Here is a 275,308-nt window from a genome sequence, read left to right as displayed (position 1 = left end):
AAATAAATAAATAAAAAATGGCCCCTATCTCATAGAATTCTGAGGATTGAATAAGTTAGTGGATATAACGCTCTTGTCATAGTACAGAGCACAAGATAAATGCTATGTACGTTAGCAATATTATTATCCTTGTTAATATTGTGATTATTATTTATCATTATCACTATCATCATCGTGTGAGTTGGGAAGCCCGGGGATCCCCCAAGTATGCCAGGAAGGGAAACCCTGGCCTGCTCTCTCTCTGCCTCCACCTGCAGGAAGCTCTCCCCCCGCTTCCCCCACCACCATCTCTTCTTTTCAAACCTGAATTCGGAGCTGCAGGCTGCGGTTGGCCTGCTCCAGGGATCGCTGCCGGCTCTCCAGGTCTTTGGAGCGCTGCTGCTCCTTCTGCAGCTTGCGGATATAATCCACAGAAGCCTTCAGGATGGTGCCCTTGTTCCAGCGCATCTCCCTGTGGGGCCCAAGTGGGAGGCAAGCAGGAAATGCCACATGAGGGGTTTCTCAGGAGCTGAGGTGGGGATTGCACCAGGTGGGAGCCTCCCACCACATGCTTAGAACTTGAGGCTGGGGTCCTTCAAAGGTATGGAGTACCCAGAGGAAAACTTCCCGCCTGGAATCTTCCAATGGTGCCCCATCGCACTCCAAACCCTGGAAGCCGTCTCTGACCTGACCCCTTAGGATTCCTCTCTTCCCTATGTCCCTCTGATTGATCTCACTACAGCCACATTGGTCTCTCAGTGCTCTTAGAATATGGAAAACCATTCCCATCTCAGGGCATCAATCCCAGCCGTGCCTTCTGCCTTGCATACTCTTACCCCCAGACACCCATGCGGCTCCCCGCCTTGCCTCCTTAGGCTCTTTATTCAAACGTTTCCTTGTCAGTTGGGGCCTGCCCTGTCATCACCTTCCTTACCCCAAACTAACCCTCCCCAACATTCTCCCATTTTCCTTCCAGTCTTTATTCTTCTCATAATACTCATCATAATGGATCTCATGGATGTTTACTTATTTACTATTTGTCTGCCCCCACTAAAACATCAGTTTCATGAGGTCTGTTTTGCTCCCTCTGGTATCTTTAGGGCCTAATATGGTACCTGGCACAAACCAGAGGCTCAATAAATAAATCTTTCCCTTTTCCTTTTTTTTGGGGGGGTGGGGGTGGGGGATGGAGTCTCGCTCTGTCACCCAGGCTGGAGTGCAGTGGCACAATCTTGGCTCACTACAATCTCCACCTCTCGGGTTCAAGCAATTCTCCTGCCTCAGCCTTCTGAGTAGCTGAGATTGCAGGCCTATGCCACCACGCCCGGCTAATTTTTTTTGTATTTTTTGTAGAGACGGGGTTTCACCATGTTGGCCAAGCTGGTCTCGAACTCCTGACCTCAGGTGATCCACCCGTCTCGGCCTCCCCAAGTGCTGGGATTATAGGTGCCCACCACCACGCCCCGCTAATTTTTGTATTTTTAATAGAGATGGGGTTTCACCATGTTGGGCAGGATGGTCTCGATCTCCTGACCTTGTGATCCACCCGCCTCAGCCTCCCAAAGTGTTGGGATTACAGGTGTGAGCCACTGCGCCCGGCCACCTTTTTTTTTTTTGTTTGAGACAAAGTCTTGCTCTGTCACCCAGGCTGGAGTGCAGTGGCACCATATTGGCACACTGCAACCTCTGCCTCCCGGGTTCAAGCGATTCTCCTGCCTCAGCATCCCGAGTTGCAGGGATTACAGGTGCGTGCCACCACGCCCAGCTAAATTTTTTGTATTTTTAGTGGAGACAGGGTTTCACCCTGTTGGCCTTCAACTCCTGACCTCGTGATCCGCCTGCATTGGCCTCTCAAAGTGCCAGGATTACAGGTGTGAGCCACTGCACCTGGCTAATTTTTGTATTTTTTAGTAGAGACGGGGTTTCATCATGTTGGCCAGGCTAGTCTGAAACTCCTGACCTTAGGTGATCCACCCACCTCGGCCTCCCAAAGTGCTGGGATTACAGGCATGAGCCACCACACCCGGCCAATAAATAAATCTTGAATAAATAAAGGAAGTACCATTGAACCACTGCACTCCAGCCTGGGTGACAGAGTGAGACTCCATCTCAAAAAAAAGGAAGTACTAAGTGAACAGCAAAGTAGGTGCATATATCCTATGGGGACCAGATGGGGCACAGACCATAACATTATGTGCCTAAAATTTTAGGTGCTGACACAGTGAGGGTCTACAACCCTGTTCAGGCTGAGAAAGAACCAGACAGAGGAGAAATGCCTGGGCCGAGACTGCCTGGTGAGTCCACCAAGGCACAATTTTAGTAGCATGGGACGCCTGCCCCACCTCCCGCTGGCTTGAGGGTCCCAGCCCAGACTCACGGGTCACTGGACTTAGGGATGAGAGTGCCCAGTTCCTTGATCCTGTCGTTAATGTTGAATCGCCTGCGACGCTCAACTTTGGAGAGGGGAGGAGAGGAAGAAAGAGTGGGAGAAAGAGTTGTCAATTAGCCAAAAATGGAAAAGACAGAAAGTAGGGAGTTGGGAGGCTGTTGCAGGGAAGGAGTTCCCCATGGGGGGCCAGGACTCGGGGTGAGGCAGGCCTGCACAGCACCCGGGCAATGCACACGCTCTCTGGCTTACTTAGGTTGTGATTGTCTTTCTTCTGCCGTTCCTTCAAAAGGGCCTTTGCCTCGGTCTCTGGAAAAGAGTGGAGTGATCAGGGCCTCTGGGCACAGGAAGGCAAGGAACACATGCAGATGCTAAGGTAGGGTTTGGTAGCCAAAAGCAGGGGAAATGCCTTTTTTAAAAAGTGCCTTCTTTTTACTATTTTAAGCCATGGTGATAGGCTGGTTGTTAAATCCAAGATGAGAGGAAGTGAGAAGTGGGGTGAAAGCAAGACCACAAGCCATATGGGGAAAGAGGACAAACAGCCCGCATTTCCGTATGTCCAAACCATTCCCCTCAGAATCAGGCCCATCTCTAGACCTGGTAGGCACAGGGCTCACCTGGGGTAAAGTGTAGGGCCATGGGGCCAAGACCCTATCACCTACCAGAGATCTCCCGTTTGATGTTGGGCAGCTCAGCTGGGCAGGAGTTGCTGACAGTGATGGCTGGTGTGGCCACGCCTTGACTACTGTACACATCAAGCAGATTCCCTGACACAGGCAGCTGGGGGCAGAGAGGGCAGAGACCCACCAGTTGGGAACAAACCCCAGGCTTGGCTCCTCCTCAGAACCAGGTTCCTGAGCTTCCACATATCCCAAAGATGGGGCACCCTCTAATGCAAGGACTGGCTGACTCAGCACCAGAACCCTTGCTTCTCCTTCAAGGCAAATTCACATGACGACCAAACAGGGAGGACAGAGCAATCCGGACCTACCTTGCTTCGCTGGGAGACTGGAGCCTGCCTGGCCTGCTTATCACTTCCTCCAGTCCCTCATATCCCTCAGTGACCTCTAAAGCCCCTTTCCCAAACCCTGGGGCTGGCTCTGAGAAGAAATGCTGGAAAACCACCCTTCTCAGGTCTTTGTCGACTCTGATGTGACATTCCAGTCCGTTAGCTCCTCCCAGCACAACATTCCAATCCAGCATTCTTGGAACACTCCAACCCAATCTTCTCCGACCTTGGTAAATTGTCATGACAACATTCTATCCAAAATCTGGCCTTCTGGAGAATTCCAACCTAATCTCCAGTCTTTCACTCTGATCAAGTTGTACCATCTTCCACTCTGATCAAGTTGTACCATCTTCCACATCAGGGTCTCCTGCTGCTGTGGACCAAGGTCCTGACTCCAGTATCTTCCTGCACATTCTGTTCTCTCAGGAGATTCTTATCCAACTATTCAATTAGCACTGCTTTGTGTCAGCCTAGTTTTTTTTTTTTTCTCTCCTTCACACTTTCCTGGATATACTCCAGAGAAGCACACCAATCTGAAGTATACCCAGGGCCAGGTGCGGTGGCTCACGCCTGTAATCCCAGCACTTTGGGAGGCCGAGGCGGGCGGATCACTTGAGGTCAGGAGTTCGTGACCAGCCTGGCCAACACGGTGAAACTCCATCTCTACTAAAAATACAAAACAACAAAAAAAATTAGCCGGGCGTGGTGGCCTGCACCTGTAGTCCCAACTACTTGAGAGGCTGAAACAGGAGAGTTGCTTGAACCCAGGAGGTGGAGGTTGCAGTGAGCCAAGATCACCCCACTGCACTCCAGCCTGGGCAACAGAGCGAGACTCCATCTCAAAATAAATAAATACATACATACATACATACATACATACATAAATACATAAATAAAAATAAAATAAAGTATATCCAAATCCCACTTCTTCATGAGTTTTAATCTCTCTTTTTTTTTTTTTTTTTTTTGAGATGGAGTATCATTCTGTCACCCAGGCTAGAGGGCAGTGGCGTAATCTCGGCTCACTGTAAGCTCTGCCTCCCAGGTTCACGCCATTCTCCTGCCTCAGCCTCCCGAGTAGCTGGGACTACAGGCGCCCGCCACCACGCCCGGCTAATTTTTTCGTATTTTTAGTAGAGAAGGGGTTTCACTGTGTTAGCCAGGATGGTCTCGATCTCCTGACCTTGTGATCTGCCCGCCTCAGCCTCCCAAAATGCTGGGATTACAGGTGTCAGCCACCGCGCCTGGCTGAGTTTTAATTTCTTGAACCCACTTCCAGTCTGGTGGACATAAGGTCCCAATCTCTAGCTGTGTCCAAATCAATAAAAAGTTCTGATAAATTAGTCTCATTTTTATACATGCTTCCATCCTATTGATAAGTTGGAGAAAAGCAAAACTACAGCCACTTGGTATGCTCTAAAGCAAGTTATGAGACCAAGCATGGTGGCTATGTCTGTAATCCCAGCACTTTGGGAGGCCGAGGTGGGTGGATGGCTTGAGCTCAGGAGTTCGAGACCAGCCTGGGCAACATAGTGAGACCCTGTCTCTACTAAAAATACAAAAAATTAGCCAGGCATGGTGACACAAGCCTATGGTCCCAGCTACTTGGGAGGCTGAGGTGGGAGGATCACTTGAGCCTGGAAAGTGGAGGCTGCAGTGATCCAGGATTACACCACTGCACTCCAGCCTGGGTGACAGAGCAAGGCCCTGTCTCAAAAATAAATAGGCCAGGCACAGTGGCTCAAGCCTGTAATCCGAGAACTTTGGGAGGCCGAGGTGGGTGGATCACCTGAGGTCAGGAGTTCGAGACCAGCCTGACCAACATAGTGAAACCCCATCTCTACTAAAATACAAAAATTAGCCAGGCGTGCTGGCGGGCACCTGTAATCTCGGCTACTTGGGAGGCTAAGGCAGGAGAATTGCTTGAACCCAGGAGGCAGAGGGTGCAATGAGCAGAGATCGCACCATTGCATTCCAGCCTGGACAAGGAGAGCGAAACTCCATCTCAAAAAAAAAAAAAATTAAATTAAAAAATAAATAAATAAATAAATAAATAAATAAGTAAGTAAGTAAGTAAAGCAAGTTAGGCCAGGCATGGTGGCTCATGCCTGTAATCCCAGCACTTTGGGAGGCCGAGGCAGGCAGATCACAAAGTCAGGAGATTGAGACCATCCTGGGTAACACGGTGAAACCCCGTCTCTACTAAAAATACAAAAATTAGCCAGGCATGGGGGCATGCGCCTGTAGTCCCAGTTACTCAGGAGGCTGAGGCAAGAGAATCGCTTGAACTTGGTAGGCAGAGGTTCCAGTGAGCCGAGATAGCACCATTGCGCTCCAGCCTGGGTGACAGAGCAAGACTTCGTCTCAAAAAATAAATAAATAAATATAATAAAGCAAGTTATGAGACTCTTGGAGTGTTCAAAACCAGAATGTTACAATGGTACATCCCTTGCTCTAGAAAGTTTTATCTACTGACTAGAAGGACTCTGCCTCCTGGCACAGTTCACTTGTTATATTCCAATCACTACGAGATCCAACTACTTGTTATAACCCACAGCAAGTTTGAAGACTTTTGTTATGCTTCAAGGCCGGGCGTGGTGGCTCACACCTGTAATTCCAGCACTTTGGGAGGCCAAGGCAGGTGGATCACTTGAAGTCAGGAGTTCAAGACCAGCCTGGCTCACAGGGTGAAACCCGGTCTCTACTAAAAATACAAAAATTAGCCAAGCGTAGTGGCGTACACCTGTAATCCCAGCTACGTGAGAGGCTGAGGCACGAAAATCACTTGAACCCAGCGAGCAGAGGTTGCAGTGAGCTGAGATCACACCGCTGCACTCCAGCCAGGGCGACAGAGTGAGACTCTGTCTTAAAAGAAAAAAAAAGGTAAAAATAAAACAAAATGCTCCAATCATTACATGGTCTGGTGTATATGTCCCAATGACCTGAATCTCTTGGTACATTCAAGTTGCTATAAGATTCTCATCTCGGCCGGGCGCGGTGGCTCATGCCTGTAATCCCAGTACTTTGGGAGGCCGAGGAGGGCAGATCACGAAGTCAGGAGTTCAAGACCCGCCTGATCAACATGATGAAACCCCGTCTCTACTAAAAATACAAAAATTAGCTGGGTGTGGTGGCACGTGCCTATAATCCCAGCTACTCAGGAGGCTGAGGTAAGAGAATTGCTTGGACCTGGGAGGCAGAGGTTGCAGTGAGCCGAGATCGCGCCACTGCACTCCAGCCTGGGTGACAGAGCGAGACTCCGTCTCAAAAAAAAATAAAATAAAATAAAAAAGATTATCATCTCTTGGTACTTCTCACAGCAAAGCCCAAGCACCTTGATATGCCCTACTGTCTCGGTGAACTCCCCACCTGTATCTCTCACAGTCTACATGGCCCACCTCTCAACACACTCCAACAAGGTCCAAGGGCATTGACATACCCTGTTCTCGTCATAAGGCCTCCCTCTCTATCTTAGCACAATCAAGGCAAGGATCTCATATACACACAGCCAGCCTGAGTATGGTCTTGGTGATACAGAAATGCCCTAATTTTCAGACCAACCTCCCATCTCAGGGCCTCACCGTGCTGGGGAGCTGCAGTCCTGTGGTGCCTCCGGGCAGATAGCTGAGCATTTCATCATTGTAACTGGACTCCAGGCTGATGATCTCATCAATGACATCATCAATCTAGGGAAAGAAGTAAATATTATACAGGTTTAGAAGAATTTGGGAGGGGAATGTGGGAGGAGGTTTGGCTGTAGCCTCTTACCTCCTTCTCTGAGCTGGACCCGATGGTGAGCAACGCCATGGGGCTGTTGGGCGCACTACCTGTGGGGCCGGTAGTGTGGGCAGCCTCAGGGGCAGGCAGTGGCTGGGCACTTGCGGGCCCCGGCGGTGGGGTGAGGGCTTGGGAAGCCAGCTTGGGCCCGAGTGTGGTGGACAGGTACTGTTTCACCTGCTGCCGGCGCGCCTGCTGCAGGTGGTAGCGCGTTGGATTCTCCAGGTGGGTCTGCACCTGTGAAATAAGGTAGACAAGGAAAGGGAGGGGACAAGGCAGAACAGGACTCAAAGGAGTGAACTCTGAGCCCCAGCCTGACCCTCCTAACTCATCAGTGCCTAGACTCAGGCAAACAAGCTGGGCCCAGAATCTGAGAACACCCCAAAAATATTGGCGAGTCTCCCCCAGGACCCAAACTCTCTTTCTCAGAAATCCTTCACAGCTGCCAAGATCCACCCATGACTGACATGATCCCTCTTAGTTTCTGGAAAACCCTGTCACAGTCCCCAAAATTCCCCACCTAGTCTCTGACACCACCTAATAGACCTGGGAACCATACAATGCTTCCCAAGACCCCCTAATGGCCAAAGAACTAATGTATCCCACACACATGAAGCTCTTCCTACAAAGCCAGGGCCCACTTGGGGCACTCATGAGCCTCCACGGTCCACCAAGACATCCTCATGGCCCCCAAGAACTCCTCGCAATTTCACAAGATCACCTCAGAAACCCAAAACACATGAGACACGAACACAGATCATTTAATCAGTACCAGGGACCTTCCTTAGAGCCCCTAAGACCTTGCCCCCAAATCACCAGCGCATCGAGGCCATCCCTAGCTCCTAGGATCACTCCTCAGTCACCAGGAGCCCCCTCCCAGGGCCTCCGGATCTCACCTTACCTTGAGCACCTCCCTGGGCACCTGAGCAGGGGGTGGACGGCCCAATGTGTGGCCCCCACCAGAGACGCCAACCACAGAGATGGCAGGAGAGGCAGGTGCAGGACTGGGGAAGGGAGCCGCAGCGGCCTGTTCCCGACGCTCACGCCTCTCCTGCTCCTGCGCCTGGGCCCGCATTAGCTGCTGCCGCAGCAAGACCCTCGATGAAGAAGATGACGACATGGCAGGGGTCCTGGAGCCCCCTGCAGAAGACGATGCAGAGAGTGTAGCTGGGGTGGCTGGTGTGGCCTGCAGTGATATTGGGAGGCTGTGGAATGGGAAATATGGGGCCATATTTTAGGTAAGCTAAAAGTCTCATCCCAAGCCTAAAGGGTCTTAGTGTGATGGAGCAGACACAGGAACCAGGCCTGTTCTCTGCCTTCCGAGGCCACAATGTAGAAGCAGAGACACAGTAACCAGGCTTGGTGGTGGCTCTCAGGGGTCACAGTCTGATGGGGGACACACTGGAGGTCAGTCTGGTGGGGAAGTTTTAGACTTTGGTCCTTATGGTGAAGCCTAGATTTGAGCCTGTTCACATATTAAGTGGAGATGCTATTGTTCGGCTCTGCAAGGGGGGGTTTGTCCTATTTACAGGAGAGCAGAAGCAGCAGAATTGAGGCTGTGGCAGCAGAATGTGGATACAGAGGGCTCCTAAGCCCAATGTGAGGCTAGAGAAGCTCTCTGAGCTCCTGGGGGTGGACGTCAGGTGATAGGAGAAGCCCCAGGTTCCTCTTCCTCCCCTGCCTGGGCCTCTGGTCCCAGGAGCTAGTCAGTCTTGAAAACCTCGGAGATTTCACAATACTCTCTTCCTGCCCCTCTTCCACCTCCCCTCCCCTCTCTCAGAGCCCGGGCCGATGACTCAGCACATTTAGACTTCCAAGCTTGGGGAAAGAAGAGACCAGCAGGGGCTCCTCAAGGGCTGAGAGTGGGTGAGCTAGTAGTGTGGGAAGGGACTGAGTTGGGGCTAGAGGCGTGTCCCTGCCCACCCGGGGACAGGAGTTTAAGCAGGCCACTCCCTATCTCTGAGCACTCCAGGCCGGCTGGAACACCGGAGGCTGGAACACTTGCATATGAATGGGTGTGCAGGTGGGCTGGGGGCAGGCAGTGGAGGTCTTGACAGAGATATTGGAATCCTAGCTTGGCCACCTACTTTCCTGTGTGACATGCTCTTTCTGGCCTCTAATTTTATCACCTAGAAAACGCAGGCTGGTGAAAGAATGGGTTGGGCTGGTACTGAGGGCCTCTGCCCATCAAGAGGGGAGAGGAGGGCTGAGGAATTGGGAGGGGAATCAGATAGACAAGTCATACACACCTTGAGCGAAGAGGTAAGGGTTGGCTTTTGAGCTCGTAGAAGCTGTCAGGATCAAGGACGTTTTCTAATTCTATGTCAGCAACAATCCCGGATTCCGGAAGCAAAGAGTTCAGGCTGAGGGGGAGGTGGAGTGGTGGTCAGTGATTGAATGAAGGACCTTATTCCCCAGCCCTCCCCTGAGATGGAGAAAGAGAGCGACAGAGAGGGGGAGAACGAAGAGGAGGGCACGAGCCCCTCATATCTGGCCACCTTGCTGGGTACCACACCACCATGAATTCCCACTGCCTTCCCCCATCCCCCCTTTCCCTTCCCCACTGTGTTACTCATAGTCCCTTAGGAGTCAGAATAATAAGAATGCCTCCATCCCAACCCCCATACTGTAACAACCTGGGTTTGAGGAAAACAATTTAGGAATAACAATTCACTTTATAGAAAGATTCCTGACTTCCTATTCAGAGTTTTCCCAGCCCCCATACCCCCCTACTTTTTTTTTTTTTTTTTTGAGACAGAGTCTCGCTGTGTCTCCAGGCTGGAGTACAGTGGTGTGATCTCGGCTCACTGCAACCTCTGCCTCCTGGGTTCAAGCGATTCTCACGCCTCAGCCTCCCGAGTAGCTGGGATTACAGGCACATGCCACCACGTCTGGCTAATTTTTGTATTTTTAGTAGAGACGGGGTTTCACCATGTTGGCCAGGATGGTCTCGATCTCCTGACCTCATGATCCGCCTGCCTCGGCCTCCCAAAGTGCTGGGATTACAGGTGTGAGCCACTGCGCCCGGATCTCCTGACCTCATGATCCGCCTGCCTCGGCCTCCCAAAGTGCTGGGATTACAGGTGTGAGCCACTGCACCCGGCCAACCCCCTGCTATTTTCTTTACAGCTGAAAGTGAGCCCAGGTATATGTGTACACGTGCACGCGTGCACACACACACACACACACAGAGCAAGTAGGGGCATCCCTCAGCATAACAGTCCCTTGTAACACAAACTGAATGCATCACAAAGAGAACTGGGAATAATTCACTTGACGTAAAGATCTACCATTTCACAAATGAGTTTGTCCCAGCCCCAGCCAGAGTTCATGGGATGCCAACACATGCCTAAATATAAAACAGAAATATCAAAGGCTTCCCCTCGCTCCAACAGACTGGATTTACAAGAGGGAGAATTTGGGTGGTTGATCCACTTTATACAAGCATCTTTTCTTACCGGAGGAGCCTGCCCAGCCTTCTCCTGTTTTTTTTTTTTTTTTTTTGGATAGATCAAAACACACACACACCCCCAACACCAACACCCACTGGCGTACAAAATAAGAAGCCATATACACCCCTCCCTTTAACTATGTCCACTACTGCGATGATCTAGGTTGTTACAGAGGAATTAGAAGACGGTGAATCGATATACAAAAAGGCTCTGCTCAGCCCCAGAGAGCAAGGGACAGTTAACACACACGTGGATGAATATGCATCCTTCGATTTAGCTAAACATTTAGAATGCTGAGAGATTGCTGGTGACTTTACTTGACAAGAATCCTCTCCCCTCCCCAAGGATCTGTCTTCCTTCCTCTCCTCACCCTCAGATGGAGCCCTAAAACCACCCAGGAAGTTGGGAAGAGGAAGCTCGGGGGAGCCACTGAGCTCAGCACAATCCCAGGCACAAAGGAGGCAAAGACCCCCCCTCCGCAGGGCTTACACACCCATTGCACAGAAGTTGGCAGAGATGGGCACTGGGGTGAGCAGGGAGGGCTGGGGCTGCAAAGCCCCTTGATGAAAGCAAGGATGAGAAGAGGCCAGAGGGGATCCACCCAGGCAGGGATGGTGCAATCTGTACTCGTTCCAGCTCTACGGACAGATTCAAGATTACCCCCAGGAGCTCGGAGATCGAAAAGAAGATAAAAAGAAAAGGGGTGTGGGGCTAGGGAGTGGGAAGGGCTGAGAGGCTAGAGCGAGTAGCAGCATGAACAAGAGCCTCCTCTGGGTTCCCAAACAAGGTCTGAGGCCTTCTCTGAGCTAAGAGGTAACATCATCACCCTCTGCCTGGCTGGCTGTCTCCCATTCAGGCCCTTAACAGGTGTGGGAAGAGGGCTTTTCCACTATCCTTGGGATCTGCCCCAGCTGGGTAGGCGGGCAGGGGGGAAAGGATTATTCTGGTCAAGTCTTGCTGAATGTTGCTTCTCTTGTTCATTCACACGCACTCACAAGGCTGGTCCGAGGCAGCATATCTGAGATACCTCCAAATCCCTCCAGATTCATGTTATCCCCAAACACAGCAACCAGTCACTGAGAGGCACCAAGCTCCCAAGACAGCACTTCTGTCCCTCAGGACCCCTTCTCCCACACTGAGGGAAAAAGATTCTAGGATTCCCTTAAAACCAGTGCCTCACCTGACAGTGTCCCCTCAAATTCATTCCCCTCATGTACGACTGAAAATCCCCGAATTAAGCCTCTAATCAGAGACCCTGTCTGCCAAGTTCAGCTCAGACCAGTTTCTGGATACTCCAGAATAGGCCCCTCTAGACGCAGTCAAGGGCTCCCCAAACCTGACCCAGACCCCGCTTAATGCACTCCCACGACTCCTTTAATAAAGCCACAATCCAAGCAGGCCACTGCCGGATTCCTTAGGTGCCCCCCTAAGACGGGCGCCCCGACGTCCTCCAAGGCTAGGCCGAGGGCCTCCAATCCCAGTCCGGGGCCCCCGCTGCCCCCGAGATCAGGCCCCCTGGGAGCCCCAGTCGGCACTCCCGGCCCCAGGCGGCCCCGCACCTGAGCAGCTGAGCCGAGTCGGCCGGCCTGCGCTCCTCCAACAGCACGAACACGGCTCGAGGGCCCTCCGCGCTGGCCTCTACGCCATCCCGAGCTGGTTCGGCCGCATGAGACATGACGCCCGGCCCCGGGTGAGCCCTGCCAGGCCGGTCGGGCCTCGGCCCGGTCCCCCTAACAAAATAAGAGTCCCCCCTCCCCCCAGCTCGCCACCGCCTCCTCCTCCGCTAAGCCATGGAGCTAGCACTGCGCGGGCGGGCGGCGTCGGGGAGATGGGATGGGCCGTGAGTCATCCCCCGCCCAGAACGGACCGACGCCCCCCCCTCAACCTAACCCCGAACGACCGCCCTCCTCCCCCTCGTCTTCTTCCCCCTCCTCCCTCCTCCCAGGGATGGGGAAACTCCACAGGAAGTGACCGCACTGGGGATGGACGGCCCGTCTGGCCACGACCCATTAGCGAGGCGGCCAATCGCTGAACGGCGATTCGAGGGCCCACCCTAAGCGACGCCTCCGACGCGGAGGAAAAACGCGATTCGGCCCGCCCTCATTCCGAGAAGAAGCACCCAGACCACGCCCTCAGGGGCAGCGACAAATAGGCGAGGGGTGATTTGGTTGAACCACGCCTCTATGTTTGCGTCGCTTTCGGAGCCACGCCCTCTCTTCTCAAATTATCCCTCTGCAAGATATTATTAAGCCGCTCCTTGGGTCCTCTGCGCCTGCGCATCGATGGCCAGTCGGCGCACGGAGGGTCTCCTGGCCAAGCTTTTAGCTGCGGAACCGCGCCCTCTCTCGGCCAATATTTGTAATATCTGAGCCCTAGACCGCGCTCCAACCTCGATCTAGCTGTGCTCTCTCAGCCAAAGCCATAACTATGAGGCAGAGGCAGCTACATTCCCTGAAGGTGCGGGCCAGAAACCCCGCCCTTACGGTGTCCGCAGTCCAGCCGCCCAGCTGGTCTTCCGGGAGTACTCCGCCTGTTCCATGCCATCGAGAGCGGTTGTACTATGTTCATTGCGCTGCGCAATATGTGCTTAATAAATTCTTGACGGGTGGATGAATCTGGTCCCTTCGGTGAATGACGACTTCTGGAATCACAAAGATCCAGGTTTGAATAGGGAAGGGGACCTCCCCTCTCCCAGCCTCAGCTTTCCTGGCCTGTTAAATGGGGGTCAAAATACCTGTCTGGCAGGGTTGTTCTAAGGATTAAAGATAATGTATGAAAAGTGCTAGCAGGTTGTTTGGCATACAAGAAGCTTCCCCAAATTAGTTGATTCACTCATTTGTTCACTTATTCAACATTCACTGAGCGCTTCTGTATGCCAGACACATGCAAGCCGGCTCGCACACGGCAGAGGGTCTCATCCATATCCTCAGGTGCAAATAGCTCAAAAAACACCCAGACCCACAGCCTTCCCTTCCTCTTTCCTGACGTCCCAAGACCCCACCCTGAGTTGCGCCTCCAGGAATTTCACCGGGCTCTCATTTACCTTGGACCTTCCTGTATTGGCATCATTATTTCACAGGTCTGTCAGTTGCTTTCGTAAACTCATCCATACAAGGGGGAAACCTCTACGTAATAAAGATGACTTCTGGCCGGGCGCAGTGGCTCATGCCTGTAATCCCAGCACTTTGGGAGGCCGAGGAGGGTGGATCACCTGAGGTCAGGAGTTTGAGACCAGCCTGGCCAACATGGTGAAACCCCGTCTCTACTGAAAACACAAAAATTAGCCGGGCGTGGTGGCGGGCGCCTATAATCCCAACTACTCGGGAGGCTGAGGTAGGAAAATCCCTTGAACCAGGAGGCAGAAGTTGCAGTGAACCAAGATGGCGTCACTGCACTGCAGCCTGGGTGACAGAGTGAGACTCAGTCTCAGAAAAAAAGAAGGCCGGGCGCGGTGGCTCAAGCCTGTAATCCCAGCACTTTGGGAGGCTGAGACGGGCGGATCACGAGGTCAAGAGATCGAGACCATCCTGGCTAACACGGTGAAACCCCGTCTCTACTAAAAATACAAAAAAATTAGCCGGGTGTGGTGGCAGGCGCCTGTAGTCCCAGCTACTTTGGAGGCTGAGGCAGGAGAATGGCGTGAACCCGGGAGGCGGAGCTTGCAGTGAGCCGAGATCTCGCCACTGCACTCCAGCCTGGGTGACAGAGCGAGACTCCGTCTCAAAAAAAAAAAAAAAAAAAAAAGAATACATTACCAATTGTACCAATCAAAATTCTAAAACGGTACTTGTAGATCCAATGTTAAAATTCCTATGATGCCTTAAACATGTAAGAATGGGCTGGGCACGGTGGCTCACACCTGTAATCCCAGCAGTTTGGGAGGCCGAGGTGGGTGGGTCGCTTGAGGCCAGAAGTTCGATACCAGCCTGGCCAACATGGCGAAACCTCGTCTCTACAAAAATACAAAAATTAGCCGGGCGTGGTGGCCCGTGCCTGGCCTGTAGTCCCAGCTACTCGGGAGGCTGAGGCAGGAGAATAGGTTGAATCCGGGAGGCAGAGGTTGCAGTGAGCCGAGATCACGCCACTGCACTCCAGCCTGGGGCGACAGAGTGAGACTCTGTCTCAAAAACAAAAACAATGGCCCGGTGCGGTGGCTCACGCCTGTAATCCCAGCACTTTGAGAGGCCGAGGCAGGTGGATCACTTGAGGTCAGAAGTTCAAGACCAGCCTGGCCAACATAGCAAAACCCTGTCTCTACTAAAAATACAAAACAATTAGCCAGGCATGGTGGCGTGCGCCTGTAATCCCAGCTACTAGGGAGGCTGAGGCACAAGAATCGCTTGAACCCGGGAGGTGGAGGTTGCAGTGAGCCGAGATCATGCCACTGCACTCCAACTTGGGAGACAGAGCTAGACTCCATCTCAAAAAAAACAAAAACAAACATGTAAGAATGGCTAATTTTACAAAAGAAGAAAGAGGAGGGTCCAGGGGAGGTGGCTCCCACCTGTAATCCCAACACTTTGGGAGGCCAAGGTGGGAGAATTGCTTGAGCCCAGGAGTTTGAGACTAGTCTGGGAAACATAGGGAGACCCCATCTGTACAAAAAAGTTTTTAAAAAAGTAGGCTGGGCATGGTGGCTCATGCCTGTAATCCCAGCACTTTGGGAGGCTGAGGCGGGAGGATCACGAGGTCAAGGGATTGAGGCCATCCTGGCCAACATGGTGAAACCCCGTCTCTACTAAAAATACAAAAATTAGTTGGGCATGGTGGCACGCGCCTGGCCTGTAGTCCCAGCTACTTGGGAGGCTGAGGCAGGAGAATCTCTTGAACCCAGGAGGTGGAGGTTGCAGTGAGCCAAGATCGCACCACTACACTCCGGCCTGGCGACAAAGCAAGACTCTGTCTCAGAAAAAAAAAAAAAAAGAAAAGAAAAGAACAAAACAATTAGCTGGGCATGGTGGTGCACACCTGTGGTCCCAGCTAGTTGGGAGGCTGAGGCAGGAGGATCTCTTGAGCCTGGAAAGTTTGAAGTTGCAGTGAGCCGTGTTTGCACCACTACCCTCCAGCCTGGGCGACAGAATGAGACTCTGTATCAATTAATCAATAAATAAAACTACATACTGTCTGATGAAAGATGCTACAAAGTTAAAAGACTTACAACAGACTGGCAACAAATATTTACAGCAGTAGAGCCACAGAGTAATTATCCTGTCACACATCCCAATCCTACAAACACCAGCTTCACACACGCATCTTAAATGTCTCCATGACAAGTGATATCCCATGACATCCTGCATGATATGCCTACCCTGCGTCTTCTGAGTTTCTCTCTCTCTTTACTTTTTTTTTTTTTTTTTTTTTTTTGAGACGGAGTCTCGCTCTGTCACCCAGGCTGGAGTGCAGTGGTGCAATCTCGGCTCACTGCAAGCTCCGCCTCCAAGGTTCACGCCATTCTCCTGCCTCAGCCTCTCCGAGTAGCTGGGACTACAGGCGCCCGCCACCACGTCCGGCTAATTTTTTGTATTTTTTAGTAGAGGCGGGGTTTCACCGTGGTCTCCATCTCCTGACCTCGTGATCCGCCCGCCTCGGCCTCCCAAAGTGCTGGGATTACAAGCGTGAGCCACCGCGCCTGGCCGTTCTCTCTTTTCTTTTTCTTTTTCTTTTTTTTTTTTTTTGAGACAGTCTCGCTCTTGCCCAGGCTGGAGTGCAGTGGCGCAATCTCGGGTCACTGCAAGGTCCGCCTCCTGGGTTCACGCCATTCTCCTGCCTCAACCTCCCAAGTAGCTGGGACTACAGGCACCTGCTACCATGCCCGGCTAATTTTTTTGTATTTTTAGTAGAGATGGGGTTTCGCCATGTTAGCCAGGATGGTCTCGATCTCCTGACTTCATGATCTGCCCGCCTCGGCCTCCCAAAGTGCTGGGATTACAGGCGTGAGCCACCACACCCGGCCTTCTTTTTTCTTTCTCTTTCTCTCTTTTTTTTTTTGAGATGGAGTCTCACTCTGTCACCCAGGCTGGAGTGCAGTGACACTATCTCGGCTCACTGCAGCCTCTGCCTCCTGGGTTCAGGCGATTCTCCTGCCTCAGCCTCCCAAGTAACTGGGGTTACAGGTGCCCGCCACAGCGCCCAGCTAATTTTTTTTGTATTTTTAGTAGAGACAGGGTTTCCCCATGTTGGCCAGGCTGGTTTCAAACTCCTGACCTCAAGTGATCCGCCCGCCTCGGCCTCCCATAGTGCTGGGATTAAAGGCATGAGCCACACGCCCGGCCCTAGTTTCTGTCAATATCTCATTCTCAACTTTCTCAATACTTGCACCCCTGCCATATAGTTGGAGTTCCTTTTTTTCTTTCTTTCTTTTTTTTCGGAAACAGGGTTTCGCTCTGTCATCCAGGCTGGAGTGCAGTGGTGTGATCTCAGCTCACTGCAACCTTATCTGGGTTTTCACTGCAAGACAACGTCAAGGTGCTGTGAAGGGGACATGTGGAGCGAAGTGGGAGGGCAGCTGGATGGTGAAGTTGGGGGTATTTAGGGATAGATATGAGTGGCGATTGAAGGTGGCTTGGGGGTGAGTTTGGGTTCTACAACAGGAGAGTTTGCAGGCAATTGAAGGATCATTTGAAGGTCTTTGGGAGGAATGGGGCTTCAATAAGACAGTTTAGGCCGGGCGCAGTGGCTCACACTTGTAATCCCAGCACTTTGGGAGGCCGAGGCGGGCGGATCACGAGGTCAGGAGATCGAGACCACGGTGAAACCCCGTCTCTACTAAAAATACAAAAAAAAATTAGCCGGGCGTGGTGGCGGGCGCCTGTAGTCCCAGCTACTCGGAGAGGCTGAGGCAGGAGAATGGCGTGAACCCGGGAGGCGGAGCTTGCAGTGAGCCGAGATTGCGCCACTGCACTCCAGCCTGGGTGACAGAGCGAGACTCCGTCTCAAAAAAAAAAAAAAAAAAAAAAAAAAAAAAAAAAAGACAGTTTAAGAGTGCAGGTGGGAGCTATTGGGAGGGTGGACTGGGAATACGGTTAATGGGTAGAGGATGGTTTGGGGTACAGTTGGAGGGAATATAGGAAGATGGGCTTTTAGAGATAGAGTTCGGCATTCTGTAAGGTGGTTTAAGGAACAGATGTTAACTGTCATAAGATGGTGTGGTTAGGCTGAATAATCCCCTCCACCCCTGCCAATATATTTATGTCCTATGTCCTAATCCCTGGAATTTTTTTTTAATTAATTAATTTTTTTGGACGAAGTCTCACTGTCGCCCAGGCTGGAGTGCAGTGGTGCGATCTTGGCTCACTGCAACCTCCGGCTCCTGGGTTCAAGCCATTCTCCTCCCTCAGGCTCTCGGGTAGCTGGAACTACAGGCAGGCACCCGCCACCACGCCCAGCTAATTTTTTGTATTTTTAGTAGAGACGGGGTTTCACCCTGTTAGCCAGGATGGTCTCGATCTGACCTCGTGATCTGCCCACCTCAGCCTCCCAAAGTGCTGGTATTACAGGCGTGAGCCACCGCATCCGGCCAAGGAACTTTTTTTTTTTTTAAGAGTCTTGCTCTGTCACCCAGGCTGGAGTGCAGTGGTGTGATCTCAGCTCACTGCAACTTCGTCTCCCTGGTTCAAGCGATTCTCTTGCCTCAGCCGCCCAAGTAGCTGGGATTACAGGCATGCTGCACCATGCCCCGTTAATTTTTGTATTTTTAGTAGTGACAGAGTTTCACCATGTTGGCCAGGCTAGTCTTGAACTCCTGACCTCAAGCAATCTGCCTGCCTCCGCCTCCCAAAGTGCTGGGATTACAGGCATGAGGCATGGCACCTGCCCCCTCACCCATTTTTTTTGTTTGTTTTTTGAGGCAAGGTCTCACTCTGTCACCCAGGCTGGAGTGCAGTGGCATGATCATGGCTTACTGCAGCCTCCATCTCCTGGACTCAAGCAGTCCTCCCGCCTCAGCCTCCTGAGTAGCTGGGACTACAGGTGTGTGACAGCATGCCTGGTTAATTCCCTGGAACCTTTGAATGCTACTTTATGTGACAAAAAGACTTTGCAGGTGTGATTAAGTTAAGGATTTTGAGATGAGGAGATTGTTCTGGATTAGCTGGTAGACCCTAACTGTAATCCTAAATGTTCTTATAAGACGTAGGCAGAAGCAAATTTGACTGACAGAAAAGGAGGAGGCAATTTGACCACGGAGGCAGACTGTAGTGATATGACTGCCAAAAGCCAAAGAATGCCTGAAGAGGCAACAGATAGTCCTTTTTGTTTGTTTGTTCGTTTGTTTGTTCGTTCGTTTGTTTGTTTGTTTGAGATGGAATCTCACTCTGTCACCCAGGCTAGAGTGCAATGGTGCAGTCTCGGCTCACTGCAACCTCTGCCTCCTGGGTTCAAGCGGTTCTCCTGCCTCAGCCTCCCAAGTAGCTGGGACTACAGGCGCCCGCCACCATGCCTGATTAATTTTTGTATTTTTAGTAGAGACAGGTTTTCGCCATGTTGGCCAGGCTGGTCTGGAATTCCTGACTTCAGGTAATCCACCCGCCTCGGCCTTCCAAAGTGCTGGCATTACAGGTGTGAGCCACCTCACCTGGCCTAAAGACAATTTTTCCATGGAGTGTGGTGGGGGATGGTTTCGGAATGAAACTGTTCCACCTCAGATGATCAGGCATTAGTTAGATTCTCATAAGGAGAATCTTGTAAGCATGTAACCTGGATCCCTTGCATGCACAGTTCACAATAGGGTTTGCTCTCCTATGAGAATCTAATGCCACTGCTGCTGTGACAGAAGCTTGAGCTCAGGAGTTAATGCTTGCTTGCCTGCCACTCAGGCCCCTAACAGGCCACTGACTGGTACTTGTCCTTGGCCCAGGGGTTGCAGGTCCCTGCCTTATAGCCTCCAGAGGGAGTGCAGCTCTGCTGACACCTTAATTTTGGCCCAGTGCAACTGATTTTAGACTTCTGGCCCTTAAAACTGTGAAAGAATACATTTCTGTTTTTTTTTTTGTTTTTAAGAGAGGTAGCTATTTATTTATTTATTTAGAGATGGAGTCTCGCTCTATCGCCCAGGCTGGAGTGCAGTGGCGTGATCTTGACTCACTGCAACCTCCACCTCCCAGGTTCAAGCAATTCTCCCACCTCGGCCTCCCTAGTAGCTGGGACTACACCATGCCTGGCTAATTTTTGTTAAATTTTTTTTAATAGAGATGGGATCTAGCCATGTTGTCCAGGCTGGTCTCAAACTCCTGGCCGCAAGTGATCCGCCTGCCTGGGCCTCCCAAAGTGGTGGTATTACAGGGGTGAGCCACCACGAATTTCTATTTTTTTTTTTCTTTTCTTTTCTTTTCTTTTTTTTTTTTTTTTTGAGACGGAGTCTCGCTCTGTTGCCAGGCTGGAGTGCAGTGGCAAGATCTCAGCTCACTGCAACCTCCGCCTCCCAGGTTCAAGCGATTCTCCTGCCTCAGCCTCCGGAGTAGCTGGGACTACAGGCGCTTGCCACCACGCCCAGCTAATTTTATATTTTTAGTAGAGACGGGGTTTCACCATGTTGGCTAGGATGGTCTCTATCTCTTGATCTCTTAATCTGCCCACTCGGCCTCCCAAAGTGTTGGGATTACAGGTGTGGGCCATCGTGCCCTTTGTTTTTTTAAGCCACCAAGTTTGCAGTAATTGTTTACAGCAGCCACAGGGAAGAACTACAGATGACTTTGGGGAAGAGTTGGGGGTCACTGGAAGGACTTAGGGCTACGTTGGGGGTTACCAAGGGCAGTTTGAGAGTATAATTAGAGGCCGTTGGAAAGCATTTGGGTGCAGTTGGAGCCATCAAAGGGAAAATTGAGGTGGGATTTGTGGGGTCATTGGAGGGTGGATGGGAGGTATAGCTGGGAGACTGTGGGTAGGTAAATGGGAAATGTTTACAGGTAGCATTGGGTGCTATTAGAGGGCAGTTTAGGGTGTAGCTGGGAGTTCTTGGAGGGTGGTTTGGGTGGCATTGTTGGGAAAAATTGAAAGATGTTTTGTGGGTGTAGTTGCTCATAATTTAAGACAAGGTTGGGGCTGGGCGCAGTGGCTCACACCTGTAATCCTAGCACTTGGGGAGGCTGAGGTGGGCAGATCACCTGAGGTCGGGAGTTCGAGACCAGCCTGACCAACATGGAGAAACCCCATCTTTACTAAAAATACAAAATTAGCCGGGCGTGGTGGCACATGCCTGTAATCCCAGCTACTCGTGGGGCTGAGGCAGGAGAATCACTTGAGCCCGGGAGGCGGAGGTTGCAGTGAGCAGAGATCTCACCATTGCACTCTAGCCTAGGCAACAAGAGCCAAACTGCATCTCAAAAAAAAAAAAAAAAAAAGACAAGGTTGGGCTTGGCGGTCAGTGAAGAGTGGTTTGAGGTTACAGTCTGGGTCTGCAGTTCTGGGACCAAAGGAAGGTAGTTAGTAGGTAGAGTCACGGCTGGGGCTGTTGGAAGGGGAATTTTAGGGGTGGGGTTTGGAATTGTTGGAGAGTAGTTTAGAGTTAGGTTTGGGTATTACCGAAAAGGCATTTTGGGGATATTCTTGGGAGTTGATAAAGGGCAGTTTGAGGATGTAGAGCAGACTGCTGGAAGGTGGTTTAGGGGTGAAGGTGAGGATCGGGAGGGTAGTTTAGTGATGATATTTGGGGATTATAGAGTGGTCTGGGGTACAGTTGAGGGCTGGTAGGTATGGTCCAGTGTGCAGTTTGGGGGTCTGTTTTGAAGTCTGGATGTCAGAGGGGTGTTTTGAGTTGTGGTTGAGGAGCTATTGGTGGGTAATTTGGAGAGAAGTTAAAGATCATTGGATAGACTACTGTTCAGCAATAAAAGGAACAAACCACTGTTACATGCTACCACACGGATGAACCTCAAAAACATCAAGCTAAATGAAAGATGCGAGACACAAAAAATCCACATATTGCATTTTTAGGAAATGTCCAAGAAAGGCAAATTTATAGAGACAGAAAGTAGATTTGTGGTTGCCTATGGTTGAGAATGGGAATGGCATTCAGTCATGAGGGATTTTTTTGGGGGTAATGGAAATGCTCTAAAACTGGGCTATAGCGATTGTTACACACTTTGGTAAAATTTTTGTCTTTTTCTTTTCTTTTTTTTGAGACAGAGTCTTGCTCTGTCGCCCAGGCTGGAGTGCAGTGGCACAATCTCAGCTCACTGCAACCTCCACCTTCCAGGTTCAAGCTATTCTCCCGCCTCAGCCTCCTGAGTAGCTGGGATTACAGGTGCCTGCCACCACGCCTGGCTAATTTTTGTATTTTTAGTAGAGATGGGGTTTCACCATGTTGGCCACGCTGGTCCTGAACTCCTGACCTCAGGTGATCTGCCCACCTTGGCCTCTCAAAGTGCTGGGATTACAAGTGTGAGCCACTGTGCCTCACTTAGGTAAATTTACTAAAGTTGTTGCATTGCACACTTAATCATGAATGACTTTTATGGTACATAATTATCATTATTATTTTTTGAGACGGAGTCTCACTCTGTTGCCCAGGTTAGAGTGCAGTGGCACTATCTTGGCTCACTGCAACCTCCACCTCCTGGGTTTAAGTGATTCTCCTGCCTCAGCCTCCTGAGTAGCTGGGATTACAGGTGTGAGCCATCATGCCCGGCTAATTTTTTGTATTTTTAGTAGAGACGGGGTTTCACCATGTTGGCCAGGCTGGTCTTGAACTCTTGGCCTCAAGTGATCCATTTGCCTTGGCCTCCCAAAGTGCCAGGATTACAAGTGTGAGCCACTGTGCCCAGCCTGGTACGTAAATTATATCCCAGTTAAGTTGTTTTAAGAAAAAAATCACTGAGAGTGCTTTGTAATTTAGGTCACTTAAGTATGATCCAGGGTGCATGTAAGTCTTCAGAGGGCTTAGGGGACACATTTAGGGCCACTGGAGTATGATTTGGGAGCCCAATTGGGTAACTACAGCAGGATGGTTGGTGGCTATTCAGAGGTACAGTTGAGGACTGTTGGAGAGTGTTTGAGGTGCAGTTTGGGTCAGTGGAGTGTGGGTTAGAGGTGTAGATGGTGCTGGAGGGTGGCTTGAAATGCAGTTGAAAGACCACAGAAAGCGTAGCTGGGTTATATGGCACAGTGATAGGGGCTGTTGGAAGGTAATTTTGTGGGGATACGAGGGGAGGTCAATGAAAGGTGGTTGGGTAAGAGGGGTCCATGGAACATGGTTTGGAGGTAGTGTGGGTGACTGTTGGAATTATTTTGTGGTGCAGGTGAGGCCCACGTTAAGGGAAATTAGGAATGTTTGGGCTGGTGTTGGGGGCTCCTGGAGAGCCATTTTGGGTCAATGGAGTATGGTTTGGAGGGTACATGGAGAGGGGTTTGGGGTCAATGGAGGGTGTTACAGGTGCACATTGGAAGTAGATAGCAGGTGATTTGCACATGCTGTTTGGAGGGTAATGGTTTCAGGGCTGATTGCAGATGGTTTGATGGAGCAAACTGGGGGTAGTGTAAGGTAGTTTACTGCTACAGCTTGGGTGTCCATAGAGGGTGGACTGGAGGTACCGCTTGGAATCAACAGACAGTAGTTTGGGGATATAATTTGGAGGATAATGGAGGTTGGTTTGGAGTGCATTTGAGGAACAACAGGGAGGGTAGCTGGGGTTTACAGGTGTGGGGATAGCTTACAGAGAGCAGCTTGGCGTACTGCTTGAGGGTCCCTGTGGGACGACTTGAGGTGAGGGGCGCCAGTAGGCTCCCTGAGGGGGCGTGGCCTCGGCGAGGGAGGGCTCCGCCGCCCTCGAGGAAGCGTGTGCGCACGCGCTCCCAGCTTGTTCGCTCCTGGCGCTCCCAGGGCAAGAAAAATCGAAGACCCGAGCCGGCGCCTGCGCACTTCGTCTCCACCGCTGCTGTGGTCTCGTGCCCCGCCCCCCGGTCCCCCCACCCCCTAGGCTTGGCTGAGCGGCGGAGGTGGCCGTGCCGCTGGAAGCGGACAGACCCGAGTTAGAGGTGGGGGCGGGCATCCATCGCCCGCGGCCGGGCCGGCGCTCCCCTCCCACCCTCCCCGCGACCCCCGTCTGGCCCCACGGCTAACGGTAGCGCAGCCGAACACGGCCCACGGGCAGGGCGCCGAAGGGGAGCAGGCGCGCGCCGGGGGACGAGCAGGGCACAGTGAGGGAGGGGCGCGTCCACTACCCCGGCCGGCCGACACCGACCCCGCCTACCGCGGCGCGGGGACCCTTGGTGAGTAACCAGCCCCGCCTAAGGAGGAAGGGAGGGGACAGGGTGGGGTGAAGGCCCGGAAAAGCCGACGGGGCGTACCTGCGCGCCCACCCGCGACCTCTGACCCCGTGGCCTCAGCCCTGACCCCTTCCGACCTGACTACATCTTTTTTAAACCTCAAGCCCTGCTGGCCTTGACCTTCCATCCGAGCCCTGACCTAACCATATTCTGGCCTGGTATGCCTCAACCCCTGTTTTGTCCCCCTAAATCCAGTCCTGACCCCAAACCCCATCCAGTTCTGTCCTGGGGATCTTTGACCTGACCCTGATCCTTGCCCAACCCCGTCTCATCTCTGAAACATCTTGCCCTATCCTAATGCCCAACAGTGACCCCAGTTTCTGTCCTGACGCTTGACCTATCTGTTCCCTAAACTTATCCAGTCTCCAAACCTCTTCCAGTCATGTCCTGTCCCCCTAACCCCAATCTGGTGTAGTTCTGTCCTGATTCCTGCCCTCTAACTTTTGTCCTTTCTCTGCACCCTATATGATATCCTCTCCTATATACTCGTGATCTGCATCCTGGCTCACCACCTTTAAATACCCTCGTCTCTTGCCTTGTCCCTGCCCCTGACTCTGCCCCGTTTTTCCCTCTTCTTGTCCCATCACCATACTCATTCCTATCCTCATTGTGTCCTGGTCTTTTCCTGTTCCTGACCTCCATCCTGAACCTGCCCTTTTCCCTGTCCTCTCCTTTGACCACTGGCTTAGCCTTTCCTAGTCATGTCTTCTGACTGCTGTTATATGTTAATCCTGTCCCCTGCCCCGCTGTTTTGTCTCTTTCTTGTACTTTTTCTCTGACCCTTGTCCTGAACCCCACCTTATCCCATCCCCTGGCCAGTGTCCTGGCTCATTCCCCATCCTGCCTCTTGACCTCCATCCTACAATAACTCTGGTTCTATCTTGTCCCCTACGCTCCTTCCTGTTCTGTCCCTCCCCATCCCAGCCCCAGGGTGTTCTCCCCCTTACCATGCCCCTCCACCCTGTTCAGATCTTCTTCCTTCCTAATATCCACTTGCCATCCCTTGTGAGCCCAGGACAGGGGTCCCATTATACTGTGCCCGGAACTTGAAGATTCTGCTGTTCCCAGGACCTCTGAAGTACATCCCAAATGCTTCTCTTAGCAAGAGCAAGCAGCCCTATGCGCCCTGCGTGGCTGATGGGGGTTTTTGTGTGTGATCTCCCCTATCCCCACCCTAGTGATCTTACATAGAGCTTACATTTCTCTTCCTGCCCCAGGAGGGCATGCAACTGTTCCTACGCCCCTGCCCTCCGCAAGTGTGAAAGAATACCCTAAATTATTCAGTGACTGGGAGTCTGAGAGGTCTGGGTCATGTTTCCAGTCTTGCTGTGTTGGGGACTGCCTCATATTGGGGGGAAGAGTTGAGAAAATATGAAGAGATGGGGAACCGAGGGATATGTATGAATCTTCTAGGCCATGTTACCCCTATTCCCTGGACTTGATTCCGGGTGCGTGATCCCTGCTTTCCTGGCCTGAAAAAGTAGAAGTCTATTCTAGGCCAAGGCTTCGGGACTTGGTATAGAGGAGGGATGGGGTCAAGGATTCACCCTCCTTCTCTCAGCAGTAAGCAATAAAAATCTTGGTGCTAAGTCCACCCCACCTCTGTGGGGCTTGTCTGTGGGGGAGAAGGCCAGGCAGTCACTGGATGTAAGAATCAAGCCTGTCCAGTGGTAACAGTAACAACAGTAATGCAGGGTTCCCCTCATTGTCTGAATCTCCTTGATTCTGAGGATGATGGAGAGAACTTGGATAGCTAGAGGGTAATGTGTTACTCAATTAGGTTTCGTTCCTGCATTTCTCATAGAGACTAGTGAGTTTGAATAACAAGATGCCAGATCTATCTTATTTATCCTGAACATCTATCCAAACCTATTGATAACAAAACAAGCATTCCTCACTGTCCCAATCTATTTGGTACCCGAATTCTGAGAGGGAGAGTGCCCGAAGTTCAGACAGTGAAACCTACCAAGTTATCTGAAGGTATTTTGTTTTCACATCTTACGTAGTGAGTAGAGAAAATTGAGATAATGAAGAATAATGACTAACTAAAAAATGTACCCAAATCTATGAACTTTCCTGAGCTCCAGGGACAAGAGTTGGGATAGTGAGGGTACCCTGTTATGTAAATGGTTCCTGCATTTTGCTTGGAGGGTAAGGAAAGTTCAAGAATGAGGGATACCAGTCGTATCTCAAAAATGTTTCTAAATCCATTCAGTTCTTGCATTTGGATGGTGAGAGTTCAGACAATTTCTCTGAGTGTATTTGGTTCCTGCGTTTTTGATGTTGAGAAAGGAGAGGTTGGATCATGAGGGAAACAGCTCTGTTTCAAATATGTCTCATTTGGTGAGCAGGGAGGGTACCGTGTCTAGATAGCAAGTAGGATTTGGAAGCTGAGGGATACCAGTTCTGTCTCAAAAATGCATCTGAGGCCGGGCGCGGTGGCTCACGCCTGTCATCCCAGCACTTTGGGAGGCCGAGGTGGGTGGATCACCAGGTCAGGAGTTCAAGCCCACCCTGGCCAAGATGGTGAAACCCTGTCTCTACTAAAAATACAAAAATTAGCCGGGCATGGTAGCACGCGCCTGTAATCCCAGCTACTCAGGAGGCTGAAGCAGGGAACTGCTTGAACCCGGGATTGCAGTGAGCCGAGATCATGCCACTGCACTCCAGCCTGGGTGATGGGGTGAGACTCCGTCTCAAAAAAAAAAAAAATTGCGTCTGAATACATTTAGTCTTTGATTTTGGATAGCAAGAGTTCAGACAAGTTATCTGAGGAAAAACAACTGTTTCAAATGTATCAAGTGAGACTGAAGGGCACCAGCTCTGTCTGGAAAAAATGTACCTGAATGTATCTACTTGATTCCTGACTTCCTGTGGGGAAGAATACTTGTAACTGTGACAGCCAACATACACTGAGCTCTTACCAGGCACTGTTCTGCACAAGCTTTAAATGTATTAACTGATTTAATGCTCACAATAGCCCTGTGAGGTACATACTGTTATCATCATCCCCAATTGACAGGCACAGAGAGGTTAAGTGACTTGTTCAAGCAGTCACACAGCTAGTAAGTGGCAGAGCTGGGTTGAATCCCAGACTCACCATTTACTAGTGGTAGCAGGGTCATGTGAGGCCCAGGGCCTAGCTGGGGTAGGGCTTAGAGGTTGGGTCGTCTTCGAGGCTGTTAAAAGTCATGGACCAGGGCAATGATGTGTGTTAGTGACTCTGCCCCATTTGTCTGCCTGGCCCAGGAGGTCCAGTTACCTGGTCTCCCCCAGTTACCCCTACAACAGCCCACCTCTGTGTGAGTGTATTAATTGTTGTTAGTAAGAGTCATTAATGACATGGTGTGTTTCCTTGCACTTTGAAATGCCTTTCAGAGTTACTTGTGGCCTCCATTGTCTCTGTAACCACCTTTTACCCATTTTACAGATAAGGAGACCTGAGCTTTGAGACTCAATCTACATTGCCAGCCAGATTCTCATCCCTCTTGGCTCTGATTTTATTACTCTCCCGCTTCCCAACATCTTTGGTGGCCCATAAAAGGTGGGAGAGGCTGTGGCCGAGGGGACACTCCCCACAGACACCCAATGCCCACCTTACCACTCACTGCGCACCTCTACCAGCCCCAGGCAGTGAAGCGGGGAGGGCGATGAAAGGGGCCTTTGTATTCCATGCTGGAAATCTCACACCCAGGAAGAAAGGTGGGCAGGGATGGCGGGAGGCCTTAATAGTGTGAGTCTGGGGCATTGCTGATTCAGAGCGAGCTCCTCTCTAGGCTCGGCCCATCTACAGCTTTCCTCACTTCAGGTCATGGTGTGGGCTGCTGCGGGGGCTGGGTAGGGCTTGGGCCCTGGGTCACAGAGCAGATGGTCCTGAATGGAGCACAGGATGTGTGCTGTGTGCCGAGACTGGCCCAGAGCCCAGGTGGTGGTGGTGATGGTGGTGGTGGTGATGGTGGTGGTGGTGGGCGGGGTGAGGGGAGGCAGGAACAGTACATTGTAAGGACTCAAAGCTCTCATTTCCTTCTCTGGCATGAAGCCTGACTCTCCGAAGAAGAGAGACCCAGCATGGATGTGAAGAAGCATGGGCCCCCTTCCCTACTTCTCCTTCCCACTTGCAGGAGTAGCCTCTATCTGCCTCCCAGCCAGGACCCAGCCCCCGGAAATTCTGATTTCACCTGCTCTTCTGCCACTGTGATCTGAATCGGGCCTCTTCACCTTTCCAGGCCTCAGCTTCTGCATCTATAAAATGGCTGTGAGGAGGCTGGGTCTGTGCCATCCTGCTACATTTGTAGGAACCAAGAGGGATCAAAACCCATAAGTGTTTTGTAGGGCGTAAGTTGTTCTTGATTTATTGAGATTATTTATTCTGGAGCCACAGAAGGATCTTGAGACCTGGCCTCTCCTTAGAAAGGTTGACTTCCTCTGTCCCCAACTTGGGAAACTGTTCCCTAGTGAGGGTGGGAATTGCCCCAAGGCCTTCTACCACTGCCTTGCCCTGGGAGGAAAGGGTAGGGGCCTCAGAATGTGATGCTTACTGCCAAGAGACAAAAACCCAGTTTACACCCGAAGCCTCCCATGTACTTTACAGCTCCCCACACCTCTATGGCCCAGATCCAAGGTGCTCCTTGGGTGGGCAGCGTCTAATCCTCTGGGAATTTGGGCAGTAGGAGAGGCAGCTACTACTCCCACCACTCTCAGCCCTTCTTCCCAGTTTTCTGCTAAGTGTACTGGGTGAGGAGGCACATGCCTCCATGCCTGGACAGTTTTAAAAAAAATTTTTGTAGAAATGGGGGTCTCACTATGTTGCACAGTCTGGTCTTGAACTCTTGGCTTCAAGTGATCCTCCCACCTCGGCCTCCCAAAGTGCTGAGATTACAGGCACCAGCTACCCTGCCTGGCCCAGGCTGTCTTCTTAGACATGCTGGGCACCCTGAGTGGACCTGGCCCTGAAACTGCCCCCAGGGGTGACCCTAGTCCTGGTGGCAGACAGGCAAGGGTTAAAAGGTGTGGGCCGGCCCAGTTCCTGGCTAGGTAGGCTGGGCCATTACCTAGTGGGAGGTGGCCAAGGCATCTGCCACTGCTGCTCATTGCCACTACCAGCCGGAGCCAGGGCCTGGTCGAGACAACTATTTTTGAGGTATCTGAGGCTACCCCACAGCACTCTCTGGCATTGGTGAGCACCTGGGAGCAGTGGGCTCAGGGTGCGAGGGGGATAAGGGCATTGGGGAGCTGGGGCAGGGTGTACTGAAGTTCCCTTCGGTAGAGAGCCAGGTCTGTGGGAGAGGCACACCAACAATGCAGGGCAGGGTGGTGGTGGGGGGGTGGGGGGGCAGTGAGAATGGAGGGCCTGAGGACAGGGGCAAAGCCCAAAACACCAATTTCCTTTCCTGGCACCAAGCCGATTCCCTGCCAGAAATGGACGAGGAGGGATCGGGGAAAAGAGAAGTATGAGTTCCCCCTTCTCCACCCTATCCCTGCTTCCTTTCCTCCCCCCAAGGAGTAGCCTCTGTCCTCCCCCAACCCAGGGCCCAGCTCCCCAAGAAAGACCAGACTGGGCTACTAAGAAACCATTACTCAGGCACCTGCCTGCCTATGCCTGATTTGTTCACTACAGTGGAGGAAGCGGGGGCTCTGGGGAGGGGAATGGCCCAGACATTGAGAGTTTGTATTTGCTCTAATAGTGGCAGGATGTGGAAATGACCCCCTAAGTGTTGGGGTGCCACCCAGGTGAGGTATCTTGGTTGTAAACAGTCATTACAGCCAGGAATTTCTCGGCTGTGGTGTCAGAATGGCAGACCTGAAAAACCTGCCGGGCCCGCCTCTGGGTGTGGGGGATACCCTCTGCTGTTCTCCCGCTGCAGCTGGTCCCTGGGACAGGATGGGGGCCATGGGGTCACTGGTAGTGGGAGACCTGGGGTTGGTGTGGGGGTGCGCTGGGGAGGGGTTTGCTGGGATCCCTTTCTCGCCATCTGGGTGGGGATGAGGCAGCCCCAGGCCCCAAGGCAAGTATGCAGAGGGCAGGTGAGCGGAGGCAGAGGCTTAGGAACTGGGTGTGGGGGTGTGGGGCGTTGACTTGTGTCTAGCCTGCCCAGTGACCCCATGACTCATACTCTAACTATGTCCCCCCGAGATCAGGCTGATAGGGAGGAGTTGGCGTTCCTGTGTGGACCCTGTCTGGACTTCCAGGACGCTCTGAGAAATTAGAGAAGAAAGGATTGGCTGGGCGCAGTGCCTCACGCATGTAATCCCAGCACTTTGGGAGGCCAAGGCGGGTGGATCACCTGAGGTCAGGAGTTCGAGACCAGCCTGGCCAACATGGTGAAACCGAATTTCTACTAAAAATACAAAATTAGCCAGGCATGGTGGCATGCACCTGTAATCCCAGCTACTCTGGAGGCTGAAGTGGGAGAATTGCTTGAACCTGGGAAGTGGAGGCTGCAGTGAGCCAAGATCGTGCCACTGCACTCCAGCCTAAGCGACAGAGCCAGACCCTATCTCCAAAAAAAAAAAAGAATTGAAGCAGCCCAGCATGGGATTGGGATTGGGACCAATGCTGGCAAGGGGGACCATGGATGGAATTGGGTTCCTGTGGGGGTAAAGGAAGGTTCCAGGGAACCCTGTGAGAGTTCCTTGGGCCTAAATGGGGGCTGGGCCTAAATGGGGGCTGGGGAAGTTGGAGCCCCAGTGATCTGGGATGTGGAGGAACCCCTGCCATGCTGGGAAGTGTCAGACCTTAGATGAGTGGGGATGTGGGGCCTGGGTTTGTCAAAAGGCTTTAGGGACTGATCCCCACCCCTGCTGTTGAAGGCAGGGCACCACTGCTTCAAGAGAGGGGTACAGGCCCTATGGGACAGGTAGGAGGACTGCAGAGAAACATGGCACCTTATAAGCAGCTTGGCCTCACCCCGCAATACACAGATGGGGAAGGGGCTTGAACCCATGCCTCCTTGGTTGGCTGGGTCTTCCTCACACCAGGCTAACATGTCATGACAAGCTGCCGACTTCAAGGTAGGTGATAATGGGAGCTCTGTGGCCCCATAAAGCCCTCCCAGTCACCTGCCACCTAGGTTTGGCCAGGTGGTGGGAGGTGATGTCACTCAGCTGCCCAGCTGGGGACTGAGCATGATGTGGAAGGAAGGGAGCAAACTCCAGAGGAGGGGTGGCCAGCCAAGGCAGGTTCCATGGTCAGCTGAGCCATCGGGGGCAGAGGAGGAGGCAGGAGGCAGATGGTTCGTTATTTGCAGCTGTGGACTTTGCTTCTCACAAATCCCAGCAGGAGGACTTCCCTACACTAGGCTCAGGACAGGCTGTTGTGGCGAGAGGGGCTGGAGGGACCCTGGGTCAAGTGAACATTCTCCTTGCTGCACTAGAGCTACAGAATGGAGTTGGGACAAGCACAGACCCACAGATCTGAGCTTGAACCCTGGCTCCACTGCCTCCTCATTCACTTACTCCATCTTTTATTCATTCAGCTGGCATGCATTCATTGAGCACTTGTGTGTACAGCCATGATCAGGGTGCTGGTGATGCTGATGAAAATGGGACAGATAATGTTTCCTGTCCTCGTCGATGTTCCAGGAGGCACAATCTCTTGTTGAACAACCGTTTGTGAGAGGATATAACTGTGGAAGTGATAATTAAGTTCTAGAATGATAAGTATGATGCAGGGGCTGGGGTGGTGAGAAGTTGAAGAAAGCACTTCAGGCAGCATCCACAGCCTGGGCAAAGGCCCTGAGGCCTGAGGGACCAGGGAGCTTATGAGGAAGTTGGTGGGGTTAGAGCGGTTCTCATGAGCGAGAGTGTAGGACCAGAGGGGTGAGCCTGGGTTATGTCTGTGGCTATGGGCCAGTTATTTCACCTCTGTGCCTTCCTTTCCTCATCTCTAAAATGGGGATACGAATCTTTCCAGGTGGCTCTGAAGATTCAGTGTGGCATCATAGGTAACTGTTGCAGGCACCCAGGTGTTGACTGTGTGTCCATTGTTGTTATAGTTGGTTGAATCTATCCCATTAATTCTCCTTCCCCAGGCAAGACTCGTGGCTGTGACCCATGGGCCTCTGAGGAGGCGTTGTAAGTCCGCCCAGCTCCCCACTTGCTGTGCTCTCACTCAATGCGAAGGGAACCAAGGTACCAGGGCCAAGTGGGTCCAGACATCCACACGGATTCTGAAAGGGCAGGTCAAGCAGGCACGTGGGGCCCAGGTTACCCCTTATTCCCCGCTGTGGCATGGGAAGCTGGGAAGGGCTGGGGGTTGGGGTATCATGGGATGTGCTTCCTTAACGGCTCCTGTGTGTCACTGCCAGACTTTGTCCAGCCATCAGCCACGGCTTCTCAGCAGCAACAAGATGGAAGTCAAAGGTCAGCTGATCAGCTCTCCTACCTTCAATGCCCCAGGTCGGTGGCTGCTTCCCCTCCTGCTGCCTCCTCCCCTGCTCTGAATCACCACCTGCTTGCTCGGGAAGAGTCGGTCCCTTGCCCCACAGCTGCTCCAGAATGCCCTGGCTGTCCCACTGATCTTTGCTCCCTCTGTGTCCAGCTGCCCTGTTCGGAGAGGCTGCCCCCCAGGTGAAGTCAGAGCGTCTGCGGGGGCTGCTTGACCGGCAGCGGACCCTGCAGGAGGCCCTGAGCCTGAAACTTCAGGAGCTCCGCAAAGTGTGTCTCCAGGAGGCGGTGAGGGCCTGGCCCTAGGGGTATCAGGCGGGGAGGTTGGGAGGAGGTGAGGAGCTGGGGCCCCTAGGTAGACAGACTTGGATGGCAATTCCTCAACCACTTGTCTTGGCTGTAGATTCCCTGTCACCCACTTTCTCCTCAAAGCTCAGCTTAGATGTGTTAGAATGAATGAAATAGGCTGGGCGCTATGCCTCAGGCCTGTAATCCCAGCACTTTGGGAGGCCGAGGCAGGTGGATCACCTGAGGTTGGGAGTTCGAAACCAGCCTGACCAACATGGAGAAATCTCATCTCTACTAAAAATGCAAAATTAGGCTGGGCACAGTGGCTTATGCCTGTAATCCCAGCACTTTGGGAGGCCGAGGTGGGCGGATCACGATGTCAGGAGATCCAGACCATCCTGGCTAACATGGTGAAACCCCGTCTCTACTAAAAATACAAAAAATTAGCCAGGCATGGTGGCAGGCGTCTGTAGTTCCAGCTACTCGGGAGGCTGAGGCAGGAGAATAGCGTGAACCCAAGAGGCGGAGCTTGCAGTGAGCCGAGATTGTGCCACTGCACTCCAGCCTGGGCGACAGAGCAAGACTGTTTCAAAAAAAAAAAAAAGCAAAATTAGCTGGGTGTGGTGATCCCAGCTACTTGGGAGGCTGAGGCAGGAGAATCGCTTGAACCCTGGAGGTGGAGGTTGCAGTGAGCTGAGATTGCGCCATTGCACTCCAGCCTGGGCAACAAGAGCGAAACTCCACCTAAAAATAAAAATATGGTAATACAGGCCCACTGTTGACAATTTCAAATCCAACAAACCTCAGAAAACAGGTTCTGTCCAAAATTTGGCAGCACAGTCTGACCTGAACTGGCACAGGGTGATCTGTTTCAGTTTACCCCTCTTACTGTGAATGCCCACAATGTGCCGGAAATAATACTATAGCTCAGACCATGCAGCCACAGCCCCTGAAGGGAGTTATATAATACTTAGGATCTCGATGGTATCACCTTTATAAAAATGAAACAATTCTGGATTCCAAAGCAGGTCTCCCTGCCTCCCATGCCCATCACCCCAGGGGTTTGGGCCACTGAGGTTTGGGCACACCTGCTTGGTGGAGATACTGGTAGGAGGGAGGGGAGTATTGTGCATGGTTGCTGAGCAGGGCCAGGCTCCTGGTAGGACTTCTGTAGCTTCTGGGATCATTAATGCTTCACCCCATCCTTTCAACTAACCCTTGGTAGTCTCTGACCCCTGCCTCCCACCAGGAGCTGACTGGCCAGCTGCCCCCTGAGTGCCCACTAGAGCCTGGTGAACGGCCCCAGTTGGTCCGCCGGCGGCCCCCCACAGCCCGCGCCTACCCTCCACCGCACCCCAACCAAGCACACCACTCCTTGTGCCCTGCTGAGGTGAGCAGATGGGTGTGGAGAGCAAGAGGGTGGGGAGAGGGGACAAGTACAGAGGAGTAGCCAGGAGGAAGGTGTGGGGAGGGGGCTTGTGGCCAGGTGAGGGAGAGGCTAAGATGAGAAGGAAAAGGGCTTCTGGAGGTAGGTTCCTGCAATGAGGGAGGATGCTGGTCCCTAACTGTCAGGACAGGCCTCCCACCTTCAGGAAGATGAACAGACCCAGCCTTCACCAAGAGAGGCCCTGACCCGCCCCCTCCCCGGGGTGAATAGGTCTGAAAAGGCTGCAGGAAGTGCAGGCCAGCCTCTAGTGGGTTTGGCCCCGCCAGGTCCCTGTTCCTGGCCATTTCCAACATTTGGGTGGGCCCGACAGGAGCTGGCTCTTGAGGCCCTGGAGCGCGAGGTGTCAGTGCAGCAGCAGATCGCGGCGGCCGCCCGCCGCCTGGCCCTGGCCCCTGATCTGAGCACCGAGCAGCGCCGGCGCCGGCGCCAGGTCCAGGCAGACGCACTGAGGAGGCTGCACGAGCTAGAGGAGCAGCTCGGGGATGTCCGGGCCCGCCTTGGCCTCCCAGTGCTCCCGCTGCCCCAGCCACTGCCACTGTCCACGGGGTCAGTGATCACTGCCCAGGGAGTCTGCCTGGGCATGCGCCTTGCTCAGCTCAGCCAAGGTGAGCATCCCCTGGTGAGGGTGGGAGAGTGGACACTGGTGAATGGACATGGTAGGGCTGGGATGGGTGACTGGCCGGTGAAAACCGGGAGGTAGGCACAACTCAAGTGGTCCAACCCATGAGAAGAGTTGTGACAAACTGGCTTACCGGAAAGGACAAACTGGGGGACTGATGAATATCTGCCGGGACAGTCAGGAACCAAGCTGGGGTGGTCTTGGTCTCTGGTAAAAGCAGATTCTTGGGAAGGGAACAGGATGAGGCGGAAACTGGCCAGAAGGTGGCCCAAGTAGAGGTGCCCACCCAGTGGTGTAAGGGGGTAGCACCCAGGCCTGGGAGTGAGAGGCCCATTTCTCCCCCTCTCACCTGTAGAGGACGTAGTTCTGCACTCAGAGAGCAGCTCCCTCTCAGAGTCTGGGGCCAGCCATGACAACGGTGAGGACTCCTATCCCCCAAACCTGCCCCCGACTCCTACGTCCCTTCAGCCCATTCCCTTTATTCATCCGACCACATCCTGCATGATCAGCCCATCCTTTGATGCCCTGCCCCTCCTGTGCTGCTTCAGCTTCTCCTTAGCCATGCTCCATCTTCCTGTGGGTCCCCCATCTTCTTAGCCTCACCCCACCCCAGCCCCACAGCCCCAGAACCTACTTGTCAGCCTTAGCTCCTCCTCAGCCTGCTTAACCTGTCCCAGCACTTTGCCCCTCCCCATGGCCTTGCCCCCCAGCCTGTCCTGCCCCCTCTGGGCCCCCCTCATTGAATTCTATCCCACTTGCTCTCTTCCACTCAGAGGAGCCCCATGGCTGCTTCTCTCTGGCCGAGCGCCCCTCACCACCCAAGGCTTGGGACCAGCTGCGGGCAGTATCTGGGGGGAGCCCTGAGCGGCGAACCCCATGGAAACCACCTCCATCAGATCTTTATGGGGATCTGAAGAGCCGGCGGAACTCTGTGGCCAGCCCCACCAGGTGAGAATGAGCCCCTCCTCCCCTCCGCAGGAGCTGGGAATGGGATAGCAAGCCTGGGCTGGCAGAGGGTCTCCTGGTGGGTACAGTCTCTAACCTAGGCCTGCCTGTCTGTCTAGCCCCACACGCTCGCTGCCCAGGAGTGCTTCCAGTTTTGAGGGGCGAAGTGTGCCTGCCACCCCTGTCCTCACCCGGGGCGCTGGCCCCCAGCTCTGCAAGTAAGAGGAATCTGAGGGTGGGCTGGAGGATCAGAGGGGAGGGAACCATTAGTTCTCACTGGAAGCTTGAGGACAGCATTATCAAAAAGTGGGATGGCTGGGCGTGGTGGCTCATGCTTGTAATCCCAGCACTTTCGGAGGCTGAGGCGGGCGGGTTACTTGAGGTCAGGGGTTCAAGACCAGCCTGACCAACGTGGTGAAACTGTCTCTACTAAAAGTACAAAAATTAGCTGGGCATGGTGGGGCATGCCTGTAATCCCAGCTACTTGGGAGGCTGAGGCAGGAGAATCGCTTGAACCCGGGAGGCAGAGGTTACAGTGAGCTGAGATCAGCATCGTGCCACTGCACTCCAGCCTGGGCAACAAGAGCGAAACTCCGTCTCAAAACAAACAAAAGCTGTGGGACATGGGAGGCTGGGCATTAAAGGTGAGCAGGCATCTCAGTGGATAATGGGGTAGGGATTTGGGGCAGAATCATCAAAGTTTGAGTATGGGCTTTTCTGTGCATTTTGGACAAGCCATTCCCCTTCTCTGAGTCAGTCTCCTCATTTGTGAAATGGAAATAATAATATCTGCCTTTGAACGACATGGACATAATAAGTTCTGGTTAACATATACTCAGTGCCTGCCACCTGCTAAGAATTAGTGTTTTACATGGCATCAACTCATTTAATCATAATGAGATCCCTATGAGGTGGGTGCTATTGTTATTCCCATTTTATAGATGAGGCAAGTGAGGCACAGAAAGGTTAAATAACTTGTTAGTAAACTGAAGTCCTGGAGTTTGAGCCCAGGTAAGTTTTACTCTAGAGTCCATGCTTTTAACCACCGTCCTCTTCTGCTTCTTAAACAGAGTGCCTACTTTCCCCAGGCTCTGAACAAAACCAAGTCCCCATCCTTGTGGGGCTTGCATTCTGTGAATGGTGGCTGTTGGGATGGTAGCTTTGGGTGGTTCATACGTATGGTCGGATAGAGAATTCAGGCAGGGTTTTACATGTGAGCCCTAAGGCCTAGGACTCAATCCTGGAGGCTGTGCGAGCCATGAGAAGGGCCTTAGCAGGGGGAGGGGTCAGATGGATTAGGAATAGCCCCCTGCCCGGCATCTACTCTGCTAGCCTTTCCTCTGAGTCCCTACACAGATTTACACCTCCCTTGGAGCTAACAGTGCCAGGCCTCCCCCACGCATTTCTACCCCTGACCGTCTAGCCTAGGATAGAACCTCAGCTGCCCTTTACATGTCACTACTTGCCACCTTTATACACACAGCTTCCAACCCTGGGCCCATCTGGAGATGTGAAAGTGAAGGCTCAGAAAGGGGTGGGGTAGGGAGGGCACTGCACGCCTTCTGCCTGATTTTTCTGACCCTATTCCGTGACCCTTGCCTCTCACCCCAGACCTGAAGGCCTTCATTCTCGTCAGTGGTCCGGCAGTCAGGACTCCCAGATGGGCTTCCCCCGGGCGGACCCTGCCTCCGATCGCGCCTCCCTCTTCGTAGCTCGCACCCGCCGCAGCAACAGTTCTGAGGCCCTGCTGGTGGACCGGGCCGCTGGTGGGGGAGCTGGCTCCCCGCCCGCCCCTCTGGCTCCCTCTGCCTCTGGCCCCCCAGTCTGCAAGAGCAGTGAGGTGCTGTATGAGCGCCCCCAACCAACCCCTGCCTTCTCCTCCCGCACAGCAGGCCCCCCAGACCCTCCCCGGGCCGCCCGGCCTAGCTCAGCTGCCCCTGCCTCCCGAGGTGCCCCCCGGCTCCCACCTGTGTGTGGGGACTTCCTCTTGGACTATTCCTTGGACCGGGGCCTGCCCCGCAGTGGCGGTGGAGCAGGCTGGGGGGAGCTGCTGCCTGCAGCTGAGGTCCCAGGACCCCTCTCCCGCCGGGATGGGCTCCTCACCATGCTCCCCGGCCCACCACCTGTGTATGCAGCTGACAGCAACAGCCCCCTCCTCCGCACCAAGGACCCCCACACCCGTGCCACCCGCACTAAGCCCTGTGGCCTGCCCCCAGAGGCTGCCGAGGGCCCTGAGGTGCATCCAAACCCTCTGCTGTGGATGCCCCCGCCCACCCGTATCCCCTCGGCTGGTGAACGCAGTGGCCACAAGAACCTGGCTCTGGAGGGGCTGCGGGACTGGTACATCCGGAACTCGGGACTGGCTGCGGGGCCCCAGCGCCGGCCTGTGCTCCCTTCCGTGGGCCCGCCACACCAACCCTTCCTTCATGCCCGCTGCTATGAGGTGGGCCAGGCGCTGTATGGGGCCCCCAGCCAGGCGCCACTCCCACACTCGAGGAGTTTCACGGCGCCCCCTGTCTCTGGCAGGTATGGGGGGTGCTTTTACTGATGGGTAGGGGTCTCTTAAGGCAGATGGCGAAGATATCTAGGCCAGGGAGTGGCTAGTCATGATAGCTAATGAATTGGACCACGAGGAAACTAGCTGCTGCGATGACACAGGGTCACTCTACTGCACATGACCTGCATTAGTCCATGGGGTCCTGGTGGAGGGGATCTTGGGCACTGGTAGCAGCAATTCTTTATCAAGTTATAGGCTGAAGATGAGCCTTGAAGCCAGGGTGCCGGGAGGAAGGGACATCTCATGCCCCTTGCCGTTTTCTTCCTTTTTTCTCCATGCCCCGGAGCCTGAAAGTGCTGTCCTGTGCCTGCCTCCACCTCTTTAACGAGCCTCTTTTCCTTTCTTTTTTTGTGTCTTGTCTGTCTTTCCCTCTTCTTGTCTTCCCCGCCCTGTCCTCCGGATTCCTGCTACCCCTTCTAAAGATACTACGCGGACTTCCTGTATCCCCCGGAGCTGAGCGCTCGTTTAAGTGACCTGACGCTAGAGGGGGAGCAGTCCTCCAGTTCTGACACCCAGACCCCGGGGACACTGGTCTGACCCCTTCTGATATGTCCCTTGTTGGCCTGGGCACGATTCCAATCTGGGGAGCACACAGCTGACCTCGCTGGGCCCTGCGGTGTGGTTGCTCTCAGTCCTGAGCGGAGTGCGCCAACCTAATCTTCCAAGGCCCCTGGCTCCCTGTAGGCCCAGGAAGGTGTCTGACACTCTGCTTCTTGTCTCACACTGTGCTGGGGACTGGGGGCCCTCAGCCAGCTTAAAAGAGGGGGGATGATGTCATGGGGACCCCAAGCCCCTTCCTCCATTTATGTTTACAGTTGTGACTTAGGTATTCACTGTCTTCCTCCAACACTAGGCGTTTTATAAAAGGGAAACTGTGATCTCATCTGGTTGGGTTCATTCCTGTTCCCATGCCCAACCAGGTTCCATTCAGGAACCCCCTCCATAAAATGGACCATATCGGGTCTCAGGGCCATTTAGGGCCGCCAGGAGACTCTGGTGTGAACAGAAATCCCTGCCACGCATTGCCAGGGCAGTTGTTGGGGCAGTGGGCTCTCTGCCCACACTTGGAAGGACTGCAGTCTGGGTGGGATGCCTGAAGGAGCCCAACCCCGTCTGTGCCCATGGCCTCTGCCCTGACCACCCCCAGTCAGGAGGCCCCACAGGAGGGGTAAAGGGAAGAGCCATCAGGTGTGCTGTGTCCTGGGATCCTGTGGGGGTTGAACTTGGCATCTACCAGATCTGGCACCCAGTAGATGCCAGTGAAATCCTCAGGTGAGGTCTGGCTACAGGCCACGGGCCACTCACCACTCACACCTTCCTTGGCTTTCCTTCCACCCCTCACCCTTTTTTTTTTTTTTTTTTTTCTGGAGATGGGGTCTTGCTCTGTCGCCAGGCTGGAGTGCAGTGGCGCAATCTCAGCTCACTGCAACCTCCGCCTCCTGGGTTCTCCTGCCTCACCCTCCCGAGTAGCTGGGATTACAGGCACATGGCACCACGCCCAGCTAATTTTTGTATTCTTAGTAGAGACAAGGTTTCACCATATTGGCCAGGCTGGTCTTGAACTCTTGACCTCGTGATCTGCCCGCCTTGGCCTCCCAAAGTGCTGGGATTACAGCCGTGAGCCACTGCACCCAACCCCAATCCACCACTTTTTAAGCAAATCCACACAAGTTGTGTTTTCTATGATACCTGTCTGTGATTTTCGGAGCTGGGGGTTCCCTTACCCCCTTTTCCTGGTGTTAAACTTTTCTTTTTATACCAATGGATCTGGACCCAAGACATTACCCACATTGGAAGGGGATTTGTATAATAAATGTGTAAACTGAACCCATGTGTTGCTGCTCTGTCTGCCTCACCTTGAGGGCCCACACCTCTAGTCAAGACCAGATAATATATTTTTACAGGAAAAAACATACCTTGGGAATAGCCTGTGATAGTGTCATCTGTTTTGACTTTAACTTGCTTTGTGATGTGGGGCAACTTCTTTGCCTGTCTGCACTCAGATTTCTAGCCAACCTCAAACAATAACTCTTGGTAATATAAATGGTGATAACAAAGACTCTGTCCTTAACCTCCCTATACATTTTTTTTTAATTTTTATTTTTTTGAGACAATGTCTCACTCTGTTGCCCAGGCTGAAATGTAGTGGCGCGATAACGGCTCACTGCAGCTTTGACCTTCTGGACTCAGTCTTCCCACCTCAGCCACCTGAATAGCTGAAACTACAGTTGTGCACCACCATACCCGCTAATTAAAAGAAAAAAATTGTAGGCCGGGTGCGCAGTGGCTCACACCTGTAATCCTAGCACTTGGGAGGCCAAGGCAGGCAGATCACGAGGTCAGGAGATCAAGACCATCCTGGCTAACACAGTGAAACCCCGTCTCTACTAAAAATACAAAAAAATTAGCTGGGCGTGGTGGCACGTGCGTGTAATCCCAGCTACTCGGGAGGCTGAGGCAGGAGAACCGCTTGAACCTGGGAGGCAGAGATTGCAGTGAGCCGAGATCACACCACTGCACTCCAGCCAGGGCGACAGAGCCAGGACGTCTCAAAAAAAAAAAAAAAAAAATGTAGGCCGGGCGCGGTGGCTCACGCCTGTAATCCCAGCACTTTGGGAGGCTGAGGCGGGCGGATCACGAGGTCAGGAGATCGAGACCATCCTGGCTAACATGGTGAAACCCCGTCTCTACTAAAAATACAAAAAATCAGCCAGGCGTGGTGGCAGGCGCCTGTAGTCCCAGCTACTCGGGAGGCTGAGGCAGGAGAATGGCGTGAACCCGGCAGGCGGAGCTTGCAGTGAGCCGAGATCGCGCCACTGCACTCCAGCCTGGGCGACAGAGCAAGACTCCGTCCCAAAAAAAAAAAAAAAAAAAAATGTAGAGATGGGGTCTCATGTTGCCCAGGTTAGTCTTGGACTCCTAGGCTTGAGCAGTCCTCCTGCCTCAGCCTCCCAAAGTGCTGGGATTACAGGCGTGAGCTACCATGTCCAGCTTTTTGAGACAGGTTCTCACTGTTGCCCAGGTTGGAGTACAGTGGCACAATCGCAGCTCACTGCAGCCTCTACCTCTTAGGCTCTGGCCATCCTCCTGCCACAGCCTCTCAAGTAGCTGGGACTACAGAAGCACACCACCATGCCCAGCTAAATTTTAATTTTTTTGTAGAGATAGAGTCTTGCTATATTGCCCAGGCTGGTCTCAAACTCCTAGCCTCAAGTGATCCTCTAGTCTCAGCCTCCCAAAGTGTTGGAATTACAGGCATGAGCCACCGCACCTGGCCTTCCCTGTGCTTTAATGCTGATCCAGAGGTAATAAGTTCAAGGAAGGGCCTCAGAGATCACCTCTTCAGCCCACATATTCAGGAAGAGTCTAGCAAAATTGAAAAGTAGAAGGCCACTTCTGTCCTTTGAAATGTACAAGGACTTTACCCAGGAGGCTCAAATTGGCATGAGATGCAACAGGCTTTATTGTTGCAGCAACACTAACATATACGCCCCATTCCCTGCTGAGGCCTGTCCCCACCTCACCCCTTGGTTGTCGATGGTGTGGAACACTGGGGTGAGGGGCAAAATCCCTAAGCAGAGCTGGAGGGAGGCAAGTGGGACTGGTGAGGGTCGGGATCACCTGGACCAAGGGTCCAACAGTCAGGATACCCAACTCCATCCACACAGGGGCATGGAACACTTGGGTTCTGAGTTCAAGATTTGGCAATGTCTTGACCAGGGTTGGAAGGTAGGGTGGGGTCTGGAAAAGCTTTGGTCCAGGGTTCAAGATTTGAGAGTGCCTTGCCCCAGGCCCCAGTTTGGGGATGAGCATGGAGAAGGGTGGATGGGAGTGTCTCTGGGTTCACAATTTGAAATTGGCCATGGATGCTCTGGCCTGAAGCCCCAGTTTGGGGGCTGGATGTAGGTGGCTCTTGGTCCTAGGTTCAGGGCTGGGGAAGACTCTTGTCCCTAGTTAATGGGGGCTGGGTATGAGGGATATCTTAGTTTGGGGCTGGCGTGGGGGTAGGGCGGTCACAGATGTCCTGTTTTGTTTGGGCAGGGGGCTCTAGGCTCCTGTTTTAAGTGCTGGGAAAGGGCTCTGGGTCCCAATTATGGGCTGGGGGTGGGGTGGTATTCTCCAGGTCCTGGGTACAGATCCCAGGGGCCTAGGATCCAGCCTCCTGCTCTTGTCCCAGCGCCTCTAGTAGCAGGCCCATTGGCGTCCGCTTGAGACCAATGCTCTCGATCTTGTTCTCAATCTTGTTCTTAAGGTTGCGCAGGCGCAACGAGGCGTGCACCAGGATCACTGTGGGCGGCACCGAGAGGGGTGGTCAGTGGAATAGACCTCAGCCTGCAGCCAACCGGGGTCCACCGAAGGGAATTGGCGCGCAGGCAGGCCAATGGAGTGGTGAGCAGCCAGGACGCCTCAGATACTGAAAGCGTGGCCGAGTAATTGGCTTGGCAACGTGGGCATGGCCAGGGAAGGCGCCCGGTAACGGAGACGTGGCCAGTGGAAGGCACTTAACACCAAGAGTGAGATAGTAAAGGCGACAATAAAAGGGGTGTTCCCAGAAGGGGGAACGAAGCCCGGGAAGGCGCTTTTAGCGGGGGCGTGGCCAGGCCCTCGGGTTTCCCAGCCCCCTCTCAACCCGGGGACCGGGGCAGGGCTGGCCTGGTGCCTTAAGCATGCTCTGGCCGCTTTCCTGGCTATCTCGGGGTAGTGGAGACTCACGAAGCACCGGCCCGGCGATGCTGAGCAGGAAGGTGCAAGCGCCGCCCGCGACCCAGAGAACCAGGAGGCCGACGGCAAGCACTGCGGCCAGGCAGGCGGCAGGGTGGCTGCGGCGGCAGCGGCGCACAGCTGCGCGGGTCTCAGCTGCCCACACCAGCACGCCGAGGGCCACCGCCACTACTAGCGCGCTCAGGAGCGTATGAAGCGGCCGCACGTACCTGCGGGTACAAGGGAACCAAGCTAGCCGGCCAGGCGGAGTGACGGCCTCCGGACCACCACCCACCCTGGGCCCCAAGAGCCAGGGTCTCCAGTCTCCGGACACTCCAGCCCGGCACATCCTCCCACCAGCCCTGTCTCTAGCAGGCCCATCTGCCAGGGCTCCCGACTCACCTCTGTAGACCCCTCCTTCCCTCCTTGTCAGTTCCACTGTCCTGTCTTCCTTAGGTCCCCGCTTCAGGCCCTCCCATCCCGCTAGACACTCCCCACATCCCCGGGCTCCCAACACTTCCCTGGACTTTCCTTCCGACTCTACCCCCGTAGGGCCCCTCATCAGCCTGCCCGCAAGCTCCCCCTTTAACCCCAGCCCCAGCAAATCCCTCTTCCAGGCCTTCTGTCTCCACAGGTTCCCCTCTCCCCAGGCCGAGGGTCCTTATAGGAGCCCCCTCCAGGCTTCCTCCCCTCCCAATGCCCCCTCCAGGCTCCCATTTCCCTATAGATTCCTCCCTCCATCATTGCTAGGACCTCTTCCAGGTCGTCAGCCCCACTCTGAATTTCCAGCACTGTTCAAATCCTCCAGATTCTCCATCCCTCTCTGGTCTCAGGCTTTCCAACCATGGATCCTCCTCCTGGGCCCAAGTTCCCCCAACAGGTACCTGCCCCTGGCGCCTTCCAATCATAGCCAGGCTCCCCTCCAAGACCGGATCCCCAATAAATACGTCTTCCAAACTCTCCAACTTTACCGTCTATTTCCCGGTCTCTGCCCCAAGTACTCCAGGGTCGGCCTCAATCTGGCCCCATCATTCACATCACACACCCCCCGCTACGCCCCTCAAGTACTCTCATGTCCCCCTTTCGGGCCCTCCTTTTTTCCCGGTTCACCTTCCAGCCTACTTTCCCCTTCAGTCCCACACTTGTCCCCATCCTCCCCAGATCTTCCCTGTAGACCCCCATCCCCCGCAGGCCCTCCTCATCAGCCAGGCTCCATCTCCCTGAGGCCCTCCTTATAACTAGGCTCCACCTCCTTCAAGGCCCCCCTTCCAAGTCCCTCAGGCCGTCCATCTCTACTGACTTCGCCCTTCCCGGCCTTGCATCCCCGTCAGGTTCCCCGTCTTGGTCCTCAAAGACCTGTAGGTCTACCCCCCACGCTCTGCAGACGTCCCTGGCCAACCGGCGCCTCCCTCCCTCACCCGGCGAGAGCGAGGCCGATGCCGAAGCAGAGAAGGTAGTTGGTTTGGTAGTAGAGGAGGTTGTTGATGACGCGGTGGCACCATCGCTGCGGGTCGCATGGATCCGGAGCCGCCAGACGCGCCGACCCCAGAACAAAGTCGTCCAGGGCGCGTAGCGGTGGCAGCCGCACCTCCGACATCCTGCCGGTTAATGTGGCTGGACCAGCCAGGAGGGGGCCGGACTACAACAACCGTTACGCCCCTCGCCACCGCGGGGCACACCGGGAAACGGAGTCTGGGCTGGGCAGCTTTTTCCTAACCTCCTAGGTGGATTGCGCAGGGGCGGCGATGCACGTGACCGGAAAAGCAACTAACACGCCGCTCAGGAAAGCAGCAAAGGCTGCCGGGAAATCAAGTCTTGGCCACGGAGCGAGATGCTCCCAACCCTTAAAACTGCTATCCACCCCCGCGCGGGGCGCCGCAGGGGCTGCTCCAGGCGGTGCCAGCGGCTCAAGCACAAAGTAGCCAGACAGATAAGAAAGGAGGGAGTGTCACAAGGATCCGAGTTGGATTCCACCTCCTTCCTGTCAGCGCCCAAGAGGGTCACATTTCTCCAGGAAACTCCATGCCCCGCCCCTGAGGTCAAGCCGTAAATGCCATTAAGGGCCTTTTATTCGTATTCATCACATCGGAGATCATCTCTTCCTAGGAAGCTTTTAAAAAATCCCCAGGTTGGATTAGGGCACTCCCTCTGGGTCCCTGGCAATTTCCTCCAGCTTAGGGATCCCAAGGGGTCGCTGCCTTCCTGGGTCTCTGGCCTGACCCTTGGGGCACACAGTCATCAAGAAGTGCTGGGGGGAAGTGAGCTCTTTATTTAGACATAGCCCTGCTGAGTGGAAAGTGGGCACCAGCCCCATTAATGCTTGCTGGCTGGTGGCTTCCAAGCACACCCCACTGCCAAGGCTCAGCTCTGCAGTCTGCCACTGCAGGTCCCTAGCACAGCCCCCAGGGTCCTTAAAAGTCATCATCATCACAGATGTCAAGGTACACGTCGAAAGCCTCTCTGTTGCAGTTTCCATCAGGAGTGAAGACATATTTGTGGAAGGTCCCATCTACGCAGATGGCTGGGGGAGGGGGGGTGGTAAAAGGTCAGAGGCTGCCACAGCCACAGGCTCCAGTCCTCTCAGGCATCTCAGGACCTAGGGTCTGCCTCCAGGCCTTTGCCCAATGCTGTCCCCCTTACTGATGATGAAGCTGAGCCTCACATGGCCCTAAAATCCTTTCAGGTCCAACCTGCAGGCCTTTGCCCCATGCAGTACCCCCAACCAAGGGGCTGTTCCCACTCACCAATGACAGAGTTGACGTTCTTGGAAGTATTGCGACCGAAGGCGCAGATGCAAGCTGACTCAGCAGGCACAGTGAAGCTCGCCAGGCTCCACTGAGAGTCCACGTACTGCCCAATCATAGGCCCCACCTTGCCCACGCGAGCCAGCCTGCAGGCAGCACTGGCTAAGCCCAGGTATGGTAAACGGGCAGGGGGACAGGGACACAGTAGGGTGGGGAGGGGGTACTCACGCGGAGCGGCGGTTGAGGCGGGTATCCTTGAGAGCAAAGATATGGACGGTGCCCTTATCACTGGAAGCGCAGAGGAAGGAGGAGTCGTGGCTGAAGTTAATGCTAGAAGACAGATCAGCAGTGATGCCCACATGTCATGTGGTATGGGGTCACCGGCCCACCATGCATACCCTGTGCTCACCAGTAGAGGGTGGCAGGGTCAGTGCCTCGGCGCAGCTCCACCAGTTTCTCTTTGGATTGTGTGTCAAAGAGGCGAATAAGGGTACCCTTCTGGGAGGCTGAGGCCACTACAGTGCCTGGCTGGTTTAGAGACACACAGGCTATGTCACTCTGATGTGCATTGATCGTGAATGGAGCAGACGAGGTGCCAGGCTTTGTGCTCGCCAGGTCCTGGGGTAGGAGGGAGGAGTCTGAGGTTGGGGTGGTATGGAGGGAAGGGGCCAAGAGTCCACAAGGAAGCCAGTCCACGAACCTACCCACCCTTGTCCACTGGACGGCTCACCACAAGTTGCAGACTCCCACACTTGTGTCCCGGGAACACTAACAGTTGCTTCTCCAGGCTGGGGCAGAGGTCACAGAGCCCTAGGGTGTGAAGATGGGGGGGAGGGGGTGGGCGGCTGAAGAGGAGGCAGCATCTCAGAATGGACAGAGCTGGATGAGGACCAGACTTCAACCCTCCACGATAAGCTTAACTCAAAGAACCCTGAGGGGGCTCAGCTCAGCTGCACGCCCCGCCAGCTAGGCAGATTCCATTCCTTGCTCTGCAGCTGTGGAATGTAGTAAGCTGCTATGACTGCCCCAGGAAGCTCAGGGATCCCTGACACACCCACCCATGTCCTCACGAGGTGTTTCTGCTCTGCCACTGGGGTACCCAGGGGTGGGGCAGGGCTGGAGGTGGGGAGAACTGGCTGAGGGCTGGAAAGATGGAGAGGCTGTGAGTGTGAGCATCTCCCTGCCTCTTTCCCCATTTCTCTGTGTGTGAGTGCCCCTTCCTTTCTTTCCTCATCTCTGCCCCTCTGCCCCATCCACTGTTTCATGCCCTTACACCTGTGTATCTGAGCCCTCTCACCCTTGGGGTTGTCCCGGGTATCAAACTCAAACAGCTTTCGGGGATTGTCGGGGAAGGAGTACACATAGATGCGGTTCTTCAGCACGATCACGATCCTGTGGGTATCACACAACACAGGATGGCCGTGAGGGGGTGGCGGGATGCCCAGGGAGGACTATCCCTCTCACTTACTGTGGGGACCTCCTACCTCCCACCCCGGTCCTCCTCAGGCTCACTTGTCATGGCGCATGCGCACAGAAAGCACTGGCTTGGTGAATGTGAACTCCAGCACCAGCTTCTCCTTGGAGTCCTTGCCCTCCCGGGCATCGTCCCAGATCAGCACTGCTGGGCAGGTGGGTGGGTTGTCGGGGCCAAGGTTTAGGGTAAGGGGCAGCCCTGGTGACACAGGATCCACCCCTGCTTCCCAGGGACCTCAACCTACTTGCTTAGCCTTTCAATAAACAACCAGTGAGATCCTCGCACAGCACGAGCACTTGTGGATATGATCCCTGAGAGGAGTGTTCTAGACTGTTACACTCATCTACAGATGAGGAAACTGAGGTTCAAAGTGGTTGAGTGTCTGGCCAAGGACCTCAAAGCCCATCAGCAACCAAACAGGGACTCACACTCAGGCCTGTAACTTCCTCTCGGTAACTATTTCTGCCTCCAGGGTCCTAGTCCACGCACCCTGGAGATTTCCGTGAGGAATCCTAGGGCTCTGTGACTCACCTAGGGCAACTCCTGCCTTGTCCAGATGGGATCATCAAGAAAAACCCTTAAAGTAAGATGGCATTTGAGGCTCAAGCCAAGGGGGTATTGGGAAGACGGCTCCAAGATTTTAAAACCTATTGCTTGTGTGACCTTGGATGAGTCACTTAACTGCACTGGGCCTCAGTTTCCTCATCGGTAAAAATGGGGATAATGATCCTTCCTACCCTATAGAGTTACTGTGAGGATTAAATGAGTTAATAGACGTAAAGTGCTTAGGGCAGTCCCAGGCTCACAGTAAGTGCTCTAGGGCATGGCACACAGGAGGCACTCAATCAGCGTTTTTAAAATGAAAACAAAGCACCAAGCTTCTCAAGCTATAAGATCCATGACTTCCAAGCTGTAGGCCTCCTCTCTGTGTGACTCTGAAGTACTCTGTCTTCATCTGCCAGTACCTTGGGCTGCCTGTGGGAGGCCAGGAGTCCGAGAAATCTGGGCCAAAGGGCAGAATGAGGGTGCTTACCTGAGATCTCTGAGAACTTGGGACTACTACCACCGCCCACCAAGGCCAGAAGGTTGGAGCGGTGCAGCATCTCCACCAAGCCCATGCTGCCCACCTGCTCGTGGTCTGGACAGGGACCAGGGTGTCAGTGGAGGTGGGAGCCAATGCCCAGCCCAGCTCTTCTGCCCATTGCCCCTCCCCTGCCAACAGCTCACCCAGATGCCCCTTCTCCATCAAGGGCTCCACGTTGTAGATGCGCACACCTGTCTCCATGGCGCAGCAAAAGCAGCCTGGGGGATGGAAGGAATCCAGACTGCCTTAAAGAATGCCCAGGTAGGAAGCTGGGGGCCCATGGCCCACTTCTGACCCCTCTTTCCCTCGCTCCCTCCCACAAGGGTACAGGCCCATCCTCTCTCACTTTGGTCTTGGTTGAAACGCAGGCTGGTCACTCCTCGAAGTGGCTGTTGAGTCATGGTGCAGGATTGTTCCCCTGGATACAAATGGGATAAAGATGAGAAGAGTCCTGGAGTCTCCCCTCCAAGTTCTGCCTCACCTGATTTCCTCCTCCTCCCACTCTGCTAACTACTGACTCTGGAGTGACTGCAAAAAAGATAAAAACAGGCCAGGCGTGGTGGCTCATGCCGGTAATCCCAGCACTTTGGGAGACCAAGGCGGGTGGATCACCTGAGGTCAGGAGTTTGAGATCAGCCTGGCCAACATGGTGAAATCCCGTCTCTAGTAAAAATACAAAAGTTAGCCGGGTGTGGCGGGGCGCACCTATAATCCCAGCTACTCAGGAGGCCGAGGCAGGAGAATCGCTTGAACCCGAAAGGCGGAGATGGCAGTGAGCCGAAATCAAGCCATTGCATTCCAGCCTGGGTGACAGAGCGAGACTCCATCTCGGGGGGGGGCGGGGGGGGGGGGAAGATAAAAACAGAGTCCCAGGGTCTCTGCTCTAAGCTCCCAAGATCCCAAACAGCATGGCCAGGAACCCTCCTTCTTTCAGGTTTGGCAAGCTCCAGGCCCACACTGACGTGGAGCCCACACCTCCTCTTTACATGCTGGCCCTCACTGACTTGTCAGGAAGTAATGTGATAGGTGGTGCCCCTGTGATATCTCCTCCCCACCCCCAGCCAAGCTTGATCCCAATGCCAGACATGGCCTGGAACCACTCCCAACCCATTTCTCATCTTCACACCTGACCTAGCACCGGACTCTGTCAATAAATAGAAAAAAGTGGGCTAGGTGAAGCACTTCTTGTACCTCCCTGACTTGGCCCTGAGACTGCTATGCTTGGTCTGCCATCCCCAGGAACTCCTCTGCTCGTACCGTTCTAACTGTACCCCAACCTATTTGACCACCCCAGAGTCCTCTCACACCTTTCCCCCTCACCGGCTTCCCCAAACCCCTTCAGGATGCCTACCTTGGGATGACCCCTTCTCATGCCTTGGTAGAACTACCCATCAGGGCCAGCCTAGAAATTCCCTTAGATCGGCTTATGCCCTGGGGACTCTACCCTAGGATTCCCCCTAGCACTCTAAATTTTCCACCCCTGGGACATCTCCTTCCTTGTGTTCTGCTGTCCTTGACTACAACATAACCTGGCCTGGACCCAACCCCAGGAACCCCACCCATCCTCCTAAGATTCCCCCTCTAGACCCTTATCCAAGACCCTGCCCTAGGGCACCCTTGCCCAAAACAAACCACTCACAACTCCTACCTAGGAGAACCTCAACCCCTAAGATGCCTGCACAGTCCCCTACTAAGATTACCGCCATAGAGCTCCCAACTTCCCTTCAAATCCTCAACTCCCCAAGAACTCTGGCCAGACACACTCCCTCCCCATCCTCCAAGAGCCCAAATCTCCTTCCTTTCTTTCAGTTACACCCTCCACTGGAATGCCTCATGCTCTTTCTTTGGACAGCTCTGCCTTAGAGTTATTCTCTGGACAGCTCCAACTTTCCAGACCCCTTTTTTGCACCTCCATTCCAAACGCCCGCGCCACCCCCGACTCTGTCCGGGATGCCTCGCCCCTCTCCCAAGACCAGCCGCATGCTCCTTCGAACGCCAGCACCCACGCAAGACCTCTGCCTTAGACCCCTACTCGAAAGACTCCCAGCCTCCCCCAGACCCAACCAACCCTGGGATCGTGCTCCAGCTTCCTGCCGCCTTCACCAGCCTGACCTCCGCGTGTCCCTGACCCGGGCCCCTGCTGTCGGTGCCGCCCGCGGCCCGGTTTTCTGACCTCCCGGGCCTTGGAGCCCGGCTCGGGTGTTTACATCAGGCCGTACTTCCGGGGGAGGGAGCCTGTCGCAGGAAATGACTCACCTCAGCTGGAAAACGGCGGCCACCGCCTTCCTCGCCCAGTTCCCGGGTCTTCGGAGCATCGCGAGTGACAGTGGGGACCTCGAGGGAGGGCGCGGGGAGCGGAGGAAGGTCGGCTGGGGGACCAGAGGCGAAGGGGGTTCCTCAAGGCCGAGACTGTCTGAGGGAACCCGGAAGGGTGGGGAGAGAGAGCGTGCCTTGCCCCCAGCAGAGCGAAACCGGCCGAGCCCTCAGCCCCTTGGTCACCCACGATGGGGGAGTAAACCTTCCCTGCGAACAATTTTCGGACCTCCGCGGCGGCCGAGAGTAGCCGCCCCGGTTCGCAACACACAGTCCTCCCAGGCTTCCAGAGGGGCGGCGCTGGGGGTTACAGGCGGGGGCGGACCTGGAGACCTTGAAAGTGGAGAAACCTCCTTGACTCCAGGAAGCCAAGGAACAGATTTCGCTTTCTTTCTCTCCACTCTACCCCCCCCAACCCCGCCAGCTCTGAGTTTTGTCTTTTGTGTTTTGTTTTGTTTAGTTTTGTTTTCTGAGACAGAGTTTCGCTCTGTCGCCCAGGCTGGAGTGCAGTGGCGCGATCTCGGCTCACTGCAACCTCCGCCTCCCGGGTTCAGACGGTTATCCTGCCTCAGCCTCCGGAGTAGCTGGGATTGCAGGCGTGCGCCACCACGCCCAGCTAATTTTTGTATTTTTAGTAGAGACGGGGGGTTTCACCATATTGGTCAGGCTGGTCTCGAACTCCTGACTTCAGGTTATCCACCCGCCTCGGCCTTCCAAAGTGCTGGGATTACAGGCTTGAGCTACCACGCCCGGCCTCTGCTTTTATTTTCACAAAATACAAAATAGCTTTTTGATAGTAAAAGGTACAAATGCTTTGGGTTAAAAAAAAAAAGGTCTTACCTATGATAAAGCTTAAAAAAAAAAGGCCCCAAATTATATGCATACTGGAAGGAATTTTTTTGAGACGGAGTTTGGCTCTTTTTGCCCAGGCTGGAGTGCAATTAGCGCAATCTCGGCTCACCACAACCTCCACCTCCCGGGTTCAAGGGATTCTCCTGCCTCAGCCTCCCAAGTAGCTGGGATTACAGGCATGTGCCACCACGCCCAGCTAATTTTGTATTTTTATTAGAGACCGGGTTTCTCCATGTTGATCAGTCTAGTCTTGAACTCCTGACCTCAGGTGATCCGCCTGCCTCGGCCCCCCAAAGTGTTGGGATTACAGGCGTGAGCCACTGTGCCCGGCTGGAAGGATCTTTAATTAAACTTTACATTAAGAAATAATAAATAGGCTGGGCGCGGTGGCTCACGCCTGTAATCCCAGCACTTTGGGAGGCCGAGGCAGGCGGATCATGAGGTCAGGAGTTCGAGATCAGCCTGGCCAGCATGGTGAAACCCCGTCTCTACTAAAAATACAAAAAATTAGCCAGGCATGGTGGTGCGCGCCTGTAGTTCCAGCTACTTGGGAGGCTGAGGCAGGAGAATCACTTGAACCCAGGAGGAGGAGGTTGCAGTGAGCCAAGATCAAACCACTGCACTCCAGCCTGGGTAACATAGAGTGAGACTCTGTCTTGAAAAAAAAAAAAAAAAAAAGCCGGGCGTGGTGACACGTGCCTGTAATCCTAGCTACTGGGGAGGCTGAGGCAGGAAAACCGCTTGAACCTAGGAGGCGGAGGTTGCAGCAAGCCCAGATCCTACCAATGCACTCCAGCCTGGCAGACAAGAGTGAAACTCCCGTCTCAAAAAAAAAAAGGGCTGGGCATGGTGATGCATGCCTGTAATCCCAGCACTTTGGGAGGCCAAGGCAGGCGGATTGCCTGAGCTCAGGGGTTTGAGACCACCCTGGGTAACATGGTGAAACCTCTCTACTAAAATACAAAAAATTAGCCGGGCGTGGTGGCGGGCACCTGTAAGTCCCAGCTACTCGGGAGGCTGAGGCAGGAGAATCATTGGAACCCAGAAGGCAGAGGTTGCAGTGAGCCAAGATCGTGCCACTGCACTCCAGCCTGGGTGACAGAGGGAAACCCTGTCTCAAAAAAAAAAAAAAAAAGAATATTCTTGAAAAAAAAGAAATACGCTTTTTGCAGTGGCAGTATCATAGCCAATGAGGTTTAGCCAAAGTGTGGATATTGCTAATTGGAAACTTTTCCCAATACCCCGCCCCGAAGACTTGCAATATAGTCAGCACTGGCAATTTTTGACAGTCTATGAAGACTGAATATTAATGAAAAAAAAGAAAAAATACAGAGAAATCTCATACTTTTAATACAATCAGGGTTTCACATTGATGCAATCCCCCCTTTACTTTTTTTTGAAGTATTGTTTTGATGCTTCTATTTTTTCATATATTAATCTATAAGAACATCTTTTAAACTCATCCTTTTTAACTAGTTCATGATATTATGTAGCATTGTTCAGCCCTTCCCCAACTGGTGGCTGCCTAGGTTGTTTCAGATACTGTGTCGTCAATTCCCATGTATATATTTACTTGCGAATTTTGGCCCTATATACTCCCCTTGGCATGATTCCACTACTGTGCTCCTCAACAAGGCCAATCATCTGGCTTTCTTCAGACTCTACTTCCTCATGTCCCAGACCATATTCAACTCAATTCAATTTGGTGTCTGTCACTCCCATGTCTTTGGGACTGCTCTTAACCAGACCACTGATGAATAATAATCTTGCCAAACCAGCAATCACTTCTCTGCCCTCTCCTGTGACTTTCTAGTGAAACCCACAATTTCTTTCTCTCACTCTCTTGGTTTTTCTTTTTCTTTCTTTCTTTCTTTCTTTTTTTTTTTTTTTAAGATGGGGTCTCACTCTGTCGCCTAGGCTGTAGTGCAGTGGCACGATCTCGGCTCACTGCAACCTTTGCTTCCTGGGTTCAAGTGATTCTCCTGCCTTAGCCTCCCGAGTAACTGAGATTGCAGGCATGCGCCACCATGCCCAGCTAATTTTTTTTTTTGAGACAGAGTCTAGCTCTGTCATCCAGGCTGGAGTGCGGTGGCGCGATCTCAGCTAACTGCAACCTCTGCCTCCCAGGTTCAAGCAATTCTCCTGCCTCAGCTTCCCGAGTAGCTGGGATTATAGGCACACACCACCACGCCCGGCTAATTTCACTCCTGACCTTGTGATCCACCCGCCTTGGCCTCCCAAAGTGCTGGGATTACAGGCGTGAGCCACCGCGCCCAGCCTAATTTTTGTATTTTTAGTAGAGATGAGGTTTCACCATATTGGCCAGGCTGGTCTGGAACTCCTGACCTCATGATCCACCTGTCTCGGCCTCCCAAAATGGGGATTACAGGTGTGAGCCACCATGCCCAGCCTCTCTTGTTTTTTTTTTTTTTTTTCTCCATCTCTGGCTACTCCACCACTTGTATCAAACTTCCAAATATTAGAATATCCTTGGGTATAATCCTGTCTGATCCTCTCTTCCTAAGTGACTTCCTCTTCTCCTATAGCCTTAATTATTGCAAATATTTGGAAGATCCTCTAGGCCTTCAGCTTAGACCTTTCTCTGGAACACCAGACTCAAACATACCGTAATGACCTGTTTGACATTCATGTGGGTGTCACATACTGCTTATCCATCCAAACAGATTTGTCCTATTTCCTTTGCTCAGATGCTCCCCCACTGTCTCCTTCATCTCAACCAATGGCATCACAATACAGTTTGTGGCCAGGCGTGGTGGCTCACGCCTGTAATCCCAGCACTTTGGGAGGGCGAGGTGGGCAGATCACTTGAGGTCAGGAGTTGAGACCAGCCTGGCCAACACCGTGAAACCCCATCTCTACTAAAAATACAAAAATTAGCTGGGTGTAGTGGTGCACACCTCTAATCACAGCTACTCAGGAGGCTGAGGCGGAAGAATAGCTTGAACCCAGGAGGTGGAGGTTGCAGTGAGCTGAGATTGCACCACTGCACTCCAGCCTGGGTGACAGAGTGACATTCCGTCTAAAAAAAAAAAAAGAATAAAAATAAAAATACATTTTGTTACTCGAGTCAAAGAGCAGATATATCATGCTTAATTCCCCTCTGTTTTTTTCTTTTTTCTTTTTTTTGAGATGGAGCCTTGCTCTGTCACCCAGGCTGGAGTGCAGTGGTGCAATCTCAGCTCACTGCAACCTCCACCTCCCGGGTTCAAGCTGTTCTTCCACCTCAGCCTCCTGAGTAGCTGGGATTACAGGTGCGTGCCACCACGCCCGGATAATTTTTGTATTTTTAGTAGAGACAGAGTTTCACCATGTTGGTCAGGTTGGTCTCAAACTCCTGACCTCAAGTGATCCGCCCACCTGGGCCTCCCAAAGTGCTGGGATTACAGGCATGAACCACCGTGCCTGGCGCAACATCTCTTTAAACAACTGCCCCTGGGCATGGGTGGGTGGGTGGAGGATGTGACTGAGCTGAGATGCTCCTTTTTCTCTGGGACTGATAAATTTTGCATACTTTACATAGCTCAGACTGCCCTTGGGCTATTTGTCTTTTCTCTTCCCCCCCTCCCCGGGGCGGAGTCTTGCTCTGTCGCCCAGGCTGGAGTGCAGAGGCACAATCTCCGCTCACTGCAGCCTCCGTCTCCTGGGTTCAAGGGATTCTTCTGCTTCAGCCTCCTGAGTAGTGGGGATTACAGGCGTGTACCACCACGCCGGGCTAGTTTTTGTATTTTTAGTAGAGATGAGGTTTCACTGTGTCAGACAGGCTGGTCTGGAACTCCTGATCTCAAATGATTTGCCCGCCTTGGCCTCCCAAAATGCTGGGATTACAGGCATGAGCCACTGTGCCCAGCCTCCTTTTTTCCTTTTTTAGAGACAGGGTCTGGATCCTCCTGTCTCTGCCTCCCAAAGTGCTGGGATTACAGGCATAAGCCACTGCTCCTAGCCTAGTTTTATTTTCTCAGTGCAAATTTAGGAGCCATCAGTACACTGTTTTTGTTTTTTTGTTTTTTGTTTCTTTTTCTTTAAAGATAAAGAAGGCTGGGCATGGTGGCTTATGCCTGTAATCCCAGCACTTTAGGAGACCAAGGCAGGCAGATCACCTAAGGTCAGGAGTTCAAGACCAGCCTGGACGACATGGTGAAACCCCGTCTTTACTAAAAATACAAAATTAGCCGGGCATGGTGGTGCATGCCTGTAATCCCAGCTACTTGGGAGGCTGAGGCACGAGAATCTCTTCAACCCGGGAGGCAGAGGTTTGCAGTGAACTGATATCGTGCCATTGCACTCCAGCCTGGGCAACAAGAGCAAAACTGTCTCAAAAAAAGAAAAAAACTTAGCTGGGTATGGTGGTGCATGCCTGTAATCCCAGCTACTCGGGAGGCTGAGGCAGGAGAATCACTTGAACCTGGGAGGTGCAGGTTGCAGTGAGTCGAGATTGTGCCACTTCGGTCCAGCTTGGACAACAGAGTGAGACTATATTAAATAAATAAATAAATAAATAAATAAATAAATAAAAATGAAATGAAAGAGATCACCTAGCAAGTGAATGTAAATAAAGAAGAGGTTACAGGACTAAGACTTTGGACATTGCTAAGATATAGGGCTCAGGGGAACCAGGAGGAACTAGCAAGACTGAATAGGAGAAGCCAGCGAGGCAGGAGCAGAGCCAAGAGAGGATTCCAGAAAGTCAAAGGAAAAAGCATTTCTTTTTTTTTGAGACGGAGTCTCGCTCTGTCGCCCAGGCTGGAGCGCAGTGGTGCAATCTCGGCTCACTGCAAGCTCCGCCTCCCGGGTTCCCGCCATTCTCCTGCCTCAGCCTCTCTGAGTAGCTGGGACTACAGGCGCCCGCCACCACGCCCGGCTAATTTTTTTTTGTATTTTTAGTAGAGACGGGGTTTCACCGTGGTCTCGATCTCCTGACCTCGTGATCCGCCCGCCTCGGCCTCCCAAAGTGCTGGGATTACAAGCGTGAGCCACCGCACCCGGCCAGGAAAAAGCATTTCAAGGACAGGTGCGGTGGCTCACGCCTGTAATCCGAGCACTTTGGGAGGCCAAGGTGGGAAGACTGCTTGAGCAGTTGCTGAGATTGTTTTAGCCAGAGGTTGAGGCTTCAGTGAGCCATGATTGTGCCACTGCACTCCAGCCTGGGCAACAGAGCGAGACCCAGTCTCAGAAACAAACAAACAAAAATAAGTCATTAAACAGCAGTGATAATAAAAACAAACAGCAGCCACAACAAACCCTGGGAAGCAGACAATCTGAATTTCAGAGTTGCCACATTATTTAAAATGTCCAGATTAAAAAACGCAAAGAAACTAGAAAGTAGGCCAGACACAATGGCTCACGCTTGTAATCTCAGCACTTTGGGAGGCCAAGGCGGGTGGATCACTTGAGGTCAGGAGTTTGAGACCAGCCTGGCCAACATGGTGAAACTTTGTCTCTACTAAAAACAAAAATTAGCTGGGCGTGGTGGTGCACGCCTGTAATCACAGTTACTCATGAGGCTGAGGAGGGAGAATCACTTGAACTCGGGAGGCGGAGGCTGCAGTGAGCCAAGATCACGCCACTGCACTCCAGCCTGGGTGACAGAGGGAGGCTCCATCTCAAAAAATAAACTAGAAAGCGTAGCCCATACACAGGAAAGAAAAAAAGAAAAAAAAACGGTAAATAAAAACTTCCACTGAGGAAGCTCAGATGTTGGAATTACTAGACAAAGTTTTTTTTGAGACAGAGTCTCACTCTGTTACCCAGGCTGGAGTGCAGTGGTATGATCTCAGCTCACTACAACCTCAGCCTCCTGGGTTCAAGCAATTCTTGTGCCTCTGCCTCCTACGTAGCTGGAATTACATGCATGTGCCACCACGCCCCACTAATTATTGTATTTTTAGTACACACAGAGTTTCACCATGTTGGCCAGGCAATATAGTGAGACCCCATCTCTACAAAAAATTAGCTGGGCATGGTGGTGCGTGCCTGTAGTCCCACCTACTCAGGAGGCTATGGCAGGAAGATCACTTGAGCCTAGAAGGTGGAGGTTGCAATGAGCTGAGATCGGGTCACTGCATTCCAGCCTGGGTGACAGAGCAAAACCTTATCTCAAAAAAAAAAAAAAAAAAAGAAAAAAGGAAGTACTGTACTTATATGTGTGGTACAACATGGATGAACCTTGAAAATATTATGCTATATGAAATAAGCCAGACACAATAGGCCACATATTTTTATGATTAATTTATATGAAAAACCAAGATAGGCAACTTCATAGAGACAGAAAATACATTCGTGGTTTTTAGGAGCTAAAGGCTAGGGGCTGGGTGGAATAGTGACTGGTAATGGCTAGGGGGTTTCTTTTAGAGGTAATGAAATAAAGGAATAAAGCTTCTTTTTTTTTTTTTTTTTTTTTTTTGAGACAAGAGTCTGACTCTGCCCAGACTAGAGTGCAGTGGTGTGAACTTGGCTCACTGCAACCTCCGCCTCCCAGGTTCAAGCGAGTCACCTGCCTCAGCCTTCCGAGTAACTGGGATTACAGGCGCCTGCCACCGTGCCCGGCTAATACGTTGTATTTTTAGTAGAAATGGGATTTCATCATGTTGGCCAGGCTGGTCTTGAACTCCTGACCTCAGGTGATCCACCTGGCTGTGCCTCCCAAAGTGTTGGGAATACAGACGTGAGCCACCACACCTGACCCAAAATAAAGCTTCTTGAATTAGATAGTGTTGATGTCTGCACAATCTTGTGAATGTACTAAAAACCACTGAATTGCACACTTTGAAGAGATTGGTTCTATGATATGTAAATCTTATCTTACAACTATAAGAAAAGGAATGACCTATTGAAACATGGAACAACCTGGTGAATCTCCAATAACTTTTTTTTTTGAGATGGAGTTTTTTGCTCGTCACCCAGGCTGGAGTGCAATGGCACGATCTCAACTCACTGCAACCTCCGCCTCCCGGGTTCAAGCAATTCTCCTGCCTCAGCCTCCCGAGTAGCTGGGACTACAGGCACCTGCCACCATGCCTGGCTAATTTTTATATTTTTAGTATGGTCAGAGTTTCACCATGTTGGCCAGGCTGGTGTTGAACTCCTGACCTCAGGTGATTCATCTGCCTCGGCCTCTCAAAGTGCTGGGATTACAGGCATGAGCCACTGTGCCAAGCCTTTTTTTTTTTTTTTTTTTTTTGAGACGGAGTCTCGCTCTGTCGCCCAGACTGGAGTAGAGTGGCGCGATCTCGGCTCACTGCAACCTCTGCCTCCCGGGTTCACGCCATTCTCCTGCCTCAGCCTCCCAAGTGGCGCCCGCCACCACGCCTGGCTAACTTTTTTTGTATTTTTAGTAGAGGCGGGGTTTCACCGTGATAGCCAGGATAGCCTCGATCTCCTGACCTCGTGATCCGCCCGCCTCAGCCTCCCAAAGTGCTGGGATTATGGGTGTGAGCCACTATGCCCGGCCTCCAATAACTTTTATAGAGTGAAAGAACTTAGAGAGAGCCAGGCTTGGTGGCTCATGCTTGTAATTCCAGCACTTTGGGAGGCTGAGGCGGGTGGATCACTTGAGCTCAGGAGTTCGAGACCAGCCTGGCCAACATGGCAAAACCCCATCTCTACCAAAAATACAAAAATTAGCTGGGCGTGATGGTGCACGTCTGTAATCCCAGCTACTTCAGAGGCTGAGGCAAGATAATCACTTGAAACCAGGAGGTGGAGGTTGCAGTGAGCCGAGATCGCACCACTGCACTCCAGCCTGGGCGACAGAGTGAGACTCCGTCTCAAAAAGAAAGAAAAGAAAGAAGGAATTTAGAAAAGAGTTCATACTGAGATGCATTTACATAAAACTCTTAAAAAGGCAAAATATGCCAGGCGCGGTGGCTCACGCCTGTAATCCCAGCACTTTGGGAGGCCGAGGTGGGTGGATCACGAGGTCAGTAGATCGAGACCATCCTGGCTAACACGGTGAAACCCCGTCTCTACAAAAAATTAGCCAGGCATGGTGGCACTTGCCTGTAGTCCCAGCTACTTGGGAGGCTGAGGCAGGAGAATCGCTTGAACCCGGGAGGCGGAGGTTGCAGTGAGCGAGACCACGCCATTGCACTCCAGCCTGGGCAACACAGCAACATTCCATCTCAAAAAAAAAAAAAAGGCAAAATATAACAAAGTATATTTTGTATACTTTGTTATATTTTGTATGCTATAGTAACAAAGCAGATCCGTGGTTGCTTGGGGATGAGGGGGGCAGTTAGGAAGGGAATTACAAAGCGGCATGAGGAAACTTGGAGACGATGATATGTTCACTATCTTGATTATGGTGATGGTTTCATGAGTGTATGCATATGTTGTTTTTTTCAAAACAAATACCTAACACTTCCGTTTCTTGGACCAAATTTTTTTTTTTTTACTTACCCTGCCCCCACCACCTGCTTGGACCAAAATGTAATACCTATTTATGTCCTAAAAAAAAATAGTAGCAGTTTAGAAAATCGGCAACACATAGATAGAAAAAAAATTGTTAAATAACTACAATTGCTTATTAATGGATGCATGTTTGTTAGACTCTGCACACCTTCCCAAACCTTAATCAGATTGTATGATATCACCTAAATCACTTGATCCATGCTGATTTTTGTCAGGTGTTTGCTTTTTATCACAGAAACTGCTGTAAACCCAGCTTTGCAAAAATATGTCATTGAAAGAAAAGTAGTTCAATGTAACTTTGAAACTTTGAACTCCCTTGAATAGTTTATGGGGTATCTGACATGTTGAGTACCCATATATTTCCCTCAAACAATTTAAAGCATCTTGCAGCGTCCCTGAGAATTCACTATGGCACTCTGAGGTGCCTCAACACAGTTTGGGAACTGCATTCCTAACTCATGCAGGTATGTGTTTCCTCATTCTGTGTCTTTTCACTTAGTATTATGTTTTTTTTGTTTTGTTTTTTAGAGGGAGTCTCTGTCACCCAGGCTGGAGTGCAATGGCGCCATCTTGGCTCACTGCAACCTCCGCCTCCTGGGTTCAAGCCATTCTCCTGCCTCAGCCTCCCAAGTAGCTGGGATTACAGGTGCCCACCACCACGCCCAGCTAATTTTTGTATTAGAGACGGGGTTTCCATGTTGGTCAGGATGATCTCGATCTCCTGACCTCGGCCTCCCAAAGTGCTGGGATTACAGGCGTGAGCCATTCTGCCTGGCCAATATTATGTTTTTAAGCTTGATACTTTGTTTTCTTTTAATAGGGATGGGGTCTCGAGGTCTCACTATGTTGCCCAGGCTATTTTTCTTTTTTGAGACGGAATTTTGCTCTTGTCATCCAGGCTGGAGTGCAATGGCACGATCTCAGCTCACTGCAACCTCCACCTCCTGGGTTCAAGCAATTCTCTTGCCTGGGATTACAGGCTTGAGCCGCTGAGCCCGGCCAGCCCAGGCTAATCTTGAACCACTGGGCTCAAGTAATCTTCCCGTCTCAGTCTTCCAGAGTGTTAGGATTACAGGCGTGAGCCACCACAATCAGCATTTTTTTTTTTTTTAATGAGTCAGGGTCTCCCTCTGTCACCCACACTGGAGTGCAGTGGTGTGATCATAGTTCACTGCAGCCTCGAACTCCTGGGCTCAAGCAATACTCCCGCTTCAGCCTCCCGAGTAGCTGGGACTACAGGCACACTTCACCATGCCCAGCTTTTTAAAACATTTTTTTTGTTAAGGTGCAGTCTCATTATGTTGGCCAGGCTGGTCTCAAATTGCCGGCCTCAAGTGATTCTCCCACCTTGTTCTCCCAAAGTGCTGGGATTACAGGTGTGACCCACCTTGCCTGGCCCGGGGTGTCTTTTTTTTTTTTTTTTGTGAGAAGGAGTCTCACTCTGTCGCCCAAGCTGGAGTGCAGTGGTGTGATCTCAGCTCACTGCAGCCTCCACCTCCTGGGTTCAAGCGATTCTCCTGCCTCAGCATCCCCAGTAGCTGGAATTATAGGCATGCACCACCATGCCTGGCTATTTTCTGTATTTTTAGTAGACACATGGTTTCACCATGTTGGCCAGGCTGGTCTCGTAGGGTGTCATTAACTAGCATGGAACCCACAAGGTCCACTCATTCATTTTTGTATTACCTCCCAGGCTCAGCATGGTGCCTGAACCTCTATAAGGAGGCAATGTGTGTTAACAGAGACAGGAGGGGTCAGGTGCAGTGGCTCACACCTGTAATCCCAGCACTATGGGAGGCCAAGGCAGGCAGATCACTTGAGGCCAGGAATTCGAGACCAGCCTGGCCAACATGGCAAAATCCCGTCTTTACTAAAATTGCAAAAATTAGCCATGCGTGGTGGTGTACGCCTCTAATCCCAGCTATTCAGGAGGCTGAGACATGAGAATTGCTTGAACTTGGGAGTTTGAGGTTGCAGTGAGCTGAGATTGCCCCACTGCACTCCAGCCTGGGTGAAAAAATAAGACTGTCTCAAAGAAAAAAACTTTTTTTTGTGTGTAGAGACGGGGTTTCCCCAGGTTGCCCAGGCTATAACTGTACTTTAAAAGACACAATACTCTAGAGATGTCATTAGAGTTAGGTAGATTATTATCTTAATTGACCCTAAATTCACTATTTTGGAACTAAGCAACCAATTACGGCCTGGTGATATATTCACCTGCTCCCTAGATGGAGGTTCTGTGAATGCAGCAGCTCTGTCCATGTTGTTTACTGTAGGGCTGAACACTGACCTTGAGACATAGTTGGCGCTCAAAATTATATGTTGAATGAGAGAATTTTGATTAGGTGGATCTAATGCATTTGAAATAATTCATAGGGCTGGGCACGGTGGCTCAAGCCTGTAATCCCAGCACTTTGGGAGGCGGAGGCAGGCAGATCGCCTGAGGTCAGGTGTTCAAGACCAGCCTGGCCCCAGCCTCCCTAGTAGCTGGGATTACCACCACGCCTGGCTAATTTTGTATTTTTAGTAGAGATGGGGTTTCTCCATGTTGGTCAGGCTGGTCTCAAACTCCCGACCTCAGGTGATCTGCCTGCCTCAGCCTCCCAAAGTGCTGGGATTACAGGCATGAGCCACCGAGCCCGACCATCCTGGACATCTCTTAACCCTGTGATTCAGCTTTCCCTCTGCAAAGGGAGCATGCATTCCAGTGAAAGTTTAGAAGAATTACAGTGATATCACTTTCATGAATCAAAATTGCCTACTTGACTACAGGGGACCATTTGTGAAAATTACTGTTGCGGCTGGGCATGGTGCCTCACACCTGTAATCCCAGCACTTTGGGAGGACAAGGTGGGAGGATTGCTTGAGCCCAGGAGTTCGAGAACGGCCTGGGCAACATGGCAAAATTCCATCTCTACAAAAAATACAGACTGGGCACGGTGGCTCACACCTGTAATCCCAGAACTTTGGGAAGACAAGGCGGGCGAGCCTCCTGAGTAGCTGAGACTACAGGTTCACACCACTACATCCGGCTAACTTTTTTTTTTGAGATGGAGTCTTGCTCTGTTGCCCAGGCTGGAGTGCAGTGGCGCGATCTTGGCTCACTGCAACTTCTTCCTCCCAGGTTCATGCCATTCTCCTGCTTCAGCCTCCCGAGTAGCTGGGACTACAGGCGCCCGCCACCACGCCTGGCTAATTTTTTGTATTTTTAGTAGAGACGGGGTCTCACCGTGTTAGCCAGGATGGTCTCAATCTCCTGACCTCGTGATCTGCCCACCTCGGCCTCCAAAAGTGCTGGGATTACAGGTGTGAGCCACCGTGCCCGGCCTTTTTTTTTTTTTTTGAGGCGGCATCTTGCTCTGTCACCCAGGCTAGAGTGCAATGGCGTGATCTGGGCTCACTGCAACCTCTGCCTCCCGGGTTCAAGCAATTCTCTGCCTCAGCCAAGCAATTCTCTGCCTCAGCCTCCTGAGTAGCTGGAATTACAGGCACCAGCTGCCATGCCTGGCTATTGTTTTTGTATTTTTTTTTTTTAGTAGAGATGGGGTTTCAATAAGTTGGGCAGGCTGGTCTTGAATTCCTGACCTCATGATCCACCTACCTCAGCCTCCCAAAGTGCTAGGATTACAGGTGTGAGCCACCACGCCCGGCCACATCTGGCTAATTTTTTGTAGGGTCAGGATTTCTCTATGTTGTCTAGGCTGGTCATGAACTCCTGGGCTCAAGTGATTTGCTCGCCTTGGCATCCCAAAGTGCTGAGATTACAGGCGTGAGCCACTGCACCTGGCCTATAACGCAAATTTTATTTTTATAATTTTTTTTTCTGAGACCGAGTTGCACAGGCTGGAGTGCAGTGGTGCGATCTCGGCTCGCTGCAACCTCCACCTCCCAGGTTCAAGCGATTCTCCTGTCTCAGCCTCCCAAGTAGCTGGGATTACAGGTGCCCGTCACCATGCCTGGCTAATTTTTTTTTTTTTCTGAGATGGAGTTTTGCTCTGTCACCCAGGCTAGAGTGCAGTGGCGCAATCTCGGCTCACTGCAACAACCTCTGCCTCCCAGGTTCAAGCGATTCTCCTGCCTCAGCTTCTCGAGTAGCTGGGATTACAGATGTGCGTCACCACATCCAGCTAATTTTTGTATTTTTAGTAGAGATGGAGTTTCACCATGTTAGCCAGGCTGGTCTTGAACTCCTGACCTCAGGTGATCCACCCGCCTCAGCTTCCCAAAGTGCTGAGATTACAAGCATGCGCCACTGTGCCTGGCCAATAAGACTACTATTATTTAATCAGAAAAAAAGTTTTGAAAGATTGGATATTTTTAAACATTGAAAAAGTATTTTTTGCCGGGCACAGTGGCTCATGCCTGTAATCCTAGCACTTTGGGAGGCGGAGGCAGGAGTTCAAGACCAGCCTAGCCAACATTGTGAAACCCCGTCTTAAAAATTAGCAGACGTGGGCCAGGCGCGGTGGCTCACATCTGTAATCCCAGCACTTTGGGAGGCTGAGACGGGCGGATCACGAGGTCAGGAGATCGAGACCGTCCTGGCTAACACGGTGAAACCCCGTCTCTACTAAAAATACAAAAAATTAGCCAGGCGTGGTGGCGGGCGCCTGTAGTCCCAGCTACTCAGGAGGCTGAGGCAAGAGAATGGCATGAACCCGGGAGGCGGAGCTTGCAGTGAGCCGAGATCGCGCCATTGCACTCCATCCAGCCTGGGCAACAGAGCGAGACTCCGTCTCAAAAAAAAAAAATTAGCAGGCGTGCACGCTTGAACCCAGGAGACAGAGGCTGCAGTGAGCTGAGATCATGCCACTGCACTCCAGCCTGGGTGACATAGCAAGACTGTCTCAAAAAAAAAAAACAACTGTGGCTTAAGAAATATTGACACTTAAACTACCTTGAAAATAAGAATAGATTTTGTCTAGAAATAAATTATACTATTTGAAATAATGATTAAGTTTTTATTTGGTTCACTAATTCCATAAGGTCATAAAACAGATAATATAAAAAGCTTCCACGGTTCTATTTATATGGACATTAGTAGGAACTTGCAAGTGCTACTGTAATTCCTTAATGTATTGTTTCAGCAGTACTAATTTAATGCAGATATAGTCTAGATTAAGTTTTACATTTTTTTTTGAGACGGAGTCTCGCTCTGTCGCCCAGGCTAGAGTGCAGTGGCGCGATCTCGGCTCACTGCAGGCTCCGCCTCCCGGGTTCACGCCATTCTCCTGCCTCAGCCTCCCAAGTAGCTGGGACTACAGGTGCCCGCCAACACACCTGGCTAGTTTTTTGTATTTTTAGTAGAGATGGGGTTTCACCGTGTTAGCCAGGATGGTCTTTTTTTTTTTTCTTTTGAGACAGAATCTCTGTCGCCCAGGCGGGAGTGCAGTGGCGCGATCTCGGCTCACTGCAAGCTCCGCCCCCCCCGGTTCACGCCATTCTCCTGCCTCAGCCTCTCCGAGTAGCTGGGACTACAGGCGCCCGCCACCATGCCCGGCTAATTTTTTTGTATTTTTAGTAGAGACAGGGTTTCACCGTGGTCTCGATCTCCTGACCTCATGATCCACCCGCCTCGGCCTCCCAAAGTGCTGGGATTACAAGCGTGAGCCACCGCGCCCGGCCGCCAGGATGGTCTTGATCTCCTGACCTTGTGATCCACCTGCCTTGGCCTCCCAAAGTGCTGGGATTACAGGCGTGAGCCACCCCACCTGGCCAAGTTTTACATTGTTAAGCTATCCATGTTCTCTTGGGAACTGAACTTTTTTTCCTCTTGATGCTCCGGATTTGACATTGCACTTGACTTTTTATGTAGTAACTGACATGTGCCAGAGTTGGCATCTTCCGCCAAGTCCAAGCATCATGAGTAACTTTTGCTTATCTCTCTTTTTCTTTTTTTTGAGACAGGTTTTGCTGTCACCTAGGCCGCAGTGCAGTAGCGTAATCATGGCTCATTGCAGCCTCAACCTCCTGAGCTCACTCAATTCTCCCACCTCAGCCTCCCATGTAGCTGAGACTACAGGCACGCACTACCACACCCAGCTAAATTTGTTTATTTTTGTAGAGACTAGATCTCACTATGTTGCCCAGGCTGGTCTTGAACTCTGGAGCTCAAGCGATCCTCCTGTCTCAGCCTCCCAAAATGTTGGCATTATAGGCATGAGCCACTGCACCCTGCCTTGCTTATCTTTATAGATTCAAATGGTAGGCATTTCCCATCACCCAGTTCCTTTTTTTGTTATTGTTGAATAGGGTCTTGCTCTGTTGCCCAGGCTAGAGGGCAGTAGCCCAATCACAGCTCACTGCAGCTTTAATCTTTTGGACTCAAGTAATCCTCCTGCCTCAGCCTCACAAAGTGCTGGGATTACAGGCATGAGCCACCAGGCTTGGCAAGTGATGAAATTTTTTATTTTTTGAGACGGAGTTTCACTCTGTCACCAGGCTGGAGTGCAGTGGCACAATCTTGGCTCACTACAACCTCCACCTCCTGGGTTCAAGCGATTCTCCTGCCTCAGCCTCCCAAGTAGCTGGGACTACAGGTGCGCGCCACCATGCTTGGCTAATAAGAGATGGGGTTCCACCATGTTGGCCAGGATGGTCTCCATCTCTTGACCTCGTGATCTGCCCACCTCGGCCTCCCAATGTGCTGGGATTACAGGCGTGAGTTACTGCGCCTGGCCGGCAAGTGATGAAATTGCTATATACATTGAAGCACTTTTTTTTTTTTTAGCATTTGTACTATTCAAATAGACCTATTCTTTTATTAATAAGCTAAAGATTTTCTTTTCCTCCCCCATCTTCTTTATTTGTAATACTTTTGGGTGTGTTTCTTTTAGTTAAGTATGCACAACAGATAAGAAAGGGTGTGTTTCTGTTATTTATTTGAGATGGAGTTTCACTTTTGTCACCCAGGCTGGAGTGCAGTGGCATGATCTCAGCTCACTGCAACCTCCATCTCTGGTGTTCAAGTGATTCTCCTGCCTCAGCCTCCCGAGTAGCTGGTATTACAGGTGCCCACCACTACCCCCAGCTAATTGTTTTTTTTTTTTTTTTTTTTGAGACAGAGTCTCGCTCTGTTGCCAGGCTGGAATGTGGTGGCGTGATCTGGGCTTACTGCAGCCTCCACCTCCTGGGTTCAAGTGATTCTCCTGCCTCAGCCTCCCGAGTAGCTGGGACTACAGGCACGTGCCACCATGCCCAGCTCATTTTTTGTATTTCTAGTAGAGATGGGGTTTCACAATGTTGGTTAGGATGGTCTCAAACTCCTGACCTCAGGTGATCTGCCCACCTCGGCCTCCCAAAGTACTGGGATTACAGGCGTGAGCCACTGCGCCCGGCCTCCCCCAGCTAATTTTTGTATTATTATTATTATTATTTTTTGAGATGGAGTTTTGCTCCTATTGCCCAGGCTGGAGTACAATGGCGCGATCTCGGCTCACTGCAACCTCTGCCTCCCAGGTTCAAGCGATTCTCCTGTCTCGGCCTCCCGAGTAGCTGGGATTACAGGCGTTAGCCACCACACCTGGCTAATTTTTTGTATTTTTAGTAGAGACGGGGTTTCACCATGTTGGTCAGGCCGGTCTTGAACTCCTGACCTCAGGTGATCCATCTGCCTTGGCCTCCCAAAGTGCTGGGATTACAGGCACGAGCCACCGTGCCTGGCCTATTTATTTATTTTTTGAGATGAGGTCTCACTCTGTTGCCCAGGCTGGAGTGCAGTGGTGCGATCATGGCTCACTGCAGCCTCTAATTGCAAGGCTTAAGTGATCCTCCCACATCAGCCTCCTGAGTAGCTGGGACCACAAGTGTGTACCACCAAACTGGGCTAATTTTTTGTAATTTTTGTAGAGATGGAGTCTCACATTGCCCAGACTGGTCTCAAACCCCTGGCCTCAAGTACTCTTTCTTTAAAAAAGATAATACTGCAGGGCGTGGAGACTCATGCCTGTAATCCCAGCACTTTGGGAGGCTGAGGTGGGTGGATCACTTTAGGTCAGGAGTTTGAGACCAGCCTGGCCAACATGGCAAAACCTGGTCTCTACTAAAAATACAAAAATTAGCCAGGAGTGGTGGCAAGCACCTGTAAATCCCATCTACTCGGGAGGCTAAGGTGTGGGAATTGCTTGAACCTGGGAGGCAGAGGTTGCAGTGAGTCAAGATCGTGCCACTAAACTCCAGCCTGGACGACAGAATGAGAACCTATCTAAAAAAAAAAAAAAGGTAATACAGGCTAGGCACAGTGGCTCATGCCTGTAATTCCAGTACTTTGGGAGTCTGAGGCAGGAGGATTGCCTGAGCGCAGGAATTTGAGACCAGCAGGGCAACATTGTGAGACCTCATCTCTACAAAAAGTAAAAAATTAGCCAGGTGTAGTGTGGCACACCTGTACTCCAAGCTACTTGCGGGGCTGAGGTGGGAGGATGGCTTGAGCACAGGCTGTCCAGACTGCAGTGAGCCATGACTTCGCCATTATACTCCAGCCTGGGTGACAAAGGAATTCCCTGTTTCTACCCCCCCACCAAAAAAGGAGTTAATATAGCTTATTGTATGTTTGGTTATACTATAGTCTTTAGAACAAAATCCCAAACAAAAACAATGCACCCCTCACTTCCTATGGCACCTGAGTGGCGAAACTGAAGTATATACAAAGTATTATACGAAACTGAAGTATACAAAGTATTATATGAAACTGAAGTATATACAAAGTATTATACAAAAGTGAAGTATACATGTTACAAAGCTAGCCACTCTCAGAAACATCCAGAGGAGGGGCCTGGCACAGTGGCTCATGCCAGTAATCGCAGCACTTTGGGAGGCCCAGGTGGGTGGATCACCTGAGGTCAGGTGTTCAAGACCATCCTGGCCAACATGGTGAAACCCCATCCCTACTAAAAATACAAAAATTAGCTGGGCGTGGTGGTGCGTGCCTGTAGTCCCAGCTACTCGGGAAGCTGAGGCAGGAGAATCGCTTGAACCCGGGAGGCAGAGGTTGCAGTGAGCCGAGATCACACCACTGCACTCCAGCATGGCGACAGAGTGAGACTCCATCTCAAAAAAAAAAAAAAAAAAAATCCAGAGGTGACTAAGTGCCCGGACTTCAAGTGAACCTTTGATAAGTGTTACCCAGTACTCCAGTTTCCACACACTCAGAGTTAAAATAGCAACCTTTTTCCTCATTCCTGAGAAAAGAGGGATACAATAACAATCTAAGAGGAAAGGAAAGAACAACGTTTCTGGGCCAGGCGCGGTGGCTCACGCCTGTAATCCCAGCACTTTGGGAGGCCGAGGCAGGCAGATCACGAGGTCAGGAGATCGAGACCATCCTGGCTAATATGGTGAAACCCCGTCTCTACTAAAAATACAAAAAATTAACCGGGCGTGGTGGCGGGCGCCTGTAGTCCCAGCTACTCGGGAGGCTGAGGCAGGAGAATGGCGTGAACCCGGGAGGCAGAGCTTGCAGTGAGTCGAGATCGCGCCACTGCACTCTAGCCTGGGCGACAGAGCGAGACTACTTCTCAAAAAAAAAAAAAAAAAAGAACAGTGTTTCTTGGGACCAGACCTAATATCAAGGTTGGCTGTTTTTGGCAGTGGAGGCAGCACTGCGCTATTGGAGTTTCCAAGCTAATTAAGGGAATTTTTTCCCACTTGGTGAAGGCTGGGGCCTCAGGGCTCAGGCTTCCTAACATTTTGGGTACCCAGTTAAAAGATCAACAGTCCCCTGTCCCTTCAGCATGTGACTCACCCCAGGGCAATGAACTGGGCCCATGGCTCCATCTACATCTATATCCCTGTAAATCATGGATTTATACATATTGGTATATACGTTTATAATGCTTGTAATATATACTTCCATTTCAACTTACATATATATAAAATGTAACAATTTCTTTTCTTTTCTTTTTTTTTTTTTTTTGAGACGGAGTTTCGCTCTGTCGCCCAGGCTGGAGTGCACTGGCGCGATCTCGGCTCGCTGCAAGCTCTGCCTCCCGGGTTCACGCTATCCTCCTGCCTCAGCCTCCTGAGTAGCTGGGACTACAGGCGCCCGTCACCACGCCCGGCTGATTTTTTCTATTTTTTTTAGTAGAGACGGGGTTTCACTGTGTTAGCCAGGATGGTCTCGATCTCTTGACCTCGTGATTCGCCTGCCTCGGCCTCCCAGAGTGCTGGGGATTACAGGCGTGAGCCACTGCGCCCGGCCAAAATGTAACAATTTCAACCTGTAAAAAGGTAAGTGGTCACCTCATCTATGATGTGGATTAAATAAGACGTGTCAACGCAGCCATCCTGCCCCATCCGACCAGACCTTAATGCTCCAAAACCATCAGTTTGCGCTTGGAAAACTGGGGAAAGTGTTTATTGCCTTACACAAGCTTCGCCAAAGGCCCTGACACTTAGGGCTTTTTCACTGCTGTGAACGTTGGACCGGCTTGTGAGAAGGAGTACAGTTAATCTAACTTTGGTATACTGTATCCAGAGACCACAGGGGGCTCACTCTGCGATTTATGGTGCGAGGAGGACCAGACACCCGCTGTGCCCGTCCTACTCCTGCAGATCAAACTCAAAGCCATACTTTCCGGAGTGAGAAACGGGACAGTAAATGAACGAAGGAACCACGGTGTGCAGGCAGAGAACCCCGCTGGGTTTGCTACGAAGGTTGAGGTGGAAGCGCCCAGCGCACCAGGCGCCACGGCCCGGTGTGTGACCTCACTAACCTCCATCAGCGCGCACCCTGTCCTGCCCCTTCACGGGCGAACAACCCCACACGAAGTAGTGGTGTGGGAACCAGCACCCGGAACCGTAAAAGCACAGCTTTCCCGGAGCCCAGGCACTGAATGGCACCCACTGCGCATGCCCCAGAGCGGCGACGAATGGGAGCCCGGTGCGCAGGGGCGGAGGCGCGCCCGGGCCGCTGCCGAGAAGCGCCAATCAGCCATCGACCAATCAGATCATCACGGTCCATCGTCATCGACCAATCAGAGCCCACCGCGCCTTGTGGCCCTGAGCCAATTGCTTGTTCCGCTGCGGGAGGGCTGGGTCAAGACTAAGCCTTTGGGGGAGACCGCAACGCGGTGGGCGGGAGAGAGGACGAGGGCCGCTCGGGTCTGGGAGCGCCAACAGGACGGGATGGGCACGTGCCATGCCGGGCCCCGCGCGGGGAAGGGGCTCTTTCCTTACCCCACACAAAAAGGTGTGCCCGGGTTGGTTGCCCCTGCCCAGTGTTGCGGCCCCATGTGGACGCTTTCGTGCGCGCGTCCCTGCCCCGCGCGTGGCGGGCCATTCCAGGCTGTGGGCTGCGGGCTGTGGGGTCCGAGGGTCGGACACGTGGGGGAGTGGACACCCCTAGGGTCACACAGACAGGGCTTTGGACACCCACAGTGGGCACTCCTGGGGTCACACAGACCGAGGTGCAGGGAGGTAGGGCGCGCCCGCCCAGGGGTAGTTGGTGGTGGCTGAGGGTGAGGGCAAGGTAGGGACTGCGAGGAGACTTCTGGTCCCCTGGCTGGGCCAGGGTTTTCCTGTGCAGGTGAGGGGAGTAGGCCGGGGCCTCTGGTTGGCGGGGAGGGCTCCAGGAGCCTGTCCCAACCCTGCAGGCCTCTGGCTGAGCCTCACAGAAGGGAGCTCTGAGATGGGCTGTGCAGCAGGGGAAAGAAAAAGAGGTCGGCCGCCTGTTCTGGGTTCTTGACCATCCACCAGTGGTGGTGGAACCTGGAAGTCTGAGGGAGGAGGGTGGGGAGGCACTTGAGAGACGGGGGAAATCTAGGCGTCAGGAATGATAGTTCGTTGATCCAAGTTACTCAGTAATGGATAATTTTAACACGTGCCAACCTCTCCTGATTACGTGAATAATTTCACTGCGTCTTCACAAAACCTTAACTACTATTATCATCGTTGCGTTCTGGATGAGAGACCTAAGGCCCTGTAGGGGTTACCAGAAGGCACACAGCTGAGCAGAGCCAGGGCCAGGGTCAGGCTGTGCACTCTGGACTCTGTGTTCTGACCACTGCGTCATTGACTCTACAGATGTCTCTGCTTTCTGTGCTCACCCTGTCCTCATTCCACCCCCGGCAGGACTGAGGGCCCCCGAAGCATCCATTTGCCCACAGCGTCAGTGAACTGAGTAGAACTCTCTGTGCAAGGGAGCTGGCCCCTGCGCACCCTGAGTCGTTTTTCTTCCCTGGCTCCCCAGGCAGGGGCAATGAATAGAGGACAGGGAAGCTTTGTAGGAAGAGGGCAGTAAATCACAGCATAGTTATCCAGACTGCAATTATTTATTTAGTGCATGCAGGGTCTTGTGCTAGGTGGTGGGGATTCCGCACTGAACCAGACAAGGGTCCTGTTCCTACCTGCCCTTGGGGTGTGTTTTGGGAATTCCTCCGTGAGGGTGCTTTGGCATTGAATTGGCAGAGGTCTGGTGCTGGGGGGCTGTCCCACACCAGCAAGACTTGTAATGTACATGAATGTGAATGTCATTTCAGGATGGTAAAAGGAGGCCGTTTCTTTCTTTTTTTTTTTCTGAGACGGAGTTTCGCTCTTGTTGCCCAGGCTGGAGTGCAATGGCGCGATCTCGGCTCACTGCAACCTCCGCCTCCCAGGTTCAAGCAATTCTCCTGCCTCAGCCTCCCTAGTAGCTGGGATTACAGGCATGTGCCACCACGCCCAGCTAGTTTTGTATTTTTAGTAGAGACGGGGTTTCACCATGTTGGCCAGGCTGGTCTCAAACTCCTGACCTCAGGTGATCCACCCGCCTCGGCCTCCCAAAGTGCTGGGATTACAGGCATGAGCCACCGTGCCCGGCCAAAATGTTTCTTATTAAAAGGGAGCACTGGATCTGAGGGTTGGGAAATGACACTTCCTTCCTGTCCCAGGAAGCACCCCGCAGTCAGGGGTACAGAGGGCCATGAGGATAGTACAGTGAGGGGAGGAGGAGGATATGGCAAGGTAAATTTTGCCATCTTGGCCTCAGTTTGGTTTTAAAGGACAGAAGCTGGACCTTCCCTATGTGTAGGACTCAATTAGTGGGGCCAGAGTGTGGAAGACATCCCTGTGTCTTACTACCTACTCAGGGCCTGAGGTGTGGCAACCAGGATCTTATAGGGAATGCCTTCCCAACAAGAAGCAAAATACAGAAGATACAAACAAGAAGCCAGGCGTAGTGGCTCACACCTGTAATGCAAGCACTTTGGGAGGCTGAGATGGGAGGATCCCTCGCACTCAGGGGTTTGAGACCCACCTAAGCAACATAGTGAGACCCTGTCTTTATAAAAAAAATTTTAAAAATTAGCCGGGTATGGTGGTGTGTGCCTGTAGTCCCAGCTACTTGAGGGGCTGAGGAGGGAGGATTGCTTGAACCTGAGAGTTCAAGGTTGCAGTGCGCTGTGATCGTGCCAGTGCACTCCAGCCTGGATGATAAAGCAAGACCCTGTCTCAAAAAAATTAAAACAAGATATAAACAGGAGGTGATTTGTCTGGTGCCCCTGGAGGTTGGAGAAGAAGGTGATGGGGTCTATCCCAGTTCTTGGGCGTTCCTGGTATTTACTGTGTAGTAAATTACTTCTGCTTCCAGCTGTGCGGACAAGCAAACAGAAAAGCTGGATTAAAGCTGCTGTTTTTAAGTCTATTTGAAGGCCCAGGAGAGCAAATTATCTTTGAGGTATTACCTCACCAAATACTGGCATCCAGTGCAGAAAAGCAAGAGTTGATGGAGACACATAAAAAACAAACAAGCAGCTGGGCGCGGTGGCTCACGCTTGTAATCCCAGCACTTTGGGAGGCTAAGGTGGGAGGATCACCTGAGGTCAGGAGTTCGAGACCAGCCTGGCCAACATGGTGAAACCCCGTCTCTACTAAAAATACAAAAAATTAGCCGGGCGTGGTGGTGGGCGCCTGTAGTCCCAGCTACTTGGAGAGGCTGAGGCAGGAGAATGGCGTGAACCCGGGAGGCAGAACTTGCAGTGAGCCGAGATTGCGCCACTGCAGTCCAGCCTGGGCGACAGAGCAAGACTCTGTCTCAAAAAAAAAAAAAAAAAAAAAAAGCTCGGCTGGGCACATTGGCTCACACCTGTAATCCCAGCACTTTGGGAGGCTAAGGTGGGCGGATCACCTGAGGTCAGGAGTTCGAGACCAGCCTGGCCAACATGGTGAAACCCCGTCTCTACTAAAAATACAGAAATTAGCTAGGCGTGGTGGCGGGCGCCTGTAATCCCAGCTACTCGGGAGGCTGAGGCAGAGAATCGCTTTAACCTGGGAGGCAGAGGTTGCAGTGAGCTGAGATCGTGCCACTGCACTCCCGCCTGGGCAACAGAGCAAGACTCTGTCTCAAAAACAAACAAAAACCAAAACAACAAAAAAACAAAAACCAAACTAGCTCTGGCCGGACGTGGTGGCTCATGCCTGTAATCCCAGCACTTTGGGAGGTGTGCAGACCACCTGAAGCCAGGAGTTCGAGACCAGCCTGGCCAACATGGTGAAACCCCATCTATACTAAAAACACAAAAAATTAGTCTGTCATGGTGGTGGGTGTGCTGTGGTCCCAGCTACTGGGGAGGCTGAGGTGGGAGGATCACTTGTGCCTGGGAGGCAGAAATTGCAGTGAGCTGAGATTGTGCCACTGCACTTCAATCTGGGTGACAGAGTGAGACCATGTCTTATTAAAAAAATAAATACAAATATTAGTTGGGTGTGGTGGCATGGGCCTGTAATCCCAGCTACTTGGGAGGCTGAGGTGAGAGAATTGCTTGAACCCGGGAGGTGGAGGCCTCAGTGAGCCGAGATCACGCCACTGCACTCCAACCTGGGCAACAGAGCAAGATTCTGTCTCAAAAAAAACAAAAACAAAAAACAAAGGCCAGGTGCAGTGGCTCATACCTGTAATTCCAGCACTTTGGGAGGCCCAGGAAGGTTGTTTGCTTGAGGTAAGGAGTTTAAGACTGGCCCGGCCAACATGGTGAAACCCTGTCTCTACTAAGAATACAAAAATTAGCTGGGCGTGGTGGCCCATGTTTGTAATCTCAGCTACTCCGGAGGCTACAGTACAAGAATCACTTGAAACCCAGGAGGCAGAAGTTGCAGTGGGCCGAGATTGCACCACGGCACTCCAGCCTTGGCGACAGAGTGAGACTGTCTCTAAATAAATACATACATACATACAGACAGACAGACATACTAGCTCCAAATTACTGATGCCAATCAAGAGTAATAAAAAATATGAATGATATGAAATGTGATATTAAAATGATTAGTAAATCACTATCATCCATAATGGGAAAACTCATTCCATTATGTACTAAAATAACAAAAATCAGGCCAACACTTTGGGAGGCTGACGTGGGCAGATCCCTTGAGTTCAGAGGTTCGAGACTAGCCTGAGCAACATAGCAAAATTTCATCTCTACAAGAAATATAAAAATTAGCCAGGCACAGTGGAACATGCCTGTGGTCCCAGCTACTCGGGAGGCTGAGGTGGGAGGAAGAGGATGGCTTGAGCCTGGGAGGCGGAGGTTGCAGTGGGCTGAGATCATGCCACTGCACTCCAGCCTGGGCAATAGAGCCAGACCTTGTTTTTTTTTTTTTAAAAAAAAATCATTCTCATACCTTGATAAGGAAATATGCAACTTTTAAATGTTAATTTAGAAAATAACCAGCAAATGTAACAGATGTTTATTGTCCCCTAAATTAGTGTTCAAGGGGATCGATCTGGATGCAGAGAAAGAAGCAGAAAAATGGAGAACAGGCCAGGCACAGTGGCTCACGCCTGTAATCCCAGGGCTTTGGGAGGTTGAGGGAGCAGGATTGCTTCAGCCCACGAGTTCAAGACCAGCCTGGGCAAAATGGCAAAGCCCAATCTCTATGGAAAATAAAAACTTTTAAAAATTAGCCCACTATGGTGGCACTGACCTGTAGTCCCAGCTACTCAGGAGGCTGAGGTGGGAGGATCCCTTGAGCCCAGGAGTTGGAGGTGGCAGCGAGCCATGATTGTGCCACTGTACGACAACCTGAATGATGGTGAGACCCTATCTCTAAAAAGAAAAAGCAGAATAATTTTATCTTGGCCCCCATGTGGCACCTCACAGCTTGGGAACAACAATTTCTCACGTTTCCTCAGCTCCAACCACCACTCACAAGCTGTGTGACCTCGAGCAAGGCACCCAGGCTCCTCTGGACCTCAGCTTCCCTGTCAGTACAATGGGGATAACAATAGTGCTTACTTTATGGGGTCATCTGTGAATGTGAAATGAGTTAATAAATGGAAAGCACTTAGAAAAACCTCTGGAACCACTGAATCAAATTGGGTATCATTATTGATCCCTCATTCAATCCTTCAATACCCATTTAGTGTCGTCTGTCCAGATGCTGGAGATACGCCTAGCACACACTGACTGCTCAGTGAGCAGTGTCACAATGAACACGTGCAATGGCCTTGAAGGCCACATCGGGCCTTGCCCTGATCAGCAGGTTGGAAGTGCTCCAGGCCCAAAGCTTAGCTGTGAGTGGGGACACGGGAGGGAGGTTGGAACTGCCACTGCAGAAGGGGCTCTGAACCTAGGTTCAGGAGAGAGGCTTTGAACTTGCACGTGTGGGGAGCCATGGAAGTTTCCAGGAAGGACTGCAGGACCCACCTGGAGATGTGCTGTTCCTCCTTCAGGTGCCTGGGAATGTCAGTCACACCCCAGACCTGCTCAGCTCCCCCAAACTGCTGTTCCGGTATCTGAGAGCTTCAAGTCCCCAAATGGCCTATCTAATACATGGGGAAACTGAGGCCTGGGGAGGCCCGGGGACAGAGCTAGCATTCACTTGTGGAAATAGTCTGGCATCACCTGAAGAAGTTAGGGACATGCAAACCCTATGCCCTCAGATTCCCCTCTGAGAGTCTGCGTGCCTATGTGAACCAGGAGACACGTGCGGGAGTGAGCACTGCAGTGTTACTCCCAACAGCAAGAACCAGGCCTGTTACAGAATATGGACACCCAGGCTGCACATGCACACCACAGAATGCTGTATGGCAGTGGAAATAAGTGAACAGCTACTCCTACAGGCAAACAGGAATCATAGCAACAGCTGGGAATGATGGCATGAAGCAGAGGGACAAAAACGTGCACTCATGCCCGGTCTGCCTGGCTTACAATCCTGGCTCTCTGCTTGCCAGCTAGAACTATCGTGCAAATCATTTAACCACTCGGTGCCTCAGTTCCCTCATATGTAAAATGGACATGGTAACAGGGTGTATCCCACAGGCCATTATGAGGATTTAAATGATTTAAAGGATTGTGGGCTGGGCACAGTGGCTCACACCTGTAATCCCAGCACTTTGGGAGGCCGAGGTGGGTGGATCACCTGAGGTCAGGAGTTCAAGACAAGCCTGGCTAACATGGTGAAACCTTGTCTCTACTAAAAATACAAAAAAAAAAAAAAAAAAAAATAGCCAGGTGTGGTGGCAGGGGCCTGTAAACCCAGCTACTTGGAAGGCTGAGGCAGGAGAATCACTTGAACCTGGGAGGCAGAGGATGCAGTGAGCTGAGATCAGCATCGTGCCACTGCACTCCAGCCTGGGCAACAGAGTGAGACTCAGTCTCAAAAATATAAATAAATAAACAAACAAATAAATGATTGTGAATGTAAAGGGGACAGAACAGTGCCTGACACACACATCAAGTGCTACATGAGTGTTAAGATAAAGCTGGCTGGGTGTGGTGGCTCACGCCTGTAATCACAGCACTTTGGGAGACTGAGGTGGACAGATCACCTGAGGTCAGGAGTTCGAGACCAGCCTAGCCAACATGGAGAAACCCCATCTCTACTAAAAATACAAAAATTACCCGGGCGTGGTGGCGGGCACCTGTAATCCCAGCTACTCGGGAGGCTGAGGCAGGAGAATTGCTTCAATCCGGGAGGTGGAGGTTGCAGTGAGCCAAGATTGCGCCGCTGCACTCCAGCCTGGGTGACAGAGCGAGACTCTGTCTCCAAAGAAACAAACAAAAAACAAAAACAAAAAGAAAACCAGAGGTACAGTGGCTCACACCTGTAATCCCAGCACTTTGAGAGGCTAGGGCAGGAGGATCGCCTGAGGCCAAGAGTTCAAGACCAGCATAGGCAACATGGCGAGACCCTGTCTTTATTAAAAATTTAAAAATTAGCCAGGTGTGGTGGGATGCACCTGTAGTCCCAACTACTCAAGAGGCTGAGGGGCGAGGAATACTTGAGTTTGAGGCAGCAGTGACCTATGATTGCAGCACTGCACTCCAGCCTGGGCAACAGAACAAGACCTTGTCTCAAAAAAAAAACAAAAACAAAAACAAAAAAAAAGATAAATCTAGAATGTCCAGTGGGGAAAAAGTAAGTTTCCAAAGATTACATAGTGTTATGGTTTGATGACTTGTACCTCTCAAACCCAGCACTTTGGGAGGCCAAGGTGGGTGGATCACCTGAGGTCAGGAGTTCGAGACCAGCCTGACCAACGTGGTGAAACGCCATTTCCACTACAAATACAAAAATTAGCCAGGCACGGTGGCGGGCAACTATAATTCCAGCTACTCGGGAGGCTGAGGCAGGAGAAATCGCATGAACCTGGGAGGTGGAGGTTGCAGTGAGCTGAGATCGTACCATTACACTCTAGCCTAGGTGACAGAGCACTACTCTACCTTAAAAAAAGAAAAAGAAAAAGAAATGTAATTGCCATTGTAACAGTATTAAGAGGTGAGATCTTTAAGAGGTCATCATGCAAGCGAGAGAGAGAGAGAGAGAGTCTTTTTCCACCGCGTGAAAACACAGTGAGGTTATCTGCAAGCCAGGAAAAGAGTCCTCATCAGAAATGACCCTACCAGACCTTGTTCTGGGAATTCTAGCCTACAGAACTGTGAGAAAATAAATTTCTGTTGTTTAAGCCAAAAAAAAAAAAAGTGGTAATCAAGGGGCCTCATGAATGGATTACTGCTGTTATTATGGGAGTGGGGAGTGGGTTTCTCATAATAAAATGGGTTCAGCCCCCTCTCTGGCCCTCTCTTACTCTTTCCCCCTCCACTATGGGATGACACAGCAAGAAGACCCTGGCCAGATGCTGCACCTAGATCTTGGACTTCCCAGCCTCCAGAACTATAAGGAATAAATTTCTATTCTTTATAAATTACCCAGTGTCATGTATTTTGGTACAACAGCACAAAACAGATTAAGATGCATACTTTTTTTTTTTTTTTGAGATGGAGTCTTGCTCTGTTGCCCAGGCTGGAGTGCAGTGGCGCAATCTCAGCTCACTACAAGCTCCACCTCCCAGGTTCATGCCATTCTCCTGCCTCAGCCTCCTGAGTAGCTGGGACTATAGGCGCCCGCCACCATGACTGGCTAATTTTTTGTATTTTTAGTAGAGACGGGGTTTCACCGTGTTAGCCAGGATGGTCTCGATCTCCTGACCTCGTGATCTGCCTGCCTCAGCCTCCCAAAGTGCTGGAATTACAGGCGTGAGCCACTGTGCCCAGCCTAAGATGTATACTTTTATACAGTTCAGAAACACCAAAGATGAAGCAAGATATTTAGGCTGCAGACTACTGGCTTCTTGTATCCTCACATAGCTGAAAGAGGACGAGAGTCTCTGGGGTGCCTTTTAAGGCACTGATCCCATCTATGAGGGCTCTGCCCTTGTGACCTAATTCCCTCCCAAAGGCCCCACCCTTAATGCCATCACATGGGGCGGTTATGATTTTTTTTCTTTTGAGATGAAGTCTCGCCTTATTGCCCAGGCTGGAGTGCAATGGCACAATCTCAGTTCACTGCAACCTCCGCCTCCCGGATTCAAATGATTCTCCTGTCTCAGCCTCCCAAGTAGCTGAGATTACAGGTGCATGCCACCACACCCGGCTAATTTTTGCCTTTTTAGTAGAGATGGGGTTTCACCATGTTGGCCAGGCTGGTCTCGAACTCCTGACCTCAGGTGATCCGCCCACCTTGGCCTCCCAAAGTGCTGGGATTATAGGCGTGAGCCAGTGCTCCTGGCCTCTACAAAAAATTTTTAAAAAATCAGCTGGGCGTGGTGGTGCACACCTGTAGTCCCAGCTACTCAGTAGGCAGGAAGATTGCTTGAGCCCAGGAGATCAAGGCTGCAGTGAGCCATGATTGTGTCCCTGCACAATCAGCCTGGGAGACAGAGTGAGACCCTGTCTCCAAAAAAAAAAAAAAAAAAAAAAAAAAAAAAAGGAAGACTTGCTGGGCATCTAATGGGAAAATCTGTGTTCCCAACAATGGAAATCAGCTAGACTGACCAAAGCACCAGAGGAACAAATGTATTTAGAGTGGTTCTGTGTGCACATGGTAGGGGGTGTATGGCAAGCGGGGAGTTGTCAACTGGCAGTCTTTAGCAGTGGCTATATGGAGGCTTCTCATGATTTCCACTTCAGTCAGAACAAAAGCCACAGTAGTTCCAGTGGACTGACCTTACAGCACTACAGGATCTCCCTGACCTGACCTCCTACCACCTTCTCCCTCACTTACTCCCCTGCAGCCACACCAGCCTCCCGGCTGTTCCTCACACACGCTAGCAACAGTGCTACCACAGGGCCTTTGCACTTCATTTCCCCTGCCTAGACCGCTTTCCCCAGATAGCCGCATGACCGTCCCTTACTTCCTTAATACCTTTGCTTAATGTCACCTTCTAAGGCTTTCTGTGGCCATCCTATTAATACTGCCCCTTTCCCCCATGGTTCTTAGCTTCTTGTAACATCTTCCATCACTTACTTCTGCTTATTGCTCACTGTCTCAGCCCCAGTGGAGTGTCAGCCCCACAAGGGCAAGGATGTTTGTTTTGTTTGTAGCTCCATACTCGGTACCCAGGATGCTGCCTGGCATATAGTAGGGTCTTGATATTAAGTGATTTACTCTATATGGTTCCCCTAGCATGCAGGATGGTACCTGACATTCAGTAGGGGCTCAAGAGATGTTTGTTGAATGAATTGGGGTGATAGGGGACTTGGTGAGGACCCGCCCCCACTTAGATAGCTTTAGAAGCTGTTGGATACTTCATCCATCTGCGTGGTGCTGCAGACATGGAGATGAAGAGGCGGCCTCAGTGTGGGGGTAGAGGGGAGCATTCCCTTGACTGAGGAAGGAATGTTAGAAAAGAGAGCTGAGGCTGGGCGTGGTGGCTCATATCTGTAAACCCAGCACTTTGGGAGGCCGAGGTGGGCAGATCACGAGGTCAGGAGTTCGAGATCAGCCTGACCAACATTGTGAAACCCTGTCTCTACTATCTCTACTAAAAATACAAAAATTAGCCAGGCATGGTGGCATGCGCCTGTAATCCCAGCTACTGAAGAGGCTGAGGCAGGAGAATCACTTGAACCCGGGAGGTGAAGGTTGCAGTGAGCCAAGATCATGCCACTGCATTCCAGCCTGGGTGACAGAGCAAGACTCCATCTCAAAAAAAAAAAAAAAAAAAAAAAAAAAGAGCTGAGGCCAGGTGTGGTGGCTCATGCCTATAATCCCAGCACTTTGGAAGGCCAAGATGGGAAGATCACTTGAGCCCAGGAGTTCAAGACCAGCCTGAGCAATAGAGTGAGACCTTGTCTCTATTATATTTAAAATAAAAAATTATTTAAAAAAATTTTTTTAAGAGAAGAGCTGACCTGTCCATATCTGCCACCGAACACAGCCCGGGCAGCAACCCCCATCACCTCAATAATTGACTCCTCTCTGAAAGGCAAAGAAACTGCTTCCTGAGTCTGCTGCTACAAATTTCAAGGCTCGGCGTCTGGACAATTTTTAACAGAAGCAGCCCCCTGCCGGGGAAACTTCTGGGGGCTTGGCAGAAGAGGCAGATGCCTTTTAATCTACCTCTTGCTCAATCCCTGTGATGTGAAAAAAGCCAGCCTGGACAAATTGTACAGGTCACAGTCCCCAGCTTGTGAGGGGCCTGTAGAGAATTCTCGGGCTCACAGAAGCCGTTGCTGCAGTAACCACTGCTGCAAGAGCAACTTTGGCAGCAGGCAGGTGCCAGGCAGCAAGCTGAGAGAACACTGCACAGATTCAAAGCGTCTTCAGATACAAGGCTTTGTTTGTGCACAGTGAACAAGGGGCATATTGGGAAAGCCTCCTTATATTGTCCACACTTCCCTGAATGTAAGGAGCCCTGTCCTCAAAATGGGGATCAGCAGGGCTCCTTTCAAGGCAAAGCAGAAAAAGTCCCAGTGGCCTGTCAGGGGAGACCAGGCGCTTTGGCTGGAGCTAGGTGTTCTGGACAAAGGGCCATATTCAAGAACTTTGGGCCCCATTTTCAAGCGTAGGCTTAGGAGAAAGATGAAATCCAGGAAATCTGAAGCTGATGAGATATCTACTTTAGCATTGTGGCACAGGGAGGAGATGGAGGGTGTCTGAAATGGCTGGGTTATGTCGTGTTACAGGGCAGAGACAGAGCCCCAGTGCCATTCCCTGGGGAGCTTTAGCCCTTCTCAAAGGTGCTACCAAGGCTGGTTTATTATGATTGGAGAAGGGAGGAGGCCTCCTAGACAGAGTGAAGTGCATAAAGCATAGGAAACGGACTACTGGACATGAGCAGTTGGGAACATCCTCCCTACAATTAACAAAATACAAGCCAGACACCAGGCACGGTGGCTCATTCCAGTGCCTATAATCCCAGCACTTTGGGAGGCTGAGACGGGAAGATTGCTTGAGCCCAGGAGGTCAATGCTGCTGTGAGCTATGATTGCACCACTGCACTCCAGTCTGGGCAACAGAGGAAGACCCCAGGTTCAGCATATTCTCTGGGGTCCTGCTCTAAACTGAGAGTGAAAGCATACTCTGCTGCTATTTGCTAGAGTTCTTGCTCAGAAAGTTGTTCAGAGATACAGTATTTCAGATTCTATAGCATCTAAAGATTTTTTTTTTTTTTGAGACAGGAGTCTAACTCTGTCCCCCGGGCTGGAGTGCAGTGGCGCCATCTGGGCTCACAGCAACCTCTGCCTCCTGGGTTCAAGCGATTCTCCTGCCTCAGCCTCCTGAGTAGCTAGGATTATAGGCGTGCACCAGCATACCTTGATAATTTTTTGTATTTTTGTACTTTTAGTAGAGACAGGGTTTCACCTTGTTGGCCAGGCTGATCTTGAACTCCTGGGCTCAAGCGATCCACCCACCTCAGCCTCCTAAAGTGCTAGGATTACAGGCATGTACCACTGCGCCCAAGTGCATAGTTTCTATATTCCAAGAGTGAGCTCACAATCAAATGAGTCCTTTAGCTTGTCCTGTACCCTGAGCAGAAAAGCAAGGCTGAAAAATGAAATGGTTCCCACCTCAGTCAACTCAGTTCCCACCTTAACTCGCAGCTCATCATACCACTTATGATTTCATCTTTCTATTAAGTACTTGAAATGGTTTTTATTATACCCTAAATTTTGGTAAATATTGGGTTTGTTTCTAGCTTCCCTACTGGTTCACCCATCCCTTTCCCTTGTCCTTGTCCCAGGACGGCACCAGAAGTAGAGGATGGAACAATGATCTTCCCACCTTCTGAAGGCAACTTTCTCATATGGTACAGAACTGGTACCAGCCTGGGGGATGGGAGGAGTCCCATGGGTCAGTCATCATCTGTGTCACTAGGGCCCATGTACTGGCAGATGGCATCGTAGTGAAGCTCCACCACTTGATTTTCTCTTGGCAGTTGCACCAAAGCCCGGCTCCGTGCTCTGTCCCGGCTCAGCAAATGTCCTACCTGGAACAGAGGTGAAGTGGAATCAGCAAGGCAAGCCTAGACCCTGGGACAGGCCCTGAACGACCCACAAACCTCTACTGCCAGGTCTGAGACTCACCCTTCCAGCCTGTGGGCCCAGTACCACCATCACACGGTCACCCTCTGCCTTGGGAACCAGGGTCTCCAGCATGTCTTCCCTCAGGCCTACGGATAAGGGAGAGGGGAGTGAGACCCACAGCAAGGACCAGCCCAACCAGCGTCCTGTCAGAAGGGCCTTTCCTGGCCAGGCGTGGTGGCTCACACCTGTAGTCCCAGCACTTTGGGAGGCTAAGTTGGGAGGATCGCTTGAGCCCAGGAGTTCGAGACCAAACCTGGGCAAGATGGTCAGACCTCGTCTCTACAAATTTTTTTGTTTTGTTTTTGTTTTTTGAGACTGAGTTTGGCTCTTGTTGCCCAGGCTGGGGTGCAATGGTGTGATCTTGGCTCACTGCAACCTCCGCCTCCTGGGTTCAAACGATTCTCCTGCCTCAGCCTCCTGAGTAGCTGGGATTACAGGCACCCACTACTGCGTTTGGCTAATTTTGTATTTTCAGTAGAGACGGGGTTTTGACATGTTGGTCAGGCTGGTCTCGAACTCCTGACCTCAGGTGATCCACCCTCCTCGGCCTCCCAAAGTGCTGGGATTACAGGCATGAGCCACCGTGCCCAGCCTACAAAAAATTTTAAAATTAGCCAGGCATGGTGGTGAGTGCCTGCAGTCCCAGCTACTCAGGAGGCTGAGGTGAGAGGATGGCTTGAAACCAGGAATTCTAGGTGGCAGTGATCCATGATGGTGCCACTGCACTCCAGCCTAGGTGATAAAACGAGACCCCATCTCAAAAAAAAAAAAAGGGCCTTTCAGCCGGGTGTGGTGGCTCATGCCTGTAATCCCAGCACTTTGGGAGGCTGAGGCAGGAGGATCACAAGGTAAGGAGTTCGAGACCAGCCTGGCCAATATGGTGAAAACCTGTCTCTATTAAAAATGCCAAAATTAGCTGGGTGTGATGGTGGGCACCTGTAGTCCCAGCTACTCAGGAGGCTGAGGCAGAAGAATCGCTTGAACCCGGGAGGCAGAGGTTGCAGTGAGCCGAGATTGTGCCACTGCACTCCAGCCTGGGTGACAGAGTGAGACTCTGTTTCAAAAAAAAAAAAAAAGAAGGCCCTTTCCTGTATTCCCTGGAGCCACTCTACACCCTGTTGACAGATGGGAGTCCCACACATCCATTTCACAGATGAGGAAGCCTAAGGAGTAGTTTACAAAAATCACTGTAATAAAGGGTGGTGGTGATAACAACAGGCACCTTTTATTGTGGGCATGTTTTAACCCCTGCCCTGCACTGAGAGCTCAATACACATTCCTTCACTAAGGCACCAATCACAAGAGGAAGAAATAGTAAATTCCATACTAATTTGACAGACCGGAGGCCGAGCGCGGTGGCCCACGCTTGTAATCCCAGCACTTTGGGAGGCCGAGGTGGGAGGATCACTTGAGGTCAGCAGTTCCAAGACCAGCATGGCCAACATGGTGAAACCCCGTCTCTACTAAAAACACAAAAATTAGCCAGGTGTGGTGACGCTTGCCTGTAATCCCAGCTACTTGGGAGGCTGAGGCAGGAGAATCGCTTGAACCTGGGAAGTGGGGGTTGCAGTGAGCCGAGATCACACCACTGCACTCCAGCCTGGGTGACAGAGTGAGACTGTCTCAAAAAAAAAAAAAAGAAAATTTGACAGACTGGGAGAGTGGGGCTCAAGATAACCACCATCATGGAAGTATCTAATGTTCTGTAAGAGGATGCTAGGCCTTGCAAAATACCTGAACTCTGCCAAACCTCCCAGCTTTGCCTGGGCCAGGCTCTGGGCCTAAAACACTCTTCTTGATCAACCTCCAGCTGTCATCGCTCAAACTCACCTTCCAGGACTCGGCCTTCATCTGTCCGACATACACAGGTATCTGGGCTTAGGACATCTTCAATTATCATCTGGGGATACAAGTTAGGGGGATGTGAGATTTTAGAGAGGTAGGGGGGCTCAGTCCCTAGGAGAGGGAGGGGGACTCAGGCTGCAGGGTTCCCACCTTGGTGTTGTAATATTGGCCTCCTTTGTACATGTTGTCCACAAACCGCACGCGCAGGTCCCTGTGCAACCAGTGCTGACTCCTGGGGGCTGCTTTCTCACTCTTGGCTGCAGGCCCATCCTGTCTGTGGAGGAGGTGCCAGCACTAGGCTTAGCTCTTCATCAGATGCACTTTCCAGTTGCCCTCCCTTTGCCTATGCTATGAAACCCACCCACAATGCAGTTCCCAGTTCCTTCTATGAGCCTGCCTTGCCTCGGAAGCCTTCCCTGGCTGTTCGAGCCTACCCACAGCCCTGCCTTCTTGACCCCTCCCGCATGCTCGGAGTCCCACCGGTCTGGAAGGTGTTTCCGCTTCCTCTCTGGGTTGTCCTGCTGGATGTGGAGTTCTTGATTCCGGAGGGTCTTCCGTGATGTGGCAGTTCCGTTCTGTTGCCCTGGGGAAGGAAGTTTTGCTCACCTGGCCTGTTCAAGAGGTTATGAGGAGAACCAGGACAGAGCCTCAGTGTCTCACTGCCCTTTCCTTCCAAGGCCATGTCTCAGCCTAGAGCCACCTCCCACCTGCCAAAGTGCCCCTCTCACCCCTCATGCATTTGCTAGTAGAATGCCTCTCCCCCACCTCTCAACCATTTCAGCTTTCTTCAGGAACCCTCCCGCAGCCAACCTAGCCCACACCAACAATGCTCACCTAGTGTGGACTAGAGATTCCCGGAGAGCTCTGTCTGTACCCATTTGCCAAACTGTCCCGTCCTACCGAAACGCCTTCGCCTGTGCTGTTCTGTCTGCCTAGAATTCCTTCCTTCTCGGTCACACCCTAATCCTAGCAGTTCTCACTCCCTAGTAAAAGAGAGGTTCATCACCCCAAATGGACAAAGATCTCGAAGGTAGGAATTGGTTTCTGCACCTGTTTCTTCTCACTCAGAGACAGGCTACAGACCCAGGGGTATGACATCGACCTTTCTCCAGTCAAATGGAATAAGTCACTTATGTCCATTCTCACCTCCTGACCTCTGATTGGAGGTCATATCTGCCAGGCACACTGCTGCCCCTCCCTGCTGCAGATCTAAAACCACCCAATTAGCCAGGCCCTGCCACCCCTAGGAATGCGTTGCCAACTCCCCTAGCTCTATAAGAGGCTCACTCACTGAGATCCAAGGTGTTCTTGTCAAACTCCTGCTGGGAGACAGGCCGCAGGTAGTACTCACTAACAGTCACCACCCGGCTCCCCACAGCTAGACGAACCATGGCCCGAACATTGTCAGGATCGAGGCCTTCCACCTAAAGTGTTGAGGGGAAGAAGTCAGGTAGGGGTTGTGGACTCCACCCATATTCCTAGGACCAAGATGTCAACCCCTTACCTCTAAGAGGCCTGCTTCCTCTGTCTCCCCAACCAGACTCTGACCCCTGAGAAGTGGGACCAGGTCTGGTTCCTGTGTCTCCCTCAGCTGACTGTGGGGCTTCCTTGGATCCTTTAAGCATTTAATCCTCAGGGACTTGTGGCATATGGCATTCTCTTCCTTTTAGCTGGGAACTGAGGCTCACAAAGGCCAGCAAGTGGTCCTGGGTTACTGAGTGAGGCAGTGGGCCAAGCAGACCTAAAAGACTAGGAGTCCCAGCCTTTCTACCTCAAATTCAATTATTCCTCCATCTGACCCTCGGATCAACCTTCCCTGCTGCCTGTTTTGGGCTCCCGGGATATCTTGGTTCCTTACCTTTCCATAGAGGCCTCGGTGAGGGCCAGAAAGAACCACCACAGCTCCTCCAGGCACCAGCCCTTGAGGCTGATCTTCTTTATCTTTCTCTTGCTCCTCATCTGGCTTTGGCATGCGGGAGGGGCCAGTGGGGGTCAAGGCCTGGGCATCGGTCAGGTTGGCACCCAGCCCTAACCCCTTGGGCCTCAGTGAGTTGACACGGGGCTTCACTACTCTGCAGGGAGGAATATGGGTTTGTTGGAGAGGATGCAACAGTCTTCAACACCTTACTTACTTCCTCTTCCTGCCCAAATTCGCCCCCCTCCGCCCCACTGACATTTTCTTTTCTTTTCTTTTTTTTTTGGAGACGGAGTTTTGCTCTTGTCATCCAAGTTGGAGTACAATGCCTCGATCTCGGCTCAATGCAACCACCACCTCCCGGGTTCAAGTGATTCTCCTGCCTCAGCCTCCCGAGTTGCTGGGGTTACAGGCGCATGCCACCATGCCCGGCTAATATTTGTATTTTTAGTAGAGACAGGGTTTCACCATGTTGGTCAGGCTGGTCTCGAACTCCTGACCTCAGGTGATCCGCCCTCTTTGGCCTCCCAAAGTACTGAGATTACAGGTGTGAGCGACCGTGTCCGGCCCCCACCAATATTTTCAAGGTTGCCCTTTCTGATCTCATATTAGGACTGTTTTTGACCTACAGAAACAGCAATTTCATTTGGTTCAACCTAATAACATGCTGCATATACCATCTATTACATAATATCTACAGTGAGATCAGAGGCAGATCGCTGTAACCAAATATACTATTTCTACAGGGGAAATCATATGAATATTCACACCAAGCAGGAGAAACCGGATTATAAATACTCAACATGGTTGGGCATGGTGGCTCATGCCTGTAATCCCAGCACTTTGGGAGACCGAGGTTGGTAGATCATCTAAGGTCAGGAGTTCAAGACCAGCATGGCCAACATGGGGAAACCCCATCTCTACTAAAAATACAAAAATTAACCAGGCGTGCTGGTGCACGCCTGTAATCCCAGCTACTCAGGAGGCTGAGGCAGGACAATTACTTGAACTCTGGAGGTAGAGGCTGCAGCAAGCCGAGATTGCGCCACTGCATCCCAGCCTGGGTGACAGAGACTCCATCTCAAAAAAAAAAAAACAAAAAACAAAAAACAAAACTCAACACCAATTCAGGTCATATTTGGCTGCCAATGGGTTATGAAAAAATGTTTGGTTTTCAGAATTCTTGAGTTTGCAATTGCGAAGAAAGGGTTGCAAGTCTGCATGACAATAGCAAATGTTTAGTCTACGCTTTCTTGGGGTCAGGGCCTACTGTATGTGCTTTATGTATATAATTTCTTTTTCTTTTCCTTTTTTTTTTTTTTTTTTTTGAGACGGAGTCTCACCGTCGCCCAGGCTGGAGTGCAGTGGCGCAATTTCGGCTCACTGCAAGCTCCGCCTCCCGGGTTCACGCCATTCTCCTGCCTCAGCCTCCTGAGTAGCTGGAACTACAGGCGCCCGCCACCATGCCCGGCTAATTTTTTGTATTTTTTTTTTAGAGACGGGCTTTCACCGTGCTAGCCAGGATGGTCTCGATCTCCTGACCTCGTGATCCACCCACCTCAGCCTCCCGAAGTGCTGGGATTACATGTGTGAGCCACTGCACCCGGCCCTAATTTCTTTTCTTAAAATTAATTAATCTTCTGTAGAGATGAGGCCTCCCTATGTTGCCCAGGCTGGTCTCAAACTCCTGGGGTTAAGTGATCCTCCTGCCTCAGTCTCCCAAAGTGCTGGGATTACAGGCATGAGCCACTACCTGGCCTATGTGCATAATTTCATTTAACTCTCACAACAGACCTGTGAAGTCAGTACTATTACCCCCATTTTTCAGATGAGGAAATTGATGTGCCTAGAGGCAAAGTTTATATAAATGGGATTCCATTAGAGTTTCAAAGGGCAAATGGGAGTTTAAAACAGTAGTGGAAGGGGCTCGTGAATTAGTTAGGGTGATAATGTATCCTCCCTCCCTACCTGGGTGGTTCTGGTTTGGCAGTGACCCTGGGGATCTTGACTGCAGCCTGATCTGTCTGTCCCCTCGCCCCATCCCAGAACTCACTGATTGAAGGTGCGGCCGATGCCCTCGCCAGGTTTCCAGCCCATGCCCCGCAGCATGGCCAGCCCATAGGCCTCCACGGGGACCGCCTCATAATTAGCCTCCTCTGGCACCTACAGGTTCAGGTAGAGGAAGGAGGGTCAGGCTTTGCTTATACTGGGTCTTCTATTTGAAGCGCACTTGCTGCCCCCCACTGGGAGACCTGCTATGCGTCTTTTCCAATCAGCTCAAGGGTGAGTTTTGATTTCCTCTTTCCATCCCTCACTGTACTCCCTCCATGTTCAGTCCTTCAACAAATATAAAGCATCTAGTCTATGGCAAGTACTGTTCTAGGTACTGGGGATGAAGCTGTGAACCAAACAGACAAAAACCCCTACCCTTGCAGAGCTTCTGATCTAGTTGTGGAGACATACTATAAATAAAACCCAGAAAACATGATATGTCAGGTGGTGATGTAAAGAACAAGAAAACAGGGTAAGAAGATGCAGAGGGATGGAGAGGGAGTGTCACTGGGTTGACATTTAAGCAGAGATCAGGAGATGACAGCAGAGGGTGCCATGAGGATACGAGAAGAAAGTGTCCCAACCTGAAAGCATAGTAACAGCAAAGGCCCTGAGGCCGAACAAGGCTTGGTATGTGTGAGGGGTATCATGAAAGTCACCATGACTGAAACGGAGATAGTGAGAGTAGACAGCAGAGAAGGGTGGGGAAGAGACCAAATTAGGAGAGCTGGGCAGGAGTCAGAGGACCTTGAGCTAGGTGGGAGCCACAAGAGGGACCAGTGAGGAAATTACTCTAATAGTCCAGATGAGAGATGCTGGTGGCTCAGCCCTTTGCAGTGGTATTGGTGGTGGTGAGAAGTGGTCAGTTCTGGGTGTCATTTTGAAAAAAGATGATAGGATTGTGCTGGCAGATTGTATGGGGCATGAAATAAAGAGAGGAATTGAGGATGACTCCAAGGTTTTCTTTTTTTTTTTCTTGAGATGAAGTCTTGCTCTGTTGCCCAGGCTGGAGTGCAGTTGCACGATCTCAGCTCACTGTAACCTCAGTCTCCTGGGTTCAAGCGATTCTCCTGCCTCAGCCTCCCAAGTAGCTGTGATTACAGGCACGTGTCACCATGCCTAGCTAATTTTTGTATTTTTACTAGCGATGGGGTTTCGCCATGTTGGCCAGGCTGGTCTCGAACTCCTTACCTCAGGTGATCCACCTGCCTCAGCCTCCCAAAGTGTTGGGATTACAGGCGTGAGCCACCGCGCCTGGCTGACTCCAAGGTTTTTATGCTGAGTGAGAGGAAGGATGGATGGAATTTTTGGTCACCTGATATGTAGAAAGCTGCAGGAGGAGGTTTATAGAGGGAAAAATTGGAAGAATGAGGCCAAAGCTGGAACAGGATGAAAGGATGAAGAGGGAAGTGAGGATCTTTTTTCTCTTTAAAGTTGAAGGAGCTGGGCACAGTGGCTCACACCTGTAATCCCAGCACTTTGGGAGGCTGAGGTGGGTAGATCACTTGAGGTCAGGAGTTCAAGACCAGCCTGACCAACATGGCGAAACCTCGTCTCTACTAAAAATACAAAAATTAGCCAGGCGGTAGTGACATGTGTCTGTAATCCCAGCTACTTGGGAGGCTGAGGCAAGAGAATGGCTTGATCCCGGGACTGGGAGGTTGCAGTGAGCCGAGATCACACCACTTCACTCCAGCCTGGGCGACAGGGCAAGACTCTGTCTCAAAAAACAAAAAACAAACAAACAAAAAAAAGTTGAAGGAAACCAGGGCACATCTGAAGGCTGAAGAGAAAAGTTCAGTTGAAAGAGAGAGTGGTGTGGGGCTGTAGGAGAACTAGACTCCGAAGAAGCAGTGCAAGAAATTTATGAAAGAAGAGGTGAAAAGTCAGGTCTGTGGGTATGAAAGACAGACTTGGTTACTTCTGTAGACATGCTTCTCATGTCCCCTCTTGTCACCTCCCATCATCACTCCTTCCCATTCACTCCAGATACACCACATGTTGCCTCACTGATGGACACATACCAAGTCGATTTTCTGCCACTATGCCATTGCTTGGGCTGTTACTACTAACAGGAGTACTCACTCTGTACTTCCCTCTCTCACTAAACCCTACTTATCCTTCCAGACCACTCTGGTCTAATTCCCCAGCACCTCTAGCCTGGACTACTCATCCCCTTGCTTCCACCTTCACTAATGAGTCTGTTCACAGCAGCCAGAGGGATGCTGTCAAATCATAAATCATATTTCATCTATGCTCAGGGCTTGTCCAGGCTCTCGTCTCACTCAGAGTAAAAGCCAAAGTCCTCACAATGGCCTACAAGGCCCTGCCTGGTCTAGCACCCCCATCTCCTTTCTGACTTCGTCTACTACCCCTTCCCCTTACTCATTCCACTTCAGTCACACTGGTCTCCTTGGTGTTCCACAAACACTCTAGGCAGTGTCTACCTTCAGGGCCTTTACATTTCCTGTTCCCTTTGCTGCACACCTCATTCAGATAATCCTAGGATTCAAGTACGTTTTTAGCATCCAGATATCCAGATTCATTTGGTAATGCTTCCAAAAAGGATGACAGGAGAAGGGGCAGGTGGCGGGCCTCTAGCACACACACAGACTTTCCCTGCTATGTGCAGGGACACAGCCTGGCAGACAGGGCAAAGAAAGGCTGGGGCAGGAGGGGGACAAGGGGCCAGCTCACTGTCTCTGCCCGGGGTTCGCTGTCTGCCCCTTCCCCGCTGGGGGTGCATCCTTTCTGGATCATGGGGATAGCGAGCGTAGGGTCGACACCCACATTCTCTCTCTCTTCCAGAGACTTCTTGGATTCTAAAGGAAGAATAGGAGGGAGCAATGAAGTCCCACTCTATCCTTCCACCTTCTTTCTCTTCTTCCTTCACTGGGGAAGGGTAAAGGGGCATCACTCACCCTCAATGAGCTCCTTCACAGCCTGGGACAGCACCCCATCCGCCAAGGCCCCAGTATCTGTGGATGGCCCAGGGGGCCGGGCTGGTGGCTGCCTGCGATGGCCATTCTGGATCAAAGGGATGACGAGTTCCTTGGGGGCCTCCTGGGGCTTCACACTGATGTGGACACAGAGGGGTGGGGTTGGGAGAATGGCAGGGTCAGTGGGTCACACTCCTTCATTCAGAGAAAACACAAGAGCCAAACTCACCCCAGCCCCACAGACCATGTCTTCCCTACTCCATGGCTGGATCTCCTGTACCTCTCTGATTGTGCATTCTTTGGATTATCTCCCCCAGTGCCCCCAGCTCGTAAATGTCAGTGCCTTCGAGTAATAAGTCCTGGACTCTCTGTTTAACTCAAGACCGGCTTCCACAACGGCCCACAAATCACTATCTTCAGCCCAGACCCTCCCCAGCTCCAGGTTCCCAAACAGCTTCCTAGATCCCTGATTCTCTTCTGGAAATCCCTCCCTCAGACCCCTCAGACTCTCCTCTCATTAAGCTGATGGTGGCCTCCATCAACCTGAATCTGCCGCTGCATCCCGTTCTCCATATCGGAGAAGCCTCACCACTTCAGTTGAGACACTAGCAGGTCCTATCATTTTCTCATTCTCTCCTCCCAGAACGCACAGACCTCAGTGTCTTCAAGTCCTAAAGACACTTCTCAGTAATACATCCTCTCTTCGCAATTCCCACGGCTATCAGGCCCAATTTCCTTACCCCCTCCTATAAACTCCCGCCTTCTGGCCTCCACGAATTTACTCAGGCTGTGCTTCAGGCTTAACAGGTCACTGTCACCAAGAGAAACAACTGAGATTCCTCCCTCCCGCTTACGCCCACCGCAGCGATTTCCAAGGTGTGAAAGACCCGGCGCGTCACCTCTGCAGCTCCCTCCCTTCCACGGTTTTCAAGAAATCCTTCTCCTCCGGAGATGGCCCCGCTCCGTCTCCCGAGTCGGCCAGCCGCCTCCGTGCGGACGTGCGAGTGAAGCCGAATGAAATTGGGGCAGTGGAAGCAGCCGTCAGCGGCAAAACACCCTCTTCGGAGTCAGCCATCTTGCTCCTTTTCCCAGGCCGGCGCGCTGCTTGCTGGGAAATTTAGTTTGGGTTCAGATCGCTAGGGGCCGGCCAAAGTGCGTAAAAACTACCTTCCCATCAACCACTGTGGCACCGGCGGGAGGGGGCGGTAAGGGGCCGTGGGAAGTAATTGTCGCTCTTTCAAACGTTAAGGGAGCGCGTCGCGCCAAGCGCACAGGGAAATGTAGTTTTTTCTTTTGTTTGTTTTTTTTTTTCGTTGTTTGTTTGTTTTTAAGAAGGAGTCTCTCTCTGTTTCCCAGGCTGGAGTGCAGTGGCGTGATCTCGCCTCACTGCAACGTCCGCCTCCCAGGTTCAAGCTATTCTCCTGCCTCAGCCTCCCGAGTAGCTGAGACTACAGGCATGCGCCACCACGCCCAGCTAATTTTTGTATTTTTAGTAGAGACGGGGTTTTCACCGTGTTAGCCAGGATGGTCTCGATTTCCTGACCTCGTGATCCTCCTGCCTCGGCCTCCCAAAAGAAAAAAATGAAAAAAAGAAACTTGTAGTCTAGTAGGGAATACAGACATTTAACACATATTTTAAAAATATAGCAACATGTGCCAAGCTTAGTGTCTTACACCTGTAATCCCAGCACTTTGGGAGGCCTAGGCAGGAGGATTGTTTGAGCTCAGGACTTTGAGACCACCCTGGGCAACCTAGTGACACCCTGACTCTACAAAAAAATTTAAAAATTAGTGGGGTGTGGTGGCGCACATCTGTGGACGCAGCTACTCAGAGGGCTGAGGGGGAAGGATCGCTTGAGCCTAGGAGGTTGAGGATGCACTGAGCAGTGATCAGGCCACAGCACTACAACCTGGGCAACAGGGTGATACTTTATCTCAAAATAAATAAATAAATAAATGTATGTATACATACAAACACATACATATATATATAGCAACATATTAACAGTTTTATATATATATATATATATATATACACACACACATATACATATAGCAACATTAAACATATTGTGAGAACCAGGTCCTAAGGCTTCAAAGATTACTGATATGAAGGAAAAGTGAAGCAGTCAGAAAATTAAAAAAAATAAGAAGATTATTGAGACAGATCTCTCTTGTGTGGGACCTCAAGAGTTCATACAGGCAGGGTGCAGTGGTTCATGCCTGTAATCCCAGCACTTTGAGAAGCCGAGGCAGGTGGATCACTTGAGGCCAGGAGTTCAAGACCAACCTGGCAAAAATGGCAAAACTCTGTCTATACTAAACATACAAAAATTAGCTGGGCATGGTGGCAGGCACCTGTGGTTCCAGCTACTCAGGAGGCTGAGGCACGAGGATCGCTTGAACCCGGGAGGCGGAGGTTGCAGTGAGCCGAGATCGCGTCATTGCACTCCAGCTTGGGCAACAGAGTGAAACTCTGCCTTAGAAAATGAAAAAAATTTAAAATAAAAAAAAGAGTTTATACAGAGTGGCTTATACAGAGTTGCTGGGTGTGGTGGCTCACGCCTGTACTTTCAGCACTATGGGAGGCTGAGGCAGGAGGATTACTTGAGGCCAGGAGTTGGTGGTTGCAGTGAGCTATGATCGTGGCACTGCGCTATAGCTTGTGTGACAGAGCAAGACCCTGTCTCTAAAAAAGTAAATAAATAAAATAAAAATAAAAGTTTGTACAGTAGACGACAGATACTTAAATATTCTTAAGAAAGAGTAATATAATTCTGCTACAAATTAGGCTCAAGGAAATCATTGAAGATGTGTAAAATAATTTTATATGAGATTCATTATCGTATTATTGTGGCAAAAGCTTGAAGACCACTTAAATTATCAACAGAAAGGGATGCAGTAAATGAATTACAGCACACACCTTGGATGAAAGAAATATGCCTTTACATTGGAAGTTATAAATATATATATATATATACATATTTTTTTGAGACAGGGTCTCACTCTGTTGCCCAGGCTGGAGTGTAGTGGTGTGATTTCGGCTCACTGCAAGCCTCCACCTGAGGCAATTCTCGTGCCTCAGCCTCCTGAGTAGCTGGGATTAGAGGTGCCTGACACAACGCTGGGCTAATTTTTCTATTTTCAGTAGAGGTGGGTTTTTGCCATGTTGGCCAGGTTAGTCTCAAACTCCTCACCTCAGGCGATCCTCCTGCCTTGGCCTCCCAAAGTGCTGAGATTACAGGCGTTGAGTCACTGCATGACCAGCCACTGTAAATATAATTAAATGGACTGGGCACGGTGGCTCATGCCTGTAATCCCAGCACTTTGGGAGGCTGAGGCAGGTAGATCCTCTGAGGTCGGGAGTTCGAGACTAGCCTAGCCAACATGGTGACACCCCCGTCTGTACTAAAAATAAAAAATTAGCCAGGTGTGGTAGTGGTTACCTGTAATCCCAGTTACTTGGGAGGCTGAGGCAGGAGCATCGCTTGAACCCAGGAGGCAGGGGTTGTGGTGAGCTGAGATCACGCCACTGCACTCCAGCCTGGGTGACAGAGCTAAACTCCCTCTCAAATAAATAAATAAATAAATAAATAAATAAATAAATAAAAGAAAAAAATATAAAATTAAATGAAATGGGGACATACCATGTTTTGGAAGGTAGATTAGTATGGTGGTTTGGAGAATGGTCTTAAAAAGAGGCAACCCATTATTCAATCTCATGGCCATGTTTCCAGGTCTAGAAGCTCTGGGCATTCTGGGATGGGCCCTGGAATCTCAAGGGTAAAACCACTTTGCTTTTCAAGATACAACAAAATTCATTAAAATGTATTTAAAGGTGAGGCACGGTGGCTCATGCCTGTAATCCCAGCACTTTGGGAGGCCAAGGCAGGAGGATCGCTTGAGCCCAGGAGTTGGAGGCTGCAGTGAGCTACGATTGCACCACTGCACTCCAGCCTGGGCAACAAAGGCAGAGGTTGTGGTGAGCCGAGGTCACGCCACTGTACTCCAGCCTGGGCGACAGAGCAAGACTTCATGTCAAAAAACAAAAAGACTTTAGACTGCTGCTTTTTTTTTTTTTTTTTGAGATGGAGTCTCGCTCTGTCACCCGGACTGGAGTGCAGTGGCACGATCTCCATTCACCGCAACCTCCATCTCCCCCGGGTTCAAGCAATTCTCCTGCCTCAGCCCCCCCGAGTAGCTGGGACTACAGGCGCATGCCACCACGCCTGGCTAATTTTTTGTATATTTAGTAGAGACAGGGTTTCACCGTGTTAGCCAGGATGGTCTCGATCTCCTGACCTCGTGATGTGCCCACCTTGGCCTGCCAAAGTGCTGGGATTACAGGCGTGAGCCACTGCACCCGGCCTGGTTTTGTTTTTGTTTTTGTTTTTGTTTTTTGTTTTTGATTTTTGAAATGGAGTCTCGCTCTGTCACCCAGGCTGGAGTGCAGTGGTGCGACCTCGGCTCACTGCAACTTCTGCCTCCTGGGTTCAAGAATTTCTCCTGCCTTGGCTGGGCGCGGTGGCTCACGCCTGTAATCCCAGCACTTTGGGAGGCCGAGGCAGGCCGATCACGAGGTCAGGAGATCAAGACCATCCTGGCTAACATGGTGAAACTTCGTCTCTACTAAAAATACAAAAAATTAGCAAGGCATGGTGGCGGGCACCTGTAGTCCCAGCTACTCAGGAGGCTGAGGCAGGAGAATGGCGTGAACCCGGGAGGTGGAGGCTGCAGTGAGCGGAGACTGTGCCACTGCACTCCAGCCTGGGCAACAGAGTGAGACTCCGTCTCATTAAAAAAAAAAAAAAAGAATTTCTCTTGCCTTAGCTTCCTGAGTAGCTGAGATTACAGGCATCCGCAAACGCCGAGCTAATTTTTGTATTTTTAGTAGAGACAGGGTTTCACCATATTGGCCAGACTGGTCTCGAACTCCTGACCTCGTGATCCACCCACCTTGGCCTCCCCAAGTGCTGGGATTACAGGTGTGAGCCACTGTGCCCGGCCTTTTTTTTTTTTTTGAGATGGAGTCTCGTTCTGTGGCCCATGCTGGAGTGCAGCAGTGCCATCATGGCTCACCACAACCTTCACCTCCTGGGTTCAAGCGATTCTCCTGCCTCAGCCTCCCAAGTAGCTGGGATTATAGGTGCATGCCACCACGCCCAGCTAATTTTTGTATTTTTAGTAGACGGGGTTTCACCATGTTGATCAGGCTGGTCTTGAACTCCTGACCTCAGGTAATCCACCCACTTTGGCCTCCCAAAGTGCTGGGATTACAGGTGTGAGCCACCATGCCTGGCTCAAAAAATACTTCTGAAAAATATAGTTCAGTTATTTTCTGGAACACCCCTCAATGTGGATTTGTCTTGTGATTTCTCATTATTCAACTGAGATTATGAGTTTTGGGCAAGAATGTCATGGAGATGATGTGCCCTTCTAATCACATCATATCAGGGAGTTCATGATACTGAGAAGTCCTATTGTTAATTACATGAACATGAATCAGTTGGTTAAGGTGTTGTCTACCAGGTTTCTCCACTGGTTCCATTGCCTGCAATGCAAACTGTCCATGGTGGAAGTGATACCCACTTCCTAAAGCAGCCGCCTGAGGCAATGTGTGCAATGCAACCTTATACATGCTGGGACAAGAGGTCCCGGAAGGAGTTTTGTTTTTTGTTTTTAAGCAAGAGTTCCTAGGAAAAACTGAGAGTTTTACCTTCTCAGCTGGTTCACACTTTGTCTCTGACTTGCTCCTGATATGTATCATGGAGATCACCCCAGCCTAACCTGATCCTGATGCATTTTTTTTTTTGAGACAATCTTGCTCTGTCACCTAGGCTGGAGTGCAGTGGCGTGATGTCGGCTCACCGCAACCTCCATCTCCCGGGTTCAATCGATTCTCCTGCCTCAGCCTCCTGAGTAGCTGGGACTACAGCCATACACCAACTCGTTCTGCTAATTTTTGTATTTATAGTAGAGATGGGGTTTCACCATGTTGGCCAGGCTGGTCTCGAACTCCTGAGCTCAAGTGATCCACCCGCCTTGGCCTCCCAAAGTGCTGGGATTATAGGTGTGAGCCACTGCAGCAGACCTTGATGCAAAATTTTTGGTGGTGAAAATATAATGGTGGCTCATGCCTGTATCCTCAGCTACCCTGGAGGCAAAGGTGGGAGTGTTGCTTGTACCCAGGAGTTTGAGACCAGGCTGGGCAACATAGTGAGATCCTGTCTGTAACAAAAGAATAAAAAAGAGGGAGGAAGAAAAAAAACATAATAAGAGAAAAGACCTTTGTTTCTGTCTTTACTTCATACTGAAAAAATCAGGAGTAACATTTAGAAAAGTATTTTCTTACCATATAGTTAAGGAAGACTATATCCAAGTTTTACAAAACCAGCCATTTATTCTTTTGCTCATTCAATAATCATTGAGTATCCACTCTGTTAACAGGTCCTGCCTCCAAGGAACTCATATGAGATGGGAAAATCAGGGATTACAAACGTGTCTAAGACCTCAGACACAGATGGCTGTAGGAAAGGCTGGTCAAACAGACAAAATGGGGATTAATTGTGCCCAGCACTACTTCCAAAATGGACTGAAGACTGAAAAAGGATTGTGAAGGATGGCAGGAAGTGAAGTTGGAGTGATGTGCAGAGGCTAGGTCATGGATAGCAGGGAATATTAGGACTTTGCTGGGGTAATGAGGAAGTCATGAGAAGGTTATGGGACATGACAAAAATTTGTGTTTTATTTAAAGGTATTTTTTAAAAAAGGTAGAACAGCCTGGGCAACATGGCAAAACTCCATCTTTACAAAATATACAAAAATTGGCCTGTTGTGGTGGCTCACGCCTGTAATCATAGCACTTTGGGAGGCCGAGGTGGGTGGACCACGAGGTCAAGAGGTCAAGACCAGCCTGATCAACACGGTGAAACCCTGTCTCTACTAAAAATACAAAAATTAGCCAGGCGGGGTGGCGCACACCTGTAATCCCAGCTACTCAGAAAGCTGAGGCAGAAGAATCGCTTGAACTTGGGAGGTGGAGGTTGCAGTGAGCTGAGATCGTGCCACTGCACTCCAGCCTGGGTGACAGAGTGAGACTCCATCTCAAAAATAAAATAAAATAAGATATAAAAATAAAAAAATTAGCAGGGCATGGTGGCAGGCACCTGTAATCCCAGCTACTCAGGAGGCTGAGATGGGAGGATTGCTTGAGCCCAGGAGGTCAAGGCTGCAGTGAGCCAAGATCGTGCCACTGCACCCAGCCTGGACAACAGAGCAAGACCCTGTTTCAAAAAAAACCCCAAAAAGTAACATGCATAAAACATACAGGGTCAACATCCCCAAAATGCAAAGAGCTCCTCCAATTCAATAACTATAAACTATAGGAAATCCCTGACTGAAAAATAGGCAATGGACATAATCAGGTATTTCATAACATAAGATATACAGGCCGGGAACAGTGGCTCATACCTGTAATCCCAGCACTTTGGGAGGCCGAGGCGGGTGGATCACCTGAGGTCAGGAGTTCGAGACCAGCCTGGCCAATATGGTGAAACCCCATCTCTATTTTTTTGTAAAAATACAGAAAAATTAGCTGGGCGTGGTGGCGGGCACCTGTAATCCCAGCTACTCGGGAGGCTGAGGCAGGAGAATGGCGTGAACCCGAGAGGCAGAGGTTGCAGTGAGCTGAGAACATGCCATTGCACTCCAGCCTGGGTGACAAGAGTGAAACTCTGTCACACATACACACACACACACGAGAAGAAAAAAGAAAAAAAAGAAAGAAATACAAATCATGGCCGGGTGCAGTGGCTCACTCCTATAATTCCAGAACTTTGTGAGGATGAGGTGGGCGGATCACGAGGTCAAGAGTTTGAGACCAGCCTGGCCAACATGGTGAAACCCCATCTCTACTAAAAATACAAAAATTAGCTGGGCGTGGTGGCAGGCCCCTGTAATCCCAACTACTCGGGAGGCTGAAGCAGGAGAACTGCTTGAACCCAGGAGGCGGAGGTTGCTGTGAGCCGAGATTACGCCTGGGGAACAACAGCAAAACTCCATCTCGGAAAAAAAAAAAAAATTAGTACACTTTGGGAGGCTGAGGCAAGACAATCACTTGAGGCTGGGAGTTCGAGACCAGCCTGGACAACTTAGGAAGACCCCCTATCTCTTCAAAATTAAAAAATTAGCCTTGCATGGTGGTGCCTGCCTGTAGTCCAAGTTACTGGGATGACTGAGATGGGAGGATTGCTTGAGCCCAGGAGTTGGAGGCTGCAGTGAGCTATGATGCCACTTACTTTATCGATAAATAAGTGTCTTAGACTGTTTATGTTGCTATAAGGGAATAACTGAGGCTGAGGTATTTATTTATTTATTTATTTATTTATTTATTTATTTATTTATTTTTGAGACAGAGTCTTACTCTGTCACCCAGGCTGGAGTGCAGTGGCACGATCTCAGCTCATTGCAACCTCTGCCTCCCGGGTTTAAGCGATTCTCATGCCTCAGCCTCCGGAGTAGCTGGGACTGCAGGCATGTGCCACCATGCCCAGTTAATTTTTGTATTTTTAGCAGAAACAGAGGTTTCACCATGTTGGCCCGGCTGGTCTTGAACTCCTGATCTCAGGTGATCTGCCCACCTCGGCCTCCCAAAGTGCTGGGATTACAGGCGTGAGCCACCGTGCCTGGCAGGTAATTTATTTTTATTTATTTTATTTTATTTTATTTTATTTTTTGAGATGGACTCTTGCTCTGTTGCCAGGCTGGAGTGCAGTGGCACGATCTCAGCTCACTGCAACCTCTGCCTCCTGGGCTCAAGCAATTATCCTGCCTCAGCCTCCCAAGCAGCTGGGACTATAGGTGCCCTCCACCATGTCTGGCTATTTTTTTGTGTGTGTATTTTAGTAGAGATGGGGTTTCACCATGTTGCTCAGGCTGGTCTCGAACTCCTGAGCTCAGGCAATCCACCTGCCTCAGCCTCCCAAAGTGCTAGGATTATAGGTTTGAGCCACCGCACCCGGCCTTATTTTTATTTTATTTTATTTATTTTTTTATTTTTGAGATGGAGTTTCACTCTTGTTGCCCAAGCTGGAGCGCCATGGCACGATCTCAGCTCACCATAACCTCTGCCTCCCAGGTTCAAGCGATTCTCCTGCCTCAGCCTCCCAAGTAGTTGAGATTACAGGCATGTGCCAACACACCCAGCAAATTTTGTATTTTCAGTAGAGACGAGGTTTCTCCATTTTGGTCAGACTGGTCTCGAACTCCCAACCTCAGGTGATTGGCCCGCCTTGGCCTCCCAAAATGATGGGATTGCAGGCGTGAGCCACCACGCCAAGCCAGGTAATTTACTTTTATTTATTTACTTATTTTGAGAAAAGGTATCACACTGTTTGCCCAGGCTGGAGTACAGTGGCTCAATCATAACTTACTGCAATCTCAAATTCCTGGGCTCAAGCACTCCTCCCACCTCAGGCTCCCAAGTAACTCCCAGCTAATTTTTTCTTTTTTTAGTGGAGAGGACGTCGCACTATGTTGCCCAGCCTCGTCGTGAACTCCTGGGCTCAAGTGATCTTCTTGTGACTGGGTAATGTATTTATTTTTATTTATAAATGTTTTATATTTATATAATTGGGTCTCACTACGTTGCCCAGGCTGGTCTCCAACTCCTGAGCTCAAGCAACCCTCTTGTCTTGACCTCCCAAAGTGTTAGCATTACAGGTGTGAGCCACTGTGCCTGGCACTTAAAATCTTTTTAAACATTTTTATTTACTTATTAGTTATTTAAGGCTGGATAATTCATAAAGTGAAGAGGTTTATGTGGCTCACAGTTCTGCAGACTGTACAAGAAGCATGACAGTATCTGTTTGGCTTCTGGTCAGGGCCTTTTGCTGCTTTCATTCATGGCCTAAGTCCAAGGGGAGCCACCATGCAGAGATCACATGGGAAGAGCCATGCAAAAGAGAGGGGAAGTGCCAGGCTCTTTCTTTTCTTTTTTTTTTTTTTTGAGACGGAGTCTCGCTCTGTCGCACAGGCTGGAGTGCAGTGCCGCAATCTCGGCTCACTGCAAGCTCTGCCTCCCGGGTTCACGCCATTCTCCTGCCTCAGCCTCTCCGAGTAGCTGGGACTACAGGCGCCCGCCACCACGCCCGGCTAATTTTTTGTATTTTTTTAGTAGAGACGGAGTTTCACCGTGGTCTCGATCTCCTGACCTCGTGATCCGCCCGCCTCGGCCTCCCAAAGTGCTGGGATTACAAGCGTGAGCCACCGCGCCCGGCCAGCAGGCTCTTTCTTTCCTTCTTTCCTTCTTTCCTTCCTTCTTTCTTTCATTCCTTCTTTCCTTCCTTCTTTCTTTCATTCCTTCTTTCCTTCCTTCCTTCTTTCCTTCTCCTTCCTTCCTTCCTTCCTTCCTTCCTTCCTTCCTTCCTTCCTTCCTTCCTCTCTCTTTGTTTCTTTTTTAGATGGAGTCTCACTCTGTTGGCAGGCTGGAGTGCAGTGGCGCGATCTCATCTCACTGCAACCTCCGCCTCCCGGGTTCAAGCGATTCTCTTGCCTCAGCCTCCTGAATAGCTGGGACTACAGGCACGGGCCACCACGCCCAGCTAATTGTTTGTATTTTTAGTAGAGACGGGGTTTCACCGTGTTAGCCAGAATGGTCTCGATCTCTTGACCTCGTGATCCACCCACCTTGGCCTCCCAAAGTGCTGGGATTACAGGCGTGAGCCACCGTGCCCAGCCTTTGCCAGGCTCTTTTCAACAACCAGTTCCCCAGGGAACTAAGAGTGAGAACTCACTCACTCCCTTCCTGAGAGATCCACTCACAAGATCCAAACACCTTTAATCAGGCCCCTCCTCCAACACTGGGGATCAAATTTTAACACGGATTGGTGGAGCCAAACCATGTCTAAACCATAGGAGTAAGCTTTTATGTGTTATTTGTGACAATTCATCAATCTGTATGCTTATAAATCAGTGTATGCCATACCGTGATTAAACAGGTTTAAAAATTCTTCTAGAGTGATAGGGAACAATAGCTAGAATATTTTGTTAAGTGGAAAAAGCAATTTCAGAAGTGTGCGGGTGATTTCTGGGGAATTGGTCAGTCTCTTTTTTAAGCTGGCAGGGATTACACATATATTAATTTTACAATTCATTAAACTGTTTATGTACATTGTATGCATGTTCTTCTCTATTAGCTATATATCACCATTTTAAAAACTAGAGAGAGAAGGACTTTCAGACGGGTGGGATGAGGAGCTTGGTGGACATTCTCCCCAACAAAGCAAGCATAACTGGTGGAAATTATTAAAAAATAAAACAGGCCAGGCGCGGTGGCTCACGCCTGTAATCCCAGCACTTTGGGAGGCCGAGGTGGGCAGATCACGAGGTCAGGAGATCGAGATCATCCTGGCTAACACGGTGAAACCCCATCTCTAATAAAAATACAAAAAAATTAGTCTGGCGTGGTGGTGGGCGCCTGTAGTCCCAGCTACTTGGGAGGCTGAGGCAGGAGAATGGTGTGAACCTGGGAGGCGAAGCTTGCAGTGAGCCAAGATCGTGCCACTGCACTCCAGGCTGGGTGACAGAGTGAGACTCTGTCTCAAAACAAAACAAAACAAAACCCCACAAATCTTGAAGTTGAATAGTACTGTATAATAACCGAAATGAGAAGAGAGAAAAGAAAAAAAATTCACTAGAGGGGATAACAGTAAATTAGAGCCGGCAGGCAAAAGCACCAGTGAACTAGTAGAGAGAACAATATGGATTATGCAAACTGAAGACCAGACAGTAGAAAGAATCAAGAAAAATGAACACAGCATCAGAGAAATATGGGACACCATTAGGTGCACCAACACACAAGTAACAGCAACACCAGCAGAAGTGGAGACACGCAGATGAAAGGGGAACATTAAACATACATACATACATACATACATACATACATACATACATAAAAGAAGTGGAGACAGGAAGTATCATGGCTGCGAGTAGCTGGGGCCTGTGTCGCAAGCAGTAAAGGAATTTACCAAGACAGTCGTAGGTAAAGAAAAGCAGATTTGGCTCGGCATGGTGGCTCACGCCTGTAATCCCAGCACTTTGGGAGGCCACGGCAGGAGGATCATGAGGTCAGGAGATTGAGACCGTCCTGGCTAACATGGTGAAACCTCATCTCTACTAAAAATACAAAAAAAAAAAATTAGCTGGGTGTGGTGGTGGGCGCCTGTAGTCCCAGCTACTGGGGAGGCTGAGGCAGGGGAATGACGTGAACCCAGGAGGCAGAGCTTGCAGTGAGCCAAGATCATGCCACTGCACTGCAGCCAGGGTGACAGAGTGAGACTCTGTCTCAAAAAAAAGAAAAGAAAAGAAAAGCAAATTTAGTCCAGGCACAGTGGCTCACATCTGTAATCCCAGCACACTGGGAGGCCTAGGTGGGTGGATCATTTGAGGTAGGGAGTTTGAGACCAGCCTGGCCACCATGGTGAAACCCCATCTCTACTAAAAATACAAAAATTAGCTGGGCATGGTGGTGCATGCCTGAAATACCAGCTACTTGGGAGGCTGAGACAGGTGAATCGCCTGAACCCAGGAGGCGGAGGTTGCAGTGAGCCAAGATTGCGCCACTGTACTCCAGCCTTGGCAACAGAGGGAGACTCCATCCCCCCCAAAAAAATTTAAAAAAATAAAAAATAAAAAGTCTGGGCACAGTGGCTCACGCCTGTAGTCCCAGCACTTTGGGAGGCTGAGGTGGGAGGATCACCATTAGGTCAGGAGTTTGAGACCAGCCTGACCAACATGGAGAAACCCTGTCTCTACTAAAAACAATGCAAAATTAATCCCAGCTACTTGGGAGGCTGAGGCAGGAGAATTGCTTGAACCTGGGAAGTGGAATTTGCGGTGAGCCAACATCATGCCATTGCACTACAGCCTGGGCAACAACAGCTAAACTCTGTCTCAAAAAAAAAAAAAGATAAAAAGAAAAGCAGATTTGTTAGAGAAAGTATGAGGATACATTGCAGGGTACAACAGGCAGCAGAGAAGGGGCTGTCTGCCAAGAGGCGGGGGCTGGAGGTTCGTGCTGGAGGGGCCTACCTGGTGGAATGAGGTCATTGTGCCAGCAGGTTGTTTGTGATTAGCCATCTCTCGGAACAATTGTTCATTGTTCTCCCCATCCTGGGGCCCTTCCTGAACTAGGGCCCCTTCCTGGTTGCTTAGTTATCAGGACTCCACAGGAAGGAACAGAAAAAAATATCCAAAGAAATAACAGCTAAAAACTTCCCACATTTGATGGAGAAACTTGTTTTTTTTTTTTTTTTTTTTGAGATGGGTTCTCACTCTGTCACCCAGGCTGAGCTGCAGTGGCTCAACACAGCTCACTGCAGCCTCGACCTCCCAGACTCAAGTGATCCTCCCACCTCAGCCTCCAAAGTAAATGAGACTACAGGCACACACCACCATGCCCTGGTTTTGTTTTTTTTTTGTTTTTTGTTTTTTTTTTTTGAGACGGAGTCTCGCTCTGTCGCCCAGGCTGGAGTGCAGTGGCGCAGTCTTGGCTCACTGCAAGCTCCGCCTCCTGGGTTCACGCCATTCACCTGCCTCAGCCTCTCCGAGTAGCTGGGACTACAGGCGCCCGCCACCACGCCCGGCTAATTTTTTTTTTGTATTTTTAGTAGAGACGGGGGTTCACCGCGGTCTTGATCTCCTGACCTCGTGATCCCCCCACCTCGGCCTCCCAAAGTGCTGGGATTACAAGCGTGAGCCACCGCGCCCGGCCCATGCCCCAGTTTTTAAAAAAATTATTATTTGTAGAGATGAGGTCTTGCTATGTTGCCCAGGATGGTCTCAAACTCCTGGGCTCAAGGGATCTTCCATTTCAGGCCTCTCAAACTGTTGGGATTACAGGCATGAGCCACCATGCCCAGCCTGATGGAGAAACTTTCTTTCTTTTTTTTTTTTTCAGATGGAGTCTCCCTCTGTCAACCAGACTGGAGTGCAGTGGCTCGATCTCAGCTCACTGCAACCTTCACTTCTCTGGTTCAAGTGATTCTCCTGCCTCAGCCTCCTGAGTAGCTGGGATTACAGGTGCCCACAACCATGCTAGGCTAATTTTTGTCTTTTTCTTTCTTTCTTTCTTCCTTTTTTTTTTTTTTTTTGAGATGAAGTCTGACTCTGTTGCCCAAGCTGGAGTGCAGTGGCATGATCTCAGCTCACTGCAACCTTCACCTCCTGGGTTCAAGCAATTCTCTGCCTCAGCCTCCCGAGTAGCTGGGATTACAGGTGCCCACCACCACTCCCAGCTAGTTTTTGTAGTTTTTAGTAGAGATGGGGTTTCACCATATTGGCCAGGCTGGTCTCAAACTCCTGGCCTCAGGTGATCTACCCGCCTTGGCCTCCCAAAATGCTGGGATTACAGGCGTGAGCCACTGTGCCTGGCCTTTTTTTTTTTTTTTTTTTTTTTTGAGACGGAGTTTCACTCTTGTTGCCCAGGCAGGAGTGTGATGGTGCAATCTCAGCTCACTGTAACCTCTGCCTCCTGGGTTCAAGTGATTCTCCTGCCTCAGCCTCCTGAGTAGCTGGGATTACAGGCATGCACCACCACGCCTGGCTAATTTTGTATTTTTAGTAGAGACAGGGTTTCACCATGTTGGTCAGGCTGGCCTTGAACTCCTGACCTGAAGTGATCTGCCCACCTAAGCCTCCCAAAGTACTAGGACTATAGGCGTGAGCCACCACGTGGGTCCCTGATGGAGAAACTTTAATCTACACATCCAAGTAGTTCAATGAACAAGTAAGATAAATGCAAAGAGGTCCACACCTAGTGTAGGATCCCTGAGCTCCTCCTCCTTTCTTTTTGTGTTCTGATCTAAAATCAGAGTGCTTTGGCCATTCTTCCACCCAGCGAGCTGCAGGTTTTTCTCAGCAGGCTTGAACCCAACCCAAGGCCTTGAACATTCCCAGGCACTGATAAAGGTATCTGGGTTGTTGCCCAAGCACTGAAAGAAACTGACCCTAGCCCTGAACAAATTCCTTAAAGCCTCATATAAACTCCATACCATGACCCTTTGGCTGTGGACATACCTAGGTAGAACATCCCTTTTCTCTCACTGTCCCTCGTAAGGACAGAGTGCTGTCTCTGCAGCACTCTGTATGTAAATTCCCCCAATATACATTTTGGGCTTATCACCCTGGCATTTAGTGCTTCTTTTTTTGGAATCCCAACTCATCCCATCTCAGGATCATTTTGTAACAGGATGAGCCGCAGACAAAACCCCTCAGACACTGGGTTAAAGAAGGAAGAGGCTTTATTCTGCCAGGAGTATTGGCAGACTTGCATCTCAAGAACCGAGTCCCCGGCCGGGCGCGGTGGCTCAAGCCTGTAATCCCAGCACTTTGGGAGGCTGAGGCGGGTGGATCACAAGGTCAGGAGATCGAGACCATCTTGGCTAACACAGTGAAACCCCGTCTCTACTAAAAATACAAAAAATTAGCCGGGCGTGTTGGCGGGCACCTGTAGTCTCAGCTACTCGGGAGGCTGAGGCAGGAGAATGGCGTGAACCCGGGAGGTGGAGCTTGCAGTGAGCCGAGAGCGCACCACTGCACTCCAGCCAGGGCGACAGAGCGAGACTCCGTCCCAAAAAAAAAAAAAAAAAAAAGAACCGAGTCCCTGAAGAAAGAGTTCTTGGCCCTTTTAAGGGCTTACAGCTCTAAGGGGTCCACATGAAAGGGTCGTGATAGATTGAACAAGCATGGGGTACATGGCTAGGTGGGGGTGGTGAGCAAGGCAAGTGTTTCTCCATACCATTGTCTGTGATCTATAGATAGCACAAGTGGTTAGGGTGTGGGTTAATCTTTAACCTACAGGCCTGGCCAGTGGTGCCGATCAGTCTGTTATTTTTTCAGTTTTTACTTCCTCCTTTTCTTTGGAGATAGGGGACAGTAGGAGAAATGGCCTCTTTCCTCATTCCCCCCTTTGAGAACCTCACTCACTAGTGGGAGTTCTCATTATCATCCTCACTATCTAGATCTTCCTGTGAGACAGATCAATAGTGATTCATGTAGTATACTTGTGCTGAGGTCTTTTGATGAACTAAGGTGATAATGAAGCTTCTTAGTAACTGGAGAAATATGGGTAACATACAGGGGAGTAATATGCAGGTTCCTAACACTATTATCATTCCTATTATAAGAGTTTTAGGCCGGGCATGGTGGCTCATGCCTGTAATCCCAGCACTTTGGGAGGCCGAGACGGGCGGATCATGAGGTCAGGAGATCGAGACCATCCTGGCTAACATGGAGAAACCCCGTCTCTACTGAAAATACAAAAAAGAAATTAGCCGGGCGTGCTGGCAGGCGCCTGTAGTCCCAGCTACTCGGGAGGCTGAGGCAGGAGAATGGCATGAACCTGGGAGGCAGAGCTTGCAGTGAGCCGAGATCACGTCACTGCACTCCAGCCTGGGCAACAGAGCGAGACTCCGTCTCAAAAAAAAAAAAAAAAGAGTTTTAAATACTCCTAGAGCTGGAAACCATTTTCCAAATAGGGATCCAGGATCAAACCTATGCCAAACCTGAATGGGTACATGTGCCAGCTTTTTCATGTCTCTAACTATATTTTTGACTACTTGTCCTTGATCATTTCTTTGCAGACAGCAATTGGTCAAGTTGAATTTTTCACAGACTCCTCCTTCAGCTGCCAGCAAATAGTCTAAGGCCAATCTATTCTGATAGATGGCATTTCTCATTTGGGTTTCCTGCTGGGCTAAAAGACTTAAAGCTCTGCCAGTTTCATTAATGATTATTTCTAAGATGGCCTGTAACCGTATGATCCAGTTGAGCATGTAGATGATGGTATGATATCCCTGTGAATCGTCTTGTGCCCATGTGGCAGGCCTATAATACTGTATGATCCTTTTGGGGCACCACTCATCATCTTTCCAATTTCCTATAGCTATGCTCCTCTTTTCTCGGGAGGCATAGACAGGGAAACCTAGGAGCTCACCTGTTTTTATGGGCAGTAGGAAAAAGGATGGCTTAATGGTGCCAATGACACAACTACCTGCCCATCGATCAGGTAACTGAGTGTAGGCTCTGTGCCTACATATCCAGTATAGTCCAGCAGGAGCCATCCAGTCTTGATGAGATTGTGGATGAGCCTAAGCAGTCTGTAATTTAGGAAATTTACTGAAGGGATTATTTTCAGTATGGTTTAGACCCCACCAGGTGACTGTCCCTGTGTCCCTGTTATGTGTTTATACAGCTTCTGTCCTAGACAATTGAGCCTTCCTACAGGGATGGTGAAGTCTTTTCCTTTTCTAGCTATGCAGTATTGTCCAATAATAGAGGTTTTCAAGACCCAGAAGTTGCTAGTTTGGGCCTTCTGGACTGGAATTATGTCAGGAACTGGATCAGTAGGCACTAATTCTCGGGTTTCCCAAGGCCATCAGTCTCCCATAGTGGTTCCCCCACATACATAACAGGAAGTAACATTGAGGGAATGAGCTACATTTTCTGCTAACTGGAGAAACAAGTTCTTTGTCCTTTTTTGTGGAAGCTCTGGTGCTGGCAGATTCAGCTCATCATAAAAGGTCTGAAACACTGGTTTGGAAGATCACTTGTGGACCTCCCCTTGGACTAAAATATTTACTCGGGGATCCAGCCCAGTTCCATCGATTCCTAGAGTTACATACTCTCCTGTTTTCCAGCAGGGATCAAGGGGATTGGTAATTAGCAGTTCTAATGGGTTATAGTGACCACTAGTGCAGGAAGAGTTACTCTTTCCTTTTTGAAGGCAGACAGGGTCCTTCTCATCTTTTTTTCCAGGTGGCCTAAATGGCACAGGACCAGTAACTACATTCGTCACTACACAGTCCTAATTCATGACAAACATACTTCTTTTCTACTATATAGCCCCTTTCCCAATCTAGAGAGCCACATCTTATTCTATTTCCATATGGGTCACTGTTGATTGCCGCACAGGTGTCAGATTTTAAAATAATTTGTTTGGGGACTTCTTTCTCTTCTGTTCTAGTTATTACTTTACTAGTATCAGCTTTTCCCCAGCTTCCAGTCCTCAATCTTATTTCAAAAACAGTAGTCATAGGGGGCTCAGATGGTTTATAGTACATATCAGACTGGTCACTTCCTGGGCTACATACCTTGTATAGAGTAGCATTATACAAACAAGTTCCTTTTAGAGTCCCAGTACACTCATACTAACTATAAAATAATAGGACTGCAGCAACCTTTTGTCCTACCTTAGTGACTTGATTTTGTCCTACCTTAGTGACTGGGAACAGTCCTCAGTCTGAGGAAGGTCAGTTGAAGTCCTTACTGTACAAGTCCAAAATTTAAGGAAAATGAGTCCCATGATGAGTTTTCTCATGCTTTGGCCATGCGTGGACCAGTCAGCTTCTGAATGTGACTGGAGCAGGGCTTGTCATCTTCTTCAGAGTCACTTTGCAGGGTTTATCTGGGCTTGGTCTCACCTCCCAGGTCTCAGGTGCTGCAGGTTTTACCTGGCTGTGTTGGATCCAGGCTGGGATTCCCTCTACCTTTACGGCTGTGGGAGTGGTCAAGATGACGGTCTGGGGTCCTTTCCACCATGGCCGCAAGGGGCCTACGTTGTAATCCTTGATCCACACCTGATCATCCGGGAACAAAGGGTGAACTGGGGAGAATAAGCTGCTGGGGCACCTCTAATTTACTCAGGCTGAAATTGTTTGTGTAAGTTTCCCTAAAGCCTGTAGCTGTTGCTGTAACGCAATTTCACCTAGCTCTCGAGGAGTGCCTGGGAGTCCCTGTAGTATGGGAGGGGGCCTATGATATAATATTTCATAAGGGGAATATCCTGTTCTTCTAGAAGGGGTACATCTAATCTTAAACAATACTATAGGGAGAGCTTGTACCCGCTTTAATCCTGTTTCTTGACACACTTTCCCTAAACTATTTTCGATAGTGCAATTCATCCGCTCCACCTTTCCGGAACTCTGTGGTCGGTAGGCGGTATGTAGTTTCCATGTGATCCCCAATACCTTTGCCGTCTTCTGTAACAAGTCAGCCACAAACGCCGGCCCGTTGTCTGAGTTGATTTGTAAGGGCAGTCCAAACCTAGGGATGAGATCTCGGACAAGCACACGGGTTACTTCACGAGCTTTCTCGGTCCGTGTTGGATAGGCCTCCACCCACCCAGAGTATGTACACACTAGAACTAGCAAATACTTGTTACCTCCACATTTGGGCATCTCAGTGAAGTCTACTTGGAGATCTTCAAAGGGGGCTGCTCCATAAGCTTGTATGTCGGCGGGGATGGTTGGACCTTGCCTAGCATTGTGCTGCCGGAAGGTAACACACTGCTGCACCACTGTTTTGGCAAGGGCTGAAAGATGCGAGATGTAGAAGTACTGGCCTAATAACTTTTCAAGTGACTCTTGGCCTAGGTGGGTGGTCTCATGCACAGCCAGTATGACTGCGGCTCCTAGCAGTTGTGGCACGGCTATTCTTCCGTCCAATAACTGGATCCATCCCTCTTCTATCACCTGCCCTCCCTCTGCCTGGAGAAAGTCCTTCTCTTCTTTAGAATAAGTAGGTACAAGGTCAGGTGCCTGAGGGAGCACGGGGGCTGTGACTGATGCCGGGTAGGGGGTGGATGCTGCTTTTTGAGCCTCTGAGTCAGCTTGGGAGTTCCCCAAGGCAATCGAGGTGGAAGCTCGCTGCTGTCCTCTGCAGTGCATGAGCCACCTTTTGGGGCTTCCACACTGCCTCTAATAATTGCAGGATCTCTTGCTGATACTTTATGTCTTTTCCCCTAGAGTTCAACAGGCCTTTTTCCTTGTAGAATGCCCCATGCACTTGGAGAGTTAAAAAGGCATACCAAGAGTCAGTGTAAATGTTTACAGTCTTACCTTCACTTAGCTCAAAGGCCGGAATTAAAGCAGAGTTTGGCTTTGTGGACTGAAGTGCCCTGGGGCAACGATTTGGCTTCAGTGACAGCATCCAGGGTTACCATATCCCACACACCTCTCATGGGTTGACGAAGCTGCTCCCGTCCATGTACAGCTCCCAGTCTACTTTAGTCCAAGGATGGTCTCGGAGGTCGGGCCTGCTAGAATAAACTGACTCCAACACCTCTACACAGTTATGTTCAACTGGGCTCTCTGATACCAGGAGCAAGGTGGCGGGGTTCAGGGTGTTGCAAACTTCAATGGTTATGCGGGGATTCTCATAGAGCAAGCTTTGGTACTAGTTAGTCTAGCATTCATTAGCCAATTATGTCCTTTGGTGTTCATTAATGTTACCACAGCATGGGGGGGCCTTTTTTTTTTTTTTTGAGACGGAGTCTCACACTGGTTACGCTGCAAGCGTGGATGGCCAGACTGGGTATTTTTCCTGGGGCCCCCCTTTCTCACCCCTTCGGGGGGGACCCCTCTATTGCTGCGGCTAGCAGGTCGGCGTTTCGCTGGGCTTGGTGTCCGCTCTCTCTGCAGTTCTCTCTGCGGCTTACCGCATCTCTATTCACAAACACCTGGTTGGCTTCTCGAATAACTGTGAAGTATTTATGCCTGCAAACCCAGCCTGTTTATGTAGTTTTCTTCTAATGTCTTCTGCACTTTGACTAACTAAAGCCATGTTAATCATGCGCTTGTTTTCAGGGCTGTTGGGATCAAAGGGAGTATACATACGATAGGCCTCATATGGTCTCTCGTAAAATTGTGCTGGACTCTCTTCCTTTCCTTGAATAACCTCAGATATTTTATTTATATTGGTGGCCTTCTGAGCTCCTTTCTTTAACCCTTCCAGGAGGGCTTCCCTCTACCAGTTTAGCCTTTGCATACTCTGTTTTTCATTTGGGTCCCACTGCGGGTCTGTCCCTGGTAACTGGGCCATCACATACTCTTGGGGGTTTTGGTAATCAGCCGGAACATGTTCCTCTAGCCACTTAGTTGCTGCTTGGAGCACCCTTCACCGTTCATCTGTGTTAAAGAGGCACATGAGCAACTGGTGGCAATCAGCCCAAGTAGGGTTGTGGGTCTGGATAATAGTTTGGAGCAAATCAATTATAGCTTGAGGCTTTTCAGTATAGGACGGGGTATTGTTTTTCCAATTGAGGAGATTGGCAGAGGTGAAGGGTTGGTACACAAAAGCACGCCTTTCCACCATATGCCCATCCTCGTTTACCCCAGTATACCGTTGCTCTCTCAGGGGCATTTGTATCCCAGTTTTAGGCCTCAAATGGGCTACCAAGAGAGGAGTTTCTCCTGAGGTCTCGCATCCTTTCTTTTCTACTCTAGGTGGCCTAGGGGTATGTAGGCCTTGTGGAAGCTTGGGCACAGTGGGCTCAGGAGTGGGAGCCCTTCTTTCTTGGTGAAAGGAGGGGCCACTGGTGCTGTTTCTTACCATGAATCCTTTGATGTTGGGTCGGACAGGACTTTAGGAGCCAACTTCCCTCGGTGGGTGAAGCGGGATTCTTCCTTGGCTGTCTGTCCCTTTGCCACTAGTACTGCTGCTGCCTGTCCTCTTAACCACTGTGGGGGGTCTAAAACCAGCTGTAACCAAGTGTCTATGTATGGAAACTGGTCTGGGTTTTCTGGCTTACCAGTTACCTTGTGCCATACCTTTGAAACAAGGGACTGTCTAGGCTTCCTTCTGATGGCCAACTCACTTCTAATGCTGGCCAATCTATCTCACACGAGGTCCTAAGTTTTCCTGGGGTCATAGTAACCCCATAATCTCCATTAAAACCTTTTTTGAAATTATTTAACATGGTTCCTAATGGAGTGGGCTTACTTTGCGTCTCACCCATCTCCACCCCAACCCAAGACAAAAACGACACTCACGACACAAGAAGGGAAAGGGTAAAGGGGTCACCCACTTGCCTCGGCAGTCACTGGCCGCTTCCTTTGCAGGAATCTCGGATCCTCTTAGCTTAGGCAGGCTGGTACCAGGCGCCAGCACGAACTGCCACTTAGCCATGTGAGGTATCCTACGGAACTGCAGCTTGGGGCTCAACACTCACTTTGGATGGCGACCACTGTCCATCCAGTGCCCGTCTAAAACAAGCATTCACTCACTTTCACTTTCCTTTTTTTCAAACAAGCCAAGCCAAATCATAATCAAAACTGAGACCAAAGTGCCAATAAGGGCATACCACGGGTGATCAGGCCCCGCTTCCACTCAAATGGAGTGGGTAAGTTCCCAGGACTGGTCCTACCATATTCCAGATGTCCGGACTCCAAGCGCCAGTTCCTTCCTGGTGTTCAGCCCCTGCATTGATCCTCCACGGGGGCCTGCCGAGCACCGCTCTGACGAGGTGTTCCACGAGGGCAAATGCCTACTTGGGAGCTCTCTCAGGATCCGCGTTGCTCAAACTGGCCAGAGTCCCCTGCAGGGATGCTCCGCAGGGCAGGCCTAAGCCGCCTAAGGGGCTGCCTCGACCATCGTTAATCACCTCGCTTCCTGGTCAGGGAACCAAGAAATGTAAGGAAGAGGTTTTATTTGGTCAGGAGCGTTGGCAGACTTGCGTCTCAAGAACGAAGCCCCCCTAAGAAAGAGTTCCTGGCCCTTTTAAGGGCTTACAACTCTAAGGGGTCCACGTGAAAGGGTCGTGATAGATTGAACAAGCATGGGGTATATGACTAGGTGGGGGTGGTGGGCAAGGCAAGTGTTTCTCCATACCATTGTCTGTGATCTATAGATATCACAAGCGGTTAGGGTGTGGGTTAATCTTTAACCTACAGGCCTGGCCAGTGGTGCCGATCAGTCTGTTATTTTTCAGTTTTTACTTCCTCCTTTTCTTTGGAGACAGGGGACAGTAGGAGAAATGGCCTCTCTCCTCAGTTTCAGCCACTCCCTTGTGGGAACTCCCTTACTGCTGATTTTTGAGAGATTCCAGCCATGGTTAGACAGGACAAAACACTCAGGCACATCATAGTCAAAAATCTTGAAATCCAAAGAGAATATCTTGCAAGCACAAATAGAAAAATGACTCGTCACATATAAGGGAACTCCAATAAGATTAAGAGTTGACTTCTCATCAGAAACAAGAGAGCCCAGAAGACAGCTAAAATCATATTTAATGGTGAAAGACTGAATACCTTCCACCTAAGATCAGGAACAAAACAAGAGCATCTGCTCTTGCTAATTCTATTCAATATCATATTAGAAGTTCTAGCCATGGCAATTAGGCAAGAAAAAATAGGCATTCAGGGCCCGGTGCAGTATCTCACACCTGTAATCCCAGCACTTTGGGAGGCCGAGGCAGGTGGATCACGAGGTCAGGAGTTTGAGACCAGCCTGACCAACAAGGTGAAACCCTGTCTCTATTAAAAATACAAAAATTAGCCGGGCATGGTGGCACGCGCCTGTAATCCCAGCTACTCAGGAGGCTGACACAGGAGAATTGCTTGAACCTAGGAGGCAGAGGTTGCAATGAACTGAGATCGCGCCATTGCACTCCAGCCTGGGCAACAGAGCAAGACTCCATCTCCAAAAAAAAAAAAAAAAAAAAAATGCTGGGCGCAGTGGCTCACCCCTGTAATCCCAGCACTTTGGGAGGCTGAGGTAGGTGGATCACAAGGTCAGGAGATTGAGACTATCCTGGCTAACATGGTGAAACCCCATCTCTACTAAAAATACAAAAAATTAGCCAGGCATGGTGGCAGGTGCCTGTAGACCTAGCTACTCGGGAGGCTGAGGCAGGAGAATGGCATGAACCCAGGAGGCGGAGCTTGCAGTGAGCCGAGATCGCGCCACTGCACTCCAGCCTAGGTGACACAGCGAGACTCTGTCTCAAAAAAAAAGAAGAAAGAATTTTTTTAAAGTTAGCTCAAAATTGGCTGGGTGTGGTGGCTCATGCCTGTAATCCCAGCACTTTGGGAGGCTGAAGTGGGCAGATCATCTGAGGTCAGGAGTTCAAGACCAGCCTGGCCAACATGGTGAAGCCCCATCTCTGCCAGAAATACAAAAATTAGCCAGTGTGGTGGCACATGCCTGTGATCCCAGCTACTCAGGAGGCTGACGCAGGGAGAATTGCTTGAACCCGGGGAGGGGAGGTTGCAGTGAGCTGAGATCATGCCACTGCACTCCAGCCTGGGTGACAGAGCAAGACTCTGTCGGAAAAATATATATATATATATATATATAAAATTACATATATATATATACACACACACAATGTATTTGTATATATATATGTATATACACATGCATAAATGGCCAATAAGCACAATGAAAAGATGCTTAAAATCTGTATTAATTTCTGATTGCTGCTGTAACAAATTACCATACATTTACTGGCTTGAAACAACACCACAAAATGCCTTACAGTTCTGTAGGGCAGAATTCTCATCAGGCTAATATCAAGGTGTCAGCAGGGCTGCTTTCCTTGTGGAGAATCTGTTTTCCTTGCCTTTTTTTTTTTTTTTTTTTGAGACAGAGTCTCGCTCTGTCGCCCAGGCTGGAGTGCAATGGCGTGATCTCGGCTCACTGCAAGCTCCGCCTCCGGGATTCACGCCATTCTCCTGCCTCAGCCTCCCAAGTAGCTGGGACTACAGGCGCTCGCCACCAGGCCCAGCTAATTTTTTATATTTTTAATAGAGACGGGGTTTCACTGTGGTCTCAATCTCCTGACCTCGTGATCTGCCCGCCTCAGCCTCCCAAAGTGCTGTGATTACAGGCGTGAGCCACCACGCCTGGCCACTTTTTCTTCTTCTTCTTTTTTTTTCCTCTTGAGATGGAGTTTCGCTCTTGTTGCCCATGCTGGAGTGCAATGGCGAGATATCTGCTCACTGCAACTTCTGCCTCCTGGGTTCAAGCAATTCTCCTGCCTCAGCCTCCCAAGTAGTTGGGATTACAGGCATGTGCCACCACGCCCGGCTAATTTTTGTATTTTTAGGAGAGACGGGGTTTCACCATGTTGGCCAGGCTGGTCTCAAACTCTTGACCTCAGGTGGTCCACCCGCCTAGGTCTCCCAAAGTGCTGGGATTACAGGCATGAGCCACTGTGCCCGGCCAGCACTTCCTCCATCTTCAAAGCCAGCACTGCATCATCTTCAAATCTTTCTCTATCACCCCTGCTTCACATTTCCTCTTCATCCCTTGTCATATTTTCTTCACTGATTCTCCTGCATCCTCTTTTATTTTTCAGAACTCCTTTGACTATATTGCCCTCCTCAATAATCCAGGATAATCTCCCCATTTCAAGATCCTTAATCACATCTGCAATGTATCTTTTGCCATATAAGGTAACATATTCACAGGTTCTAGGGATTAGGAGGTGAACATCTTTGGGAGCTTATTGTTCTGCCTATCAAAACATATTTATCTAAAGCATATAAAAACATAATTATTTATTAGGAAAATGCAAATCAACCACAATGAGATCCAACCTCACATCCACTAGGATGTTATATTAAAAAATACAGACAAGGGGCCAGGCATGGTGGCTCACACTTGTAATCCTAGCACTTTGGGAGGCTGAGGTGGGTGATCCCTTGAGGTCAGGAGTTTGAGACCAGCCTGGCCAAAATGGTGAAACCCCATCTCTACTAAAAATACAAAAATTAGCTGGGTGTGGTGGCACACACCTGTAGTCCCAGGTACTTGGGAGGCTGAGGTGGGAGAATCACTTGGACCTGTGAGGCAGAGGTTGCACTGAGGTGAGATCGCACCACTGCACTCCAGTCTGGGCCAGAGCAAGACTCCATGTCAAAAAAATATATACATAAAATACAGATAAGGCAGAGAGTGGTGGCTCATGCCTATAATTCCAGCACTTTGGGAGGCTGAGGTGGGTGGATAATTTGAGGCCAGGAGATTTAGACCAGCCTGGCCAACATGGCAAAATCCTGTCTCTACTAAAAATACAATTAAAAAAATAGCCAGGTGTGGTGGTGCACACCTGTAATCCCAGCTACTGAGGAGACTGAGGTGCAAGAATCACTTGAACCCGGGAGGTGGAGGTTTTTTTTGCAGTGAGCCGAGATGGTGCCACTTCACTCCAGCCTGGGCAGCAGATCGAGACCCTCTCTCAAAAAAATATATAGACAATAACAAGTGTTAGAGATGACTTGGAGAAATTGGGAACCTCATACATTGCTGGTGGGATTGTAGAATGTTGCAGTGACTTTGGAATATCGTTTAATAGCTCTTCAGAATGTCAAACTTAGAGTTACCATATGACCCAACAATTCTACCCCTAGGTATATACTCAAGATAAATGAAAACATATGTCCACTCAAAAATTCATACACAAATGTTTGGAGCAGCATTATTTATAATAGCCAAAAAGTGGAAACAATCCAAATGTTCATTTACCAATGAATGTATAAATAAAATATGCTATGTCCATACAAAAATATTAATTGGCAATATAAAGGACTGAGGTACTGGCACAGGCTACAACATAGAACCTCAAAAACATTGTGCCTTGGCCGGGCGCAGTGGCTCACGCTTGTAATCCCAGCACTTTGGGAGGCCGAGGTGGGCGGATCACGAGGTCAGGAGATCGAGACCACGGTGAAACTCCGTCTCTACTAAAAATACAAAAAATTAGCCGGGCGTGGTGGCGGGCGCCTGTAGTCCCAGCTACTCGGAGAGGCTGAGGCAGGAGAATGGCGTGAACCCGGGAGGCGGAGCTTGCAGTGAGCCGAGATCGCACCACTGCACTCCAGCCTGGGCAACAGAGCAAGACTCCGTCTCAAAAAAAAAAAAAAAAGAAAAAAAAAATTGTGCCTTGTGAAGGAAGTCACAAAAGACCACATATTGTATGATTCAATATTTAGGAAATGAGAATAAGCATATCCATAGAGATAGTATGTTAATGGTTGCCAAGGGCTGGAGGAGTAGAGCTAAAGGTTGTAGGGCAGACTCTGTGACTATGCCTGCAGTCCCAGCTACTCGGGAGTCCGAGGCAGGAGGCTCACTTGAGTCCAGGAGTTCGGGCTGTAGTGTGCTATGCTGATTGGGTGTTCACACTAACTTTGTGATCAATATGGTGACGTCTCAGAACCGGGCACCACCAGATTGCCTAAGGAGGGGTGAATCTACCCACGCTGGAAACACAGCAGGTCAAAACTCCTGTGCTGCTCAGTAGTGGTATCGTGACTGTGAATAGCCACTGCACTCCAGCCTGGGCAACATAGCAAGATCCCATCTCTCTAAAAAAAGGCTATAGGGCTTATGTATTCATTCATTCATTCATTCATTTATTGAGACAGGGTCTTGCTCTGTTGCCTAGCCTGGAGTGCAGTGGTGTGATCAGGACTCACTGTAACATCCACCTCTCCCGCTCAAGTGATTCTTCTGCCTCAACCCCTGAAGTAGCTAGACTACAGGCGTTTACCATCATGTCAGGCTACATTTTAATTTTTTATTTTTATTTCTTTATTTTTTGAGATAGAGTCTCGCTCTGTCACCAGGCTGGAGTGCAGTGGCACAAGCACGGCTGACTGCAACCTCTGCCTCTTGGGTTCAAGCGATTCTTGTGGCTCAACCTCCCAAGTAGCTGAGATTACAGGCACGTGCCACTGCACCCAACTAATTTTTGTATTTTTAGTAGAGATGGGGTTTCACCATGTTGGCCAGGATGGTCTCGATCTCCTGACCTTGTGATCCGCCCACCTCGGCCTCCCAAAGTGCTGGGATTAAAGGCGTGAGCCACCGTGCCCGACCTTTATTTTTTACTTTTAGGAGAGACAGGGTCTCACTATGTTGCCCAGGCTGGTCTGGAACTCCTGGGCTCAAGTGATCCTCCTGCTTCAGCCTCCCAGAGTGTTGGGATTACAGATGTGAGCCACTGCGACTGGCATGGGGTTTCTTTTAGGGAGACAAAAATGTTCTAAATTTACAATGGGATGATGATTGCACAATCTTGTGAATATACTAAAACCAAGTGTATACTTTAAATGGGTGAATTGTATGGTATGTAAATTATATATATAATATCTCAATATGTCTATTAAAAAGTTATTAAAAGATTGCAATATATTATCTACCCATGATCTCCTGTATTTCAAACAAAAAGTCTGAAAGTTGTTTCAGAAAAATACAGGTTACATGGTTTTGTTTTTTTGTTGTTGTTCTGATTCTTAACATGAATATATGTATTTTGTTTACATTCGAGTAGCTAAGTTTTTCTTTCTTTCTCTTTTCTTTTAGTTTTTTTGTTTGTTTGTTTGTTTTTGAGAAAGTGTCTGGCTCTGTTGCCCAGGCTGGAGTGCAGTGGCGCAATCTCGGCTCCCTGCAAGCTCCGCCTCCCGGGTTCACGCCATTCTCCTGCCTCAGCCTCCCAAGTAGCTGGGACTACAGGTGCCCGCCACCATGTCCGGCTAATTTTTTTTGTATTTTTAGTAGAGACGGGGTTTCACCATGTTAGCCAGGATGGTCTCGATCTCCTGACCTCGTGATCTGCCCGCCTCGGCCTCCCAAAATGCTGGGATTACAGGCGTGAGCCACTGTGCATGGTCTAGTATTTTGTTTTAATTTTTAGTTTCAGGGGTGGCCCAGTGCGGTGGCTCATGCCTGTAATCCCAGCACTTTGGGAGGCCAAGGTGGGTGGATCACTTGGGCCCAGGAGTTCAAGACCAGACTGGACAAAATGGTGAAACCCCATCTCCACTAAAAATACAAACATTAGCTGGGCGTGGTGGCGGGCGCCTGTAATCCCAGCTACTCCGGAGGCTGAGGCAGGAGGCAGACGTTGCGATGAGCTGAGATGGCGCCATTGCACTTCAGCCTGGGCAACAGAGCGAGACTCCATCTCAAAAAAAAAAAAGTTCAGGGGTACATGTGCAGGTTTGTTACATAGATAAACGTGTGTGATGGGGGCTTGTTGTACAGATTATTTCATCCCCCAGGTATTAAGTCTGGTAACCATTAGTTATTTTTCCTGATCCTCTCCCTCCTCCCATCCTCCAATCTCCAATAGGCCCCAGTGTGTATTGTTCCCCTCTCGGTGTTCATGTGTTCTCATCATTTAGCTCCCACTTATACTGAGAACATGCAGTACTTGGTTTTCTGTTCCTGCATTAGTTTGTAAAGGATAATGGTCTCCAACTCCATCCATGTCCCTGCAAAGGACGTGATCTCATTCTTTCGTATGGCTGCAGCTAAGCTTTTCACAAAGAGCTTAAATAACATACTGAAGGTGAGGAAGCAGGTAGTAGCAGTCAGACTTGAACCCAGGCTGCCTAGCACCAGAGTTTGGAGTCCTACCCAATTCTCCATATTGGCTCAGGGCTTGTGCTATGTTTTCAGCCTAGCTTTGTCCACTGCCCTTCTTCACCTTCCATCCTTCCCCATACCCTTGCAAGCCTCCCGCCCCCAAGGTTCATTAAGGCAGACTCCAGAGCCACGTACTGTTCACAGCTCCCGAAAAGTACCCAAGGTTTTTCACGCCTGGCTGTATTTGTCATGATAGAACCTCTGCATGAAAGGCGAGGGGGTCTGTGGGGCAGGTGGCTATCCATGATATTATTGTCCTTACAGCCCAGAACGATAAAGACTAGGGGATTGAAGAGGCGGAGAAAGCGGTTAGGGACTCTCCATAGAAATGGTCTCAGCCCCGCCCCTTAAATTCACTTTCTAGCCTCAGCTCCTTGAATTTACGTCCGAGCCACGCATCCAATTAAACTGTCTCCGCACCCTCATCTCAAGTAATCCCCAAAGCTCCACCTCCTTAAATAATCTTGGGCCTGGCCATTTGAACACCTCCAGACCTTACCTTCCTATCTCCCTTTAATAAAGCGCAGAAAACATTTCTCAAATAACACCTTTAGGATTATCTCCAAATATGGTCACACACACAGGCAAACTCCATTCGGCCCACGCTGGAGAATGCTACTTCAAAATTTGGCTCCTGTGGGGAACATCGCACACCGGGGCCTGTCGTGGGGTGGAGGGAGTGGGGAGGGATAGCATTAGGAGATACACCTAATGTAAATGACGAATTAATGGGTGCAACACACCAACATGGCACATGTATACATATGTAACAAACCTGCACGTTGTGCACATGTACCCTGGAACTTAAAGTATAATAGTAATAAAAAAAAAAACATTTGGCTCCAGAACCTTCCAGAGCACACCCTTTAATTAGCCTCTAACCCTCATCCCATTCCTGACATCGCAAGCCCCGCCCCCATGGGCCTATAGGCTCCATCCCCGTGACTCACATTTCAGGCCTGCCCCTTCGCTGCGCGCTCGCCCCCAGCACTCTCCAGGCCTCGCCCCCTCGGAAAAGACCCTCAAGGCCCCGCCAGCCAGAACGGGGATCCAGCTCCGCACTCTCAACTAATCTGGCCCTCGCCTACTGCGATAACCCCAAGGCTCCTCCCACTCGAAGCATCCTCTGATCCCCGCCCTCCCAAATCGCGCCCCTTGGCCCCACCCAAGGCAGGGCAGTAGCTGCTGACCCCCCAGGCCTGCTCCTCTGAACCCAGCTCCTCTCCGAACCAGCCCCTTGGGAGGCCCCACCCCAGTCACACGTCCTCCTTCCGGCGCAGGCGCAATGTGGCGCCCGCCATGGGTACCGGTGCCGCCACGTCTACCGCAGCTCCCGCAGCCAAGGGGCGCGCGTCCAGCCGCGCCAGGAGCTGCCGGGTGCTGGGGCAAGCAGGCGGGAGGGGCCCAGGCCTGCGCGCGAGAGGGGACAGGTCAACGCCGACCCTCGGCCTCTGCCAACCCCCTTGCTTCCGGACGGTCAAAGACTAGAAATGCCTCTCAGGATACCCGGCGACCCCTGGCCACTCCCTTGATAGTTTCGGAGGTCACTTCTGTCCCTCCCCTCTCACGCGATCCCCGACCATCGCGGGTAGACGGTGCACCCCCAGCCTGCTCCGACGGTGCACCCCCAGCCTGCTCCCACGGTGTCCCTGGAGATCGCTGTTTGACTGCAATAGTCCTAGACACCTCCGAACACCCCGTGAGGTCCTCGACTGCCCCCTAATCACCCTGGATGCCCAACTCTTCGCCCGCGATATCTCAGGGGACCCCGTTTCCCCCAGATATCCTGGGAGAACACGGCCTGACCCCGTAGCCCTGGGACCCCCAATTCCCCCTCTAGGTATCCTAGGCAACCGCTGCTACCCCCATGAATTCCCTCAGAGGGCCCGTTCCCCCCATGGCCCACATACCTCCAGAGTCCCCCTCCACAGGTCCCCAGGGGCCCCCAGCTCCCCTCCCCCCAGTTCACTGCAGACCCTGAGTGCCCAGGTGTCCCCAGTGACCACGGGCAGACCCCTCCCCGCACATCTGCACATCTCCCTGGAGACTTCTGAGAGCCCCTCCCCTGCTCTGGTGCGCGGCCCTTTCGCTTGTGTGTGGGTGTGGGTAGGGGACCTCCAGCCCAGCCTCCATCGCTGGGCCCCTGCCCCCTGCCACCGCCATTTGGGCGCCAGAGCCACTCTGTTTACCACCTGTCAGAAGGAAAAGATGTGGAGCAGACAGGAGGGACGGGGGGTGGCGGCGACTTGCTCTGTCCTTCCCCAACATCCCCAATCCCTGTACTTCCTCTGCTCCCCTTAGAGTTCGCGGCGCCACCTGTGCGCGGCTCCATGGCCAGTAGTCGGCTGGGTGGACGCAGGGCAGCCAGCGACGAGTTTTGAGCTCTGGGGCGTGCTCACCTGGTGACCTGCTCAGACCCTGGAAACAGGCTGGGGGGTCCCGTGCCTGGTTCCTGGATCTGCGGGGTGGCCTATCTGGCGGCCAGCAAGGAGGCCTAGCTCCCTTAGCTGAGGATGCTGGGCTGGCTCCTTTTTCTACTCCGAGATGTTGTTATTCCAGCATAGGAAGGGGCAGTCGAAGCCCAGAGAAATTAGGGTACTGTCTGACCTCTGACAACTAAAAGCAGGGACTCAGAACTGGAGCCTGAGTTTACTAAGGAACTCTGCAATCTCCATCCACCAGAGCTTTGCACAAGTAGGCACTCAGTATATTTGCAGGGAAAGTTTATCCTCCACTGTCCCTATTGGGAAACTGGAAATGTGTGGTGGGACTGAGTACCGTTGGAGCTTTTAGAGTCAAAGAATGGTTTGGTGCTCTGAGCATTATGTGGTTGCGGAACTCAAAAATTGGAGAGGGTGGGCTGGGTGCGGTGGCTCATGCCTGTAATTCCAACACTTTGGAAGGCCAAGGCAGGTGGATCACTTGAGGCCAGGAGTTTGAGACCAGCCTGGCCAACATGGCAAAACTCCATCTCTACTAAGATTATAAAAATTAGCCGGGCATGGTAGTGGGCGTCTGTAATCCTAGCTACTTGGGGGGCTGAGGCAAGAGAATCGCTTGAACCTGGGAGGCGAAGGTTGCAGTGAGCTGAGATCGCTCCACTGCACTCCAACTTGGGTGACAGAGCAAGACTCCCTCTCAAAAAAAAAAAAGAAAAAGAAAAAAGAAAAAGGAAAAGAAAAAAGAAAAGAAAAAAAATTGCAGAGGGCAGGTCCCTTGGAGAGTGGATGAGAGGTGGGGCCCAAAATTGAGGAGGCTCTGAATGAATGCATTGGAGTTGGATGGGACACTAGCCGATGTCAGTGGAGGAATGAGGCCTCTTCTATGTTTGAAAAGGGGAGTGTCTGGGGACATAAGCCCCAAGCAGGGAGCATTCGGACACAGTGTGACTGTAGTGGAAGGAGGAATGAGATTGCAGTGAGAGAGGGCCTTTCACCACTACTTTGCCAAATAAGAAACTTAGGGTCTGAGAGGTTCAGGGACCTGCCTAGGTCCCTGCAGCAAGCCAACAACACCAGTTTCAGGCAGCTTACCTATGACACTCACTTGGTCAGTGACTGTTTCACTATGGGCTGTGGACACACTGTGTCCTAATGTCCATTCTGGCTGGTTGTGCAAGCCTCTCTGGTTCACCTTTCAGAGGCCCAGTATCCTCATAGGTGAAAGGGTCTGAACAGTTCCTGCTCTCATTCCACCTGCAGTCCCCTGCCTCTTTCACCTCTGACCTGACCTTGTCTAAGGGGGGACACCCTGGACCTCCTTCACTGCTCCTCCCAATTCTTGTTGAGACTTCCACATCTGAATCTGGAGAAGGCAGCCTCCAATCTGGGGTTCCAGGTTTTAAGAACCTGTGGATGTGAGAGTGAGGTGCTTACACACTGTGAAGCAGAGCTTGAGGCTCTGTAGCTCCATGGATGGGAGGGTCTTGCAGACTGGGGCATTGTCCAAGGTCTGAGGACAGATGGACGGTGAGGGGAGGCATCCAAGCACCAGGTAGAATCTACTAACATCGATCAGGGAGCTTGCCAACTGGATGGGAAACTGCTTCCAGGCTGGGAGGTATTCAGGCTTGGGGAATCATGAACGAATGAAGGGGTCCAAGGATGTCCTCAGGGGACATGAATTACAGGGGCGGGGGCCCAGGATGCTGGATAGGTGTTCACTGAGACAGCTGACACCAGCAGGGCTGAAATTACAGGGGCAGGGGCCCAGGATGCTGGATAGGTGTTCACTGAGAGAGCTGACACCAGCAGGGCCGAAGTTCCAGGGCCAGAGAGTAAGTAGTGCATGTGTCACTGAGGCTGCTGGCAGGGTTAGGGGTGTAGAGAGGATGCAGACATGAGGGAGGAACTCCATCCACTGCATTGTCTGACACCTCAATGTACCTCTCTAGGAAGTGGGGGTGATGAGATATGCATGGTAAGATTGTCAAAAGAGTTCGGAACAAAGCTTCCAAATTGCTGGTGTTGTGCCAAGCCAAGCTATTTGGTAGCAGTGTTGGTGCTTATCTTTAATATTGATTACAATGACACTATGGGGGAGCAAACCCTCACTTAACCCTGCCCCACTGTGGATTCAAATCAATGCCCCTCTTAGCCTCATCCATTTGTGAATACAACCCAATTACCCAGCTGGGTGCGGTGGGTCATGCCTGTAATCCCAGCACCTTGGGAGGCAGAGGTGGGCTGAGTTTGAGACCAGCCTGGCCAACATGATGAAAATTTGTCTCTACTAAAACTATAGAAATTAGCCGGGCGTGGTGGTGGGTGCCTTTAGTCCCAGCTACTCAGGAGGCTGAAGCATAAGAATTGCTTGAACCCAGGAGATGGAGGTTGTAGTGAGCCGAGATCGCACTACTGCACTCCAGCCTGAGTGACAGAGCGAAATCTCAAAAATAAAAAAACATTAAAAAAAAAACCCAATTACCCCTTTTAGCCTCACATAATTCAAAGATTAAGTCAATTTCTCTCACAGCCCCACCCAATTCATTAATTTAACAAAAGATTGTATTTATTTATTTATTAGAGACAAAGAAGTCTTGCTACATAGGCTAGGCTGGTCTCAAAATTCTGGCTTTAGTGATCTTCTCACCTTGGCCTCCCAAAGTGCTGGAATTACAGGCGTGAGTCATCATGCCCAGCCTGTTTTGAGAATTTATATTTTATTTTTTTAAAGACCGGGTCTTGCTCTGTCACTGAGGGTGGAGTGCAGTGGCATGATCACAGCTCATTGTAACCTCGAAGTCTTGGGCTTAAGTGATCCTCCTGCCTCAGCCTCCCAAGTAGCTGGGACTACAGGTGCATGCACGACACCCATCTATTTTAAGTTTTGAAGGGGTTGAGATATAATTGACTTCAATTTGATAGGTTTTGAATACGTTTATATCAGTGAAACGATCACTACAGTGAAGATACTGAACAGGCTGGGTGTGGTGGCTCACCTCTGTAATCCCAGCACATTGGGAGGCAGAGGTGGGAGGATTTTTTGAAGCCAGGAGTTTAAGACCAGCCTGGACAACATAGTGAGACCCCCCCGCCCCAGTCTCTACAAAAATGTAAAAAATTTGCCAGGCATTGTGGCACATATGTGTAGTCCTATCTGCTCAGGAGGATCCCTTGAGCCCAGGAGTTTGAGGTTACAATGAGCTATTATTGTGCCACTGCAATCCATCCTGCATGACAGAATGTGACCCTGTCACTTTAAAAAAAAAAAAAAAGAAATACTGAGTATAGCTATCTCTGCCAAAAGTTTTCTCCTGCCCTTGGTATTTCCTCTTTCCTGCCCTTTTGGCCCCCTCCCTCCAGGCAACCACTAATTCACTTTCTGTCACTGTATATCAGTTTGCATTTTATTAGATTTTTATATAAATAAAATCATACAACATGTGCTTTTTTGGAGCATGGGTCTGGCTTCTTTTACCATAATTATTTTTGAGATCCATCCAAATCCTTCATTGTTTTTTATTGCTGAGTTGTATTCCCCTGTATGAGTATACCATAGTTTGTTAATTTATTCATCTACTTTTTTCATTGAAAATTGTTTTCTTTTTAAGAGATGGGGTCTCACTATGTTGCCCAGGCTGGTCTCGAACTCCTGGGCTCAAGCAATCCTCCTGCCTCCACCTCCAGCCTCCCAAAGTGCTGGGATTACAGGCATTAGCATTTTAAAAATAGAGACAATGTTTCTATGTTTTTAAAATAGAGACAATCTTTCACTATGTTGCCAAGGCTGGTCTCCAACTCCTGAGCTCAAGCGATCCTCCCACCTCAGCCTCCCAAAGTGCTGCGATTACTGGCCTCATTCAACTATTAATGGACATTTGGGTTATTTCCAGTTTTTGGATATTAACAAATATTATGGACTGAATTGTGTCCACCCATAAATATATACATATATATTTTTTGTTGTTGTTTTGTTTTGTTTTTTTGAGAGAAGTCTCGCTCTTATCCCGCAGGTTTGAGTGCAATGACTCGATCTCCGCTCACTGAAACCTCTGCCTTCTGGGCTCAAATGATTCTCTTGCCTCTGCCTCCCAAGTAGCTGGGATTAAGTCACCTGACACCACGCCCGGCGAATTTTTGTATATTTTAGTAGAAATGGGGTTTCACCATGTTCGCCAGGCTGGTCTTGAACTCCTGAACTCAGGTGATCCACCCGCCTCGGCCTCCCAAGGTGCTGGAATTACAGGCATGAGCCACTGCGCCCAGCCATAAATATATGTTAAAGCCCTAACCTCCAATGTGACTGTATCTGAAGATAGCTTCTTTAGGAGGCAATTAAGGTAAAATGAGGTCATTAAGGTGGAGCCCTAACCAGATAGGACTGTGACCTTATAGGAAACAGAAGAGAGAGATCTCTGCCTCTCTCTGTGTGTGTCTCTCTCACGCCTTTACTCTCCTTCACTCTCTTAATTCCATGTGAGGACACAGCAAGAAGGCAAGCATCTGCAACCCAACAGGAGAGACCTCACCAGGAACCAAATTGGCTACCACCTTGATCGTGGACTTTCCAGCTTCCAGAACTGTGAGAAACTTATGTTGTTTAAACCACCCAGTCTATGATATTTTGTTACAGTAGTTCTAAATGAATAAGACAGGAAATAAAGCTGCTATGAATATTTGTAAGACAAGGCTGTGTAAATGTATGCTTTCTTTTAGATAAATACGCAGGAGTGGAATAGCTGGCTCATATGTGTATGCTTAAGTTTTAAAGACACTACCAAACTGTTTTCTAAAGTTGCAGGCCGGGCGAGGGTGGCTCACGCCTGTAATCCCAGCACTTTAGGGAGTTTGAGACCAGCCTGACCAACATGGAGAAACCCCGTCTCTACTAAAAATACAAAATTAGGGGGGTGGTGCATGCCTGTAATCCCAGCTACTCAGGAGGCTGAGTCAGGAGAATCACTTGAACCCGGGAGGCAGAGGTTGCAGTGAGCCGAGATCGTGCCATTGCACTTTAGCCTGGGCAACAAGAGCGAAACCCTGTCTCTAAATAAATAAATAAAGTTACAATATCATTTTACATTTCCACCGGCGGTATAGGAGTTCCATTTTCTCCATATCTTCAGCAACAGTTGGTATTGTCAGGCTTTTAAATTCTGACTAGGACCTTCAGTTAACAGAGTGCGGCGCCTGCAGCAGAGTGAGGCCAAGCACTCCTCCTGGCTCCCACAGCCAGACCTTCTTGCTGGCCTCCAGGTAGGTCACCGCGCGGGTCCAGGAGCCAGACACGGGACCCGCCAGCCTCAGCCTCCAGGGCCTGGGCGGGCCGCCAGGTGAGCGCGCCCCAGAGCTCAAAATTCGTAGCTGGCTGCCCTGCGTCCACCCGGCGGACTACTGGCCATGGAGCCGTGCACAAGGGACGCCGCGGACCCTAGGGGGAGCAGAGGAGGTACAGGGATTGGGGTCGTTGGGGAATGACAGGGCGAGTCGCCGCCATCCTCGTCCCGCCTGTCTGCTCCACACCTTTTCCTTCTGACAGGTGGTAAACAGAGCGGCTCTGGCGCCCAAGTGACGGTGGCAGGGGGCAGGGGCCCAGCGATGGAGGCTGGGCTGGAGGTCCCCTACCCACACCCACACACAAGCGAAAGGGCCGCGCACCTGAGTGGCGGGGGGAGGGGGCTCTCAGGAGTCTCCAGGGAGATGTGCAGATGTGCGGGGAGGAGTCTGCCCGTGGTCACTGGGGACACCTGGGCACTCAGGGTCTGTAGTGAACTGGGGGGAGGGGAGCTGGGGGCCCCTGGGGACCTGTGGAGGGGGACTCTGGAGGTATGTGGGCCATGGGGGGAACGGGCCCTCTGAGGGAATTCATGGGGGTAGCAGCGGTTGCCTAGGATACCTAGAGGGGGAATTGGGGGTCCCAGGGCTACGGGGCCAGGCCGTGTTCTCTCAGGATATCTGGGGGAAACGGGGTCCCCTGAGATATCGCGGGCAAAGAGTTGGGCATCCAGGGTGATTAGGGGGCAGTCGAGGACCTCACGGGGTGTTCGGAGGTGTCTAGGACTATTGCAGTCAAACAGCGATCTCCAGGGACACCGTGGGAGCAGGCTGGGGGTGCACCGGCTACCGGCGATGGTCGGAGATCGCGTGAGAGGGGAGGGACAGCAGTGACCTCCGGAACTATCGAGGGAGTGGCCAGGGGTCGCCGGGTATCCTGAGGGGCATTTCTAGGTCTTCGGGCGTCCGGAAGCGTGGGGGTTGGCCGAGGCCGAGGGTCGGCGTTGACCTGTCCCCTCTCCCGCGCAGGCCGCGGCCCCTCCCCGCTCGCGGGCCCCAGAACTCGGCAGCTCCTGGCGCGGCTGGACGCGCGCCCCCTGGCGGCGCGAGCTGCGGTCGACGTGGCAGCGCTGGTACGCAGGGCAGGCGCCACATTGCGCCTGCGCCGGAAGGAGGGTGCGTGACTGGCGCGGGGCCTCCGCTGGGGGAGGGTTCGGAGAGGAGCTGGGTTCAGTGGGGCAGGCCTGGGGGGTCAGCAGCTACTGCCCCGTTTTGGGTGGGGCCAAGGGGCGCGACTTGGTGGGGCGGGGATCGGAGAGTGCTTCGAGTGGGAGGAGCCTTGGGGTTATTCTAGCATATTCCTTGAGGGTTATCGCAGTAGGCGGGGGCTAGATTAGATGGGAGTGTTGAACCGGATCCCCGTTCTGGCGGCGGTCCTTTCTGAGGAGGGTCCTTTTTGAGGAGGCAGGGCCTGGAGAGTGCTTGGGGGGCGGGCACACAGCGAAGAGGCAGGCCTGAAATGTGAGTCACGGGGGGTGGAGCCTATAATCCCATGGAGGCGGGGCTTGAGATGTCAGGAATGGGATGAGGGTTAGAGGGTAATTAGAGGGCGTGCTATGGAAGGTTCAGGAGCCAAATTTTGGAGTAGCATTCTCCAGGGTGGGCCGAATGGTGTTATTTGAGGGATGTGTTCTGCGTGTTATTAGAGGGAGATAGGAAGGCCTGGAAGATTATTCACATGGCTGAGCCCAGGATTGTTTATTAAGAAGGTGGGGTCAGAACAGTTATTTGTTTGGGCTGAGAGCCTTTAAGATTACTTGAGGGGATGGTGCATAAATGGTGGGCCAGTTTGTATATGAGCTGCAGGGGCGAGGCAAGTAGATGAGGCTAGAATGTTAACTCAGGGAACAGGTCCTAGGTAGTTTTCATGGCATGTCCCCCCACAGCCCTCTCTACCGCTTTTATCTCCCAGCTGTTAGCGTGCTGGACTCTGCGGACATAGAGGTCACAGACAGTCGCCTGCCTCATGCCACTATTGTGGATCACCGGCCCCAGGTACCATTTCATCCTTCTATTGGAGGCCACCTGCCTCAGGGCAAACTATGTACACCTGTGTCCTTTATTCCAGCACCGTTGGTTAGAGACATGTAACGCGCCTCCCCAAGTGATCCAGGGTAAGGCACTTAGTGCTCCGAAGCCATCCCAGGCCTCTGGTCATTTCTCTGTGGAGCTGGTCCGCGGTTACGCAGGCTTTGGCCTCACCTTAGGTGGGGGCCGGGATGTAGCTGGGGACACTCCGCTGGCCGTGCGCGGGCTGCTGAAGGATGGCCCAGCACAGCGCAGTGGTCGTTTGGAGGTGAGCCCTGAAGCCCCTTCCACTGGTGGGTGCTATCCCTGCCTTTGTTGGGGTGCTCTCCTTTTGCCTTTCCAACACGACTGCATTGCACTCTTGCAGGTAGGGGACCTCGTGCTCCACATCAACGGAGAGTCAACGCAGGGCCTCACCCATGCCCAGGCCGTGGAGCGGATCCGAGCTGGAGGCCCCCAGCTCCACCTGGTTATTCGTCGGCCTCTGGAGACCCACCCTGGCAAGACTCGAGGGGTGGGAGAGCCCCAAAAAGGAGTTGGTGGGTTTCCCAGGGGAGAGAAGTCAGAGATCAGTGAGGAGAAGGGAGAGGTTCACAGAGTGGAGAAGCTGCGATTCTGGGTGGGAAGGGTTTGGTGGTCTCTGTGGGGAGGGTCTGCAAGAGGTCATGGTATTCTCACAAGTAGGGGCAGGGAGGGGCACAGGGTCCCAGGTTGGGAATAACGCAGGGGCAGGGAGGGGTGTCAGTCCCAAGGATAGGAATTTCAGAGGGTGGGTTTTCCAGGTACTGGGGGGAGAGAAGGGAAGGGGTCTAGGATAAAAGCAAGTGTTTGGAAGGAAGGGTCATAGTTCTCAGAGGGGAAGGCAGAGTGGATCTTAGCCAGGGGAAAATGGGATGGGGATCCAGAGGGTAGGGGGTCTAGTTCTGAAAAACAAAGGGTCAGTGGTTTGGGAGTCAACGGAAGTGGGATGAGAGAGGAGAGAGCAGGGGATCCTAGATGAGAGGGGTTTGATTTCCTTTGGAGATTGTGGGAAATGATTTCTGAGAGGCATGTTCTGGATCTAGGAGGGGAGGGGTCTCGGGAAAGGAGGTGTCGGGGTTGTGAGGGGTAGTGCCGATACCAGAAGGCCTCGAGGGGACTTTCTCTAAGGGCCAGGGTCTCATCTCCCGCAGCCTTTGGGTTCTCCTGTCCACCCTCAGCCAAAGGCCTGGATTTCCCTTCCCTACTTCACCACCCAATCTAATCCGTAGTCCCGTCATGGCCAGATCGCAGCCCAGATCCTGGAGGGCCGGAGGTAACGGGGTCTCGCAGCAGCAGCACTTCCCTAGTTCAGCATCCTCCATCCCGGACGACGCTCAAGAAGACCCGGGGCAGCCCGGAGCCTAGTCCAGAGGCGGCCGCCGATGGCCCCACGGTTTCTCCTCCTGAGCGCCGCGCTGAGGATCCCAATGACCAGATCCCGGGTTCCCCGGGGCCCTGGCTAGTGCCCAGCGAGGAACGGCTGTCGCGGGCCCTAGGGGTCCGGGGGTCAGCGCAGCTCGCTCAGGAGATGGCAGCCGGAAGGCGGAGGCACTGAGCCTACCTCTGACAGCGCGGGGCTCACTAGTTACCGCCCAACCTGGATCCGGCGCGTGTGGCCGCCGGGCGCTTGGCACCTCCCCGAGAGCTTCCACTTGGTTTGGTCCCCTCAACCGCTGCGCAGTGGCTCTACCCACACTCCCCTCGCAGCGTCAGTGGTACGACCCTTCCAGCCGGCTAGCCTGCGCTTCTGGTTCTGGGAGGGGGAGGTAATAAAATGGTTCGATCCAGTCTTGACTTGCCAGGCGCTCGAGGCGGGGTGGGGCTGCCCAGGCCACTCTGTAAAGGAGCAGGTGGGTCAATCCTGCTTCGAGTAATCGCTGACGAACTTCGTGCTGCTGCTTTCCTGCTTGCACATGTATCTTTGCTTTTGCCGGTCCACAGCCCGGCGTGCTTTCTTTTTCTCTTCGCTGTCTCCTGCTCCTCTCCTTATTCATTAATTTCACCTTTTTGGAGGTGTACAGGGTCTCACACATAAATTATTGTGCATGGCATGGAGAATGCAGAGGTGAGCCTGTCGTGGCGGGACTGCACCAGTGTATCTACAGTCCTGTCTCGGAATCATACAGACCCTCAGCTGACGTCGGGATAGCAAGGCTAGAAGCCTAGAAGCAGGGCAGCTTCCTTCGCCAGAGGCCTGCGGTCTCCCACTTCCGGCCTAGTCTGCCAGCTTTTGCTGGCACGTAGGCTACCACTCTCCGGTCACCGGCTGGGGCCCTGGAGCCCCCTTTGGGGCGGAGTGGGGAAGGTGTGAGTCACCGCCCCTGGACGGGCCGGGCTAAAAAAGGCTGTTAGAACCTTTGGGCCGTGCCCCCATTTTCCGTACATGGTGAAGAACTGCAGCTGGGCTTGTGTGCACACGCCACACACTGGGCGTTCCCGGCACGAGAGAGGCCCAGAGTTTTCTTCACCCTGGGAACAGAGCCCCACAGCCAGGGCTTATATGGCCAGCGGGACTCCAACCGGGGTAGCCGTGAGGAAGGCGCTGGCAGAGGACAGAAATGTCCAGTCACCTCCGCTGTCACCACATCCTGAGCACTCGGCCCCATCCCCCCCTCCAGGAGGGAAGCTGTGGTCTGACGGAATGGGCAACTTTCGCCCCTGTGGGGAGGGGCGAAAAATAATTTAAAGGACCCGAGTGCGAGAGTCCAGGTGGCCCTGGAGAGGAAAGAAGAACGGTGAAGACAAGCTGCAAGAGCTGGGAGCTGGAGGGTAAAGAGGTGAACACTTGAGTGGTTAGAGCTGTAGATAGACATTGTGGGGAAGTGTGCCAGGGTGGCTTCCAGCTACCCCTGACTTAGAGCCTGGTGGAGGCGTGGTTCTTCAGAAGTCAGCAAAGGGCTCAAGAGCCCCAGTCCTATAAATACAGTCACACCCAGGAGACTAATAATAGTAACCCCAGCCACCATGTACTTAGTTTTATGCCTGCTACTGGCTTTATTGCAATATTTATTTTCATCTACAATAGTTGCACATCTACTCAACTATCCGAATATGTCCATTTCGCAGAGGAGGAAAGTGAGGCCCAGGGAGTGCAGATAGCTAGAGAGAGGAGGGTCAAAGCAAGATTTAATCAAGGCCTGATTCCCAAGTCTGTCCTCTTAATTTCACCTGCATTGGCAAGTATTAATTGAACCCCAGCTGTATACATTGCACTGTGCTAGGTACTGTGGAGATGCTGGAGGAACAACACATAAAATTTCTGTCTTTGTGTAGCTGATGTATGTAACGAGGGTAGACAGATGTCAGACAAAAAAGACAAGAAAATGAATAAATAAAAAACCAGGCCAGGCATGGTGGCTCATGCCTGTAATCCCAACACATTGGGAGGCCGAGGCTGGTGGATCACAAGGTCAAGAGTTCAAGAGCAGCCTGGCCAAGATGGTGAAACCCCGTCTCTACTGAAAATACAAAAATTAGCCAGGTGTGGTAGCAGGTGCCTGTAATCACAGCTACTCAGGAGGCTGAGGCAGAGAATTGCTTGAACCCAGGAGGTGGAGGTTGCAGTGAGCCAAGATCGCACCACTGCACTCCAGCCTGGGTGACAGAGCGAGAATCAGTCTCAAAAAAAAAAAAAAAATTTTAGGCCAGACATGGTGGTTTGTGCCTGTAATCCCAGTACTTTGGGAGGCGGAGGCGGGGGGATTGTTTGAGCCTACGAGTTTGATACCAGCCTGGGCAACATAGACCTCGTCTGTACAAAAAGTTTAAAAATTAGCTGGGAGTGGTGGCTCATGCCTGTAGTCCCAACTACTTGGGACACTGAGGTGGGAGGATCACTTGAGCCTGGGAGGTCAAGGCTGCAGTGAGCCATGATTGCACCATTCCACTCTAGCTGGAGTGACAGTGAGATCTTATCTCAAAAAAAAAAAAAAAAAAAAAAAAAAGGCCAGGCATGTGGCTCACATCTGTAATCCCAACACTTTGGGAGGCCAAGGCAGGCAGATCACCTGAGGTCAGGAGTTCGAGACCAGTCTGACCAACATGGAGAAACCCCATCTCTACTAAAAATACAAAATTAGCCTGCTGTGGTGGCATATGCCTGTAATCTCAGCTACTCAGGAGGCTGAGACAGGAGAATTGCTTGAACCCGGGAGGTGGAGGTTGCAGTGAGCCAAGATTGTGCCATTGTACTCCAGCCTGAGCAACAAGAGTGAAACTCCTTCTCAAAAAAAAAAAAAGACAATTTCAGAGAGAAGTAAGAGTCATGAAGCTATGAAGCTAGCAAAAGGAGATTACATTGTGGGAGATGATGGTGAGCTTCTGGCCTTTTTGAAGACATAACTCTTGAGCTGGAACCTGAATGGCCAGAAGCCAGGTATATGAAGCACTGAGCGAAGGGCATTGACAGCAGGGGAATAGCAAGTGCAAGTGTGTTGAAGCGGAACCAGGTTCGTCTTGTTTCAGAAATTCAGACGTGTCCTCACAGAGTTGGAAAGCACATACTCATCACTGGGAAAAGTATGTTTCATCCCTTCCACTATTCACTCACTCTTCCGGCAACTGGGGCTGAAAGAGGGGAGCTCTTTCCTTAGTTTTGAGGGGCCCTGTGTTGGCAGAGAGAGCAGGCAGGCCCTTGGGTTTAATCCTCCTGGCCATCCAGTTATGATTCTCACCCACTTCAAATGAGATGAGAACAAAAACAACTTCTAGTCTGGAGAGTGTGTCCCTCAGGGTACCTCTGGGATCCTGATTCCAGGAGACCAGATGCATGTCTTAGATGCAGAAATTAAGGCTGAGCTGGGGGAAATTACTTGCTCAAAATAACACACTTAGCCAGGCGCAGTGGCTCACGCCTGTAATCTCAGCACTGTGGGAGGCCAAGGCGGGAGGATTGCTTGAGGTCAGGAGTTCAAGACCAGCCTGGGCAACATAATGAGACCTTGTCTCTACTAAAAAATAAATAAATACCAACAAAGTGTCTACAAATGTCACCCAGCTTTGCACCCCAGGAGCCATCCATTCATCTTGCCAATCCCCCAGAAATAAACTTTCCTATTCCTCATGTACGATTGTGCTGACTGGCCCCTCTCTTCAGAACCAGGAAACTGAGGCCCAACATTTAGGGCCAGGACTTCCTTGGGATTGCAGAACACAGAATGAGACCTTGGGCTCTCTGGGCTCTAACACTATTACAAAATATGTTTTTTTAAAATAGAGACAAGCTCTCACTACGTTGCCCAGGCTGGTCTCGAACTCTTGAGCTGAAGTGATTCTCCTACCTTGGCCTCCCAAAGTGTTAGGATTACAGGCATGAGCCACTGCTCCTGGCCTTGGGCTCTAACACTAGAAACAATGCTTGCCCTATTTCTGAGCAACTCAATGCTCACTAACCCCTGTTCTCACACAGCCTTTACACTGGCAGGGTCTTATTCTCATCACTGCTCAGAGGTTTATTCCACTGTCCACAATCCATTATCCAAAAACAAAAAGCTCTGGAAACTGATGGTTTTCCCACAAGATAGGCACTATTTGGTTACAAAACCTGACCTGATCTAACGAGGAACAATTTTCTTTCTTCCTTTCTTTTTGTTTTTCCTTTTTTGGAGACAGGGTCTTGCTCTGTTGCCCAGGCAGGAGTGCAGTGGTCTGATCATGGTTCACTGCAGCCTTGAACTCCCGGGCTCAAGCAATCCTCCCATCTCAGCCTCCCAAGTAGTTGGGATTACAGGCACGCGCCACCATGCCTGGGCTAATTTTTTTTCTTTTTTCTTTCTTCTGTTTTCTTTCTTTTTTTTTTTTTTTTTTTTTGAGACAGAGTCTTGCTCTGTCGCCCAGGCTGGCTCACTACAACCTCCACCTCCCAGGTTCAAGCGATTCTCCTGCCTCAGCCTCCTGACTAGCTGGGATTATAGGTGTGCGCCACCACACCCGGTTCATTTTTTGTGTATTTTTAGTAGAGATGGGGTTTCACCACGTTGGTCAGGCTGGTCTCGAACTCCTGACCTCGTGATCTGCCCGCCTTGGCCTCCCAAAGTGCTGGGATTACAGGCATGAGCCACCGCGTCTGGCCGCCTGGGCTAATTTTTAAAATTATTTGTAGAGATGAGGTCTCACTATGTTGCCGAGGTTGATCTTCAACTCTTGGGCTCAAGCGATCCTCCCACCTGAGCCTCCCAGAGTGTTGGGATTACTGGCATGAGCCACTGTGCCCAGCCGAGGAACACTTTTCAATCCTTACCCAGTTATTGTGAACGTTCATACCTTTTCTTGGAGAAATACCGTTTGTTGTTGTTGTTGTTGTTTTGAGACGGAGTTTCGCTCTTATTGCCCAGACTGGAGTGCAATGGCATGATCTTGGCTCACCGCAACCTCTGCCTCCCGGGTTCAAGCGATTCTCCTGCCTCAGCCTTCCGAGTAGCTGGGATTACAGGCATGCGTCACCATGCCTGGCTAATTTTTGTATTTTTAGTAGAGATGGCGTTTCTCCATGTTGGTCAGGCTGGTCTCGAACTCCTGACCTCAGGTGATCCACCCGCCTCGGCCTCCCAGTGTTGGGATTACAGGCGTGAGCCATCGCGCCTGGCCCTTTTTTTTTCTTTCTTTTTTTTCTTTTTTCTTTTCTTTTTTTTTTTTTTTTTTTTTTTTTTTTTTTTTTTTTTTTTAGCGCGGCAGCTCCAAACACCGCTGGGAGTATATGCACGGGAAAACTTTCTGAAATCAAAAATATTCTGAATTCTGGCAACATACTGGGCTCCAAGTCTTTAGGATTTAACTCTGCCTCGGCCGTTTTATTCAGTTAAGGAAACTGAGTCACTCCCTCCCAAAGCCAGATTCCCGCGGTTCTAAGCTGAAGCTGTCTCGGGTGCATTTGCATTCCAAAAAGGCTAAGGGTCTCGCTATTACTGCTCCTGGTACCTGGAGCTGCCAAGCACCCCGGCGATGGGGCGCCCCGGGGGCTGTGCGCCAGGCTGGGAGTATCCTTGGGGGGCGGGGCGAGGGGGCTTCCGGGGCGGCAGCCACCTGGCCCGGCTCCGGCCCCGCCCGCGTCAGCTCTGCGCGGTGATTCACTCCCTCCTTCGCCCCGGGGCCCCCTTCCCGGCCAGACGGCGGGCAAGACAGCTGGGTGTACAGCGTCCTCGAAACCACGAGCAAGCGAGCAGATCCTCCGAGGCACCAGGGACTCCAGCCCATGCCATGGCGGATTCTGAGCGCCCCTCGGCCCCTGGCTGCTGGGCCGCCTGCACCAACTTTTCGCGCACTCGAAAGGGAATCCTCCTGTTTGCTGAGATTGTGAGCGTTCTGGGGCAGGCGCGTGGGCAAAAGCGGGATGGGGTGGCTGGACCATGCGGAACTGGATGGTCCGGGTGAGGCAGGCACTTGGCCGGGGCGCTCGGCAGTGGGGTGCAGGTGGGTGGGTTCACAGTGGAGGCTCGAAACCCGGGGCGCAGGGTGAGTCGGTGCGGTTTGACGAAGGTTGTTGAGATCTGGTGGTCCCCGGGGTGAAGCCAGGAGCCTATAACGCATACGGAGGGCTACGTGGGGACGGCCTGCGCGAACTCATCAGTGGACGCATCGAAGGGGTCCCAGAGTGCTGGGAAGTGGGGGCCTCCTGTGGCAGGGCGTGGCGCGGCCTGGGCACAGGAGGGCGGGCTGGCAGCGCGCCCAGGGGCAGGGCCTGTTGGGGTGGGGCCCCCCCGCGCTAGTCCCGCGGTGTAGGGCGCCCCGCCCTTCACCAGTTCTTCCTCGCCCTTCTGAGGCCGGGCGGGATGTCCTTAGCTTTTCGGGGTTTCCACCCTTCTCAAAGTGGGCGCCGCCTTTGAGTCACTTGTATAAGGGGTGCGGCGCCTTTAACGGAGTCCTGCCTCTCTGGTGTCACTCTCAGCGCTTCCCAAAGGGGTTGCTGGGGGAACCGCGTGTTCCGCCCCCGTCAAGGCCACAAAGCTGGCGTCAGCGGGGCTCTCAAAACACCTGGCAGCGCCACTCCCCTCAGGCTGCCCATATCCTAGAAGGGAAAAGCAGAGGAAACTGAGGCACCCGACTCTACTCCTTACTTGTTGGGTGACCCTGGCCAAGCCATTAAACCTCTCTGTGCCTCAGTTTTCTCATCTATAAATTAGAAAGAGTAATAATAGTACCCAGAGCATTAGATTGCCGTGATGATTGAATTTGGAACACATTGAGCACATAAAAAGTGTTTAGCTATTATTGCATGTCATTTCCCCAGCCCTTGTAGGCATCCGAGTATGGGACCCCCAATTTAAACCAATCTCCTCAGCCCTGGTTGCTGATTGAGGTCCCCTTTCCCATGTCACCCTTCCAGATATTATGCCTGGTGATCCTGATCTGCTTCAGTGCCTCTACACCAGGCTACTCCTCCCTGTCGGTGGTTGAGATGATCCTTGCTGCTATTTTCTTTGTTGTCTACATGTGTGACCTGCACACCAAGATACCATTCATCAACTGGCCCTGGAGTGTGAGAAGGGGTCCACAATGGCAAGGCTGGGGAGGGGTCTGGGCAGTTAGGATTGTCGGGGAACTGTGGTTGCTGACTTCCCTCTTCTCCCTACACCTCACAGGATTTCTTCCGAACCCTCATAGCGGCAGTCCTCTACCTGATCACCTCCATTGTTGTCCTTGTTGAGAGAGGAAACCACTCCAAAATCGTCGCAGGGGTAAAGGCCATGGGAGCAGCTCTGAAGCACAGAGGGAAGGGTTTGAGGAGCCAGGGACCATTTCTGCCTTTGCTTCTGGCAGAAATCGTGTGACCCACAGCAAGTCACACTTGTCCTCAGGGCATGGAGGAAAGTCTGGCCCAGGACTTGGTTTTGCCTCCCAAGGTCTTCATTTGCTGTGAAGGGCAGTCCCTTGTCAGACACAAGGACCTTGGTGAGAGGTACAAACAGGCGGCCCCTTTGTCAACGCACTAGACTACCATCTGCAAGAACTTTGTCCCAAATGTAGCAGGAATTGGGGCCGGGCGCAGTGGCTCATGCCTGTATTTCCAGCACTTTGGGAGGCTGAGGCCGAGGCAGGCAGATCACTTGAGGTCAGGAGTTCAAGACCAGCCTGGCCAACATGGCGAAACCCCATCTCTACTAAAAATACAAAAATTAGCCGGGTGTGGTGGCGGGGGCCTGTAGTCCTAGCTACTCAGGAGGCTGAGGCAGGAGAATCATTTGAACCCAGAAGACAAAGGTTGCAGTGAGCCAAGATCATGCCACTGCACTCCAGCCTCAGTGACAGATGGGTGACAGATGCTGTGTCTCAAAAAAAAAAAAAATTATGAATTGTGCCCCCTACGGGTAGGGCCACAGTGTGGCCTCTCTGTGTTGAGAAGTATAGGAGGAGGGAGAGTGGGGTAGGATGCACTCTCTTGGCCTTTCCCTGGGGTTCTTTGGCTTACCAACCCAGGGCTTGAGTCCCGTCCTGCATGGGGCAGGTGCTGGAGGTGACGGATACAAGAAGATAAGAGACTGAGTAACCTGACCACCTAATCTAAACCCCCTCACTCCTATCCTGTCCCCCAGGTACTGGGCCTAATCGCTACGTGCCTCTTTGGCTATGATGCCTATGTCACCTTCCCCTTTCGGCAGCCAAGACATATAGCAGCCCCCACTGGTAAGTGTGTGTGTGTGTGTGTGTGTTGGTTGGGGGTAAGGGGGTTGCTGAGAGGGCAGAGGAGAAAAGGAAAGGGATCTCTTAAAGGCACGAATGCCAACTCTGGTCTCGTATTGGTACTTATGGCTTTTGTACCAATAGGTACCATAAGCTTCAGTATTCTTGTGTGTAAAATGTTCGTGGACTTTGGATCTTGTTTTAAGAAATGGGCATATAGATTCAGCCAATGCTTTCTCTCTTTCCTCACCTGCAGACCCCGCAGATGGCCCGGTGTAGGCGAACTCCCCTCATTTCTCTCTGCAATCTGCAAATAACTGCTCCATTGAAATAACTCCTCCCCACCCCAACAACAACATTCCCAGCCGACCAACTCCCACCCCCTCATTGAGGTAAAAGTGCCTTTATTGGGAGACTTTTGTCTTCCAGTCTGCCAATCAACCCTCCTGGGTGTGGCCACCATATACTTGTGCCTAGGTCCTCCTGCACGATCCAATAGGAGACACCAGTTCTGACTGAACCATGTCCCCACCTAAGTCACAAAATGAGGGAAGTGGGGAGTTACATTTCAGAGTCCAGGCCCTAGGTTGGGACCCACTCCAAATAATCTCCTTGGTGTGGGTGGTGGTTCTGTAGAGGGATAAATGAATAATAAACATTGTTAAAATATACGATAATGAATAAAGTAATCCTTTCATCAAATGTGGGTGAATTTCAAGCATCAGGAAGGGGAAATGGAGTGGAAATAGCTGGGGCAAGGAGGCAAAGAAGCCAGGCCTGTTTTACAACAAATATTAAATTACTTCAATAATACAAACGAGAGGCCCGGTGCGGTGGCTCATGCCTGTAATCCCAGTCCTTTGGGAGGCTGCGGGAGGATTGCTTGAGCCCAGGAGTTCTAGACCAGCCTGGGCAACATGGCGAAACCCCATCTCTACCAAAAAATTAAAAAATTAGCTGGGAACGCTGACAGGAGCCTGGAGTCCCAGCTACTTGGGAGGCTGAGGTGGGAGGATAGCTTGAGCTCAAAACTTTTGAGGCTGCAGTGAGCCCTGATCACACCACTGCACTCCAGCCTGGGCAATAGAGCAGACCATGTCTCTAAAACAGAAACAAAAATAGAAACAAACAGATAAAGGAGGAAGAAGATTTATGACTTAGGTTGTGGGGGCGGGGCATGGGAGTGAGGGGCATGGGCCTCATCATCTACTCTGACTGGAGAATGGCGCCCCCTCCAGGACGGTTTGCCTTCAAGCCACGATGCAGTTCTTGTCTCGGGCCTGACGAGGCGTCCCTGGGCGAGAGTCCCTGGGGAGCGATAAAGATGGGGAGTTGAAGGTCTCCGTTGCAGTGTCCTGAGCAGGCATGGGCCTGCACAAATGCGGGGGCAGAGGGATGCGCTCTCCTAGGAAGAAGCCATCATCCTCTGAGGATTCGGAACTGGAACTGGAGGGCGAGCTGGAGCAAGATTCCGAGTCTGACCCTGATCCCGCGTCACATTGATAGTGGCGACATCTGCTTGGGTGGCGGTGGTGATGGTGATGGTGATGGTGATGGTGATTATGACGGTGTCGGTGACGGCTGGGGGCCCTGGGTGGGGGACTGCGTGGCCTGCGGCGCTGGGCCGGGGGTGCACTCAGGGTCCGGCGCGGACCTCCTTCAGACACCAGAGGGTCGCGGAAGCTGACGCGTGGGGTGCTCTGGCGACTGAAGGCACTATCATCCTGGCGCAGGTTAGGCTGGCCGGGGGACTCTGGAGGCGGCTCGGGGGCACTGCGGAGCCCCAGTTCTGGCATGGAGTGGCGGTGGGGAGCCCCTCTCAGAAAGCGGGAGGGCTCCTCGGGGCCTGTAGCTGTTAAGGGGGAGACAGAGTGACTCCTTGTATCTGCCCTCCCACTGGCCCCCTCCTAAGAGGAGGCCTGCGGAAGGTCATTCTTTCATCCACTAAGACAGGGAAAGTGGGGGCAGGGGTCGGAGAATGGCAGGGAGGTGGGAAGTCTGGGAAGCGTGAGGCCTGGAGCAGGCTCTGGGTGTTGAGAGGGTTGGAAGGAAGAACACGGAGCAAGATGGGACTGGTGTGTGGGGCGTGGCCAGGGCACCGGGGGTGGCTTCGGATGGAAGTGGTGTGGCATAGGCTGGAGTAGATTTGGTTTGCGATAAAAGGGGTGGGGCCTGACTGCAGAGGATGAAGGGTGACCCGCTGGAGAAGAGGAAGAGGAACTTGGGGTCAAGCAGAGAAAAGTTGAGGTAGGGGACCAGCCCTGTATTGACAGGGTGGAACCAGGGTTCAGGAGGCGGGTGTAGTTTGGGATGGAAACCAGGCCTGGACTGGTGTGGGGAAGGAGGATGAGCTGAGAAATGGGCGCGGCCCAGGGATGTAGCAGGTGAAGGGCCTGGGCGAGTCAAGAAGGAAGGGCCAGGGCTGAGGCAGGGGCAAGGACGTAGGGGTGACTGGGCTGTGGCTGGGTGTGGCTAGAGGGTTAGCTCACCTGGCGCTAACTCTGTGCTGGTGCCTTTGGTGGTGGTCTCTGATGCCCCCTCGGCAGCAGAGAAAGAGGCTGTGGAGGCTGCAACTGGGGCTGTGACAGTGCCGGCACTCCAGCTGCGGCGGCCCGGCCCTGGAGCTGTGGGCTCGGACCCAAGGCTGCAGGCTCGAGAGCAGAAGATTAGGCCTCGGCGTGGCAGGAATGGGCGGCCCAGCAGGGCCCGCCCACAGCGACTACAGCAGAAGCAGCGGTCTGAGGCATGCCAGTGCTGGCCCTCGTAAGCCATCTGGCCTTGGTCCAGGCCTGTGGGGAACGACGAGGGGGAAAAACTGAGGCAGAACCCCCAGGCATAACCCCACCCCAAGTGAACGAGTCCCTTCTCAAGAAGAGGTGGGGAATCCAAGGCAGGGCACCCCTGGGTGCCTTCCTCCCTCCTCCAGAATGGGGCCCTTTTGGAGAAAGCAGGAAACAGGTTTTAGTTCTCTCCTGGAGACTGGCTGGTGAACCTCTCTCTCACTCCTCCCTTTCTTTCCCAGGGTGCTCTCTCCCAGAGCGGGGTGGGCATTGGACTCTAAGATTCGGGCCAGGCTTAGACATTAAGGGGTGGCTCCAGGTGGAAGGAGAATGGAAGGCTGGGCCTGAAGAGGAGGCCTGGCTGGTGGGGGCAGGGCTTAACAGGTGGGGAGTGGCCCTGTTGAGAAAGGAGTGGTTCTCAGAGGGTAGGGTGTAGCTAGAAGCTAGGCCTGACTTAGGCTGATACAGGAGAGTGGAGGAAAATGGGGCACAGCTTGGGGTGGTGGAGGCTAGGAGTAGGGCGAGCCCTGGGACTGGAATTAGAGCACCCTCTGGAGGTGGGTGTAGACATGTGGTGGTGGTCTAACATTGTGTAGGTGGGGTTTAGAAAGCATGGCATAGTGGGGAGATTGGGAGTGGCACTTGCAACCAAGCGTACAGGTGTATAGTGTTGGGGCTGAACAAAGTACAGGGCACAATGGAGGATGGGGCCTGGAGGACAAGAGGAGTCCTGGTGGGGTAGGACTGTGGCCCAGCTGTCCATCCATCCTTCTGTCCAGTCCCACAGCATTCACCCACCGATGTGCTCCCCACAGCCATCACAGTACTCCGCATGGCGGGCCTCGTAGCAGGCGCAGCAGTGGGGACGGCTCTGACGCATGACATAGCGCTGCCCTCCTAGCGAAGCTTCACACTCAAAGCAGCAGAAGTGATCCATGTGCCAGTGGCGGCCCTCAGCCTCCGTGCACTCAGGGGAGAAGATGATCTGGAGGGCGCAGGCCATCTGTGGCTGTCAGATGAGCCTGCTCCTGGCCCTGCCCACCCTCCACTCCCACCCCTGGGCAGGGAGGCCCAAACCTCGTCACAGGCTTGGCAGCGTGGACGCAGGCATTCGGCATGGTGACGCCCGCAGTAGACCTTGCCAGCATGGTAGAAGTAGATGAGGTCAACCAGCAGTTCCTGGCACGTGGTGCACACGAAGCACTGTGGGTGCCAGCAGGCACCCAGGCCTGCACGGCTGGCAAACACTGCGATGTCCCCACCTCCAATCTGCTTCCCGCACTGCCATGAGAGAAGCACCAATATGGTTACCATCACTGTCACCAAGATGGTCAGATGGATGGGGTCAGCCAAAGTATGTTACACTTGGGCCTTTCCCACGGTGAACCTTTGTGATCAGCCCCACCCACGGGGTAACTTTGACACAGGCCCTGCCTATACCAGGGATGGGGTTGGGCGGTACCTTAGAGACTGACCCTGCTCATGAAGGAAGCCGTAGAGACAGGCCCTACCCATGGTGGGTGGCCTTACAGGCAAGCCTCCCTCATCGGGGTGGGGAAGACAGACAGGCCAGGCCTAGTGGGGGAAACCACAGAGATAGTCTCCATCCACGGGGACCTTAGCAATAGATCTCACCTAACAGTAGGATCTAAGGACAGGCCCTGCCCACCACTGGGCCCTGCAGACAGGCCCTGCCACTGTAGGTCAGCTCTTGAGGACAAGTTCTGACCACAGGAGGACCAAAGAGATAGCCCATGCCCCATGTCCACTGCACAGAGAGGGAGAAAAACACACTAGGGCCTCCTTACGGGCAAACCCCACACGACAGTGGGATCGATGGGACAAGTCTCTGTCCACCAGGGGTTGCCTTAGAGACAGTCCCTGCCCAACAGTGAGATGTGAGGAACAGACCCCGCCCACAAGAGGGGACCCTAGAGATACCTCACTGGGGCTTAAGTGGCAGGCGTCATCTTCCCAGTGCTTGGAAGATGTGTCCTGCTCCCCAGGGCTTGGAGCAGAGGCACTGCTCACTCGCTGAGGCCCTCCACGGCTCACCTCCTCACAGATGGCCCCAATGATGGTCACCGGGAAGATGCGCACAATGCCACGCCCCAGATTCTCCCGCTTCCGCTGCTGGCTAAAGGCTCGGAGCTCTTTCTTTTCCTCCTCTTCCAGTGCTGTGCAGTACTGTGCCTGGGAGGAGAAGGCATCTCCCAGGCTCCTCCTCCCTTGGTGCCTGTCCCTGCCCCTCTTCCAGACTTCATCCATGCCCCGAAAGTTTACTTCTAGGTCTTTCTATAGATGGTGCCTCCTGCCTGAAGTAACCACCTCTTCTTCCAAGGCCCAGCTGTGGTTTTGCCAAGGAATGTCTCCTGATGACCCCTGCCTGTCTGGACCACTTACCTCAGATCAGCTCACCTTTCCTCCTCTGACCCTGCCCTGCATTGGCCCAGACTGTGCCCTGTGCCTGGCACGCCCTTCCTGTCTTCTCTCTCCTCACCTCACTGTCGTGCGGGGGCAGCTGGTGCAGCAGCTGCTTGATCCTGTATTTCTCCCCAGGACTGTTGACGTAGGGGACCTTGTCCTCTGGGAGGCAGCTGAAAAATTGATATACCTGGGAGGACATAGGAGTGGGAGAAAACAACTGAAATGAGAGGTGAGTTGGGATGCAGTGAGATGGCGGGTCCCCATTTCTCTGAGAAAATGAAAGGCATTAGGAGGGACCTTCTGACTCCCCCATCTCTCCTTCCTAAAGGCAGATCATTTCCCTCAGCTCCCAGCTCCCAAACACGCTGAGGGTTCCTGCATGTCTTGACCTCACTTCCTCCTCCAGCTGCTGATCCACCTTTTTTTTTTTTTTTGAGACAGAGTCTCGCTCTGTTACCCAAGCTGGAGTGGCGCGATCTAGGCTCACTGCAACCTCCGCCTCCTGGGTTCAAGTGATTCTCCTGCCTCAGCCTCCTGAGTAGCTGGGATTACAGGCGCACCACCATGCCCAGCTAATTTTTTATTTTTAGTAGAGACAGGGTTTCACCATGTTGGTCAGGCTGGTCTCGAACTCCTGACCTCAAGTGGTCCGCCTGCCTCGGCCTCCCAAAGTGCTGGGATTACAGGCGTGAGCCACCGCACCCGGTCTACTGATCCACTTTTCTTTTTTCCTTTACAGGAAAATTCCTCAAAAAGTTATGAGCACTTGTGTTCACTCCACTTCCTGTCCTTCCAATCTCTCTTGAGCCTACTTGAGGCAGGCTTCTGCTCCCATCCCTCTTCCAAAGCTGTCAAGGTCATCGATGACTTCCCCATTGTTAAAATCATTGTTCAGGTCTCAGTCATCATCAGACTTGATGATGGTAGCACTGCACCAAGCCGACCACTCTCTCTTCCTGGAAACACTTTCTTCCCTTGGCTTCCAGGACACCACACGTCCAGGTTTTCCTTCCATCTTATTGGCTGCTCCTTCTTTGCCCCTGTTTTGGCTCCTCCTCAACTAGCTGATCCCTAAATGCAGGAGGATCCTAGGACTCAGCTCTTGGTCCTCTTGCCTCTGTCTACATTCAATTTCTTGGGAATTACATTCAACCTTATGGCTGTAAATATCATCTACTTGGCTGGCTAATGTGTCACCTCCAGCCTGTGACACATAATGACAAACACATACGTCCAGCTCTGTAACTTATCCCTTGAGTTCCAGGCAATGTGGCTATTTAGATGTCTAACAGGCATCTCAAACTCCAGATGGCCAGAACCAAACTTATGCTCTTACCCCTCAAACTCGCTCCTGTCTTGGCCTTTCCCACATCAGTTAATCTACCTATCCTCAGGGTCATCTTTCACTCCTCTTTCTCCCACCCCCACAAGCAAATCCCCTGAGCGCTACTTCCAAAATATAGGCCGGGCGCTGTGGCTCACACCTGTAATCCCAGCACTTTAGGAGGCCCAGAGGGGAAGATAGCTTGAGCCCAGGAGTCCAAGACCACCCTGGGCAACATGGCAAAACCCCATCTCTACAAAAAATACAAAAATCATCCAGGCGTGATGATGTATGCCTGTAGTCCTAGCTACTTGGGAGGCTGAGCTGGGAGGATCACTTGAGCTCAGGAAGTTGAGGCTGCAGTGAGCTGTGATTGAGCCACTGCACTCCAACCTGGGAGACAGAGTGAGACCCTGTCTCTCTCTCTCTCTCTCTCCTCTCTCTCTCTCTCTCTCTCTATATATATATATATATATATATATATACACACACACACACACACACACATATATATATAATAATTATTATTTATTGAAACAGAATTTCGCTCTTGTTGCCCAGGCTGGAGTGCAATGGCATGATCTGGGCTCACCGAAACCTCCGCCTCCTGGGTTCAAGCGCTTCTCCTGCTTCAGCCTTCTGAGTAGCTGGGATTACAGGCATGTGCCACCACGCCTGGCTAATTTTTTTGTATTTTTAGTAGAGACGGGGCTTCTCTATGTTGGTCAGGCTGGTCTCGAACTCCCGACCTCAGGCGATCTGCCTGCCTAGGCCTCCCAAAGTGGTGGGATTACAGGCGTGAACCACTGCACCCAGCCTATTTTTTTTTTTTTTTTGAGACAGGGTCTTGCTCTGTCACCCAGGCTGGAGTGCAGTGGCACAATCTCAGCTCACTGCAACCTCTGCCTCCTGGGTTCAAGCGATTCTTCTGCCTCAGCCTCCCGAGTAGCTGGGATTACAGACATTTGCCACCATGCCAGACTAATTTTTGTATTTTTAGTAGAGATGGGGTTTCACTATGTTGGCCAGGCTGGTCTCAAACTCCTGACCTCAAGTGATCCACTCGCCTTGGCCTCCCAAAGTGCTGGGATTACAGGTGTGAGCCACCATGCCTGCCTCTCTGTCTGTCTGTCTGTCTCTCTCTCCATATATATATATAACTCCTTGCACTGCCAGCGCCATCATCATCAGGTTCCTCACTGGTCTCCTGATTCCACCCTTATTCCCCTAGGCTGTCCTCTGCTCACAACCCTCTTGCGACTTTCCCTTCATTCACAGGCAAAGCCAAAGTCCTCTCCATAGCCCCTGCCACATCTCTGACCTCATCTCCAGGTGGTCTCCCCCTGGCTCACTCTGTGCCAGCAGCACCGGCCTTGCCATCCCTTACATATGCCAAGCACACGCCTGCCTCAGGGTCTTGGCATTAGCTATGCCCTTTGCCTGTGTGAATCGCTGTAACCTCAGATATCTGCATGGCTCACTTCTCACCTCCTTTCGGGCAGCTCAACCATTAAATTCTCACAAAGGCTTATTCTGGGCACCCTATTTACAATTCTAGCATCTCCCTCCCTCCCTCCCTCCCTCCCTCCCTCCCTCCCTCCCTCTCTCTTTCTTCACCCCACCTTCCTTGCTTTTTAATTCCATAGCCCTTACACCATCTGACATATATTTACAGGTTTGCTTATTGTGTGTTCTTCCTTTCCAGAATCTACCCTCCACCTAGGCAGATTTTTTTTTTTTTTGAGAAGTATCACTCTGTTGCCCAGGCTGGAGTGCAGTGGCATGATCTCAGCTCACTGCAACCTCTGCTTCCTGGGTTCAAACAATTCTCCTGCCTCAACCTCCTGAGCAGCTAGGATTACAGGTGTGCACCACCACACCTGGCTAATTTTTGTACTTTTAGTAGAGACGGGGTTTTGCCATGTTGGCCAGGTTGGTCTCAAACTCCTGACCTCAATCCACCCGCCTCAGCCTCCCGAAGTGCTGGGATTACAGGCGTGAGCCACCACGCCCGTGGGCAGACATGTTATTTTGTGTTTTGCTCACTGCTGTGTCCTCAGTGCCTAGAACAGTGTCTCACATGCAGTAGGTGCCCCATAACTATGTGTCGAATGACTCAATCAATGAAGTCATGTGGTGAATGAAGTGCTGGGAGGGTAGAATAGGGAGTGGGGCCACGCATGGTGGCTTGCTCTTGTAATCCCAGCACTTTGGGAGGCCGAGGCAGGATCGCTTGAGCCCAGGAGTTCAGCATCAGCCTGGGCAACATAGGGAGACCCTGTCTCTACAAAAAATTTTTAAAAATAGCCAGGCATGGTGGCATGCGCCTGCAGTCCCAGCTACAAGGGAGGCTGTGGTGGGCAACAGAGTGAGACCCTGTCTCAAAAACAATCCATCAAAAATAATAGGATTGGGGTGAACAGACCCTGAGGAACTGGTCCCTCAGTCACCCAACGTATGGGGGGCTGACCAATCCTCCATCACAGAGGGGCCAGAAGGACCCTCGGTCTGACTGCACACTCTAGCATAGCCCCAGAAATAGGTTCCCACCTGAGTGTGTGTGTGTGTGAGCATTAGTGTGCACCCACTGGACAGCAAGAGTGGAGGGCTGGCCTCTGGTCACCTGCTCCGGTTTAAGGCCTGGGGGGACCCAGGCATACTCCTCCGATGCACAGCCTGAGTCGTCGTCGGAGATGGAGTGGCGCTGGAAGTCCGAGATTAGCCGACACATGATGCGTTCCAGGTCCACAGGCACCGCGTGCACTGCGTGCTCCTCCCGCGGGCATTTGCAATGCTGGCAGATCTTTCTGAGGGGGTCGGGATGGGGGTCAATTACTAAGGGGTTGCCACCCGAACCCCTCAGCAGCCCAGGTCCAACGGAGGAGCTGGGACATGCAGATTATCACCACCAAAGGGCTGTGAGCAGGGACAGGGATCTGGGCCTGGGGGCAGGGCTGCAGAAGGTGGGCCTATGAGCCAGGGTGTGGCTGGTCTGTGAGCCAGAGGACAGGTCGTGGGCAGTGGGATGCTTTGTGGGGGAACTTTCACTAGACACAGGCATCTAACCTGTGGTGAGGCTCTGAACTTGTAGGCTCTGAGCCTGTGGGTAGGGCCTGAGTCTGGGGGCTGTAGGCTCTGTCTGTTGGGTGCAGGGCTCCAGCAGGAGGATAGGACGCTGGGCCTGGGAGAGTAGATCTGAGTCTAAGAGGGGTGCTGGAGGCCAGAGGGCGGCGCTCAGAGTTAGGGACGAAGAATCTCCCTAGGGATGCGACTCAGCGGTTACGGGGGAACACTTCTGGGGGCGGGGCTGAGTAGTGGGTGGAGCTTTCCTGGGAGCGGACTTTGGGGAATGAGTCAGGGGGCGGGGCTCTGAATCTGAGCCTGATGCTCTTTTCCCAACTGAGATCGCTCTGTAGGCGGAGCTCAAGCGTAGGGGCGTGGCCTAAGGCTCCTGGATTCCTCCCGAAGGCGGAGCTCTGACAAAGGCGAGGCCCTTTAGGGTCGCCACTTACCTCCAGCCGTGGAGCAGGAAGCCGGGGCACTGCTCCCTGCAGGAGTTGCAGGGCTGGCCCCGGTCTGGGTCCTCTGCCTCTGGAGGCTGCAGTGGGCGGGGGCAGATGCAGGGCCGGGTGAGGCGCGGAAGCAGGGAAGAAGTCAACGCCCGCCCCTCCACTTCATTGCCCGCGACCGCACGCTGGGGCCTGTCTTACCTAGGCAGCGCTGGGCAGGCTGGGACAACGCCCAGAGTGCGGGGGAGCGGGACACAACCGAGGCAGAGGCGGGGCAGTTGGAGCCATCTCCTTATATGTTCCCTTTTCAGGGAATTCCCCTTCCTAGGCTGGCCTCGGACCCCCCTTCCCATCCGCCCCTAGCCTCAGACACCTCCCACCAGCCTTAGATCCTTCCAGGGCTCAAGCATCTCCCCTATAATTCATAGTACTCTCCCCACTAGAGCACAGAGCCCCTACTCTGGGCATCCTCTCCCGGGCCTCATCCCGGTTCCCTCTCCATCTATGCCGCCAGCAGCACTCCAGTTCCACAGGGTAGGAGACGAGACCCCATTCTTCCTTGAGATCCCCACGTGAACCCTGCCCCTCTCTTCAGAGGCTCAGGAGCTCCTCCCCTAAACCCTGGCCTCATGCCCTGATACCCAAGGAACTGGGGACCCTCCCCAGGATCTCAGGAGGCCCCTGCTCCATTCGGAAACCCCCATCCCAAGAAACCTTGGCCTTTACCCCTCCTATCCTAGGGCTATTTATTCCTTCTCTGGACCATCAAACCCAGATCCCACATTCCCAGGTCAGAGACCCACTCCAAAGGAAGTGAAAGACCCTCCTATCTAAGAAGTCAAAAACTCCCTTGCTCAGGCGGAACCCTGGAAGCCTTGTTCCCTCAAATCCCAGTCTCTTGACCCTCAGCATTTCAGCATCCCAGGAGTGTAGGACTCCATTCCTCCCTCCACATTCCTCCAAGGTACTGTGTCCTTTAGAAGCTGAGGAGGTCGGCCAGGCGCGGTGGCTCACGCCTATAATCCCAGCACTTTGGGAGGCCGAGATGGGCGGATCACCTGAGGTCAGGAGTTCAAGACCAGCCTGGCCAACATGGTGAAACCTTGTCTCTACTAAAAATACAAAAATTAGGCAGGCGTGGTGCCGGGCGCCTGTAGTCCCAGGTACATGGGAGGCTGAAGCAGGAGAATCGCTTGAACCCAGGAGGCGGAGGTTGCAGTGAGCGGAGATAGTGCCACTGCACTCCAGCCTGGATGACAGAGAAAGACTCAGTCTCAAAAAAAAAAAAAAGAAAAGAAAAAGAAGCAGCTCAGGAGGTTCCTGCTCAACCTAAGCCTCCAAGACCCAGTCGTCTGGCCCTGAGGATTCCCTCCCACAATTCACAAGAGAGGGGTCCCCACCAGGTCCCAGGAGTGCTGAAGAGTGTGTGGAGAGGTGATTAGGGGGTTTGGGCCACCAGATCTACATCTTCCTCCATCCATTCGCCTCCGGCAGCCCCAGCCCCAGGTCTGGGAATGCAGGGGATGGGATTCCCAGACCCTCTGTGGGGCACCTATTCGCTATGCCTATCCATTGCCCCCTCGCCTGGGCGTCAGTTTACCCCCGACCCCCACCGCTGCCCTGACTCCCGCTCACCGCACGCCCGGAGCGGCGCCTCCGGGACCCACGCGCGAACATGGCGCGCCCGGGCAGGGTCAAGCCGGGTCGGGTCAGGCGAATGTAATCCTTGCGACCGTCAGGCCACCGCGCGTCCGGCCTGGGAGCTCGGTTCCGTAAACCTGACACCCTTGTGGGAGGAGCGCGCCCCGCAGGGCCCGCCCCCGGGCATGTGGTCTTTCCGCTGCCACGGCGCCCCCTGCCTAGAGGTGAACTGCACGTAGCCCGGGGTACCCCGCGGGAAAGGCCCCTGCCCTCCCGCTCCGGGCCGGTGCGGGGCGTCACAAGGCACGACCCCCAGAACCCCGGTGTGCCACGTGGCCTCTCACGGGACCTGGGCCTTGAAGGCTCTGTAGTGTAGGATGGGGAGACTCGGAGGTGGCCAACTGGACTGAGAGGGGTGGCGCGCTAGGGTGCTTGTGTTGACGTTTTGTGTCGATTTATTTCGGATGCTTATTTGGGAGAGGGGTTAAAGACACCTCTTGGCTCCTCCTCACTGGTGAGGTTCCGAGGGTCTCCCCGATAAATGCTGTAACAATGGCCCCCAACCTCACCCGCAGCCCCAGCTGGTGCTCGCTGGGAACCTGGGAACCCGGCCCTAGCCACCAGAGAGCTAGATCTTATATGCACTCCTCCCTTCTCATTCCCCTCTCAGTCAGGCCAGGTTCCAAAGCCCTCCTCCCCTCTCTCCCCTCATCCTTATAAGCCTAGCTGTCCCGCCCCGGTCCCCACCCCAAGTCTTGAGAAGTAGATCTTAAAGCCTCCCCTCCCCCACCCACATTTTTCTCTCTCCAGTTATCCCCTTTCCCAGCTCAGTTCCAGGGCTGGGAGCCTCTCCTTCGCGCTCTCAGGCTTGGCTGTGCCTCCGGGCTGGGAGGAGGGGTCCCATGGCCTCAGTCAGAACTCAGTCAGAACCCGGCCCGGGTCTCTAATTATGCACGGAGACTGCAGCGGCCAGGCCTTTCATCGCGGGCGCCAGGGACCTCTCCCCGCCCCCCATTACACATGTCCCTTTCACTTCCCGTGGAGTGGAGAGGTAAAAGAGAATAACTAATGAACTAAGGAGTCACCCGGGCGCCCCACTTCCCTGCCTTGCCTAACCAGTCTCCCATTTCTCCAGCCTGGGCGGAGGCAGGGAAAGGAGAGACAGCAGGGTCTGAAGATTAGGGATGGGGTCAGGCAATGTGAGGTTTCCTTCTATTTGGACCCCTTGGGGATTTGAGGAGAGGGTTCCACAGGGGCTGGGAAGGGGCATGGCTAAGGGACCAGAATTAGAACCAACTCCTAGAAAGACCCGGCATTTGGTGGCCAGTAGTGGGAGGGTGAGCAGGGCTACTCAGACAGTGACAGAGTGATTGGCAGGAGAGGCTTCCCAGAGGATGCCGCTCTGCCTAACACTTTTGAAGGGGCCTGAAATGGTGCAGCAAGCTGAACTGCAGTCAGTGGGTCCGGGCGGAGCTTGTTCTCACCACCTCTCCCTCCTTTCTCCCCTGGCCAACCCCTTCCCCGGCTCCCGAAAAAGACACACTGAGAAATCAGAGCCGGGTAGACTAGGTGGTTAAGGAGTTTATTTGGGAGAGGAGAATCATATTTGTTCTTCCTTGGGGAGGGGGGTTCTTCGAACAATACCAAAGGGTTTGGGAAAGGGTAGGGGTCCGGAGGGGAGAAGGAGGGGCCACAGCCAGACAAAATGGCAACACACGATCACAGGCACTACTGACATCACAGACACAGCAGAGGGTGCAGGACAGGGACTCCAGACCGGGCCTCCAACCACCCCAGGACGGGTGGAGGTGTGGAGGGAGGGAGGGGGCAGGGGAAGGGGGAAGAGGGGTGGGCCAGCCCCACAGACCTGTTGGTTCTGTCCTCCTATTAACCTAGCTGTTTCATCACGGGAGTGGGGAAGGGTGTATGTGGTGGGGTGCTTCTCTCTGGATCCCATGCCTCACCCTACAAGCCATATCACTCGGCTCTTCTCAGGCTACTTCCATCCCAAGTCATAGCCAGAGTCATTCTCCCCGACCCCTAACAAAATCCATCTGGAAGCTCCTATCCAAGTCCCCTCTCCACTGCCCAAACCCAGCCATTGTAAAACATTTTCTTCACTGCACCATGGGGAGGGGCTGCCCTTTCTGAAACCACCGTGGAAGCCCCATTCTAAGCCCCACCCTGTTTGGAACCCTGGCTTGGCCCATTCCTGAATCCCACTTCTTGCCTTGCTCAAGATCTGTCCCCTTTAGAATCAAGCTCAGTCTCCCAAATGTTCCAAGCCACACCCTTTCCATAGGCTCTGGTACCAATCCAAGACCCATCTACTCTGGAGCCCACTATTCTGCCTCGCTTAAAGCTTCACCCCTTCTAGAACCCTGCCCTCAGTGTCCTTCCAAGCCCCACCCCAGAATGCTCTAGCGCACTCCTCTCCTTGACTCCAGATCCACTCTGTCTGGAACCCAACCCCCCTGCTGACCCCTCCACTCCACAGCTCCTCTCCAAGACCACCTTGGGTCCTAAACTGTCCTCTCTACCCCAAGCTGCCCCAATCTCTGCTTTCCTCTCACCCTGGAGTTGGATTTCCCTAACGGCCTTTGTTCAGGCAGGCATTGCTGGAGGAACCAAGGCCAGAGTTGGGAGGAGGGGAGGGAGAGAGAGGAGAGAGTCTGAAGCCACGCCCACCCTCCCCACACAGCTGAGGTCTGTTCCCTCCCTGTCCTCCTTTCAGATCCCCTTAACCTCAGGGGACAGGGAGGGTAAACAGAGAGGGGCCGAGGGATGCAGGGAAAGGGACAGGGTAAGAGAGGGGGCCCACTCAAGACTGGGCACCTAGTGCATGAGGGGAGTGGAGTGAGGGCAGGGCTCAGACAGATAAATAGATATTTATATATAATATATATATATATAAACAGCAAAGACAGTTAGGGTCTCCTGGCTTGAGGGGTGGAGACCTAGGGTATGGGGGTGGGAAGGGGGGTAGGCCTTCTCCTGAGCTCTTGCCCCCCCAAGGGGTCCTCCTGGGCTTCACTGACCTGTAGAGACAAAAGACACAGAAAGGAGAGGGGGTCCCTCATGGGTGGTGCCCTCAGATAGGGGTTGGGCTGTTATGCCTTTGTCCTGGCTTTATGTCTTTTCTTCTTTCCTGGAACCAGCTTCATCCCAGCTGCCTCTACTGAGAAGATATACCTGACCTTGCCCCCACTGGGTTAGGTACCAAAGAGATTACAGTCTCCCTCCCCCAACCAAAAAAATAGTCCCTTAACAGGTACTGTTCTAGTCATTTGTGATAAATTATATTGAGCAAAACAAAGATCCCTGTCTTTGTGGAGCTTATATTGTAGCAGGGGGAGATAGACTTCACACAGCGAACATGATGCATGTGTGGATTATCTTGTATAACATAGGGTGACAATAAGTGAAATGGAAAAAATAAAGTGAGCTGGGCATGGTCGCTCACACTTACAGTCTCAGCTACTTGGGAGGCTGAGGTGGGAGGATCGCCTGAGCCCAGGAGTTCAAGTCTAGCACTCCCAAGGTATTAGGACTACAGGCATGAGCTAACACGCCCAGCCTGCGACAGGGCAGAGTTCTGACACAGGAGGACTGTGGCCTAATTTAGGATTTAACAGAATCCCTCCAGATGCTGTGAGTAGAACAGAATGGAAATGGAGACCTGAGAAGAGGTCCGGGAGAGATGACAGTGGAGGATGAAGGATATATTTTTTGAAGGTAGGACCCACAGGATTTTTTGATGAATTAGATGTGGGATGCCCTTTCCATCCTGGCTAACCCAGTGTCAGAAGCTACCTCCATCCAAATATTGCCACCTTCTTGCCTTCCCCCACTTCATGCCACCCCCTAGCCTTTTCCTCTTGCCTTTCCTCCTCTACATCCTCCCTCCTATCTGAGGGAAATCTCACTTCTCTTTTTCTTTCTTTCTTTTTTCTTTTTTGAGACAGAGTCTCGCTCTTTCGCCCAGGCTGGAGTGCAGTGGCGCAATCTCAACTCATTGGAACCTCCGCCTCCCAGATTCAAGCGATTCTCCTGCCTCAGCCTCCAGAGTAGCTGGAACTACAGACGTGCGCCACCACGCCTGGCTAATTTTTATATGTTTAGTAGAGACGGGGTTTCACCGTGTTGGCCAGGCTAGTCTCGAACTCCTGGCCTCAGGTGATCTGCCCGCCTTGGTCTCCTAAAGTGCTGGGATTACAGGCATGAGCCACCTCGCCTGGCCTCTTTTCTTTCTTTCTTTTCTTTTTCTTTCTTTTTTTTTTTTGAGACAAGGTCTCACTCTATTGCCCAGGCTGGAGTGCAGTGGCAGGATCATAGCTCACGGCAGCCTCAACCTCCTGGACTCAAGTGATCCTCCCACTTCAGCCTCCTGAGTAGATGGGTCCACAGATGCATGCCACCACGCCCGGCTAATTTTTGTATTTTTTGTAGAGGTTGGATTTCATCATGTTGCCCAGGCTGGTCTCGAACTCCTGGGCTCAAGCGATCCGCCCGCCTCGGTCTCCCAAAGTGCTGAGATTACAGGCATGAGCCACCAAGCCCGACACTCACTTCTCTTTTAAGGCCCAGCAAGAAGGCCGGCAAGCCTTTCCAGGACCCCACCCTATCCCTCTTCCTCCTTTGAAATTCCACACTACTTCCCTCCCCTCCAGCGTTGAGGAGAGGCGGCAGATCTATCCCCTCCTCCCGGATTGGTGAGCTCGTCTGACCTTCAAGATCCACGCCCATTTACCCTCACCATCTATTGGCCTTATCACCTATTGGCTTATCAGTCACTTCTAAGACCCACCCCCTCGTCGCTTCTGTGGCTCTTGCGCTCCGCTGATTCGCCACTGCGCAAGTCCCCCGATATTCCCTCCCTTTATTGGTTGCTCTGCTTCTCTCCCCCCGCCTTTCCGCCGAGTTGCCCTTCTACCTCCCTCCCATTGGCTCTTCATTCTGTCCATCTTGAAGCACCATTCTTCTTTTCTCCATTCATTGGCTAGTTTTTCAGCTCTTAGCAGGGAGTTCTGCCTCTTGATTGGCTCCTTCAAACTTCAGTCCTTACTTGCCCCAGTAAACGCCTTACGTACTCTCTACCCCTGACTCTTATTGGTTCACTGACCCGCTCGTCTCCTTTCTTGTACCCTCCTTGGCTGCACCGCTCGCCGGTCACTCACCAGACTACATCTGATTGGAGAAGGAGGTGGGTGCACCCTGCGGGCCGTAGCCTTGCTGCCCATAGTCGCCCTGAGGCCCGTAGCCACTGCCACCGCCGCCGGCTGGTTGACCGTAGTCAGGCTGGTAGCCGCCCTGAGGCCCGTAGGAATCCTGGGGCCCGTACCCGCCGGGGCCCTGCCCGTAGCCTGCATCGCCGTAGGCGTCCCCGGGTGCCGGTTGTTTCTCGGGGGCGCCGGGAGGCGCGCGCAGGAACGGGGCGGCCCAGCCTGTCTCCTTAAACACGAACCACAAGTTGCCGACCCAGAGCACCAGGTTCAGGAAGCCGAACACCTGCAGGGAGACAAGGCTTGGCTGTGGTACCCCGCCCATTGCCTTGGCGGCCCTGCGTGCAGGAATGAGAATGCGGGGAATGAATCCGTAGGCTCCGCAGGGTGGGGGTTTCTGAAACCCAGACTCTGAGTCCCAGTGCGAGAACGTCGATGTGCAGAAAAATCACCTCTGGCGGAGTGGGCGTGTTAGAAGAATTTGGAGCCCTGGGGATGCTGCGATCTATCAGTATTACATATACAATTATTTACATATTTGCACATATACACATTATATACACATTTATGCATGTATAAAATGTAAATTTGTAATATATTCATAGTAAAAGGTAAGGATACAAACTTATTAAATATAGCTATACCACTAACATGCATCTAAATACATAAATGTAGATACAAATATATGTATAAGTGCACATGTATAAGATATGTGAAACTTGCATTTTTTTTTTTTTTTTTGAGATGGAGTTTCACTCTTGTTGCCCAGGCGGGAGTGCAATGGCACGATCTCGGCTCACCACAACCTTCGCCTCCCGGGTTCAAGCAATTCTCCTGCCTCAGCCTCCCGAGTAGCTGGGATTACAGGCATGCACCACCACACCCGGCTGATTTTGTATTTTTAGTAGAGATGGGGTTTCTCCATGTTGGTCAGGCTGGTCTTGAACTCCCGACCTCAGGTGATCTGCCCACCTCGGCCTCCCATAGTGCTGGGATTACTGGCGTGAGCCACTACGCCCGGCCACATAAAGTAATTTTAAGACATAAAACACTTTGTGTACCTTTCCTCATATGCCATGCCCTCTTCTAAGAGCTTTACATGTTATAAGTTCAATTAAAATTCAGTTTCGGGCAGGAAATACTATCTCCATTTTATGGTTGAGGAAACTGAGGCCCTAGAGGCTAAGTTACCTGAAGTCTCACATCCAGCAAGTGACAGGAAAGAAAAGTTGTAATCTTAGCATCTGTAACCCTTGTATACGACTTACCTTGTGCCAGGTCCTTTTCTGAGCACTCCGTATTCTTAGTTCACTAAATACTCAACTTTGGAGCAGGACCCATTATTAGTCTTCGATTATACATGCTCAACTGAACCCTGAGAGGCTGTGACTAGTTTCAGATCAGGGAGCTTGCAAGAGGTAGAGCTGGGATTTGAGCGCAGACAGTCTGACTCCAGCCGGTAGGGGGCATCCAAGTGGGGAAACATTTCAAGTTTTTCCTTCGTTTTGCACATGAGGAAACTGAGGTCCCAAGAGGGTGCTGAGTTGCTCATTTTACATGTCTAGGCTGGGTCTGGGATCCAGGTCTCCCAAACCTGTCATGTTCCCCCTTTGGGGACAATCTGTGGTGTCACAGTGGTTACAATTGCTAGCTCATCCTTCAATGTTGTTGTTGGCACGCGTTCTTCAGGCACACCCCTTGGATCTCCCCTGACTCTCCTCTTATTCTCCCACTCCACCACTCCCCATGCCGGACTGTACTGTTTTCCACTCTCCCTCCTCCAGCCAGCACCCAGGGCTTACCACCGAGGTGTTGAGTCCTGAGGTCACAGGGTCTCTCAGCTCCTTGCATGTGTTCCCTGTCTGGCGGCAGACAGGCATCTCCTTGATAATGTTCTCTGGGTCTGTGGCCATCTTCACATCTGACAGCCCCTTGGCCCACGCCGATGAGCTAACTAGCCACATGAAGGCGAACACAGCCGTGGCCAGAAAGTCCTAAGGCAGGCAGGGGTGAGGAAGACAGCACTGTGAGTGGACTGCTTCACGCTAGGCCCTGGGGCCTCCTCAGATCACAGACTTTCTTGGGGGGGGTCCCCCAGAAGAGGCCTGTCTCTGCCCTGCCTTTTCAGCTCTCAAGCCCACAACACTTTCACCTGAAGGTGGCCCTCCCAGCTTGAGCTTGTGTGTGTACATGACACAGAGGATGTGGGAGTGTGATTGTGATATGTGGCTGTGGGTGTTGGGGGGAGGGGAACTCTGTGGGATGATTTCCGAATCTGTGGAAAGTAATGTGTCTTTCCACTTTTGTCTGCATGTGGGAATTTTTGTCATTTTGTGTCTAGGCTGAGGGTATGTGAGTACAGTAGTGTAGGAATCAGTGTGTCTGTGTGGCATGATGACAGGCATGACTGTCACAGTGAACCTCTGTGGGCCTCTTCCTTTGATCTAGGCTGTGTGGTTGTGTGAGAGCGGGAAGATTCTCAGGTGTGGGCCTGTCTGGGATTCTGCATGGGCTGTATGTCTCCGTGAGTCTATGACTCTGTGTCCCTGATGCCTGGTGTGGATTAATAGCAGTGGCAGCTATATGTGTGGCTGTTATGGTGGCTGTTTGCATGTGGGCCTGCCTGGGATTTGATGTGGTCTGTGAGCATGGCTGTGTCCCTGAGGTTCCGTGTCCCCATGGTCCCTACATGCAAGTGGCTGTGGGGACTCACCAGCATGGGCCCTTTGTTATTCTCTCGGTACTTGTTCTGCAGGAAGATGTAGGTGGCCAGAGCCCCCATGGAGTAGAGGAAGGCAAACACGGCCACGGTGACAAAGAATTCGGCTGACGAGGAGTAGTCCCCAACTAAGAAGACCTTGGTGGTGCCCCCTCGGCAGGTGGGTGCATCAAAGTACACTTGGTGCAGCCTGCAAACAGAGGTGGGCAGGTGTGGCCCAGCCCCTAAGAACCCCCTCAACCCTCCAGCCCAATCATGGGTCCCCCCAATTCTGACAAGGCCCCAGGAAGAGGAAGAAATAACCATTCATCGAGCACCTACTATGTACCAGTCACATTTCACTGATTGCTCAAAACATCCTGGTGAGATAGGTGTTATTCATCCCTCACTCCAACCCAAGCACTCTGGCCTCTTGATTATTTCTAGAACTTGCCAGGCATCCTCCCTCCCTAGGATCTTTGTACTGGCTGTTCCCTTTGCCAGGAATACTTTTCCCTTAGATAGCTTCGGGTCTTACTCCCTCATCTCCTTTTTTTTTTTTTTTTTTTTTTTTTTTTTTTTTTTTTTTTTTGAGATGGAGTTTTGCTCTGTCGCCAGGCTGGAGTGCAGTGACACAATCCCGGCTCACTGCAACCTCTGCCTCCCGGGTTCAAGCGATTCTCCTGCCTCAGCCTCCCGAGTAGCTGGGATTACAGGCGTGCGCCACTATGCCCAGCTAATTTTTGTACTTTTAATAGAGACGGGGTTTCACCATGTTGGCCAGGATGGTCTTGATCTCTTGACCTTGTGATCTGCCCACCTTGGCCTCCCAGAGTGCTGGGATTACAGGTGTGAGCCACCGCGCCCAGTCTCCCTCATCTCCTTGAAGCTTTGCTCAACTGTCGCCTTCTCATTGAGATCTTCCCTGATCAACCTACTTAAAATTAAATTGAAACATTCTCTCAACCAGCGCTTCTTAGCCTGGCTTCCTTGCTCCACTTTTCACGATAGTAGTGGTACCCATCTGATGTACCAGGTATTTTATTTTTTTTTATCTTGGTTTTTGCTGTAACTACAAGAGGGCAGGGCTTTTTCCTCTGTTTTCACCGCTGTTTATCTCCAGGCCCTGGAACAGTGCTGGCACCTAGCAGACACTCAAGGAATGTTTATCAAATGAAATGTACAGAGGTGGAAACAGAGGCTCAGGGAAGTGCATTAACTTGCCTAAAGTCACACAGCTGGCAAGGGAATGTCAGAGTTGGGATCTGAACTTTGTTTTCTCCCTACCTCATGTTGACTTTTCTCCCCTACCCCAATTCAGGTCCCTGAGAGAAAAAAATGTATGCATAGCAGAGGAGAGGCCAGCGACTAGACAACAGGAAAAGACAGAAAGAAATGAGGGTAAAGGGATCTTGGAACAGGGTGTATGTATGTGAGGGAAGAGGGGAGGTGTCCTGGGACTAAGGCCTTTCCTGTGGTGTGATGGAGGAGAGGTGGGGGTTGTAGAGAGAAAATGTCTGTGGGAGAAGTACTGGAGCACAGTCTCAGATTGGAGACCAGGATCTTGAGACTGAGTAAATGGTGCCAATGCCTTTGTGTAGCAAAGGCCCTGAGGGAAGAGGCTTGCACTTATTAATCACCTACTAAGCAGTTTACATAATTGTCTCATTAATGACAACCTCCAGCAATTCTCTAAAGAAGGTGTTATTAGACCCTTTTTACAGATGAATAAACAGAGGCTTAGCAAGGTTGTTACTTGCCCAAGGTTGTACCGCTCCTAAGTGATGGAGGTAGGAGTTGCATCTGGGTTTGAGTTTCTGCTTCTAGTGGGCTGGGTCAGGAGAGGGGGTCCCTAAGAGGGAATGAGAGGTCCTTGGGTATTAGGGCAGTTTGGGAGGGATTTTGCTCAGGGGGACCTAGGGCCGAGACTATTTTTCTGGGGGACTTGTGGGCTAGAGCCTTAGGACCCAAAGTTCTAGACATGGGAGGCGTGGGGAGGGGGCACAGGGGATGGTTGTGGTCTTGTGGATCCCCAAAGGGCCAGCTCTAAGCAGTGTCCCATGCTGCCAGCTTCCCCTCCTTCCCCAAACTCTTTTCTCCCTTGCCTCTGCGGACCCATGGATACCTGGCTGCCCCTCTGCCTCTCAGGCCACACTTTCCCGGCATCTCCTCTCTTTTTTTCCATCATTGCTCAGGGCCTGTGCTAGGTTTTCTTTTACTTTCAGTCTTCCATCTCCCCACTGGGTGATCTCTTGAGCCTACATTTACCCTCAGTGCTCGAAGACCCCCAGTTTCCAACTCAATCCCTGTCCTCTTTCCTGAGTCCCTTAAATTTATTTTACTTATTGAACAAACACTGATGGAGCACTTATTGTGTGCCAGGCACTGTGCTAAGCACCTGATGAGTATTAACTCATTGAATGCTAACCATGACCCTGTGAGGTAGATATTATTAGTATTCCTTTTTACAGATGAGGAAATTGAGACCCAGAGTGGTTATGTAATTTGGCCAAATAGTGGGGGAGTCTCAGAAACCTGTGCGGGGATTGTGTCTGTGGGTCTCTGTCGTCCCACCCTGCAGGAGGTAAACATCGTTGTGAGGGTAGCGCCCATGCCAGCCGTGCTCATTCTTGTGCACCTAGCACCCAGTGTAGTGCCCGGCACACAGTGTGAGCTCAATAAATGTCAGAAATGTTTAATTGGGTTTAATTTTTCCCTATATCTAAGCAGCGCCCCTCATTATTCTATTATCTACCATAAAACCCTACATGAGGATCCCCTCCTTGAGTTTCTCTCAGTCTGCTATTATCCTCTTTGTTAATTTATTTGTTATAACGTAGGCTCCATGAAGGTAAGGAGTTGGGTCTGGTTTTTCTTTTGAGATGGAGTTTCGCTCTTGTTGCCCAGGCTGGAGTGCAATGGTGCGATTTCGGCTCCCAGGTTCAAGTGATTCTCCTGCCTCAGCCTCCTGAGTAGCCGGGATTACAGGCATGCACGACCACGCCTGGCTAATTTTGTATTTTTAGTAGAGACGGGGTTTCTCCATGTTGGTCAGGCTGGTCTCGAACTCCTGACCTCAGGTGATCCGCCCACCTTGGCCTCCCAAAGTGCTGGGATTACAGGCGTGAGCCACTGTGCCTGGCGGGAGTTGGGTCTGTTTTAGTTACTATCATGCTTCCAGCACTTTGAGTAGTACGAGATATACAATAAGTTCTCAAAAATGTGTATAGAATGAACGAATGGGGATTAAATAATAATATTGGCTAACGTTAATTGAGTACCTACTGGGTTATGTATATACACCTGTCTTACTTTTGTATCTTGTTTATTGCCTGTCCCTTACCCCTTCGCTGGAACAGAGCCAGAGGGCCACAGCCTATGTCTGCCTTGCTCACCACATAGTCCTAGAGTCCAGAGCAGTGCCGGGTACAAGGCAGGTGCTCAGTGATCCCAGTGGATGTGGCCTCTTGAGGTGGGAGCTGGGCAGGAGCTACTTGTGGGGGGAGGTATTGGCCGGTTCCACCCTGCCCCTTCCTCTCCCAGGTCTGTTGGTATCCCAGGGTGGGAGCACACCTGAAGGGGTACTCGAACTCGACCTCGATGCTGAGGTCACTCTCGGTCTTGTTGGCACAATCCACGCTCAGCTGGAGCTCCCCACTGTAGCTGCCGCATGTGGCAAAGGCGAAGATGGCGAAGACCTTGGGCACCAGGGATGGGGATGGCCACAGTGAACCTGTGTGCATGTGGGAGGGATGTGCCCTCCTCTGGACAGATCGGGGGCCCAGCACAGGCAGCAGCAGATGGAGCAGTCCCCACCCCCACCCCCTAATCAGGGCTCATCGGGACCAAGGACAAGCTGATTACAAGGGTATGGCTGTCTCTTCCTGTTTCTCTCTCTCTTTGTGTCTCTCTCTGTCTCTGCCTTTCCATGCTGACCTCCCTCTTCTCTGTTTGTCTCTGTTGTTCTCTGTGTATCTCACTATGTCTCTGTTTCTCTCGGTATCTCTGTTTCTCTATGTGTCTTTGTCTTTCTCAGATGTCTCTTTGTCTCTCTGTGTCTCTGATCCTCACTGCCTCTGCCTGTCTGATCTGTCGGTGTCTCTTTTTATCTCTTTTTTCTCTGTCTGTGTAAGTGTATGCCTGTATGTCTGTGTCTTTCTGTTTCTTGGTCTGCTTGTCTCTGTCTCTCTGTCCTGTCTCTCACTCGGTCTCTGGATGTTTCTCTCTCTGTCTCCCTCTTGCTTCTCTCTGTGTGTTGGTTCCTCTTTTTTCTGAGTGTCTCTTTCTCTCTGTGTCTCTCTCTCCCCCACCCTGTTTTCCTGCCTCTCTCCCTGCGTCTGTTTCTCTTTGCATCTGTTTTCTGTGTCTCCTTTTTCTTTGTTTGTCTCTTCTCTCTTATCTCTGTATCTCTTCTCATCTCCATATTTCTTTTTTTTCTCAGTATTTCCATCTCTGTCTTTATCATTCCCTGTCCCTCATTCTCTCTGTCACCTTCACTGTCTCTGGGTTTCTCTGACTTTGCATCTCTCACCCGGCATCTGCTACAGGCTCCACCTCCCCCACCCCTCCCTCACTTCAGAAGAGGAGGTAGGACGTCACAATCTCCCACTTCACAACAGGGGTACCCTCAGCCCTATGTGACATCACAGCTCATCTGTTTTCTGGCTTCAGACCCCTGAAACCTCACCCTGGAGCCCAATTCCCCCATCCCCAACAACCCCCTCACTCATCCCTGGCTACCCGCCCCTACTCCACCCCTGCTCTTCTGGACCCTATGACCTCCCTCTCTCTCTGCACTCTCCCCCAACAGCCTGGACCACACTCACCCATTGCAGCACCTTCACAAAACCGAGGGGCTCCTTGACCACCCGGAACTGACCCCCAGCCACCAGCTGAGGAGAGAAACAGTGGGGAAGGGGTGGGGTTGTTGGAGGTAGAGGGAGGTGAGCGGCAAGGCTGCCCGTCAATGACCCCTGGGGATGGAGCATGTGACCTCGGGGAGGGGGTGAGAAGGAGAAAGTGACACCTTGGGGAAGGTGTGAGCCCCAGGGTCCAAGGACTGGTGGGAAGGTCTGAAGAGATGGTGAGTCAGATGGCAGAGGAGGTTGGGGGTGAGGGAGATGGGGATGAGGTCAGGACTAGTTAACGAGGGGGAGCAGGTTTGAAACGTAAAGGCGAGTCAGATGGGGAAGGGGTTCAGGTGGAGAATGGGGATGGAGTGGGGTGCATTCGGGTGGGGGGGTTGTGATGGTGAAGGTGAGTCATAACAGGGCAGGAGTCTGTTTGGCTCAGGTGGGGGAAGGGTCTGCAGGAGTAAAGGTGTGTTAGATGGCGGTGGTGATGGAGGTCTGAGGTGATGGGGATGGGGAACGGTTGGGACTGATTGGGGGTGAGTTTCTGAGGTGGCGAAGACGACAGAGATGGCGGAGAGGGTCTGGACTGATTAAGGTGCGGGAGGGCTGGGACATGGCTTCAGTCGCTATGTGTTGGGGGTGAGGAGACTGGGGGTTTTGGAAGGAGTAAAGCCGGATTGTCCCCTAGGTATGCTCTGGGGGAAGGGGTGGTCGCCTATGGGGGTACAGTCTCTGTTTGGGAGGGGCGGGTGCCAGCCCTCTCCCCCACCCCCGCCCCCACACCTTCTGTCGCTCTATTTCCTAGCTTATCCGCAGCACCCCCATCTTCCTTCCACTCTCCCCTCCCCATGTCCCTTGTCCTCACTCCAGCCCCCAGGCCCCTATTCCTCCCCTCGCGGTCGCCAGTAATGAACGGGGCTCTGGGGGCCCCCGCTGCGGCAGTGAGGACGGCCCTCGCTGCGGCAAAGAGCGCACTCCTTTTCTCCACCTCCCCCTTCCTCCCCTTCACCTGCCGCAGACCCCCAGCCCCAGCGCCAGGGACCGGGTCTCCGCTGCCAGACCCGGGCCACCACCTCCCAGAGTCGGCTGGCCTGAGCGACCCGGCCTAGGCAGCCTGGCGGCGGCGGGCTCTGTCCACGGTGCTGGAGCGCATACCTGATTCACCACGTCCATGTCCGCCAGCAGCAGCATCAGCAATGCAGGGGGCGGGAGGCTCGGCTAGCAAGGGCGGCGCGGGGCGCGGCGGGGGCGGCGCGCGCTCGTTGGAACAGCCCAGGCGGCTGCAGCCCCGCCCCTCGCGCCCTCTCCTTGCCCGCCACGCGCCTGCGCACAGCGGGTTGTACCCCAGTCTCACCGGCAGCCATTCCGGCCCGGAGGCTGGAGCGGTGAGAGCGTGCCGGAATATGCCTTGGGAAAACACAGCTCGAGGGCCCGGGAGAGGAGACCTCCCCGCTCGGTCCTACAGTGTGACAACTTTGCCAGGCCCTTTTCTGAGTTTGTTAAACATGTTCACTCATTTAATGCTTACAGAAGTCCTATGTCGTAGGGACTATTAGGCCGTTTTTACAGATGAGGAAAATGATTCCCCAGAGAGCTTAAGTGACTCTCACAAGGTCAGCCAGCTACTAGCTGGCAGTGCCCAGAGTCCCTGCAGTTTAAACACGGTTCAGGGCCTTCCAGGTTCCTTTTTCATAGTCTGTATTTTAAGCACACCCTGAAACTCTCTCCTTCCCCCATCTAGCCATCTCCCTTATTTTTCTTCCTCTTTGTCAAATTAATGCCTACTCTAACTCTACCATTTTACCTGCTATTTATTCCTTAGCTCTCTCTTAATTGGAATAACCCTCCTTCCTGTGACTAAAACTAGGCCCATCAAGGTCAACAGTGATGGCTATGATGTAAAATCCAAAATACAGTTGGGGCTTAAGATGCTCAACTTCGGCCAGGCGCGGTGACTCATGCCTGTAATCCCAGCACTTTGGGAGGCCAAGTGGGCAGTGGATCACTTGAAGTCAGGAGTTTGAGACTAGCCTGGCCAACATAGTGAAACCCCATCTCTACTAAAAATACAAAAATTAGCCGGCTATGGTGGCAGGCGCCTGTAATCCCAGCTACTTGGGAGGCTGAGGCAGGAGAATTGCTTGAACCCAGGAGGCGGAGGTTGCACTGAGGCGAGATTGCACCACTGCACTCCAGCCTGGGCAACAGAGCGAGACCTCATCTCATAAACAAAACAAACAAGCAAACAAAAAAACTACTGAGATACTGTTTTTCATCTTTCAGGGTGGTGAGTATCAAAAAGTTTGATAACGTTCCATATTGGTAGGTTGGCCAGAAACAAGCATTCTCTTAAATCGCCTGTGGAAGTTTCATTGGTATAACATGTGTAGAAGGCAATTGGGCAAAATAAAAAAAAAATAACAAATTCATTTACTGTTTGGTTCAGCTTCATACTTCTAGGAATTCATCTTACAGATAGACTCATACGTGTGCTAAAAGATATATGTATAAGATAATACATGACTGGGCTGTTTATTTTTTATTTTTTCTTGAGACAGAGTCTCGCTCTGTTGCCCAGGCTGGAGTGCAGTGGCATGATCTCCGCTTACTGCAACCTCCACCTCCCAGGTTCAAGCAATTCTGCCTGCCTCAGCCTCCCTGAGTAGCTGGGATTATAGGCATTCGCCACCACGCCCATCTAATTTTTTTTTTTGTAGTTTTATTAGAGATGGGGTTTTGCCATATTGGCTAGGGTGGTCATGAACTCCTGACCTCATGTGATCCGCCCACCTCGGCCTCCCAAAGTGCTGGGATTACAGGTGTGAGCCACCGGGCCGGGCCAGGGCTGTTTATAATAGGATAAAGAATGGACACTCCCAAAGTGCTCATTGTTGGTAGCCTGTTTAAATAAACTCTGATACTATGCCGCTGTCATTATAATAACATGGAACTATGGAATGATTGCCAAGATATTTAGTTAAGTAAAAAATGCAAGATGTCGAACTGTGTGATAATTGTGTACAAAGAGAAGAGAAGGGTTATATCAGACAGAGAATAGCTAACATTTAAATTGTGGCTGTTTTCTGTCAAGCACTCTTTAGAGAACTTCGCCTATATTACTCACTTAAATTCTTACTGTAACCCTATGTGACAGGTAAGACAACTATCTTCATTTTACAACTGAATAAACTAAGAGGAACAGAGGAATTTTCCTAAGTTCACACAGCTGGTAAATTGGTAGAACCAGGATATGAACCCAGGAAGTCTGGCTCCAGCACCTGTTACTCTTAGCCAATGTGCTAACTTATCAGTACACCATCTTTTTTTTTTTCAGCACACCATCTTGTATGTCTATAAAAGATACCTGATAATACTATTTGCTTCCAGAGGGTAGGGAAACTTTTCACTTTATACCCCTTTGTACCTTTTGAGACTCCATCTCAAATAAAATAAAAAAATAAACAGCCTGGTAGTGTATCATCTTATACATACACCTTTTAGCACATGTATGAGTCTACCTGTAAGAAATTCCTAGAAGTATGAAGCTGAACAAAACAGTAAATGAATTTATTTTTCTAGATTTTGCCCAATTGCCTTCTACACAGGTTATACCAATGAAACTTCCACAAGCGATTTATGAGAATGCTTGTTTCTGGCCAACCTGCCAGTATGGAACATTATCAAACTTTTTGATATTCACCACCCTGAAAGATGAAAAACAGCATCTCAGTAGTTTTGTTTTGTTTCGTTTTGTTTTTGAGACAGAGTCTCGCTCTGTTGCCCAGGCTGGAGTGCAGTGGTGCAATCTCAGTTCACTGCAACCTCCGCCTCCTGGGTTCAAGCGATTCTCCTACCTCTGCCTCCTGAGTAGCTGGGATTACAAGCACACACCACCACGTCCGGCTAATTTTTTTTTTTTTTTTGTATTTTTAGTAGAGATGGGGTTTTGCCATGTTGGCCAGGCTGGTTGTGAACTCCTGACCTTAAGTGATCTACTGTCCACTTGGCCTCCCAAAGTGCTGGGATTACAGGTGTGAGCCACTGCATCTGGCCTACCTTTTGAATTTTGAACCATCTGAATGAATATCTTTTTTTTGAGACAGGGTTTCCCTGTGTGGCCCAGGCTGGAGTCCAGTGGCATGAATATGGCTCACTGCAGCCTCGACCTCCTGGGCTCAAGTGATCCTCCTGCCTCAGCCTCCTGTGTAGCTGGGACTACAGGCATGAGACAGCATGCCCAGCTAATTTTTTAATTTTTTTGTAGAGACGAGGTCTCACTTTGTTGCCCAGGCTGGTCTTGAACTCCTGGGCTCAAGTGATCCTCCCGCCTCAGCCTCCTAAAGTGCTGAGATTACAGGCATGAGTCACCATGCCCAGCTCAATACCTGTTTTTTTAAACATGAAAATTCACACATATATGTAATGGATACTTCCCAGTTGTTGCCTTATTGGGGAAACAGAACACAGGAGGGGTTAAAAGCATGGATCTTGGCATCAAACTGCTTGAATTTGAATCCCACCTCTGATATTTCTTCTTGTTTGACCCTGGACAGGTAAAATGGTTTAAAATGATACCTATAAGGTTGTTGCACTGATTCAACGAGATAATCATTGTAATGCAGTTAGCACAGGGCCCAATAAATGGTTCATTTTACCTCCTACACATCTCTGGAATCCACTCACTTCTCACCATCTCCTCTGCCACCTCCCCTGGCTAAGGCGACCATCATTCCTGCCAATTTTAGCATCTCCAGTCTCTTCCCCCTCCCTTCTGTTTTCAGCACAGCCGTCAGAACATCTATTTAAAATGCAATGTTAACTATGTCACTACCCTACTCAAATCCCTCCCATGGCTCCCCACTGCTTATAGGAAAAATCCCAGAGTTTGGGACCTGACATTCAAGGCTTCTCCCACCTCATCCCTCAACAGTCTCCCTTCACTCTCTGTGCCCTGCCCATGACTTGCTATTCCCACCTAACTCCAGCCCAACCACTTTAAGCCTTTGTTTCAAGGCCTAATGTAACTCAATCTTCTCAGTCCTAGTCTCCAATTCTGGCTTCCCTCAAATTTCAGTCCTGGCTTGATTGGCGCAAATTATACAAATGAGAAACCCCTGCTCTGGGAGCTGGGAAGAGTTCCTCCCCGCCTGGTGGTCTCATCCTGCACCACTCCCAATGCTACCTTCAATTCCTCTGGAGTGGGGCTGACTCCCACTTTGGATGAGACCTGTCCCGTGTTTCAACCAGCTCAGTTTGCCCCAAGAGAAACCCAGAGCCGGTGCCTGGCACGTAGTAAATGCCTGATAAGCTTTCACTGAGCGAATGTAACCCCAAAGGCTGGGTGAGGAGTAAAGCTGGGGCAAGAAGCAGAGAGGACCTCTGGGATCTGTGTGGGATAAGAGTAGGTTACTCTTAGGTGGTCTCAGGAAAGGCAGGTGGGCCCTGAGTGGGTTCCCCAGGGCTGGGAGCCCTGCCCTTTGCTGTCACCTATGTTGTCTACTGATGGATTTAGGTTTTCTTTTCTTTCTCAGGCAGAAAGTGGGAGATGGGAGACAGAGCAATCTCAATTTAGCCACCCTAAAATTCCTGTTGCCGTCAGAGGACCCCTCTGCCTAAGATGCATCACATACCAGGCTGATTCCAACCTCCAGGCCTCTCCCCTGGCGGGACTCTTCTCTGGGTTTCCTTGTCCTTTCCTTCTCATCCGTCTACCCTTCCTAGTTTGACCTGGCTGAGCCCTGGTGAAATCTCTGCCTCTCCTCCTCTCTGGGTCCAAGCACCCCTCACACCCTCTCTCTCCCCTTTCCTCCATCTCTGTCCAGTGCCCTCCCCCTCCCCCCTCCTCCACTCTGCCTCCAGCTTTTTTTGGCTGCTGTCTCTTCCTCCTCCTCCTCCTCCCTCCTTCCCTGACGCTGAATAATCAGGCCTGGCTGTCCTGGTTTCTGGAAATACCCGTGTGTGGGCAGTGGCTCAGGGCTAGAACAGGGGATGGATGGGTGGGGGCCCCTGGGCAGCCCCAGACCCCCAGTACAAAGACAACAAAATCCAGGGATGTGGTCCATGCCTGTCTCCTGCTGGGGAGGGGAGGGCAGGAGGTTTATTGAGCAGTTGGGGAGGGGTGGGAATTCAGAGGGCATGGACGCAGGCCATCTCGTCTCCCAAGTCCTCCTCATCGAAGCGGGAGAGGATGGATTCCTCGTCGCTATAGAGAGAGCTGGTTCCCTGTGCCAGCAGGTCACTGGCAGCATTGTCCATCTCATCCAGCGTCAGGCGACACGCATCTGCAATCTCCTGCTTGGCCAGGGCCACGAAACGTGGGTCTCGAGCAAAGAGGCCCAGACCCTCTGAGATGAGCACCTGGGGGCACAGGTGGGATCAGTGTTGACTGATGGCACAGTGTGCACAGAAGGTTCAGTGTGGATAAATGACGTGCCCATGAGGGCATGTAGGGAAGTCAGTGGGGAACAGGGGTGAGCAGAGGTCGTAGGGCAAAGGGATATCTACATGCACAACACAGGACCCGGGGACTCCTTTCCCTCCTCCTCCAGTACCCACCTCCTCCCCTTCTCCCCCATCCGTATTATCTATATGCCCTCTGGACTCACAGCCTCCACCAAGCTGTCGGCACTGCCCCTCTTCCCATGGCTGGGGTCCGAGTGGGTTCCAGGCACGTGCAGACAGGTGAAGGTGTGCAGTGGGCCACTGGATCTGCCGAGGTACCCCTCCCCCGCTGCACCCTCTTCCACCAACAACAGAGGGGCATACAGGAGCCGACCCCGCTGAGGCGGTGTTGCCCAGGAACCCTGAGCCAGAATAAACATCAGAGGGGCAGGGATGGATGAGTAGGGTATGAGGGTCTAGGACTCACTGCTTTGCCTACTTCTTTCCCTCAGTATACAGTTGGAGTGAAACTGAACGGGTATAAGTCAGGCTTGAGTTTATTTATGTAAGCGCGCAGAAGGCCTGGGTTTAAATGTCAGCTCTGCCACTTACTAGCTGCATGGTCTGGGGTAAACCTCTCTGGGCCTCAGTTTCCTCACAAGTACAGTGAGCATTGTGTGCATTCATTCATATGTGTCCTGTTCTTCAGAAGGCTCTGAGGCCAGGCGCGGTGGCTTATGCCTGTAATCCCAGCACTTTGGGAGGCTGAGACAGGCAGATCACCTGAGGTCAGGGATTTGAGACCAGCCTGGCCAACATGGTGAAACCCCATCTCTACCAAAAGTACAAAAATTAGCCAGGCATGGTGGCGGGCACCTGTAATCCCAGCTACTTGGGAGGCTGAGGCAGGAGAATCGCTTGGACCTGGGAGGCAGAGGTTACAGTGAGCCGAGATCTCAACACCACACTCCAGCCTGGGCAACAGAGCAAAACTCTGTCTCAAAAAAAAAAAAAAAGGGCCTGATATGTGCTGTGTTTGAGAAATTCAGCCTAGGCTGCCCCATCTCTCCAGACCCCAGATCCCAGCACCACCTCCACAGCCTCACCTGAGCCCTATTGGGCCCTGAATTTCGCCCACGATGATAGGTGCCTGGGATGGGTAAATCCTCACAACTGCCCTGGCGCTGCAGACACTGGATGGTGAAGGAGGGCTTCCGACCTGGGGGTGGGTGGGGCACCAGGGGCAAATAGCAATGTCAGTGCTTCCCCAGATCTCTGTCCTGCAGGTCCGTGGGGGCCCCTTGGATCCATCCCTGCTCTCACCTGCAGGTGTGGGGGGCAGCAGACGGCGGCGTGGTACAAGGTGCCCATCCATGTATCTCTGAGCTCTGTGAGGTGGCAAAAGGACTGGGCATGGGGGAGTCCCTGCCTGCTCATCTAGGTAGGAGAGCCTGTGTGGGTGGGAGGGCTGGGGGTGAACTTGGGTCTGGGCCTGGACCTGGGCCTGGGAAATGGGGCACCCACAGTCCTCCCCAACCCAGTTCCCACCCCTCCCCCACCCCAGCTCATGGGTTCATCCCAAGTGGCATGGCCAGTGTACCGATCAGGGACTTCCTCATCCTCATCGGGCTTGTTTTGCCCTTTGGTTCCCTTGGGTTGAGAATTTCCTTCTTCTGGGATGGTGAAAATGACAGCCCCAGAGCCTCTCCTGGGGAAAGGGAGGCACGTTAGGCAGACCAGATCCCTCAATATGTGGCTCTGGACCCCTGGTTCCTCTCATCCCATGCCCCAACCCTTACAGAAACACTGGGCTTTTGGATTTTTTTTTTTTTTTTTTTTTTTGAGACGGAGTCTCGCTCTGTCGCCCAGGCTGGAGTGCAGTGGCGCGATCTCGGCTCACTGCAAGCTCCGCCTCCTGGGTTCACGCCATTCTCCTGCCTCAGCCTCTCCGAGTAGCTGGGACTACAGGCGCCCGCCACCACGCCCAGCTAATTTTTTGTATTTTTAGTAGAGACAGGGTTTCACCGTGGTCTCGATCTCCTGACCTCGTGATCCGCCCGCCTCGGCCTCCCAAAGTGCTGGGATTACAAGCGTGAGCCACCGCGCCCGGCCGGCTTTTGGATTTTTTTGTTGAGGACAAGTCACATAAAATTAACCATTAACCATTTTAAAGTGACCATGGGCTTTTGTTTAATAGATGTTTATCTCATTAGAAGGACCGAAAGTTTCAAAAAAATCAAAGTTGACTTGTAGAGAGACACCTTGAACACAAAACTGGGCATGTATTGGGAGTGGGGGGAGCCTGTAAAAGCTAGGCACTTTATTTTTTTATTTCTATTTTTTATTTTCTGAGATGAGGTCTTACTCTGTCACTTAGGCTGGAGTGCAGGGGCATGATCTCAGCTCACTGCAGCCTCAACCTCCCAGACTCAATTTATCCTCCTACCTCAGCCTCCCAAGTAGCTGGGACTACAGGCATGCGCCACCATGCTCAGCTATTATTTTATTTTTTGTATGGACGGGGTCTCATTATGTTGTGCAGGCTGGTCTTGGACTCCTGGGCTCAAGCGATCCGCCCACCTTGGCCTCCCAAAGTGCTGGGATTACGAGTGTGAGCCACCATGCCTAGGCAAGCTAGACGCTCTGAAATTTTTTTTAAAATTTTTCTTTTGTCTGCTTATGTATTGTCTAAAAGCTAAGTGCTTGACATGCATTACCTCATTTCATCCTTTCTTTATCCTTGTGAAGTGCTTTATCATCCCCTTTAAACAGGTGAGGAAACTGAGGCTCATAGAAACGAAGTGACTAGGCGGGGCATGGTGGCTCAAGCTTGTAATCCCAGCACTTTGGGAGGCTGAGGTGGGCAGATCACCTGAGGTCAGGAGTTCGAAACCAGCCTGGCCAACATGGCGAAACCTCGTCTCTACTAAAAATACAAAAAAAAAAAAAAAAAAAAAAAAATTAGCCCAGCATTATGGTGCGTGCCTGTAATCCCAGCTACTCAGGAGGCTGAGGCAGGAGAATCACTTGAACCCGGGAGGCAGAGGTTGCAGTGAGCCGAAATCGTGCCACTGCACTCCAGCCTGGGAGACAGGGCAGGACTCTGTCTCAAAAAAAAAAAAAAAAAAATGTGACTAGCCCAAGGTCACTTAGCAAATGGCAGAGCCAGAATTTGAACTGAAACTCTTGGTTTCACATAATGTGCTTTTTGCATTAAACCTTTGTATTGCCTTTCTCATATGAATCTCTTATCACCCTCTATTCTTACCTGAGCCCTTGAAACACCTCCATTCTTCCCAAATTTCTGCTTGAAGGCTTCTAGGCCCTCCCTCCCACCCCCCTCAACTTCCTGCCTCCTGAATTGCCTCCATCCAGTGTCTAGTCCTTGCCCTCCCTCACAATCTACCTCCAGACACTTGACAATACCTGTGGGTGTTGGATCCAGCCTGGGGCACACTGGGCTGACTGGAGGTGGGAGTCCCCCTATCATCATCACTGGGCCCAAAGGAGAGTGAATCTGGAAGTCTGTCCCCGACAGGCAGAGACACAGAAATCCTGGAGCCCCGGCGAGTTGGGGGCTGGGAGACCATCGTGGCCTGTGGAGAGTCACAGGACTGAGTGTTGCATCCACTTTGTGGCTAAGTCATTTGGTCATATAGTGTGTCTCCCCAACAGGTCCATGAATGTGGGCCTTGCCCTCCAACAGCAGTGGTAAATATCAAATAAATAAATAAGTAAATAAATAAATATTTGCGATAGGGTCTTGTTCTGTCACCAGGCAGGAGTGCAGTGGCATGATCACAGCTCACTGTGGCCTCAACCTCCCAGGTTCAAGCAATCCTCCTGCCTCAGCCTCCCAAGTAGCTGGGACTACAGGCTTGCACCACCACTCCTAGCTAATTTTTAAATTTTTTTGTAGAGAGGCGGTTTCACTATCTTGCCAGGACTGGTCTTGAACCCTAGGGTTCAAGCAATCCTCCCACCTTGGACTCCCAAAGTGCTGGGATTATAGGCATGAGCCACTGCTCCCAGCCTCAAATAAATATTTTTCTATTGCAGAGGGGGCTTCTCTGGGGGAGCTTCTTCCCAGAAGCAGTGTCAAAATCACTCAGGGGATTGACGAAGTATTTTACAATCAAGTTCCTGGGAGAGTGAAACTTGTCCCCACTTTGTTAGTTTCCAAGTCCTTCTCATCTTCCTCCTCCACTCCCTCCTGCCCCTCTTCTTCCTCCTCCTCTGTGTCACAGGTGAGGGCCTGCCGCATCTCAGGACCCAAGTCCTGCAGGCTCCGCAGACCAGCCTGTGGGGGTGGAGAAATAGGTAAGCAGGCAGCTCAGGGTCTGAACTTTCCCTGTCTGTTTCCCATGCAGGCGGGTAGGGTGGGGGAAGGAGTCCTTCAGCCACCCTGGCCCACTGTGAGGCCTGGGGCCTCAGTTTCCTTATCTGTGACATGGGTTTCACAAGATCAAAATGGGGCTCAGCCTCAGCCACAGCACTGCCACACATGCCCATCCGTACTAGGCCCTGCCCCGAAGACCTGAAGGGCGGAGGAGGTGCTAGGGGCGGCCTCGTTGCCTAGTAGCCCTTTTTCTTTCCTCCGCCGGAATTTGCGGAAATAGTCCTGGATCAGAAATGTGGCGTAGAATTTGCCCACGGTGACCTCCTCCTCTAGGGGCAAGCGAGAGAAGGCAAGATCACATAAGGGCCCCCTGACCCAGCCCGCCTCGCTACCTCTCTACCCATCAGCATGGACTTCCCCTCGCCCTCTGCCCAGCGCTGGTTTTGTGGTGGAGAGCGATCATCTGCCATTCAGGGGCTGGCGCGGGGAACTGGGGCGGGGATAGCTCACCGTCTGGTGGAGGGATGACCTCATCTAGCAGCTTCTGTTTCATCCGCTTCCAGATCTTTTTGATGACAATCCGCAGCTCCTGGTTGGCTTGCTCCAGGTTCCCTGCGTTGGAGGAGGATGTGGGGCATGAGCCAATAGGAAGAACCTCCACAGCTGCCCCCTCACTGTTGGAGGGGGGACTTCACAAGCTGCTACCGCAGATGCACACCGCCCCCATTGGACGGGGGGGGGAACATGCCTGGAGAATCCGGTCACCCATTTTGAGGTTCAGAGCTAGGAGTGGGGCCCATGATTCAATGAGTTTGCTCCTTGCACCTTCCCCAGGAACGATCCCACTCCTGCCCCTCCCCTGCACCTTCTGTTTTGATCTTCAGGGATGTCCGGACCAGGGCAAAGAGTGTGGCGTTGAATGTCACCGTCCCATCTGAGTTGAGGGGCATGTTCATTGCCACAAGTCTCTGCGAACACCAGAGACATGAAACCCACTCTGGGAAAATGCCGGGTATGCAGGAACGAATGTCAAGGGGCAGAAACTTCTGAGGATGCGATGGAACACCCCTCCCCACCCAAGGCAGATCCCTTCCCACTCTTGCCATGCGATAGATAGTTCTCTCAGGGGCCTGGGGGTGGGCAGGTGCACAGACCTTGCAGGCCACTCGGTGTGGGCACAGCTTCCCGAATCCCAGAGGGGGCTGGATACGTCTCAGCAGGGCAACCACATCCAAGTGTTTGATGTGGCCCCTGGAGGAGGTGGGGAGGTACCACTGGATTGGCGATGCCCCCACTAGCCCTTTCTCAAGGCCCCACCAGCTCATCACTACCTCCTCCCACAAATACCCCAGAGCTTGCCAGGGAAGAACTGGAGGGCAGTCAGAGAGGGCAGAGGACGGGGCAGTGGAAACTTTGGGGCATCTATTGACTGGGTAATGGGATGCAGTGGTCAGAGGTTTGGGGGCTAGGGGACTGTGTAGGGCAGTGCATTGTCCCCTGGATTCTAGGTAAGGGTATAGAGGGCATACTTGGCCCCAGGATCATATTCAGACCAGATCCTCTTGAATTCATCAAGGTGATGGGGGCCCAGGATGGACCAATCTCTGGTGAGATAATCAAAGTTGTCCATGATCACAGCCACAAAGAGATTTATGATCTGTGGGCCAGTGAGCAGGGGAGCAGTTAGGTGAAGGGCAGAACACTGTCATGGAGGGATGGTGGGAGGCTGGGGTGGGCTTACATGGTCATGAGTCTCTGGGTTGATCTTGTCATCAGACCAGCCCTCTCACCCACTATGAAGATCTGGGCTGCCCACGTCACATCCCTGAGCCTCTCAGGGCCAGCCCCCGTGACGGTGGTGGTGGTTGTGAGGAAATGGTTCTCACCAGGAAGGCACACAGCATGAAGAAGCTGATGAAATAGGCGATGGCAAAATTGCTACCACAGGTGAACTCTTCACCAGGGCCGAAGTCAGACTCAGGATCACACCGATTTCCGGGAAGGCTGGCAAGCATTATCTCCTGCCATGCCTCACCAGTGGCACACCTGGTAGGGGTCACACAGGGGTAGCATCCTGAAGGGGAGGCTATGAAGTCATGGTAAATGGAGTTGGGGGAGGACTGGGGAATGAGGAGATGACCTACTTCTCACCAGGGGCTACATCTGACACAGATAACATTTCAATATTTTAACAGCCAGCGTGGCCATGTTGATGACCTGAGAAGGGGATGCGTCTTACAGCCAGAAAGAAAATGGCTGAGGCTAGAATACTCTAACAGACTCCTCACATCATAGCCAGCAAACATCTCGAGCTGTATGGAGCCTCATGCTGCCATGTTATTCCCATAGCTCAAGCAGTCTGGGGCTCAGAGAGGGTGTGTGGGCACCCACGGGCATAAGGTGGCAGGGGAGTGAGTAGATGTCACCTGAACAGAAGCAGCACAGCCTGTGGAAAGGTCTGGAAGTTGTTGTTTCGGTTTATCTGTGTGCCATCCTGAAGAGCCACCTTGCCGAACATCTGTGGACACATCAATGCTGTGTCAGTAGGGTGAACCCATGCCCCACCCATTTCACACCTCCTAATACCTAAAGGAGCCTCATAACCCTGACAAACAGGGCATCACTGCTGATCTCATTTCACAGATGTGTAGATTGACCCAGGGCTGTCCAGCTTGTCTGTCTACCTGCCACCCCTACTTTGGGGCTATTCTTAACCCATCCCCTGCCAGCAGAGGAGTGCCTAAGGGATGCTTCCTAGGGTCCCCACTTGCCTGCATGCCAATGACGGCATAGATGAAGAATATCATTGCGATGAGAAGAGCCACATAGGGCAAGGCCTATAGGGATGGGGGAGGGGGGCAGAGAATAGATGCACAGGCTCAGGCAAAGAACTATATGCCCCAGAATGCACTGCTTTCCCTGGCCTGAGCCTACTGGGAGATGCAGTCCATCTCCAAAGTGCCGAGGACTGTGGTGTCTCTCAAATGTGAACATAGTGTTAAGTAGATAGAGTAAGGTCAGTGAGACCAGTGTGTTGGAAATTGAGAGCCCAGAAAAGAGAGAAAACTGGAATAATAATTTGGAAATGGGCATGGCATGTTGGGAGATGTAGTTCTGAGGGTGGTAAAGGGGCAGGCTGAGAAGTGTGAAATGGGGGCGAGGTATGGTCAAAGGGATGGGGTCGGGGATTACCTGGAAGGACTTGATGAATGTCCAGAGCAATGTGCGGATACCTTCACCCTTACTGAGAAGCTTGACCAGCCGCATGACTCGGAAGAGACGAAAGAAGGTAATGGAAATGCGGGAGCTGTCCTCAGAGCTCTGGGGTGAGGGGTGCAGTAGGGATGCCCAGTTTGCATTTACTCCAGCTATCTCCCTATCTCATGCTTTGGCCCTCCCAGTACCCAAATCACTCAGGCCTCAGGGTAATCCGGAGGGATGGAGGGACAGAGGGACATGGGAAAAGAAGCAGAGAGTCCCTGTTATTAGGGTGGGCTACCTCACCAAGGTGGCCACCATTCTGGAGGGAGATATGGCCAAGAAAAAGGTGATACGGGAGATGATGACATCATAGGCCCAAATGAACAAGGCGAGAAATGATGGAGCAGATATAGGGGGTGATGGTGGGGTCATTATACAGGGGACAATGGGAAAGTTTATGTGGTAGTGGATTAGGATGGTTGTGGAAAAGTGAGTAATGGGAATGGAAGGGAGAGGAGAGAGTAAAGGAGGTGACGGATCAGAGACGTTGGAGCCAATAGAGGAAATGATGGAACCAGTGGTGTCATAGAGATGATGGAGATGAGAGAACCGATGGAGGAGCCAATGGAGAAGCCAGTGATGGAGACAGGGAACCAGCAGCGTTGTCAGTTGAAGTGACAGAACCATGTAGTACCCAATGGAGGTGATGGAGCCAATGATATAGTCAGTGATGATGACAGAGCCATGAAAGAGCCAGTGTCAGAGACGATGAAGTTGGTGGAGAAATGAAGCCAATGAAGTCATCAGAAAAGATGGAGCCAAAGCAGGAGTCAGTGGACATGACGGAGCCAATGGATGGGGGATGTAGAGGCAATGAAAGAGATAACAGAAATAACAGGAGAGGCATTTCAGGAGATGGTGGAGCCAGTAGATAAGTTACAAAATGGAATGAGAAAGCTGGTAGAGGGGGACTTTGGCTGAACCCAACAGGGACTCAGAAGAGACAGGGCTAGAATGAGAAGCACTGAGTCTCCAGGAGTAGGGAGGATGTGCGTGGGAGCCACCTACCCACGTGAAAGGGAGCCCCAGGACAGAGGTGAGGGAAGGTGTATAGGGCGAGAGTGGATTAGTGGAAAGGCCAGTTCTCACATTGACTTCAGTGACGGCAATATCCACTACGCTGCCCACCACAATAAGAGCGTCAAACGTGTTCCAGGCGTCAGTGAAGTAATGCTGCAAGCAGGAAAAAAGCAGTACCCTGTCTTCTCAAAGCTCGCAAGTCAGGGTAGGGGGCCAGTAGTAGTAGGGGGCGCCGGAGCGGGGCAGGGCTTGGCTTGGATCACACGATAGGCCTGCACCTGAGTCCCTCTCACTCTCTAGACTCACACTCCCTGGTTGCTGCCCGCATCCCCAACCCCAGAGCTCTGCAATGAGCTCCACTCCCAGGGAATTCATCCACTGGTGGGTGGGGCTAGAGCAGGGGGGGCCACCTTGGGCTTGAAGGCGATGATTTTGAGCACCATCTCAATAGTGAAGAGGCCAGTGAAGACCATGTTGAGGATGTCCATGGCATAGTTGAAGGGAGCAGTCTGCTCATAGTGCTGCAGGAGAAAATCAGGTTGAGACGGACCCTGAGGCAGAGATGCCCCCACACCCAACCAAATATTCCCTGGCCTGGGCTGAGGCGAGTCTGGGGACTTGATCACACTGTGTATTGGTCAAACCCCTTGCACTGTCTGCCTCCCATTATGGATACTGGAAAGTTTATTTCTTGATTTCTAGCTTTTCTTGTAGCTAGGCAAGGCCAGGTTGACTAATGAGACATCAACATAAATCTGTTGTTGGTTAGCAGCTTCTGTAAAACAAATTTTGCTTTCCGATGAAAGGATCAAATAAGGAGAAGCCCCAGGTGCAACTCTCCCTGCCTTGAGTGTGGTTTTGATGCCTGGAGCTGTGACCATGAAACAACAATCATGAGAATGAATGCCAACTTGCTAAGAATGGTGAAGCAGAAAGATAGAGCATGGGTCCCGGATGAACAATGAACAAACAGCCTACCTCTGCGCTTCTCAATTCATGAGGTAATTACCACAGTTCATTGACTCCAGGATGCACATCTTTTTACATTTTAGAATCTCTGAAATTGGGGTGCATTTTATAATAAATGGCAACTTACAATGGCCACTGGCTACTTTTTTTTTCACATTCTTACATCTCCGAAATCAGGATGCAACTCACAAGTACTGGCCATAGACTTGAAGAAATGTGGCAAAAGTATTTATAGCTTAAGTTGCTGTTAGTTGGCAGGGGGTTTGTTATTTGCAGCCTAAGTGTTCCTAACGGTTCCCAAGGGATTATGTAGAGATAATAGGGTCAGGAGTCTGGCGGGGGTCAGGCAGGGATCTCAGACCTGCATGGCTAAGGCAACTGTGTTGAGCAGGATGAGCAGGAACATCAGGTACTCGAAGGCAGCAGAGTTCACAGTGGCCCACACACGATACTGATGCGGGTTCTTGGGGATGTAACGGCGGAGTGGCTGGGCCTTGAGGGCATATTCCACACATTGACGCTGCATACCAGGGCAGGGCATGAATGAGCAGTGGGGTCCTGAGGCAAGGAGGGAAGGGTTGGTGACCATCCATAGGGGGTCAGGGGTCAGAGGTCACCTGGTTCTTGTCCAGCTCACAGTTTTGGTACTCCTGCTCGCCCTGGGCACGGAAAGTGATGATGACGAAGCCCACGAAGATGTTCATCATGAAGAATGCAATGATGATGATGTAGACAATGAAGAACACTGAGATCTCCACACGGTAATTATAGATGGGGCCGTGGTCCTCTGCATATGCATCGATGGCCTTGTATAGCAGCCTGTGGGAGCCAGAGGGGGGTAGAGGTGGGGGCAGGTGACGGGATATCCCAGCCCCCTCAGACCTGCCCCCAGTCTACTTATCACAGACACCCCAGAGTTTCCTGCCTGGCACCCCAAAGACCCCTAAATCTCCTGACCTAACCACCTGGGACCTCCATACATACTCTAAGAGACCCCTGCCAGGCCCTCAAAGAGTCCAAATCCTCTGTCTCATGCCCTCAGAAACCCCCATAGAGTCCTCCAGAGAATCTCCATTGAGAACCTCAAAGACCCAGAAATCCCCTAAGTTTCCACAGACCTTCAAATCCCCTTCTCCAACCACCTGGAGACCCCCATGCACCTCCCCAGAACTTCCACACAAGCCCCCAACGATCTGTAAATTTATCCCTGTCCCATCAACTTGAATCCCCACTCCATCTTCCCACAGAGCCCCACAATGAGTATCCCAAAGACCTGCACAGCTTTCTAGAAATCCCTGAATCCCTGCTTCATCTCTTCAGAGACCAATCCCAGTCCCCTCAGACCTCCACTCTGTCCCTCCAAACCATCTCCAATCCTTTCTAGGCTTCTATCTAGCTACCTAGTCCCTTAGAGACCCCTGTCCAATTCCTGGAGACCCCTCACTCAAGTCCCCAAAGAACCCCCACCCAGCTTCTGGGAACCCCACCTCTACAGTCCTCTGATACACCCACCACTCTCCAGAAAACCCTATCCAGTCTCAAAAGACCTTCGTCACATCCCCAAGGTACACTCCCACCCATTCCCAGGAGATCCCAACCCAATCCTGCAGAGACCCCTGCCTTATCCCCTGATAACCCCAGGGCCCTGTCCCTCACGCAGGCCAGCCTTCAAAGGTGGAAACAGTGAACAGGGCCATCATGGCTGAAAGGACATTGTCAAAGTTGAAATCACTGTTGACCCAGAGCCGCTCCCGGACCAGGGGCCGTGACACGTCTCCATCCGGGTACACCAGGAAGGAGCCCCTGTGGTTGTTGCAAACAGGTTAGATAGGTGAGGAGGGGTGAGGAACTGGGGAAAGGGTCTGGGGTCTCCAGCATGGAGGCAACAGGACATAGTGGTGGAGCAATATGGTCTGGGTTCAAATCCTGTCCCTCCATGTCCTGGCTGGGTGACCTTGCACATTTACCGTTTCTGTGCTTCTGTTTCCCCATTCTAAGAAATAAAGATAATAACAGAATTGATTTCCTGGCTTGTTACAAGGATTAATAAATGTCACAAGTCAATAAATGAGACTAGTGTCTGGCACATAGTTGGCATCATTTCATCATCACCATTATCATCCTCATCATCGCCCACCAGGAAAAAGTAAAATGAATAATAGCCAACGTTTATTAGCACTAACTATATGCCAGGCACCGAGCTAGATTTTCTTTTTCTTTTCTTTTCTTTTCTTCTTCTTTTTTTTTTTTTTTTTTTTTTTTTTTGAGACAGAGTCTCAAAAAAGACTCTGCCCTGGGCTGGAGTGCAGTGGCATGATCTCGGCTCACTGCAACCTCTGCCTCCCGGGTTCAAGCGATTCTCCCTCCTCATCTTCCCGAGTAGCTGGGATTACAGGCGCACAACACCAAGCCCAGCTAATTTTTGTATTTTTAGTAGAGACGGGGTTTCACCATGCTGGCTAGGCTGGTGTCGAACTCCAAACCTCAGGTGATCTGCCTGCCTTGGCCTCCCAAAGTGCTGGGATTACAGGCATGAGCCACAGCACCCGGCCCAAGCTAGGTTTTCTGTGTAGCAACTTTACATGGTACAAAGTACATTTTCCATGTAGTAGCTCATTTACTCTTCACAACAGCCTTGTGAGATAGGCACTGTTTAGCCCCGTTTTCAGTTGAGTGAAATGGAACTGAGTAAGTTTAAGAATTGTAACTAAGTCTCATGAAGTGGATTTGAACCAGTAATGTCTGACTTCACAGCCCAGGCTTTTAACTACTACCCTCTACAGGAGTCTCAAGATGGAAGCTGGGGGCTCAGGGTGGGGGTGGTGATTGCTAAGGGGTCTGGAGTGGAATGTAGGTCACTTGGGGAATGTGGAGAGGGATTTGGGGGAGCTATCAGGAGGACCTCTGAAGACTTGGTGAGATCTGGGGGCCTCTGCAGTCCTTGGGACAATTCTGGGACTATTATCTTTGGGCCTTGGTGAGATCTAGGGCCTCTAAAGTCTTTGGAAGGGGTCCTGAGCTCCATGGAGGGCAGAGTCTTGGGCACTCACTTGCATTCTTGAGGGGTGTGTTTGGCCTCGTCCGTGCAGGTGTAGAATTTCCCCTGTAGGGAGGATGTCTGTCAAGTAGGTTCACCCTTCATCACGCTCCCTCCCGGACCCCTGCCTGGCATTCCCTCCAGTGTTTGCCCCACCTTGAAGAGCTGCACCCCGATGCAGGCGAACATAAATTGCAGAAGTGTGGTGACAATCATGATGTTCCCGATGGTCCGGATGGCCACAAATACACACTGCACCACATGCTGCGGGCACCCAAGCATATGGCTACTGAACACTACAGGCCACAGTGGTCATGGGGCAGGGACTCTGGTCATAGATACAGCTCAGGGACTTGGGCTGGGGACATGTGGTGATGGGTCAGGGATGTATGGTTAGCAACATGTGTTCAAGAGGCAGTGTTACGGGCTAGAGACGTGTGGGCATCCACCAGGAATAAGTGTTTGCCGGGTGGGGATCTGTGGCCACCTGTCAGGGAGCTGGGTCTGAGAAATGTGGCCACTGGTAGAAACATATGGTCACTTGGAAGGAACATGGGTCAGGCCACATGACTAGTGGTCAGAGATGTGTATTTATGTGTCAGGTCCAGGCTGTATGGTCATGCATCCGTGCAAATGGTCAGTTTGATCAGTGATCCTGGCCTCACGGGCAGGGCAGGGCCTGGGTCCTGTGGGTTTGGGTGGGGTGGGGTTACCTTGAGTCCCTTGGCCCTGTTGATGGCTCGGAGGGGCCGCAGTACTCGGAGTACTCGCAGAATCTTCACCACCGAGATGGCGCTGGAGCTGGGGAAGGGGCAATCCCCAGGCATTGGCCCTGGCTGGGCCCTGGCTGTGAGAGGAATGGGGTTGCTGGGGAGCTGTCACTTACTGGATGCCAAAGGAGATGAGGGACACACTGACCACCAGCAGATCCAACATATTAAACCAGCTACGGCAGAAGGAGCCGCGGTGTAGGAAGGCCCCAAACACTGTCATCTGGGGACAGGACATGAGGCTAGACTCAGACCTGGGGATGGTGGGGGTTGGGGGAGGTGGGGATGGGGACAGGAGAGGTGGGCTGCAAGGACCGGTGGGGAGAGTGCCAGGGCAACTGAGGGTAGGACTGGGGTCCCATTAGTCACCTTTAGTAGAATCTCCACAGTAAAAATGGAGGTGAAGGCATAATCGAAGTAACCCAGAATCTGGGGTGTGAGAAAGAGCGGGGAGCCACTGAGTCACGGCTGAGGGGTATCCTAGGTGACTTCTCAAAAGGCTTGGCCATCACAAAGATTAGGGTTCAAATTTGGACTCTTCTGCCTCTACCCAGCTACATGGGCGCCTTTGGGCTGCTTAACCTCCCTGAGCACAGCTTCCTCCTCGGTCAAATATTGATCTCCTCCCTGGTGCTTCCCCGTGTGTTGCACATACTGTAAAGACTGGCACTGCATCAGCTGCCATTAATGAGCCCCTCTCGGCTCACCTAGGGCTCTTCTCCTTATCTCCACCCTGACCCAGCTTGTGCCCACTAGGACACCCCTGGGAGTGTCCCCTCAGCTCCTAGCTCCCAGCCAAAGGCTCACATGGTTGCGGAAGGAGTGGGCTCGGATGGGGTCCTCAGCGGCCAGGGACACGCTGCTGAGGATGATGAACACCAGGATAAGATTGGTGAAGACATGATGGTGGATGAGGGTGTGGCAGCCCTTCCTCAGCCTGTGGAGAGGGAGTGGGCCATGGTCAGAACTCAGGACCACAGAATTGTTCAGGGATTCCAAGGGATACAGCTCTGGCCCTCACACAACACCCATGCCCCCACTCCCACCTTGGCTGCTCCATGCTCCTCCACCTGCCCTAGCCCCTCCTGCCTCACCCCCTGCCACTTCCGGCACTCACGGGTTGGTTTGGCTGAGGCAGAAGAAGGCGCTGCCCTCAGGGATGGGTACCACTTTCTCCTTGGGTACAACTTCCTGCAGGAGCTCCACACCCCCTGTACCCTCTTCCTCTTCTTCCTCTTCCTCCTCCTCCTCCTCTTCCTCCATGTCTGGCACCAGAGAAAAGCAAAAAAAAAAAAAAAAAAATTAATTGAGCAAGTTGATGTAAAGCACCCAGAACAGTGTTTGCCACATGGTCAATTCTCCCCATTTCCCTGCTAGAACGTCAGCTCCTCCAGGAAGGTATTTTAGTCGGTTTTGTACGCTGCTATGTCTGCAGCACTTAGAACAGTGCCTGGGACACAGTAGGAGCTCAGTAAATGTGTGTTGAATGAATATTGTATATGCAGACTATTTTATAATAAAGGCTCTGAGAAGTTCAGCAGTAAACAAAACGTATTTCTCTTCTTGCTTTTCTTTAGAGATAGGGTCTCACTCTGCTCCCCCAGGCTGGACTTCAGTGGTGCCATAATGGCTCACTGCAACCTTGAACTCCTGGGCTCAAGCAATCCTCCTACCTTAGCCTCCTGAGTAACTGGGACTACAGGCTTGCATCATCATGCTTGGCTAATTAATTTTTTTTTAGAGATGCGGTCTTGCTATGTTGCCCAGGCTGCGTTTCTCTTCTTTAACCTCAATGTTCCCAAATGTTGCTGACCACATACCAAATCTGTTATTTTCAGGATGATCTTGGGAAAGGCTGATCTCTGGAGAGGAGGGTCTCAGGGGTCAGGAGCTGTCTGCCTGAGCTCTTTCCCCAAGGTCCCACACTTGCTCCACCTGGCCCTGCCCACTTGCCTGCTCCTTCCCTCCTTGCACCCTCCTCTTCCTCTTTCTCCACACCAGGCACCTGAGGATAGGAAGACGGGAGTCATCAATGGTGAGGGAGACACAGGGAATGGACACAGGGGAGGCATGGAAGAAATGTAACAATAGGGGAATGAATAGGCAGAGGATGAAGGTTAAAGACATGCACATGGCTGGGCGCAGTGGCTCACGCTTGTAATCCCAGCACTTTGGGAGGGTGAGGCAGGTGGATCACTTGAGGTCAGGAGTTCGAGACCAGCCTGGCCAACATGGTGAAACCCTGTCTCTTTCAAAAATAACAAAAATTAGCCGAGTGTGGTGGTGCATGCCTGTAAATCCCAGCTACTTGGGAGGCTTAGGCAGGAGAATCTCTTGGACCCAGGAGGCGGAGGTTGCAGTGAGCCGAGATGGCACCACTGCACTCCAGCCTGGGTGACAGAGTGAGACTCTATCTCAAAATAAAACAACAAAAACAACAAACCAGATATGCACACATAGACAGGTAGTGGTGGGAGTGGGAGTTGCAGACAGTGCCCAGGCATCTAACTCACCAGGCCTTCATTCTCCTGTGGGAGGTCCTTCTCACTGCTCTTCTCCCTGTGCGAGGAAATAGGGGTGATTGCTGCAGATGGGCTAAGAGGGATCACTACAGTCAGAACAGACCTTTCTTGGGTCCCATAGAACTTTCTTGCTTCCGCTCTTCCCCACTGTCCCTCCCAACAGTCTGTTCTCAAAGCAGCCAGAGGGAGCCTGTTAAACCCTGTCTGGGACATCCCAACTCTGCCCACAACCCTCCCACGACTCCTTAATTCAGGAAAAACTACAGTCCTCACCCTGGCCCAGAATGCCCTCAATCTGGCCCCCCATTTCCTCCACTGACCTTCACTCCATACCACTCTTCTCCTTCCTCACTCCATTCCAGCCTCACTGTTTTTATTTTTATTTTTTTGAGATGGAGTCTCACTCTATTGCTCAGGCTAGAGGGCAGTGGTGCGATATTGGCTCACTGCAACCTCCACCTCCTGGGTTCAAGCGAGCTTGTCCAGCTAATTTTCTTTTGTATTTTTAGTAGAGATGGGGTTTCACCATGTTGGCCAGGCTGGCCTTGAACTCCTAACCTCAGGTGATCCACCCTCCTCGGCCTCCCAAAGTGCTGGGATTACAGGCATGAGCCACTGCACCCGGGCATTGCTGGTATTTTTTGAAAGTGCTGAGGCGGGTGGATCACCTGAGGTTAGGAGTTCAAGACCAGCCTTGCCAACATGGTGAAACCCCGTCTCTACTAAAAATACAAAAAAATTTAGCTGGGCATGGTGGTGTATGTCTGTAATCCCAGCTACTCAGGAGGTTGAGGCAGGAGAATTGCTTGAACCTGGGTGGCGGAGGTTGCAGTGAGCTGAGATAGCACCACTGCACTCCAGCCTGGGCGACAAGAGTGAGACTCCATCTCAGCATAAAAAAAAAAGTGCTAAGAACATTAGCACCCCAGGACCTTTGCACTTGCCACTCCCCTTCCTTGAATACTCTTCCCCCAGATATTTGCATGGCTCACTCCCTCACTTCAGGTCTCTGGTGAAATGTCACTTCCTCACAGAGACCTTCCTTGCCAACCTTAACCCCAAAGAGCAATCTTCATTTCTTGCTATCCTTTCATTCTGTTTTATTTCTCTTTATTACATATTATTAACATATATATTCATTTGTTTATATTTTTCTTGCCTTCCTCAACTAGAATGTTAGTTCCATGAAGGCAAGGACTCTGTCTGCCTTGACCCCTGTTGTCTCCTCAGCATCTAGAACGGGACCTGGCACACAGTAGGCACTCAATAGATGCATGTTGAATGAATGAGGACTGGCAGATGGTATCTGGAGATGGGGATTATCAGGGTGACTAGAGGCATCTCTGGTGGTGGGGGTGTCTGAGGGGTTCCCAGTCAGGGATCCCAGAGAGAGACTGTGTTAGGGGTGAAGCCAGATCTCACCCGCCCTTGTCCTTGGCAGTGCCTGCATCTCCACTGGCCAGGTTGTCCACAGCAATGGCAAGAAACACGTTCAACAGGATGTCTGGGATGAGCTTAGGCTGCAAAGGATGGAGAAGCACCCTGCCTATAGACCACCCAGGTCCCCCTACCCACCCCCACTCCACCATCATCCAGCCCCAAAAAGCTCCAAGGATACAGTTGCCACAGATGAAGAGAATGATGAAATAGATGCACACCAGCATTCCTGGGAAGAAGGGACCACCATATGCCATGATACCATCATACATGACCACGTTCCAGTCCTCGCCTGTCAGGATCTGGGGGTGGGAAGTCACCGTGGAGCTCTTGGACCCCCTCCAACTCCAGGGTCTCCCCGACCCACCCATCCCATGGTCTCCAGATCCCACCTGAAAGACAGTGAGGAGGGCCTGGGGGAATGTGTCAAAGGTGCTTCGCTTGGTGTGGGTCTGGTCAAAGTTGAACTTGCCCCCAAACAGCTGCATGCCAAGCAGGGAGAAGATAATGATGAAGAGGAAGAGGAGAAGCAGCAAGGATGCGATGGATTTCATTGAATTGAGCAGGGATGCCACCAGATTGCTCAGAGAAGCCCAGTGTCTGCAGCAGAAATGGGAGGGGGCAGGGTCGATGCCATGTCTACTGGACATGGCTGGAGCATCAGGAGCCAGGGCAGGGTTCCAGCTTGAGATGCACCTCGGCAGGTTGGGCTCAAATAGGCTTTGGTGTCAGGGTTAGAAATGATTTTGGAGTTGAGTGAGATGAGAGTAAGAAGTGGGGGAGGCTGGGCCCTGTGGTGGCTCACGCCTGTAATCCCAGCACTTTGGGAGGCCGAAGTGTGTGGATCATGAGGCCAGGAGATCGAGACCATCCTGGCTAACACGGCAAAACCCCATCTCTACTAAAAATGCAAAAAAAATTTGCCGGGCATGGTGGCAGGTGCCTGTAGTCCCAGCTACTCAGGAGGCTGAGGCAGGAGAATCGCTTAAACCCGGGAGGCGGAGCTTGCAGTGAGCCAGGATTGCACTGCACTCCAGCCTGGGTGATAGGCAGAGACTCCGTCTTAAAAAAAAAAAAAGAAGTAAAGAGGTAGGGGAAGATTGGTGTTGGGGTGTAATGGGAGACTGGGAGATGAGGTTAGGATGGAGGTTTTTTTTCTTTTCTTTTTTTTTTTTTTTTTTTTGATGAAGTCTCACTGTGTGTTGCCCAAGCTGGAGTGCAGTGGCACAATCTCGGCTCACTGCAACCTCCACCTTCCAGGTTCAAGCGATTCTCCTGCCTCAGCCTCCCGAGTAGCTGGGACTACAGTCACTTGCCACCACGCCTGGCTAATTTTTTTGTATTTTTAGTAGAGACGGGGTTTCACTATGTTGGCCAGGCTGGTCTTGAACTCCTGACCTCGTGATCCACCCGCCTCAGCCTCCCAAAGTGCTGGGATTACAGGCGTGAGCCACCACGTCCAGCCTAGGATGGAGATTTAATGGAAGTTGGTGAAGCTAGAATTGGATTTCAGGTTGGGACTGGGCCTGGTGTTGGGGATGGGGTTGTGATGTGTTTGGGGTTGGGGATGGAGTTAAGGATAAGTTGTGGTTGAGGGCTGGGATAGAGGAGGGGATGGGATGAGACTGGGGCTGAGGCTGGAAATGGAGTTGCAGTTGAAGATAGGGTGATAGTTAAGGGTTAGGGACGTGGGAGTTCTCTTTGGGGATTGAGGATGCTATTATGGTTGGTGGTTAGTGACAGGGATGGGGCTGGGAGTTAGGGATGAGGTGGGAGGTGGGGTTGGGCTTGGGAATGGGTGTTAGGGTTGTAAATGGGCTCATAGGTGACTGGTGATTGGGGGTTGGGATCAGAGATGGTATTGTCGTTGGGGGTTGGGATGGGGTTTGGGCTGGGAATGAGTATGGCATTGAAATCGGAGACAGGGTTGGGGAAAAACATTAGAGCAGGAGTTGAGGTTGAGGAAGGCAATGGAAATGGAGTAGACATTCTCCCCAGTGGATGAAGACAGGAACTTGTGTCTGCTTTGATTCCTGGTGTTTCCCTAGGGCTTGGTAGGGTGCCTGGCACATAGCAGGCACTCAATGGATGTCTGCTTAGTGAATGGTGAAGCAGATGAAGTTATCATTGGAGCTTGGGTGGGGGTGCTGAGGCTGTGTTTGGGGCCCTAGTCTTCCCCCTCCCCTAATACAAACCTGGTGACCTTAAAGATCCTGAGGAGGCGCACACATCGGAGCACTGAGATGCCCAAGGGCTGCATGGCGCCCACCTCCACCAAGGTGGTCTCTAGGATGCCCCCACAGACCACAAAGCAGTCAAAGCGGTTGAAGAAGGAAGAGACATAGGCAGAGGGGCCCAGACCATACAACTTGAGAAGCATCTCCACCGTGAACAGACAGAGCAACACTTTGTTGGCATACTCTGTGGGGAGAGGGGCAGGGATGATCGGGCTGGCCAGTTTCCGTGGTGACATGTGGGGAGGTAACTAGGGACCATGGGGTGACCCGGGGTAGCTGGTATCAGACCAGGTGCTGGCTGAGGGAAAGCTTACGGCTAGGGATTGGGGTGAGTTTGTAGGTCAGAGTAGGTGAAGTTCTGAGGGGCTTGGAGATGGGGATGAGGGGCAGAGTCGGGGTGGGGGCCAGAGTCAGCGCCTATGAGTCCAGAAGACCCAAATTCACAAGTAGAGTTAGAGTCTAGGGTTTCTTTGGGACCGGGGCTGGTTTGTGGGTTATGGGTTAGAAATGTGCTCAGTATTCAGGCTGGGGCTGAGATTATAATGAATAGTAGTAAGAGCTGACACTTATAAAGTGTTAGCTATATGGTGGGGCATACAATGTCCTAAGCACTTTTCACTTTACATCATTTATTCCTCTTCGCTGCCTCATGAAGTGGATACTACTATCTATCATCTCCATTTTGCAGATGTGGAGAACTTTTCCAGACAGTGTGATGATAAGAGCCTGGATTCTGGAGCCAGGCTGCCTGGGTTCTAATTCTGGCTCTGCCACTCACTAGCTGGGTCCCAAGATTAGTCGCTTAAACCCTCAGTGCCTTGGTGCTCAGTGTTCTATGCCTTAGTATTTAATTTGCATAAGGTTGTGGTGAAGAAATTGTCAGTACACATAAAGAAAGGTGCTGAGAAAGTGCTGAGAAAGCAAGTGCTACCTGTATAAGCTACAAGGTGGGATGGGACAGGCTAAGGGCTCTGGATTTATTTGAGCAGGGGGGAAGGCAGTGTCTTGGGGGCTGAGGCGCCCTAGAGGTCCTGGATTTAAGCTTCTGGGGTAGAAAGAATAGGAAGCTAGGGGAGACGACTGGCAGGCTGGGGGTATACCCTGGATCTGGGTGAGCCACACAGGCTGCCCGTGGTGCTCAGAGGCGATGGTCAGCGTGTTGAGGAAGACGAGCAATAGCACAGCCCAGTAGCAGGCATTGGACTTCACAGCCCGACGGCAGCGTGCCCGAAGGACCCGGTTGGCTCGGCGGAGGCGGCGGCTGGGGGAAGGGGAGCCCACAGGCTGAGATCACCTACCTAAGCCTGCCCTGGGGGGCTCAGGTGGGGGATCCCAAAGGTCATGAGGGCTTGGAGGTTGGGGGTTTCAAAGTCATGGAGTCAAGGATTCACACAACTTTCCCAACTCACCAGACCCTGGTTTTCATGATCTTGTTTCTGAAAAAGAAGGGGGATGGGAGGTGGGTGTCATAAACGGCAGAAGGGGTGTCAGTGGCTGGGGTCAGAGGTCAAGGACTGAGGTCGAGGCTTGAGGCTAAAGAAAGGACTAGAGTCAGGGTTTGGACTGGCTTCTGGGCTGGGTCAAGGGCTGGGGGCCCTCACAGACAGCGTGTACAGCTGGCCAGAGCCCCCTCCTCCTCATCCTCATCGCCTTGGGTCTCTGTCATGGAACCGGTGTCACTGGCTGGGAGGCTGGCTGTAGGCAAGGTGGGGATAGTGGTCAGGACCTGAATACCCCGAGGTCCAACCTTTGGCTTTCACCTCTGCCTACCCACCCCCACCCCAGCCTGGCTGGACCCCCACCATGGCTGCTGGTGGAGTGTGTGGAGCGAGTAGAATGACTGAACCAGCGCAGACGTCCACGTCTCCTATTGGTCAGCTCGGCCAGCTGTGGCCCTGCAGGGAGAGAAAGGACAATTAGGGAGGACATACTGGGGGCAGGGTTAGGGCCATGTCTAGGGTAGGGGTGTCATTTGGAGTCTTTATAGCTGAGGCTGGTCTTGATTCTGCATTTTGAGCCATAACTTGGGGGCTGGGGCTAGAGTTGTTGCAGATCAGGCCTGGGTGGGTCTCAGGAGGGCAGACCACATCTAAGGCATGCAGGGAATGGCCAGATTGGAGTTGCCTATGATGGCCCTCCCGGCCCTCTTCAGCCATAGAACCAAGGTTGCCATCGGCGGAGGGGTCCTCCATGTCCAGCTCTTCGGCTTGAGTGATCCAGTCCAGGTAGCCCCGCAGGTCCTCCTCCATCTGCTGCTTCTCCCGTTGCTTCTGGAAGTCCCCGCGAGCTTTCGCTTTCTCTCTCTCCTTGGAGAACTCCCTGAGGGAGGAGGATAGAGGGCTGGGGGGAGGAGCCAATCTGAACACCTTGCTTTCATCACTCCAGCCACACTAGCCTCCTAGCTAAATTTGAATATGCCAAGCACATTCTAGCCTCAGGGCCTTTGCACTGACCATTCTCTTTGCTTGGAATGCTTTTCCCTCAGATAACCACATGTTGCACCCACCTCATCTCTTTTTTTTTCCTTTTCCCCAGATACAGGGTCTCACTCTATCACTCAGGGTGGAGTGCAGTGCTGTGATCATAGCTCACCGCAGCTTCGACCTCCTGGGCTCAAGTGATCCTCCCACCTCAGCTTCCTGAGTAGCTAGGACTACAGGTGTGCGCCACCATGCCCAGCTATTTTTGTTCATTTTTTGTAGAGATGAGGTCTCACTATGTTGCCCAGGCTGGTCTCGAACTCCTGGCCTGGAGCCATCCTCCTGCCTTGGCTTCCCATAGTGCTAGGATTACAGGCATGAGCCACTGCACCTAGCCTCTTTCACATTTTTACTCAAATAACACCTTGTGAAGACAGCCTTTCCTGACATCCCTATTTATAATCTCAAGATCTCTCCATTCTTATCTTTCATCTTTCCTTTCTTTCCACAGTACACATTCCATATAAAACACTACATATATGTGTGTGCCAATATATAAATGCACACACTTATTTTATTGCATATGTTGCTACTTTCTGTCTCTCCCCATCAGAATGTAATACCAGGAAGGCAGAGATTTTTGTCTTTTGTTCCATTCCTAAAATGGTGCCTCACGTACAATAGATGCTCATGATTGAATGAAGGAGTATTTCAGATGGGTTTTGAAGGATGCCTAGGAGTTTGCCAGGCACAAAGAAGCGGGCAGTGGTTGAGGGGTGGGAAGTAGGTCCCTCACCCACTCAGGACGCCAAGCACAAGGTTGAGGACGAAGAAGGACCCAAAGATGACAAGGCTCACAAAGTACACCCAGGGCAGTTCATACCCCATGGCATCTTGCATCTGGGGAGAGAAAGGCATGCATCCCTCAGGGTAGGCAGACACTCCTGCGTGAGTGTCAGGGAGGAAAGGCAGGTGCAGCCTTTGAGCTCTGTGCCCACAGTCCACCTCACCCAGTAGAGCACATCGGTCCAGCCTTCCATGGTGACGCACTGGAAAACTGTCAGCATGGCGAAGAAGAAGTTGTCAAAGTTGGTGATGCCTCCATTGGGCCCTGGCCAGCGCCCGCGGCACTCAGTCTGGTTCAGCGTGCACGCACGCCCCGATCCCGAAGACGCACAGGGCGATGGGTCCTCCTCCGCTTCCATGTCTGCAGGAAGACTGGAGCTTGGGGCTTCGAAGCAGGCCCACTCTCAGTCGCTGCCACCCTGAAGCCCCGCCCACTTAGGAAGCTCGTCTTGGGTCCTAGATTTTTCTTTTCTTTTTCTTTTTCTTTCTTTTTTTTTTTTTTTTTTTTTTCTGAGACAGAGCCTCCCTCTGTCGCCCAGGCTGGAGTGCAGTGGTACGATCTCGGCTCACCGCAACTTCTGCCTCCCGGGTTCAAGCAATTCTCCTGCCTCAGCCTCCTGAGTAGCTGGGATTACCGGCGTGTGCCACAATGCCCGGCTAATTTTTTTTTGTATTTTTAGTAGAGACGGGGTTTCACCATATTGGTCAGGCTGGTCTCAAACTCCTGACCTTGTGATCCGCCCGCCTCGGCCTCCCAAAGTGCTGGGATTACAGGCGTGAGCCACCGCGCCCGGCCAGTCCTAGATTTTTCTAAGGCAACACTTAGCTCCACTTCTAGGGCAGAACCCTGCGAGCTCCGTGTTCTGAACCACTGGGAAGCTAGGGATCCCACCAACAGGGATTTAAATCCTGGCGTGGAGTCTGGTAAATAACAATGAGGCAAGAGCCTGGGGGCGGAGTCATGTGAATTTGGACGGGTCTCTTGAAAATAGGGGAGGGGCAAGGCATGGGCTGGGGACTGGGTAAATGGTCTAAGTGTATGAGACCAGTGGTAGAGAATAAAGCTTTTTTTTTGTTTGTTTTTGTTTTTGTTTTGTTCTTCAGACTGAGTCTCCCTCCGTCGCCCAGGCTGGAGTGCAGTGGTGTGATCCGATCTCAGCTCACTGCAACCTCCTTCTCCCAGGCTCAAGTGATTCTCATGCCTCAGCCTCCCGAGTAGCTGGGATTACAGACATGCACCACCACGCCCGGCTCAATTTTGTATTTTTAGTAGAGATGGGGTTTCACTATGTTGGCCAGGCTGGTCTCGAACTCCTGACCTCAAGTGATCCATCTGCCTCGGCCTCCCAAAGTGCTGGGATTACAGGCGTGAGCCATGGCGCCCAGCCGAGGATAAAGTTTTTTAAAATTGTTTTTATTTGTTATTATTATTTTTTTGGAGACTGGATCTCACTATTTTGCACAGGCTGGTCGCGAACTCCTGGGCTCAAGTGATCCTCCCGCCTCGGCCTCCCAAATGCCGGGAATATAGGCGCGAGCCAAGGTGCAGGGTTTTTTTGTTTTTATTTTTTATGATTTTTTTTTGTTTGTTTGTTTTTGTTTTGAGACGGAGTCTTGCTCTGTCGCCCAGGCTGGAGTGCAGTGGCGTATCTCGGCTCACTGCAAGCTCCGCCTCCCACGTTCACGCCATTCTCCTGCCTCAGCCTCAGGTTCACGCCATTCTCCTGCCTCAGCCTCCCGAGTAGCTGGGACTACAGGCGCCCGCCACCACGCCCGGCTACTTTTTTGTATTTTTTTTAGTAGAGGCGGGGTTTCACCGTGTTAGCCAGGATGGTCTCCTGACCTCGTGATCTGCCCGCCTCGGCCTCCCAAAGTGCTGGGATTACAGGCGCAGAGTCTTGTCTTAAGGGCAGGGCACTTGCACTTAAGTCTTAAGTGCGGGGCAGGACCTTAGCCTGTGGGTACAGTCTTGTGATGGGGCGGAACTATTAGCGAGGTGGGGTTGTAGTCTGATTTAGGGCAGAGTCTTGAATATATGGGTGGGACTTGGTTATCTGGGGATGGAACCTGAGCCTGGGGGCGGAATCTTGTGCATTTCAGTGGGTTTCCCTGAGTGCAGCATTGGATCTAGGAACCAGAGGAGGGGGCATGTTCTGCCTAGGAGGGGCGGGCCGACTAACCGGATCCCAGGAAGTAGCACGTCTTGTGCATTCGTCCAAGGAACAGCTCGAGCCCAATGATGGCATAAATGATGATGACGAAGAGCACGAGCAGTGCAATGTGCAGCAGCGGCACCAGAGCCTTCATGATGGAATTGAGCACTATGTGCAGGCCTGCGGGGAGGGAGGGGGAGGCAGAAATAAGGGCGGGGTCAGCTCAGCCCCATCCCCACCCTCCACCTCCGACCTCGGGGGATGTGCCACTCACTCGGGACCCCAGACACCAGCCTCAGTGGCCGCAGCACCCGAAACGCCCTCAATGCCTTCACATCGAAGCCTCCTGGCTTTCCCCCGGTGTGCGGGGCGTCGCCTGGCCGTCCGGGGCCCTGCTCCAGCAGCACGCTGAACAGCCTGATGGGGAAGCACCGGGCAGGGAGGCGGAGGTCAGGCCTTGGGATTCCCCCCTCCACCCTAACCTTCTCAGAAAAGCACAAGTCCCGTAACTAGAAATAGAAATGGGTTTTAATAATATTCTTGATTCTGGCTGCCGAATGGGGGCGGTCTGAAAGAGTCGCTTTCCTGAGCCCAGAATTCAGCGGGCCTGACGGTAGGAAGGCGACTAGGGTGGGGTGCCTCCCGCAGACGCGCACCCGACCACGACGATGATGAAGTCGAGTAGGTTCCAGCCATTGCGGATGTAGGCGCTGGGGTGGAGCACCAGCCCGTAGGCCACGATCTTGAGCACCGTCTCCACAGTGAAAATCACCAGGAATACGTACTCCACCTGCTCCTGGGGGTGGGACCGGGGGGCGGGGCGGGAAGTCGGGGAGTTATTTGAAGGCGGGGTTTGACGGGGGAGTGGGGAGCATAGTCAGGACCGAGGGTGGGGCTGAGCCAGGCAGGGCCATCCGGGTCAGAGAGGGGGCGGGGTCTGGCTGGAAGGAGTGAGCTCTACTGGGGCTGTATCTGGCTGGGAACTGGCTGAGGCGGGGCGGGCCTTACCAGGTTGTGGTTGGCAGTGTTGGAGTCGTCCTCAGGGAAGGGGATGTAAACTCCCAGGGCCACGCAGTTGGCAAAGATGGTCAGCAGGATGAGGATGTCGAAGGGCCTCAGGTGGACACAGTCAAGGACCCTGGCAGAGTGGCATTGGAACCCCCCCACTCCCTTGGGGACCTCCCACCCAGTGCTGACCCTTGACGCCCAAGGTGACAGGTCCTGGCATTCTTGACCCCTGCCCTGACAAGGCCTTGACTTTGTCCCTCCTGGAAACCTTAACCATCCCCAACTCTTGCTGTGATTCAGTCCTTGACTCTTGAACGCTGGTGACCTTTGCCTTTCTGAACCCGCCCCCCAGTCCAGTTCTTGACTCTTGACCCTGATGACCTCAGACCTCCTCTATTCCAGCCCTGACCCAATTCTTTACTCCTGGTACCCTGATGACCCTTACCCCTGGGCCCCGCCCCTGCCTTCCAGGATGCTTCCACTCCACGATGCTGATGCAGGACCGTCGCAGAGGATTGGCCAGGGTGAGGCAGAAGAGTGCCCGAGGTGACCGCTGGGCACTGGCCACTGCCACTGTCTTGTGCTTGCTGTGCTGGTTTCTTCGCTTAGGGGTCCCTAGGCCTGATGCCCCACTGCTTTCACCTTCCACAGCTGGGGGCCCGGGGCACAGCCCCCATTCGGAACCAGGGCCTGCCCCATTGGCTGGACTGGGATCTGGGGTGGTGTCTATATGGAGAAACTGCGTCAGGGAGGGACAGGGTATTGGGGCAATTGTGGCTGCTTCCTACCTGATCCTGTCCCTCTGTTTGAAGGAAGGAGAGAAGAGCATGGAAAATTAGGGAGAACTGGGAGTAGCTGGGTTAAGGACTGGGAAGTAAGAGTGTTCGAATTAAGATTAGGGCTAGAGTGAGAGTTTATAGGGGAGTGAAGGTGAGATTACTTTTCCAAGTGAAGTAGGGTTTGGTGTTTAAGTTGGGGGTAGAGTTTAAATTGCCATGGGGTGGGTGAATTTAAGGTTAAATTTGAGTGGTGGGTTTTGGGTTAGGGGGCGGAGGGGTTTAAATATAGGTAGGAGTGGAGTTTTGTCTAAGGGTTAGGACTGGGTATTTTGAATTGGAATTAGAATTAGGATACAGGTTAGGGTTGAAGTTGAGTTTTGAGTGGGACTTGAATTTTGCATTGGGGTTTTCAGCTAAGGCCACTTCCAGTTCCCATGGTCTCGTTTCAGCCTCAGAGGGGCGGTAGATTGGCCTGGTTAAGATTCCCAGCTTTGGAGGAAACAAGGTGCCTGAGTTTAAATCCTGACTTTACCACTTGGTAGCTATGTGTTGCCTTGGGCAAATTATGTAATCTCTTTGAGCCTCAGTTTCCTTATCTGTATAATAAGGATGATAATAACAGTACCTAAAATGTAGCGGTGTTATGAGGATTAAATGAGTTCAGAATCAAAAGAATACCTGGCACATAGTGTTATTCCCATTTTGCAGATGAGAAAATTGAGAAGAAAAGGTTAAGTGACTTGCTGAGGTGGCTGAATGGGGAGTCACACCCAGTCTAACTCCAGAGCCCTCATGGCTTACTACCACCATCAAGTATGTGTTCTCTCTCTTTCTCTCTCTCTCTCTTTTTTTTTAAAGGGTCTGTGCACTTTCCGGAAAGTCAGAGACTGCAACCACTAACAGTATTGACATCCCGGGGTTGAGGTTGAGGTTAGGTGACTTTAGGTCTGTATCTGGGGTGGGGTTTAGACTCTAACAGGGGTTTGCCTTCTGGCTGGTAGAGTTTGTGTTAGGTTTCAGGTGGGCGTTTGGATAGGAGTCAGAGCCAGGATTGAGGTTGGGTTTCCTTTGGGAACTAAGGCTGTGGATGAGGCTGAGAGGCCATGGGGGTTGGTGTCTGGGTCAGGCTGAGCGTTAGGGCTCTGGTGGCAGAGAGGCTGTTTGGGGCTGGCTGGGATGGGGAACAGGGTGATGTGGTTCTTGTCCCCTAGAGGCTCTCTGGGGGTGGGGTCTGGGTGGGCAATGAGTGGGTCAGAGGGGCTCTACCTTGCTCCAAGGGTCTGCAGGGATGGAAGGATTCTCTCACCTTTCCCACCTTCAGATGCCGACATCTTCCTTTCGAGATTGAAGGGCCATCTGCACACAACCCCCCTCTCTTCCCCCAGCTTTGGAGGGATTAAGGCCACAGGGCGGGGCAATAACAGTGTCGTATGGCAGGGTGGTGGTGGGGGTGCAAATGGGACATTTGTAGGCCAGAGCCTGGCAACAGATGAAATGTTTACCAAATATATACCTGCAGCAAACAGTCAAACTAAAATAAGAAACACGATGTCATTTTCCAATAGTATATGGAATTCGAAGTATGTGGGAGAAACCTAATATATGTGCAATATCTCTATGGAAAAAAGATAAAATATTATCAATTATTATTATTATTTTTAGAGACAGGGTCTTGCTCTGTCACCCAGGCTGGAGTGCAGTGGCGTGATCATAGCTCACAGTAGCGTTGAATTCCTGTGCTCAAGTGATCCTCTGGCCTCAGCCTCTGTAGCTGGGACTACAGGTGTGCACTACCATGCCCAACTAATTTTTTTTTTAAATTTTGGGTTGCTTCGAACTTTATTTGAGAACAACAGAAGATAAACGTATCAAAAGAACACACAGGTGGGTGCGGGGGCACAGCTAGTGGCGGCAGCCGGGGTGGGCATCCGGGCTAAGGCTTTTACTTGGCTGCAGACTGGTCGGATTTCGCAGCTTCTAGGCCCCCAAGCTGGGCCCGTGACTCCAAGGTGATCTCGTTGGACTGCGTGGCTAGCTTGGGCATGGGGGCCTCAGGGGACAGGGAGGAGGAGACCTTGGTGGGGTCCACACCGGGGGGCAGTGTGTATTTCCTGGTGAAGCATCGGGAGATGTAGCCATGCTTGTCCTGCCGCTCTTCGTGCTTGCCGGTGATCTCCACCACGCCATCCTTGGTCTTAACCGTCAGCTCGTTGGAGGCGAAGTGGTTGATGTCCAGGGACACGCGCCAGCGGTCCGCTGTGGGCCGGTTTTCTGAGATCCCGCTGCTGAGCTGCCGGCTGAGCGCGTGGCTGTAGGCTGGCGCAGGCACCGCGGGGCTCTCGACCGCGGCGGGGGCAGGGGGCGCACCTAGCGGGGCCAGCCGCTGGTGCCCAACCACTGCGACCAGCCCGAAGGCCTGGTCGAAGAGGCGACTGTGCGGGTACCAGTCGCGGAAGGGGTCCCAGCTGGGGTCCCGCAGGAGCGAGAAGGGGACGTGGCGCTCGGTCATGCTGGTTGGCTCTGCTGGGGGCGTCTGCTTGGACAAGCCTCAATTTTTTTTTTTTTTAAGAGATGGTGTCTTGCTGTATTGCCCATGCCGGTCTCAAACTCCTGACCTCAAGTGATCCTCCCGCCTTGGCCTCCAAAACTGCTGGGATTGCAGGCGCGCGTCGGCTGTTCAAGAAATGGTTATATAGATTTCTTTTGCTTTATTTATTTATTTAGAGACGGAGTCTCGCTCTGTTGCCCAGGCTGGAGTGTAATGGTGCAATCTCAGCTCATTGCCACCTTCGCCTCCCCAGTTCAAGTGATTCTCCTGCCTCAGCCTCCCGAGTAGCTGGGACTACAGGCATGTGCCACCATGCCTGGCTAATTTTTCTCGTTTTAGTAGAGAGGGGGTTTCACCATGTTGGCCAGGCTGGTCTCGAACTCCTGACCTCAGGTGATCCACCCGACTCGGCCTCCCAAAGTGCTGGGATTACAGGCGTGAGCCACTGCACCCAGCCGGTTACATAGATATTTGCTGTGTAATTATTCTTTGGAGTGTACAAATGTGTATCATATTAAAGCATTTATTGAATGCATGAACACTAGTAACTATAACTTACATAGTGCTTTCTTATCTTATGTGTCAGGCACATAGTACAACGTGGTTTATATAAATTAATTCTGTTTTAATCCTAAAAAGCAGGTACTGTCAATAGTCCCATTTTACAGATGAGGAGACTAAGACACAGGGAGGTAGTCGCTTTGTGTTAAAATTCTGCCCTTAATGTGTACACTTTTATAGCCTAGAAGATGAATGCCGCCTTAAACGAATGAGTCAAGAAGCCCCTTTCTGTCCGGCGTCTCCACTCCCCACCACACGGGTTGTTCCTTTCTCTCTTGGAAGAGCCCACTGGACTGCAGGTGGAAGAACTACAACTCCCAGCAGCTATTGCAAGCTCAACCTCCGTGCACACTCACCCCAGGCCTCACATCCGGCATGCGCCGTGCTCGCTCACAGAACTACACTTTCCAACTCTCCCCACACGGCCCGTGACACTCTGTGGACCGCGAGCACGCAGCAGGGTTTCTACAGCTGCTCCCCACTTTCTCGGACCCAGTCCTGGACCCAGCCCCCGACTCCGACACGGCTCCACCATGGAGGAGGCGGACCGAATCCTCATCCATTCCCTGCGCCAGGCCGGCACGTAAGGACAGAGCCCCCGCCCACCCCCGAAGCCCACATCCGGGACTCTAAAGCCCAGGACCCCGTTTCCCGGGAACCTTAAAACCCGGGATCCTGACATTCAGGGCTCCAACTCCAGGATCCTAAGACCCTCATCCCCTTACACACACACACACACACACACCGCCCTCCCTGACACTGACATCAGAGGCCTCCCAAATCCTTTGACCATGATATTTGGTACACCCAAAGCTCTGGGACCTAGACACCTTGAGACGTTACAACCTTGAAACCTCGAGTACCGGAACCTGTAATCTGGGGAATCTTAACATCAGTACCCTGAGACCCTGTTATCTGGAGACCCTAAGACACCTGTGCCCTAAGAACCAGGGAGTGTAAAACCCCAGGACCCTGGCACTCAGGGACTCCAAAAAATCCCTGGACCAGATACTTGGGATCCTTCAAACTCCAGTTCCCCAAAGACCTGGGGCTTAAAAAAACCCAGGATTCTTTTTTTTTTTTTCCTTTTCCGTGATGGAGTCTCGCTCTGTCGCCTAGGCTGGAGTGCAGTGGCGTGATCTCAGCTCACTGCAGCCTCCACCTCCCAGGTTCAAGTGATTCTCCCACCTCAACCTCCTAAGTAGCTGGTATTACAGGCGTGCGCCACCATGCCCGGCTAATTTTTGTATTTTTAGCAGAGACAGGGTTTCGCCATGTTGGTCAGGCTGGTCTCCAACTCCTGACCTCAAGTGATCTGCCCGCCTCCGCCTCCCAAAGTGCTGGGATTACAGGTGTGAGCCACCGTGCCCAGCCAAAAAACCCCAGGATTCTAAAATCTGACATCAACATTTGGTCACCCTGACGCACGAAGACTCCTCCGTTCAGGGGCCCTAAAAACCCAGGATGCCAACATCTAGGGAGTCTGATTTTTGTATTGCTTGAAACTAGGTGGTCTTGATATTCAGGGATCTTGATACCCAGGGACCCTGACATTTGGAACTTCTGAAAACAGCAGCCTCCTAAACTCTAGTCTTCTCAAAACTCTAGCAGCTCAATATGTATGCAAAGAACATACTATCTGGGAACCAAGAAATCCAGAGATTGTGCCACCTGGACCCTTTCACCTTCCCAGACTCCCAAATTTTGATATTTTTCTAAACTGAGTTCTCTTCCACCCACTGTTCTCCTACTCCAAGATCTTAGGTCCTGAGGACTTCCCTAGTTCCTCGTTTTCCAAATGGAAGTCACAGTCACCAACATCCAGGATCTGTCTGAACTGTAGGCATCCTCCCTGCCCCTACCCTGGTGCTAGTGTTTCCAAAAGGCTGCAGGGCTCAGCCTGATCCCTGTTGCCTGACTATTCCTGCGATCAAGCCGGTCCCCTTCTTCAGGGCAGTTCCTCCAGATGTGCAGACCTTGCGCGCCTTCACCACTGAGCTGGTTGTAGAGGCTGTGGTCCGCTGCCTGCGTGTGATCAACCCTGCCGTGGGCTCTGGCCTCAGCCCCCTGCTGCCTCTTGCCATGTCTGCCCGGTTCCGCCTGGCCATGAGCCTGGCTCAGGCCTGCATGGTGAGTGGCCCTCCTCCTAATGCTCACATCCTCTTCCTTCCTCTTTTACAAAGTAACCAAGCTCCTTTGCAACACTTGCCTTTCCTCTGCAACACTTGCCTTTCCTCTGCAACACTTGCTTTTCCTCTGCAACACTTGCTTTCCTCTGCAACACTTGCCTTTCCTCTGCAACACTTGCCTTTCCTCTGCAACACTTGCCTTTCCTCTGCAACACTTGCCTTTCCTCTGCAACACTTGCCTTTCCTCTGCAACACTTGCCTTTCCTCTGTCACTTTTCCTATGGCTTAGTTTTCATTAGTGGTTAAGGCTGCTGACTGTACGGTCAAACTGCCTGAGTAGTTTAAGATCCTAGCCCCACCACTTGGTAACTGTGTGACCCTAACCCTTCCGGGCCCCAGTTTTCCTATTTGTGAAATGGAGATGATAAATGTAGGGCTGTTATGAGGAGCAAATGAGTTTATCCAGTTTGCACCTGGGCTGCTCCTGGCTTCTATGTTTTAAATTTAGCTGCAAAATACCACCCCCACCCCATAGTATCCATTTCCTAGTTCCAGAAAATACTCTGTCTGGGTCCTATACTCCTAAACTAATCGCTGTGATTGGCCCAGTCTGGATGACATGGTCATTCCTTTTTTTTTTTTTTTTTTTTTTTTTTTGAGACGGAATCTCACTTTGTCGCCCAAGCTGGAGTGCAGTGGTGCAATCTTGGCGCACTGCAACCTTTGCCTCCCGGGTTCAAGCGATTCTCCTGCCTCAGCCTCCCGAGTAGCTGGGACTATAGGCATGTGCCACCACATCCAACTAATTTTTGTGTTTTTGGTAGAGATGGGGTTTCACCATGTTGGCCAGGATGGTTTTAATCTCTTGACCTCATGATCCACCTGCCTTGGGCTCCCAAAGTGCTGGGATTACAGGACTGAGCCACTGTGCCCAGCCTTTTCTTTTTTTTTCTTTCTTTCTTTTTTTTTTGATATGAAGTCTCTCTCTGTCACCCAAGCTGGAATGCAGTGGCGCGATCTCGGCTCACTGCGACCTCCGTCTCCTGGGTTCAAGTGATTCTCCTGCCTCAGCCTCCCGAGTAGCTGGGACTACAGGCATGCACCACCATGCCCGGTTAATTTTTGTATTTTTAGTAGAGACAAGGTTTCACTATGTTGGCTAGGCTGGTCTTGAACTCCTGACCTCGTGATCTGCCCACTTCGGCCTCCCAAAGTGCTGGGATTACAGGCGTGAGTCACCGCGCCCGGCCGACACGGTCATTCCTATAGGACACTGTGATTAGCCGCTCCTTCAGGATCCCATGGAGTTGGGATAAGGATGATTACCCAAAGGAAGGCATGCTGGTTACCTAAAAGAGTGTCTGCTACATTACCTCTGTGGGAACCATATATCCTGCCTCTGCTAAGAGCAATTCCAACAATGTCTCTGTGACAGAATAAATAAAGTGCTTTTCTTTTAAAAAATATTTTAATTTTTTTAGAGGTAAGTGTCTTGCTATATTGCCCAGGCTGGTCTTGAACTCCTGGCCTCAAGAGATTCTCCTGCCTCTGCCTCACGAGTAGCTAGGACTATAGGCACATGCCACCCTGCCCGAGAATTTTTAAATTTTTTGTAGAGACGGGGTCTCACTTTTGTAGAGATGTTGCCCAGGCTGGTCTCAAGCTCCTGGCCTCAAGCAATCTTCCCGCCTTGGCCTCCTGAGTAGTTGGGACTACAGGCGTGCACCACTGTGCCTGGTAAAGAGCCATTCTGATGAAACACTTACCCATCCCCAATATAGAGCTGAGTCCAGGAGTCCAGTTCCTGTATTCAAGAGCTCCAAGTAATGCCACTCCCCCTGGCTCACTCACTCTGTGACTTTGGGCCAGTTTTTTTTTTTTTTTGAAGCCCAGGCTGGAATGCAGTGGTGCAATCTCGGCTTACTGCAACCTCCTCCACTTCCCGGGTTCAAGCAATTCTCCTGCCTCAGCCTCCCGAGTGGCTGGGATTACAGGTGTCTGCCACTGTGCCCGGCCAATTTTTTTGTATTTTTAGTGGAGACGGGGTTTCACCATCTTGGCCAGGCTGGTCTTGAACTCCTGACCTTGTGATCCACCCGCCTCAGCCTCCCAAAATGTTGGGATTACAGGTGTGAGCCACCGCGCCTGGCTCTCTTAACCTTTTTGAGGCTATGTTTCCACATGTGTAAAATGGGTATAAGAATTGTAGCTACTGTATAGGGTTGCTGTGAGGATTAAACCTGAGTTAATGTGTGAAAAGCTGGTTATAATAAACTTTACATAAATGGGATTACTATTATTGGATGGGTCTGATCTGGAACCTGTGGCTACATAGTGAATGGAAACACTTTGAACTGATCCAGGAAGTATATGGTGGTGGAGGGACGATAGAGTAACTACCGTGAAAACTTTCATTTAGATGTAGGGGACTGGGTGGCTAGAGTTGTTAAATTTGGGCCTTGCTTGTGCGGTCTCTGTCTCTTAGCAGCAAGTCTCAGCGCTCCATCCATCCCTTCGCTCTCAGGTTCACCCAGCTCTCAGGAGTTGTCACATTGTTCTCTCTGGGGCTCTTGGTGGCCTTATGAGGCAGGCAGTCTGTCCCCTGGCCCAGGACCATGTATTCTTAAGGTTAGCACTTAATGGGGGGAAGTTATGTCTTCTGTTTGCAGAGGAGAGTACACAGCAGGAGGCGTTGAGGTGGGGGCTCAGGCTTCCCGCAGTTCTCTGTTCTTCTCTCAGTGCTGTCTCTCTTGGATTTTGTTTACCTGCTTTTGCTTACATTGATTTTAGTGGGGGGTAGTAACTATGGCTTTTCCAGTGGCCAGGAGGTACATGTGGGCTGGGCACGTTGGCTCTTGCATGTAATCTCAGCACTTTGGGAGTCTGAGGTGGGAGGATCAGTTGAGCCCAGGAGCTCAAGATCAGCCTGGGCAACATAGTGAGACCCCCATCTCTACAAAAAAAAAAATAGCTGGGCATGGTGGCACACGCCTGTGGTCCCAGCTGCATGGGAGGCTGAGGTAGGAGGATTGCTTGAGCCTGGGAGGTCCAGGCTGCAGTGGGCTGTGATTGCGCCACTGCATTCTAGCCTGGGAAACAGAGTGAAACCCCATCTCCAGAAAAAAAAAAAAAAAGACTGGGGACGGTGGCTCCTGTAATTCCAGCACTTTGGGAGGTGGAGGCGGGCAGATCACCAGAGGTCAGGAGTTTGAGATCAGCCTGGCCAACATGGCGAAACCTTTTCTCTACTAAAAATACAAAAATTAGCTGGGTGTGGTGGCGCGTGCCTGTAATCCCAGCTACTCAGGAGGCTGAGGCAGGAGAATCGCTTGAACCCAGGAGGCAGAGGTTCCAGTGAGTCGAGATTGCACCACTGTACTCCAGCCTGGGTGACAGAGCAAGACTATTGTTTCCAAAGAAATAAAAAACAGGTACATATTGTTGTCTGGCCCCCAGCAGCCTTGGTTTACCAGCAGCAGGCAAAAGGGGTTCTCTTAATCCAGCTGTGTGCTGTCCCTGTAGCCCCCCCCTCAACTCAGCACTGCCATGTTCTGGCATCTTCCTCTTCATATGCCCTGCTCCTGGCAACAGTTTCTGCACCTTAGCCACCTCCATATTTTGGCACCTTCCCCACTCCTGGGATGAGTTTCTATATCAGTCATAGCTCTTTGATTGCAATATGTTGGAAAAAATCCAAAGTAAAACACCTTAAAAGCCAGTGGTTTTCATACTTATTTGACCTTGAGCCTCCAAAATAAATATATCTTGCATTGTGACCCAGTATACTCCTAAGTATAGAATAATGATGGCTTCTAAGTGTACTCTGTGCCAGGCCCTGTGGTAAGTAACATGGTGTTAACTCATTTAATTCTCAGGACAAGCTTCTGCTGTATGTACTGTTGGTATACCCTCTTTCAGATGAAGAAAGTGAAGCACAGAGGGGTTAAGTGATCTGCCTGAGGTCGTATAGTTGGTAAGAGGCAAAGCTTGGGTTTGAATCCAAGAAGTCTGCTTTCAGAGTCTATGCAGTTCCAAAGCAGTGGCAACTCTGGAAGAAAAAGGCTTTCCTAGGCCGGGTGTGGTGATTCCCACCGGTAATCCCAACACTTTGGGAGGCCGAGGTGGGCAGATTGCTTGAGCTCAGGAGTTTGAGACCAGCCTGGCCAACATGGTGAAGCCCTGTCTGCACTAAAAATACAAAAATTAGCCGGGTGTGGTGGCACGCACCTGTAATCCCAGCTACTCGGGAGGCTGAGTGGGAGGATCACTTGAGCCCAGGAGGCAGAGGTTCCAGTGAGCCAAGATCACGCTACTGCACTCCAGCCTGAGCGACAGAGCGAGACCCTGTCTCAAAAAAAAAAAAAAAAAAAAAAAAAAAAGGGAAAAAGGCTTTCTTTCTCTCCTGGCCTGTTTCCTCAGTCCCCATCCAGAACCCTCGTGAGTCCTTTTGTTCTGAGCTATTGTGCTTCTGGTCTTTTTGGCCTATTTATTTTTAGGCACTCTTTCTATAATAGGTAGATTTGCTCTTTACCTATGATATGGGCTCCAAATATTTTTTCCCAACTTGTCATTAACTTTTGACTTTGCTTATTATATTTTTCTTTAAATATTTTCTTTCTTTTCGTGTATTCAAAAGTACCCATCTTTTCTTTTATGGCCTCTGGATTTTGAGTCATAGAAAGGCCAGAGCTTTAATCTTGTTTCTTGTTCTCTGTAGCGTTGACTGTCATCATGCTGTGGCTCCTCCCAGGGCCCAGAGGCCTTGGGGAGCCGGGGGAAGTTGGGAGGGTGGTGGTTAGTGAGAAAGTGGGAGCATTTTCAGCCTAGGCCCAAGTTTCCCAGGGCAGGAGGACCCTGCCTGCTTCCTGATAGCCCCCCCACCAACCCTCAGGACCTGGGCTATCCCTTGGAGCTTGGCTATCAGAACTTCCTCTACCCCAGTGAGCCTGACCTCCGAGACCTGCTTCTCTTCTTGGCTGAGCGTCTGCCCACCGATGCCTCTGAGGATGCAGACCAGCCTGCAGGTACTGGGTGTCTGGGGTGTGGGCGGGGGCGGTGAGGGGAGAGGAGGGCCTTCTGGGGGCTGTAGGGCTGAGAGAGGTAGAGGTGGTAAAAAGGTTGATGGGTAGGGGTGGCGGTATGTGCCTTCAGGAGAGCTAGGCGGGAGGATTAGGCATCAGAGGGGCTACAGGGCAGGGGGCAGGGGGCTGAGGTTGAGCTGAGCCCAGTGGTGCGTTGGTGCGGGGAAGGGCCTGTCTGACTCAACCCCTGTGCCCTCCCTCTCTCTCACTTTGCTCTAACCACTTGGGCCTCCTGGGTGCTACTCAAACATACCCCAGTACACTCCCACCTCTGCACCTTTGTATCGTTGGTTACCTTTCCCCTAGGTACCCTCATGGTTCACTCCCTTACCTCTTTGAGGTTAACCTCCTCTCCGCAGCCCTCTTCTGATCCTCGCCTAGCTGCAGTGTGGATAGTATTCAGGATCCTATTCATGATCTCTCTCCTCTGCTAGCTTGCCGGCTCCCTGAGGGCAGGGACCTTTATCCAGTTTGTTCCACGAAGTAGCCCTAGTGTCTAGAACAGCGACCTGTACATAGTAGGTGCTCAATGTTTGTTGAATGACTGAACGTGAGAACGCAAGCTGGATAGATGTGTATTTCTGGATGGGGGTCAGGAGTGGAGGCTGGTCTCCTAGGGTATGCCCTTTTGGATTTGCAGCATTGTCACCTGATTCACTTCCTCCCCATCCCCCATAGGTGACTCAGCTATTCTCCTCCGGGCCATTGGGAGCCAAATTCGGGACCAGCTGGCACTGCCTTGGGTCCCACCCCTCCTTCGCACTCCCAAGCTGCAGCACCTCCAGGTGAGACCCCTGACTCCCATGGATCTTCTCTTGTCCCCGTCTGGGTGCCCAGGGTTTTGGCCCCCTACCCCTGGCGACCCTCATCCCACTTCACCCTGGAGGTTCTGAGCCTGCTCTCCCACCAGGGCTCGGCCCTCCAGAAGCCCTTCCATGCCAGCAGGCTGGTCGTGCCAGAATTGAGTTCCAGAGGCGGTGAGCATGAGGCTGTGGGGAGGGGTGAGGAGGAAGGTGGGGGGACCCTCATAGCGTTGCCATGCAGCAGGGCCAGCTGACTCTGTTCCTGCCTCCAGAGCCACGGGAGTTCCAGGCGAGTCCCCTGCTGCTTCCAGTCCCTACCCAGGTGCCTCAGCCTGTTGGAAGGGTGGCCTCGCTCCTCGAACACCATGCCCTGCAGCTCTGCCAGCAGACGGGCCGGGACCGGCCAGGGGATGAGGACTGGGTCCGCCGGACATCCCGCCTCCCACCTCAGGTACAGCCGGATGCCTGGCTCCCTGCTGTCTGGGCTGCTGCTCACTGACGCTCCCGCTGGTCCTCTGCTCCTCTTCTTCCCCACTTTGTCCCTCCCTTCCGTTGTTTCTCCTCTGTGTGTGCTTACCTAGCTCCCCACCTGAAAGAACACTGGAGTCAGAAAAAAGGAGAACCTGGGACAAGTTAGTATCCCTCCTCAGAGCCTTGGTTTCCTGTGCTAAAAAATCGGGTAGTAATAGTGCTCTCCTCTCAGGGCAGTACTTAGACTGAATAATGTGCGTGAGATTCCTGGCAACTGGAGCAGTCCGGATTGGCTACCTGCCTTCATCATTAATTCATTCATTCATTAATTCATTCATTCATTTGGAGTCTTGCTCTGTCATCCAGGCTGGAGTGCAGTGGTGTGATCTTGGCACACTGCAACCTCCATCTCCCAGGTTCAAGCGATTCTCCTGCCTCAGCCTCCCAAGTAGCTGGGATTACAGGCTTGCACCACTATACCTGGCTAATTTTTATATTTTTAGTAGAGACAGGGTTTTGCCATGTTGGCCAGGCTGGTCTCGAACTCCTGACCTCAGGTGATCTGCCCACCTCGGCCTCCCAAAGTGCTGGGATTACAGGCATTAGCCACCGCGCCCGGCCCTAATCTTTCTCTGTTTCTGCACTTGTCACTGGTGTTCATTTTTCTGGTTTCTAGGTTTTTGCACAATTTCTGCCTGTCCCCATTATTCTAGTTCTGTGTTTTTGCTGCTCCTCTTTCTTACCTCTCTGTCTCCTCATTTCTGTACTGAATTCCTCTCTCGCTCTGTCTACCTATCTGTTCCCCCTTCTCCTCTGTCCACTTCTTTATCTGTCCCCTCTTCTTCTCTGTGCACCTTTTTATCTGTGTCCCCTTCTGCTCTGTCCACCTCTGTATCTGTCCCCTTCCTTGCTGCCCACCTATATATCTGTCACCCCTCTGCCTCTGTTTACTTCTTAATCTCTCCTCTTCCTCTCTGTCCACCTCTGTATCTGTTGCCCCTTCCCTCTGTCCCCTTATCTCTCCCTTCTTCCTTTCTGTCCACCTCTGTATTTGTCCCTCCTCCCCTTCTGTCCATCTCTTTATCTGTCCCCTCTTCTTCTTTTTTTTTTGAGATGGGGTCTCGCTCTGTCACCCAGGCTGGACTACAATGGCATGATCAGGGCTCAAGGCAGCCTCAAATTCCCGGGCTCAAGCAATCTTCCCACCTCAGGCATCTGAGTAGCTGGGTCTACAGGTGCGTGCGCCTGGCTCATTTTTGTATTTTTTGTAGAGATGGGGTTTTGCCATGTTGACCAGGCTGGTCTCGAACTCCTGACCTGAAGCAATCTGCCCACCTTGGCCTCCCAAAGTGCTGGGATTACAGGCATGAGCCACCATGCCCAGCCCCCTCTTCTTCTCTATCCACCTCTTTGTCCCCTCTTCTTCTCTATCCATCTCTGTATCTGTCCCCTCTTCCCCTCTGTCCCCTTATCTGTCCCCTCTTCCTCTCTGTCCACCCCTGCATCTGTCCCCTCCTTCTCTCTGTCCACCTCTCTGTCACCCCTCTCCCTCTGTCCATTTCTTTATCTGTCCCCTTTTCCTCTCTGTCCACTTCTCTTTTTCCCTCCCTCCATTCTGCTCTCCTATTTCTTTTTTTTTTTTTTTTGAGACGGAGTCTTGCTCTGTGCCCCAGGCTGGAGTGCTGTGGCGCGATCTCGGCTCACTGCAAGCTCCGCCTCCCGGGTTCACGCCATTCTCCTGCCTCAGCCTCCCGAGTAGCTGGGACTACAGGCGCCCGCCACCACGCCCGGCTAATTTTTTGTATTTTTAGTAGAGACGGGGTTTCACCGTGTTAGCCAGGATGGTCTCGATCTCCTGACCTCGTGATCCGCCCGCCTCGGCCTCCCAAAGTGCTGGGATTACAGGCTTGAGCCACTGTGCCCGGCTCTGCTCTCCTATTTCTGTCCCCTCTTCCTCTGTGTTCACCCAGGTATCAGTACCCCTCCCCTTCTGTCCACCTCTGTATTTGGCCCCCCTCCCCTCTTTATCTCTTTATCTTTGCCTCTTTATCTGTGTCCTCTTCCTCCCTGTCCTCATCTCTGTCTGCCCCTCTTTTTCTCCACCTCTGTGTCGGCCCCCTCCTGGTCTGTCCACTTTTTTTATCTGTCCTCTCTTTCTGTCTTCACCTCTGTGTCTTTTTAAATTTTTATTTTTTTAATCATTATGATTTTTTGAGATGGAATCTCGCTCTGTCGCCCAGGCTGGAGTACAGTGGCACGATCTCAGCTCACTGCAATCTCTGCCTCCCGGGTTCAAGTGATTCTCCTGCCTCAGCCTCCCACGTAGCTAGGACTACAGGTGTGCGCAACCACGCCCAGCTAATTTTTGTATTTTTAGTAGAGACAGGGTTTCACCATGTTGGCCAGGATGGTCTCAATCTCGACCTCGTGATCCATCTGCCTCGGCCTCCCAAAGTGTTGTGATTACAGGCGTGAGCCACCATGCCTGGCCGTCTGTCTTTGTTTTTATATCTATAGTAATTTTCAAACATAAATGTAGAGAGAATATTCTAGTGAATCTTATGTACCATTTTGCCAGCTTTTCTTCATCTTTTCTCTCCCAACTTTTTCTTTGTTGCTGTATTATTTTAAAGCAAATCTCAGACATCATGTCATTTCAGCTCTAAATACTTAGGACTACATCTCTTAACTCATAAGGACATTCAGTTTTCAAGGTAACCACTGGACGATTTTCATGGCTAATGAAGTTAATAATGATATCTTGTGGGCTTTTTTTTTGTTGTTGTTGTTGTTTTTGAGATGGAGTCTCGCTCTGTTGCCCAGGCTGGAGTGCAATGGCGTGATCTCGCTTCACTGCAACCTCCACTTCCTGGGTTCAAGCCATTCTCCTGCCTCAGCCCCCCAAGTAGCTGTAATTACAGGAGTACACTAAGTTTTGTATTTTTAGTAGAGTCGGGGTTTTACCATGTTGGCCAGGCTGGTCTTGAACTCCTGACCTCAGGTGATCTACCTACCTTGGCCTTTCAAAGGGCTAGGATTATAGGCGTGAGCCACCGTACCCAGCCAACAATGATATCTTTTTTTTTTTTTTTTTTTTTTTTTTTGAGACGGAGTCTCGCTCTCTCACCCAGGCTGGAGTGCAGTGGCGCGATCTCGGCTCACTGCAAGCTCCGCCTCCCAGGTTCACGCCATTCTCCTGCCTCAGCCTCTCCGAGTAGCTGGGACTACAGGCACCCGCCACCACACCCGGCTAATTTTTTGTATTTTTAGTAGAGACGGGGTTTCACCGTGGTCTCGATCTCCTGACCTCGTGATCCACCCGCCTCGGCCTCCCAAAGTGCTGGGATTACAAGCGTGAGCCACCGCGCCCGGCCAACAATGATATCTTAATACCATCCAACACTTGAGTTCATAATCAGATTTTCCCAGTTATCTTGAAACTCTGTTCTTATCCCTCTCTTGCCTCTCTCTCTCTGCCTCTTTCTGTGCCTGGTACCTTTGATTCCCTGTCTCTGCTCTGTCCCCCGATATCTTGTCTATGCTTCTCTTGGATTTGGGGGCTCTAGGCTCACCCGCCTCTCTTCCCACATCCTTCTCCAGCATGGGGATCTAGTGGGTGGAGAGAAGTATGTCTGTGAGCAAGAGGAGACCCCTGTTCTCGAGGAGATCCCAGGCTGGTGGAGCAGCAGAGTAGAGCAAGGCCTGCCTTAGTGGGAAGGCTGGAGGGTGGGGGTGACTTGTCTGTATATTCTTGTCAGGGGGTCCTTGGAGGAGGCAGGGCCTTGGGTGCTAGGTGGGCCCCTACACCCTCCTGCTTCCCCCGCCTTTTCTCCCCAGGAGGACACACGGGCTCAGCGGCAGCGGCTGCAGAAGCAACTGACTGAGCATCTGCGCCAAAGCTGGGGCCTGCTTGGGGCCCCCATACAAGCCCGGGACCTGGGAGAGCTGCTGCAGGCCTGGGGTGCTGGGGCCAAGACTGGTGCTCCTAAGGGTTCCCGCTTCACGCACTCAGAGAAGTTCACCTTCCATCTGGTGGGTGCACCTGAGGACATGAGATGTATGGATGGGCGTGGCAGGCTTGGAGGGTGGCTTTTTGTGTCAGCGCCACACCTTTAACCACACAGGTTCCTATGTTCCCACTGGACAGGCCCTTGCCCCACTGTGGGGTGGGTACCCAGAGGGGTCCCCTAGCTTATTAGGGACTTGACTGGAGAAAATGTGGATAGGTGGGAACCATGCAAGGGTGTGGGGGTGTTCTTGGGGCAACACCCCCTTTCCTCAGGCAGTTTCCTTTGAGCATATCTTCTGTCCTAAGATGTTCACTCTGAGGGCCCCCATCCTTCTCATGGGCATTTGAGGCTTGAGAGATGGGGCAGGTGGGCAGGAGCTGTGTCTGGGTCAGGGAGCTTTCTCCACGAGCAAGCACTCTGGCCCGAGGTTGCAGATGGTGCCTTTACCCACATAGTCACAGTCTAGCCACCATCAGTGCTTCAGTGGGCATGGATGCCGCACTGGGGGCAGTTCTCAGGGGAGGCTGAGGCTGGGCCATGTGAGGAAGGGCCTTCCCCGGCAGCCAGGATGCCCCTCGTCACTCCCCTAGGAGCCCCAGGCCCAGGCCACTCAGGTGTCAGATGTGCCAGCCACCTCCCGGCGGCCTGAACAGGTGAGCAGAGTGGGTTGGAGGGGTGTCCCAGGCCCTTGCTTGTCTACTGGGCCTGACACCCCAACCCTGACTGGCCTGGGCCTCCCAGGTCACGTGGGCAGCTCAGGAACAGGAGCTTGAGTCCCTTCGGGACCAGCTGGAAGGAGTGAACCGCAGCATTGAGGAGGTTGAGGCCGACATGAAGACCCTGGGCGTCAGCTTCGTGCAGGTGAGGGGCGGGGGAGGGGCTGCGCGTTGGGCTAGGTCAGAAGGAGGGCCTCGGGGTGTGAGGGACTAGATGGGGCAAGAGGTGCTCTGTAGAGGTCTGCACATGGCAGAAGGGTTCCTGGGAGCCGTTGGGGATCTGTGGGCCTCTTGAGAGTGGCTATGAGAATCAGGCCAGGGTGAGGGTCTGTGGGCATCTGTGGGGCACTGCAGGTCTGCATGGGCAGGGGATTGAGGGGTCCTCGGAGGGTCTGTGGGCATCTGTGGGGCACCCACGGGCCTGCATGGACAGGGGATTAGGGGGTCCTCATGGTTCTTGGCACCAGCGTGGAGCTGTTAGAGAGGCCTGTGGGGGCCACGGGGGTGTACAGTCATCTGTGGAGCTCCATGGGGCCTGCGGCATGTGACTGGGTATCTGCGGGCCAGGCAGAGTCTGAGTGCCGGCACAGCGAGCTCAGCACAGCGGAGCGTGAGCAGGCCCTGCGCCTGAAGAGCCGCACGGTGGAGCTGCTGCCTGATGGGGCTGCCAACCTTGCCAAGCTACAGGTGGGGTTGGGGCTGTGGCTGGGCGGGGAGGGGCAGGGTGGGGCGGGGCGGGGTTGGAGAGCCCAGCCTGTGTGACACGTACCCATCCCCCACCAGCTTGTGGTGGAGAATAGTGCCCAGCGGGTCATCCACTTGGCGGGTCAGTGGGAGAAGCACCGGGTCCCACTCCTTGCTGAGTACCGCCACCTCCGAAAGCTGCAGGATTGCAGAGAGGTAAGCAGTGGGGCCCTGGGCTGTGGGCGGGCCAGAGCAGGCTCGGTCCCTCTCTAGGGGGCCATCCCTGTGCTCTGCTCACTGTCTTCTGCCTGTGGGCTCCTGGCAGCTGGAATCTTCTCGACGGCTGGCAGAGATCCAAGAATTGCACCAGAGTGTCCGGGCGGCTGCTGAAGAGGCCCGCAGGAAGGAGGAGGTCTATAAGCAGCTGGTAAGGCCTGTATGAGGGACCTGGGTAGCTTAGGAGGGTGGGGGGAGGGTCCTGGGGCAGTGCCTGCTATATCCCTGCCTAGGTGTCAGAGCTGGAGACTCTGCCCAGAGATGTGTCCCGGCTGGCCTACACCCAGCGCATCCTGGAGATCGTGGGCAACATCCGGAAGCAGAAGGAAGAGATCACCAAGGTACACTGCCAGGGCCATGGACGGTGGGTCATGTGGGCTGTCAGGCATAGTGTGGCCGCACAGGGACCTCACACCCTCAGGCAGAGCTGTCCAGTCACACTCTAACACAGAATAGTCACACACAATCCATCCCAGTCACCCCTGACACAGTGACACAGTCCCTGTCTGGTGCACATGAGGACCCTCCACTGCCAGCCAGCCTGCCCCAGGCAGGGGCTCATGGCCGCCATGGTGTCTGCCAGATCTTGTCTGATACGAAGGAGCTTCAGAAGGAAATCAACTCCCTATCTGGGAAGCTGGACCGGACGTTTGCGGTGACTGATGAGCTTGTGTTCAAGGTGTGGGGCAGGTTGGGCGGGGGCGAGTGGGGTGAGGCTGGGCTGCTGCCTTGTGCATCTGCTAATGGGCTGGCTGGGGTCCAGACTCAGGCCCTGTGCGAGGCTGGAGGTGCACTGATACCCAGGGCTGGCTTTGTTTCATGGAGGATGAAGCTAGTGGGGTGGTGGGAGAGGGTGGCCTTCTTAGGGCATGGAGATGGTCAAGGGCAGCCCACTAATACCTTTGAGGTCCCTGTGTCTGGTCAGGATGCCAAGAAGGACGATGCTGTTCGGAAGGCCTATAAGTATCTAGCTGCCCTGCACGAGGTGAGGGGAGACATGTGCCTGGGGTGGGGCTGCTGGGGGTGGGTGGGACTGGGTGCAAGCCTTCTGCTCCTGTTGTCCCCAGAACTGCAGCCAGCTCATCCAGACCATTGAGGACACAGGCACCATCATGCGGGAGGTTCGAGACCTTGAGGAGCAGGTGAGGCCTGGGGGCAGGATGGGGAGCCAAGGCAGGCCGGGGGGACAGTTCCTCAGGTTATGCTGAGAGAGGCTGTGGAGCCAGACACAGCCTGTGGCTGGACACCCAGCCCTGCCCCTTAGTGCCTGTGCCTGTGCCTGTGACCTGGGACAGGCAGGTGGCCTACTGTGAGCCCCAGCTTCCACCCCAAGGGCCCTCCTGTCTGCCTCCCAGGGCCATGGGCAGAGGCTTCAGCTTAAAGATGTAGGGGGAATCCTGCCACAGGGCGAAGGATGCTTTGGGTAGAGGGAACACCACGCGAGGCCTGGCCATGGGGCAGAGCAGGCTGTCGGAGGTGGTGGGAGGGGCCCAGAGTGGCTGTGATGGGGGCTGGTGAGCAGGAACTGGGAAAGGGGCTGTGTGTGCTGAGGGGGCATGTGTTCACGTTGCCTCAGATCGAGACAGAGCTGGGCAAGAAGACCCTCAGCAACCTGGAGAAGATCCGGGAGGACTACCGAGCCCTCCGCCAGGAGAACGCTGGCCTCCTAGGCCGGGTCCGGGAGGCCTGAGGAGCCACCGGCAGAGGTCTCTCCCCAGCCTCAGGCAGGGATTTGGGGTGCTGGAGGCAGTGGCCAAGCACATGCCCTAGCTACTTCCTCCGCGGCCCAGTTCCTCCTCCTGCGGCCTTGGACCCAGACCCCTGCCTACTGACCGCAACCATTATATGGGGTGATAATCCAGCATGTGGGGAGCTTGGCTGCAGTTTATTGGGGATGGTACTGTGGGTTGGGGGCCTTGGATCCCAAATAAATGAGTAGTTCCTCTGCAGTCTAAGCTGAGGCATGGATCAGGGCTCAGGGAATGGGAGTGAGGTGAGTGGCAGGGGAGACACGGGGCATTTTTGGCAAGTCAGTGTGTGTGGCTGTGTGTGTCTGCACGGGACTCAACAGACCCACTGGGGGGCTGTGCGTGTGCATATGCATGAGATACACAGGTGGATTCTAACAGGCCGTGTGTGTGAGCGAGCATGTGTTGGGACCTCAGATCCTGAGGGTACTGACGCCGCTTCTGTGTAGGCCTCTGGGCACGCCCCTGTGTAACAGTGCCCCTGTGGGCCCTGAGGCTGGCTGTGGGTGCATGCCTTGGGGTATGTGGTTGTCAGGGCTGTGCTTGTGTGTGATTGTGTGATGATGCAGCTTTGAGGTTGAGTGTACTGAGGCAGGCTCTCTGTGTTTTGGGGTTTGTGTTGAGTGAGGGACAGGATTGTGACATTTTGTGTGTCTGTGTGACTTTTCCAGCCCTGAAGTCGTCTGTGCGAGCAGCTGAGGCAGGCTGTGTGTGGCTAGTTATGAAGGCTCTGTTTGGCTGCAGGGCTCGACTGGGGGGTGTGTCTGGGGCGGAGGTGGGGGCTGGGGCCAGGACTGGGGCCCCTCTGAGCAGCCTTGGGGCAAAGGATATGATGGGGGAGGGGGTGGCTGCCAGCGGGGGAACAAGGGCCCTGGCAAGCAAGACAGTGGAAACCTCACTTCTTGGTCCCTGTGGGCACATCCAGGGCCTGTCATCCCTGCCCCCGCCACCTCTGCCTCCCACCAATTTGGCCCCTGCTCGTCCATCCTCCTTTCCTTGATCTTGAGGTCAGGGGCCAGGTGTAGGGTTGGAACACCTGCTGGGCCTCTGGCTCCGTTTCTTGCGGAACTCCAGCTCATCCACGGTCCACACAGCCCCCTTCTCACTCTCCACCCGCACAAAGCACTTGTGCAGACTCAGGTTGTGGCGGATGGCGTTCTGTGGAAGGCCGGGGACAGGGAGCAGGTGGGCGTCAACCTCTGAGGCCAGCAGCCACCACCAACAACGCACATCCCGTTCCTCCCCAATGTGCCTATGAGCCCAGCCCCAGGCCTGCCCACTTTGAGCTGCGATGGCACTTGAGGCCATCCCAGCCACCGCCACCTCAGAGGAGCTCACCTTCCAGGTGGCAGGATGGTTTCTGAAGAAGGCGAACATGCGTGTGAACCAGTGGTAGATCTCATTGAGTGTCCGCTGCTTCTCTGGAGCCTCCAGGATGGCCTGGAAGTTGGGCGGTGGGGTAAGGGGCACGTTCCCCAAAGTTGGTGTTTAGAGGGGCTGTGACCTACCCTGAGCCATCTGACATGGGGGCGGAATTGTAGGGGCAGGTAATCAGGGACAGGACTAGATGTGGGGTGAAGCATGGGGTCAAAGATGGGTTAGAAAAGGGGTGAAGTGTCGGGTCGGGCAGGGTTAGATGTGGGGTGTGGGTATGGTTGTTCTGGGATTAGATAAGGGATCAGGACTGAGGTTGGGAGTGGGGTCTTATTCAGGGCTAGGGCTGAAGTGAGGTGAAAGGTCTGGGATGGAGTTGGGGTTCTCTGTGGAGGTGACATTTCAGGGTTTGGGAAGGTGAAGGTTCAGAAGTGGGGTCAAGGATTTGGAAGGGGTAAAGGGCCAGGCCAACTTAAGGGTCAGGGAAGGGGTGGGTTAAGAGTCAGGCTGGGGTAGACTCAGGTGGGGGGTCTAGGGGTGAGGGATGGGATGACTTGGCTTTAGGTCAGGAGCCAGAGATGGTTTGAATTATCGAGTATCTTACATGTCAGGGACATGGTTAGGTGGTTAGGCTCGGGGCAAGGATGAGGTTAGTTGTGGGGTTCGGTGTGGAGTGAGGCTGAGGGTCAGGGAATTTGATCAGTTTGGATTCAGGAATGGGATTACAGAGTCAGCGATGATGATTACAGTGAGGCTATCAGTCAGGATGGGGCTATGTCAGGGTTTCAGTTCAGAGACAGTTGGGGAATATCTGGTATCATGTAGGGGTGAGGTTCAGGTTTGGGGTTAGGTGTGGCACTAGGATGAAGGTTCTGAGAAGGCATTGGGGAGGCTGAGATGAAGGAGTTGGGATGGGATGATGAAGTTAAGGGTCAGATGGGTGTTACAAGGAAAGGTTGGGAATGGTGCCCAGTTGGGGGTGTATTGACATACTGGGGTACGTTGGGGCCAGGGAAGGAGAGGGGGTTGGGTTGGCATAAAGGCTGGGGAAGGAGTTAGACTAAGAGCCGGGGTACGTTTAGGGCAAGGTGCAGAGATGGGGTTAGCTTTAGGCTATTTTATGGGTCCAGGAGAGGGTTAGGTATGGGGCTGAGGTGGACATCTGGAAAGGGGTGGGTTTAGGGTCAGAATTTGGCATGCTCTGGCCTGGATGGTGGTTTAGGTTTGGATTTGCAGACAGGTTTGGGGTGAAGCCAGCATGAGGGGTCACATTTGAGGCATGGCTTGGGGCTCCTTGGGGCTGGGGCTTGGGAATGGAGGAACCCACTCTGAGGGCACTCAGGGAGACAGGAGTTTGGGAGGCAGGTCCCCCACCCCATCTTTGTCTTCCTCCTCCTTGGGGCCGAGCTGCCCTGCTTACCCAGCGGATGAGCGTGGCGTAGGTGAAAGGGGGTCGCATGTTGTGGAACTTAAAGTAGTCCATGTTGTGGAGGAACTCTGTCAGAGGGTGGGGATGAATCAAGCCCCATGCAGGACCTCCTAGCTAGCTCCCTGTCCCCTCCCCCTACAAGGTGAGTCTACAGGCCTGAGATCTCACCGTCAGCACCTGTGTCCACAGGCACAGGTACTGTTTGCTGAGCACCTGACATAAGTTGTATCATTTATTCTTTGCACCACTTCTGCCAAAATAGTTCTCCCCGAGGTTGAAAAGAAGCGGAGTTAACTTGCACACCAAAGGATGCAAGAGGTTAAATGGCAGAGCCAGGATGACAGTCAAGGTCTCTGATCCCTGCTAAGCCCACAGGCCAGGCCTGGTGGAGAGCAGTGGATAGGTGAGCTCGGGCAAATCCACCCCGATTTTCCTTGGTCAGGGGAGGAAAGGAGGTGCTCCTGGAATTACTTAGCAGGGTCCCTCCCTTCTGATGGCCGAATATAGTAGCTGGAGTCCAGAGTGGGTGAGGCATGGCCCCAATCCCCAAGGGAGTCAGGGCTAGGGGCCGGACACTTGAGACCATATGGGGGGCTTTCAGGCCACAGACATCCTGAAAGGAAGCTTTTGTGAGCGGATGCATTTTCCCAAAGGCTGAGTGGTAGCAGCTGTGCTGGTGGTGGTGGTGGGAAGGGGCAGCATGGAGCTCCTTTGCACCCTCCACCCAGAGCCTGTCAGGATTAGGAGCTTGGGGGCACCGTGTAGTGCAAGGACCATTCTTACCTGGAAATGTGCTGTTTCCATGGCTACCCCACAGGTGCCTCCGCACAGCAAACAGGCTGTCAGGGGCCTCCCGGGGGCCAGACCAGGCTGGGACAACATTGCCTTGGCTGCCAGCAGCTACGATGCAGCAGGAGCCCTTGTCGGATGATGCCTGGGGGAGGGGGAGAGGCTGGTGACCCAGAAGCTTAAATTTCCCACTTTTTACTTTTTATTTTATGTTTTTTATTTTTTTTGAGACTGAGTCTTGCTCTGTCGCCCAGGCTGGAGTGCAGTGGTGCGATCTTGGCTCACTGCAACCCCCACCTCCCGGATTCAAGCAAGTCTTCTGCCTCAGCCTCCCGAGTAGCTGGGACTACAGGTGCCCGTCACTATGCCCAGCTAATTTTTGTATTTTTGGTAGAGATGGGGTTTCACCATGTTAGCCAGGCTGGTCTCGAACTCCTGACCTCATGTGATCCACCTGCCTCGGCCTCCCAAAGTGCTGGGATTACAGGCATAAGCCACTGCGCCTGGTCCCACTTTATTTTTAAATCAGTGTTTTTCAAAGCAAGGACGCCTTCTTCTAAATTCCAGTCTGAGGTGGAATCCCACAAAACAGCATGAGCCGTATTTATTAGAGCACAGGTGCGGATGTCATATGTGGTCACTGATGCTGGGACCATGAACTGGGGTTGAATAGGGCTCTTTACCACCCAACCGTGACCTTGGGAAAGTCACCTAAACCCCACTGGCCTCAATATTCCTCATCTGTACATTCGCATCATGAGAAATAAATTACCACCAGCAAAGCGCTCAGAAACAGTGCCTGGCCTCCAGGGCTGGCTTCATGGGCTTGTGACCTATGTGGTTATGGGGCACCCTGTGCTTTGTTTAATGCTCTGTGGTCGCCATCTTGAAATCTGAACAAGGGGCCCTGCTGGCGCACAGCCTGTGTCTGGCAAGTCTGGCTATTTGCATTTGCTTTGACAACTCAGGATCACAGTGTTTGGGGATCTTAGGGTCAGAGGGTTTTTTTTTTTTCTTGAGACAGAATCTTGCTCTGTCGCCCAGGCTGGAGTGCAGTGGTATGATCTCAGCTCACTGCAACCTCTGCCTCCCAGGTTCAAGCAATTCTCTGTCTCAGCCTCCCGAGTAGTTGGGACTACAGACGCCCACCACCACGCCTGGCTAATTTTTTGTACTTTTAGTAGAGACAGGGTTTCACTATCTTGGCCAGGCTGGTCTTGAACTCCTGACCTCGTGATCCACCCTCCTCGGCCTCCCAAAGTGCTGGGATTACAGGCGTCAGCCACCACGCCCAGCTGGGGTCAGAGGGTTTGTAAGTAGAGGGGCAGATTTCCAGGTCTGGGCATGTTTGGAGCTGGGGACAGGGGCCCCTAGCTCTCAGGACCTGCATGTGAGGTTAGGTTCCCTGCACCCTGCAGACCTCCTCCCTGCCTCCCAGCAGTCTGAGTCTGCCACCACCAGTCCTGGGGTCGCTCACCACAGATGAAGCCTTGGTCAGTGCCATTTTCCCAGCCAGGTGGGCCTGCATGGCACTCAGCTTCTCCTTCTCCAGCACCAGCTGTGAAATGGCACAAACACGAGGCCTCAGCCTGGCCCTTCTCTGCCACATCTTTGCCCAGGCTACGGTCTTCCCTGGGAGTGCTCGCTCCTCTTCCTTCCTTTATACCAGCCGTCGTCCCAGGTGAACTTGGTTTCTGGCACATGGTGGACAGAAGGTTTTGCACACTATCCCTATCCCCTACCCTCCACCACCCTGGCATTACCTGCTGCTCCAGAGACTGTACCATCTCTCTCTGGAGGAGACATTGCGCCCTGCCCTTCTCATCCAGAAGATGGTCTGCCTGGCAGTGCCTAAGTAGGGAGAAGATTCCATGCAGGTGACCATGACAGGCCTGGTCTGGCTCAATGCTCTGAATGGGGAGGGCCCAGACCCTCTGGGAGGTCTCTCCTCTGAGCCCCAGCTCCCCTCCCCTCTCTACCTCAGTCTCCCTCTCACACCCCTCATTCCCTTAACACATGCCACTCAGCACCTACTGCATGTCAGGCCTGAGCTCACCATTTGAGCCTGGCCAGAGTGCTGGAGATAATGTTGGAAGTGTGGTGAGTTGAGAATGGGCCAGGGAGGTGAGAGTGGGCAAGGCATTCTGGGTGGAGGGGACGGCCTGTGCAAAGGCCTGGCTGCAGGGAGGACAGGATATGTGGGGTTGCTGCTAAGGGTTGTGTGTAGTGTGGTGTGTATTTGTGTGTGTGTGTATGTGTGTGTGTGTGTGAGAGAGAGAGAGACATATGGGGGGACTGAGGGGAGGCAGCAGCAGCAGCCATCTAGAGGAACTAGAACTTTGGGGACAGTGGAATAAGGCTGGCACGCTGGCATAAGGAGTAGCAGGGCAAAGCAGTTAGGAGTGCAGATTCTAGAGCCTGGCTGCATGGGTTCAAATCCCAGCTCTGTCACTCAGGAACTGGGAGATTTTGATCAAGACACTTAACCTCTTTGGCCTCAGTCTCCTTGTCTGTAAAATAGGGGTAAATAACAGCACAAACGTTTCTTACTATACATACGAGGAAACTGAGGTCCAGAGAAGCTAAGTAATTTGTCCAAGGTCACACAGCCAGTCAGGGATGGAGCTGGGATTTGAACCCACAGTCTCAGAGTTTAGCTCTTTCATCTTACTACTTATTGGGATGAAGCCTGAGCTGAGATCTCCACCCCAGAACTCTCCCCACAAGCCAGGGCCGGTGGACTGGCACAGGCCTGGGCCACTCACTTGAGGAAGTCCTCTGGCTCTTCGAAGACCTTCTCACATCCGGGCCACTTGCAGACACCATTTGCCAGCAGTGGGTAGGAGCTCTGGGGCACAGCCGAAAGGGTGCTGGGGGGACAGAGGGTGTCAGGGGAGGGGATAGGAGGGCGAGGATCCTTCCCAGCCCTGTCCACTGACCTGTCCTTCCTGGGTGCACCGGGATTTGGGAAGGTGCAGAGCAGTGCCGGCTCCCTGGACACCCATTCCAGGCTGGCCACGTTGATCCCTGTGGGTGGGGACAGGGCACCTCTGGAGGCTGTGGGCTGGGCTCTGGAGCTTGGCCCACAAGGCCTCTCATTTTGAGCTTCCCACCCTCCTGAGCCTCGAAAACCCTGACTCCCAGGGGGCTCTGCTGTCCCCAAAGTCCCAGGCTTCTGGCAGAGAAGCTTAAAGACGGCCATTCGCAGGTGCTGACATTTTGAGTAGCTTTGTAAAGCTCTGTGGTTTCGTGATTTTGACATTCTGCATCTTTAAGGTTCTGCACCTGACATTTTTTGGAGGTTGGAGTTTCCAAGCCTCTGAGACCTGACACCTTTGACCCCCAGAGGACTGCAATTCAGAATAGCCTACACTGCTCACAGCCAAGGATCAGGGGACTTGGGGGTTCTGTGAAGCCATGGGGTACGGGCTGAGGTGTTACCAGGTGGGAGGCCAGGCCGGGCCTTGAGGGAGAAGACCCCAGTGGTGGTGGTGGGTGGTGGGAGGCTGATCATGGTTGGGCTCTCCAGGGGGTGCACCTGCAGCACAGGGGTCCGGGCGTGGGCATCCACCGTTGAGAGCTGGGGGGCACATGTGGGCTATGGTTCAGCCTGGCTCGAGGCCCCTCCCCACAGTTCTCCCACCTGCTCCCTCCTCCCTGCCCATTCACCGTCCATACCTGGTGCATGAAATGTGGCCTGTCCTGGAGGAGTGCCTGTAAGTGGGGCAAGGGGCCCAGCCGTGCCCCGGAGGGTGCCACCATGACTAGGGGCAGTGTGGGCAGCTGGGCAGAAAGGCAGGTGGGTGAGAGGCCATCCTGATCCTCACTGTTCTGTGTCTAATTCATATACTCTGCACTGCAAGCCCACATGGTAGATGCTATGATGGTCCCCCTTTTACACGTGTGGAAACTGAGGCTCATGGAGATCGAGTAACTTTTTAAAGATCAAACAGCTAATAAGTTGCAGAGCTGGCCTGAGCCCTGTCACCTCACCTACTTGGCCCCAGTCCTCTCCTCTTGTCACATGGGGATGGGGACACATAGCTATGCTCATGGGACTACAATACGGCCTCCTCCTCTCCTGAGACAGGGATTGGGAGGTCGGGGAGAGCCTCCAATCTCTGAGGCCTGGCAGGTGGGGATTTTCTTGGCCCTGCAACATCTGCATAAGTCACAGACTTGCCTGGGACCCAGAAACCACTTCCTGTGCCCCAGCCGGCCCCCCTCCCGCCCGGTGCCACAGTAAAGGTCGGCACCTGTAGGTCCAGGTACCCCACCCTGCCTGCCCCATCCTGGGCCCAGGGCCTCACCTGCAGCTGCGATGGTGGCATGGGGTTCAAGGAGGAGGAGGAGGCATGGGCCCCGCCTCGAAGATCTCGGCCCTGGAAGGTTCCCCCTGGGCCCCGGGCCCCCAGCAGTTCTGAGGCTTTGAGCGCAGCCCTCCAGCTGGGCGAGGCTCCTGGGGATGGGCCAAGGGACAAGGAAGGGGCCGAGGGTTTGCCAGGCCTGGGGTTGGGCATCGGGTCCTTGTCCAAGGGCAGGCTGCGTAGACAATAGGGGAAAGGAGTCACATGTGTGCTAGGGCGGTATGAGATACTCGACCACCTGAACCACGTGGACACCCCTCTGGTCAGAGCAGGCATTGGCTGGGACATGTCCCGAGGGGCCCCACAGCTGCACCCCAGCTCTGGACACACACACACACAAAGAACACAGGTACATGTACATACCCACACACGCCCCACGTGCAGAGGTCCAGCACCTGGCTTGCCTGCCCATGCTAGCACAGCCCTGGTGGGGATGTGTCCTCTTTGTTTCCCCCTCCATTTGAGAGCTCTTTCAAGCCTCAGGCCTCCGGCCCTCCCTGCACCCTGCACAAGCTGTGTTTGCTCATCTTGCCGGAGCTGGTCTCGGACTTTCTCCTGGGAGTCCTATTTTGCCCCAGTGACTAGGCATGGACTCAAAAGATTCATCTGGCTGCTGTGAGTGGGGCTAGTGAGGAGGCTATTGTAACAGTCCTGGCAAGTGATGATGCTGGCACAGAATGGGCTGGTGGCAGTGGAGAAGGTGAGAAGTGGGTAGATTCTGAGACTTAATCTGAAGCTGGATCAGGAGCAGTGCTAGCAGCTTGGATGTAGTGGGTAAGAGGGAGGGTCAAAGTGACACGGGTTTTAGCTTGAGCAGCTGGAAGGACCGAGCTGACATTACCTGAGATGGGGGACGTGGCAGGGAGTTGGATTGGGTGCAAAAGTGCAGGTGTGGATAGACATGAAGAGTCTGGCATTAAATGTGTTGAGTGGAGGAGCTGAGGGGGCAGCTGAATACGGGGGTCTGGATCTCAGGGCAAGGAGGCGAGTCCAGGAGTGTGATCATGCACGGATCCAGCATGGCAAGTGACAGAGAGTAAGAGAGACGGGGTCTCTTGAGCTGGGGCCTGTAGAAGCTTCTCTACCCAGCCCCCATCAGAGTTCACCCCAATTTCTGGCCCTCAGGGCTGGCTCATGCTACACCCCCTGCCTCAAATGCCCACTCCTTCTCCTCTTCCCCTGTCCAAGCCACGCAAGGCCTGCTCTTCTATTGTCCTCACCTTGAAAGCCCTCCACAATGGCTCTGGGCCCCTCTGCTGAGCCCCAGAACCTTCCACTCCCCGAGGGAAGCATTGGCTTTTCAGGATCCTGTAATCCTGGTCTGAGAGGAAGCCAGAGCTGGAAGGGACTGCCCAGCCAACCCCATCACACAGAAGGGGATGCTCAGATGCCGAGTTCCGTAGTCCCATAGCGACTTGAGAACTCCACTTCTTTCTTTAGGAAGTGTTTCCCTGTGCACATTTTATAAACTCTCTGGTGTGTGTGTGTGTGTGTGTGTGTGTGTGTGTGTCTGTGTGTGTGTGTGTGTGTCTGTGTGTCTGTCTCCATCTCCCCATTCCACCTCACAGCACTGAGTTGGGCACACAGCTGCTGAGAGCAGCCCGGGGAGTATAGAAGGGCTCTGGGGGAGCAGTTGCTCCTTCCTTTCTTTGCTGTCACCTCCTGGGGGTTGTCAGAGCTGTGGTGCTGAGGGAGATGAGTGTGAGAATCCAGGTATTAAGTTCTTAGTCTCTTGGGGGCTTAGAACATTACTGCGTGAGAAACAGGAGTGTGGGTCTGTGGAGGCTCCGAACAAGGGCCTGGGAGAGCACTGGTGAGATGAGAAGGTGAGTGAATGAATGAAGCCAGAGATGGGGTGATGCTCCTTCAAGCCAAGGAATAACAAAGATAGTCAGCAACCACCAGAAGCTGGGGGAGAGGCCTGGAACAGCTTCTCTCTTATGGCCCCCGGAAGGAACCAACCCTGGCAACACCTTGATCTTGGATTCTGGCCTCCAGAACTGTGAGATGATCAATTTCTGTTGCTGAAGCCACTCAGTTGTGGTACTTTGTTATAGCAGCCAGAACAAACTAATACCGATTTTGGTGCAAATGGATGTTTTCTACCATTCTGGCCTGGCCCACGTGGCTGGCCTGCGGTCACTTCTGAAGCTGCCTGGACACTTGGCCAGAGCTAAGAATTCTCCCCAAACACATGTGGGATGGCCTGACTCAGCGAAGCATAGATACATTCTCAGACAGGGACGTGGAGATGATCTGTCTGGGGGTAGGGGACCTAGAGGGCCGGGCTGGGCAGCTGGCTTCCTGCACTGTCTGTTGGGACGTCCCTTTCTGACTGGGTTTCTCAGAAGCTGAATGGGGGATGTTTCTGGGACACAGATTATGTTTTCATATCGGGGTCTGCATCTGGGCCCTGTTGTCACAGCCCCCGACTTGCCCAGATTTTTCCGCCATTGACGTCATGGCGGCCGGATGCGCTGGGCTTCATCGACACCACGGAGGAAGAGAAGAGGGCAGATACCCCACCCCACAGGTTTCGTTCCGAGAACTGGCTGCCCTGTCCTGCAGCAGGCTTGGCCCAGGTGGGGTGACGTGGGTGCTGGTGGATGTGGTAGGTGATGTCCATCTGGCCACTGTGACAAGCCCCTAGCTCTGAAGACCTGGCCCTTCTTGGGTTGTGGAGAGGACCCAGGTTTGAAGCTCTGAGAGTGCCAGGCAGGCTCCACAGATACTGGGACCCCTGGGGTCTTCAAATAGTATAACACCAGGACCTCAGAATCATAGAGCAGCATTTCTTAGACTTAAAGGATCCTAGAATCTCAAAACCACAGACTGTAGGGTCTATGGTCCCAATGTCTCAGTATGTGTAGGCCAGTGTCCCTGGTGTCCAAACTCCCTGGAACCACCTGAAAGGCAGGCAGCTTGCTGCTTCATAGAGCCTCTTGCCTACCAGGCCTGGAACCACAGCCAGCCTCCCCAGGGCCTCAGTCTCTCTGTCCACTCTGGAACAACATTCCCAAATACATGGCCACTCCGCCAGAGATGGCAACAGGGGGAGGAGGAGGTTGAGGCTGGTGTGCCTTTGGTCTGGGCCTCATGGGGGGAGCTGGAAAAGCCTCGGCCTTCGCCAATACAGAGCCCATCATCAGACTCTCTAGAGGGGCCCCACGATCAAGGTTTTCGGGGACCAGCACCAGCTCTGGGGACACACAGCCTGACTGTCTGACATGCCTCCATCATCACCATGCTCTGGCCAACTAGGCCTCCTGACCTATGGAGTCCGGGGCCTCACCTAGCCCAGCTCTTGTGAGGCTGGGCCCCACACTGTGATCGTGGATCATCCAACCTGTGAGAAGTTGGGGTCCAACGTGTGAGAAGGCAGAAGGGGGAATGGTAGCCCAGGTTCCCCTTCCCCCCTCTGGGTGCTGAGGGGTAAACTGAGGCCTGCAGTTGGGGAGAGAGCCAAAGCCAGGGTCCCACCTAGAGTCCTGAGATCTAGGCTTGGGTTTCAACTCTGCCGCTGCATTTCAGTGAGGCCCTGAGATCTCTGGTCTTCAATTTGCCCTTCTACACTGAGCACGAAGAGGCGTGGAGTAGACAAGGGCCAGGGCCCTTCTACGCTGTGTCTGGTTAAGTTATTAGGTGTCTGCAGGGCTTCAAGTTGACAAGTGCCCCTCTATCCAGGGGACTGGCTGAGAGATAGGGATACATAGAGACAAAGAGACACACACAAAGAGCGAGCAAGAGAGAACAAGAGAGAGTGAGAGACATTGAGAGAAATGGAGACATGCATGGAGAGCCAGCGTGCATGTGTGTGAGAGGATTGCCTCAAATAAGAACATTTGCTGGTCTCTGGCTGGTTCAACTGATGCTGCCTGAAATAATCAAGAATAAAGAAGGGCAAGGTGCCAGGGACGCTCATGGCTGGGTATTGAATTGTATTGCAAAGCAACAATCAGCAAAACAGCGTGGCCCTGGTATAAGAACAGATACTGGGGAAGAGGACAGAATAGAAAGCTTGGACATGGACCCACATATGGAGAGAACTGAATTTGTGATGAATGTGGCATTTCAAACTGGAGGACCATGGAGGATGGATTGTTTAACAAATGTGTCTGAGATAATTAGGGAGAAGATAAAGTTATTGAGTGAATAGTCAGTCCATTATCCCAACAACCCCTCCCTGCCCAGTTTGAAATGTCACCATCATCATATACCCTAAAATACCCAGATCCATTCAAGATATAAGTTTTAATACCTAATGCTGATCTTGGGTTTATTGTGTGTCAGGCCTTGTGCTAAGTATTTACTGTGGTTAAAAATTTTAATCTAAACAAAGACTCCTGAGGAAGGTACTATTATAATCATTGCAGTACATATGAGGAAATGGAGGTATGGAGAGGTTAAGTGCCTGGCTAAAAATCACACATAGGGCTTGGGGTGATGCTGGGTTTGTCCCAGACAGTCTGGCTCCAGTACCCACACTCTTAACCTCTATAGCAAATGGAAAAAATGAAGCCATAAAAGAGACTAGAAGCCAACATAGGTGAACATTTATCTCATTTTCAAGTAGGAAAGGACTTTCTAAGCACAAAACCAGAGACAGAAGCCACAGAAAAAAAGATTAACCTATTTGACTATATAAAACCATCATAAGCATCACAAAAACACCATAAACAAATAGAAAAAAACAAATGATGAATTGGGGAAAATATTTGCTATATATGTATGGCTGATGAAAGGTTAATAACCATTCCAAATAAAGAGCTGTGGCAAATCAATAAGAGAAAAATAAGATGAACACCCTATTAGGAGCAAGGACATGACCAGACAACCAAAAAAAAAAAAAAAGGCACAAATGGCCAATAAACAGTAAAAGTAATCACGATGCAATGTGATAATGTGTTTTTCTTACCTGTCATGTTGGGAAATAATTAAAAAATAATAATACTCACCTAGGGTTAGCTTAAGTGGAGGGAGCACAAAATAGGACAACCTTTTGGAAGGAGAATTTGCAGAGAGGGTCATAAACTTTAAAAATGCATGTCCCCTTTGCCCCAGCAACTCCCTTTTCAGGAATCCAAGGAAGCCATCAGGGATGTTTATAGAAAAAAACGAGAAACAACCGGAATGTCCAACAATCGGCACTTAGTCAAATCAATCAAAGTTCATGCTGATGTGAGGACAGTCTTGTCCGTCATGAAAGATCATGTGTTCAAACAATTTTTAGTAAGCTTCAAAAACACTACTATTAATTGAATAAAGCAGGAACAAAACCAATATATAGCATGATTCTAATTTGGTTACAAAAATACTAATAGCTAACACTTCGTGAGCACTTACTGTGTGCCAAACGCTGTGCTAAGCCTGCAGAATCGAGCTCACCCCAGCCCTGAACAACCTGTTTGCTTCCTGAACATGGACTCTGGTCACACACATGCAGTCCTGGGGTAGGTCCACACAGCTAAACCACGGTTGACAATGGCGTGAAGTGCTCCCTACCCCCCGCCCCAAGGGTCTCCTCTAAAGCGATACAAGCAAAGTTCAGTTAAGTGCTCAGCTTGCCCTGGCACCTTGCAATCCTCCTGCTACCAGGGTGAACAGAACTGATGCTCATTCTCATAAAGTGTAAAGGTCCTCGGCGACATTACTATTATTAAACACCAGCTGTGTACAAAGCTCTAGGCTGGATGCTGGCTGGGAAGGCAGGCGGGGGAAGGCAAGAAAAGAGAGTGGGAGAGATGGAGGGAAGGAGATCGATGAAGTGTGGTCAAGATGGAGGAGACAGAGATAGGGGAGATGGTCAGAGGCCAGGAGAGATGCGGGGAAAGAGAGTCTGAGTGTAGCGACAGACAGATGGCGGGAGAAAGAGAGGCAGAGAAACATGTAAAAGAGCGAGACAGGGTGAGCAGAGAGACAGAGAAGGATGAGAGGCATCAAGAGCTAAGAGACAAAGAGATGAGAGAGATGCAGTTGAAATTTTCAGTTGCACCTGGACAGCATTTCAAGTTGTTCAAAGCTCTGAAATCCACGAAGACTGGCAGCTGACATATTTTAAAAATGCTATCCATCTACGTATCAATTGATGAATTCATTTATCTTTGCTCCTGCCCACACATTGATTAAGTACTTCACCTTTAAGTCTTCTGCCATTTATTCTATTATTATTTTTTTAAAGACCTTACCTGGCTGGAATCATGGTAGCTGGGCACATCCCACTGTACCAGAGTGCCCCTGACCCCCCTGTGCCTACCTCCCTGCCATCTCCTCCAATGGGGCCCACATCTGGTAGGGGAGAGTGGGGACACTCACCTTGGTGAAGTGGACTGACAGAAAAGGATCAGCCTGGCTTGTGGGAAACTGTCACGTATCAAAAACAACTTTGCTTTTATACCGAGAAGAAAAACCACGCTGTACGGTGTGGAAGCCGCAGACCTCTCTCTTCTAATAATCCAATTTTTTTTTCGATGAGTATGTGCGCTGATAATCACGGGGTGGGGGGGGTTCTCATAGTTTTTCTCTCTCTCTGTGTTTCTCCTTTTCTTGATTATGAGACTTAAACGGAAATTTTGAAATTTTGGGTTTTTTTCTTTGCCCTTTACGAGTCATCTGAAAATATGATTTCTTCCCCTCACCACAGAGGTGAGAGGTATCAATGAGATAATAGGGCTCATGAGAAACCACAGTTTTTAAAACAAAAGTGTGTAGAGTTTGAAAAAAAAAAAACAAGAGAAAAGAACTAAAATAAATCACAGGGCCAACCCGAGGCAGGCAGAGACACCATTCTGTCAGTGAGAGGATATTTAAGGGTCTCTGGGGAAACAAAGACAGAATCTGAAGCTCTATGTGTGGATGGGAAATGTCAGGGAAAGAGACAGAATAGGGCTGGGTTCCCAGAGGCCTCGCCCCACTCCAGGCCTCAGTTTCCCCATAGATGGAATTGATATGGTCCCCATTGCTTGAACTACCCAGTGAGGGGAGTTCTGCACCCCCTGCAACACCCCTCCCACAGAGGGTGAGGGGCATGTAAGTTACTTCATGGAGGAGAAAGCAGAGAGCCCACTGTCATCCCCTAAAATTCATGGAATTGAAGACTCGGAGAATCCCTGGGTCCCAGAATCTACTGACAGTTATTGAATGAGGAAAGAGAGAAAAGTCTCGCCTCATCACGTTTTAGGGCTTGAGTGCCCTGACCCAGCCACTGTCCCACTGGGAAGGTCCCTAGCAGGTCCCCAGTATTAATGCATCCATCCTCACGAAGAAGCCTACAGGCCCACTGGGACCCTGACCCTCTTGTTTCAGGAACATCATGGCCTGATGATTCTGAGGCCCTCAGCCTTTGGGATCTTTTACTTCGAAAAGCCCCAGTTTCCAAGGATTTAGGATTCCAAATATCCGCCATCATCTCAGTAGCTGATGTTTATCTTGAATTTTCCATGGGTCAGACACAGTGCTGAACATGTCTCACAAGTGATCATGTTCAAACCTTACCATGGCCCCTTGAGCTCCATCTCATCATTATTGTATTGCTGTTATACAGATGAGGGAAATGGAGGTATAAGTAGTCAAGCAACTTGCCCAAGATCACAGAGCTGGCGAGTGTGGGTCCTGCTTTCTTTGGTGCTGGGCTTTGAAATCCCCAAGCTTTCCTGAACTTGATGGTCTCAGGTTTTAAATTCTAGGATGTGATGGCAGGGAGATCCTGGGATTTGGAGAGTCATTGGAGACTTGAAGCTTGTGAGGTTTTTAGGTTGTCCAGGAATTGGCGGCTGCATTTCTTGACCTCAGCAGGCACTCTATCCAACCACTGGTCAGCATGGTAGACCAGCCCCCAGGGGCTTCTCCTGACAGGCCATGGTGAAGACTTCCAGCTCCCAGCACCCTACAAAGCCCAGGGTTCTAGTCGTCCAACGTCCACTCCAGCCCTCTACAAGACTGGCTTCAGACCTGGGGAAGAGAAATTGGAAAGGGCTTTTTATTTACATGGTACAAATCTGGTGGCCAAGACCCACCCCTTCACCCCTTTGCCCCCTTTCCTCCCCCAACCTTCTAAGCCCTCGTAAAAAGGATGGCCTCTTTCCTCAACTCAGACTCACCCTTCTGGAAAAGCCCAGAGTGGGCCTGATGGCCTGACTTTGTGAAGACAAGAAAAAAAAAAAAAAAAGAATAGAAAAAAAAGACCTTAAAAAAATCAGCCAACAACAACAATTAAAAAAAAAAAAAAAAAAAACCACCCAACCCTCCCTACCATTAGTTCAAAACAAAACTTTTGCTGGTTGAGGCTTCTGAGTTGGTGGGACGCATCTGAGACCCAAAAATAGCTTGGGTGTGTTGGACAGCCAGGGGAGGCACCAAGGTGGGATGAGGTCCCCTGCTTGGAGGCCTGCAGGGACCCTGTGAACAGCAGGTGTTTAACAGATGTCATGGCATGTGGGAGGGAGCAAGGGAGGGGGTGAGGAGCATGCATGTCAGGAAGGAGTCCTGGGGAGCTGATTCTAGTGATGGTCCCAAGGTTAATGACGCCTTGCAGTGATGGTCCTAAGGTTAATGATCCCTTGCACTGATGTTCCCATGGTTAATGACCCCTTGCTCCCTGCAGACTTGGGTCGGAATGTTCTCTACACCTCCTGTGTAATTATAAACCAGGCCAGTTCTATCAGCGGAGGCATTGTTCCCTGCCCCAGCACCTGTCCCCCTCCTGGAAAAGGGGTCTAGTTCTCTCTCTCAGTATCAGAGGTGTGGGCTGCATTCTCCTTACACCTTTCCCAGACTATCTGTCCCTTACTGTCACTCACTCCATGAAAGAGAGTGGCCAGAGAGATAGGAGGCAAAAGGAGTGAGGGTGGTGGCCGAGAACGTCAGCTGGCCCCTTGGGCAGGGCCCAGGGTGTGAGAGGGAAATGCTAGGGCTGCTGAAAGCTAAGATCCTTGCAGAATGGGGGCTGGGGTCAGGAGGGCAGAGAGGGGTAGAGATCGCTATCTCTCCTCTATACTGGGCTATATCCTCTCTCATGGAGGGCTTCTCGAGAAGGAGACTGGGAGGGCTGGGAGTTGGGGGTGAGTGGGCAAGATTAAACGGGTCAGGAAAAGTCCCCAGAGACAGGGGCCTCTGACAAAGACTTGAAGGAGATGAGGGAGGGAGCCAGCTAGATATCTGAGGAACTCCAAAGGAAACAGCCAGGGCAAAGGTCCTGAGGTGGGAGTGTACCTGATTTGTTCAAGGTCTACAAGGGGGCTGGTGTGGTTAGTGTGGAGAGCAAGAAGAGAAGTTGGAGGTGAGGTCAGAAAGGGGACTCAAAGGTTAGACCACGCAGGACCTTGTAGGCTATGGTAAAGACTTTGGCTTCAACGCTGAGTGAGGAGGAAGGCATGACAGGGTTGCAAGCAGAGGAGAAACATAAACTGTGTTAGGATTTAACAGGAAGCCCCGGACTGCTGAGTGTACAATGGGGTCTAGGGCCTGAATGTGGAAGCAGGGGACCAGCAAGGAGCTGGCTACTGCAGTAGTCTAGGTGACTGGTGATAGTGCTGGCAGTGGAGGTGGTGAGAAGAGGATGGATTTGGTAAATATTTTTAATAGACAGCCAAAAGGATTTGTTGAAGACTGAGAGTCTTGGAGCCAGATCGGGACAGACAATGCCCAAACCAGGTGGGCAGGAAGGAGTCCCTGGACTATTTGCCAGCTTGAACTTTTAGGTGAGAAAAAAATAAAGTTCTATCTTGCTTAAGTCCCCATTATTTTATAATTTTTCTGTTACTTGCAGCTGAACATACTCCTTTCTAACTCATGGACATCCTGGACATGGAGACCTGGGGAGAGGGGCTGCTGGAAGGATCACCTCCTTCCTAGGATGCTGTGAGGTTCTAATGAGATAACAGCATGCTCAGAACATGGCACTCAGTAGGTGTTCAGTAAATCTTCCCAGGATGGAGAAGGAATGTATGAACGGATGTGTTCAGCAGACAAAAGCTGCAGTTGAGTTCCCACAGAAGGTGAGACCGCAAAGGGAGAGTGAAAGGAGTTTACTAGATGGAAGCAGCAGAAGGAACAGCACTCTTGGGAGAGGGAACAGTAGAAGCAGAGATGGGGGGACAGAAAGAAGGGAGGTGAGGCCCCTGTGGGCTGTGGAGTGTCAGGTTGGGCAAGAAGGACGGGGCTTTGATTGTGATTCCATTAGTCAGAAGCTACCCATATGCCCAATCAACTTCTGGTAGCACACAGTCAGGTCAGTGTTTGCTGAGCTGAAATTTAAAAAAGTGAATCCTTCAGAAAGTTAAATTTCCTATTCGGCCATTCATTCAACAATAGTATCAAGTCCTGGAGAGTGCTTGCAGCTAACAATCAGGGGCATTCTTGGCTTGTGGCACTGCTCAAGCAAAGGTTGGAGTTGGGCAGGGAGGACCCAGTAAGTAACTAACTGCAACAGGAGAGTCATTTTCACTTTCCTAGTTCACACACCAGGGTGTGGTCTAGGCCTTCAGGGGCTCTGGGTATTCCTGGGGCAATGGGGAGTCACGGAGGGTTAGGGAGAGAGTAACCCCATCCCTGAGAGGCATATTTTTCCTAATGGCTGCCTACGTTCTATGGTCCTGCTGTCCGGCCACCCAATAGCTCAGACTCTGCCTACACAGCGTCCGCCTCTCTGGCCTCCTTATTGGCTACTCATGCCTCCCTTCACACCACCTACACCGCCCCCGTCGGCTCTGCTTTTTTCCCATCTTGCCTCCAAGTCCTCCCTCCGTCCCGCTGCACTTTCTAGCCTCGGCATTGGTTCATCCCATACTAGTACTGCCCTCTGAGGTCTCTCCGCCTTCACCCTGGCTCCCTCATTGGCTATCCGCCACCTCTCGTCCTCGCTCCCGCCTTCAGCCTCCATCTCCATTGGCTCGGCTCCCTACACACCCGCCTCTTGGTCTCCTTTTAGCCTTCGTATTGGCTAGCTCCACCTTGGCACCGCCCCTCAAAGCCGTAGTGCACGCTCACAAGCCTCCCCATTGGCTCGCTGCAGCCATTGTCGTCATCCCACGCGCTGCTTTCCATTGGCTGTTCTCTGTCTCTAGCTTCCGTTCCACCGCCTACGCAACCCGCGGGATCTCCCACTTTTTGGGCCTCTGCGTTCGTTCCCGGCTGCCCTCATCGCCTGTAGCCATTCAACTTTTCCCACCGCCCACATGCCTCTCTCGCTCAGACTTCCGCATTAGCTGTCTGCTTCTGCTTTCTTCATCCTGGATTTCGCACCACCCCCATTCCAGCCTCTCCATTGATTCCTCGATCATCCCGCCCCCTACACCGCCCACCCCGGGGGCATCCCCATTGGCTGCGTGCTTCTCCGGTTCTCAATTCGCTGCTACGTCATCCGCGCATGGCTGCCCATTGGCCCTTTGCTATACTTGTCTTCATCTCACCGCCTACGCCCCCGTGAGCCGTACCCCTCCGCGCTGGCCTTCCCATTGGCTGCCCGCCCCTTCAGGCCCTGCCCCCGCCGGTACCGCCGCCGGTGCCGTCGGTGCCGCCGCCGCCGCCGATATGGCGCGTACGGCCCCTGTGGAGCCCCCGCTGGGGCATTCCGCAGCCCCCTCGCCGGCCGCGGGTGAGCCCCGCACCTCGGTCGAGGCGGCGGTGGCTCCGCGGAGGGTGCTGTTCGCCGACGAGGCCTTAGGGCTGCCGCTGGCGCAGCTGCGCCGCTACCGGCCGTGGGGCGGGCCTGGGGCGGGCAAGATGGCGGCGGCGGCCGGGCAAGATGGCGGCGGCAGCGGGGCCGACGAGGACGACGATGGCGAGGATGGGGATGAAGGGGAGGAGGAAGAGGAGGCTTGCCCCGAGCCCTCACCGCTGTGCCCCGTCCCCGCTGGCGGGGGGTTTTACCTGGTCCCCACATTTTCGCTGCCGCCCGCACCGGGCCGTCTGGAGCGCTTGGGGCGCGTCATGGTGGAGCTGGAGGCGCTGCTGCCGCCTCCCGGAGCAGTCCCCGGGGGTGCCGGGGTGTGGGTGCCTGGGGGCCGCCCGCCGGTGCTGCGCGGGTTGGTACGCGTGCTGAACCGCTCCTTCGAGAAGGCGGTGCACGTGCGGGCCTCACACGACGGCTGGGCTTCCTTCTGCGACCACCCAGCGCGCTACGTCCCGCGCAGCCCACCGTGGGCAGGAGCGGGAGGAACAGGAGCAGGAGATCCCATCCTGGATCCGGGGCTCGGCCTGGGCCCCGGCCAGGCATCCGCCTCCTCGCCCGACGACGGCGGCCGCACCGACCGCTTTGCCTTCCAGCTGCCCTTTGCTGAGGGCGCGGGCGATGGGGCGCGCCTCGACTTCGTGGTGCGCTATGAGACCCCCGAGGGCACTTTCTGGGCCAACAACCACGGCCGCAACTACACAGTCCTGCTCCGGATCGCACCCGCTCCCACACCCACTGATGCCGAAGGGCTGCCCCAGCAGCAGCAGCTGCCACAGCTGGAGCCACAGCCCGAGTGCCAGGGTCCCGTGGAGGCTGAGGCCAGGCAGCTGAAGAGCTGCATGAAGCCGATGAGGCGCAGGTAATGTCAGCCAGCGCCACCTCCGCCAACGCAGGGCTGTGTCTGGGATGGAGGACAAGCATTCTGGCCCAGGAACCCCTCAGGCCTGCTCTCCAGGACAGGGAGGAGGGTGACTCTTTGAGTCAGTCAGTCAAAGAGTGATGGAGGTCAAACATGTGCTAGGCACTGTTCTAACTGGGGTTTTATTCATTCATTTATTGAGTTCCACTGTAAAGCCCTGAACAAGACAGACATCTACCCTACCCTCAAGGATTCATACAGGCTCTTATGGGAGACAGTTTGAAAAAACAAGCGAGCAAGCAGATAGGATAAATAGGGACAAAGTTTGCTGAAGGGGATAGATTGGGAGGGAATGACTGTGTTAGACATGCTGTTAAAGGGAGGGCCTTTGGGGAGGTGGGTCCCGAATAACGATAAAGAAGAGTTATGCAGATACGGTGGGGAGGTGGGGGAGAGTTTGTAGGAAAAGGAACAGGGAGGACTTTTCTGAGGAGGTTTCATTTAAGTCCTGAATGATGAAGAACAGTTATGTGCATATATGGAACAAGGGTGTTCTAGGTAGAGGAAACAGCAAGTGCAAAGGTCCTGGGGTGGAAATGAGCTTGGTGTGAATGATCAGCAGTGTGCTGGAGTGGAGAGAACTGCAATGACATAGTGTGGACCAAGGGCTTTGCCAGTTGGGGGTAGAGCAGATTCTCTTTCTGACAGAGCAGGAAACCAGGATTCCAGAGGTGGAGAAACTGGTTGAGGCAGTGATGGCACCTGGCTCTTCCAGTTCACCCGTGCCTGACCTTGAAGCCTGTGCGCTCTACTGTTATGCTGTAATCTACTTTGAGTCCTGTGGAGGCGAGGGGCTGAGCCCATGCTCTCACAAGAAAGCAGTGGCTCTGGCGGAGAGACAGAACCAGATGGGTACTGGACTTGAAGTTTTTGTCCCTTGTTTTTTTGCCACACCACCTGTGATCATTCAGGGACAGGGAGAAATAATCAGTTATACCCCAGGGGGCCCCGGTAGAAGATTTCCCTAGGTTTCCTCTGTCAAGCTATGAGTTCTTTAAGGGCAGCAGCTAGGCCTGATTCTTTTTGCGGTCACCTAAGTCTGGCCCAGGATCACTAGATTCTCCCTAAAATGCATACATTTCCCTGTTACTGGGAGGACTGGAAATGGAAATGGGAAAATGCTTTTTGGACCTTGTCTGTATATGCTTGGTCAGAAGCCCCTGGCTGCAGTGAGACATTTGTGGGTTCTGCTGGTTCTGGTAAGGCCTTAGGCTGTGAGTGGTTCAGAAAGGTCCAGCTCCGGGCTGGTGGGCAGATGTGCCTGGGTAACTGAGCAGGCAGGCAGGTACCCACTCACCCACCTGTGAGCCCCACCATAATCTGAGACTTCATTTAAAGGGGGCAGGCAGCATGGTTTTTCTTACAGCATTAAGAGTGTGGATTCTGGCATAGATTGCCTGGGTTCAAATCCTGGCGCTGCCACTTAACTGGCCTTGTGACCTTGGCCAACGCATTTAACTACACTATGCTTCGGGACCCTCACCTGTAAAACAGAATTATAGCACCTACTTTATGGGAGAAGAGTAAAGGTGCTCAGAACCGAGTCTGGCCCAAAGTAGTATCATACAGGTGTTAGCTAGTGTCAGTATTTAGGGAGCCACACCTACAGTTTCCTGGATTCCTCTCCTAAATTCAGCTCCGCCCATCAGCTGTGTGGCCTTGCCTCCGTTTCCTCCTCTGTGAAGGGGAATGACAGTCACTTTGCGTGGTTGGATTGAATGCAGCAAACATGGGCAAGGTAACTGAAGCATGGTGGTAACTGCAAAAGATAACTGGCCAGCATTTACTGATTTCTGTGCTATGAACATCAGATCCATTCTCTCCGTGAGGCCTGCTGTGCATGCTGTGTTGTGTAGATGCTATGATTATCCCCATTTAGTAGAGGGGAGACAGGTAGCTCAGAGAGGTGAGCCAACTTGCTCAAAGCCTCTCAGCTAGTGAGTGACAGGGCCAGGGAAGAAATGCTAGGGACATTTACTTTTTTCTATTTTTTTTTTTTTTTTTTTTTAAACTGATCCTCTAGAAAACCTGGCATGATTCAGGGCAAATTCTGGATTTCACTCTTGGTGTTCCCAGCATGTCATGCTTTCCTTTTACCTTTTTTTTTTTTTGCTTTATCTAGATATACCTACATAAAGTGTACTGGTATTCCATGTATAGCCCAGTGGATTTGTACATATGTATGCACTTGTGTAACCACCACCCAGATGAAGATACTGAGCAGGTCCAGTGCCCCAGAGCCACCTTCATTTCTATCACTTTCCCAAGCTGTCATCCCCGCCAGCTGTCATGGGAACCCTGTCTGTAAGATGCGACAGTTTGGGTAAAGGAGTTTGGTCATTTTAAAGAGTGTGAAAGGCAGAGAACAGAGAAATCAAAACCTTGCAGGGCCAAGGTGGGTGGAGAGGGTGTTTTTCTTTTAACATACATGGGCGGTTTTAAGGAGAAATTGAAGCAGCCTGTTCAGACAATTGTTTTGGTATCTGGCCCCAGGTCTGTGGTTCCTAACATGACTTGTGATATTATTTTAAGTGGGCAGATGGCTTTTTGATAGCTTCTTTATCTTTCGATCTCAGCTCTTGCAAAGGGGAGGTTGGTGCTCATTGCAAGATCAGCGATAAGGGTTTCTTTGTAGGTCGGTGGCTTTCTTGGTGAGTACATTTCAACATATTATTGTTTTAGAACCTGTGTGCTGCCAGTGACTTGCAGCGCTGTTGAAGACTAGCCACCCTTGTGACCTAGCCCTCTTGGGAAATGGCGGAGGATCTCAGGGTATATCCCTTACCTGTGAGAGCCCTATCATAGAGCGCTTCCTGTTTAGGAAATGTTGGCTGCAGGCCCTCTGTGCACTGAGCACAGCCACATCAGGTGAGGGCATGGGAGAAGTCCGTGGTAGCCATCAGGATAGAGTTCAGAAACCCAAATGGCTGCTTTCCCTGGGTTGCTGGACCAGGCATTTGGTAACTCTAAAGCTTAGAGATGATTCATTAACAAGCATTTATTGACTGCCTACTGTGTGCTGGGCACAGTGCTAGGTTACAGCAGGGAAAGAGATGCAGAGTGGTCCTAAGATGTCACAGGGCTTGTGGGATGGGGTACAGAGGATTTGTTATATGAGACCTGGCTGAGCCCCTGCTCTTCGCCAGGCACTTCACTGAGTACTGTATTTTCATGCAAGGTCTGGTTTAATTCCGACAACATTCCCTGTGAAGTAGAGGGTTTTAAATTTCTCTTTCCTGGATGAGCAAACTGAGGCTCCCAGAGTCCAAAGTCCTAGGGCTGGTGTGGGGAAAAGCCCTCCTGATCTTACTTGGCACTTGACACTACCCTTTGGAAGTGTCCTATTCCTCTTAAAAGTAAAGACCAAGAAAGCCTCACCATGGTCTTCAAGCACCCTCCCATCCCATTCCCCAGTCTGGCCCCCACTGGCTTCTAGTCTTATGCCAGTGGTCTTTCTGAGCTCCTGTCACCATGGTCTTTTCTGTTACTCCAAAGGGCCTCGCTCCTTTCTGCTGCAGGGCCTTTGCCCCTGCTGTTTCCTTCACCAGGAACATTTATCCCGTACTCCTTGCAGTCTCCTCCAGTGTTGATCCCTCAGTTCTAAGAGGACTTCCCTAGGGGAGCCTGTCCACCCAATGTCCTCGGCCCCCAGCTTTTTCATAGCACTCATCAGCCCAGCAGGTGCTAAGCTTGGTTAGAGAATGTCCCGTGGCAGAGCAGATGAACATCGCCACCAGTCGAGGGGTCATCGGCCACCCTGCCTAGCAGTTCTACTATATTTTTCTGATCCACTCGTTTCTCCTCTGAAGTGACTCTTCCAAATGTTCTTTACCTTCAGACTTTCTCTCTTGCTTCAAAAAACAAAACAGAAGCCATAAGAATGGAACTCCCTATAACTTGCGGCCCCCAAGTCTGCACGCTGATTTCCCTCCCCTGTGTTACAGATGAGGAGGAGTCCCTTCTTGCTCAGGCCACTTCTCCCTCGTGTGCTCTGGGTCCCAGTTTCTGCTACTTGCTCTAGAATCTGACATCATCAGTCACCTCTTCTCTCCTGGCAGGTTTTCTGCTGCCCTCCTTGCTTGATCCTCTGTTCACTTTTACCTGTGCCAGCATCCCTTCTGTCTCCGCTGACCCCACCTTCTCTCCCTCCTGCTCCTGGCCAGCACCTCATCACCCTCCCCTTCACTGCCGACCCCTGCAAAGAGTTGCCTGCACTTGCCTTCTGCACTTGCTCACCCCACGTAAGTGTTAGCCCCTGGCATCCGCCAGATTCTGCAGGTGGTTTTTTAGTTTTCCTCTTGAAGTGGTTGACCACTCCTACTTAAAACACTTTGTCTTCCCTTGCTTTGAGACCACACTCTGCTGATTTTCCTCTTAACTCTCTGGCCCTTCTGTTTCTCCTGGCTCTTCCCTTAGCTTCATGTATCCAAACTCAGCGTCTCTACTTGACTGATGGCCCAAATAATTCCTCAAACTCACCTTGTTGGGGACTGCATTCATCACCTCTCCCACAGTGTTCCCAAGCAGCCTCTCACTCCCCTACCTCCCCACTTGCTCATTTTGCTTTTCAGCATCCTTAAGCCCTGCCTGACCCTGCAGTTTGTGCCAGGGACCCTTATTCTAGGGCATTCTTTCCTTTTCTAAAGGCACTGACCGCAGTTTGTAGTTATACCTTTATTAGGGGGTTGCTGGATGACTCTCTCTGCCCTGCTAGACTGTAAGCTCCGTGAGGGGTAGGGACATGGTCTGCTTTCATTCACCACTGTATTCCTGCAGGCCTGCCACAGTGCCTGGCACTTAGCAGGTGCTCAATAAATGTTTGTTGAAATAATGAGTTTGAGTATTTTTTTAATGTCTTCTCCCATACTGAACTGTAAGCTTCCTAGTTGGGTTTGCTCACCATGGTGTCTCCAGGGTCCTTCACTGGGGCTGATGCACAGGAAGGCCCACTGTCTTTCAGTGCACCTATAACTGAAGGGAGGGGGATCCAACATGCTATCCGAGTTGGCAGCCTCAGGGGAAACCAGAATAACCAGAGTTGAACGGGACAAGTCAGGGGGCATCTTAGTTGTCTGTAGAGTGAGGAATTAGCGGGAACGTGATCCTCTTTTATGCCACAGAAAACTTGGTAGGGCATTATGGTTAAGGACATAGGCCTGAGGCCATGTGCTGAGAAAGTGGCAGAGCTGGGATCTGAGCCTGTGTGGTCCTGTTCTAGTGCTCCAGCTCTTAGCTACTGTACCAGGCTGGGTGATGCATTTTACCAGCAGGGCAACACTGGGCAAGTTGCTTTCCTTTCAGAGCTTCAGCTTCCCTCAATGGAAATTTGGAGGGGGTTACTGTTAAGCGCTTTATAGGTACTTTTCAAATATTTCTTTGATCTGCTGAACAACTCACCGATGTAGGTATTATTATCCCCTCCTTAGAGATGAGGTAACTGAGGCACAGAGAGGTCGAGTATCTTGCCCCAGGTCACACAGCTGATAGGTGGCAGAGCCGGAATTGTTCAAAATTGCATATCCTAACCCTTTATTGAGTTGTGAAGTCAATTTACTGGGTTTCAACAAGCATTAAAAAGAAAAAGGAAATAGCATAAGAAACGCCAGTGTATCACCACATGCAGTAAAGGTAAGTATTGTTTCACTCAAAGAACAACCGTTTTTCAGTTATTTATATGTCTATTTACACATGTGTGGGTGTGCTGGGTTATGATGTAGAATGGATTTCTTACTATGGGTCTTGGCCAAAGAATGAAGTCATGGCTGTTGAAGAAGCTCATGGCACGAGAAACTGCTCTTCTCCCTCTACCCCAGTGGATCACCCGCAAGTCCCAGAGTTGAGGCTGACACACTTGTTGGGGAAGGCAAAGCAGTGCCCCACATAACTTGGTGGCTTTCACAGCCACCTTCAAACCCTGTTCTTTTCAGAAAGCAGATGGCTCAGGGTAACTGCAATTCTGAGTATCGTGGGGCAGGTTTCTGAAGCCACTCATCCCCCCGGAAAGTCAGCGTTATCTTCAGGTTGACTACATGGGAGCCGGGGTCTGCTGAGTTTCCCTTTGGGTTTCAGTGCCTGACCCACTTTGGGCTGGCAAAATTCTTTGAAAACATGAATGCTGGGGGTGCTCCAGAGGACTTGGGTGGTGGTGGCAATGGCAGTCTGTGACTGCTCTGAAAGTCTGCTTTGCGTTTCTCCACAGGGCTTGTCAGCCCTCACCCGCGCGCTCACTCTGTGACTGGCGAATCACCTTTCTGTTCTTCCTCGGCTGGCCTAGGCCGGGGCCAACACCACCTCTTTCCAAATCCTCACCCTCTGGTCTCCTTGGGGACTATCAGCTTGGCAGCCATTGTGTTTCCTGATGGCTGGAGGAATTTGCACGCCCAGGAGACTGGCGTGCAGGCCTGAGATGGCCCCTTTTAGGCGACACCAGCTTGACTAGTGCTCACCAGCACCCAAATGATGCATGTCCAAGATTTTCCAGATCTGTGTGCCCTGGCCCCTACGGCTCACTGCCCTTGAGGGGATGCCACGTGGTACTTGTGGGGCTGGTGCCAAAAGAACAGGTTTCCTTCTTGAAAACGAGCAGGCATACTGCAGGTACAGTTTTGTTCTTAATCTTCTCCCTCTCCATTTTTCTAAGAACCCCTCTTCTCTGTTACCGATCAGTGAGTCAGTATACATTTGTACTTGATTTCTCTTACTATCCTCATGTTGATTGAAGTCATAGCTGCCCTTGAGTTTTTACTGTGAAAGACGGTTCAAAGATACTTTTTTCTTTTTAAGCCCACAATTTCAAACTCTCTTCAAAGTGGAGCCCTCCTGGGATGTTTGTTGCCAGCGTGGTTGTGTAGTCAGTGAGTGTGGAGACGCAGTTCCTTGAGTTTTAGTTTTTGCATTTGTGAAAAGGAAGGGTGTTGTTTTGAAGGATAGATGTGAAGGTTTTCAAATGCCTTGGTGTGTCAATGAGAGGGGCCCATGGTGGAGGAGGTGAACAATACATGCTTGTGCTTTCTGCTTTCATATCTGACTTTGGAGAACGACTTGTTTGCTTCTGCCGATGTTGTGGATCTTGGGATTGGCTCAATGGCGTGACCTGCTTTTTTGGATGTTCTCGCCCTCCTCAGCCGTGGAAAGGGTGCTGTGGGGGCTGAAGGATTGATTGTGTATTTGTTTTTCTTTCTCCTTCCTCCAACTGAATTGTGGAGTCCTTTTCCTGCTGGCTGGCTGCTTCCTGAGTGTTCTCCTTTTTCTCTCTCACATCTATGACTCTGTAGTGGCTTTTAGAAGCCTGTTTGTAATATATGTCCGGACTAGGCCAGATGGAGGAGAAGGCTTGCCTGCTACTGCGCACAGGTGGGAGGGCTGGCTTTCTGTCTGTCTGTGGGCCTTCTTGAAGAGGCTTGGTTTAGAAGATCCTAGGAGGAGGATGTTTTCTGTCATGAAGGACTATGGTAGCAAAAAGAAGTAAGTCAGTGCAGCCTGGCAGAAATCGTGTTGAGACAAAAGTCCAAAGACCTGTATTTTAGGACCACGGAGGGGATTGGTGTGGGACCAAGTTGGTTTGCCCTAAATATCTGTTTCTTATCTGTGATGTGTGGGAGGTGGCAGCTGGGCTCCCAGAGTCACCCACCCTAGGCCCTGTAGTACTCTGATTCAAGTACCTCTGGTGGGATTTGTGAGTCCTAGACAGTAGAGAAAGATAGACGGTCCCTTCTAGACTCTAGATCCATATATATGGTTCAAGGGTTCTCCCCGAGGGTGTTTATAGAAAGCAGTTCTTGCAGCCACTCTGTGTCTAGTGGCCTCCTAACCACACATGTCCCAGGCCCATGGAGGTAGGGAAATGGGGAATGAATATGTGGGCAAAGGCAGGTCCAAAGAAAAGCCTGCATGAAGGAGGAGGGAGGGATCTTGTCTAGTATTGATGCCTCCCTCTACCTACTTCTAGAAAGGATGGAGATGGGTTGGGTAAGACCCCAGTCTCCCTCATCCAAGAAGCAGCAGCTGACTGGGTAAGAGCCAAAAGGCCTGGGTTGTGATGTGAAGTGTATGACCTTGAGCCATTTACTCAGCCTCTGTTTTATCTTCTGTAAAATGGAGACAATAGTACTGCCTGCTTCAGAGGATTACAAGTACCTGTCTCATAGGGTGATTGTGAGGATTGAATTAACACATGTTGCCCAGGCACTGTGGCTCATGCCTGTAGTCCTAGGACTTTGGGAGGCTGAGATGGGAGGATCGCTTGAGTCCAGGAGTTCAGGACCAGCCTGGTCAACATAGCAAGATCCCATCTCTAAAAAAACAAAAAACAAAAAACAAAAAAACAAAAACAAAAACCAAAAAACCCCAAAAACTTCCTTAAAAAAATGTGAAGCACTTAGAACAGTGTGTAATGCCATAGTAGGTACTATGTATGGGTCAGATGGTGATACTCTGTTTCTGTGAAGGTAATTGGTTATGGATTTTCAAAAAGTTTCAACCAGGCCGGGCACAGTGGCTCATGCCTGTAATCCCAGCACATTGGGAGGCCAAGGAGGGCGGATCACCTGAGGTCAGGAGTTCGAGACCAGCCTGGCCAACATGGCAAAACCCCGTCTCTATTAAAAATACAAAAATTAGCTGGCTGTGATGGTGGGTACCTGTAATCCCTGCTACTTGAGAGGCTGAGGCAGGAGAATCACTTGAACCTGGGAGGCGGAGGTTGCAGTGAGCCGAGATCATGCCATTGCACTCCAGCCTGGCGACAGAACAAGACTCCATCTCAAAAAAAAAAAAAAAAAAAATTTCAACCATTGCCAGAAGTATCAAGAATGTCACATTGCCTCTTAGGAAGAAAAAAGGTGTTGGGCAGTCGCCCTAGCTCCTCTCAGGTTTTAGTCAATGCTTCCCTCATTTGCCTTAATCTGTAGACGCTTGATACTCATTTTCAGAATAAGAACAGTGACTTCTCCATGATGAGATCCCACCCCTGGGAGGACCCACCTGAAATGCACTTGGCTTATGCCACTCAGGGATCTGACTGGCCTGGTGAAGGAGGAGCAAGACCCATAAATATCTACAGTTGATTCAATCCCAGCTGTGTGTCAGGCCCTGATTTCTGGCTGTCCATCCTCATTCCTCTTGACTGCCCTGTGCTTAGTGCACATCCTGACTCCCTGCGGCTTAGTTTTATGAGTGAGGAGGTGAAGCGACCTGCCAGGCTGATATGGGGACGAGAGGGCTAGCATAGGGACCCAGGCCTCTGTGACCTCCCTCCCAGTCTCCATTTGCGTTCCTTCCTCTGCCTCACAGTCTTGTCTGCCTGCCCTTTCTTAGAAAAGGTGTTTTTTTTGTTTGTTTGTTTGTTGTTTGTTTTTGTGAGACAATCTCTCACTCTGTCGCCCAGGCTGGAGTGCAGTGGTGTGATCTCGGCTCACTGCAATCTCTGCCTCTCGGGTTCAAGCTATTCTCCTGCCTCAGCCTCCCAGGTAGTTGGGATTACAGGTGCCCACCACTACACCCAGCTAATTTTTATATTTTTAGTAGAGACGGAGTTTCACCATGTTGGCCAAGCTGGTCTTGAATTCCTGACCTCAGGTGATCCACCTGCCTCGGCCTCGCAAAGTGTTGGGATTACAAATGTGAGCCACCGCATCTGGCCTTTTTTTTTTTTTTTTTTTTTTTTTTTTTTTGAGACTGAGTTTCACTCTTGTTCCCCAGGCTGGAGTGCAATGGCGTGATCTTGACTCACTGCAACCTCCGCCTCCCGGGTTCAAATGATTCTCCTGCCTCGGCCTCCCAAGTAGTTGGGACTATGGGCATGCACCGCCATGCCCGGATAATTTTTTGTATTTTTAGTAGAGACAGGGTTTCATCATGTTGCCCAGGCTGGTCTTGAACTCCTAACCTCAAGTGGTCTCCCTGCCTCGGCCTCCCAAAGTGCTGGAATTACAGGTGTAAGCTACCACGCCCAGCCAAAAAGATGGGTTCTTCTATCTTTTCTCTTTCCACAGCCAGGAATATATTGTAAAGAAATGATACAAGTGTCGATAAAACTATGCCCCATGCTGTTTGCTGGTTTGCTTTGCAACCTCTAAATTAAAGAACCTAGCTGCTCAGTAGGAAGGGAATGGTATGATATGAGTATTAAGCAGCTATTTGAAACGTTTGCAAAAGTATATAATGATGTTTCTTACTGTTAAATGGACAAAGCTAGCTGTGAAATTATGTCTGTAGAATCTAAATGATTTCATAGAATATCTGGAAGGAAATTTTCCAGAATGGTAACAGCAGTTGTCTCTGGCTGATGTGTGATTGTTTTTCTTGCTTCTTTAGACTTTCCTGTATTTTGTGAATTTTCTATAATGAGGCTGTAGGACTTCTAGGATGAGGGGATAAACCAAGGCAGCAGAAGAGAAAACAGCAGCTGTCAGGTGAAGGTGGGCTAGCACAGAGGCTCAGAAGGTGCCAGTGGGTGGCAGAAGTGACCTCTCAGGGTATTAGATCCATGTACTCTCTCCTCTGCCCTGCAGGCCTGCCGAGGAGGAACTGAAGACGAAGAACATGGATGATAACACCCCTGCCGTGGGTAAGCAATTGGCAAGCTTCGCAAGTTTTAGCTTGTATTTACCATGTCTTTCTTCCTACTGTTTTTCTTTCTATAAAAATGGAAAAGGCTGGGCTCAGTGGCTCATGCCTATAATCCCAGCACTTTGGGAGGCTGAGGCAGGAGGATTGCTTGAGGCCAGGAGTTCGAGATGAGCCTGGGCAACATAGTGAGACCTCATCTCTTTAAAAAAAAAAAAAAAAAAAAGACGGGCATGCTGGCATGCACCCGTAGTCCCTGCTACTCAGGAGGCTGAGGTGGGAGGATCATTTGAGCCCGGGAGGTCGATGCTGCAGTGAGTCATGATTGTGCCACTGCACCCCAGCCTTGGTGACACATCGAGACCCTATCTCAAAAAAAAAAAAAAATGAAGGGGCACCCTCTGCTTTAGATTGTCACAGAAAGCTTCAGAGGCAAAACTGCCGGTTGGCTAGGATGGCAGATTTTCTTAACAAAACCATACCTACTTGTATGCCTGTCTTGCCCAATGCTGCCTTTCTCTTCCCTCTAGCAGAGCATCCTGATGTCCAGGAGTCAGTGGGTCCACTGGTAGCCCCCACCCCTCTCCGTCCGTGGCCCCAGATGACACTTCAGGTAAGTGGGTCTTTGCAGCCTTGGAGTGGACAGCCCAATAGGAGGCTCACAGTGTGACTATTGCTGGGCTGGGTGGTGGGGCCCTCTAGCTCTGGGTCCTCCCTGGGTTGGAGGGAGGGCACAAAACTCAGAATCTGATGGGGGATGGGGAGAATGCAGTTACGCACCTGGGCTTGTAGAAATGTCATTTGTTAATTTAGCAAAAATTTATGGAGTGCTTGTTCTATGCCAAGCACTGTTACAAACATGAAAAAACGCTCTTTGAGGGGGCTTATGTGTTAGTAGGGTGAGACATGATAAAATAATAGAATATATGGTACTTTAGGTGATGATGAGTGATAAGGAAAAATATAAAGGAGTAGGGAGTGGGTGAGAGACTCTGTGTGTGAGTGTGTGTGTGTGTTGTGGGCGGGGGGCGGTTGCAACTTTAGATTGGGTGGCCTGGGAAGGCTTTAGTGATTAGTGAGATCTGAGGGAAGATCTGAGGAAGGTGAGAGAGTGAGCCACGTGGATAACTAAGGGAAGAACATCCCAGGCGAGTGTGAAGTTCCTAAGGTGAGGCCATGACTAATGTGTGTGAGGGACAGTGTAGAAGCCAGCGCAGCAGGGGCAGAACGAGGGAGGGGGAGAGTGGTGCGGGGTGAGGGCAGAGAGGTGGCTGAGGACAGATTGGGTGGTGCCTCACAGGCCATGGTGAAGACTTTGGCTTTTACTCCGAGTGAGGGGGAGCCGCAAGAGCACTGTGGACGGAGGAGGGATGTGATCTGATTTAGGATTTAACAGGCTCCCTCTGGCTGCTGCTTGGAAAATAGACTGTCAGAGCAAGGGTGGAAACAGGTGACCCGTGAAGGGGAGGCCACTGCAGTGGTCCAGGCGAGTGTGATGGTAGGTAGGGGAGGTAGAGACATTTTGGAGGGCTGTGTGTGTGTGTGTGTGTGTGTGTGTGTGTGTGTGTGTGTGAATTTTTTAATTACAAAAAGTTTCAAACATATATAAAAGTAAAATAGTATAACAAACCTACATAAACCATCCCCCAGCTTCAGTAAATATCAACACATGCCCATTCTTATTTTATCTGTACCTCGTCTCCTCCCTCCCATTCCCTCTGGAATTATTTTGGAAGACATCCAGACATCATCCCATCCATACATACTTCTGTTTGTATCAGAAAATTAAGAACTCTTTTTTTTTTTTTTTTTTTTTTTTTTGAGACAGAGTCTCACTCTGTCACCTAGGCTGGAGTGCAGTGGTGTGATCTCGGCTTACTGCAACCTCTGCCTCCTGGGTTCAAGCGAGCACATCCAGCTAATTTTTGTATTTTTAGTAGAGACAGGATCTCTTGCCTTGGCCTCCCAAAGTGCTGGGATTACAGGTTTGAGCCATCACGTCTGGCCAGAAAATTAAGAATTCTTAACCCCACAATACTATCATCACACCTTAGAAAATAAACGGTAATTCCTTAGTATCATCAAGTATTTGGTCGGTGTTCAAGTTTCCTTCTCTCATAAGTGTTTAGGATCCAAACAAGGTTGACATGTTGCATTTGATTGATGTGTCTCTTTAGATTTTTAAAATCTCCCCCACTTTGTTTCTTTGCAATTTGTTGGTTGAAGAAACTTTGCTTGTCCTGTAGAATTTTCCAGTCTGGGTCTGGCTGATTACATCCAGGTGGAAATACATTTCTTACTCCATTTTAATTAATTTATTAATTCTATTAATTAGTGTAATCTTATTAAATGTAATTTAATTTATCAAATTGTATTAAACTAATGTATTTAATCTTTTATTATTAAATTAACTAGAATTAACTCTATTTAATTCTATTATTCCCACTTCCTTTATTAGCTAGAATTCTTCTCTAAAGAAAAACTGTCCCACACCAGCTATTTGGCTTCTTTGAGATATAGTTTGTGCAGAAAAAGCAGTGTAAATATTTAATTTTTTCCATTTTATTTACCAGTTTTCAGAGAAGTACTACTACAAAGGTGACCAATAAAAGGATTTTTGGTTTTGTGTCATTATGAACTCATGAATTCTAAACATATTTGATGAGTTTTAATCCATTGCACTTATTTGTTTGTTTTTTTGATGCTTAAATTGAACTATCCCTGGCTAATAGGAGCTTATTGAGATGGGCTCCTCTGTCCTTTTGACACGCCCTCATCATTCTGTGAGCCTTTCTCACATCTTCCATGACAATATGTGCTAGGCTCATCCTGTACTCTCCCTGCCCCAAGCCTGGAAATAGCCATTTCTTTCTTGCTTTTCTTTTCTTCATTTTCTTTTTCTTTCTTTTCTTTCCTTTCCTTTCCTTTATTTCCTTACCTTTCCTTTCTTTCTTTTCCTTTCTGTCTCTTTCTTTTTCTTTTACTTTATGTTTTTTCTTTTACTTTATTTTTCTTTCCTTTCTTTTCTCTCTCTCTCTCTCTTTCTTTTTCTTTTTTTTTTTTTTTGAGTCAGATTCTTTCTCTGTCACCCAGGCTGGAGTGCAATGGCACATTCTCGTCTCACTGCAACCTCTGCCTTCTGGGTTCAAGCGATTCTCCTGTCTCAGCCTCTTGAATAGCTGGGATTGCAGGCATGTGCCACCACACCTGGCTGATTTTTGTATTTTTGCAGAGATGGGGTTTCACCATGTTGGCCAGGCTGGTCTCAAACTCCTGACCTGCCTGGTGATCCACCTGCCTTGGCCTCCCAAAGTGCTAGGATTACAGGCGTGAGCCACCGAACCTGGCCAGAAACAGCTATTTCTTTAAGGAGCACTGACTGATTCCTTTCAGTAGAGAGTGGCATTCAAAGGCCAAGATTTAGGGGCTCGGCATGCTTGCTGCTACTAGATTGGTCATTGTTTCTAGGCCCTTTCAAAAGATGGAGCTAGGAAATAATTTTTTTTTAAAGAGAAGATGATACATCATGGGTTCATATGGACATCCTGGCTATGTTTTGGGATTTTTTTTTTGCATTTTATTTTTATTTTTTTAAATTTTTTTATTTTTAATTTTTGAGGGGACGTAGCAAGTGTATATATTTATGGAGATGTTTTGATATAGGCATGCATTGCGTAATAATCACATTATGGAGAATGAGGTATGCATCTCCTCAAGCATTTATCCTTTGTGTTACAAACAATCCACTTACACTCTTTTTTTTTTGAGACAGAGTCTCTTTCTGTCGCCCAGGCTGCAGTGCAGTGGCACCGTCTCGGCTCATTGCAATCCCTGCCCTCTGGGTTCAAGTGATTCTCTTGCCTCAGCCTCTTGAGATTATAGGCGCGCAACACCACGCCCAGCTAATTTTTGTATTTTTGGTAGAGACGGGGTTTCACCATGTTGGCCAGGCTGGTCTCGAACTCCTAGCTTCATGTGATCCACCTGCCTTGGCTTCCTAAAGTGCTTGGATTACAGGTGAGAGCCACTGTGCCTGGCTACTTACACTTTTAGTTATTTTAACTGGCTCTGTTTTGAAGGTAAGCCAGCAGTATTTAGTGACGATCATTCACCAAATATTCACACCCACCGAATTCCTCAGCTTTATAATCTGCAAGAAGCCCCGTTTTACTGCATCCAATTGCGTTATTTTACCATAGATGACAGTCTTTGGAGTCTAGACAGTGACAGAGGGCGCTTTAAGGCGGTTTTATATAGAAACCCCTGTGGGGCTGGCTGTGGGCTGTCACACTTCTTATTGTCTCTGCTTGTTCCATCCCCTCCTCTGCTTCATTCCCTTGCTTTTTCTCTGCCCCCTCGCCCCGGCCATGGCTCCAGGTTTCTGACGTTCCGATGACTGGCAACCCCGCAGAAGAAGGTGATGTCCCCAGAAGCAGTCCACCTGTGGCTTTTACAGAGGTCCTCCAGGCACCGGCCATCAGGATTCCCCCCTCCTCCCCTCTCTGTGGCCTGGGTGGCTCCCCCAGAGACCAGGCCTCAGGGCCCGATGCGAGTGAGGGGGCCACCGGGCCTTTCCTGGAGCCCAGCCAGCAGCAGGCAGAGGCCACATGGGGAGTATCGAGCGAGAATGGAGGGGGGCTGGAGGCTGTGAGTGGGTCAGAGGAGCTGCTCGGTGAGGACACCATCGACCAGGAGCTGGAGCAGCTCTACCTGTCTCACCTGAGCCGCCTACGGGCTGCTGTGGCTGCGGGTGGGGCAGGGGGTGGTGGAGAGGGCTCCACAGATGGAGGGATGTCCCCCAGCCATCCCCTGGGCATACTGACGGACCGCGACCTGATCTTGAAGTGGCCTGGCCCTGAGCGGGCCCTGAACAGCGCCCTGGCTGAGGAGATCACGCTGCACTATGCCCGACTGGGGCGTGGCGTGGAGCTCATCAAGGACACCGAAGACCCTGATGATGAAGGGGAGGGTGAAGAGGGGCTCTCTGTTACACCCTCCAGCCCGGAAGGGGACAGCCCCAAGGAATCGCCTCCGGAAATCCTCTCCGGGGCCCGTTCTGTGGTAGCCACTATGGGAGATGTGTGGCTCCCATGGGCAGAGGGCTCAGGATGTGACGGCCCTGTGGTTCTGGGTACAGAGGGTCAGTTCACTGGGGATCCTGAGAAAGGGATGGGCAAGGACATCAGCTCTTTGCACATGAATAGGGTGATAGCTGGGGTGACTGAGTCCCTGGGGGAGGCTGGGACAGAAGCCCAGATAGAGGTCACCAGTGAGTGGGCAGGTAGCTTGGATTCCATATCTGGCAAGGAGCCAGCCTCTCCCGTCCTTTTGCAGGGGCAAAATCCCACCCTCCTCAGTCCCTTGGGGGCCGAAGTCTGTCTCTCTAGTGTAGCCAGGCCTCATGTGAGCTCCCAGGATGAAAAGGATGCAGGCCCAAGCCTTGAACCCCCAAAGAGGTCTCCCACCCTAGCAGTCCCTGCAGAATGTGTGTGTGCACTGCCTCCTCAGCTCCGGGGGCCCTTGACCCAGACTCTGGGGGTCCTGGCCGGGCTAGTGGTGGTCCCTGTGGCTCTGAACAGTGGTGTGTCCCTCCTGGTGCTTGCGCTGTGCCTCTCTCTGGCTTGGTTCTCGTAGGCTCTGCTTGTGGGATCAGCAGAGGCTTAAGATGGGATACATGGTCTGTGCAGTGAGGGGACCTGGGTCCTTTGCTTCTGAGAATGCTCGACTGAAAGGCCTTCCCATCCCCAAGCTCTCCAGTCAACACAGGGCTCCCTGTAGTGACACCAGTGGAGACGAGGGAATGGGTAGATGGTGTGAGTGAGGGGAACTTTTAGAGTGGAACTGGGCATGTTCTCCCCCTATCCCCCGAGCCTGTATTTATTTTTGTATAATTCTCTGGATGAGGGAGAGTGGTCGTGAGCTGGTCTTGGGGCACAATTACCCAGAGATATATTTATTAACAGCCAACCTGTGCAACCTGCTGGAGCTTTATTTTTAATTTAATTTATATAGAGTACCTATTATTATATGCCACAATAGAGCTCTATGAGAAACAGTGTCTTGCGGTGTAGTGTTCTCCTGTTTGGGCATGAGTGTGCAGGGTGGTCACTTTCTGTGGGAGGATCACAGTGGGGAGTTAGGGGTGGGACGTGGTCGCCTGCTGCTGCTTCAACATGTCTGTCCTTGAAGATCTGTGTCTCCTCACGTCATGGTCCTAATCCATATGGTTCTTTGTCTTTTCCACATTCTGCCTGTGGGACCCTACAGGTGTGTATTTGGATGGTGGTGGTGGGAGCCAGGGAGGAAGAGTGGCAGCCACATGAGGGTTTGGTGTCAGTCACATGGTTGCAGTGGTAGCTGTGGTCTCCTGTGGATGTGGGGACATCAGTTGTGAATCAGCCACAAGGTTTTGACGTTACTGAAAAAACAGCCTTTGACACCAGCAGGGAGACCCCTTAGTCCCCTAGATAAGGAAAGCCTCAGAAAGGAAAGAGGAGTTAATGTACTGCAGTACTTTGTAGCACAGTTGCTGTCCACAGACATCACATTTCTACTAAAAACAGGAAGCCCAGAAGCTTTGAAAGAAAGATATATATTTATTGCATGCAAATAAAAAACTGCTCAACAAAATAAAACACCACATATTTATTTACTTCCCTTTACAGCAAAACCTATTGGAAGAAATATTTATACGAGCTTTCTTCAGTTCTTCTATGATGCCTTTCTGAAATAGCCCCAATCAGATCTTTTTTGCCCAACCGTTTCAGCAAAACTGCTGAAGATATTCACATTGTTATAGCCATGGTTAAGTCTCAGATGTCATCTTACTTGGGATATTGGCAGCATTTGACATAGTTGATCATCTCTACCTTGCAACTCTTTCTTCATTTGGTTTCCAAGACACCACACTCGCCTCATTTCCCTTCCTCACTGGCCACTGTGCAAAGCTGTCAGTTCTCTTGAAACTGCTTTGTGGGTTCAATGCAAATCCAACCACAATTCCAATAGAGTTTTGCCTTTGTGTAGATCATGACACATTAATTCTTAAATTTATGTAGAAGTGCCAAGACTAGCTAGGACACTGATACTTATTGTAATGGTATATTCAGATGGCACGATATTTTTGCAAGAGTAGACAAATAGACCAATAAAAGAGTAGTGATCTCAGAAACAGTGTAGACACACTCATGTGTAGACACAGAACTGGTGACCAAGGAAGTGTGTTAGACCAGTGGGGAAATGATTGGATTTTGAATAAATAGAACAATTGGTTGCCCGCATTGAAAAATATGAACTTGGATCCCTACTTTACAACACAAATAAAAATAATTCTAGGTGGGTTTCAAGCCTAAATGCGAAGGGCAAAACCAAAGCGCTTTAAGAATACAATGAGGCAGGGCCGGGTGCCGTGGCTCACTCTTGTAATCCCAGCATTTTGGGAGGTCGAGATGGGCAGATCAGGAGTTTGAGACCACCAGCCTGGCCAACATGGTGAAACCCCGTCTCTACTAAAAATACAAAAATTAGCTGGGCATCCACCTGTAGTCCCAGCTGCTTGGGAGGCTGAGGTGGGACAATCGCTTGAACTCGGGAGGCAGAGGTTGCAGTGAGCCGAGATGGCACCACTGCACTCCAGCCTGGGCCACAGATCGAGACTCCATCTCAAAAACAAAGCAAAACAAAACAAACAAAAAACAATAAGGCAAAATACCTTCATATACTCATGGTAGCAAAGTTTTTCTTCATCATGACACAGAAACATTAACCCTAAATGAAAATTACGAAACATTCAGTGACCTTAAAATTAGGAATGTCCATTGATCAAAAGACACCATAAAGAGAGTGAAAACCTTATGTAGTAGGTTGCTATGAATAAAAGCAGAACAAGCAAAAAGGAGTGAAAACACAAGTGAAAAATTGGGAGGAGATAATGGAATCACATATAACTGACGAAGGGCTCAAACCTTAGATGCCAATAAGCATCTAAATAAATTGTGGTATATTCGCAGAATAGAATATTATATAATGAGAATGGAAGATCCATAACTGCATGAAAGCATACAGATGAATCACAAAAAGCCAAAAAAAGCTTCCACACTGACCCATTTATGCAAAGTTCACAAGCAGGCAAAACTCATGAATTACCACCTAAGTGGTGACATTGTAAAGAAAAGCGAGGGGCTGATTACCAGAGTCAGGATAGTGTTCACCTCTGGCAGAGGGAGGGATGTGGCTGAGAAGGGGCCCGGAGGACTTCTGGGATGTCAATAGTGGTTCACTGCTTGACCTGGGAGACTGTTCATGGATGTGCAATTTATTCATCGTCATTAAAACAGACTTATGGGCCGGGCGTGGTGGCTCACACCTGTAATCCCAGCACATTGGGAGGCTGAGGCAGGCATATCACTTGAGGTCAGGAGTTCGAGACCAGACTGGCCAACGTGGGGAAACTCCGTCTGTACTAAAAGTATAAAAATTAGCCGGGCGTGGTGGTGGGCGCCTGTAATCCCAGCTACTTGGGAGGCTGAGATGGGAGAATGACTAGAACCCAGGAGGTGGAGGTTGCAGTGGGCCGAGATCACACTACTTCACTCCAGTCTGGGCAACAGAGCGAGACTCTTGTGTCAAAAAAACAAAACAACCCCCTCTATACATTTAGGTTTTATACACTCTTATGCACAGACCTCACAAGTGAAGCAGAGTGCAGTGGGAAGTGGGAGTAGCGTGAGTGTCCGAGAGACTCCTGCACACAGGCTTGCAGAGACTCCAGCCTCCTGGTGTGAACCACACAGTGTAGGCGGCCTCCTTCCTGCAGAACAATCCCTGGGCTCTGGGTCTTGCCTTCTGTTTGTGGAGATCGCCTGGTGGGGAATCCTCTATCGTGTGCCCCTGACACCAGCCATAGAGCAGGGCCTCTCGGGACGGACAGGACCTGCCCATTTTGTCCTCAGATGTTGTGGTCCATCTCCCCTCAGGCCTCATTCACACCCACAATAGCCCAGGACACATGGGCTTTGGGGCCTGGTGGGCCTCATAAAAGCCTGGAACCCCGAGCCCTGGTGGTGTGACCTTGGGAAAGTCACCTGTCCTAGACCAGCCTCAGTTCCCCATTCATAAAGGGGGCTAATGCCCATCAAGCAGGGTAGGTGCAGGCTTTGGGGAAAACGTGTGTACTGCCCTCCTCCTGAGCCCACGTTAGACAGGTCTTATAGTCAAGGCAGGGTAGGAGGGTGGACAGGAGCAGGGGCTGGAGCAACACAGGTTGGGACTAAATTGCCCAGGGTCACAACAGTGGGCAAGTGGCTTCAGCCCTCTGTGCCTCCCTTTGCTCGTCTGTCATCAGGGTAATAACTTTTCCTCCTCACAGGATTAAGTGAGGAAGAGGTGAGATGACCCTTCAGTCACTGAGCAGTGCCAGGCACAGGGCAAGACTGAGTACCCGCCTGTTGTCATCCCCCCTGGCTGGAGCTCTTGCAATCACTGTTACGCCCCCACCCTGCCCTCTCCCATTAATCTGTTAATGTGGTGAATTACATTGATAAGTTTGTACATCTATCTTTTAAAATTGAGATGCAATCTTGTTCTGTCACCCAAGCTGGAGTGCAGTGGCACAATCACGGCTCACTGCAGCCTCAACCTCCTGGGTTCAAGTGATCCTCCGACCTCAGCCTCCCGAGTAGCTGGGACTACAGGCGCATGCCACCATGCCCAGCTAATTTTTATATTTTTACTAGAGACAGGGTTTTGCCATGTTGCCCAGGCTGGTCTCGAGCTCCTGAGCTCAAGCAATCCACCCGCCTCAGCCTCCCAAAGTGCTAGGATTACAGGTATGAGCCTCCGCGCCTGGTCCTACTTTTCTTTTTTAAAATTTTAGTGGCCAGTTACTAGATAAACTCTATTTCTATCACCCATTTACAGGTGAGGGCCTTCCATGTTCTTAACGGCCCTGAGCTCAGCCCTTTGCCGAGGACTTCCTGTTTGCCTCTCCCTCCTCCTTGTGACTAGGGCCAGCATCTTAGTCTCACAGTGGCCCCTTCTCTCTCTGTCCTCAGCCTTCAGCCCTGCTATCACCCACCCGCATCCTACAACCCCTCTGCTTCCCCTCTTCAGTGTTTTTTTGTCCAGGGTGAGACCAAGTCCAAACCTGAGCTTTCTGCTAAGTCAAAGTGACTTTTTCCTTTCGGTCAGGGAAGCCTGACTGAAGCCTCTGGTCCCAGGGTGAGGTCTTGGTGTCTCCAGGAACAGCGCAGCCATGGACGGCCACCCTACAGCGATACCTTCCTTTGCCAGCAGGGGGCATCTTATCTCCAAGACAGGGAAAGCCTCAGAGAAGACAGGAACAGTCTTAAACATTAACTGCTTGTAGGGTCACAGGCTTCAGGGTGCATGAGCTCCAGGCTGGGTGTCCCTTGGAGCCTCCCTCTCTGCATGTGGACAGGTAGGGGCAGCCAAAGGCCTGGCTTTTACTGTTGTTCGGGGTCTTCTACAGATGACTCTCCTCCTCCTCCTCTTCCTCTTTTTCCTTCTACCAGGAACTCATTTCCATCACTAAAAAGAGGTTCTCATATTTTTAATCCTCTTTATCTCACTTAAAGGGTCCATTATAGGATTTTTCCACAAGATTCACTAGCTCTGAGGCCTGTGCCCAGGGCAGGTCAGGCTATAGGTTGGCCAGGTTGGCTGAGGGCACCAGCCTGGATCCTGAAGACACTGGAGACAGCCCCAACAGAGCCTGGGGCTCAGGAAAAGGCCACCAACCCCCCAGCCAGATCCTGGCCAGCTGCCGGCTCCGCCTCCACCCTGTCCTCTCCCAGGGCCTGAACACCGGGTCTAGAAGCTCCAGGCCTGGTGGTCTGGGGGAGACACGGGCTGGGAGGATCCCTCGAAAGAGGAGGCAGGAGACAATCTCTGTACGGCTTGAGGGGGTGCACAGCTGTGGGGTGAGGCACGCCCCACCTAGAACAGGCCCACTGACCTGCTGTGCAGCTGCAGGCCCAGTTGCTTCCCTCTACAGGGCTCAGTCTCCTCACCTGTGCAATGGGCATCATTACACCCCCAACGTGCAGGGGATGCTCGTGAATGGAGGGGAGCCGAGGCGTTGAGAAAGTAGATTTTGGCTCGAGAGGAGGAGGAGCAGGTCAGGATTGGTGGGGAAGGACGGATGCGGCCACCTCAGGCATGGCCAGGGGCTGCCTTCCTCAAAGTGCTCAGGACAGTCAGGCGGGGGAAGTTCTGAGTCTGTGAGCAGAACCGTGGTCTGGGGACCAGGTGAGGTTGTCTCTGCAGTGTTCTGGGGTGGCCAGCCACTGTGCCACTGTTCCTTCCTGTTTGTCCTCATCTCTGCCCACGGGGAGCCCCAAGATGCTCCAAGAGCTCACAGTGAGCTCATGTGAGTTACTGCGACCCACATGCAGTCATTAGAGCCATGTGTCATCATCACAACAGCCACCAGGTTAACACTTGGATAATTTATCCAAATAACAACTCACCTGTTCTGATGTGATTTGCATGATATGCCATCATTTATTATTATACTCCTATTGGATGTTTAGGTAGTGTTCGATTTACTTTTTTGCCACTATAAACTATCTCTGGTGAGCATTGTTTCCCATACATGTAAACTTGGGAGAGACACAGGAATGTTTATATAGTAAAACTATTTGTAATAGCAAAATACTGGAAACAACCCAATTATACATCATCAGGAAATGCATAAGTAAATGCATAAGACGTCATGGAATACTACACAGCTATGAGATGGAGTGAACTAAGGTACACAAAGACACAATGTTAAGTGAAAGAAGGCAGATGCAAAAGAGGAGACGATATATGCTTTTCATATATGGCTCAAAACCAAACAAAACTAGTATTTAGGCATACATACACCTGTGTTAAAACAGTTTTACAGAAAACAAGGATTCTGGCCAGTCGTGGTGACTCACATCTGAAACCCCAGCACTTTGGGAGGCCGAGGTGGGAGGACCACTTGAGTCCAGGAGTTTGAGACCAGCCTGAGCAACATGGCGAACCCCATCTCTACAAAAAATACAAAAATTAGCTGGGCATGGTGGCATGCGCCCATAGTCCCAGCTACTCAGAGGCAGAGGAGGGAGGATCACTTGAGCCTGGGAGGCAGAGGTTGCAGTGAGCCAAGATCGGGCCACTGCACTCCAGCCTGGGTGAAAGTACGAGACCCTGTCTCAAAACAACAACAACAAACAACCAAACAAGCAAAATCCCACACAAGGATTTTCAACTGCTTGATTGATACCATTTAAAAAATTTATTTAAAAAATTGTCACAGTAGAATTGACTTTGGGGGAGTTTCTATGAATTTTAATATGTGTAGATTCATGTAACCACCACTTTAATTAGTATTCAGAACAGTTCTATCACCCTAAGGAACTCCATTGTGCCTCCCCTTATAGTCACTCCCTCCCCTTACCCCCTCACCCACGCAACACTCCATCACTACATTTTTTTTTTTTTTTTGACATAGCGGCTCACTGCAGCCTTGACCTCCTGGGCTCAAGTGATTCTCCCACCTCAGTCTCCCGAGTAGATGGGACTACAGACACATGTGCCACCACACCCAGCTAAATTTTGTATTTTTTGTAGAGATGGGGTTTCGCCGTGTTGCCCAGGGGTCTCGGACTCCTGAGCTCAAGTGATCCGCCAACTTCGGCCTCTCAAAGTGTTGAGAGTACAGGCGTGAGCCACTGCAGCTGGTCAGGCCTTTCAATTACAATGTTGAATAGCAAGAGTGAGAGTGGACATTCTTGCCTCATTTCCGATCTTAGGGAGAAAGCATTTAGTTTTTCTCTATTAAGTATGATCTAAGCTGGGCAGGGTGGCTCACGCCTGTAATCCCAGCACTTTGGGAGGGGGTGGGCGGATCACGAGGTCAGGAGATCGAGACCATCCTGGCTAACACAGTGAAACCCCATCTCTACTAAAAATACAAAAAAATTAGCCGGGCGTGATGGCAGCCACCTGTAGTCCCAGCTACTCCAGAGGCTGAGGCTGAGAATGGCATGAACCCGGGAGGTGGAGCTTGCAGTGAGCTGAGATCGCGCCACTGCCCTCCAGCCTGGGCAACAGAGCGAGAATACGTCTCAAAAAAAAAAAAAAATATGATCTAAGCTTGCAGTGAGCTGAGATCGCGCCACTGCACTCCAGCCTGGGCAACAGAGCGAGAATACGTCTCAAAAAAAAAAAAAAAATATGATCTAAGCTGTAGGCTTTTTTTTCTTTTTGGTGGAGGCTTTATATCAGGTTAAGAAAGTTATTTTCTTGTTTGCTAAGAGTGTTTTTTAGGATCATGAATCAACGCTGAATTTTGTCAGAAGCTTTTTCTGCATGACATGATATGATTATGTGGTTCAGTTACTTTCGATTGTCAATATGGTAGATTGCATTTATTGATTTTTGTTTTATTTTATTTTAATTTGTTTTATTTTTTTGAGACAGAGTCTCTCTGTCACCCAGGCCGGAGTGTAGTCGTGCTATATCAGCTCATTGCAACTGCCTCCCGGGTTCAAGCAATTCTCGTGTCTCAGCCTCCCAAGTAGCTGGGACTACAGGTGTGTGTCACCACACCTGACTAATTTTTGTATTTTTAGTAGAGATGGGGTTTCCCCATGTTGGCCAGCCTCATCTCAAACTCCTGGGCTCAAGCGATCCCCCTACCTCAGCCTCCCAAAGTGCTGGGATTACAGGTATGAGCCACTGCACCCGGTCACATTGATTGATTTTTGAATATTGTGTCAGCTTTGCATCGCCAGGATAAGCCTCACTTGGTCATGGTGTCTTATTTTTGTACATTGGATTTGAATTGGTAATATTATGTTGAGGATTTTTTTTTGCATCTATGTTCATGAAGGAAGTTGGGCTGTACTTTTCCAATACTTTCTTTTTTTCTGGTTTTGGTATCAGGGTAATGCTATTTGAGAAGTGTTCCTGTCTTTTATTTTTTGAAGAGAGTTTGTAGAATTGGTATTATTTCTTCTTAGATGTTTGACACAATTTGCCAGTGAAACCATCTGGACCTGGCAACTTTATTTTCTTCTTCTTTTTAAAAAAGACTTTTTTTTTTTTTTTTTTTTTTTTAAAGAGCAGTTTTAGGTTTACAGTAAACCTGAGAGGAAGGTACAGACATATCCCATATACCCCTCACCTCCACACATGTACAGCCTCCCCATTATCAGCAACCCTCACCAGCGTGGTGCATTCGTTACAATTGATTGTTATCACCCCAAGTCCACGGTTTACATGAGGGTTCACTCTTAGTGTTGTACATTTTATGGGTTGGCTTAACTGTATAATGACATGTTTTCACCATTATAGTATAATACAGAGTAATTTCACGGCCCTGAAATCCTCTGTGTTCTGCCTATTCATCCCTCCCTCCCCTCTAACTCCCAGCGACCGCTGATCTTTTGACTGTCTCCATAGTTTTGCCTTTTCCAGAATGTCATATATAGTTGGAATGATATAGTATGTATCTTTCACTTAGTAATATGCATTTCAGTTTCCTCTATGTCTTTTCGTGGCTTGATAGCTCATTTTTACTTAGTGCTGAATAATATTCCATTCTCTGGATGTACCATATCTTACTTATCCATTCCCCTACTGAAGGTCATCTTGATTGCTTCCCAGTTTTGGCAATTACGAATAAAGTTACTTCAAACATCTGTGTGTTTGCAAAGGTATAGACTAGAAGACGAAACATAAATAAACAAACATCCATGTGCAGGCTTTTGTGTGGAAGTAAGTTTTCAGCTCTCTCAGTAGATACCAAGGAGCATGATTCCTGTATGGTATGGTAAGACTATGTTTAGTTTTTAAAGAAAACACCAAACTGTCTCCCAAAGTGACTGTTCTATTTTGCATTTTGCCAGCAGTGAATGAGTGTTCCTGTTGCTCCACATCCTCGCCAGCATTTGGTGTTGTCAGTGTTCTGGATTTTGGCTATTCTACTAGGTGTATAGTGGTATCTCATTGCTGCAAATTCTTTTTTTTTTCTTTTTCTGTTTAAACTTTTCTTTCTGGGGCCAGCAACATTCAGCAACTTCTCTCTTTTTTAAAAAAGGTTTCCAAGTATGAATTCAGTTTTTACTAGATACAAATCTATTCAGACTATCTGTTTCTTCTGCTTTCTTGCTTTCCTTTGGGTTATTTGAACATTTTTTTCTTTTCTTTTTAAAAATTTTAATAAAAATATCTACAATTGCGCACTTTTTTTTTTTGAGAGAAGGTCTGGCTCTGTTGCCCAGGTTGGAGTGCAGTGGCATGATCAGGGCTCACTGCAACCTCAACTTCCCGGGCTCAAGCAATCCTCCGCCTCAGCCTCCCAAAGCGCTGGGATTAGAGGTGTGAGCCACCACACCTGGCCTGAACATTTTGAAGTATTTCTTTTTATTTTATCTATTGTGTTTTGACGCTATCTTTTTGTATACTTTTTAATGTGATTCATCATCTAGGAATTAAAATATACATACTTAACTCTTTATTGACTACTTAGAATAAATCTTTTACTATTTCACATGGAAGGTAGAAACCTTACCATCATATAGGTCCCTTTAGTCTTCCTGCCTTTATATTTTTATATATATATATATACAATTATATTATAATTATCTTGTACATTATACCCACATACCTTGAAATCCCATCACACAATGCTTTAATGAATGAATACACACACACACACACACACACACACACACACACACACATATATATTTTTGAGATGGAGTCTCACTCTGTCGCCCAGGCTGGAGTGCAGTGGCACGATCTCTGTTCACTGCAACCTCCACCTCCCTGGTTCAGGCAATTCCCCTGCCTCAGCCTCCCGCCTGAGTAGCTTGGATTATAGGCATGAGCCACTGCACCTGGCCAATTTTTATATTCTTGTAAAGATGGGGGTCTCATTGTATTCCTCAGGCTGGTCGTGAACTCCTGGCCTCAAGCAATCCATCCAACTCGTTGTCCCAAAGCACTGGGATTACAAGTATGAGCCACTGTGCCTGGTCTGTGTTTTAATTTTTAATTTTTCCTTTCAAATCTTAAGTATGTTTTAATTAATTCGAAAGCAGAATAATAGTCTATTACATTTAGCCAAATATTTACCATTTCTGTTGCTCTTTCTTCATTCATGAAGTTCCAAGTTTCCTTCTCATATCATTTTCCTTCTGTCTGAAGAACTTCCATTGCAATTCTTTTAGGTCTGCTAACAACACATTTTGTTTGTTTGCCTTTATCTGTGACTATCTTATTTATACCTTCATTCCTGAAGGATACTTTGCTGGATCTAGGCTGACAGTTCTTTTCTTTCAGCACTTAAACAGTGTTGAGATAGGGTGGACATGGTGGCTTAGGCCTGTAATCCCAGCACTTTGGGAGGCCAAGGCGGGAGCATCGCTTGAACCCGGGAGTTTGAGACCAGCCTGGGCAACATACTGAGACCTCAGCTCTACAAAAAAAAAAAAAAAAAAATTAGCCTGGCATGCTGGCACGCACTTATAGTCCCAGCTACTTGGGTGGCTCAGGCGGGAGGATCGCTTGAACCCAGTTTGAGGCTGCAGTGAGCTAAGATTGCACCCACTGCACTCCAGACTGGACAACAGAATAAGACCATATCTCAGAAAAAAAAAATGCCAAGACACTTCCTACTCACGTCCATGGTTCCTGATGAAAATTCTACAGCGATTTCACTCATGGTTTTCCCAAAAGTAAGGCATCCTTTTTCTCTGGATGCTTTCAAGATTTGTTTTCTTTGTCTTTAGTTTTCAGCAGTTTGATCATGGTATGTCTGGGCATGGATTTCTTTGGGTCTACTCTAGCTGGGGTTTGCTGAGCCTGTTGAATCTGTAGGTTTATGTTCTTATCAACTTTATGGTATTTCTACCAATTATTACATCAAATATACATATGTGTATACATGTGTATATATGTATATATGTGCATATGTGTGTGTGTGTGTATATATATATATATATATATATATTTTTTAGTTTTAGTTTTTTTTTTTTTTTGAGATGGAGTCTCACTCTGTTGCCCAGGCTGGAGTGCAGTGGCGTGATCTTGGCTCACTGCAACCTCTGCCTCCCGGGTTCAAGCGATTCTCCTGCCTCAATCTCCTGAGTAGCTGGGACTACAGGTGCACGCCACCACGTCCGGCTAATTTTTGTATTTTTAGTAGAGATGGGGTTTCACCATGTTGGCCAGGATGGTCTCGATCTCCTGACCTCGTGATCTGACCGCTTCAACCTCCCAAAGTGCTGGGTTTACAGGCGGGAGCCACTGCACCCGGTCAATTTTTTCTTTTATAGAAATGGGATCTCATTTTATTGTCAAGTCTGATCTTGAACTCCTGGGCTCAAGTAATCATCCTGCCTCAGCCTCCCAAAGTGCTTGGATTAAAAGTGTGAGCCACATGCCTGGCCAAATATATGTATGTTTAACCAAATACTTGCATTACCAGAAAAAGGGGTCCTGGTCCAGACCCCAAGAGAGAATTCTTGGAGTTTGAACAGGAAGGGATTCGAGGAGAGTCGCAGACTTCAGTGAAGGAAGAGATAGTTGGCCAGGTGTGGTGGCTCACGCCTGTAATCCCAGCACTTTGGGAGGACGAGGGGAGTGGATCACCTGAGGTCAGGAGTTTGAGACAAGCCTGGCCAACATGGTGAAATTCCATCTCTACTAAAAATACAAAAACATTAGCTGGGCGTGGTGGCAGGTGCCTGTAATCCCAGCTACTTGGGAGGCTGAGGCAGGAGAATCGCTTGAACCCAGGAGGTGGAGGTTGCAGTGAGCCGAGATCATGCCATCGTTCTCCAGCCTGGGCAACAAAAGCCAAATTCCTTTAAAAAAAAAAAAAAAAGAAGAGATAACTTATTGAAAGCTAGTCCATTACAGAGGAGGGTGTCCCCAGAAAGGAAGCAGAGGAATGCACTATCTTTGCTTTAAGTTTTTATTTTCTTTTTGAGACAGGGTCTTGCTTTGTCCCCAAGGCTGAAGTTCAGTGGTGCGATCTTGGCTCACTGCAGCCTTGACCTCCTGGGCTCCAGTGATCCCCCCACCTCAGCCTCCTGAGTAGCTGGGACTATAGGTGCATGCCACCATGCCCAGCTAATTTTTCTATTTTTTTTTGTAGAGATGAGATTTTGTCACGTTGCCCAGGCTGGTCTTGAACTCCTGAGCTCAGGCGATCTGCCCACCTCAGCCTCCCAAAGTGCTAGGATTACAGGCGTGAGCCTTGGCCTAGTGTGTTTCTTATATAGGGGTCTTGTCTATGTAAAGACTAAAATTATCTGTACCTTTGTGCAGTGGGCTAACAGCATTTATCATTCTATTGATTTAAAGAAAACCATCCTTGACTTTCTAGTGTGTAAGTACATCAAAGCATAACTATAATTATTTTGAAAGTGTATATTGTTATGGATGTTGGGAACCCTGGACTTTCCGCTGCTGTGGGAGTATGTCTTTGTAGGTATCTTTAGTCTGTTTTCTCAACTACAAACATCTTAGGACCATGTGTTGTGACTGGCCAGGAATGTGCCTTGCTAGTTTCATGATGGAGTTGATTTTAAATTGGTGTCACTCTGGCTGTCCTAGACTCCTGGTTACGTAACACTTTCACTTCTCCTGCGATTCTGATGCTACAAATGATAGATGTTTTAGTATTTTCTTACAAGTCCTTGAGGTTGTATTCATTTTTCTGTCAGTCTCTTTCTCTGACTTGTTCATATTGAACAATTTCTTTTTGTTTTGTTTTAGAGACAGAGTTTCACTCTGTTGCCCACATTGGAATGTAGTGGTGTAATCATAGCTCACTGCAGCCTTGAACTCCTGGGCTCAAGGGATCCTCCCTTCTCAGCATTTACAATAGCTAGGACTACAGGCATGTATCATCACACTCAGCTATTTTTAAGGGTTTTTTTTTTTTTTTGACAGAGTCTTGCTCCTTTCGCCCAGGCTGGAGTATAGTGGCATGATCTCAGCTCACTGCAACCTCCGCCTCCCTGGTTCAAGCAATTCTCCTGCCTCATTCACCCGAGTAGCTGGGATTACAGGTACCCACCACCATGCCTGGCTAAATTTTTGTAATTTTTGTTGAGACGGGGTTTCACCATGTTGGCCAGGCTGGTTTTGAACTCCTGACCTCAGGTGATATATCCGCTTTGGCCTCCCAAAGTGTTGGGATTACAGCCGTGAGCCACTGGGCCTGGGCTGTTGTTATTTTTCTATTTTTATTTTTTTTGTAGAGATGAGTCTCACTATGTTGCCCAGGCTGGTCTCAGATGCCTGGCCTCAAGCCATCTATCTTCTTACTTCAGCCTGCAAAAGTACTAGGATTACTGGTGTAAGTCACTGCCCTTGGCCAGATAGAACAATTTCTATTTATCTCTTTGAGTTCACAAACTCTTTTCTTGCCTCCATTCTGCTATTGAATCCATTCAGTGAGAATTTATTTCCTTGGTTATTATATTTTCCACTTCTAAAATTTCCATTTGTTTCTTTTTTGAATATTCTTTTTTTGTGCCAGGACTTTCTGTTTTTACTTGTTTCAAAAGTGTTCATAATTGCTTGTTTAAGCATTTTTAAAATAGCATCTTTAAAGGCTTTGCCAGATAATCCCAACATTTCTGTCTTAGCATTGGTGTCGGTGGATTGTCTTTCCCCATTTGAGTTCCCCTATTTTCCTGGTTTTTCATATTCTGAGTAATTTCAATTTACATGCTGGACATTTTGAATATCAGGTTATGAGACTCTTGATCTTGTGTAAATGCTATGGGGTAAGTTGGTATTTCTGTTTTAGCAGGTGGTCTACCTCTCTTCACAGGCAGCCACTATGGTCCTTATCACCATGGTGGGGCCAGGGCAAGAGAGAGCCCTGGAGGGGAAGGGGATTCAGTTGAAGATGGAGTGAGTTTTGAGGGGAGCACTATCTGAGGTATTTGAGTCCCAGAGGCATAGGAAACAGCAGGGGGAGGTCAGATTCCATTATCCTCAATGGGGATGGGAATCGGGGGTTTCGGGGGTGGGGTTGGGAACTGCTGCCCTCTTCACCCCCGTAGCCACGCATGCTCCTTGGGCACCTGTCTCAGTGCCCATGTTCACTGGGCGTCTTTCCGTCTGCCCTTTAGCCCACGTGGAGAACGCCAGGGAGCTGTGAGGGTGTGCCATCACGTTTCTGCCTTCTGGACACTTTCCTCTACTGAGATTCATCTGGTAGGTCCACAGGCCAGTCCTCCCAAGAGTTGAGGTGTGAGTGAGGGAGAGGAGGAGCCAGTGAGCTTTGGGCAGGTCCAGTGGGTCCCGCGGCGTGATGGTCCGTGGCCTTTGAGGGAGAAGGGCCTCAAGGTCATCCTCCTCCTCCTCCTCACAGGCTGCGACCAGATCATCAGCTTTGTGGTCGTGAAGGGGCCAGGTCAGGGAGTAAGGTAGGCCACGGAGGGGGGGTTGTCAGGGGCTCAGGTGAAGATGGGGTGAGTACTGGGGGTGCTGTTGGAGGGATGGAAGTCCCGAGGTGCCGGGAACCCCCGACACAGGGGAGATCCCTGAATGAGGTCCCGGACAGGTGCGAGGTGGGCCGCAAAGAAGGGGCCTGGAACCTGGGAACGCTGCAGGCTGGTGAGTGCCCCCGAGCTTTGTGGAGTGAGGAGTGCCCAAGTGAGAAGCATTGCAAGGTCTCACTTCCGCCATGGATGGTCCAGAAACAATGGGAAGGACTGGGCGAGGCTGTGTGGTTCAACCAAACTTGATTTAAGGGGGCGAATGGCCCTAGTAAGTGGGAGTGTGCCAAAAGCAGCAGTCACAGGAGTTGTGATTCAGTAGTGTTTTCATGTGGAGTCCACTTGTGAAACTAAACCTTATCAGAAATGTCCTCTGTCAGCGGGGCACCGTGGCGCGCGCCTGTAGTCCCAGTTACTCAGGACGCTGAGGTGGGAGGATCCCTTGAGCGGGAGGTCAAGGCTGCAGTGAGCTGTGATCGCGCCGCCGCGCTGCCAGAGCAACACAGGGAGACTGCGGGACCAAAAGAAATTTAGAAAAAAAATGTCCTCTGCGTTTTGTCACACGCCTTAAGATGATTGCTCTGCCAGCTTGGCCAGCATAAGTGGCTTTGTAGGCACTCAGAAAACGTACACACGTGTGCTTAACTCTGGGACTTATTTTGAAAGTATTTTCAAAATTAAAACGGCAAGTTAACATTTATCCATGGAAGTGATCGAATATAGCAGCCCTCTCGAGCGCATGTTCCCAATCACGGTTGTCTGTTTTCAGTGTGAAATATGAGTTGGCGAGGAAGATCGACCTATCGGCCTAGACCAAGACGCTATGTAGAGCCTCCTGAAATGAATGGGCCTATGCTGGTGAGTGCTTAAACGTTAATTCGATGTTTTCTATTAGCAGAAATTAATTTTTGTGATAGCATTGTTGCATTAGTATGGAAATGCTGATAAAGGTGTTTCCTGCTCATAAAAAATGATGATGGCATCTCATGAAGGAAACATGGATTCTGGAGGATTGTTTTTTCCTCTCGTGTTCTTCAGCTTTTGCCCATGACTTCTCTCTCATGCTTTGTTTGTTAATGACAGATTGTACACATCTATTCCAACACAGAGTATAATAGCTTCCAAAGTCCTTGTGCGTCACTTTTCTCATAGTAACCTCCCTGTGGGTGGAGTAACCTTATTGGGCATAGAAAATAGAGTTGGAGAAATGTCTTTAGGCTTAGTTATGATCAGAAATAGCTATGTATTCTGTATATATATATATATATATATATATATATATAAAACCATGTATTAGTAACAAAACTTTTTTTTATTTGCGCACCCACACATATTCCCCAGCCTGAGAAGTTCAGTGATGAAGTGGAACGACCAAAACCTGAAGAAGGGGAACCAGCAACTCAAAGTCAGGATCCTGCACCTGCTCAGCAGGGAGAGGATGACGGAGCATCTGCAGGTCAAGGTGAGGGAAAGGGAAGAAGAATGTCTGCTGGTGTGCGTGTGTGTGTGTGTGTGTGTGTGCATGTGTGTGTGTGTGTTATGCATTGTTACATAGCAGGAACAGGAGGAAAGAAAACAATGGAAAAAATGCCTGAAATTGACTGGAAAAGCGAGGAGGCTATGTAGTTTGCAGCTTAGCTTAGGCAAATCCCTCACTATGATAAAATTTCTCATCTTTATGAATGAAAGAATGGAGGCGCGGGGATTGTGTTTTATCCAAGAACCCTTGACTGTTGATTACAAAATTTGTATTTTGTTCCAAGGTTTGTGTCTTCCTACCATCTATGTTGCTGTAAAAAAGGAAATGATTTTGCTGAAAATGCTTAAAACTCAAAGGCTTTACTGTGGGGTAGCTTAGTACTGACCCAAGAATAGACCCAGTTCAGAGGAGCAGGAGCAGCTCCAAAAACCGAGTCGCTGAATGTTGGCCCCCGTTTCCTTTGATTGATATTTTTATATGGTACATTTGATAAAAGCTGGATAAATGAGGATACTGCCATACAGGTAGCTGGTTTAGTGATTTTCTAAGTGGCTTTTAGGAGGTGATTAAATCCTTTTATGGTTAGAAAAAGCAAAAAAGGAATTATCCTGAGATTAACATTGAGATAGAAATAATTTCTCTTAGATAAAATATTTTCAAACAAAACATTTATGTAACTGAGGTCCTGGATTATTCCAGGGATGCACTGTTAAAAGTTTCTAGAATCTGACTGACAACAATGCCCATTAACTGCTGTCCGCCCACTCCCTTATTCTCAGTGCGGGACAGTATATTTTCTGTGATTCACAAACAACGTTATATTTGGTGCTTTGTTCTTCATGGGGTTCATTTATGGAATATTACATTTAGGACCTTTGGACCTAAATATAACTTTATTTGAACAAAATGAAGTTTCTATTTACCTCAATAAGTAATGGGTGTCATGACTGTAAGATTTTCCATAGTCCTCAAATCCATTCAGCTAATCAGTCCTTCAGAAATTGACATTGTGATTGTAACCGAAATCCTATCCATGTTGTAGACTTCAGATTTCTCAGCTGATGCACACTGCTCTTGGTACTCTATGGCTGAATATGAGCATTATAGATGTCCTGTGGTTTATCCTTAGATTGTCACTTAGGAGAAAGGTCTCAAGCTGGGCTGAATGCTGTGCATTCATAGTCCCAGCTACTTGGGAGGCTGAGGTGAGAGGATTGCTTGAGCCCTGGAGTTCAAGCCCAGCCTGGGAAACATAGCAAGAACTCATCACTAATAAATAAACAAACAAACAAACAAACAGATAACTAAAGGTTTCATGGTCTAGGAAAACACAGATGCAAAGTTTGTGCCTAGTTGCTAGTAATGTTGCAATCGTAACTCCTTAGTGAACTGTACCACTTAAAAGTAGTTAAGATGGTAAATTTTAGGATATGTGTATTTTTTACCATAATTAAAAAAAACCTCCTGTCTTCCTAAAGTTCAGTGTAATTGTCATATATTCTTTTAAATTTTTACTGTATCTATTTTCAAGGCATAACATTATGGAAAATTTGCAAGAATAGTACAATGAACTCATATACTTTTCACCTAGATTCACCAATTGTTAATAGCTTTCACTCCACAGGTTTCATATCTCTTCCCTCCCTCTCTTACCCTGCTGCCCACACACTCACACACACACACATACGGATATATGTTTGCTGTTATTAATGCTGAATTGTTTTGATAAAGTTTCAGGTATTATGACCCTTTACACCAAGTATTTGAGGGTGTGTATATCATCAGAACAAAAAGTAATTCCTTGGATCAATACTGCAGAAAAATCAAAATCAGGAAATGTAACAATGAGAAAATGCAGTCATTTATTACACAGTGTATACTTAAATTTTGCCAGTTCTCCAGACAGTTTCTTTTTTCCTTTGTTGAGACGGAGTCTCTCTCTGTTGCCCAGGTTGGAGTGCAATAGTGCAATCTTGGCTCACTGCAACCTACACCTCCCAGGTTGAAGGGATTCTCATGCCTCAGCCTCCCATGTAGCTGGGACTACGGGGCCCGGCCACTGTGCCTGAGTAATGTTTCCTTTTTTTGTTTGTTTGTAGTTTTAGTAGAGATAGGGTTCGCCCTGTTGTCCAGGCTGGTCTTGAACTTCTGACCTCACCTGATCTGCCCACCTTGGCATCCCAAAATGTTTGGATTACAGGTGTGATGGAACAGGAATTAAAAGAAATTAAAGAATGTGTAAGCAAAAACTCAGTTGTATGTAAGAAAACCCAATTTCCCCTGAGGAAGAGAAAGAGCTGGAGTCCTTAAAATTAACTGCCTGTTTCTCCTTCTGTGGCTAGTGAGTCTTATCTCTCCCTTTCCCAGGCATTGTGAAGACCCTGTTTCTCTCGTTGTGCGGCTGCAAGGTCACTAGACAGATAATCTTAAGTCTTAAAACATGTTGTTCCTTGAAAAGTAAGAAATAATGTAATGCATGTTTCAATTGAGTAACTGTATTTGTTTCTCACTTCTGTAATACGCTTCCCCTGCACGGATCTCCCCCTGCCCCACGAAATGCTTAAAAGATAGCTTGACTCTTTGTTTGGTGCTCAGTCCTTTGGATGTTAATCCGACTAGGTTGGTGCATCTAAATAATTAAATAATTCCTCCTCAACCCCTCGGTCTCTCTGATTCCTTAATTATCCTGCAGCATTTCTGGTGACCCGGATGGAGATTGGAGATGACAGATTTACTGTCTCCTTTGCCTGTGGGACTAGAGCCCCAGGGCTGGGGGAGACCTAATATCCAAGGCGTGCTGTAGGGGAGCTTCACCTGGATGGAGACTGGCTCTCCCCGCATCCCAGTGGCCTAGCTGGCTGCACAACGGAACTGGAGACAGGGCTGCAGCATGATACCAGCACTTCAGGAACCACAGTAAGGAGAAAGGGCCCAAGGCAGGAAAGCCCGTCCCATAGGGATGAAGGGGAGCTTGATCACCTACTGGGGACTGACCACTAATCCAACCCAGAGTGACTGGGGGCAGCAGGAGTGGCCTGCCAATTTGGATGAACCTCATGTCCCCCTAACAAAGTGAAAGTGGTTCAGTGGTGGAGAAAATGGGCTGATATAGTTGCAAGTGCAGCAAGGAAGAGCTTGCTGGCAGGGTGCAAGAGTGGCTTGCCACCCCAACTGGGAGTGTGTGGGTGTGTGTGAACCTACCCAGGACATGAGAGAGGCTCGTTTCGTCTGATGAGGAGTCCTGGGGTAGGAGTGGTGTGTATGTGTGTGAATGTGGGAGCCTAACTAGGCTCACCCAGGACACGGGAGAGGCCCATTTCGTCCGATGAGGAGTCCTGGGGCAGGGGACATGTGTGAAAGTGTGTGAAAGAGACAATCTCGGGAGAGGCCAATGCGGGGAGTGATGTGGGGAAGCACAGATCCCTCAGCGTGGGCTGTGTGCTCTGAGGCAAGTGCAGGGGAAATCAGACCTAGGACGTTGTGTACAGCTGATAGGACCAGCTCCATGGCCACAGCAGGCTGTGAGAGGGGAAGGCACGTTCCTGGCTAAGCAGCCTCTGAAACCCCCGTAATAGGACCCAGTCTGGTGGACCCGAGAGTGAAAGTGCGCCACAAGGGAGGAAATGGGAGGAAAAGTGTTGAAACCAACTCCTTTGGAGTGCATGATGAAAAAATTTAAAAAAGGATTTAGAGGTGATTATGGGATAAAACTGGATGCTTAAAAGTTAAGGACATACTGTGAATTAGAATAGCCCTCTTTTAGTGTCAGATGGCTGGCCGAAGGCACTACGGAGAAATTGGCCATGTGTTTTAAGGTGGTGACTAGGGTCAGAGGACAGCCAGGGCATTCAGACCTAGTCTTTACATTGATTGATGACTAAATGAATGCAGCCCTGCCTAGCAGTTTATTGTAGAATGCTCGCAGCTCACGCCAAGAGAAATCAGCTGCTCTGGTGGCTACAGAGTTAAAGGGAAAGTCACAGAGGCTTGTAACTCCAAAAGTAAAAAGCGAAAAGTAAAAGCCAAAAGTGAAAGTAAAAATCAGCTGCCCTGGCAGCTATGGAAACAAAAGAAAAGTCTGAGGAAGGAGAAAACCGGTTTTGCAAGAACCACAGAAGGGAATAGAGACCCCTCCTCCCTACATTCCAATCTACCCCCCTTTACCAGGGCTAACTGCCCCTAAGGAGTTAAGTTCAAAGAGATACAGGCTCCCAGTCTCACGGGAGAAGGAGAAATCAGAGCTCCAGGAAGTTAAAGTGAAAAGCTAGAAAAGTCAGGCAGGCCGTCTCAGGTCTGGCAGTGCCCAAGTTATGCTTATGCCTCTTAGGAGGACAAAAGGACCCCCACTAGGACCCAGATGATGCAGTCTGGCTTCAATACCTACGAAGGTGCCGAGAAACAGTTCTGCAAAGGCTAAAGGATGGTAAAAGAAAAAGACAACCAATATAAAAAATCTCAGAGGTGCTCCAGGGTGCAGATAAAAGCACCAGCCAGTTTTAAGAAAGACTTTGTGAGGCATTTTGGGTGTACACTCCGTTTAACCCCGAGGCTGCTGAAAATCAGCGCATGGTGAATACAACATTTGTAAGTCAGGGCCAAGGAGATATTAGGCATAAATTGCAGAAGTTAGAAGCTCCGTAGGTGTGAATGCTACTCA

The 275,308-nt window shown here is 51.2% G+C and overlaps 15 protein-coding genes and 1 non-coding gene across 46 annotated transcripts in view; 7 read left to right on the top strand and 9 right to left on the bottom strand.

Moving 5' to 3' along the window:
- TFE3 (transcription factor binding to IGHM enhancer 3) overlaps positions 1-12,570 on the bottom strand; it is a 14,935-nt gene extending 2,365 nt beyond the window's left edge. The window contains exons 1-9 of one of the 2 annotated variants that reach the window (XM_003276845.3): positions 12,163-12,570; positions 9,401-9,514; positions 8,053-8,356; positions 7,143-7,388; positions 6,956-7,060; positions 3,028-3,145; positions 2,618-2,674; positions 2,357-2,432; positions 304-451 (exon numbers count right to left, since the gene is read on the bottom strand). In XM_003276845.3, the coding sequence (XP_003276893.1) occupies positions 304-451; positions 2,357-2,432; positions 2,618-2,674; positions 3,028-3,145; positions 6,956-7,060; positions 7,143-7,388; positions 8,053-8,356; positions 9,401-9,514; positions 12,163-12,278 (1,284 nt within the window). In that variant the 5' untranslated portion in view covers positions 12,279-12,570. The remainder of the gene's footprint in view (positions 1-303; positions 452-2,356; positions 2,433-2,617; positions 2,675-3,027; positions 3,146-6,955; positions 7,061-7,142; positions 7,389-8,052; positions 8,357-9,400; positions 9,515-12,162) is intronic. The other variant, XM_012498860.2, reaches the window with a different exon arrangement.
- A 10,821-nt stretch (positions 12,571-23,391) lies between these two features.
- CCDC120 (coiled-coil domain containing 120) lies at positions 23,392-39,931 on the top strand. Of its 9 annotated transcripts, none has more exons than XM_030806647.1 (11): positions 23,392-23,806; positions 31,894-32,052; positions 32,170-32,260; positions 32,403-32,536; positions 33,786-33,926; positions 34,294-34,588; positions 34,958-35,020; positions 35,376-35,550; positions 35,667-35,765; positions 37,159-38,073; positions 38,527-39,931. In XM_030806647.1, exons 3-11 carry the CDS (start codon positions 32,212-32,214, stop codon positions 38,639-38,641), a joined length of 1,986 nt encoding a protein of 661 aa, XP_030662507.1. In that variant the 5' UTR covers positions 23,392-23,806; positions 31,894-32,052; positions 32,170-32,211; the 3' UTR covers positions 38,642-39,931. The 9 variants fall into 9 exon arrangements, with proteins under 9 accessions (XP_030662507.1, XP_030662504.1, XP_030662509.1 ...); XM_030806649.1 differs by having other exon boundaries at positions 23,421-23,806; positions 31,894-31,993; XM_030806648.1 differs by lacking the exon at positions 23,392-23,806 and adding an exon at positions 28,689-29,039 and having other exon boundaries at positions 31,894-31,993.
- Positions 39,932-41,543: 1,612 nt separating this feature from the next.
- On the bottom strand, positions 41,544-44,547 carry PRAF2 (PRA1 domain family member 2). The gene is made up of 3 exons (XM_012498873.2): positions 44,224-44,547; positions 42,818-43,035; positions 41,544-42,391 (listed from the first exon to the last, which is right to left on the bottom strand). Exons 1-3 carry the CDS (start codon positions 44,400-44,402, stop codon positions 42,252-42,254), a joined length of 537 nt encoding a protein of 178 aa, XP_012354327.2. The 5' UTR covers positions 44,403-44,547; the 3' UTR covers positions 41,544-42,251.
- A 309-nt stretch (positions 44,548-44,856) lies between these two features.
- Positions 44,857-70,483, bottom strand: WDR45 (WD repeat domain 45). 6 transcript variants are annotated; one of them, XM_030806639.1, is made up of 12 exons: positions 70,412-70,483; positions 69,563-69,916; positions 48,454-48,525; positions 48,251-48,325; positions 48,057-48,161; positions 47,062-47,170; positions 46,847-46,941; positions 46,280-46,359; positions 45,959-46,167; positions 45,778-45,879; positions 45,550-45,695; positions 44,857-45,326 (listed from the first exon to the last, which is right to left on the bottom strand). In XM_030806639.1, exons 3-12 carry the CDS (start codon positions 48,506-48,508, stop codon positions 45,217-45,219), a joined length of 1,086 nt encoding a protein of 361 aa, XP_030662499.1. In that variant the 5' UTR covers positions 48,509-48,525; positions 69,563-69,916; positions 70,412-70,483; the 3' UTR covers positions 44,857-45,216. The 6 variants fall into 6 exon arrangements, with proteins under 6 accessions (XP_030662499.1, XP_030662498.1, XP_030662496.1 ...); XM_030806638.1 differs by lacking the exons at positions 69,563-69,916; positions 70,412-70,483 and adding an exon at positions 50,364-50,521; XM_030806636.1 differs by lacking the exons at positions 69,563-69,916; positions 70,412-70,483 and adding an exon at positions 50,176-50,340.
- LOC115833513 lies at positions 52,433-52,572 on the top strand. The gene has a single exon (XR_004028925.1). It is a non-coding gene; the product is annotated as a U4 spliceosomal RNA (small nuclear RNA).
- A 12,539-nt stretch (positions 70,484-83,022) lies between the features above and the next one.
- Positions 83,023-122,660, bottom strand: GPKOW (G-patch domain and KOW motifs). Of its 4 annotated transcripts, XM_030806997.1 has the most exons (13): positions 122,392-122,660; positions 95,878-95,999; positions 93,130-93,334; positions 92,213-92,367; positions 91,989-92,113; positions 89,293-89,402; positions 87,183-87,396; positions 86,616-86,748; positions 85,805-85,907; positions 85,475-85,598; positions 85,310-85,379; positions 83,480-83,565; positions 83,023-83,382 (listed from the first exon to the last, which is right to left on the bottom strand). In XM_030806997.1, coding segments are annotated over exons 1-13 (1,584 nt in total). In that variant the 5' UTR covers positions 122,394-122,660; the 3' UTR covers positions 83,023-83,247. The 4 variants fall into 4 exon arrangements, with proteins under 4 accessions (XP_030662857.1, XP_030662860.1, XP_030662858.1 ...); XM_030807000.1 differs by lacking the exon at positions 95,878-95,999 and having other exon boundaries at positions 93,130-93,338; XM_030806998.1 differs by lacking the exons at positions 95,878-95,999; positions 122,392-122,660 and adding an exon at positions 105,320-105,547 and having other exon boundaries at positions 93,130-93,338.
- A 6,296-nt stretch (positions 122,661-128,956) lies between these two features.
- On the top strand, positions 128,957-134,641 carry MAGIX (MAGI family member, X-linked). Of its 7 annotated transcripts, none has more exons than XM_030806694.1 (6): positions 129,156-129,331; positions 130,186-130,332; positions 131,129-131,211; positions 131,285-131,512; positions 131,612-131,783; positions 132,510-134,641. In XM_030806694.1, the coding sequence occupies exons 1-6, from the start codon at positions 129,283-129,285 to the stop codon at positions 132,818-132,820; spliced, it is 990 nt and encodes a 329-aa protein (XP_030662554.1). In that variant the 5' UTR covers positions 129,156-129,282; the 3' UTR covers positions 132,821-134,641. The 7 variants fall into 7 exon arrangements, with proteins under 7 accessions (XP_030662559.1, XP_030662556.1, XP_030662554.1 ...); XM_003282517.3 differs by having other exon boundaries at positions 132,495-133,051; XM_030806699.1 differs by lacking the exon at positions 129,156-129,331 and adding an exon at positions 128,957-129,138 and having other exon boundaries at positions 131,129-131,512.
- Positions 134,642-137,908: 3,267 nt separating this feature from the next.
- PLP2 (proteolipid protein 2) lies at positions 137,909-141,555 on the top strand. The gene is made up of 5 exons (XM_003282516.4): positions 137,909-138,555; positions 139,586-139,738; positions 139,842-139,937; positions 140,793-140,883; positions 141,137-141,555. Exons 1-5 carry the CDS (start codon positions 138,205-138,207, stop codon positions 141,157-141,159), a joined length of 714 nt encoding a protein of 237 aa, XP_003282564.2. The 5' UTR covers positions 137,909-138,204; the 3' UTR covers positions 141,160-141,555.
- PRICKLE3 (prickle planar cell polarity protein 3) lies at positions 141,268-152,667 on the bottom strand. The gene is made up of 9 exons (XM_030806693.1): positions 152,556-152,667; positions 150,924-151,009; positions 150,035-150,218; positions 146,161-146,274; positions 145,716-145,853; positions 144,738-144,941; positions 144,459-144,645; positions 143,370-143,669; positions 141,268-142,732 (listed from the first exon to the last, which is right to left on the bottom strand). Exons 1-9 carry the CDS (start codon positions 152,595-152,597, stop codon positions 142,131-142,133), a joined length of 1,857 nt encoding a protein of 618 aa, XP_030662553.1. The 5' UTR covers positions 152,598-152,667; the 3' UTR covers positions 141,268-142,130.
- Positions 152,668-154,122: 1,455 nt separating this feature from the next.
- SYP (synaptophysin) lies at positions 154,123-166,598 on the bottom strand. Its single transcript, XM_003276849.3, has 7 exons — positions 166,490-166,598; positions 165,308-165,373; positions 164,055-164,179; positions 160,497-160,692; positions 159,586-159,777; positions 157,739-158,069; positions 154,123-155,599 (listed from the first exon to the last, which is right to left on the bottom strand). The coding sequence occupies exons 1-6, from the start codon at positions 166,523-166,525 to the stop codon at positions 157,743-157,745; spliced, it is 942 nt and encodes a 313-aa protein (XP_003276897.1). The 5' UTR covers positions 166,526-166,598; the 3' UTR covers positions 154,123-155,599; positions 157,739-157,742.
- Positions 166,599-171,386: 4,788 nt separating this feature from the next.
- Positions 171,387-199,900, bottom strand: CACNA1F (calcium voltage-gated channel subunit alpha1 F). Of its 3 annotated transcripts, none has more exons than XM_030806564.1 (48): positions 199,820-199,900; positions 198,211-198,460; positions 197,735-197,840; positions 197,383-197,522; positions 197,001-197,143; positions 196,754-196,906; positions 194,738-194,934; positions 194,524-194,627; positions 193,469-193,626; positions 193,110-193,202; positions 192,909-193,002; positions 192,717-192,743; positions 192,408-192,568; positions 191,266-191,491; positions 189,463-189,670; positions 189,252-189,372; positions 189,056-189,137; positions 187,625-187,670; positions 187,065-187,116; positions 186,229-186,376; positions 185,919-186,048; positions 185,481-185,540; positions 185,228-185,334; positions 185,055-185,142; positions 184,498-184,605; positions 184,355-184,407; positions 182,961-183,107; positions 181,922-182,123; positions 181,666-181,824; positions 180,746-180,856; positions 180,405-180,488; positions 179,554-179,574; positions 179,247-179,375; positions 178,826-178,891; positions 178,481-178,572; positions 177,941-178,100; positions 177,584-177,711; positions 177,209-177,305; positions 176,920-177,022; positions 176,565-176,666; positions 176,253-176,383; positions 175,884-176,015; positions 175,142-175,311; positions 173,316-173,423; positions 173,039-173,166; positions 172,822-172,934; positions 171,940-172,137; positions 171,387-171,691 (listed from the first exon to the last, which is right to left on the bottom strand). In XM_030806564.1, exons 1-48 carry the CDS (start codon positions 199,842-199,844, stop codon positions 171,461-171,463), a joined length of 5,892 nt encoding a protein of 1,963 aa, XP_030662424.1. In that variant the 5' UTR covers positions 199,845-199,900; the 3' UTR covers positions 171,387-171,460. The 3 variants fall into 3 exon arrangements, with proteins under 3 accessions (XP_030662424.1, XP_030662425.1, XP_030662423.1); XM_030806565.1 differs by having other exon boundaries at positions 193,436-193,626; positions 198,211-198,225; positions 199,780-199,844; XM_030806563.1 differs by having other exon boundaries at positions 193,436-193,626; positions 199,820-199,844.
- A 555-nt stretch (positions 199,901-200,455) lies between these two features.
- On the bottom strand, positions 200,456-201,022 carry LOC100606388 (heat shock protein beta-1). The gene is given in 3 exon segments (XM_012498702.2): positions 200,456-200,862; positions 200,865-200,920; positions 200,922-201,022. Coding segments are annotated over 3 exon segments (564 nt in total).
- A 914-nt stretch (positions 201,023-201,936) lies between these two features.
- Positions 201,937-217,747, top strand: CCDC22 (coiled-coil domain containing 22). The gene is made up of 17 exons (XM_030807241.1): positions 201,937-202,205; positions 203,575-203,752; positions 208,643-208,775; positions 209,511-209,617; positions 209,743-209,809; positions 209,908-210,086; positions 213,944-214,138; positions 214,707-214,769; positions 214,858-214,977; positions 215,400-215,519; positions 215,616-215,732; positions 215,842-215,943; positions 216,026-216,133; positions 216,376-216,471; positions 216,718-216,777; positions 216,860-216,934; positions 217,369-217,747. Exons 1-17 carry the CDS (start codon positions 202,156-202,158, stop codon positions 217,480-217,482), a joined length of 1,884 nt encoding a protein of 627 aa, XP_030663101.1. The 5' UTR covers positions 201,937-202,155; the 3' UTR covers positions 217,483-217,747.
- On the bottom strand, positions 217,657-232,055 carry FOXP3 (forkhead box P3). 2 transcript variants are annotated; one of them, XM_030807243.1, is made up of 12 exons: positions 231,812-232,055; positions 225,443-225,674; positions 224,811-224,915; positions 224,574-224,712; positions 224,072-224,159; positions 223,898-224,002; positions 222,896-222,983; positions 222,610-222,690; positions 221,127-221,277; positions 220,335-220,411; positions 218,879-218,980; positions 217,657-218,698 (listed from the first exon to the last, which is right to left on the bottom strand). In XM_030807243.1, exons 2-12 carry the CDS (start codon positions 225,650-225,652, stop codon positions 218,549-218,551), a joined length of 1,296 nt encoding a protein of 431 aa, XP_030663103.1. In that variant the 5' UTR covers positions 225,653-225,674; positions 231,812-232,055; the 3' UTR covers positions 217,657-218,548. The 2 variants fall into 2 exon arrangements, with proteins under 2 accessions (XP_030663103.1, XP_030663102.1); XM_030807242.1 differs by lacking the exon at positions 224,811-224,915 and having other exon boundaries at positions 231,812-231,884.
- Positions 232,056-236,954: 4,899 nt separating this feature from the next.
- PPP1R3F (protein phosphatase 1 regulatory subunit 3F) lies at positions 236,955-255,287 on the top strand. Of its 2 annotated transcripts, none has more exons than XM_003276850.2 (4): positions 236,955-238,026; positions 248,598-248,653; positions 249,183-249,265; positions 253,030-255,287. In XM_003276850.2, exons 1-4 carry the CDS (start codon positions 237,026-237,028, stop codon positions 254,284-254,286), a joined length of 2,397 nt encoding a protein of 798 aa, XP_003276898.2. In that variant the 5' UTR covers positions 236,955-237,025; the 3' UTR covers positions 254,287-255,287. The 2 variants fall into 2 exon arrangements, with proteins under 2 accessions (XP_003276898.2, XP_030662727.1); XM_030806867.1 differs by having other exon boundaries at positions 236,985-238,026; positions 249,186-249,265.
- A 13,453-nt stretch (positions 255,288-268,740) lies between these two features.
- Positions 268,741-275,308, top strand: part of LOC100607640 (G antigen 10) — a 15,607-nt gene continuing 9,039 nt past the window's right edge. For 3 of the 4 annotated variants that reach the window (XR_004028698.1, XR_004028699.1, XM_030806866.1), the window contains exons 1-3: positions 268,741-268,887; positions 269,941-270,029; positions 270,513-270,633. Coding sequence is in view for 2 of the 4 variants with exons in the window: in XM_030806866.1 (XP_030662726.1) it covers positions 269,949-270,029; positions 270,513-270,633 (202 nt within the window). In the remaining 2 variants the exon portion in view is untranslated. The remainder of the gene's footprint in view (positions 268,888-269,940; positions 270,030-270,512; positions 270,634-275,308) is intronic. The other variant, XM_003276852.3, reaches the window with a different exon arrangement.

Source organism: Nomascus leucogenys, chromosome X, assembly GCF_006542625.1.
Source record: "Nomascus leucogenys isolate Asia chromosome X, Asia_NLE_v1, whole genome shotgun sequence".
Lineage (NCBI taxonomy): Eukaryota > Metazoa > Chordata > Mammalia > Primates > Hylobatidae > Nomascus > Nomascus leucogenys.
This window is presented reverse-complemented; position numbering and strand designations above follow the sequence as displayed.

Coding starts and splice junctions, on each gene's coding strand:
- CCDC120 (XM_030806652.1), top strand. CDS start 31,977: ATGCGAAGGGAACCAAGGTACCAGGGCCAAGTGGGTCCAGACATCCAC. Junction 35,551..35,666: donor TCTGTGGCCAGCCCCACCAG/GTGAGAATGAGC, acceptor CTGTCTGTCTAG/CCCCACACGCTCGCTGCCCA. Junction 38,074..38,526: donor GCGCCCCCTGTCTCTGGCAG/GTATGGGGGGTG, acceptor CCCCTTCTAAAG/ATACTACGCGGACTTCCTGT.
- PRAF2 (XM_012498873.2), bottom strand. CDS start 44,402: ATGTCGGAGGTGCGGCTGCCACCGCTACGCGCCCTGGACGACTTTGTT. Junction 43,036..44,223: donor ATCGGCCTCGCTCTCGCCGG/GTGAGGGAGGGA, acceptor TTGTACCCGCAG/GTACGTGCGGCCGCTTCATA. Junction 42,392..42,817: donor CATCGCCGGGCCGGTGCTTC/GTGAGTCTCCAC, acceptor TGCCGCCCACAG/TGATCCTGGTGCACGCCTCG.
- WDR45 (XM_030806639.1), bottom strand. CDS start 48,508: ATGACTCAACAGCCACTTCGAGGAGTGACCAGCCTGCGTTTCAACCAA. Junction 46,168..46,279: donor GTGGGAGTCTGCAACTTGTG/GTGAGCCGTCCA, acceptor CTCCTACCCCAG/GACCTGGCGAGCACAAAGCC. Junction 45,880..45,958: donor GACCCTGCCACCCTCTACTG/GTGAGCACAGGG, acceptor TCTGTCTTCTAG/CATTAACTTCAGCCACGACT.
- GPKOW (XM_030806997.1), bottom strand. Junction 92,114..92,212: donor TGTGAAGGAGCTCATTGAGG/GTGAGTGATGCC, acceptor TTCTTCCTTTAG/AATCCAAGAAGTCTCTGGAA. Junction 83,383..83,479: donor TGGGCCCACAGGCTGGAAGG/GTGAGTCTCAGA, acceptor CCTCTGTTCCAG/GTAGGACATTTGCTGAGCCG.
- MAGIX (XM_003282517.3), top strand. CDS start 129,283: ATGGAGCCGTGCACAAGGGACGCCGCGGACCCTAGGGGGAGCAGAGGA. Junction 129,332..130,185: donor CCCTAGGGGGAGCAGAGGAG/GTACAGGGATTG, acceptor TCTCCCGCGCAG/GCCGCGGCCCCTCCCCGCTC. Junction 131,784..132,494: donor AGAGCCCCAAAAAGGAGTTG/GTGGGTTTCCCA, acceptor TCTAATCCGTAG/TCCCGTCATGGCCAGATCGC.
- PLP2 (XM_003282516.4), top strand. CDS start 138,205: ATGGGGCGCCCCGGGGGCTGTGCGCCAGGCTGGGAGTATCCTTGGGGG. Junction 139,938..140,792: donor ACTCCAAAATCGTCGCAGGG/GTAAAGGCCATG, acceptor CCTGTCCCCCAG/GTACTGGGCCTAATCGCTAC. Junction 140,884..141,136: donor ACATATAGCAGCCCCCACTG/GTAAGTGTGTGT, acceptor CCTCACCTGCAG/ACCCCGCAGATGGCCCGGTG.
- PRICKLE3 (XM_030806693.1), bottom strand. CDS start 152,597: ATGTTCGCGCGTGGGTCCCGGAGGCGCCGCTCCGGGCGTGCG. Junction 145,854..146,160: donor TGCCCCCGCACGACAGTGAG/GTGAGGAGAGAG, acceptor TTCTCCTCCCAG/GCACAGTACTGCACAGCACT. Junction 142,733..143,369: donor CAGCACAGAGTTAGCGCCAG/GTGAGCTAACCC, acceptor CCCCCTTAACAG/CTACAGGCCCCGAGGAGCCC.
- SYP (XM_003276849.3), bottom strand. CDS start 166,525: ATGCTGCTGCTGGCGGACATGGACGTGGTGAATCAG. Junction 165,374..166,489: donor ACATGGACGTGGTGAATCAG/GTATGCGCTCCA, acceptor TTCTCTCCTCAG/CTGGTGGCTGGGGGTCAGTT. Junction 164,180..165,307: donor TTGTGAAGGTGCTGCAATGG/GTGAGTGTGGTC, acceptor CTGGTGCCCAAG/GTCTTCGCCATCTTCGCCTT.
- CACNA1F (XM_030806563.1), bottom strand. CDS start 199,844: ATGTCGGCATCTGAAGGTGGGAAAG. Junction 197,523..197,734: donor ACACTGCCAACCACAACCTG/GTAAGGCCCGCC, acceptor TCCCACCCCCAG/GAGCAGGTGGAGTACGTATT. Junction 192,744..192,908: donor GCCAGCTGTACACGCTGTCT/GTGAGGGCCCCC, acceptor CTTCTTTTTCAG/AAACAAGATCATGAAAACCA.
- CCDC22 (XM_030807241.1), top strand. CDS start 202,156: ATGGAGGAGGCGGACCGAATCCTCATCCATTCCCTGCGCCAGGCCGGC. Junction 216,134..216,375: donor AGAAGGAAGAGATCACCAAG/GTACACTGCCAG, acceptor GGTGTCTGCCAG/ATCTTGTCTGATACGAAGGA. Junction 216,778..216,859: donor ATCTAGCTGCCCTGCACGAG/GTGAGGGGAGAC, acceptor TGTTGTCCCCAG/AACTGCAGCCAGCTCATCCA.
- FOXP3 (XM_030807243.1), bottom strand. CDS start 225,652: ATGCCCAACCCCAGGCCTGGCAAACCCTCGGCCCCTTCCTTGTCCCTT. Junction 224,160..224,573: donor CCGGCCTGGCCTCCCACCTG/GTAACACCTCAG, acceptor CCCCACCCACAG/GGATCAACGTGGCCAGCCTG. Junction 224,003..224,071: donor GGTGCACCCAGGAAGGACAG/GTCAGTGGACAG, acceptor CTGTCCCCCCAG/CACCCTTTCGGCTGTGCCCC.
- PPP1R3F (XM_003276850.2), top strand. CDS start 237,026: ATGGCGCGTACGGCCCCTGTGGAGCCCCCGCTGGGGCATTCCGCAGCC. Junction 248,654..249,182: donor TGATAACACCCCTGCCGTGG/GTAAGCAATTGG, acceptor TCTTCCCTCTAG/CAGAGCATCCTGATGTCCAG. Junction 249,266..253,029: donor GGCCCCAGATGACACTTCAG/GTAAGTGGGTCT, acceptor CCATGGCTCCAG/GTTTCTGACGTTCCGATGAC.